The 288,358-nt window shown below is 44.1% G+C and overlaps 1 protein-coding gene across 1 annotated transcript; it reads right to left on the bottom strand.

Annotated features, from left to right (window-relative positions):
* Positions 1–98,614: 98,614 nt before the first annotated feature.
* On the bottom strand, positions 98,615–283,685 carry STUM (stum, mechanosensory transduction mediator homolog). The gene is made up of 3 exons (XM_069236521.1): positions 283,371–283,685; positions 130,912–131,091; positions 98,615–98,874 (listed from the first exon to the last, which is right to left on the bottom strand). The coding sequence occupies exons 1-3, from the start codon at positions 283,561–283,563 to the stop codon at positions 98,615–98,617; spliced, it is 633 nt and encodes a 210-aa protein (XP_069092622.1). The 5' UTR covers positions 283,564–283,685.
* Between the last annotated feature and the right edge of the window lie 4,673 nt (positions 283,686–288,358).

Raw genomic sequence — 288,358 nt, 5'->3', positions numbered from 1 at the left:
CAGTGAGTGAAGCAACAAGACAAAGGGCTTTTGCAGTGTTTGAAGTACTACTGAAAGAATAAACTGAATAAAGGTATAAGTGGTCATCTGAAACATATCTGGTAAAAAACTAAATATCTGCTGTCCTTGCCTTAAAAGTAGGTCATAGTCACAGTGTATCTAAAATGCTGAATCACTTACTCCAAAAGGAGAAGAAGTGCATTAACAACAACTCCATAGACTAATCAGGAATTTTAAAAACCTAAAAACAGAGGCGAGCCTGGAAAGGAAAAATGACTAGAAAAAAAGAATTTGATTCAAAGTCAACAAAGTGGCGATCTGAGAGAGAAGACAATCAGAAAGACACTGAGGATTGAGAATTGGATATGTCTGAAATTACTGAATCTTGTGGAACTGTGTATTGACTAACATCCAGAAACAGACCTTGTCATACCACCAATATTTAAAGCATCTGTCCCTGCACTGTCTTGCTGTTTTACCCAAACCATTATAAATGCCCCACAAGTTGTTTGTAATTGGATTCAAATTTCACCAAATGTTGATTGACTCATAATGGTTATGTGTGATTTGCAAATATACTACACATTTACTCCACACGTTGCCCAGGATTGCATTAGCGATCAAAGGCCTGAATAACAAAGATCATGCAGTGCCAATGAGCAATGTCAATCACTCTGATTGTAGTACTCAAAATGACCTTACTACATTTCTATATTAATTTTGGAAGTTTTACCAATTAGTAGCATCCATACCTGACAAACATGCATTGGTCAATTATACACATTTCCTTTCTACTGGAAGTGGAGTGTTTGAATGTTATACCTTATTGGAATTGTTAAGTAATAATTGCACATTTTCTTTCCAATTAAATGTTAAAGGAAAACTATGATTACAGAAAGATGCCACAACTAACAACTATTTGGATCCTTTTCCCATGATTACCATTTTACGCATTCAATCAATTAACTAGATCTACTTGGGTCTGCCATGCATATGGGATTTAGGCTCCAAATTCAGACATTTTTCTCCTTAATATAGGCAGCCTGGTGTTTTTGATCTGGTTTGTTTTCCTGTGGAATAATCCATTCTAGGCCAAAGGGCTTCCTCAAAGTTTCACAAGGCTATTTACAGGAACAAACTACCCTACCAAACCATGAGGAAGCACTTTGATGTAAAAGAAGGGTGGATCTGGGTGGGAATGTGCATGAGCTAACATGAGTTATTATATACTTTGATAACAACAAAATCAACAATCAAATCATAGGATTAAGTCGGACCGCAAATTCACCACATAATTTGTACTGTTTGTAGAATAAGACCTTACCTTTTTAATAAAAAATGTATATATTTTTAGGTTAGAAGTTAGTTTCATTAGGTGAATCAACAAGCTTTGCTGTGAATCTGAGCCGTGAGTCTCTCTGTAAGATTTGAAGGATAAAATACCTTAATGGTCTGTGCTTTTGAATATATATGAAGTAGAATAATTATTAAAATCTGTTTAGAGTAAGACCTATTTTCTTATTGAGAAAATATGTGATTTAGTATGAAATGGGCCAGACTGGCATGAAGGAATAATCAGATATTTTAAAGATATTATCGATGTTAACTTCAAAATCACTAAGGGCCAGATGTACGAAAGCTTTTTCCCATAGACACAGAATGGGTAAAATCCTTTCATACATCAGGCCCTAAGTTTGTAATCATTCAAAATGCATCTGCTTCATTATACAACTTAATTGCACATAAAATATGTGCATATTAATGACTCAGAGCACCTAAATGAATTATCACATCCATATGTCAATTTTTATTCATTTTAGCTTCGTTTTCTGTTTTTCTTCATATGTTTTCTGTATATTAAACTGATCGTATGAGAACTGAGCTAATAAACTACATGAGGAAGAATGGGGAAATACACTCCTCCTGTATGAGCGTTGATTGCTCCCAACAGCACAACAAGCCCTGCATGTATGAATCAATGGATCTCTGGATTTTAATCCAGTATAGTCCTACAAGCGACAATAAGGAGAACTGTTTTCTGTGACATAGTTAACGCCTAAATCTCTGAGGAACTCTTTGTTTTCAAAGTTGAGAATTCCCTGAACACAACTGGAAATGGAATATTGGCTCTGAAAAAAGTGGACGTCGACAAATAATTATTAGTGAGTCTCTTCATTTACATAAAACTGTATACAAACATTCATAATATATAACGTAAAAACACTATATAAAAGCACCGCAAAACACAATAAAATACATTGTTGATATAAATATGCATACAAAATGTGTATTTTAAATTTTGGCACAATGTGCAACTATTACAGACTTCTGAATAAAAAATCCAGCAGTAACTATTTCAATGTTAGTAGACCCGGCAGGATTGAAAGCGCATTCGGAGTTGCAGCCGCTCCGTTGATATTGAAAGTTGCATTTCCATTTTCCTCTGGGTCTCAGTGAAGATCAATTGTACTGGATAAAAATAACACATAAACATTATTGTCAGTCACCATGACCCATGAGGAGGATAGGATCTTCCATAATCAAAAAAATTATTAAGAACTAGTCATGGATCCAGGGTATCTGGAAAATCATATGGAGAAGAGGTCTTCTTGTCGGTTCTTGTGTTTTAAATGTCAGTGGAGAGTGTGATCCTTGCTTTCTTCTGGTTTTTCCATGTCTGTATTGATCTCTGCTGTTGGTCGACTCCTCTGCATTAATACCACTTATACAAAGAAAGACTTAAGATAGTGCAGAACACTTCTTGACGCCTACAACAACCGCTGGCTGGTTAGCTGGCAGCCATTAGTTTTAGTTACAACTAAGGCTATGTTACTCTTCTATGTGTTGTTCAATACACCTTAATTTGCATTTCAGTTTTGTGATAAATGGTACAGTATTGAGGAAATCAATGTGTAACAAAAGTTTGATATCATCGGGGAAGCAAAGAGTTCAGAGTACAGTATATAAAGTAAAGTAAACAACCATATATTGCAGACATACACTTCTGTTACTGTTTTGTATCGACTGTATGGTACACTACTTATTTATTGAAAATCCCATTATACTTCAAATTTACTTTGTAGCATGTCTGTAAGTTGAACAGAGGACACTACCAAGGGAGTTTCAGCTAGATTAGTGTATTTGATATGCAATGAATGAGACAAATTGAACTGACCATTGACTGTAACATTTACAGACTATTTCACAAGACAAAGTGCTGACGGCTCAACATGTGAATGTATATCTGAGACCTTGGAGTTTAATGACAGATACTCAAGATGTCATGCTGAAGAAATTATATTGACATAGCAGCCATGCATGTACAGATTCTTATGCAGGGAAGGATTTTTTAATTGACCAATTAATTATTTGACCATTGTTTACAGAATGCTGGGTTAGTTTGTGAAAGTAAGCAACAGTCATTTTCCCTGGTGCCCCAAAGTTGGAATAAATTAGGGGCATATTTATACTTGTTTTGCACCAAATTTGCGTCATTTTTTAACACACATTTGGTGCAAAACTAACTCCATATTTATACTTTGGTGCTAGACCCGTCTAGCAGCAAATTTATGGAGTTAAAGTCATTTTTTGGACGTGGAAACCTACTTTGCGTCAATGAGATGCAAAGTAGGCGTTCCTGTGCAAAAAATGACTCTATTGCCTTAGTGCCATATTTATCCCCCATGCTTAAATCATGCACCAGAGGAAGGAGCGGTCAAAAAATGGTGCAAAGCTTGCTGTGCACCATTTTTTAACACCTGGGTCAGGTCAGGGCAGGCATTAGGGTACCTGTGGGCACCATGGAATAAGCCCACAGGTGCACTCCCCAGGCCCCAGGGACACACCCACCCACACCAGAGGGACAGCGGAGGATGGGGGACCCCATCCCAGGTAAGTATATTTTTTTTTTAAGTGCCATTGGCCTACTTGGCACTGGGTTCAATGGCCATGCCCAGGGGACCCTGGTCCCCTGTGCTGGCCATTGGGGTGGTGGGCATGACTACCGTCTTTTCTAAGACAAGAGTCATGTGGTATGGATGGCTTTGCATCAGAAAATGACACTAGGCAGGTTAGAGTAATTTTTTTTTACTCTAACCTGCCTAACATTATTTTCTGCAGCAAAACCCCCTTCTTCCATACTGCCAGCCCCACCCGACTAACGTCATTTTTTTACGCTAGCCTACCCTTTGCACCGGCTTGCACCATTCCATAAATATGGTTCCCGCCTGTTGGTGCACAGAAATGGTGCAAGCCGGTGCTAAACGTTTTGGTGCAAAACTGCGTAAGTGCAGTTTTGTACCAAAAAGTATAAATCAGGGCCTAAATGTCCTCTAAATGTCCTAGCCAACTATTACTCAATACAGTGGTGCAATTCATTCTGCTCCCACATGGTTACAAGCAAAGAATGAAAGACCCCAGAGTATGCGCTACCAAAGTTCTTCCTTTTAAGATGTACTGAGGTAGAAAACAAATCAGGTTTGCTTATATTTTGAACACCAAAGCTGTATGTGACACAGAGAGATGTAAGATGGAGGGTAAACAGTGGTGATGAACATGAAAGTCACAGCATTAACCTGGACAATGTCACCCTGCATGGCAAATGGCCAAGGTGGTTCTGAAAGGCATACGAGCTTGATTAAAAGGTGGACATATGCACATACCTCCAATGGTCTACTGTAAGCTGGTTCACCAAGGTTTGATGATGCTTTTTGCTTCTAATCTCTAAGGTCTATTCTGCTTTGGCTAAAGTGTGTTATCTAACATTCCAGGGCTAAATAGAAAACAAGAATTGAATCGCTGAGGCTGTGTCTTGCTCTGTGACGATCAAAGCCAAATGTGATTTGATTTTTGTCATTCCTTCTTAAAACAAATATATATGATACCAAACATGCCATCCAATGACTAGGTTGTATGACAGGCTGAGCGTATTATATAAGGGGCCTGATGGTAACCCCTATACACTGAACTTCATATCGTCCGAGCATTAGTGATAGAACTTAAAACAGTCTTCCAGAAGTGTGAGTGCTACATGTTTTAGTTAATGCTATAAACACTCGATGTGATCTCAAAACCCTTGCAAGACCTATATCACAGACACAAGATGGGTGGTACAAACAGGAATACCTGAAAGCCGCAGAGCGCATGGGACAAGCAAGGAACTATCTGAAACCAATGTTAAAGTATCAAACTGTAAGGGTGCATCAGTATTTGTGAAATAATAAAACTCAGCATAACTGCATTGAAGGAACACCTCTAAAGCAGGCTGAGAGCAGAGTGAACACCCCTCAATGCCTCAAGCGATAAGAACCAAGGAGGTTGTTTACGTGATATTGAAGCAGGTCTGCTCTTGGTACGTGGAACAAAACCTACATTCCGCCATCTCTTTGCAGGAACAGATGCCCTGATGAAGACTCCTAAGGGCGAAACATCTCGATTTGGTCACAGTTTTAGGCTCTGAGTTGCCCCCACCCTGTCTCTCTCCAGACACAAATAAGATGACTTCTCGACCCCCGCTCATGAAAATGCGAGGCAGCACATTGCAGTGGCCAGTCTAATACCCTTGGCACAATTTATTTTAGTTCCACAGCAACGTGCATGAGGGCCAGGAGGTGCGACAGTGGTGCAAAGGCTTTGTTTACTGCTGAATAATGACTCTCATGCATATGGCCATTTTTATGTGACATCCGAGGGAAATGGCTCAGTAAATTTAATGTAGACCGCTGCACTTAGATATGAGGCCAAGCACAAAACGGTAAAATATTAAAGTGTTAGTAATAATGAGAATCTGTAGTGCTTTGTAAGCTTCAGTCATTAACATTATAACAATTCTGACATGATAGAAGTTTATAATGCACACTATTGCCATACAATAACAGTTTTCATCATTGCCAATGCTGTAGACTAGGGACAGGCCACAGCTCTCAAGTGCAGCAGGTGCAGTGGCACTGGTGTGTGGGTGGGTCAGAGGTCAGTTGCACACCTATCATCTGAGGCTGGTGCAGCAGCACTTGTGTGTGGGGTGGGGAGGGGGTCGGTCTCAATGATATCATCTGCAGCTGGTGCCACAGTACTAGTGTGCAGAATGGTGAGCCCGTGGTTGCACTTCTATCATCTACAACTGGTGCCACGGTACTTGTGTGCAGTGTGGTGTGGATTCAGCTGCTTTGCTATCACTTGCAGAAGGTGGTGTGTCAGTGCTGTGTGGGATAGTAAGGGAGTCGGTCGCACTGATACCATCTGCAGTCGGAGCTGTACTAGTGTGCAGAATGGTGAGCCCGCGGTTGCACTTCTATCATCTACAACTTGTGCCACGGTACTTGTGTGCAGTGTGGTGTGGATTCAGCTGCTTTGCTATCACTTGCAGAAGGTGGTGTGTCAGTGCTGTGTGGGATAGTGAGGGGGTCAGTCGCACTGATACCATCTGCAGTCGGAGCTGTACTAGTGTGCAGATTGGTGAGCAATCGGTTGCACTTCTATCATTTGCCACGGTACTTGTGTGCAGTGTGGTGTGGAGTCAGCTGCTCTGCTATCACTTGCAGAAGGTGGTGTGTCACTGGTGTGTGGGATGGTGAGGGGGTCGGTCGCACTGATACCATCTGCAGCTGGTGCAGCGGTACTAGTGTGCAGAGTGGTGAGCGGTCGGTTGCATTTCTATCATCTGCAGTTGGAGCTGTACTAGTGTGCAGGGCAGTAAGGGCTCGGTTGCACTTCTATCATCTGCGGCTGGTGACATGGTATTGGTATGCAGGGTGGCGAGGAGTCAACTGCACTTCTATCATCTGCAGCTGGTGCCGTGGTACTGGTGTGCAGGGTGGCAAGGAGTCAACTGCACTTCTATCATCTGCAGCTGGTGCCGTGGTACTGGTGTGCAGGGTGGCGAGGAGTCAACTGCACTTCTATCATCTGCAGCTGGTGCCGTGGTACTGGTGTGCAGGGTGGTGAGGGGTCGGTTGCACTGGTATCATCTGCAGTTGGAGCGGTACTGGTGTGCAGGGTGGCGAAGGCTCGGTTGCACTGCTATTATCTGCAGCAGTTGGTGTGGCATTGGTGTGCAGGGTGGTGAGGGCTCGGTTGCACTTCTCTGCAGCTGGTGCAGCGACACAGGTGTGCTGGGTGGTGAGGGGTGGGTTGCACTTCTATCATCTGCAGCTGGTGCAGCGGTACTGGTGAGGAGTCGGTTGCACTGCTGTAATCTGCAGTTGGTGCAGCGGTACTGGTGTGCAGGGCGGTGAGGGCTTGGTTGCACTGCTATTATCTGCAGCAGTTGGTGTGGCATTGGTGTGCAGGGTGGTGTGGGGTTGGTTGCACTGCTATCATAGGTGGCTGGTGCAGTGGTACTGGTGCGCAGGGTGGTGAGGGCTCGGTTGCACTTCTCTGCAGCTGGTGCAGCGACACAGGTGTGCTGGGTGGTGAGGGGTGGGTTGCACTTCTATCATCTGCCGCTGGTGCAGCAGTACTGGTAAGGAGTCGGTTGCTCTGCTGTAATCTGCAGTTGGTGCAGCGGTACTGTTGTGCGGGGTGGTGAGGGGTCGGTTGCACTTCTCTGCAGCTGGTGCAGCAACACAGGTGTGTTGGGTGGTGAGGGGTGGGTTGCACTTCTATCATCTGCATCTGGTGCAGCGGTACTGGTGTGCAGGGCGGTGAGGGCTCCGTTGCACAGGTATTATCTGCAGCAGGTGGTGTGGCACTGGTATGCAGGGTGGTGAGGGGTCGGTTGCACTTCTCTGCAGCTGGTGCAGCGACACAGGTGTGCTGGGTGGTGAGGGGTGGGTTGCACTTCTATCATCTGCAGCTGGTGCAGCGGTACTGGTGAGGAGTCGGTTGCACTGCTGTAATCTGCAGTTGGTGCAGCGGTACTGGTGTGCAGGGCGGTGAGGGCTTGGTTGCACTGCTATTATCTGCAGCAGTTGGTGTGGCATTGGTGTGCAGGGTGGTGTGGGGTTGGTTGCACTGCTATCATAGGTGGCTGGTGCAGTGGTACTGGTGCGCAGGGTGGTGAGGGCTCGGTTGCACTTCTCTGCAGCTGGTGCAGCGACACAGGTGTGCTGGGTGGTGAGGGGTGGGTTGCACTTCTATCATCTGCCGCTGGTGCAGCAGTACTGGTAAGGAGTCGGTTGCTCTGCTGTAATCTGCAGTTGGTGCAGCGGTACTGTTGTGCGGGGTGGTGAGGGGTCGGTTGCACTTCTCTGCAGCTGGTGCAGCAACACAGGTGTGTTGGGTGGTGAGGGGTGGGTTGCACTTCTATCATCTGCATCTGGTGCAGCGGTACTGGTGTGCAGGGCGGTGAGGGCTCAGTTGCACAGGTATTATCTGCAGCAGGTGGTATGGCACTGGTATACAGGGTGGTGAGGGGTCGGTTGCACTTCTCTGCAGCTGGTGCAGCGACACAGGTGTGCTGGGTGGTGAGGGGTTGGTCATACCAGCAAACGTGGATCCAACCTGAAACGGGGTGGCCCTTTTTCTTTGCTTGCATTGGCACCAGTGACACCAGTGACAAAGCCACTTTGTCGTGATGGAGTGAACTAGCAACACAAGAGGGTCCCTGGCGGAGTGGCACTAGGTGTTACCTGTGAATGATAGCACTGCAGTGCGCAAACAGCACCTTGTCACTGCGACCCATTAGGTAACTGGAAGGTAAGTGTCCATGTCCAGAAGCAATGGTGGAAAAGGTGCCACACAGGAGGTGGAATGGGTGGAGGGTGCATAATGAGAACCTAGAAGCTGTAGGTGAGACGTCAAGAGATCATATACTGTGCTCTCAGGGGGACACAAAAGACCTATCACTAATATCTGATGGGCATCGATCGTGGCTCTTGTGCTAAGCATCCCTGCCTTCAAAGTGCTGTAGACTTGGGGACTTCATTAGGAAATTAATGAATGCAAATCACGACAGTCTGGCTCTTAAGGGGTGAAGAGGTTAATTCACCTTCTAAAGAGGTTTGCATGCAGCCACTGGTGCGGATTCAGACAAAACACGTTCGCTCCTTCGCTTTCCTCAAGCCCTCCCTTCCATCTTGGCATCCGTTGTTCCTCATTCCTTTCATTCATTTCTCACTCCTCTGCTCATCCCCTTCTTCCTCTCAGCCCTCCCCCCCATTTCATCCTCCTTTTCGCCCTACCCTGTGACCTTCAGTATGTGAGTGACTCACTATGCAAAGTCCCCCTAGAACTGGGCAAACTTCTTTCCACCAATGGCGCGCTCCTCCGGCCCAGTACCTCACCCTTTGTGTGAAATCCATTTTGATGATCTTATCCGAGCCTTTTCTTTTTAGTGCTTTGAATACCCTTTATGCTGAAAAGGCATAGTGGCCAATGCACGGTGATCACACGTCCCTGCATCTCTCGGCATGCAGCTACATGGGTGTGTGTGATGGGGAGCTGCTGGTATATTCACATCGCCTGCAATGTATTTCCCTAACTTGATCACATGGCCATTTTAACTTCAATGACAGAAAGGTTCTAGGTTACTGCACCTGTGCATCTGTATGGAGTTTATTGCACAAGTTTACTTTGGGAGTGGGGAATCTAAGAGGACGCAGTTCATGGGAGTGAGCTCTATGATAGACTATCTCCCACAGCCCCACTATAGCTGCAGTACTTGAGTAACCAAGGCTGGCTTTATGTGGCTCAGGTGGGCAGGAAATGTGTTTAGCACTACCTTAGGATTTAAAAGCACCTGCTGCAAAGTTCCTTGTGTGTCCAGCTTTCAGGCAGCGGTAAACATGTCAAGATAACTTTTGTGATTAATGCTCCTGCTAGAGAGAGAGAGATTGACATTGTGTCTAGTGGCTGTTTTGACTAGACATAGAGTAGCCCAAAGGGTTAATGTATCTGCTGCAGAGAACAGATCTGTAGTTTATGTTCTGATAGTTGTATGGATTAGCAAAGACAGCCTTTATCAGCACTTAATAAAAATGGGGTGTTTGTGAGAGAGGAGCTATGGAGAGATGAGGGGCATTTTTGCTGGGTGGTAGTGAGGGAATGTGAGAAGGACTTTATGAAGAGGGGGATGATGCACCAAAAATGATTGTTGCACCAGGCGCTATCAGTGCTAAAGCCGGCCTTGTGAGTAACCCTTCATCTTTCAGAGGAGGCTTCCGTTGCCTGCCCTTTGGTGCCCTTTGTCTTAGCAGTGGAAAAGGAAGGGGCAAAAAAAAGAAGTGAGCAAGCTTCTAAGAGCCTTGTATATGTTTTTAATTTAAATTTATTGCTATTTTCCTGCCTCCTAATAGGTGTCCTGGGGCAGGAGCACTCTTGACTCAGTGCTCGATTCCCAGTGATGCTCTGTCCAGGTTATGTCGGTGTCTGAATGATGACGGACTACTTTTGTCCCAGTGCTTGTGTTCCCGTGTTCCAGTTCACATGCTGTTCTGCCCCAGTGTCATTGCTTCCCTGTCCTAGAGTACATGCTCCCCTGCTCTGTTGTCAGCTACTGGAGTCTCGGCATGTGTGTCGCAATGTCCTGACCACAACTGAATCTCTTTTCTCCTTGTTCTAATAACGTTGGGAAAAACTCTCATTGTCCTTTTGTGACTCGCATAAGAGCATCTTCTGTGAGTCGCTACAAAGTGGGTACAGCACCTCTTGTAGCGTTACATGCTCTGTTATCTCATTTATGCAGCGCTCAAGCTCCATTGGAAGAACCAAGTGCTTCATAGTTGGTCTCCTGTGGTCTAGTACAGGGGTCTCCAACCTTTTCTGTAATAAGAGCTACTTATGTTCAATGAAAATCAAACAGAGCTACCAATACTTTTAGTGTGTGATAGTAGTGATCATCTCAGACAAAATGGCATTAGTGACCACCCCATGGGAGATTACCAGCAGTGATTTCAGAGTACCAGGCAGGGTTACCAGCAGTAATGGGAAAAGGTTTCATCAATTTTAAATGCCTCTGCATGATTAATACATGGCAGCCCAAGCTGCAATGCACTTGGCACCAAGGTAATAATATTAGCAATATGTCTCCCTAATGCCTCCTCATGATTATTCACCCAGATATCAGCTTTAAACATTTAAAATCCAACCTTTTTTCCACCAAACATCAGGCTGTGATTGCTGAAAATACACACATTTTCATTTCAAATACATGCTTTTCAATTTTGAGATACATATATGAATTCAACCAAGCAAAATCTTCTAATTTAGTAAGATGGACTGCACACAAGAGAGCTGCTTACAGGTAAGTGGAGAGCCACCAGCAGCTCATGAGCTACTCGTTGGCGATGCCTGGTCTAGTAACTCAGCGGGTACAGTGATTTTCAAAGCTGCTTTCCATTGATCACTGATGGGCCTTCTGTTCTTGGAGGTAAGAGCTTGCATGGAGAATTTGGTCCACACCATACCCTAGGTGTGAATGCCTTAGATCGCCCTTAATCCTCCAGCTTACTCCGAGGAGGTTTCTTGTCCTCTGATGGCCACCGTACATCGAGAGAATAGCTAAGGTCATAATACAAAGCCTTGCTATGAAGTATATTTGGAGTTTTGTGACATCCACACTTCTTGTGCATGAGACTGCACAACAGCAGCTGGCCAGTGCAGAGGGATGTCTGTCTTACAGTACACTCCTCTGATAGCTGGTCTAGTACACAGAAACAGAAGTATCTGATTAAGTGTCCGGAGCTAAACCCCCTTTAATGCTACATATTAATGATATCACCTTAAAGCTGTTGTAAAGGTGATTGGCAATGTCACAGCAGAGAGCTGATGCATGGCTGATGGTTGAATGATGGCACACATTATGCCAGCTCTGGATAGGGTTCAAGGCACAAACATCAAGGAAGGCAGCAAAAGCTATTAAAACTGACTTTTATGACAATGATAGGGTCTTGCTGTCTGGGAACTGCTGTAGTGTGAAATTCTGGAAACCAGGACAATTTATTTTCAACATTACTGCCGATGTCTTCCTCTGTTGTAGGTATAGTCCTGTTTTTTGATACCAGGAAAGGCGAATTATTTTTTGTATTTTCCTGCAACGCTCTCCCCAAAATCCCCTAAACGTAATTTTAGTTATGAGTCTATTCTTTTTATTATTGGGAGCCGACAGGCCTATACGAGCCTAATGTGCATTATTGAGGAGCTGCCTATAGCTCTCACTTCCTTGGGCCGCGGGATGCTGTGTCTTTGAGGCTGTGTACATATTGTGCATGTTTGTCACCACGTCCGAGGTGACCTTAACCTGCAGCACTAAACCGCTGTGACTCTTGGATTTGTTTACCCTTCTCTGAATGGTGTGGTGTAGGGGTCGTAATTCCTGACAAGTACTAAATGTTAAATTCCTGGAAGGAAAGCAAATTAATTTTACTTCCCTGTGGTTTAATTACTAATGCACGCTGCTTTGTTTGAACAAAATAATGTATTCCTATTTTTCCAGGACTTCAGTTCTAACAGGCATTTCTCTTCACTGAGCCTTGCCAAATCACTCCAGATAAACCCAGGGGTGTATCTTAGTAAGATTGGTGGTGGGGGTGAGCTTCAGGTTTTCTGACAACCATGCTGGCATTTCATGTTAAAATACATTAGAGAAGCAGTTCAGAAGGGGAGTTTAGGTACTGGTGGAAAGAGAGTGCAGATTTTAAGGGGTACATAAAAACAATATTTTGTAAAATAACAAACATTTTCTAAGATCTATAAAACATAGACGAGAGACAGTGAGTGTGTGTGCATGTAAAAATCCCAGAAGAAATCCGTCAGACTCCTCACCATACCCGACTGAAAGCACCTGTACCCAACTAGTTTACTAGAAAAATAGATTTATTAGAGGAATGTAGCACCACATTCCCCCAACCTCCGAAAGTAGGACCCTACATAAACCCAAACCTTATGAATTTACAGGAGTTATGTAGCTCGAAGAGACCCGTAATTGTGTGGGTTGTTTGGTTCAAGTGCTTGTCTGCTGATATTCATAGACATTTTCCAGATAGATACATTTCCCAGTTAAGCAATGCGGTTAAATCGAAGTGCCTTTCAAGACTGTTCAGAGGATTGCTGAACTGATACCTCACCAAAGATATCAGGAGTCCCCTCTAAGAACATTGCTGTCTGGAGGCGTTTAACTCCACTAGTGTGTGTAAGGCTGTTCTTTCCAAATCTACTCTCATCCATTCAGTGTCCTGCTTGAGAAGGCCAGATTCTAAGTCTGGAAATGTGAAAGTGCATCCTTCCAAAGGAGGGTGGCATCAAAGTTGGGAATTTGAAATGTCATGCCTCCTAAGGAAGCTGGCATTTGTAGTTTCTAAGGGGCAGGTCCTGGAGGATTTCCACGCCATAAAAATGTTAGTATTCCTGTTATTTCTTTAAGAGAGAGACCTTCTGTAGCAAGAGAAGGACTGAGATTGAAAAATGAATCTAGGTAGTTACTTTGCTGTTATGGAGTGGACCTGACTGCAAGGTAATGGATTAAGTTGAGTCAAACAATCCAGAACCGCATGATGTATGGAAAAGAGATGGTCTGTGAACAGGTGCATCTCTTGCATCATCTGTGCATGAACAGCCTTGCGGGAACCACATTTTCTGAGTATGACCAACTATGAGCTGTTACCGCTCAAGCAACTAGGAAAAAAGATTGTCTTCTCCCCAGTACAATTTCAAATGAGTTGATCTGAGCAGTAACACAGCCTGAAGAACCTATAAATGTCGTTGAGCAATGCATAATGTCTCAGATACTTGGCCGAATGGCAGAATTACACACAACTGTTGAGTCTTGTTCTATTAGCGGTGACAACATCAAGCAGGTCTCCTTGCTTTGGGGTTCTAGAGCGGCTCAGGTTTGAATCATCATTAGGGAACACTGGATTCCGGAGTGCATGACCCAAACAGAGATGCCAAACAGGAATGTCTGTAGTGGACCAAGAGTGGTGAGGGCATGTTTATACATCTTCTGGTTCTGTCCAATGACGTGCATTCTGGCTGAGGGTGCCTTCAAAATTCAGTTTTATCTGGAGGGATCTGTTCCAATGACATTACATATATTTGCACAGGGATTCTATAGATTGGATAAAACATCACATAGGAGAATGTGGTTACCTGGAAGCATCAAGGTGGCTAAGATGTTTTTTTCTAAGAAAAAAAATAAAATCTTCACCAACCTCATCAGAAGAAGACTGTGTAACTAGAAAGTAAACTACTTTCAGTTTTCAAGACTAGAAGGCAATCCATCTAGCCTGCGCATTAAACCAAGAGCTCTTTATCTATCTAGACAGAGCAGCAGGCTGACATCAGTGTGTAAAAATGTTTATTTTTAGTGAAAAGTAGGAATCCCACCACGATTCTGGATTCAAGTCTGGACTTCCAGGAGGGAGGTGGCTGTGCACTTGTAGCACAGAGTGGGATTTGAACAGGTGGTAAAGAAGGATGCTGTGTGAATATTCACATACTTACAGACCGGAAGTACGCCACTGCTCTCATGACCTCCAAGCAGAGCAAACTATGTGCTGGGAGTGATAGAGAGGCAAAATGTGAGAAAATGTTTAAAAGATGAATAAATCGAATTACCACAATGCATTGGGACATGCAAATTTGGGCTATTGAAACCTGGAGTTGGGAATTATGAAATATACATCTACTTTGTCTCCAATCAAATGGGCGTCCAGAAAGGAAAGGCGTTTACCTTAATGTAAACCCAAGGGTAGGCATTGACGTAGGTTTGCCGCAGTGCAGGCCCAACATAAGATTTGGATTTAGGTATTCAGCACATAGATGTGGCAAATCTGAGCCTGCTGTGTCCAGTAACAGCATTCCATGCAATGTATGCGCCAGTCACTGCAGCACACCCGCAGGTAGTGAGCTCAAAGCGTGCGGTACCAGAAATCACAGGAGATGGACCTGGCGGACAGGACTTTTGGGGACCCCAATATTAGGGTAGACTTTTACGCAGCCAGGTCAGCGGTATGATGAGGCACTTTGATGTGCGGTTTGCAGCCATAAAGGCGCAGGATTATTTTGCAACCGATAAGACTTCAAATGTGTCTTCCAGTGTTTCTGATTTAATATAATAAAGTTAGTATGTATGGGGGTAGTTGTCGATTTTTGGGGGTGTAGGAAGAAAAATTAAAAAAAGACATTTTGGATTTGGGGGAGGGATGGCAACCATTTTGTACAAATTTACGTGTCCACTTGCTTCATTCACTTATCTGAGGTGAGGAAATTGTTACCAACCTCTGGTCCATCCCCGACTACTGGCTGTCGTATAGGCTACCGCTATCTAAAGGTTTGCAATACTGATCAACGAGAATCAAAGCCACATGTAATATCAGGCTATGCAGGAGATCAATTAACTTGTCACCAGTCTCACTGGCAATCATTTCCAATGTCAGGAAGTACCATGGAAATCTCCTATGACCCCTGCCCTGGTGGTTCAATAGTGAACAATCCTATTGTTATTCAAAAGGGAAGGGACTGTTTTGTAAGTGACCAGGAACTGACAGCAATAGGAGAGAGATGTGTGTGACCATTATTAATGATTCATATTTTGTTGTTTGCTAAAACACATTCCGTTTCTGGGTTTCAAAACATTTTGTCATCACTGCCATGAGTATGTGAAAAAAGTTATATTCGTCCGTCTCACAAAAACACAAGCCCTTTTCATCCTGCCCCATTCAGCTATCACATGTCAGATATTCTATCCTACACTGGAAGGGAGGCTGTGAAACAGCCCCCCTGGTCTTTAAAACCAGGTCTCAGACCTTTTCCAGTCTGAATCTCCCACATGTAGGTTTTAAGAGCCAGGTGTAACAAGCCATGGTATAGGCCACATCATATACAAAGGGCGATAGCCTCCTCTAGCTAGCTATGTCCCATTAGGAGGAGGAAGATCTACTGTGCCTGGCGCCATGGCCTCTGTGTCAAGCGAAGAGTCAGCATGGACCTCAGAAGACAGCATGACTGCAAGCACCAGTGTGTGGACCCTACACAACCATCACTTCAAACAAACTGGTACTCCTTAACAACATCTGCTTTCAGAGCAATGATACTAATGCCCCATGTTATAAGGGATGTCGTGTTCTTCTACGTGTCTTCATCTAAGAACCTAATGCATTCTGGACCTTGTAGGCATTTTTCACCTCAACGTTCATGAATTCAGGTGGTGTAAAGTTCAAGTCATAGGTTATAGTTTGCTGAAGTAAAAATTGAATAGGAACATGGTGTCCCACAGGGTGTCCCACGTGTCTTGGAGTCTGGTATTAGTTTAGTATTGATTACAGGCATCACAGACAACACTTTTCTCTTCCACGTTAGAGCATTGCAAGGATGTCCATGGCCAGTTGTGTAGCAGCGGGTGAGGAGAGTAATAATACAGGTGCATTCGCATATCCGGTGGACTCTTGCAAAGAGAGTGCGTGTCCTAAAGTATGGTAGAAAAACCTGCCCTTGAAAGTTCCGGTGCCATTTGTTAGTTTGTCAACATCTTTGTTGGAAAACTAAACATGGCTCATTCCTTGTGCATGTTGCCTTCAGGAATCTTCTGCGTGTTTTTGTAGAAGTAAAATTGTGAGAATCTCCAAAGGTTTGTCGTGTCTTGTATTCTTGATGGTGCAAACTACACTGCAGATTTTCTTCTCCATTTAGCTTGAGTAACCCAAGGAAAAGTGGCATCAAAGTGGTAAATGCCAGACGTATATCGTGCCATCTTCAGTCACTGTAGAAGAGCAAGACTTTTTTGGCCCTTCAGTCCTGATACATTTGCTCTCATTTGAAAATGTAAAAAGTCTCTGTAGTGGACGACACAGCTCATTATCTGCTCCCCCTGTTCATTCTGTCCGTTGTAAAAAACAGAGATACACAAAAAGATCCCTCATCCAATGTAGCCACTGTGCAACTGCTGTGTGTCTCCTTCCGCGACGCCCCCATTATTATAACTGTTGGGGGATCCCTTGCTCCTTGTATCCTGCAGCGGGACAAAACGACAACAATACATTATTGCCAAATTATACTGATCGATAATAGAACCTCACAAATATCTGTTGACTATAGTATACTCAGCTTACAGCATTTATTAAGGGTCACACACTTGGCAGACATACAGAGGAAACAACCATTTGCAAAGTTAGTAGGTCTCAGCTGTAAAACTCCATGCTTGTTTGCAATGGCGTCATGAAATGTCAAAATGGTGGCCAGTACGTCATGATGTGTGTACACTCATGTAGCAACTTGGGTGGACAACTTTGGAATGGAATTTCTGTTAAAGAAAAGCAATTCTAAGATGAGTCATGGCGTCTGTGTATGCATGTGCATGAGTTGTAACACATGGGTCCACATGAAGCCGTTTTAAGATGGCTGTGCACGGGTATGCGCGCGCCCTGATGCCGGCACTGGTGGCCATTTTGACATTTTCAATTTTACATTCCAGCCTGGCAGTCGGCCATTTTAGAATGGTAAATTTAAACAGGAGTGTGAAAGCAGCAGCTACCAACCCGGTAGAGAACTTCGCACCTGCTGGGATCTCATATATAATAAGAGGCAGTGGGAAGGCGAACAAGACCGGGGAACAACAGATGCACAGGAAAAAAGAAGGATACAAAAGAGAGAGCACGTGTGGTGCATGAAAACATAAACGGGGGCTCCGGGAAGAAGGCAAAACAGAGAGTAGTAGAGATGCCAAACAGAGCTTGAACAGATGTGCATGAAAACAGCAACAGGAGAGCAATGAATGTGGCGCGAAAAGCAGAAAGGGAGCGGTGGAGCAGGAATGGAAGGAGGATCAAATAAACACATGCCTTCCCACGGAATGCTGAAAAGGAAGGAAAAAATAGTCCCCTCAAGTTAGCAGTATAGGCATGAAACTCATCCTTTCAGAACACTGTGATACCGAAATGTTTCCGGAGAAAGGGGCAGAAGAACAAGGAGTAAAGCATCAAATCAAGATTACAGATCTGTGATAGACAACAAAGCAATCCAGTCATGAGCAAGAGGCTGAACCAAATCCCATTCTACGTCTATGTAATGTATCCGAAGTAACAGGTCTCTGAGCTGAGACTTTAAAACAATGGGCGCCGAAGAAATTTTGTCTAAAGGTTAAATACTAAACAACAATAGGTTTATTGCATAGAAAGGGAAATCAGCAAAGCCTGTTTTTATCAGAAAATATTTCACACAGCCACAAAATAAACGTAGGCATGTCCAAATTGTCCTTTGCCTTTCGTGCTTTTTCAAGAGATTCCAGTGGCAGTACAATTTTAAGGAATTGCTAAAATAGCGATTCCCTAAAAATGTGACTCAATTTTACGAATCGCAAATTGCGATCCCCTAAATAGGAAATCGCAAATGGGAATTCCTATTTGCAATTCCCTATGCACATGTATCAAGCATTTCCTAAAGGTGAACTGGACATTTAGGAAATGCAGTTACCACCAATTCCAAGTTTGGTGGTAACCATGTGCAATTTTAAAAAATGCATTAAAAATGCATTTCTAAAAGTGCCATGTAGCACACACATGCCCCTTCACATGTGCACAATTACATTTTGGGGTGCCGTAAAGGGGGCCTTACACCCTCGGCACCCTTGGTTTTGCATTTCCTAATTTGCGATTCCCTAGTAAGGAATAGTAAATTGGGAAATGCAAAAACATTTGCACCTGTAAGCCTGCCCATAGGAACGAATGGAGTTCCATTTCTTAATAGCGATTCCCTAAAAGCGATTGCGACTCAGTGGGAATCGCTATTTTCTTACATACCATTTTGCATAGCGATTTCTTAAAATTTGCTATTTAAGAAATGCAAAACAGTACTTTGATACATCTATCCCAAGATGCATTCCATAACCCCATACTCTTTGGGACCACTGACATGCTTAGGAGCAGCGTCAGGTACACAGCGTCCCAACTGGAGCCCTTCTTTCCTTCCACATGCCATATGGCTGCTCATCTAGGGCCACTGTCAGCATACCGCCTTCCAACCACACATGAAGAAGGATTGCAACAAAAATAATACAGACTGGACTGGGCTTCAAGGCCACACCAGTGCTATGAGCTCACTAAATAAATTATGAAATTCAATACATGAAGTTGCTTTTAGGAAAATTTTCACAGTAACTATTTTTGGGTGGGAAAACCTGGCCAAAGTACACAAACTTTGCAACCTGATGTGGTACATAAGTCGTGTTCTTTGCCCAAATTTGCTGATGAAAATATATTTTTGCAGACATCTAATAAAAATGTCACTATACTGTACACTATCAGAATATCACATACAATTCTCTGGACCAAAGCCTTATCACATGATCTTCCAGAAAACACTGAATTACTCAAGTCCGACTTTCTATAAAATGTTAAAGTGTTTGTTCCATTGTTCTCACTGAAGTAATTATTAACTAGTTTTCAAATTAAAAATGTAGGAGTCAATACATATAGAGACAAAACTATGAACATATTCAGTGACTCTGAGACAGCATGGACATTGAGTTGAAAAAATATTAGCACTTGCCCATCATCTCCACATTCTCACTATCAGCTCTATAACAACATTTTAAAGCTCTTCCTACACTAACACGTTAAATCGTATCCAAATACCACCCCCTCTCATTAGAGTTCTTACGAATAATCTAAAGATGACCACAAACCAAGTTTCCATCTACGAATAACTGCTGAGTGACCCATGTTTGGCAGCACATCTCCTTCTTCCATCTTTGATAGCTCTTTGTTAAAGTGTCTAGTACCAAGGTGACCCAAAAATCCAATTTACCAAAGTTTCCTGCAACAGAATCCCCCAAAGTGCTATTAATAACTCCAATAAATTTAAAGTTCCTTTTTAAGGGCTACCTCCCAACACTTAACAAAGATTCGTAACAGTGAAAAAGCACAGAAACTACGATTTCTTTCTAAAGTTTTTGCTTGCAAAAAAACAAAAATACACAGATTGGAGCTATATGCACCCAGTGCTTAATTTGAGCTGCTGGTTGCCGGTGAAAGTTACTCATTTGTGGGGACTGACACTTATTTTTCCTCATCAGACATTTTCTGAGAGCAGTAGAGGGAAAAACACACAAATGGGAAGAGGGAAGAGTAAATCGGAAAAACTGTCAGCAAGAGAGAAAGAATGAACCTGTAAGAGTGAGGTAAAGGGGTAAGGAGTTTCTTGGCAGTGGATTAACGAGGGCAGAGGTGGGTTCCAGAGTACGCAGCCTTGGGGTTCATGAAGGAACCTGCAAGAGTGAGATAAAGGGGTAAGGGGTTTCTTGGCAGTGGATTAACCAGGGAAGAGGTGGATTGCACAGTACACAGCCTTGGCGTTCACTAAGGAATATGCAAGAGTGAGTTAAAGAGGCAAGGAGTTTCTTGGCAGTGGATTAACGAGGGCAGAGGTGGGTTCCAGAGTACGCAGCCTTGGCGTTCACTAAGGAACATGCAAGAGTGAGTTAAAGGGGCAAGGAGTCTCTTGACAGTGGATTAACGAGGGCAGAGGTGGATTCCACAGTACACAGCCTTGAAGTTCACTAAGGAACCTGCAATAGTGAGTTAAAGAGGCAAGAAGTTTCTTGGCAGTGGATTAACGAGGGCAGAGGTGGGTTCCAGAGTACGCAGCCTTGGCGTTCACTAAGGAATATGCAAGAGTGAGTTAAAGAGGCAAGGAGTTTCTTGGCAGTGGATTAACGAGGGCAGAGGTGGGTTCCAGAGTACGCAGCCTTGGCGTTCACTAAGGAACATGCAAGAGTGAGTTAAAGGGCAAGGAGTTTCTTGACAGTGGATTAACGAGGGCAGAGGTGGATTCCACAGTACACAGCCTTGAAGTTCACTAAGGAACCTGCAAGAGTGAGTTAAAGAGGCAAGAAGTTTCTTGGCAGTGGATTAACGAGGGCAGAGGTGGGTTCCAGAGTACGCAGCCTTGGCGTTCACTAAGGAACATGCAAGAGTGAGTTAAAGGGGCAAGGAGTTTCTTGGCAGTGGATTAACGAGGGCAGATGTGGGTTCCAGAGTATGCAGCCTTGGCGTTCACTAAGGAACATGCAAGAGTGAGTTAAAGGGGCAAGGAGTTTCTTGACAGTGGATTAACGAGGGCAGAGGTGGATTCCACAGTACACAGCCTTGAAGTTCACTAAGGAACCTGCAAGAGTGAGTTAAAGGGGCAAGGAGTTTCTTGGCAGTGGATTAACGAGGGCAGAGGTGGGTTCCAGAGTACGCAGCCTTGGCGTTCACTAAGGAACATGCAAGAGTGAGTTAAAGGGGCAAGGAGTTTCTTGACAGTGGATTAACGAGGGCAGAGGTGGATTCCACAGTACACAGCCTTGGAGTTCACTAAGGAACCTGCAAGAGTGAGTTAAAGAGGCAAGGAGTTTCCTGGTAGTGGATTAACGAGGGCAGAGGTGGATTCCAGAGTACGCAGCCTTGGCATTCACGAAGGAACCTGTAAGAGTGAGTTAAAGAGGCAAGGAGTTTATTGGCAATGGATTAACGAGGGCTGAGGTGGATTCCTTGGAATTTGGCGCAGTGACATGTAATAGCGCCAGGAAAGGGCTTCGGAGCAACCCTTTGGGCACTGGCACTCATTATTTTACAAACTGAGCATTGTATGCACCGCAAATTCCAAACCAGAAAATATTGATAAAAGTATGGGCAAAGTGACTTTTACTGACCACTTTATGCAAATTGTCGCTGTAAATGTTAATCTGTCACATTTCATGGATATCATGGCAAAGTGAAAAACTGCAGCTCTGACTGATGGCTGGGCATGGCTATCTATAATATGATTACTACCTCAATTTAGAGGATCACCTGCAAGCAATTTTGGAACAGGTTTTATTCTGTAGGTCGTGCTGATAGGAGGACTTTTTAAGTTCAGACTGGAATGATGCTCAAATACACTAAAACCAACATTAAAACATACTGCAAACACTACTTGTCACCCAACATCATGAGCAGAAACTGGGTCATTAAGGTAGGACAGCTATTTATTTAAATAGGTTAAGGTGCATAATCTGTGATTGCCAATTTTGTGCGTGTCAGTTAGTGAATGGATGGATGATTGAGTGCAAGATTAAAGAATGGATCAGAGACTGAGGGGCCTATTTATGAGCTGGTGTGCGTGGCTCTTGTACCACACAACGTGATGCAAGAGCAACGCAACCTTAAGTCAGGTTTATGAAGCCATGCAAGGTCGCTTTGCATGGGTGTGAGTGGCTCTATAAATCTGGAGTAAAGCAGCGGAGCTAAAATCGCCACATTCCTTACTCTGTCCTGGGAAGGTGTTTCGTGGGCGTTGCATGGGTGTTCCCACTCGACTCCCATGGTTTTTGACTTATTCCCAGATTTACCAGAACTGTTAAACCTTGGAATGTGCCTTTTCCTCGTTACTTCCTCTTTCTGTAGCACACACAAATACAGAAATATGCATCTCTGGCTTGTTTTGTGTAGGAAGTTGTCCCTTGCTGCACAAAAACAATCCTGCATGTAACACTGACACCCTTGCACCACGGCGCAAGGGTGTTTTCATTGGTGCCCGGCTGCCAAAAGGGCGCCAGCACAGAGGAAAGGGCAGGAATGTGTTGTATTGCCTTAAATACGGAGCATTCTTGCCCTTTCCCTGTCACAAAGTGCACCACAGCAAGATGACTTGCAGCACTATATGACATTTTCATAAATAGGTCTCTGAGTATAATGGCAGATGTATGGCTTAATGTTTGAATGGATAAATGAGTGAGTGCAGGGATGAATGAATGCAGTGCATGAATGTGTGAGTGGAACACTAGGCAAATTAATACCTGGATGGCTGGGCTGAATGAACAGACGAGTGCAAAGATGTATCAATGTTTAATTTAGTGCTTGCATGGATGAAATAATGAGTGAGTGTATGAATATGATGAGTGAGGGTAGGCAGCTTCTACAGTTAGTGGAGGAGGCTTCCCACCTCTTGTGTCACTGTAGATACCTTACCCAACCATGCACTAAATCACCAATTCATCTTGCCCCTCACACATTATTTCACTCATGCATTCCCTCTTCCCTCATTTCATCCACACACTAGCTCATTCTCACACTCAGCCATCCACACACATAATTGCCAATCAATGAAGAAGCACTTTCAGTTCTTACTCATTTACCTGCTCTAGTCACTGGTTCCTCCTCAGTTATCCCTTCTAGCAGTCATCTTGAATTCCTTCTCAGTTATCTCTTCCAGTATTAATTTCCGCTCCCTCTATAAGCTACTCAATTTCTCCTGCTTCCTTTCTCCTTTATACTTTTTGCTGTGCTGCTCTCTACTTCCGCCGTTACTGGTTCCTGCTTCCAGTGCTAGCCTCGAATACCCCTCGAATACCCCAACAGTAATATCTTCTAGAACTGCCCTACCGGTTCTCCTTCTCCAGCACTGGACCTTACTTCCTCCAGATACACTAATTTGAGCAATGCTGCCGTCTACCTACCATTGTAACTTCTTGTAGTGATGCTGTCTGTTCCTCTTAAATGAATCCCTCCATGAGCAATGCCACTTTCTACTTCCTCCTCTTATATCCCCTAGGGGTGGACCCCTCCTTCCCTCCAGTTGCCCACCTGGTTGCTGCATCAAGGTGCATGTTCATTGCTTCCCCTGCCCTTACCCGCTCCTTCCTACCATGCCAGTTCATAAAGATGAAACCACGATTCCTGCTCTGTACCTGACCCAGTACTGCAGCCTCCACATCTTCCTGGTGATGGAGAAATGCTCCATTATCCTCCCTCCCTCTTTATAATGCACATTAATGGTATCGGGTGCGGCGCACACCACAGCTGGCTCTAGCCAGATGTAAAAGGGAATTAGGAAGGACCCAGACCATTTTGTAGCCAGAATGATGGTGAAATCGTCCCTGGCATCATTCAGGGCCAATGACATGCTTGGACGGAAGATCACAAGAGAGACTGTTTCTAAAATAGGGCAGGTTTAGGGCAGGACAGAGCAGTCATCCATTGATCAGGCTCAAGCCCTGCACCACTTGGTTTACTAGCTGAAAACACACAAGGACCTGCGATTTACACCACAACTTGAGATCTAATTGAGGCATTTAAGATGATCGAGGTAAAACTTTGATGTAAGCCAAGGGAAACGTCAGGTGATTGACCGACTTATTCATAATATTCATTCTCTCTGTTACAAAAAAGAGCTGGAAGCGAGGATGTATTTAAGAAATTAGTTCTTTTTGCAAACTTTCAACTAAACAGAGAAGGTAAGCAGAATGCCTCCAAGATCTACTTCTCTATCATTTATGTACAAACGATTAGATCTACTCTGAACACAACGTCTGATGTCTGATCTGCTAAAAACATGACATAGCAGGCTCAGGAGTTCATTAGAAGTTTACCAATTCCTAAAGTTTTTGAGGAACATACAAGCATGATGCGCAGTGCAATCATGACTGAAGAATTAATTGCTTCAAAAGATGTGTTAGGCTTTGGAAAGTCACCAGGCCCGCCTGGCATTTTCAGGTTTCCTCAAAACTTTACAGCAGTAACTGCTGAGCATACTGAAGACAGTATACAATTGGAATATTGAGTGAGACTTCTTTTCAGACACTTTTAAATATACTACTGTGATTAATTTCGATAAAAAGTCGAAGATCACCATGGGCTGTACTATAGCAGTGCCCTGGGGGAGCAGTGGGCTTTGCACCCCCCCCCCGGGGGAACTTTGGTATTACAGAAGGGGCCACAGATGCTTGTGCGGCCCCTTCTGTGATACCGATAGTGATGGCGCACATATACTGCCAGCGCTATCAACAGATCGCGGCCCCATGCAAATGAGGGAATCCATTTGCCTCTGTGCCCGCGCCATATTATAGACACCGGTGCAGATGCAAAGCAGCTGTCAGGGGGGCACTAACAGTGCACCACCCAAAAGGTGGCTGTCAGTGTGCCCCCTGATGGTAGCCCTCTGGAGTGGAGGAAGTGGGTCCTCCGGACCCCCCCGAGACATCCCCTTGCAGGTAGGTGAAGTTGCTCACCTTTAATAGTGCAGGAGAGTTGCCGCCTGCACAGTGAAACAATGAGCGGCTGCTTGAAAGCCTCTCCATTTTTCATTCGAATGCACCGCCTTGGGGGCAGCGCGAGTTCACGGCTGCCCTGGGGCAGCACATTCAACATAATAGGGGGCACTTTCTCTGTTTGCACACAGTGCACCTCTTTTAAGGTGCGCAGTGGCGCAAACAGAGAAAGTTCGCCCTATGTGTAATAGGGCCCTAGGAATGTGTTAATTACTGGCCTATTTCATTAATGAGCATAGATTCCAAAATTGTAGTAACACAATAGGTGATCATAACACTACTTCACCAAGAACAATCAGGATTATTTCAAAGACGTGTGCAAGAAACTCCAACATTGGGTATCACCAACATCGTTAGACAAACCAATAAATCTTGTATAATGTTAAACACGGATGGAGACAAAGCGTTGGACAGTTTGACAGGGTGAAACCTTTGGTTGATCATAAAACATGAACTATGGTAGTGGCGCTTTGATGGTACTTTATGCTAGTGGTTCAATGATCACTTGCACAAATGTTCTTTTCTTTGAACAGATTTAGGGCCTGATTTAGATCTTGGTGGTCGCACTGCCAAGCCGCATCGATGGCAGACCCAAGACGACCATCAAGTTGACTGTCTTCCGCCCGCCGTATTTAGGCCCATATTTATACTCTGTTTGCGCTGGATTTGTGTCATTTCTTTTGACGCAAAACCAGCGCAAACCTAACTCCATATTTATACTTTGGCGCTAGACCCGTCAAGCGCCAAATATATGGAGTTAGAGTCATTTTGTTACTGTGGAAACCTACCTTGCGTCAATGAGATGCAAGGTAGGCGTCCCCGGGCAAAAAATGACTCAAAGGCATTTGCACCTTATTTATACTCCTGTGCAAAAATGACGCACGGGAGGAGGAGGGCATTAAAAAATGTCTCTAAACCTATTTAGAGTCATTTTTTAACGCCTGGGTCAGGGCAGGTGTTAGAGGACCTGTGGGCTCATTTCTATGGTCTCCGACCATGGAAGCAGTCCACAGGTGTCCTTCCCTGCACCCAGGGACACCCACTGCCACTCTCCCCCACCCCTGGAGGACACCCATGGATGGGGGGGCCCATCTACGGTAAGTACAGGTAAGTAGAGGTAAGTAATTTATTTTTAAAAGTGGCATGGGGGGCCTAACTTGGCCCCCCCACATGCCACTGTGCCTAATGGCCATGCCCAGGGGACATGGCCAGTGGGCAGGGGGCATGACTCCTGTCTTTGCTAAGACAGGAGTCATTTCCATGGGAGTTGTGTGTCAACAAATGATGCTAGTCAGGTTAGAGTCAATATTTTTGACTCTAACCTGACTTGCACCATTCTTTGACGCACACCCCCAGTCTTCCCTACGCCTCCGCTGCCTGGTTAATGTCAATTATTTTGACGCTAACCAGGCCGCAGTGCCGGCTACCTTCATTCATTAAATGTGACGCCCGGCTGGCGCATTGGAATGGCAGTAGCCGGCGTTAAACTTTTTGACGCACACCCAGGCGGGCTTTTGTCTATGAGACCACCAACATCTAAAAACAGTGGGCGGAATTCCAAGGAGACAGGCAGGTTTTCAGTCAGAAAGCTGATAGCGGGACAGTTACAGCCAATATTTGAACTATTTAATTCAGGCCCTTAGACTTTAAAAGGGATGGAATACGTTTGCCCACAGATTCCTCTATTATTTGAAGAAGGATTACAACCTTTAATAATTAGGGAGAGGATGATAATTTCTGGTATTAAAATCAGTCACCTAGAAAACAAGCTTCTATTGCAAGCAGATAATGTGATTCTGACACTAACTGAGACAGACAATTATTTTCTGTCATAAGGTCAATTTTGGCAAATCAAGTATGTCGCCCCTTAAAGGGAAAACATAAACAAATCAGTTCATATATTTCTAACTTTAATGGATAGCAGGTTTTATGAAATAGCTGGCAATTAATATTCAAATGACTCTCAAAAGAATAAGACTGCTGAAGGCTTTGAAACACGGGACAAACTGAACTTAAGCTAATATCTGGGGTAAAGCACATAGAAATACAATTTATGCCTCTCTCTAAATTCCACGATATCTTTCAAGATATACCAATGTAATGCCTATTTCAAGATTTCAACAGATTAATATGCTATTCCTTTCATATTTATTTTTAGGCAAAGAAAATATTACATTCTCAACACAAAGGCAAATTACCATCGGTAAGGACATTTTGTCTTTGCTATTCCTGAGGGCGGTTCTGCTGCAACATAAGTTTTATGAGCTTATCAAAAAAAGTTAAACCATTCTGGGTTTATTTGGAACGTCAAGATCTGTGTGGCAAAAATAACATGTATACCATTTTTAACAAACTTTCAACAATAAGAGGTTTTCAATGTTTAAACATGCAAGATTGCTCACCAGAAAAACATATAGGAATAGAAATAGTGCACCAGATCTGCAAGCTGATGTAAAATTGAGAGGTAAGGAACACTTACAAGTGAAGGGGAAAACATTTAAGAGGGTTCGCTGGTACAAATTTAGAATTGTCAGCATGGAAATATGAACAGATGGTAAAGTTAGGGTGTTTGAATATATCAGATGAGAATATAATTACAAAATTAGGTACTTAGCAACAATCAAAAAGTGACTGACTGCATATATTGGCTCAGTAGGAGCTGAGCTAGAGTGGATTCTCTCTTGAAATCATTGGTCCCAAAATAGAGCTACATCTTGCATAAAGCTTAAGATATTTGCAAAATGTTAACTTATTATAAAATGCAATTAACAAGCAATTAATATTGAACTGGGAGAAAACATGTCAAGATCAGCCTGGTTAAGAGGCTGTTTAGATGTAAGGAATCCAGGACATGGCTATCAGCCATGGAGAATGTACTGGCCCCACAAAAGATGATTACATTACATTTCAGGGAAAATGGCTATAGATGTTAAGAACTGGAATATAATTATTGGCATTTATTTAGAGGTTGCCCGTGTTGGAATGACATTTTTTTGGATAAAAATAATATCAGAGTATTATGAAACGAGGTAAGGGAAAAGTTAAATTCAATAAGCTACCAGTGAGCCAAGGAGTTTCTAAATTTTGAACTTTTTGGAAGTTAGGTTTTTTAACGTAGGCTAAAAGACTGATGTTGACAAACTGAAATCAAAAACATGCAGTGGAAGTCTTTTCATGATTGCAGCTTCTCTGGTGGCTGGGTTCTTCATACAACCCTTAGTATAACAGTAATTATAGCATGGAAACACTTCGTGGTATGTGAGATGCTTTTGTAGACTCTATTTAAAAGAATCATTTATTGGTAGAGTTTGACAGCGACAAGAACTGTTCGTTTGCCCTCTGTCCTACTTGCTTTTTGTACAAAATGTTTTGTTCAGATTTTGATTAGGGTATTTGTTGCATAGACTGACAACTTTAATGCATGGTGGCTGAACCAATTAATAATTCATTAATCATAATAGAATGAAGTTTAAAAAGAACATAAAACCGAGGGGCGTGGCCAGCAAGATAGCCGATCGGCAGCACTAAACGAGTGCTCCCGATTCCGTCTAATAATCCTACTTGATCCTGTTGCCCCGGACCTCTGCGGACCTGGCAGGTGAGTCCTGGAGTCCGCGGGAGCGGAGGAGTGTACGGGAGAGTGGCGGGGGAGAAAATAAGAGGTGCCAGACGCCGAAATCGGGCAGCAGGGGGATGCGCAAGAAGAGCGCCTGACCCCAAGATGGCAGCTGCGATGGAAGGCGCGATCTGAAACGCTGCAAAAACTGGCCGTAATAGGCACTGGAGCGGCGCAAATTTGAGGAGGATGTTTCCTGAAGGGGGCATCTCAAGGTGAGGTGTTGAGTGGACTTTGACACTGTGCTCCCCCTCACCCTCCCAGAGAGTGGGTACAGAGTTGAAGTTGGGCCTCCCAGTTGGATTGGAGGCCCGTTGCGATGATTGGGGCAGCAGTGGAGTGCGGTTGCTTGCCTCCTGCGGGGAGTGCACAGGTCCTGGACGTTTGGGGCTCAAAAAGCTGCATTGGGCATACAGTGGCAGCTGGAGTCATCGCTGGACTGGTTCTTGAGGAGTAACTCCCCTGCAATGGAGATCTGCTTGTGATCCTGGGTTGCCCAGCTCTGGAGTGCGGGACTAGCAAGCTGTGGATTGGATCCGCCGGCTTGGATACGACACTTGCGCTGCTTCTACATATGCCCGCACCCCACACCTGTGGGGGGTAGAGGGTTAAGAGACTGAGAGGTGTTGGGCAGCAGGAATACGGAGTTCGACTGCCTGCCTCGCGCCTGAAGGGCTTGAGCCTGGCATTTGGTATGTTCCTTCGTGACTGCCACTCCAGCAGGTGGATACCATGGGTAAGGATAGAAAGCAAAAGGGTACGCAGCAAACTCGGATGGACCAATACACGGTGCAAAGTTCGGGTGTGAGTCTACAAAAAGATCCCCCAGCCCCCTTGGAGAAGGGTGCAGAACCCACCGGGGCACAAATCCTGGCTGCTATTGAGTCCTCGCGGCAGGCAATGCAAACTCAGATTGCAGCCATAGCGGTTGATGTCAATCTGCTCCGAGCGGACCTAAGAGTAGTGGCGGAACGCTCGGTGGCCACTGAAAAACAAGTGACGTGTCTGCAGTCTGAGATGGACACGCTGAAGGCCTTGGTGGCCATCCTTGAAGCTAACATGCACAAACTGGAAGCGAGGGTCGAAGACGCGGAAGGTACGGTGAGACGGTGTTACCTCCGCATAGTGAGCTTTCCCAAAGGAGTGGAGGGGGCGAATGTGGAGGCCTTCTTGGAAGACTGGATCGGTAAAACGTTGCCTGTGGCACCCTTATCAGCTGTATTTGTGGTGGAACGTGCGCACAGGGCCTTAGCAGCGCCACCACCACCTGGAGCCCCTCCACAAATGATTATAGTCAAGGTCCTTAACTATAGAGACCAAGCGCAAACATGGAGATCCTACCTTTGAAAATCATACCATCCGTTTTTTCTCTGACTACACCAGGATGGTGCAGCTACAGAGACAATCCTTTGCTGGTGTTAAGCGGAAGCTTAAAGAACTGGGCTATACCTATAGCTGTTGTTCCCAGCTAAGTTGAAAGTTCTCCATGCAGGTCGCTCGCATTTTTTTCAATCTCCTGAAGCGGCTTGGGACTGGTTGGAGCGGAACAATGTGGCGGGAATGCCGGACTTCCTGGTTGAAGAGAGTGACAGAATACACCGAGGGAGAGCAGAGGTGCATACTGCAGCCCGCAGGAGCACCCGCAGACACCATGCCGGCCAAGGAGGCTGAGTGATTGTTCATTCGTACAGCACCCTGAGTCTTGAACGTCAAAGACAAGAGCAAGAGGAGGCTAAACTGTTGGTTCAAACTGTTTTGTCAGAGGCGTCCTCTTGCTCCGGGTCCCCCTGTTTTGTGGGCAGGCTGTCTCCGGAATTGAGCCCTGCGGGCACCTGAATGCTTCATTGGCCCTCCGGTCGGGGCTGGAGCCACATACTTTGGTTTTGGAGGATTCTTTGAGGCCTTCCCCCTGTTGTACCCTCCTTCTCTCTCTGACCCTCCCATCTCCTCCTGCTGCTGCCTATAAATGAGAAGGGACGGGGTCCGGGTTGATGATTGTTCCGGGAGTTGCTGCGGAGTGGTGGAACTGAGCTAACCCCCACTATTGTTGTTGTTGTTGTTGGTTATACTTGTGGGTACAGTGTGTGTGTGGGCCAGACGATTGACGTGGGCGGAGTGTCGGAGCGCTGTCTGGACCTGAATCTAGCTATCACCCGGGAGCGGCGATCGCCTCCCACTTCTGGACTATAGAAGTGATAGCGGCGTACACACTTGATTGGGCAGACACTAGTTGTGGGAGGTGTTTACCCGGGGTGGAATGGGGAATTTATCTGTAGGTTCTTGTTTGAGTTGAAGTTCTGTATTTGACACTGTAAGCACTGTGAGTGTCCTTCTGCTTAGGGGCATCGACTTTCCTGGTTGCGCATGCGTGAACCGGTGGATCATGTGGTGTGGGCCGTGGGTGGTTGGGTGGGGGGATGACCCGGAGGGATGGTGGGGTGTGTGAGACGGATTAGACTATGGTGGGTACCTTGGCACGCATAGTTATGTGGAACATTAGGGGGTTAAACTCCTATGTGAAGCGCTATAGAGTGCATACGTATCCTAGGTGGCTTGGCGTTAATATTGCTCTCCTGCAGGAGACTCATTTGGTTGAGAATGAAGCGCAAAAAGTGCAGAAAAAGTGGAGGGGGCAGCTATATTCGGCGACCTATTCCTCTTACGCTAGAGGGGTTTCTGTCTGGGTGGCCTCTGGGACTCCCTTTATATTACAAAGTCTAAAAGCAGATGTGCAGGGGCGTTACATATTTCTTCATGGCTTACTAGATGGCCGTGAGATCTGTCTGTTGAATTTCTACGCCCCTAACACGGATGATTCGGGATTCTATCATCAGATCCAACAGGAATTAATATCATATACAGGGATACCCATTCTGCGGGCGGGTGACTTTAATTGTGTGCTCGATGGAGCGCTAGATAGGGAACCCCCAAAGATGAATACGAAAGCGCATATGACTGCCAAACTACGGAACGTAATGAGGAATCTCCACTTTGTGGATGTGTGGAGAGAAATGTACCCCTTGTCTAGGGTGTTTTCGTGTTACACGCCCACCCATGGGGCTTACAGCCATCTGGATAGATTTCTCCTAGACAATGATGGCTCCCTAGACATTCGCAGAGTTGTTTACCAGGCCTGGTTTTTGTCGGACCATGCCCCCCTCCTTCTGGAGTGTGAAACGCACATGCCCAGGCCTGCGATCCCCCTGTGGCTGTTGCGCCCAGACTTACTAGGCGATCCGGAATATAAAAAAGATCTTCAGGATGTGCTAGTTGGATAGTTTCATACGAATTGGGGTACGGCAGGGACCCGAGGCTTAGAATGGGAGGTGTTGAAAGTTGTTATTAGAGGGGAAAGCCTTAGTAAAACATATGGAATTAGGCAGCGCCTGGACCGGGAGCTCACGCGTCAGAAGGAAGTGTTGGCTACTCTACAGCGCCAAGTTGATAATGGCGATGCTTCGGAGGCGGATTGCCTTGAGGTGAGAGGTAGAATTGTGGACCTATAGGATAGGCTAGAGAATTATGTCCGCCAGAACTATAGGCAGCGACTATTCCGGGAAGGAGACCGCTCTGGGCGTATTCTGGCTTGGCTCCTCTGGCGAGAGAGGCCCATTCCCATTATTCAGATGCTCCGCGGCTCCTATTGGGATTGGATTTTAGGGCCATTGAGGGTGAATGCGCACCTGCGTGAGCACTTGCGAGTTATCTATGCCGCACCACGGAGAACGGGCGAGACCCAGATTCAGCAGTACCTGAATGGTCTCCGGTTACCTTGCCTTATGGCAGCCCAGGTGGAGGAATTGGAAGGAAAGGTTTCATTGGAAGACCTGGGAGAGGCGTTGAGTGGTATGACGACTAGGAAAGATCCTGGTCCGGACGGGCTGCCAGTCGAATTTTATCATACATATTCTGCTGTGCTTCTTCCACGATTGTTGGACATACTCCATGAGGCACTAGGGGAGGGTCTGCTACCGGAGCATATGCGGGAAGCTTTGATAGTTATGTTACCAAAGCCAGGAAAGGAGGTTGACGACCCGAGCTCATATAGGCTGTTCCATGCTGAATGTTGATGTTAAATTACTCTCTAAAGTTTTGGCCTCTCGGTTGAGTAGAGTGGTGACGCATTTAGTGCAGGGAGATCAATGCAGTTTTATGCCGGGGAGGGGAACTCATATGAATATACGGCGCTTGTCGCATATAATTCTCGAGACTCGAGGCTCTGCGTTTCCCGCAGCAATAGTGGCACTAGATATTGAAAAAGCGTTCAACACTCTGTCCTGGGACTACCTATGGGAGGTGATGCGCAGGATGGGCATTGGTCCTGTCTCCTTATCCTGGGTGTGTCTTTTGTATTCAGAGCCCCGGGCGAGAAGGCGTACAGGGGCGATTGTGTCAGACTCCTTTATGATTGAACGCGGCACACAGTAAGGTTGCCCCCTGTCGCCGCTGCTGTTTGCGTTGGCCATGGAGCCACTAGCTATTCAACTATGGACTGGCTTGGTTGGTTGGGGTATCCAGGTTGGGGTGAGAACGCACATAATTTTATTGTATGCAGATGATGCTTTAGTGTACATCTCAGAACCTGAAAAGGCAGTCCCCCTCTTGTTGGGAATGATGGATGATTTTGGCGGGTGTTGGGCCTACATGTTAACAGGCACACTGGGTGATATTCCCGAAGGCAGGTCTGTCTGTGATAGAGGCATCGGAGTTGCCCCAATTGGGCTTAACCTGGGAGACTCAGTCGTTTTCATATTTAGGCATCCAAGTTGTGCATTCGCCGCAATTACAATTCAATTTAAACATGGGAAGAGTACTGGAGGGCCTCCGTGCATCTGTTCAGTTTTGGACCTCTCTCCCACTATCGTTATGGGTAGAATCGCGCTCAGTAAAATGATCTTGCTGCCTCGCTGTCTATATGTTATGCAGAATTCACTCTGTGAGCTCCCTCTTTCGATATTCCGACAGCTCGATAAACTGCTCTTATCCTTAGTCAGGGCAAGCAAAAGATGCTGAGTTTACATGGGAATTTTGAAATTGGACCTGGCTGATGGCAGCTTGGCACTGCCTGACTTATATTTATATTACTTGGCCGGGTTGCTACAGTACGCAGCCCGATGGTGTGAGGATGCGCCCAATTGGGAAAGGGATTTGATAGCTGGTTCTGTCTGTGTGGAGCGCCTCCCGCATATACTAATGGGTGGCTCTAGGGTTCCGCAATGCACCACCTACCTGGTGGATAGGTGTCGAGGGCTTGGGAGAGTGCGGTGGTGCAGGTCCTACGTAAGGCCCCATATGCGCGCCTGCTCCCCCTGTGGTGAATCCGGCCTTTTGCTAAAGCTGCTGAGGTAATGGATTTTGCACAGTGGCATGCAGGGGGTTGTAATAATGCTGGTGACTTATTTCATAATGGCACGTTCATTACGAGGGATGAGGCAGAATCCTTGTTTGGAATAGGTCCAAGACAGTTCTTACAATATGCGAACATCTCGCAGACGCTCAGAGGCATTTGGACGTCCTTTCCGGAGGAGCCCGTTGAATCTCGCCTCCTGGCGTCGATACTTGATCCCGGAGGTGATCGGGGTCTGCTATCCCGAACTTACAAAGCTCTCAAGGGTGACAGACTGACTGGCATTCAGGGGATTAGAGACCAATGGGACACTAGTCTTGGAACGGTGCTCACAGATGGGGAATGGAATAGGACCCGTTCTTTGGTGCGGGATGCGACAAGCAATGCTAGGTTTAAGTTGACGCACTTTTATTACTTACATAGAGCATACCTGAAACCTCAAAGGTTGAATAGGATATTTCCTTCAAGGCCTGACAGTTGTAACCGTTGTGGAGAGCAGTCTGCTTCATTTGATCACATGGCATGGGTCTGTGGCTCTGTCCAACCTTATTGGCATCAAGTGGTGAAGACGCTGAGGGAGGTTACGGGTGTGAGAGTGCAGGTGACGATGAAGCACTGCCTGCTGGGCCTGCTCCCAGTTCCCAAAAACAGTCAAAAATGGCATATAGATTTGCACAGCTGGGGCTTTTATTGGCGAAAAGACACATTGCGATTCGTTGGGCCAGCCCGCACCCCCGTTGCATGTTACCCGGCTGAGTGATTTAGTTGAATGGGCTACCGCAGAAGAACGTCGTTTGCGGAAGGTTCGTTTAGATGAGTATGCTGACCGGGATTTAAAGCTCTGGCGTGCCATGATTAATGAGTTAACTGGTGTGCAGGAGAGCAAGGGAGAGAGTCCTTTGACCAATACGTCTGCTTGTTGAGCCGTGGTTGAGCCTTGGAATACTAGGTCTGGGGGTTCCTGCGGCATGGATGTATGTCTTGGTGTTCATGGGAGAGCATGCTTCCGGTCTTGCTACGCGAGGGGGGTCGCCATGGGTGGCTCCACCCCCTGTAGGAGGCTGGACTAGCTTGTAGTGAGTACCAAGGGGTACTTGCACCTTGCACCAGGCCCAGTTATCCCTTATTAGTGTATAGGGTGTCTAGCAGCTTAGGCTGATAGATAATGGTAGCTTAGCAGAGCAGCTTAGGCTGAACTAGGAGACGTGTGAAGCTACTACAGTACCACTTAGTGTCATATGCACAATATCATAAGAAAACACAATACACAGTTATACTAAAAATAAAGGTACTTTATTTTTATGACAATATGCCAAAGTATCTTAGAGTGTACCCTCAGTGAGAGGATAGGAAATATACACAAGATATATGTACACAATAGCAAAAATATGCAGTATAGTCTTAGAAAACAGTGCAAACAATGTATAGTTACAATAGGATGCAATGGGGAAACATAGGGATAGGGGCAACACAAACCATATACTCCAAAAGTGGAATGCGAACCACGAATGGACCCCAAACCTATGTGACCTTGTAGAGGGTCGCTGGGACTATTAGAAAATAGTGAGAGTTAGAAAAATAACCCTCCCCAAGACCCTGAAAAGTGAGTGCAAAGTGCACTAAAGTTCCCCTAAGGACAAAGAAGTCGTGTTAGAGGAATAATGCAGGAAAGACACAAACCAACAATGCAACAACTGTGGATTTCCAATCTAGGGTACCTGTGGAACAAGGGGACCAAGTCCAAAAGTCACAAGCAAGTCAGAGATGGGCAAATGCCCAGGAAATGCCAGCTGCGGGTGCAAAGAAGCTTCTACTGGTCAGAAGAAGCTGAGGTTTCTGCAGGAACGAAAAGGGCTAGAGACTTTCCCTTTGGTGGACGGATCCCTCTCGCCGTGGAGAGTCGTGCAGAAGTGTTTTCCCGCCGAAAGAACGCCAACAAGCCTTGCTAGCTGCAAATCGTGCAGTTAGCGTTTTTGGACGCTGCTGAGGCCCAGGAGGGACCAGGAGGTCGCAAATTGGACCAGCAGAGAGAGGGGACGTCGAGCAAGACAAGGAGCCCTCTCTGAAGCCGATAGCACCCGGAGAAGTGCCAGAAACAGCCACTACGAGGATGCGTGAAACGGTGCTCGCCAAAGTTGCACAAAGGAGTCCCACGTCGCCGGAGACCAACTTAGAAAGTCATGCAATGCAGGTTAGAGTGCCGTGGACCCAGGCTTGGCTGTGCACAAAGGATTTCCGCCGGAAGTGCACAGGGGCCGGAGTAGCTGCAAAGTCGCGGTTCCCAGCAATGCAGCCCAGCGAGGTGAGGCAAGGACTTACCTCCACCAAACTTGGACTGAAGAGTCACTGGACTGTGGGGGTCACTTGGACAGAGTCGCTGGATTCGAGGGACCTCGCTCGTCGTGCTGAGAGGAGACCCAAGGGACCGGTAATGCAGCTTTTTGGTGCCTGCGGTTGCAGGGGGAAGATTCCGTCGACCCACGGGAGATTTCTTCGGAGCTTCTGGTGCAGAGAGGAGGCAGACTACCCCCACAGCATGCACAAGCAGGAAAACAGTCGAGAAGGCGGCAGGATCAGCGTTACAGAGTTGCAGTAGTCGTCTTTGCTACTATGTTGCAGGTTTGCAGGCTTCCAGCGCGGTCAGCAGTCGATTCCTTGGCAGAAGGTGAAGAGAGAGATGCAGAGGAACTCGGATGAGCTCTTGCATTCGTTATCTAAAGTTTCCCCAGAGACAGAGACCCTAAATAGCCAGAAAAGAGGGTTTGGCTACCTAGGAGAGAGGATAGGCTAGCAACACCTGAAGGAGCCTATCACAAGGAGTCTCTGACGTCACCTGGTGGCACTGGCCACTCAGAGCAGTCCAGTGTACCAGCAGCACCTCTGTTTCCAAGATGGCAGAGGTCTGGAGCACACTGGAGGAGCTCTGGACACCTCCCAGGGGAGGTGCAGGTCAGGGGAGTGGTCACTCCCCTTTCCTTTGTCCAGTTTCGCGCCAGAGCAGGGCTAAGGGGTCCCCTGAACTGGTGTAGACTGGCTTATGCAGAATTGGGCACCTTTGTGCCCAACAAAGCATTTCCAGAGGCTGGGGGAGGCTACTCCTCCCCTGCCTTCACACCATTTTCCAAAGGGAGAGGGTGTCACACCCTCTCTCAGAGGAAGTTCTTTGTTCTGCCATCCTGGGCCAGGCCTGGCTGGACCCCAGGAGGGCAGATGCCTGTCTGAGGGGTTGGCAGCAGCAGCAGCTGCAGTGAAACCCCAGGAAGGGCAGTTTGGCAGTACCAGGGTCTGTGCTACAGACCACTGGGATCATGGGATTGTGCCAACTATGCCAGGATGGTATAGAGGGGGCAATGCCATGATCATAGACATGTTACATGGCCATATTCGGAGTTACCATTGTGAAGCTACATATAGGTAGTGACCTATATGTAGTGCACGCGTGTAATGGTGTCCCCGCACTCACAAAGTTCAGGGAATTGGCTCTGAACAATGTGGGGGCACCTTGGCTAGTGCCAGGGTGCCCTCACACTAAGTAACTTTGCACCTAACCTTTACCAGGTAAAGGTTAGACATATAGGTGACTTATAAATTACTTAAGTGCAGTGTAAAATGGCTGTGAAATAACGTGGACGTTATTTCACTCAGGCTGCAGTGGCAGGCCTGTGTAAGAATTGTCAGAGCTCCCTATGGGTGGCAAAAGAAATGCTGCAGCCCATAGGGATCTCCTGGAACCCCAATACCCTGGGTACCTCAGTACCATATACTAGGGAATTATAAGGGTGTTCCAGTAAGCCAATGTAAATTGGTAAAATTGGTCACTAGCCTGTTAGTGACAATTTGAATGAAATGAGAGAGCATAACCACTGAGGTTCTGGTTAGCAGAGCCTCAGTGAGACAGTTAGGCACCACACAGGGAACACATACATATAGGCCACAACCTTATGAGCACTGGGGTCCTGACTAGCAGGGTCCCAGTGACACATAACAAACATACTGAAAACATAGGGTTTTCACTATGAGCACTGGGCCCTGGCTAGCAGGATCCCAGTGAGACAGTGAAAACACCCTGACATACACTCACAAACAGGCCAAAAGTGGGGGTAACAAGGCTAGAAAGAGGCTACTTTCTCACACAACCCCCCCCCAAACGAAGGACAATAAGGCTAACCTTGGCCAGTTGAGACTTTATTGTCTAAGTGGTGATAAGTAGAGAGTAGCTCTGCAATAGACTGGTTACTCCCTTTATCATCCACTATATGGTTACTTCCCTGTGGGGATGTAAACCACCCTGTTTGAAGTTTTTTAGCTAAGCAACAATGTGAAGATGTATTTTCAGAGTTTCTATCAGTAAGTTTTAGTTTAGAGCAGTGGGAATTGTCCACTGAACCTATTTGTAGTGATGGAAATGCCAGACAGGGATGCTGTCTCAGAAAAGCCATAGCTGGGCAAAAACTTTGTCCATATGGCTGGAAGAGAGAACAGGGATGCTGTTTCTCTTGGGTTGGAGCAGGGCATGGATGCTGTCCTATGAGCTCCACACTAGGGCAGGGATGCTGTCCTAAGTGTTGTGAGGCAGTGCAGAGTTTCTGCACTAAAGTTTCTCTGGGAGGGTTGGAGGGATGCTCCATGTTAACTAAAATGGTGCTCTTTTTGTCACCAATGTTAGTTATCCCACAGAGAGGTACTTCTACCTCAGGGAGTCCAGCTTTGCCAGCTGATGATTCCCTTAGAACAGGTGCCACCCCAGGAGAGGTTTCTCCCACCACAGGAATGGTATCCTGAATGGTAGGGTGGTTAGGGGATACTGTGATACCCTTTTTACCTGTTGATGGAGAGGGATCCTGAGTTTTCAGGCCTTCTCTCCTTTGCTTTTTCATTTCAGTAGAAATGAGAGGGAACAATTCCTCAGGGATGCCCAGCATGGCTGCATGGGCATAAAACTCTACATCAGCCCAACCTGAGGCCTCTAGGTCATTACCTAAGAGACAGTCTACAGGTAAGCTAGGTGATACCACCACCTGCTTAGGGCCAGTAACTCCACCCCAACTAAACTGAATTATAGCTAAGGGAAGAAACTTAGTGGAGTTATGGACATCAATAATCTTATACTGTTGTCCAATGATGTGTTGATCAGGGTGCACTAGGTTTTCAGTCACCAAAGTGATACTGGCACCTGTGTCCCTGTAGGCCAAGGCCTCAACACCATTTATTGAAACTGTCTGCCTGTACCTATCCATTGTAAGGGGACAAGCAGCCAGTGTGGCAAGGCCAATGCTACTAGGTGTGACAGAAACTGTCTTGGGACTGACTACCCCAGTTTCTATGATGGACCCATAAGTGAACCCAACTACACCCTTTGCTTGACTGTTGCCAGCAGTCCCACCACTAGTACCACTACTGCTAGGGGCACTAGAGCTTGATGTATTAGTGGTGGTAGGCTCAGGGGGTTTACCTGGACAGGACTTATCCCCTGGCCTATGGCCTCTGTTTTTACACACAAAGCACCAAGGCTTTTTAATGTGTGCAGGTTGAGAAGAAGAGGAAGAATTCGTTTTATCCCCACCCTCTGAAGAGTGTTTAAGATTTGAAGTGGGATCTTTGGTTTTACCCTTATCCCCATGCTTATCTTGAGATTTTTCACCATCTTTCTTCTTATTGCCATCTTTCTCACCCCCTGTATGAACTTTTCTGTTCACCCTTGTTCTGACCCATTTGTCTGCCTTCTTTCCCAATTCTTGGGGAGAGGTCAGATCAGAGTCTACCAGGTACTGGTGCAACAAATCAGACACACAATTCTTAAGTATATGCTCTCTCAGGATTGTGTTATACAGGCTTTCATAATCAGTAACTTTACTGCCATGTAACCACCCCTCCAAGGCCTTCACTGAATGGTCAATGAAATCAACCCAGTCTTGTGAAGACTCCTTTTTGGTCTCTCTGAACTTTATCCTGTATTGTTCAGTGGTTAAGCCATAACCATCCAGGAGTGCATTCTTAAGAACTTGGAAATTATTAGCATCATTTTCTTTCACCGTAAGGAGCCTATCCCTACCTTTTCCACTAAATGATAGCCATAGGATAGCAGCCCACTGCCTTTGAGGGACATCCTGTACAACACAGGCCCTCTCAAGTGCAGCAAACCACTTGTTAATGTCATCCCCCTCCTTATAAGGGGGAACTATCTTGTGCAGATTCCTAGAATCATGCTCTTTTGCAGGATGACTATGGGGAATACTGCTGCTGCCACCATGGGTTTCTAAACCCAGTTTCTGTCTCTCCTTCTCTACTTCTAAAGTCTGTCTATCCAAATCCAGCTGTTGCTTCTTGAGCTTCAGTCTGGTTTGTTCCACTCTCAATCTATTGAGCTCCCTTTCTAACAATCTGTCATCAGGGTGGGTGGGAGGGACATGCCTTGAAACAGAAGTATGGTGAGAATGGACAGAAGGAGACCTGTTCCTTACAGAAGCCACCCTAACAGCTTGGCTAACAGAAACATCACTACCAGTATGGTGAGAATAAATGCTTTTGCTATGATGTGAGACAACACTATTTATATGGTGTGGCTCATCATCATTACCAACTATGCTAGACTGTCTAGTAATGGGCAGGCTAGGAAGTTTCTTTCCTGAATCTTTTCCTGGGGGAGTCCCTGGATCTGATTGAGAACCATTAGCTACTTTTTCTACAGATTGGGCACTTATGGCCTTATCCTGTACTCTAAGCATGTTAATTAATAGTTCTAAGGAAGGATTCTTCCCTACACTCAAACCTCTCTCTATGCAGAGATTCCTTGCTCCTTTCCAGCTAAGGTGATCATATGCAAGTTTGGACAGATCAAGATTTTGGCCTGTGCCAGACATTTTTTTAGAGAGAGTTAAAGTGATAGTAAAAGATAAAAAGTTTGTCAGAGCTTTTAGAAAGACAGAGAAAAAAACTTTTTAAACTTTTTAGAACTTTTTAGAAAGTTAGAAGTACTTTTCAGCACTTAGAAAAGAGTGAAAAGAGGAAATGCAAAACTTTTTGGCTATGTGTATATACACTGACCTTGTTTTGTATATTTTTCTCTTATGAAAAGTACAATGACAAGAGTGGTAAGTAGTCTCAAAGCACTTATCCCACTGCTGCACAACCAATGTAGGAGGCTGGACTGGCTTGTAGTGAGTACCAAGGGGTACTTGCACCTTGCACCAGGCCCAGTTATCCCTTATTAGTGTATAGGGTGTCTAGCAGCTTAGGCTGATAGATAATGGTAGCTTAGCAGAGCAGCTTAGGCTGAACTAGGAGACGTGTGAAGCTACTACAGTACCACTTAGTGTCATATGCACAATATCATAAGAAAACACAATACACAGTTACACTAAAAATAAAGGTACTTTATTTTTATGACAATATGCCAAAGTATCTTAGAGTGTACCCTCAGTGAGAGGTTAGGAAATATACACAAGATATATATACACAATAGCAAAAATATGCAGTATAGTCTTAGAAAACAGTGCAAACAATGTATAGTTACAATAGGATGCAATGGGGAAACATAGGGATAGGGGCAACACAAACCATATACTCCAAAAGTGGAATGCGAACCACAAATGGACCCCAAACCTATGTGACCTTGTAGAGGGTCGCTGGGACTATTAGAAAATAGTGAGAGTTAGAAAAATAACCCTCCCCAAGACCCTGAAAAGTGAGTGCAAAGTGCACTAAAGTTCCCCTAAGGACAAAGAAGTCGTGTTAGAGGAATAATGCAGGAAAGACACAAACCAACAATGCAACAACTGTGGATTTCCAATCTAGGGTACCTGTGGAACAAGGGGACCAAGTCCAAAAGTCACAAGCAAGTCGGAGATGGGCAAATGCCCAGGAAATGCCAGCTGCGGGTGCAAAGAAGCTTCTACTGGTCAGAAGAAGCTGAGGTTTCTGCAGGAACGAAAAGGGCTAGAGACTTCCCCTTTGGTGGACGGATCCCTCTCGCCGTGGAGAGTCATGCAGAAGTATTTTCCCGCCGAAAGAACGCCAACAAGCCTTGCTAGCTGCAAATCGTGCAGTTAGCGTTTTTGGACGCTGCTGAGGCCCAGGAGGGACCAGGAGGTCGCAAATTGGACCAGCAGAGAGAGGGGACGTCGAGCAAGACAAGGAGCCCTCTCTGAAGCCAGTAGCACCCGGAGAAGTGCCAGAAACAGCCACTACGAGGATGCGTGAAACGGTGCTCGCCAAAGTTGCACAAAGGAGTCCCACGTCGCCGGAGACCAACTTAGAAAGTCGTGCAATGCAGGTTAGAGTGCCGTGGACCCAGGCTTGGCTGTGCACAAAGGATTTCCGCCGGAAGTGCACAGGGGCCGGAGTAGCTGCAAAGTCGCGGTTCCCAGCAATGCAGCCCAGCGAGGTGAGGCAAGGACTTACCTCCACCAAACTTGGACTGAAGAGTCACTGGACTGTGGGGGTCACTTGGACAGAGTCGCTGGATTCGAGGGACCTCGCTCGTCGTGCTGAGAGGAGACCCAAGGGACCGGTAATGCAGCTTTTTGGTGCCTGCGGTTGCAGGGGGAAGATTCCGTCGACCCACGGGAGATTTCTTCTGAGCTTCTGGTGCAGAGAGGAGGCAGACTACCCCCACAGCATGCACAAGCAGGAAAACAGTCGAGAAGGCGGCAGGATCAGCGTTACAGAGTTGCAGTAGTCGTCTTTGCTACTATGTTGCAGGTTTGCAGGCTTCCAGCACGGTCAGCAGTCGATTCCTTGGCAGAAGGTGAAGAGAGAGATGCAGAGGAACTCGGATGAGCTCTTGCATTCGTTATCTAAAGTTTCCCCAGAGACAGAGACCCTAAATAGTCAGAAAAGAGGGTTTGGCTACCTAGGAGAGAGGATAGGCTAGCAACACCTGAAGGAGCCTATCACAAGGAGTCTCTGACGTCACCTGGTGGCACTGGCCACTCAGAGCAGTCCAGTGTACCAGCAGCACCTCTGTTTCCAAGATGGCAGAGGTCTGGAGCACACTGGAGGAGCTCTGGACACCTCCCAGGGGAGGTGCAGGTCAGGGGAGTGGTCACTCCCCTTTCCTTTGTCCAGTTTCGCGCCAGAGCAGGGCTAAGGGGTCCCCTGAACCGGTGTAGACTGGCTTATGCAGAATTGGGCACCTTTGTGCCCAACAAAGCATTTCCAGAGGCTGGGGGAGGCTACTCCTCCCCTGCCTTCACACCATTTTCCAAAGGGAGAGGGTGTCACACCCTCTCTCAGAGGAAGTTCTTTGTTCTGCCATCCTGGGCCAGGCCTGGCTGGACCCCAGGAGGGCAGATGCCTGTCTGAGGGGTCGGCAGCAGCAGCAGCTGCAGTGAAACCCCAGGAAGGGCAGTTTGGCAGTACCAGGGTCTGTGCTACAGACCACTGGGATCATGGGATTGTGCCAACTATGCCAGGATGGTATAGAGGGGGCAATTCCATGATCATAGACATGCTACATGGCCATATTCGGAGTTACCATTGTGAAGCTACATATAGGTAGTGACCTATATGTAGTGCACGCGTGTAATGGTGTCCCCGCACTCACAAAGTTCAGGGAATTGGCTCTGAACAATGTGGGGGCACCTTGGCTAGTGCCAGGGTGCCCTCACACTAAGTAACTTTGCACCTAACCTTTACCAGGTAAAGGTTAGACATATAGGTGACTTATAAGTTACTTAAGTGCAGTGTAAAATGGCTGTGAAATAACGTGGACGTTATTTCACTCAGGCTGCAGTGGCAGGCCTGTGTAAGAATTGTCAGAGCTCCCTATGGGTGGCAAAAGAAATGCTGCAGCCCATAGGGATCTCCTGGAACCCCAATACCCTGGGTACCTCAGTACCATATACTAGGGAATTATAAGGGTGTTCCAGTAAGCCAATGTAAATTGGTAAAATTGGTCACTAGCCTGTTAGTGACAATTTGAATGAAATGAGAGAGCATAACCACTGAGGTTCTGGTTAGCAGAGCCTCAGTGAGACAGTTAGGCACCACACAGGGAACACATACATATAGGCCACAACCTTATGAGCACTGGGGTCCTGACTAGCAGGGTCCCAGTGACACATAACAAACATACTGAAAACATAGGGTTTTCACTATGAGCACTGAGCCCTGGCTAGCAGGATCCCAGTGAGACAGTGAAAACACCCTGACATACACTCACAAACAGGCCAAAAGTGGGGGTAACAAGGCTAGAAAGAGGCTACTTTCTCACACCCCCACTCCCTCACCCTGGCTAATGTGTCGCTCTGGGATGCTGCTGTGTTCCCGTCCCGTGTGCCTCCGCCCCCCGTCCATACATGCCTGTTGCACCGGATAAATGACGATCATTCGTAGCGCTATCCACTGGTTTGTCGATGCTAATATGCTTTCAGTGTACCGTTGTTGGTTAATATGTTATAGTGTACTGCATTGTCTCTGTAGGGGTGGGCTCTGCTCTGTCGGGCTGCTGTGGAAGTCATGTTGGTTGGGTTGCCCTAATCTAACATCACGGATGCCTTATCTCTTTATGCGAGCTCACTCGGAGCAGATGAGTGGACCTGGAACTGGACTCTTCAAAATGTTATTGGCATAGAAGGTACAATTGGTCTGATATTCCCCCCCCGGAAAGCACTATGTAATAATTTAGTACACAGTTGTATGTGTTTATCTTATGCATAAATAAACAAGTTAAAAAAAAACAAACAAAAAAAACTCCCCTGCTTCTGTTGCTCCTCTCTGGGGAGGATAAGGTTATGTCAACATAGCATGTCTTACAACCGCAACATAGTGCAATTTCAAGATGAAAAACAATTAAGATATTGCAATGCCTTGAGTAATTAAAGAAGCCAAGTTAGGAATGGGATGAGTAATGGGCCGTGGAATGTTTCTCCAATTTAAAATTGAACAATTTTGGGTTTAGACCTATTTGAAATGTAAACAAATTGTTTGCACCATCAGGGCAGTGAAAGGTAAGTAGAAATAAAATAAGCATTTTAGCATGTACAGGAATGGTGTGATGTATAGGAAGGGTTACTTTTTGAAGAAACAAAGTTTTGAAGACGTATGACCTGAAATGAAATAAAACACTGTATAAAAACAAAAATGGAATTTCACAGGAAAAATTGTGGAAATGAAAAGACACCTTAAAAGGAACTACTTACTGTCAGTTGTTTAATTAAACCTTACGGCTGGTAATTATCTTCCCCAACCTGCCCCTCAGGCCAATAATGAAGGGAGGGTAACTGATGGCTGTTATTGCCCAAGAGGGAAGGTCAATAAGGCTATAGCATTGCTCCTGGAGACTCAGTTCAACTCGCCTTAGGACAAACAGCTGGCCTCTCCGCTGCAGCCGCAGGCCTCTGATGAAACAGCTGCTCTCACTCACCCTGTGCTGGCTCCTCCTCCTCTTAAGGGGGTGATGTAAGCCCAACTGCTGCCGACCAGTAGAAAAAATAAATAAACACGTCAGTTTGAATATTTTTTCTATTTTTCTGAAGTTGTTGAGGCTTACACTCCCCCATGCAAGGAAGGGGAGGGCACTGGTGCAGGGTGGCTGCATCTCTGGGAGAGCAGAGCCATCTCAGACTTGTGATGAGTTGCAGGTAGGATCTGCTCACCGAGTCAAAGCACTTCAGAGTAGCAGGGAGCTGGCAACCATAAAATGCTGCCTTTGAGGGCCTGCAAATGGAGTAATCTGAGTGGCTGCCCAGCCCTGAACATTTTACTCAAAGTTCTGATATAAATTAAGGCTACCACTTCCCTTTGCAAGTTTGAGGTGAAATTTAAGATGAATAAGAAGTAACATTTTGGATTAGCATGATTTAACATGATGCTAAATTTGTGGGGAAAAAACCCACAAAAGTGACCAGGTAACGTTGTGTACTTCCAGATGAAATTGCAATGTCATGTACCCATTGAAATGCGATTTAGATTAAATTGAATGAAGGTTGACAGGCATTGTGGCTGAACTGAAAACCAACAATGAAATGCTCCGTCTGTGCACTCTTTTTTGTTTTGCTAAAAAAAGTTTTTAACGTTGTGATGCACTGGATATCCTCAGTGTCTCAAACTGCCCTTAGAAAAAGCCCACTTATGTGCTGGTTGTGCCACCACTAACCAGCTTCCTGATGCACTATTTCTGCGACCTCAAGGGTTCACACCTTCCTAATGTAGATGAATTCACCAAATTAGATGAAAGCAATGAAATGTATTTCTTGTGCCTTCATTTATTCATTGATATAAGTCTTTTCCACAATTCTAATTCATTGCAGCAATTTTCGCTCTAAGGTAAAGGGTGCTGTACCCTGTGGGGCACTGTAGAGATGTGTTGTATCCTGCAGGGCACTATAGAGACATACTGTATCCTGTGGGGCACTGTAGAGGCACACTGTACCCTGTGGGGCACTGTCGAGACATGCTGTATCCTGTGAGGCACTGTGGAGGGATGCTGTATCCTATGGGGCACTGTATAGACGCACTGTATCCCTGTGGGGCACTTATTTGTCACTGTCTGACTGAGCCACGCAAGTCTGGGTGGGGATGGGCCACAGGGAGGAGGCACTGTAAAGTGTACATGTCAGTTTGGCCGGCCATTTTAGGATGGCCAAACTGACATGCTCACTTACATATCTCTAACCCGGCTGTGTTACAAAGCCAGGTTGGAGAAATGGCACAGGCTGCACTGTATCCTGTGGGACACTGTAGAGATGTTGCACTGTATCCTGTGGGGCACTGTGGAGCCGTGCTGTATCCTGTGGGGCACTGTAGAGATGCACTGTATCCTGTAGGGCACTGTAGAGACGCTCGGTATCCTGTGGGGCACTGTAGGGACACTGTAAAAATGTACTGTATCCTGTGGGGCATTGTACAGGTGCACTGTATCCTGTGGGACACTTTTATAGACATGCTGTATCTTGCAGGGCACTGTAGAGACAAACTGTACCTGTGGGGCATGGTAGAGATGCACTGTATCCTGAGGGACACTGTAGAGATGCACTACATCCTGTGGGGCACTGTAGATATGCACTGTATTCTGCTGTGCACTGTAGAGGTGTGCTGTATCCTGTGGGGTGCTGTAGAGATGTACTGTATCCTGTGGGTTGCTGTAGAGGCACACTGAATCCTGCGGGGCACAGTAGAGACGTGCTCTACCCTGTGGGACACTGTAGAGACGTGCTGTATCCTGTGGGGTGCAGTAGAGACATTCTATATCCTGAGGGACATAGTAGAGATGTGCTGTACTCTGTAGGGCACTGTAGGGATGTTCTGTGGGGCACCGTAGAGGCACGCTGTACCCCAGTGGGCACTGTAGAAACATGCTGTATTCTGTGGGGCACTGTGGAGCCATGCTGTATGCTATGGGGCGCTGTAGAGCCATGCACTGTATCCTGAGGAGCTCTGTAGAGATGCACTGTATACTGTGGGACACTGTAGAGATGTTGCACTATATCCTGTGGGGCACTGTGAAGACGTTATGTAATCTGTGGGGGGACTGTAGAGACACAATGTATCCCGTGGGACAGTGTAGAGACGTCCTGTATGCTGTAGGGAACTGTAGAGATGTGCTGTATCCAGTAGGGAACTGCAGAAATGCGATGTATTCTGTGGGGGCACTGTAGAGATGCGCTGTATCCTGCAGGGCACTGTAGAGATGTGTGGTACCCTGTGGGGCACCGTAGAGGCACGCTGTGCACCATGGGCACTGTAGAAACATGCTGTATCCTGTGGGGCGCTGTGGAGCCATTCTGTATGCTACGGGGCACTGTAGAGTCATGCACTGTATCCTGAAGAGCTCTGTAGAGATGCACTGTATACTGTGGGATACTGTAGAGATGTTGCACTATATCCTGTGGGGCACTGTGAAGACGTTCTGTAATCTGTGGGGAACTGTAGAGACACAATGTATCTCCTGGGACACTGTAGAGATGTTCTGTATGCTGGGGGGCACTGTAGAGATGCGCTCTATCCTGAAGGCACTGCAGAGATGTGCTATATCCTCTGGGGCACTGTAGAGATGCGTTGTATCCTGTGGGGCACTGAAGAGATGCAGCTCTGTATCCTGTGGGGTACTGTAGAAATGCACTGTAGTCTGTGGAACACTGTAGAGATGTAAAACTGTTAGCAAATTATTCCAAATGACCTAAAATGTTTGCCTTTTTCAGCTCATGGGGAGTACCCAAGCAGGCAAAATACAATTTTAACTGGAGCACTGAAGAGCTGGATAAAGTCTCGGGTGACTCAAGAATGGGGCAGACATCACAGCAGCATCCCTGCTAAGGACCAGCAGGAAGGCTGCGAGGGCTGTGCTACGAATGCACTTTACAGATTCCGCCAGACATTAAGCAAAATGTCACACGTGGGCACGAGCCTCCTGCTTTGCTGCCTTTGGACGTCACCGCTCCCTCCTTCCGCCATCCTGGGAGACGTGGCTGATGACGCACTCTGTAACCATTCGGTCCAAGAACGCCAAGGGAGAGTACGAGGGGGTGGGTTGGCAGAGTTGAAGACTTTTACCACCTGCCAAGATCATTGGAAGATGGAAAGCATTGGAGCAGCAAGAAAACAAGTATTCAGAGGTCTTAATAAATAGTCCCAGAATGGCCCTCCCTAAATGAACAGATCCCTGTCAGCAGCGAGCGCCCCACACCAGCAGTGACTTCAGATGCCTCGTGTAATGCACTGAGGTCCTGGCCATCGAACAGAGCCGAAACAACTCCACAAACTATTCTCTGAAGAGTTCAGCATGTGTAGAAACAAGACAGAGTAGAACTCGAGAGGTACGCTTCGACCAGAGGTGTCATGCAAGATGTTGACACTTGTGTTTCCACGACAGTACTGTGCACTGGCCCTTTAAGGACAGCCTCAGAGCTGCCCCGTCAGACACCTACCGAGGGACCAGAGCCTGGAGAAATGATGATAATAATTCTGGCCTTCTGAATATGCACATGTACGGTTGTCACCCGACAAAATATACTGGCCTGGCCGGTATTATCATGCCAAGACCCTTTGAAATATAAATTTAAAGTAACAAATACAAGATAAAAAAGCAAATCAAAATATTTTAATACTCTGTAGACTATTCCTAAATCTTTTAAAGTAAACGAGGACGTGGCTTGGTGGCTTATTAGATTAATGTACCCACTCCTGAAAACATATTTTGGCTTATGGCCTTACGTTCAAATCCTGGTGGCCCCACTCAGCATTTCAACTTTCCGAGGCCAATACAAATTAGTACCACTGCGGTCTGTAACAACAAATAAGTATAAGTGGTATGTTAATTAATGTCTAGAACAATAATACATAGGACGGTTCCTGACCCCTCTAGAACCCCAAAACACGGACAAATAGGTTGCAATTTTCTCTAAAAAAAACGTGGCAATACTAGTGTGATTTCTCTTAATTTTTTCATCGGTGAGTGTTTATAATGCAGTCAGATCAATGTCTCAGAAGTGCACTGTCAGGACCACCTGAAAAATGTAGGGGAGCACCCCAAAAATTATCTTTTGTTTCCCAGATATAAGTATTATGATTGGAAGGGGGTCACTGTGTGAAGAGGGCCCTAGGAACTTGTGGGACAGAATCCTCCTAGGTCCTCAGCCAGGACACTGCACAGTACTTCCTGCCCAGGCACTGAACAGGAAGTGTGTAGAGGGAGAACAGTTTAGGGACAGCAACAATGGAGGAGAGAAATGGCCCCAGAAGGAGGGGTGGCTCCTTCGTAATAGCGGAGAAGCTTCACCCCCGCTCAGTCAGGCAGTGACAAATAAAATGATAAAATAATTTTATTATCATTTTACAGGCCATAGGGAAGAGGCACTGTAAAGTGTACATGTCGGTTTGGCCGGCCGTCTTAGGACGGCTAAACTGACATGCGCACTTACATTTCTCTAACCCGGCTGTGTTACACAACCAGGTTGGAGAAATGGCACAGGCTGCCTGAGCGAGTGTTAAACCAGCCCACTCTGGCCAATCCCGGTGCTGCTCTCATGCTTGGTATAGCATGATAGCAGCATCTGGATTGGGAGTCTGTACCCTAGTGACTGTCAGGAAGAGAGGAGCGGCGGAGGCGGTCGGGTTTGGGAGCGGCAGGTACGTTTTTTCCCTTTATTTTTACCCCCCCGACAGTACCCCCACCCCACCACCCTTGATTGGCAGCAGCCACCACTGCACAGAAGCACACCAACAAAAGATTCAGAGAGCGCTCTAATAATAAAGAATAGTTCAACACAGTGGTTTTGAAGCTTTTGACTTTGGTAGACCCCCACGCACTCATTACAGCAGTGGTTCCCAACCTGTGGTCCAGGGACCCCTGGGGGTCCACATAGCCTTCTCAGGGGGTCCGCGACTGCTTAGAAAATTAAATAACCATAACAGATTAGGTCCCCGGCTTTCAGTAATAACTCACTGGGGGTTGCCCGGATTCCAATAATAAGTCGGAGGGGGTCCCCGGGTTCCATTAATGATAAAGTAGGGTTCCACAGAAGTCAAAAGGTTGGGAACCACTGCATTACAGGAATCCGGAGGCCTCCACTGAATTATTATTAGAATCGGGGGATCACCACAGAGTAATTATTGTTACCTGGGGACCCTAGCCTAAGCAATTTCAATGATTTGAATCACAAAACATTACACAAAAATACATACATAAACATTCATCAAATACCCACGTGAATTAATATTTTATTTATTTAACAAAGATAAAATAAAACATCAAAATTTAAACTTTAATGGGTGGTTTGAGCTTTTTTAAATTCAAATAAGGCCACCCATCAACCATCTTGTTCTCTGTCAATCTGAGGCGACAACTTGATTTTTTGCCTCCAATAAAATCCTTCACTTTTATAGAATGTTTTAAAAATGTCATGTTTACATTGTGCTTCTTTATATACACTTTATTAATTTGTTAATATTATTTAATTTTCGAAGCAGTCACGCACCCCCTAGGAAGGTGTTTTGGACTCCTAGGAGTGCCTGGAACACAGGTTGAGAATTACTAGACTAACAGGCATACCTGTAAGCATGTCCTCTTTTTTCCTGCATGAAAAACAGCATAACATCCTCTGGAGGTGGTTCCCCCACAGACGTCTACCCTTTTAGCAAACCTACCACTATGGTCACTGAACTGTGGTACCCACAATTGTGTTTCATTGAAAGTGGGTGACACTGCTTCCCCTATGCCTCCTTTACTCCCACAAAGAGGCTACAGTGGAAGAGCATTGTCAACAAGATGACAGGGGCTAAAAATGATGTTTCTTATTAGACATCCATAGTCATCCTTCAAACAAACCCTTCTGCCTTACCATTTCATTTTCTTCTTCTGAAATACATTTCAATTTACTGTATTGTATGGCAGATGGGTTTATATAGTGCTTCAGTGCTTCAAACTCTCACTGAGGCACCTTACCGAATTTGCAGACGCGAAGCAGGCTGCTGCGTGAGAGCTATGGATGTAAGGCTGCGTGTGCGTCATTTGACTATGAGTATTGTTTTGATGTTACGCATGATGACCACCATCGCTGTGCTCTTATCGTGTTATGGTGCTACACTGATGCAAGACATTGCATGGAAAAGATGCTAGTGTATGGATGGATAGAGAGTGTGTGGTTTTGTTCAGTCCAGTGTGGTAATTGTTTAGGCAGAGACCTCTAAACCATGCTGTAGCAAGCGTATAGCTACCACTACACATGTAGTGGATGGACACAGCCATGCATGCAAATGTCCACCATCTTTGGAATGGTCTGTACCAGAGAGCTTAAACCACAATGAATATGAAGCAGTGGTAACTGCCCATAAGCATTTGTTTGCAAAATCATCTAATTTGCAAACAAAAACAGGGGAACAAACACTGAAAATTCCAACCACCCAACTATGATGATAAGATGAGGCATTTGTTATGGATGAGATTTATGGTAAGGTTAAGGATAGGGTCATGGTAAACACTGGGATCAGAAAAAGGGTAAAATTACAATTAGAATATGGTAGGGTTAGGGTTAGGGTCAGGGTAAGGTTACCATTGGAGAAAGAGTTAAAGATCAATTCAAGGGTCGTGGTTAAGGGTAGGGTTAAGTTTTCAGGTACTTTGAAATCAGTTCTTAATTTGAGCAGGTGTTTGCCGGTGGGACCCACCGGCATTCATTTCTGGGGATTCATACTTATTTTACCTCAACAGACTTTGACCTAGAGCAAGAGAGAGAAATCATAGATGGAGTAGGGGAAAGACAGGAAATCTCTACCGAATGGAGAGAGCAGACGCCTGCGAGAGTGAGATAAAGAGGCAGGGAGTGTCTGGTAGTGGATTAAAGAAGCATGAAGTGAAATCTGACTAGCCTTGGTATTTGGCACCCCTGACATACAATAGTGCCGCTGCAGGCTTCTGAGCAAAGCGTTGGGCCCCCACTCTTATTCTTTTACAAATAAAGCACTGTTTGAAACAAATGTGTAGTTTAAAAAAATAATAAACTAGAAGCAAAGAGGATCTTGGTTTACATATTGCAAGCTGCTTCCAAGTAATCCTGTGAGTGTGACAGTGCACCGAGGCCTGAGACTCACATCCAATGAGAGTGGCCGAGTAGAAAGGCGTGACACTATCACCCAATGAGGAATGCAGTGCATTAGGGTGTGGAACTCAAACCAAATGAGTGAGGCTGTGCTCCAAGAAGTGAGATTTACACAATGAGTGAGGCTGCTCCAAGAGGTGAGGACTCACATCAGCGAGGGGGACTGTGCTTCAAGATGTGAGATACACCCAAACAGTAAGACTGCCTGGTCCCTTCTGCTGTCTCTCTGTCCCTTGTAGCCCCCTTGAGTGTCCCCTCTGCTGCATGCTTTTCCCTCTGTGCCATCTGACTCTGCTTTACGAGCTTCTTTACTGTCTGTCCCCTGTGGCTTCTGACTCTAGCAGACTCCTGCTTCAAAGCACAGGATCACGGTGCTGCTTCAAGGCACAGGATCACGGTGCACCAGTAACATTTACTAGAAGAAGCAGCTTAGTATAATAGACATGGCATTGCAGATGACGGAGTGTGTGTCAATTAAACCAGAAATGTTTTTAATGTTATTAAATAAAAGCAAAGCAAATATTATTTTAATGTAATTGAATAAAAGTAAAGTAAATGCACACATCTAAAATGCTTTTCATTGGTTAAATGTAACCAAATGAAAACAAGCATTTCCAATGCAATAGGTCTTGCGTTTGCTTGAGTTAGAGCTACTGGCATTGTAAATTAATAGCTGGACGTTTCTTGCCACATAAATTAGTCAACCCTGCCTCATAATTTGGTCTTTTCCTCCACATAATTCCAGTGGCCCTACATATAACTAAATCACTTCCATTTACCTTTTTTTCTCTAACTGCAGTAAAAAATGACAATGGGGGTTATTCTAACTTTGGAGGAGGTGTTAATCCGTCCCAAAAGTGACGGAAAAGTGACGGATTTACCACCAGCCGTATTACGAGTCCATTATATCCTATGGAACTCGTAATACGGCTGGTGGTATATCCGTCACTTTACCGTCACTTTTGGGACAGATTAACACTCCTCCAAAGTTAGAATAACCCCCAATGTTTCCATTTAGCATCCTAATTTAAATCTGCCTTGCTAATTCCAATAGAATACCACTTTCACCGCCCCACCATCAGAGTTGCTGGCTAGCTAACACAGTTCCCAAAAAAACGACACAAGACCGCCACGGAGGAGTAACGAGAGAAATAAACATAGACAAAGGTCATTAATTGTCAAGTTCACTGTCTATGCCTGAGACAGAGTTCAGAGCTGGCTCACAAAAGTTTGTGTAGTTATGAGTGTATTTGCAGGATGAGTTTCACGGCTGTGGGTAAAAGCAGCTCGTTCTGCAAATCTCTTCCCTGACTTTCCAGAGCACGTTTGAGGCAGGCCAGTGCGCCGAGTTACTCGGCCAGTCTGTTTCATTTTTACGACATTTCTCCTGTCAGCTGTTTATTCTTAACTGCATAATGACCAGGGGCAGATAAGATTCTTCATGTTTCTCTTGCAAAGCCACGGCAGTATTTTGCAAGCTTCTTGAGCTGCTGCAGCATGTGAGCATCTTGAAGGCAGGCCTTAAAAAAAAAAAAACAAGCCTGCAGAGCAGCCTTTGGTCTACCCCGCCCCCTATTCCAGTGGCTGTGCCATGTCTTAGAAAGAAAGAATCTTATCTGCCCCTCGTCATTATGCATTTATCAATAAACAGCTGACAGAATAAATGTTGCAAAAATTAGAGCGACTCACCCTAGTAACCAACTGTGACTCGGCGCATCGGCCTGCCTCAGATGTGCTCGGGAAAGTCAGGGATGGAATTCGCAAAACGGCCCCCTCCTCCAATGGCCTCATCCACAGAGCCTGAGAAGCAGCAACGGAGGTGGCCTCTGCGAACTGCAGGCTATGTTTGGCTCTGAATTTCCCTGCTCCCATTAAAGTGCTCAGTGAGGCTGGTGGCTGTCTTTTTTTTTTTTAACAAAAAAATATATAACGGATCAGTTTGTGTACGATCCATAGAGGGCAAGCTTCGCACTCAAAATTCTGGTTAGACGAAACGGAATCCAGAGTGCCAACTTCAGAGGGATGACAGAAGTGGGCTTATCTTTTAATGTCTTGAGAGTGAGCTGGGCAGAACAAAAGAAACTTGTGCAACCCCAGAAGCAGCCCCCATGACTAAAGATGAAGCATGGCGGCTGTGGAACAGGTTAATTTACAGCCAAACTGAAGCTTGGAGCAGGAAGCAAAGAAAAAAAGTCCCGTAGAAGAAGAGATAAACAGCGCAGAGTACATTTATACAGTAGTTGGTCCCTGCTCCCAAAGAGAAAAAGGCGGGACAAAGAGGCATAACTGACCACTAGCAAGGAAGGATTTTTAAATGACACTGAAACGAGTAAATGAAATCACTTAGAGCCCATAGTAAGTATACTAAAGTATAGAAGAGGTCGTACGCTTACGCTTGACCTAAAAACACACATCCACTGTAGAGTGCAGTAGGAAAATCCATTTCTCATGAAACTCTATACATATAATCTTGCAGATCACCTTCAATAAATTAAATCCCACAAGGAAGGCACATGCTAAAACTATGGGGATGCACTCTTCTAGTGAGCGACTCCAAATTTTCACCTTCAAAGATACCAAGTTGAGCTGCACTTAATGCAAACATGCAAGGCAGGCCAGTCAATCAAAGAGAGTCATTTCTTTAAATGTGTTCACCTATCAAAGACTATATTGAAATGAAGTATCGTATGGAATGCCTGATGCTAGAAAATGCGCACGTGGTAAGTTGTGGAGATCAACTATTCCACCTAACTAAAACCTGATATAAGAATAGTTCCTCATAAATCAGACAGTGCTAGCCTGTTCAGAAAGACCACATTTACAACCATAAATCTGCATGTGTAGAGGTATGCCTGTGGAGGGGTGCAGATGTATGATTTTAACTTATCCACAAACATGTCCTACCCTGCCAGTCACAGCTTGCAAGGCATGCTACTGGGAATGTCATCCAAACTTTTTTTCTTGCCAGTGCTATTTCCCCATTGTGGAAATGTGTGCAGGTCACACTGGAGGAAAACAGGCAGCCTCGATGTGCCATTCCACATTTTTTTTAAACATTTTTTTTCCTCCATGGGGAAAGCAGTTTGTCCCTTTGAGAAACCCATTCCTCTGCACCCACCAAGTTCTGATGATGTTTGTAGTGATATTTGTATTTTGACCACTGACTTGGTGTCGCACCACTTTGCACTTGGCTTGGCTGTCCACCGTCACACTAGTGAACACCGGTTACAGACTCCATTTTGTATTCAGCTTAGCCTTAGCTTCACTGCTTCACTGCCACGTTAAGGGTTCAAGTAGTTTTCCGTACAAACATGTTATGCAACGTGTTTTCTATGTCTGCGTGTTCTCTTTCTCACCGAAGAACTAGGACATATTATCACCAAAGAGCTAGGACATAACATGGAGGAGTTAGTCAGTCAGCACGATAAAGATGGTACAGCAGGGAACGGCTTAGGCTTGGGAGAGACACCTTGGGAAACTGGCCAGTTCCAACCTGTTTATTCCAACCCTGACCTAAAATAGCCAGCATTTTTTAATACTTTTTGCGCCAGCAGGAGGGGTTTTTCCAGAAAGCTCCTTCTTCGTTTTTTTAAGATATAAAAGAGACCCTGATCGACAGTAGGAGATTCAGAGACCTAAATCAGGATTTAGACGTTGAATGCCTGATACATATTTCCCGTGAGAGTAGAGATCTCTCTTTCTCGCAGTCAAACGGGGTCATCCGCTTGCTGGCAGGAGAAAGATGAAGCAATTAATTATTTGCTTTTCACTGTGTATGAATATATATACATATATCAATATAAGTGTTTGTATCCATGCATGTATATATTTGCTGTTTATAGATTGAAGATTCTTTATACATGGTCTTACTTCATTGTTGCACATTTTAAATGTAAACTTTTTGCTATTCAAGCCTTCCTTCACGAGCCTTGCAAAAAGCTGTAATACATGTATTTTTCAGATTAAGAAGTGCATTCCAGGGAATCTTTTTGACTCCTTTCAGTGTGTATATTTTGGCTCAGTCAAAAGTAAAGCAAAACAATGTTTTCCTCTTTACACCCCGGAAGGGGATTTACTCCAGCCTTGTGAGTTCACAAAATCACAAGGCAAACCATGCCATGATCCTCCCAATTGCCACCTCTTGTGTGGGACTTCACTCATGGATAATGGTTTTGGGGAACGGTGGCAAAAAGTACTTACCTTTGACATCGATTATGCATTTTTTTTAGCTCTAAATTGGGCAAGGCTGTTTGTGCCACCGAATGGTAACAGGAAGAATAGGTTTTTATTCAGGTCTTATCGAGCTGATTTCGCCTTGAGCTACTTCCTGCACTGGAATCTGCTACCCTAAAAGCATGGTTTTGTTGGTCAAACAAACTTAGCCAATGAATTTAAAAACATAATCAGAGCCCGCTCGCAAGGCCCTTGCTGAGTGTTAAATTCCCTCTGCCAAATTTCCAGCCCTGAGCAGCAGACATGGGCCTACAGCCGAACGTGAGTTTATTTAACAACTATTAGAAGGTTGGAATGTTGACAGTTCCATTGAAGACAATGGGGATCCTGCATGCTCCCTCCGCCTTGACAAACGAAAACAAAACACTTAGGCAGAGCTGAGGGAGAAGCTGCTGGCGTCCCTGTTTGTTTGCTACTACTGTGGTTGTGCATGCAGCAGCAACCTTCAAACAGGGAAAGCAGAACCTGTGAAATCGGGGAGAAGCTGATGAGAGCCGCAAACTGCCTTTTCCTTCTGGGAGGCTCTATAATAAAATTAGGACATTGAACCCTCATGAGACAGAATACTGTATTAACCTTCCATAGTGAGCTATACTGCCCAATAATGACCCACGCCCTTGTTATTAGCCCTAGCCTTCGGCTCTGGCCAATATCACTGAATAGGGGCATTAAGTAGATGCTAAAGCCCGCTGCAGAGGTATGTAAGGCCTTAGTGCTACGCAAGGCGGAAGGGCTACAGTTCTATTAGAACATTCCACACATTGAGGACAGATTGCTCAGCATTAAACAGGGCCAATAAAAAAGTTTTTTGCTTTCTGCCACGTCTTCAGTGCAGTGTCGAACATTCCAATCTAAATTCAGATTTATTGCACATACCACTATTGCAGGGCAAATGTGCATTCATTTATCACTGATGTTTAAGAGAAAGTGATCACCAGTCTTGTTTGCATAAGGCGCGATTTTCAAAGTACTTTAAACCTGTAAGTGTGCCTTTGGGGCCTAATAACGGGCTTTCTACAAGCAAACGATAAATCTTCATTGATACAATCAGTGTTTCCATGCAGCAGCTCACTTGCTCAAGTAGAAGTGTCTAATTACTCGGTGGATTTTTCTACATGGGCAGTTAAGGGATGGGCTATAGGGGATTCTGGTGTTCTGGGAGAAGTGAACACTCATAGAGTCAAAATGTTGATGCCATTCACAAAACCTCTGTAGAACTACTGCAGACTATTGTCCTGATTATGAGGCGGGAGGTCCGAAGACCACCAGCCTCGAGGTGGCTGTCGGACCGCTGCGGCTGAGGTGGTCCGACTGCCACATTATGAGGTTGGTGGCAGACCCGACAACCTACCGCCGTCCCTGTCAGGACCTCAGACCCCGACGGGTTGACAGCGGTGCAGGTTGTAATCAGCCAGGGTGGCGCTGAGCTCAGTGCCACCCTGCTGATTACAACCTTGTTCTCTGCCAGCCTTTTCATGGAGGTTTCAACCACCATGAAAAAGCTGGCGGAGAACAAGGGAAGGGGATAACAGGGGGCCCCTGCACTACCCACGGCACCGCGCACTCCTGCTTCCTCCCAAAGACTACTTAATGGCAGCTTGCACATCACTGGCACTTTGAAGACACACAAAAGGCCTGCCAATCTGAGCCTATTTAGTGCCTTGAATGTGCCCAGCAACAGGAACCCTGGTTACCCACTACCCATTATTACCCTGTATGTGCTCTCAACCCGGGCCCCACTTGCTGCACTGCTGCCACACGACACAATACGGAAAGAGCATTCACGTGCACCTACTGCACGTTCTCATGCGCTCTTCTACATCCCAGGCCCAAGACTCCCAGGCCAACAGCACCCATGACCCTATTTGCTGACACTTAAACAAACTAGCAACCCACTCAGACACAGACCAAACAACACCAACACAACATGCCACACTTTCATGCATGCCCTTCAGCAACTGCTCACTCACCAAACATGCCACAACATGGAGGTATTTTGTACTTATTGCACTACTACGCTCAAGAGTTGATCTTCCTCACGGAAACATAGCTAAACCTACCCATTGCACCATCAAGTCCTACAGCCATCCCGCAGGCAACAAGATTGCCTGGTAAGACCATCAGCACAAGCCCAGAGGTGGAGTTGTCATATTCAAAGATACCATCAGCTGCACCATCTACACAAACGCCACCACCAGCTAAATGGAGCACCCCACGTAAAAGATATGTATCACAGCCAATTTCCCAGTGGGCAGAACCCTTGTATAGACACCACCAGGATACTGCACCAATTTCACCAGCGATATCACAGTCTTTGCTGAACTCCTCATTATCAACACCAGCACCTTCATCCTCCTCAGAGACTGCACTGACCCAGACTCTATGCACTTCTAGAAAAGCTTGCAAACCATAGCCTCACAGAGCACATTAACAAGCTTACCAAAATCCATCAAGAACCCTAACAGCTGGATCACTACTTGCACTGACATCCTAGCTCCCCTCAAGCACAATTCAAAAGCAAGAGCCCAACCACAGGCCAGTTGGTACAGAGGAACTCAGGCTGACCTAACGCCATAGCAACCAACGGGAGCAAAAATTGAGAACAAGTCAAGACGCCACAGGTAAAGACATCTTGGAATCAGCCCTAAGACGCCATCAACAGCAGATACAGAACACCAAGCACTCAGCTCTTGCAGATGGCAGCACTAACCTCAGCAGGGAAACCTTCACCATCATAAAATATTTCACTCCCCCTCCTGTCGCCTCCAACAACATCACCCCATCACAAGCCTTTTGCAGCAAGCTCTTGGAATTCTTCTGTAACTAAATCACCTCCATTTCAGCACCTTCGACCCTCAGCTGTATGCTGTGGCGGGCAGAAGCAAAATGTGAATGACAATTTAATAGACTAGTGGATGAAGCCTGTTAACCAAAAGTCCCTCTCTGTATGTGCATTTTGCAAGACTTTTTGGGACAAACAATAGTTTGGTGAAACAGTAAGAGCTATCTCAAAGGCCACACCTAAAAATGAGAGCAAACTGCACTGTATTTGCTCCTTTGTCTCATGTGGAATGCAGCATACAGCTTTTATTCCAAACTCTGCTGAGTTTAGGACTCTGGGCACTTTACCACTGCTGACCAGTGCTAAAGTGCAAGTGCTCCCTGTCTAAATTGTATTTGTATTGGTAGTTGCTTGAAGAGCAGCAAGGTAACAAACTATCAGAGGCTGTACAATTTGATTGTAAGGGAGCACTTGTCTAGTCGTTGTTTCTCAGAGCAGTGCCAACACCTGATTGATAGTAAGCTTACTGACACCAGGAAGCTTGCGAAGGATGCAGACCCTTGGCTCAGCACCAAGGTCCAAAATAAGTTGTATGTGGGAGACTCAGCCAAGGGTGGGCAGGGTCCTCAACAGAAGAAGGAGGGGGAGGTCAAAGGAGACACAGACAGGTCCCAGGACAATGGGGGTGGGGGGCAAGGGGGTAGAGAAATAGGTTCCCATGTCCCTTCTGACAGGAAGGAGGGAGGTTCTGGTGGGTGGTGGCCCGGGCATCCCATTTTCAACCCCACTGCTTTGAGTGTTCCCAGCTAGGACACAAGAAAGGGGGCTCTGTCTGTCCTACGAAAACCCCCACTGGTGGCCCCTCTACAGGGGTGGCCAGTGTGGCCTTAGGGGGAAGGTAATCCCCGTGGGCAGGTAGTAGACCATGCCATAATCTCCATTTGTTGGGAGGAGAACTCAGAGGGTGAGTTGGTGATCCCAGAGGGTGGAAGTCGTCACTTCTACCAGGTGAAAGTTGAAGGGGTCCCAGTCACCTCTCTGAGGGACACTGGGACTAGCTGAACCATGGTTGTGGTAAGGCTAGTTTCCCCAGAGTAGTACACAGGCCAGGTGCATAGAGTTACTCCAGCCTATGGGCAGGACTTTTTTCTCCCTATGGCTCTGGTGTTCCTAGAGTGCGGTGGGAAGGTGACCCAGAGAACGGTCATCGTTAGTCCCCAGATGCCCGTAGACTGCATTCTGGGGAATGATTTGCCCCCGGTGTTAGGGGAACTGGGAGGGGCAGCAGCCAAAGGTGCTCTCACAGTTTAGGTTTCTGGGGGTACCATTCCAAAGTGGAAGGTACAGGACCCCAGCAAGAGGGACAGGAGGAGGGAGAAGCCAACTCCTGTTCTCTGCTCAGCCTGAGGGTACAGACCCTAAGGTGAGTGACCAGTCACAGGATACCACTCCTGAACTGGTGGGAGGTGAAGTGGATAAGGGTGCAAGGCACCTGGGGCTACTACCCTCACTTTTTAAAACCACAGAGGCTAGAGACCTGGGATGTCCTGGGACCTGACTCTTGACACTGACAGCTGCTAGTGGCCTCTGTTGGTTGTTGTCCTTGTGGCCAGAGTTTTTTGAAGTCAGATCCAAGGTGTGGAATGGGCCACATCACACTGTTGGCCATGGTGTCACAGTCTGCCGACTGAGATGTATATGTGAGCAAGGTAAGGATAAGTGCTACACAGATGAAGTCCACAGATGAGAAGAAAGGTTCCCCCTGGGTTAGTTCAGTGGGTCCTGAAAGTGCAGACATAGGGATCCACCTGGGTTTAGAGAGGCGTAGAACTGGCAAGAGCCACTGCAGTAGTGGGCCATTGTCCAGGTTCTATCGTCCAAGCAGGGAAGTCCAGCAAGGTATTGATTGTCCTTCCCTGGCTTGAGGCTGGGATTAGGTTGTTTTGGAAATGACCCTTTCTGCAGGGTTTTCCCTGTCTTTTTGGCTTCTGGCCTCCTGTTTTGATCCTGTGCTGAACTTCGATTTTGCTGGCTTTAGCACTCTGGGTACTTCACCACTGCTGACCAGTGCTAAAGTGCAAATGCTCTTTGTCTAAATTATATGGGTAATTGGTTAATTCATGATTGACATATTTGTTTTATCAGTAAGTCCCTAGTACAGTGCATCACGTGTGCCCAGGGCCTGTAAATCAAATGCTACTAGTGGGCCTGCAGCACTGATCGTGCTACCCACATAAGTAGCCCTGTAAACATGTCTCAGACCTGCCACTGCAGTGTCTGTGTGTGCAGTTTTAGCTGCCAGTTCGACTTGGCAAGTCCCACTTGCCAGGTCCAAACCTTCCCTTTTACTAAATGTAAGTAATGCCTAGGTTTGGCCCAAGACAGCCCCAGGGGCCGGGTGCAGTGTATTTAGAAGGTAAGACATGTACTGGTGTGTTTTACATGTCCAGATAGCGAAATATTGCTAAGTTCATTTATCACTATTGCAAGGCCTATCTCTCCTGTAGGGCAACATGGGGATTGCTTTGAAATATCTTTTAAGTGTAATTTCCCATTGTGAGCAGATAGAGATATGGAGTTTGGGGTCTCCTAACTCACAATTTAAAAATAGATCTTTTGGTGAAGTTGGTTTTTGAATTGTAAGTTTGAAAATGCCACCGTTAGAGACTGGGCATTTTCTTGCTTAACCATTCTGTGCCTCTGCCTGTCTGCTGAATACATGTCTGGGTCAGAATAACAGTTTGGGTGTTTGTGCATTCACTCTAGACAGTCACACAAAGGGAGCTGAGGTGTGCCCTGCATACCTGATGGCCCATCACCCGGCTGATGGGTCTTCCTATGCTAGAGTGGTGGGAGGTGCTGACACTTGTACCTGAATAGGGCCGTGCCTGTGCTCACACAAAGCAGTCTCCAACCTCCTGGAATGTGTCTGGGGCCAGGGCAGGGAAAGGCAGGGTCTTGTGCACTACAGAAACTTATCTTTGAAGTTTGCCTACTTCAAGGACAGAAATGGATATAAGTCCTGGACCTCTGACACCACATAGTTAGAATCCTTTTGAGTGAGGAAATTCTGCCAGAAGAAGAGCTGGTTGCTGTAGGAGGGACTGTCACTCTGCCTGTTGCTTTGTTGTGCTGGCCTGCTGCCTGCTGCCTGCTGCCTGCTGCGTCTGTCCTGGAAGTAAATGGACTGGACTTGGCTTTTTACATTCTGTTCCTCATAGGCTTGGACTAAGCTTGCCTCCTGGTAAGAAGTCTCAGGGACATCAAAGACTTCATCTGCCAGTGCCTGGGCTCTTCTGCTGAGAGTCCTATCTTGCCAAGTGGTGCCAACTTCAGTCCCTGGGCCTTTGGAAGTGCAAGCTGGTGATCTGAAGGAGAAAATCCATGCATCAATGCACTGCACTGGAAGAATAAACCCAGCACCTGCCTTGTGGCTGAAAAATCGATGCATTGTCTATGTTGCGGCTGCAAAATTGACAGAGCACCTGTTTCACAGCGGTCCCATCAACACAGCACATCTGGTTTTTCCACGTATCGTCCCTAGGTGGCAATTTTTCATCAACCCTGCACCTCAGTAAGGAACCAATGCTGCATGTCAGGAAATGGATGCATTGCCTTTCCTGCAGGGAAAGAATGGACGTATCACCTCACCTGCCAGTAAGGAACTAACGCATCATCTCACTTGCGAGGAAAGAATTGACACATCACCTTACCTGCACATTAAGGAACCAACCCATCATTTTGATTTTCTGGCGCCTCACCTCCCCTGTGGCTTGCATGGTCTCTGTTTTTGACGCACCCCAGGTACTTTGTCCTAAAGGGATACATTCATTGATTCCTGTGGATTAAGACTTGATTAAACCTTTAAAAGGAGATATTTCAACTTGTGTATGTTCAATTTTTGTTGTTTTGATCTTGTTTTACTCAGATAGGTATTGGCTATTTTTCTGAACTGGTGTGGAGTCCTTTTGTAGTGTTTTCACGGTGTCACTGTGTCTGTGTGTGTGCACGCATGTGTGTGTACAAATGTTTTTCACATTGCCTTTGAGATAAGCCGGACTGCTCATGCCAAGCTACCAAAGAGGTGAGCAGGGGTTAATTTAGCTGTGTGACTCCCTTACCCTGAGTAGAGTGAGGGTCCCTACTTGACAGGGTGTAACCACTTCTAACTAATCGACCCAATTTCAAACAAAGGGCAAAACTGGAGGCAATTTATTTTTTGTGTTTTAAAGGCATAGAGTGGATATGGCTGCTTGGTCCTCTGTGTCTGTCAAAGGCTGTGTTTCTAATTACAGCACTCAAGCAGCGCCAGCCTGTTGGTGATCAGAATTTGAGATATGTTTTGGGCAGTAATTGGTCTCATAAGTCTAGGTGGTAGGCTATAGATGTGGAAGAGGTTAGACTCAGACCTATGGACCTCAGAACCTGGGTTCTAGTCTTAGTTTCCCCACTTGAACACGCTGCCCACATTTGCACAGGTATGAATCAGAGTAAATTAGGGGCTGCATGTGCAACTCATATTGATGCCATTTCATGGTAGCATTTTACCTAGGGGTGGGTGAAAAATTCCTCTCTGCCAGCAGAGTTTACAGAGTTTTACCCACTCCATGTTCTGCTTGGAGTGTGAAGTTCCATGAAAACTCTGTGAACCGCTGTGTGACAGAATGTTTTCTCACACGTGAGTCACCAACATTATGTTGGTAAGCGAGAGCGAGGAATCTGCGTTGTCTAGCTTGGTTTTCAGGTGCTGGAATGCCTCCTGGTGAGATTTCTCAATGTAGGTCGTGACCATTTGCATTGAGGAAGCTGCCGCTTGAGTAGAAAATGTACTCGAGCGGCAGAAAGAAGCAGTGTCCTCTGACATGCCACATGGTGCTATTCGCACTGATTTTACAGTGCAGAAAAGCTCCGGAGCTAAAAATCAGCACAAACGTGTTTAAATTCTTCCTGGACATGGAACACTATGGAATTTTGCAGACTTTTTGTGTAACTCTGTGGAATCCCACAGAGTGAAACTTCACGAGTTGCTGACCTTTTTCAGAACCAAACTGTATAGAACTGTGCACTGGGACAAAAACAAGTTCAATAGTTTTTAGCGACCTACTTAGGTGTTTTGGTATGAATCAGCATATTTTGCTCCACTTTCCAAATGTGTGCGGTGGTCAGAGTCAGTGAGATGGGAAATGAGCTGCCTTTCTTCCATGTTACATAATCAGATTTTATTTGTGCATCTAAAAACTTAATGTTTATGCAATAGAATACCACCCATGCCACATCATGTATGCAGACCTTTGCTCTGTTTTCAGATCAGTGTGACATTTCAGATTTTTCCTTGACTGTTGGGTGGTTTTGTGTTGTCAATCTCATCTATTTCTGGTTTCTCAGCCAACACTAATGGAAAAGCTTGGGGTTGTGGGCCGAAACTTTATAGTGACAAAGTAAACTACAAGCCCCGGCTTGCTTGGTGATCTTGACTGGGGATCCCTTCTTCTGACATTCTATGTATTGTTTTTAGGTCGAGCGTAAGCATATGACTGCTTGTATACTTTTAAGTATACTTCTTTGGTGGGCTTCCAGCTACTTCATTTGTTAATTTCAGTTTCATTTAACAATCTTTGCTTGTTAGTGGTCAGTCATGCCTTTTTGTCCCTCCTTTTTCTGTGTGGGAGAATGGACCAACTACTGCATAATTACACTTTGTCCTGTTTATCTGGTCTGTAGGGGACTTTTTTTTTACTTTGTTTCCTGTTCCTGTCCAGGGAAGCTTCCCTTTTCATTTGCAGAGCATTCTTTCTCTGTGCTTAGATGTAAACAAGACTATAAATCAAATTGTTATCTTGGCCACATTTGGTCTTTGTCTTTGTGGGCTCCCTGCACCCTCTCTCAGCTGCCTGGATCCTGCCCTTCCTTGGCTTGAAACCTCTCTACACCAACTGTGCCTGCCGGTGTGCTGAGAGCAAGGGTGGAGGATTGCTTGTAATTACTTATAGCCTAGGCACCCAGATCTACTAGGGCTCCGCAATCCTTAGAAACAATGCCCACTTCTGCTCCATACTGGGATCCCACTCGCAGCTCCATCAGTGCACCGCAGTTCACACACTCCAAGCCTCAGCCGTGTTGGTGCCAGGAACCCCACAGATGCTATCTGCCAGATCACCTCAGTTCTTGCAGTCAGTATACTCTGCTGCTCCAGTACTGGGACCTAGGGCGCAGCTCCATCACTGCACCTCAGTTCACACACTCCAAGCTCTCAGCCGTGCAAGTGCCAGGAACCCCACACACGCTGTCTGCCAGAGCACCTCCGTTTGCGCAGTCACTACACTCTGCTGCTCCAGTACTGAGACCTTGAGCACAGCTCCATCAGTGCACCGCAGTTCACACACGCCAAGCCCTCAGCTGTGTCAATGCCAGGAACCCAAAACACGCAGTTTGACAGAGCACCTCAGTTCCCACCGTCAGTACACTCTCCTGCTCCAGTACTGGTACCTCAGGCACAGCTCCATCATTGCACCGCAGTTTACACACTCCAAGCCCCTCAGCCATGCCTGGACTAGAACCCCACACACGCAGTCAGCCAGAGCACTTCAGTTCTTACAGCCAGTACATACTGCTGTTCCAGTACTGGGACCTCGGGAGCAGCTCCATCTGTGCACCTCAGTTCACACACTCCAAGCCCCTCAGCCATGCCCTTGCCAGAACCCCACACATGCTGTCTGCCAGAGCACCTGAGTTCTTACAGTCAGTACACACTGCTGTTCCAGTACTGGGATCTCGGGTGCAGCTACATCAGTGCATCCCAGTTCACACACTCCAGGTCCCTCAGTCTTGCCTCTGCCAGAACCCCACACACGCTGTCTGCCAGAGCACCTCAATTCTTACAGTCAGTACACTCTGATGTTCCAGTACTAGGACCTCGGGTGCAGCTCTATCAGTGCACCTCAGTTCTACCCCGGCGAGGTCACTTCCTTTCCAATACTGGGACTCCGCTCACATACAATTCCATTTAGCAGCTCAATTCTAATATTCAGTCCCAGTGCCAAGCCAATACTGGACCCAAAAGAGCAAAACACAGCTCAGCCAGTGCACCTCAAGTCTCAAATCCAACGCCACTGTTGATGGATACCACCACAGCTCTGCCAGAATCCATCAATTCTAACATTCAGAGAACATTACTTCTCAGTACTAAGGCTCTCACACACGCCCTTCATGACTCCTTGCTTCTGTGGTTCAGAGGCAATGCCACTCTCATACTGTGCCCCACTCGCAGGTTCACCTGGGCACCTTCAGGCTAACAAAAGCAACACTGGCAAGCCAATACTGGGTTCCACACATAGCTCCATTAACATACCTCACTTCTGACCTTGTGTGCCCGTTACTATTCCAGTACTGCAGCCCACCTACAACTCTGTCAGTGCACCTCAACCCTAACCTCCAGCACCCCATTATTCCAATACCAGGAATTATACAGCGCTCCGTTTCTCATTCCTCACCCTCTGCTTTTCGGTTATTTCAGCACTGGGCCGGGTCACAGCTCTGTCTATACGCCCAATCCTGATCTGAAGCACCCCAATATTGTTGTATTGGAGTTCACATACAACTCTGCTAATGCACCTCCTGCTGTTCTGCAGTGCCTCCTGCTGTTCCACACTCTGACTTCTGTTTGAGGACGTGGGGGAGCCAATTAAATCTATTCTGAGCTGCTACCTTTATTTGGGAGGGCATGTTTCACCTATCTCACTCCATTCTTTCCTTTACTGTGTTTACTCTCAGTGTTTTTCTTTCACCCCCACTTTTCTCTTTCCAGCTCTTAAAATCCATCCGTTAACAGTTTCGCTCTTTCTTCCAACTGTTTATTTCTACTCCTCTCCCTTCTTTTATTTCCCTCTTCCTCTTGCTACCTCCTCTTTCAAACTGGCAAAAACGTAGTTATTTCTTTCCTTGTTTCATTCCTCTTTTTTCTTCATCAGGCGTTCGATCTTTCATTAATTTTTCTTTTCCCTTCTTTCTTTGTCTTTTTTATTTGCTCTTTCCTTTGACTCGGTATGCGTCCTTTCACTTTTTTTTTTTAGATTTTTCTTCCTTCCTTTCTCTGGTGTTTTTCTTATCGTTTTCTGTCAATTCACGTTTTTCTTTAAATCCCTCTTTTTCCCATCTCGATGTGGAAGCCACAAGTTACTGGTCGGGACCCGAAGTGTTGAAGTGGTTTTCCCATTCTGTGTCTGTGGGAAATGTGTTGGTACATACATGCCCTGGTTCTTTCGCTGCTTGTTTCGCTCACCATCTCTTTTTTTTCTACAATGCTAATTTTTCTCTTTCTTTTCACAATTCTTTCATTATTTTTCCTCTTTATCTTTTGTTTGCTAGCTTCCTTCATTTTTTAATTTTGTCTCACACGTTTGCTCTATTTTTTCTCTTAGTTGTGTTTTCATTTTCTCGTTCTTTCTTTCCCTTCTTTGTTTTAATCATTTGTGACCCCTTCTCTTTCTTCCTTTTGTCTGTTGTATTCCTTTCACTTCTCCTTTTCTGCGTCATCCGCTTTCTCTCCAGAGGCCTAGTTAGCAACGGAGCAAAAAGTGCAATGGCACCAGGGCCCAGAGAACAATAGACCTCACTCAACTCTAATTACTGCTGTATTTTCCTAGTGAAATTGCAGTCAACCATTTTCCTTTCTTACACCATGGCCCATGTCACTGTTACTACGCTACTTGTCCTCTCCATCTTTACTCCAGACTCCCTTTTTCCTTTCACCCTCCAATCCGTCTGAAATTATATTTTTGTTATGGTGTTTTGAGCATTACACTCTAATGCCAATAGTTTATATCTGATAAAGGTTTATATGATAATTGTATATGTTTTAAGATAGAGGAAGAAGGTAAATGGAAGTTCTTTAGTTAAATGCTGGGCCACTGGAATTATATGGCAGGAAAAGATGAAATTATGAGGCAGGGTTGACCAATTTCTGTGGCAAGAAAAGTCAAATTATGAATTTGCAATGCCAATAGCTCTAACTCAAGAAAATGCGAGACCTATAGCATTGCAAATGCTTGTTTTATCTTAGGCACAGTAGTTGCCCTTGATTTATCCTAGAGGTGCATATTTAGTTAAATTTGCATCACAGAGGACATTAGGTGTAGGACTCAATACTTCCCAAAAGCAGAAATATTCAGCACATGCCGATTTCAAGTTTACAGGCTCCCGGTCCCAGTTGTGTGTGCCAGCTGCATTAGTGTGCATCACCTCATCTCACCCCAACTTGTCATCATCTGCCCTTTTTCTTTTACGAGTTTGTGTTGTTCATGCTCAGCTGCTTCCTGTCATCTCCACTTTTTTCTGCATCACTCTTTTCCGTTCTACTGTGTATGATTGAATTCTTAGGTGTTGCTGGTAACATTTCCGTTTTTCTCCATTTTATGTGTATTATATTGTGTTGTGTTTTGATCGCCATATCTACTAACATGTGGTGCTGTTCTGCTCTCTACCTACACCGGTGAACTGATAATCAATTTTTATTCAGATATTGGTCTGCGCTTTGTTCATAATGGATGCTCTGGGCCTAGACATCATCGCCCAGATTTACATACAAATCAGGCAACGCAGGACAGCAGGTAAAAGTTTCAGTATTGTGGTGCATGTTTGGGGGGGGAGCAGAACAGCGCCCTATCTACTAACATGTGGTGCTGTTGTGCTCTCTCCCTGCACTGGTGAACTTTAGGCAGCCGTCCGCTGACGCAGGCACCGTAGTGCCAGAGTTTGTGTTGTTTGAGGTTTAGTTTTTGTACAGGAAGAGGGTCTCTTTCAATGCACATTCTATGCCTTAAGGCTTTTCTCGCTTTGTATGTGTGCTGTACAATGAAGCATACATCCGAAGTGGGAAAAATTAGGAGAAATCAAAATGTTTCTCCTCGTTACTACCACGGCGAGAATGTGCAGAATTTTGATGCAAATCCCTTTCCACAATTTTGCATTATTTTGGGTTATAATCCATCTATCTATCTGAGGACTGTATTTATATTAAACAGTTTAATATTATGCTAGGGCTTTATCTTTTTAGGTCCAGCCTGTAGAGAGCCACCCAGACTCTCCTTTAATTTGTATCGAGTTCCGCGCGTCATGACAAACGCGGAACCGAGGTTACCTAATAAAGTTGGGGCTGCGCTGATGCAGTTCCCCTGTGAGACCAACACGAAAGCGTACGTGTGATCTGTTGCGCAGAATATAGCGGTGGCCTTCACCACCTTACAGTGGCGACGAGCGGGTTCGATACTCCTGCGTCGCACTCAGGTCACACTGCGACCGATGCACAACCTGGAAAGGGAAAAGGAACGCGACCGGTACAGCCACGTTGCGCCCTGATCCGTGAGGTGCAGAAGAACGCGTGGCCACAAGGGCGCTCGAATGTATAGGCCAGAAGCGCGCCGCGCCCTGGTTTAAGCAGTGTACCACGCCTCCCCTCAGACGCGAGTCTCCCCGAGCCCCGGGGACCCCTCCTTTCAATCATTGCCGCGGCCTGAAAGGCGTGCGTGCGGCAGGGAAAGAAGAAAAAAAAAAGCGGCCATACTTTCGGCGCTGGACTGAGAGCAGCGCTCTCACACGAAGGCCCAGCAGCACCACGTGGGGGGCGTGCACGTCTCAAAACATACGCGCACACCCCGTCTTTCAGCAGCGAGATGCTCAGGTTGTGCTCCCCAGAGAGGGGAACGCAGCACAGGAGCCAGAGGGGCAGGAGCCCCGAGTAAATAAGCAGGAAGGGCAGAAAGCCCTGAAAATCAAGCAGGAAAAGGAAAAGATAGCAGCAGAGGGCCATAACAAAGAAAAAAAAAAGAGGACAAAAGAAAAAAAAAGGAAGGAAAATTATAACAATAATCAAGGGCAGATCGGAGAGAGAGAAAAAAAAAAGAAACAATAAAAGGACAGAAGAGGTGTGTACACCACACATAAGAGACAAAACACTCCAGAGAGCAAAGAACACTTGAAAAAAAAAAAGAGATACCACTACAATAAAATAGAGACGTCATGAGCGCCCCACCGCAGGAAAAACCCCAGCTGCCCGTGCAAGCAGGCGCCAGTGCTCACTCCTCAGTCACGGCGCTGCCCCCATTCAGCCAACTGATTGACCCGGCCACAGCTTCGCCAAGATGGCGCCTATGGTTAAACCGATTAGAAAACTACTTCTGCGCCACCAGAGAGACAGACGGGGCTGTGCGCAGATCTCTCATGCTGCTCATGGGAGGAGACGAGCTGCAAGAACTGTTTGATGCACTCCCAAACACAGGTGATAAGTCGGATTTCAACGCGGCAGTGGAAGCCCTGAACAAGCATTTTGACCCACAGCTAAACTCAGACTTTGAACGTTTCAAACTCCAGCAGGCTCAGCAAACTGATGTTGAGTCAATGGACATGTTCTATGCACGACTGAGGAAACTAGCAAGCTCTTGCGTAGGCCTCAATCAACAAGAGGAGATTAGGGCTCAGATTATTCAAGGATGCCGATCAAATGCACTAAGGAAGCTCATCCTACGCCAGCAAGGCATGCCCCTCGACGACATCTTGGTTTTGGCACGTTCACACGAACTGTCAGCGGTGCGGGCAGATGCCATGGCGGCAGTAAGGGGACAATCACTGGCAGCTGCGTCAACCACACGTCCGGTCCAGGTGAAGGAAGAGCAGATAGACGCCATCCAAACTCGTCAACCCTCAGGACGAAAGACGAACTTTGTCAGACAGAGCACGCGCACCAGCAGAAGCTGTGGGTATGAACACAAATCACCAATGGTGTGCCCAGCGAAAGGAAAAGTGTAAGGCAAAGGATAAGTGCGGCAAAGACAACCACTTTGCGAAAGTGTGCAGGTCAGGAAAAGGCTGGCAAGGAAACCAGAAAGGAAGGGACACCAAGGTTAGAAGCGTAACCAAAGAGACTGATGAATCTGGTGAAACCACGGCTCAAAGAACTCCAGTCTTTGAAGAAGACGAGGAGGAAGACATTTTTGTGATCTCGTTCACTGGGGGGAGACAACAGAAAAAGCGACCGCCGCCCATGAGCAACATCCAGATCAACAGCAAGTCGGCAACGGTGCTCATAGATACAGGGGCATCTGTGAATGTGATGGATGAGACTCTATTCAGGCAATTGACCCCAACACCATCGCTTGCCCCGACTACTACTAAAATATATAACTACGGGGGCAGAGAGCCCCTTCCTCTAAAGGGCATTGTGGAGGTGGTAGTGTCCAGTGGACAGGTGTGGACACAGGCCAGGTTCTATGTGGTGACTGGAGACCGAGGTACTCTGTTGGGGTGCCACACACCGCGGAAGAGCTAGAATTAGTATTCTTCGCGCAACAGATATATGACTCTCATGCTGAACGCCTGGTTAACGAATTTCCAAGGTTTTTGAAGGACTGGGGCGACTCAAAGGTAAAAGCGTCAAGCTACACAGATCACAGAGTTACGCCCGTTGCCCTCAGACACAGACGTGTTCCGTTCCATCTGCGACCAGCAGTAGAAAAGGAGCTGCAGCTGCTTGAAGACCAAGGACTGATTGAGAAGGTGGAAGGCCCTACACCATGGGTGTCGCCGTTGGTGATAGAGCCAAAGCCCAAGCAACCTGGCACCATCGGTCTGTGTGTCGATGTGCGCCTTCCCAATAAGGCCATTAAAAGAGAGAGGCACATGACATCATAGCGGATCTGAATGGTACACAGTGGTTCTCGAAACTGGACCTCAATGCCGGGTATCATCAGTTGGAGCTGGAGCCTAACAGTAGGAACATCAAAACCTTTTCAACACACGTGGGACTTAGGCGATACAAGAGACTGAGCTTCGGGGTATCTTCGGCCGCCGAAGTGTTCCAAAATATGATTAGGGAGACGCTCTAAGGACTGCAAGGGGTGATCAATTTGAGTGATGACATCCTCATTTACTATAAAACCAGAGAAGATCATCATCGACACCTCAGCTACGCTGCAGAGGTTATCGGAGGCAGGACTAACACTCCACAAGAAGAAATGTGCGTTTTATCAGACGTCAGTGGAGTTTTTTGGCTATGTTTTTTCAAAAGATGGTCTACAAGTGGACCCTCGTAGAGCTGATGCCATCCGTCAAGCGCCGATCCCGAAAAACACCACTGAAGTAAGAAGCTTCCTGGGCATGGCAACCTATTGTGGAATGTTCATTCCGCAACTGGCGACTATGGCGGAACCCCTCCGGCAGCTTACAAAAACTGGGTACCGGTGGGAATGGAGCCCAATGGCGGACAAGGCGTTTGCTGACATCAAAACAGCACTACTCGACAAGTCAACAATGGCTTAATTTAACCCTCATCGACGCACTGAGGTGGTAGTGGATGCAAGTCCAGTAGGTCTTGGAGCTGTTCTTCTCCAAGGGCAAAACCCGCAGGAGTGGGTTCCAGTTGCATATGCCAGCAGGGCATTATCTTCGGTTGAAACACGATATGCCCAGATAGAACGAGAAGCTTTGGCAATTCGGTGGGCGTGCAAACATTTTCACTTGTATCTGTATGGCCAAGAATTTCAGGTGGTGACCGATCACAAGCCTCTAGTTGCACTGTTTGCCGGGGGCCCTCGTCTGGCTCCCCCGCGAATAGAGCGATGGACTGTTCTGCTGCAACCTTACCGGTTTACCGTCATCTATCGACCGGGAGTGAACAACCCAGCGGATTACTTATCTCGCCACCCATCCCCAATCACGACCGATGGCTCTCAAGAGAAAGATGAGGAGAGCACTGAGGTATTGGTCAACATGGTGGTACAATCGGCATGACCAAATGCTCTGAATGTAAGTGACATTGTGGACGCGACTAAGGTGGACACAACACTAAACCAGGTCAAAGAACCACTGGATCACAGGAAATGGAAGCTTTTCTTAGAAAATACTAAAATGGCCAATCTCAAGTGCAAAGTAGCGATGCAAGGGATGTGGAGGGTGCGAGATGAGCTGTCCACAGATGGTCAAGGACTGGTTCTGCGAGGAAGGAGAATTGTGCTGCCTCAGAGTTTGTGGGCCAGAGTAGCGGAGCTAGCACATCAAGGACATCAAAGTGCTGTGAAAACCAAGGCAATATTGCGGGAAAAGGTGTGGTTCCCTGGCATGGACAGTCAGGTGGACAAATTGGTGGGAAAATGCCATTCATGTGTCATCACATCAGGGGAACCACACAGCTGTCCAGTAGTCACTGAGCCGGCTAGTCTGAAGCCATCGACAAAGGTGAGTATGGACTTTGGGAGCTTTCCGGATGGGTGGCTGACCGTCGTCCTCATTGACTCTTGCACAAAGTTCCCCGTTGTTGACGTTGTGTCGTCCACGGCGTTCGAGAATGTGAGGCCAGTACTTCAAAAGGCGTTTGCCATGTTTGGGCTCCCTGACGAAGTCAGAACAGACAATGGCCCACCGTTCCATGGACAGGAATTTCGGTCTTACCTGGAAGGGTTAGCCATACATCATTGCAAAGTTATGCCCTACTGGCCGCAGGCTAATGGGGACATCGAGAGGTTCATGCGAACTTTAAACCTAGCCCTCAGAAAAGGTGTTGAACAAAGAGAAGACAGTGAGAAATGTCTACAAAAATTTCTGGGTGCTTATCGTCAGACACCTCACATTACTACAGGGTGTGACCCGGCCGCACTGATGTATAAAGTTCCGCCCTGAGATTGCATTCCTTCTGGTCCTCAATGGACATCACCGGAGTTTTATGTTGAAGCCACTCAGCCGCGCAGAGAACGCACCAATCGTAAAGCCACCGAGCGACGGCGAGGTCGATATAGGGGCTTTCAGGAAGGAGACAAGGTGGTAGTGAAGAATCACCGGCCAGGAGGAAAGTTCCAAACTCCATTTGAGCCTGAACCCTGGCAGGTCGTCAGTGTGCGGGGTGCCATGATAACAGCTGCACGAGGCAGGCAGAGAGTCACCGGGAATGTATCACACTTCAAGAGAGCGGGGTTTCGGTCACGTCCGGAGAGGAAGGAGAGGTCGACGACTTGGTGGGTGAGCCCCCAGATCAAGGGGTAGGGAGAGAGGATGCTCTGGTAGCGGCACCAAGTGCACGACACCCTCAGGGTGAAAACGCCGGCCAAGAAAAATCCCTTCCCAGGGGTGGACGTTATCATCTACGCCCCAACCCAGTGCCGAACAGTCAGCTCAGAGACTTTGTCTGTACCCTGGGTCCTTAGGAAACCGTGCTGAGTCATCGATGCCTGGTTCACCAGAGGGGTATTATCCCTGGGATGTTGTATCCTTTTATTCAGTTGTTTATATTATTTGCGTGTCCATCTCATCATTGCGTTTTTCCGTTTTCTTGTATATTTCTCTTCTCTTCTGTGTGAAGTAAAACATGGGAGGGATGTAGAGAGCCACCCGGACTCTCCTTTAATTTGTATCGAGTTCTGCGCGTCATGACAAACGCGGAACCGAGGTTACCTAATAAAGTTGGGGCTGCGCTGACGCAGTTCCCCAGTGAGACCAACACGAAAGCGTACGTGTGATCGGTTGCGCAGAATATAGCTGTGGCCTTCACCACCTTACACAGCCTACCAGACAGTGTAAGATCTCTGCTTGCAAAAGACCTAATATCAGTTTGCCAATCACTTACAGTGGACTCAAAGCCTGCCCACTGCTTACCATTGGTTGGCTTACTTGTCATTCACTTAACTCTCATTTGGTGGCTTTCCTTGTCCATCTTGTGGGTGTTCCAGTCCTGGATCATTGTCTCTTCACTTTCATTCTTCCACTGATCACTATTAGGAAACTATTTTTTTTCTTAAGAACTCTATGAGACTGCATGTGTTTATTCAGCTGTCTCCCTCATGTGCTTCTCTTGCTCCACACTCCATGTTGCCCTGTGCTCTGTGTTGCTCTCGCCCTGTGTGCTTTTACCTTTTCCCTGTCTTGTTCTCACTCTCGTGTGCGTGTCCCCACCCTCCTTGTTGTCCTTGTGTATGCCTTTTTGTTTCCTCTTCCTCATTCATTACCCCATCCCACTCCCCTGTTGTCCCCTCCCCATTCACCACACAGCCTAAGGCATATACCTATACAGGTGTGCAGCAAACACCCAATTTGCAGTAAAATATTAGTAGGTATGTGTAATGATGTCATCATTATGCCAATGTGGAATGTGATTAGGTAATGATGGGGTGAAGGATGGAATGTAAGGGAAAAACGGTCGTGGAGTACGAGGTGTGGAGAGGCTGTGCTGAAGGTGTCTAAATTCGTTGTATCTCATTGAAAGAAAATAAAAGAAGATTAAAACGGACTCTTGAGGGAAGATTTTTACATTGGCGACGAGGGTGCAGGCAACCTGTGCAGGAGACAGGTAAAGGACACCTTCACTCCTGGATTGCTGGATGGTTATTCGAAGATAACAATTCATTTAAAATAATACTGAAGACTGAACTTTTAACACGTTGCCCTTTAAACGGAGCTTGGGCGAAAAATGCAGAGCATGAAAACATGATAGCAGTGATACAGCGATACAGCGTACACTGCACGCGCTAAGCTTGATCTTTATTGTTTGAGTAATCGCGTCGATTGAAAAGTCAGGGGTGTCTAAAGAATTCTACGCGCTGATCCGAGGTACATTGTAAACAAAAGGACGATACTAATCTTTAAACGCGTAAAAACTGAAGCGTTTAAAAGTAATCAACGGTCCTTAATCGCGTGGGTGGTCACGTGCACGGCGATTAAAGTAATGCGTCTCGACGTCAGGAAGTTACGGAGTAAAGTGAATTAGGTGCGCATTTCAAACAAATAAACCAATTAATTTTGGAAATACCTTGAAACATCTCGACGATCCTGAAACCAAAACTGATTAAAGGTTTAATCAGTGAAAACCGGATCCAGGCAAATTGATAACACTGAAGAAGGACTACGTTGAAGACATTGGAAACTAAGAAAGGACTAGAGGTCAAGGAACAATAGGAAGGATTCCAAGCTACAGTGAAAAGGAAACCTATAGAGTGATATAAATAAATAATAGAGGAGTGTAAATAAATAATTAAGTAAAAGTATAGTACAGTATAAGTTAAAAAAAAAAAAAAAGAGAAAGGAAATATTATAGTAATAATACATATATTAGTAGAGATGAGTGATCAAGGGATATCTGCGCCTCCACCGTTCCTGGCAACTCCTGGGGACCCGCCAATTCTTTGGAAACAGTGGAAAAAGATTTTTAATACTTATATGTTGGCCATAGGGAGTGACCGGTATGCTCCTCCAAGGCGACAAGCTATCTTGTTACATCATTTTGGCATTGAGGGAAGAAGGATATACGAAAACTTACCAGAGGTATCTCTGGGAATGGGCGATGGACAACCAATTAACGTCTTTGAGATGTCTATGCAAATGCTCGACGAACAATTCACTCCAAAAACGAATCTTGTGCTACAACGACATAAGTTCTTTTCTAGGGTACAACGAGAGGATGAAGATATAGCGTCATATGTAGCAAGTTTGAGAGGTTTGGCATTATCTTGTGAATTTCATCAATTGTTAGATTCTCTTATACGGGATCAAATTGTAAGATGTGCATATGATAAGAGGATACGAGAGAAATTATTGGTGAAAGACCCGAACCTGGAGGAGGCTATACGAATTGCTAAAGGAATGGAACATGCGGCTGTGTGGTTAAAAGAAATGGAGGAAGTTCCTAAGGAGGGAGAACCAAGAATTATAATGGAAATCAGAAAGAAGGATGATCCACATATCAAAGTAGACTGGAGCAAGCCAACCAAGAACTCTGAAACAACAAAAGTAAATACTGAAGAAAAATGTAAAGTACAAGAATGGAGAGTAATAAAATGCTACCGTTGTGATGCACCTGGGCACATAGCGTCAAGTAAAACATGTGCGGCCAGAAATGCTATTTGTCGTTCTTGTGGTAAGAGGGGACATTTTGCTAAGGTTTGTAGGTTAAGGAGCAATGTAGGGAATAAGACCATACAGGAAGTTCAAGATGTGTGTGAGACGATGGAAGACATAATTTTGACTGTAAATGAAAAAGTGTTTCCTGATGACCATAATGGAGCGTCAATTAAAATGATAAAAAAAGAGAGTACAGATGTATTAGAGAAGCCGCATGCTGAAATATTGTTGGATAATGTATGGGTCAAACTTCTAGTAGATTCGGGAAGTTTGTTTACCCTTATATCCAGAGAAATGTATGATTCCAGATGGATGGACTCAGCGCATGAAAACCTATCAGTTCCTGATATAAAGGCTGTCGGTTATGCGGGAAAGAGAATAGAGATTGTCGGAATGCGCTGGATGTCAATCTCTTTCAAAGGAAGAATCATTAGTGGTAAAGTATATGTTACAGACTTTGGAACAAATCTCCTAGGTTGGCGTCATCAAAAAGACCTTGGTATAATTCTAAATCCCAATGCAAAGGAACCGGTATTGCTGACCAAAGAGGTGGATATTGGGGTAGTGCCGGAATCATTACAATATAGCTTGATGGATAAGTTTCCAGAAGTTTTTTCTGAAAAATTAGGCTTTCTGAAGGGATTTTCCCATAAAATCATATTGAAGAAAAACGTTACACCTATAGTACACAAAATGAGAAACATTCCAAATTTGATGAGGGAGCCTTTGAAGAAAGAACTAGAGAAGTTGTTGAGGGAAGGCATCATCAAACCCATAGAATCTTCGGAGTGGTAAGCTCCGGTGGTTGTATCACCGAAGGAGGGCGGAAAAATCCGCTTATGTATAGATCTTAGGGATCTCAACAAGTGCATATGGGTCGATCGGCAACCATTGCCTAATATTGCAGAAATGTTGTCAATAACAGCAAAGGGGAATGTGTTTACAGTCTTAGATATGTCTTCCACGTACCACCAAATAAATTTACATCCAGATTCGCGACATTTGACATCCTTTGTGACTCCGTTAGGGGCCTTCCGGTATAAGAGAATGCCATTTGGACTTGCCTCTGCTTCCGCAGTATTTCAAAGGATGATGGAGCGAATCTTTGGTGATATGTCTCAAATATTATGTTTTCAGGATGATATACTGATTGTGGGCGAGAGCTAATCCCATCATGATCTTTTATTTCTGGAAGTGATGGACAGGCTAAAGGAAAATGGATTAACAATTAAGAGAGAAAAATGTCATGTTCGAAAACAGGAGGTGACATACTTGGGACACGTCATAAGTAAAGATGGAATCAGACCTAAAAAAAACATAGTATCTGCAATTGAACATGCTCCTGAACCGAGTTCAAAAGATGAGTTGAGATCATTTCTGGGACTTGCTGAATATTGTTCAAAATTTGTAAAAAACTTTACTGAGATAGTGGAACCATTAAGAAGGCTCATGAAAAAAGGTGTAATGTACAAGTGGGATGAGAGTTGTAAAGATTCTTTCGAAAAATTGAAAGATTGTATCTTGAAGGTTCCCACTCTGGGCATATTCGATGTAAATGCCAAAACCTTTTTAACCACTGATGCTAGCGATGTGGGCATTGGAGCTGTATTAACGCAGATTAAGGAGGGTGAGGAACGTATAATTGGTTTTGCATCTAGAAGACTACAAGGAGCTGAAATATCATATTCCGTAATTGAAAGGGAAGCCCTGGCATGTTGTTGGGGAATTAACCATTTCAGATTTTACTCATGGGGGTTACCCTTTAAACTGAGGACAGATCACAAACCATTAATGTATATTTTTAAAGGTGGTCGTGGGCTTGAAGGTAGCGTTATGCCACGAATTTCTAAGTGGTTACTATCTGTGTTGAGTTATAATTTCGTGGTGGAATTTGTGAAAGGGAGTAAGAATGTTATTGCAGATTATCTTTCTAGAGTACCCGAGAATAGTGGGGAGCTTGTAGAGGATGGAGTGGAAGATATTATAGGGACCGTTTTGGGTGAGTTGGCCATAACGGCTCAAGAATGGGAAGATGCTATGACCAATGATCCGGTGTTAAAAATTGTAAAGGAAAAGGTAGTAAATGGTTGGAGGGAGGACAGTGGGAACAATTGTGGTGACTTGGTTGGGTATTTTAAAGTCAAAGACCAACTAAGTATAGTTAATGGAAGATTACAGAGAAGGGATCAGCTTGTTCCTCCTGTTGGCATAAGGAAACACATTATAGAGATGACGCATCAGGGACATCTTGGCAGGGGAATGATGAAGAGAAAGGTAAGACAGTCGTTTTGGTGGCCGGAGATGGATAAACAAGTTGAAAATGTAGTGAAGGACTGTTTTGCATGTGCCAATAGTGATAAGACCAAGGTAATAAGACAAGTTCCCTTAGCACCTGTAAGGTTTCCAAGTGGACCTTGGGAGAAAGTGGCAGTGGATTTTATTGGACCAGTGTTTAAGTTGGGTACGAAGTGTAGGTACATACTTGTACTAATTGATTACCACTCCAAGTGGTTTGTCACCAAAGTAGTGGACCATGTGAGAACCAGGGAGGTTATTGAGTTCTTTGAAGAGGTATTTTTGGAAGAGGGCATTCCTAAGTCCATTGTGTCTGATAATGGTGTACAGTTTATATCATCTGAAATGGTTGGTTACTTACGAAATATGGGAATCAGGCATGAGAGAGTAGCTCTTTTCCATCCACAAGCCAATGGCTTAGTGGAAAGGATAAATCGATTAATCTTGGATAACATCCAATTGTCCTTGGCTAACCAACTTCCCTGGAAAAGAGAATTAAATAAAATGATGTGGACGTATCGTACCACTCCCCATTCTACGACAGGTGTGTCACCATTTGTATCATTGAAGGGTAGGGAGCCTGGAGTATTGGAATGTCCAATATGGTTAAAGGGCAATCAAAAAGTGATAGTGGACAGGGAATCTATAAAAGCTAGGGTAGAGAGATTACAGGGGAAAAATGCTTTACAATATAACAAAAGGATGTGTACTAAAAGTTGCCATATACAAAAGGGAGATTGGGTAGCAGTAAGTGGGATTGTTGTGAAGGGAGAAAGCAAGTATTTCCCTCCGCAACTTGTGCAGGATGTTAAAAAAAATGTTGTGATCTTAGCGAATGGTTCGACATGGAGCATGGGACGCATTTGTAAAGTTAATTGTTAATATGTTCATGTTGTTAAATATCATTGCGTAGGATTGTTTAATTCTATAGAGCAGAGTTCAAAATTGTTGTTATATTGAAAGGGGGGAGGTGTGTAATGATGTCATCATTATGCCAATGTGGAATGTGATGAGGTAATGATGGGGTGAAGGATGGAATGTAAGGGAAAAACGGTCGTGGAGTACGAGGTGTGGAGAGGCTGTGCTGAAGGTGTCTAAATTCGTTGTATCTCATTGAAAGAAAATAAAAGAAGATTAAAACGGACTCTTGAGGGAAGATTTTTACAGTATGCCCTTGAAATTGATATATAGTATATATCACACACATACCAATCACACATACTAAGGCTATTGCAAGTCAATGAAATAGACATTCTACCATACATTTCTCTCCATAAACTTATCAATGTGTAGCCTCAGGATTCAAAGTAACAAGTAAAAGGAACCCCTGAGGAGTTGTGGTGGAGACATTGTGAGGTCACAACTCAACTGTAATAAATTATTACAGTTAAAGTGGTGATTCAATTTTGTTATTTCGTCTGTTCAATGATGTCACAGCTAGGCTATACTATCGATATTAGAGATGTTTTCTAGAGAAACTGCAGGTAATATTTGCAATATTTATGCAGATAAAAGTTCTACCATTCATAAGTCTACTAATATCTATTAATCAAAATATGAAAATCAGCAGGGACTGGTGACAACGTATAGATATAAGAGATCTGAATGTAATACTATTGCATAAAATCTTAATCTTCTCCATCCTCTCACAATACCTCCAGGCTTGTATGACCAACTGCTTCTGTGCAAACTGATTCTAGTAGGTTACCCCCAGTTAAATAATCCACCAGAGCTTGGGCTTCCACCAGTCCACTGCCTCTAAAAATATCTCATCTCTATCTCCTTGCACATCCTCATTCTCCTCTCAGCCCTCTGCATCCGAGTTCTCTTTAGTACCATCTTCATCAACTTAGGCATCTCATTTGTTCACTACCACCAAGTTAACATTCATAGAATGCTTACTAGTTCGACCACCATTTATTCATCAACTAGTTCGACTATTGCAAAAACGTGCTCCAGGCCCGGCATCACTTCTCTTCCAACCCCTTAAAGAGTACTGGAAACCACCCCTGCACCTGTTCAACCATAACAGATCACCTTCACCTTCTTCAACTAAAGGATGCATTTCACCTATAAGGACAAATTAGATAAACTGAAACATTTTGACTGATTAGGAAGGTGAAATCCACCCTTCTGTTTTTATCTATGTGAATGCGGGTGTTACTTAAGATTAGTTTTTCACACAGCAATGTGAAATATAGTTTCCTAGCTATACACAATGGAAAATTCCCGGAATTCGGGATTGTTTTTTTGACACTCAGAGTGGTTTCTTGCTTCCTCCTCTTCAAAAGGCTGAGGAAAATTCTTCCTTTCCCCAATCTTTTTTTCCAGAAAATCATAGTCTAGTGTCAATCATGTTGAGGCTAGACCAACATAGTGCCAGGAAACCCGGTACCTGTATGGCAGAACGCTCTACAGAAAAATAATAGGTATGCGAGTACTGAGGTGGCACCAACAGAGGGAGAACAAATCTGATCTACTAAGGCAAATCATCTGGCTACTTTCTACCCCATCTGCAAGGGTGGTAAACAGTGTTCCACACAAGGCTTTACCATTTCACGGTTGTCTCTGAATTCTTCTTAATCCCTACTAACTGCTACATTTACTTTACGACTTAAAGCATTCATCATAGTGGAGGTCTGACATGTTTTGGAGAGATTGTAATGAGGGATGGATCTCTCCTTTCTCTAAGGTGAATGTCTCAGTATTTTATCAGTTCATTACTGGAGGAAATGAGACTCCTAAAGCACAGCTGGTTTCTTGGTTGCCATATTTCTTTTCAACTCTCATTTACTACATATGTGTATGCATTTGCTAAATAGCAAAGTAAGTTTTTTATAATTCTTGGTGGTTTTACTCTGGAGATGGCAATTTTATAAAGGAAGTCTTTAATATAATATAGGAAAGTTCAATTGCTCTAGAGATGAACATCCTGCATGGTGTAAATGGCTCTACTATCCTGCCCTTTCTTGCCTTACACTTTGCTTTGACATGACCTTCTCTGCTGTTTCTCTCCCAGTGTGCTCAACCGAGTCCACTGTGGGTGCTCAGTAATTTCCAACGTTCTATCAGCAGAGCACAAGATGGAGATAGCTTCTGAGTACCTCTGGCTATATTTCCGACTACAGTATAGAGTGGCTACTGCCCCTTTAAATCAGGCTACTGAGAGACAATTGATGCTATGAAGATTCCAGTAGACCTTTTCACTTGCAACTTTCAAAGAGGACCCAGTTGACTGTCTCCATGCGAAATGTGTTCTGTCCTTCATGACCACTGCCCTCTACTCTACAACCTAATCTATGTTGTGTGTTGTGCGTTTGGGCTTACATGTGGTGTACATGGCATCTGCGTATGGTACTAGCAGTATTATTGATTTCCTATGGAAGGACATACTGCAACACGCACAAGACTGTGCTTCCATATGTAGGGTAAGGCAAGTCTTTCGACACCACTGATGTGAAGTCCCTGATGCTCAACCTCAGAAACACCATATCAGTTTCAATCTTGTCTGCTTCCTGGAGACAATATAGATTTAGCCAATAGCCCAGCCTGAGAGCAAAACAATGATCAAAACTGCATTGACCACAGGGGCAAATCAGCTCTCAGATCTCCCTGGGACTATGTGAATCGCGAACCACGCCATACAGCCCTCAGTGATTTCACTATTTGGTGTCTCACAGGAAATGTAAGGAAATCCCATAGAACCAACTTAGGGAGCCAGCACTTCTTCTGGGAAATCTATTTTTTTTCCAGTTGGTGGATGCTCTTCCCTCTGTGAAAGCTGGGAAGTATGTTCAAAAAGAAGCTTAATTATATAGTTTGGGAATAGGGTTAATAAATTGGCACCCTGACAGAGTTGTCAATTGCTACCCTTCACTGCCCATAGTTTTCTGCAGGTTTTTCCTCCCTAGAACCAGTAGGTTGTAGTAATTTGCACTTCTACAGAAGCAACCTGGAAGTTGTTGTTCTTACTATGGACTTGGACTCTGGCAAAAGCCCTGCTGTAGTGACCTGCCCTTGAAAAGGAGAAGCTGTGATGCCCATTGTGTTCAGAAGAGATCATTTCAGACCAAGGGGATCTGCATGGAGATGTGGGATGACCAAATTAATTCTACAGAAGGAAATCTGTAATCTGTCATGAAAAAGGTGTGGGGGGCTGTTCTCCCTGATTCTACAATTATTTGAACCAACTCTCTTGTCCTTGTGGTTCCAGAGATCAGAAAATGGATTGGAATCTAATATCAAATTCCTGGTTTCACACTTGCTAGATTGAACAAGTGGAGTCAGTTGTTGCCTTTGTCATCTGAAGAGGTCAACCATAACTAGTAATGTACAAGACAATCGCTCCTACAGCTTGTGTCTGTGGGCTCAAGCTCATTTGTAGCACTGTTATTTCAGTGTAGGCCTGTCAGGTACACTTATTGAGGAACAGTGCCCATGCGGCATCCTCCAATGGGAATGCCTCCAGGGCCGATTGTTGCCCGGATACTGAACAACAGAGACCACAAAATTATATTGCAAAAAGCCAGAAGGAATGCTCCCATAGTTAAGGACAACACTAATGCGTCCCTTTTCCTGAGCTATACTCTGGCTGTTCAGGGTAAACAATCCTCCTTCCTTGGTGCCAAGAACCAACTCTGCGAAGAAGGCCTGTCATAAGCCTTGCTGTTCCTGGCACATCTGAGGGTTATACATGATCAACATACCTTGTTTTTTGGCACCCTAGAGGCAGTGTAGGACTGACTGGAGACTCACTGCCCCAATGACCTACACCCCCCACCCTCAGAACTGGAGTGACTCTCCACTGTGCCCCTCGATGCCACCAGTACGAATCTTCTCTGTGACCTCTAACTTCTACAGTGGCTCCCTCTACACAGCTATAGAGACATGTGGCCAACAGTCCTTTATTACCATGACCAGCTCCTTTAGCAGTGCAGGATCAGGCTCAGACTCTAATGCCAGTGCGGCCCTCTTCCCCGCTATGGCTCTGCAAACATCTGACATAATTAACTAAGCTCACCTACATTACTCCTATGGGCCTTGTTAGCTGTCATCTATTGCGAGCCCTGCTGGCACACGAGGACCACCCTGCTACTCCGGATGCAGGTATTGAATTATATATGACTATATTTTTTTATTGTATGATTGTCTTCTCTCTTCTCGCTTTCCATTCCAGAGGCGCTCCACCAGGGAGTGCATAGAAATGTTTAATGGTTTCTGTAGACTTACTCTGTTTGTTTTCTCTGGCTGAGCTGGCCTTCCCCACTAGCAGCTGCAACAGTTTATGTTTTTATCATGCTATGTTGGCTTTTTGTGGTTGAGCAAATGTTCCTTGCTGGACTGGGTATTGGGGTGCACTTGTTTGGGGTTTATCTTCTGTCATTCATTATATACACAACTCTTTGGGGGCGGTAGGGGTGGGGAGGGGTTACACAATACATGTTGCTTGCTTGTGATATAAATGTCCACAGTTTCAAATGATTTTAAACTACTAACGTGGAATGCCAGGGTTAAGGATCAGCTCACAAGCATCACTGTGTCAGTTCACAACTACATCACCACAAAGTCCTTATTGTTTCCTTACAGGAGACGCATCATTCTGCTACTGAATTCTCAAAATTACAAATGAAATGAGGAGGGCAGCTATTTGTGATGACCTTTTTGGCTTATGCACAGGAGTCAGTGGTTTGGGTAAGGGCAGGTGTCCCGTTTGACGTAGTGTTGTCATGGGTAGATTTCAATGGCTGCAATGTGGTCGTAAATGGGAAATTAGATCGGAAACCAGTGGTATTGGGTAGCCTTTATGCCTCATATTCAGAACAAGATATTTTCCTTATCCACCTCTCGACTGTACTAGCGGATTGGTCCTCCCTTGGCTGTTAGGTGGGGACTTCAGTACAGTTATGGACACACACCTGGATCACTCGCATTCACCCCTACCTAGAGTGCTCCTCCACTCAAACAAGCCAGGGCATTAAGAGACTGGGAATCTGGGTGGTCCTTATTGGGCGCATGGAGGGTACATAACATGGGACTCCAAGAATACTCATTTTACTTGTCAACGTGCAAACTACATTATCGACTCAATAGGATCTTTTGCCCCACAACTCTAGTGCCATGCATCACTAATTCCACATATGTAGGGAAGATCCTCTTCGATCACAATCCCCTAGAACTCACTCTGTTCTGGGGTTGTATTCCTATCCTGATATCTATGTAGAGCCTACATCCCCTTCACCTGGAGGAAGTGATATTTAAAGACACGCTTGGTACTACCTCACAAATGATTTTGCCAAGAACTCCGGCACTGCCTCCTCTTCCCTGGTGGAGTGGGAAGCCTTTAAGGTGAAAATTTGAGAGGCGTCCATATCAGCAGTGTCGGGAGCACTACGTACAGTCATGAGAGACATTGACCACACTGAAATAAGGCTTGGCGTGTTGGAATGCGAGACGGCCCATGATGCCTCCCGCGCAGATGAACAGCAGGACTGTTGCATTAAGTACGCATAACTTCTGGAATGTCTAAGGGTCATAGACTATAATACATTCTCTCAAGAGATACACACGGAGGGTGACAGGGCAGGTGCCCTACTGGCACAAATGATACATCCACCTCTATCCCCCACTCCCATTCTCTCTGTGTGCACTTCCACAGGGCACTGGCACACAACTCAGACTTTAACTCTGAATTTAGGGAATATTACACATAGCTTTATGGGCCCAGCCCCTCCCCTTCCCCTACTATCATTGTCACCTTTTTGGATGGTTTACAGTCGCCCTGGATCCAGGGCCCCCATGGGGTGGAACTTTGTTCTCCAATAACTCAAGATGAACTCCATAGTGCTATAAATGAACTGCTCTGCAATAAAACCCCTGACCAAGATGATCTTCTTGTCGAATTTTACGCCACCTACACTTCCCGTCTGCTCCCACATTTGGAAAGACTGCATAAGACATCCCTGGATTCTGGCTCCCTCTCCCCCACCACATGCAAAGCCCTTATTATATCCTTACTTAAAACTGGCTCTGATCCAGAAGACATCTCCTCCTACAGGCCCCTTCCCCTTTTGATGACTGAATATGAAATACTCAGCAAAGTGTCAGCAACAAGACTACTTGCCCTACTACCAGACCTGATACACACGTACAAGAACAGGTTTGTCCCACTCTGTAGCACCTCACTAAGCATTGCATGACTACACCAGGTTATGGAGAGAGCTAGAGATCCGTACCCTGATGCAGACTGTCTCTCCCTCAACCAGCAGCAGGCATTTGACACTTTAGGAATGGGACTATATGTTTGCAACCCTCACTAAATTTGGCATTCCATTTTCATATATTAAATGGATTAAACTCTTTTACACTAACCCCACAGCAAGGGCACATATGGGCCCTCATGTTTCATCCAGTTATTTTATCTCCTGTGGCACTAAGTAGGGGTGTCTATTGTCTCCTATCCTCTTTGTACTAGTGATAAAGCACTAGCACAAAGTATTAGGCAGGCAGCAGCTGAATGATGTATTTTGCAAGGTCCCTGCCAACATGCTCTGTAGCTGTACGCAAATGGCATGATCATATGTACAAGACATTGCTATGGACCTCACACCCCTAGCCTCCCTGCCCAAAATGTACCCCAGGGCACCTTCAGGATGCCCGAAGTGTCCAGCAGACCCAGCGGACCTAGTGCATATGCTTGGTGACCTTTCTGGCTTATGTGTAAACCACTTCAAAACCCACGTCTTGGTCTTCCAAGATTACCCCTTGGGAGATGCCCTACCATTAGGCCCACACACAATACCCATAGCACCCTCATACATTTTGCCACCTCAGGATACAGATATGTAGGACTACTGAAGATCTGCTGGATGGTTATCTTTTCAAGACTATTGCCTCCCTCCGCTCGCAGGTATGGTTCTGGGTCACACTGCCCATCTCAGTCGCGGACCGGTTGGCACTCTCAAAAATGGTGATGCTATCCCATATTTTATACAATTTTGTAAATCTAACTGTAGTAATTCCTGTGATCTGTTTCAAACAACTTGCAGGCTAATTGCAATGGCTGTATTACTGACTTGCAGGGCTCCACCTAGCCAAAATAGACTTCACTCCACACATGGTATGAACAGGCAAATTGCACATGCTGTTGCTACCGGGAGCGGTGCATTCCCCTGACTGCCACTGCTCTTGAGTAACACACTCACTTATTTGTAGCAGTCCCTGAAATACATGGCAACCCCAACCCCATATGCACCAAACATACTGTTGAGGGGATTGCCGAAACCACTGGGTATGCTCCCAGCTAACAGACTGGAGCCCTGGGAGTCGGTGGGTATATCCACGTTGGGGTACATGTTTCTTGACGGAGGTCTTGAAACATATCATGACCTTACCAAAACCCTGGGCATGCCAAACTCCCTCTTCCTCACTCATGCTGATGTTACTCGCTATATTCATAAGCACTGGACACCAACTGGGGTGGAGCCGAGAACACACTCTTTCACACAAGCCTATATGAGATGGGCTCTGGTCAACTTTACAAAGGCCTGTGCGCACACTTTCACATTTCCCTAGCTCCCTTTGGGCTTGGTGGGAAAAAGACCTAGGCCGGGCCCTACACTACAAAGAATGGCACCTTCTCCTTGAATATCCCACCAAGATTCCATGCAGTTCCTGATTTAAATTTATTCAATTTTCAGTACTACACATAGGTTATCTCACGCTACATAAGATGCACAAAATTTACCCCATGGCACCTTCAGATGCTCGAGGTGTCTAGCAGACACAGCGGACCTAGTGCACATGTTTAAGTTGTGTTCTTCCTTGCAAGCCTATTGGACAGAAGTACGAACCGCTCTAGCGGATTTGGCAGAGGCCCCCACTGGACTTCAATGGAACATTGCCTGCTGGGTTTGTACCCACTCCCAGACACTTCCCCATTTCGTAGACTTCACACTTTTGTTAGTTGAGCAGCAGATTACTGGCAATTGAAATCCCCTTGGGCCCATTTAGCGACTAGCTGGCATGAGGAGAACGTACAATGGGCCACAGCCGAAGGACATGCGTTACGCAGGGAAGAATACCACGGACACAGAAAGCATCCCATAGCCATGTAATGGGATGCCTTTCTAGAAAGATTTTGGTCTCGGTGAATGGTTCCTAACCACCATTCTGGGACGAACCAAGGCCCTTTTATTACAATTCCTGGGACGGTAACACATAAGCAAGATGACTTACTCACTCGGTGAGACCCCGACTCCTCGTGGTCTCCATGCGGGGCCTCCTCCCCTCTTATCTCTCTGTGGCCCCTTTACGCCACATCACAGTTTGACCAATTGCATCACACAGAAGATTAGTTGGGGTTAGTGTGGGCGGTATGTTTGGTTGTTTTCTCTTCTCTTTTTTTCTCCTTGTCTTACCTTTCAGATCCATGAAAGATTTAAATATTCTGGGAACGGTAGCTACATATACATTAAAAACGTTTTTTTAAATATATGCCTATATACCAATGTGCTATGCTCTTCTATGCACCGATTCCTGGGATGACGCAGTCTATATCTCCACCAAGTTGCAATAACCAGTGAGAATATCGATAATATGTACTGATATGCATTGTTTCATTTTTTTGTATTTTGTTTTTCTCTTTTAAAAATCAAAGAAATCTGTTTTAAAAAATGGTTTCCAGTAAGCGCTAACTGTACCAAGTCTGACCACACGTCTGAAAAATCCTCACAGATGGTGTCGAAATTCTATTCCCACAAACATTCTTTACATATTAAATCATTTTTTATGTCACGTGACATAAGAACTTCAAAAACTCAAAGCACGGTTATAACAAGTTACCCAAAGTGAAAGGAAAGTACAATGTTTCCCAGTATCATTCAATAAAAAGACTAATTGATGTTAGACTACAAATATGTCTTAGTGTTAGAGTAAAAACCTTTAGAATGTCACAGGTTATAGATAGAAAGAAGAGAAAAATGATTCATGAAAGATCTTACCTTGTGAAACTGTTTAAAATGAAATTGCATGAAAGGAGAAAAAAGAAAGAAAAATGTATTAGAAAGTTTTTTTAGGACAGCCTCAAGTGCAAAATGCATAAATGCAGATAGATCAGTACTTTTCAATGGACATGCTCTGCGGACATTTTGTTCCAGCTCATGTGGAAAAGCATGATTATCACATATCACAATCCAGCACAGCGCCATGGGCATCATTTAATAAACGTTTTATTTGACCTAAGATATTGTTAAGGTTGTCCGAAGCCAGAAAATACAGGTCTGGTTTAGAGAGTTTTTTTTCTGTCACTCACAGTTGTCATCAGTCAGAAAATAGTCTTAAGACCGCACTAAACCAAGAAAAGCAATCTAAAGCCAGCCTTAAAACTATCAAAAGCTAAGCACACCTTCCATAGACCAGAGGTTCTCCTTGGCTTATATCAGTCGTAATGTTGTCCCAACCTGGAAAAAGGTTAGTAAATCAAACCCTTTGATATGTTCTTCCCGCAAAACGCTGTAATGATATTTCGTGAGAATTAATAATTAGATACAGTAAGTAACACCTGTTGTAAAGACTGTTTAAAGCTTAAATAAAATTGATGATAATATACAGAAATGGCGTCAGTATACCCCAGTGAAATATCTGCTACACAGACAAATAATAATGCAGAATAAAACAAATACATCAACTTTGAATGCTTTTTTAATTGCTTTTGATAGTAATATCTGCAATGTCAGCATACGCACAACCAATAGCAACAATCACTGATAAAAGTATGTTTGATATGATGTATCTTTTCTCAGTCTGTACAGATACTTTAAAAAACGTAAAAATATTTTCCTATTGTGATTTTTGTCTGAATTTCATGCGCAATATGTTTCTGGGTGAAGTCCATTTATGTGTTAATGCAGAGGAGCCTCAGGGTGGTATGCATTCAGGACACAACCTATGCTCTCCAAAGTTATTGCAACAACTCTGCTTTCTCAGGTTGACCACACTTCTGCATGTCTATGTTCTTTCCTGGTCTTGTCCCTTTCCATAGATTGGTTAATTTATGTTGAGATCTTCAAACTGATTTATTCTTGTTAAATATCTTCATATTTTGATGTGCCAGGGGAGACGGGAACATATTGATGAGCAAAAAGAACAGGAAAGCTGACTGATGTTTGAGAAGTTGCCTCCTGGTTGATCCAAGAGCTTGTCTGGCTAGCGGTAAAACCCTTTTGAAGGCATTTCCTTACCATGACCCTGAGAAACATGTTACAAGAGCGAGCCACTGCATTTTCTGACTGTAGCCCAAAACAAGGACCTGGAAAGGGGTGGATTGAGGTATTGATTACAATGTTGGAGTGATCAGGGAGACTCTGAGGGCTAGCCACCCAGATCCCCCCTTTCCAAGTTGTCACTTTTATCAGAGGCATTGTGTATCTGAACTCACCCTACGTACTGCTGCAATTATTCTGTAATCCGCTGGAGGGGTTAGTGCCACCTCCCCGCACATGTGTTGTTCATTGCTCACTCTTCTCTCAAAGGAATGAAATTTGTTTTGTTTATTTATAGTATGTTTGTAAAGTGCAAAAGATTCACTTACATGGGGTATCTGTGAGTTGAAAACCACATACCAAAGTCAATCCTGTGGAACTAATAACAGAAAAATAAAAAGGAAATCGATTAAAATCAAAGAGAACAATTTGGTTTTAAAAAGTTTGATTACCGTCGGACAGACAGGGGTATCTATTGCATCCTGTAGCAGCCCTGTCTGAAAAAGCCCAACCACCAATTGTCTTTAATCAAACTTTTGGGACTTCACAAAGAAGTTTCTGTCTGGATGGTTCTCAAAAGTCAGCAGGGTCGGTACCACTGAAATCCATCACTGAAAGGTGATGATCTAGGACTGAACATGGCTCTATATTCTAAAAACCGTGATTTAAAAACTACTTGTTCTGTGATTGATAACCAATGGAGCAACCAATGTCCAAGCTTGATATGATCTCTAGGCCAATGACTGCAAAGTTTGGTACCTTCTGAAGTTTCTAGAACAAGGAAGGTCAAGAAAAATCACAATGTAGTAATCCAGACATGAAGACATGGCAGCATTGATCTGTTGAATCTTGTGAGAAAAAGAAAAAAAAAGTGAAGAACACGTTTCAGAGTAAACGATTGAAAAAGAATGGGTTTTAACTACTACCTTGCCCTGAGTTGTCGATGCTAAAACTGAAGCCAGTCAAATGCCCAAATCTCTCAACGCTGGCACAGGGGTCGGTTTTGGACCCACAGAAGGAGCCCAAAAAGCCAGGCCCCAGAACGGAGACGTTTTTATCTGTTTTCTCCCCATTTAAATTCAAGTGAAGTAGGGGGCAGACCTGTATTGCCCCAAGATCCAAATAGTGATTGAAATAATCAGCTTTGCAGTTAGCCAAGAAACAATTCATATAGCACAATTCCCTAGCGTTGTATCATTTGGCACAATCTCCTTAGGACGTTATTCTTTTGCACTATTAACTGGACCATTTAATATTATACAGATTATCACTGGGCTGCATTATTAAGAACCAGAATCATAGATTTGTTTTGCCTACAATCTCTTTGCCAGTATTTGGCCATTGTTTTATTCTGAGGGACATTAGATGTCTTTGGACATGAAGTGCTTTATTTTGTTATCTCGGATTTCCCGTTGGACTTTATTTTGCGGCAAAAACACCTTTTGATTGAGTCTGGTTCCCCTGGTATTACACTTTAATGAACTTGGATTATCATGGGACTCTGGTACCCCACTGGATACAAAGATGTTGTGATGGCCTCGCACGTCTCTTTGCTTTGAGATAGATTTAACTATTTTAATGCGCTCTTAAAAATGCAAAGATGGTCAGGGAATTAATTTTACCTCTTAAAATACTTTTTCTTGTTTGGACACATACTGTGTCAACCAATACTGTGAACTGTGAACGATTACACCACGCAGACACGCACAATGCCATTTCTGAAATTCCAAATTAGCTTTCTAGCCTTTTCCATTTTCATATTATAACCCCATATCGCACATTTTGTTCTATTCATCAAATACAGATTGTTCATACAGCCCTACGAGTTGTGCCCTCCAGAACCACACAAGGGAATGAGAGAGAGGGTTAGAGAGAGAGACGGAAAGAGAGGGAGAGAAACAGAGAAAGAAAGAAACTTGGTTTCCTTTATGGTCTACAGGTACTGTCTTGGAATGAAACTGTCAGACTTGTGTAGAAGGTGGATGGAATGACTTACATTGACAGCAAATAAAAGTGATTTGCCCAAATGTTGATTGACTTCTTGTGCATATGTGTCAGGATAAATGGATACTACTTACCATATAAGAAGTTTGGTCACTGAACTGATATAGGTGAAAAACACCAAAGGATTAGTTGAGCGACCTTGACTAGGCCTGTCAGATAGCTATCTAGGAAAAAGATCCAGCAGACAAGTTAGACCCCATGCATGCTATTCCACTTCTCAAGATGGAGAAATTGGTATATCTCAACTTGATTCAGGGACTTTCAGGTATTTAGAAACACAGATTATTCTGTACGTGTCAAATTGGCAATTTGCTAAGAGCGTGGGTGAATGTCTCTGAGTGCACTGAAATAGCCAAGCCTCATTGAAAATAATAGTGTTTGGGGTATGGGCATTCAGTGCCAGTACCGCAGAACTTTGTACTGCTTTAGAGTGTAGATGGTTTGTTTATGATGAATGGTTTCAGAACTGCATAAATAACTCCTTTGCCCACATATGGACGGAATTCCCAGATATTCACTACTACGTTTTAAATTTACGTGAGATTGTAAACTAAGACACTTACACTCTGGGCCATGTGCTCAATCTCATGTTTAGCTCTGGACCATGGGTTGGGGATGATAGCAGTGCATAACGACGGCGACCAGAGCATCTGGACATTACCATCGTTATTAGTTTCATTTCAGAATAAAGCATGTGACAATCTTTAGTCCTTGCAGGTAAATCTCTTTCTTTAGTGCAGCTTATTCAATCTTGTGCACATTTCTTGGTGTGTAATCCTCCATGACCAGTGGAAATAACCCTACTAGCCATAATCAATCTACAATGTCTCCCTCTTTGGCACTTAATAAGGTTGCCCTCTTAAACTAACTAAAGAAAAAAAGGAAATCCAATGCAAATTATTTCTTTATGAACTCCACACCGAAACGCTTAAGATGCACATCACCAAAAGTACATGCCGATATCACCATAACGTCAATGAAAAAACAGCCTACTACTTCTAATTTTGGGTGTTAGACTCACAGTTTGCCCATTGCAAAACAAGCCTATTTTTCCAAAAGGATGCTTCCAGTAATTGACACTGTTCAAGAAATCTTGAGGGAACCATGCTGTCGCCAAACCTGTAATTCACTCAGAATTTTGTGGGAGTAGTCCTTTTACTGAAGTGGCCAATCTTTTTAAAAAGGAACTAGTAGTGACATTGTATCATTTTCCACCATATTTAACCTCAGCAGTATATTGAACCCCAATTATTGATTTTCATCCTGTTTTAAGGGTGCACTGCTCTGTCTATTGTTGAGAAGCTATTGCCTGCTCCTACATACCCAGAGAAAGGCTTGCCCATTTCATTACATCATTTTCGAGTTAAATTGACGGAGAAAGGAGCAAGTTCTCACCTTCAAACATTATGAAGTAGTCTTTGATCTTCACAATTTATCTTAAATGAACTGCATTTTTAGAAAGTAGAATTATATTGGAGTAGTACTACTTGCTATAAAACTAAATTCACAGACCCAGGAGTGCAAATTTCCAACTTTCCTATCTTTTCTATGGGAAGATCCTCACAGATGTAAGTTTACCACTAAGAAATATACGTGGGTGGGAGAGGAATCCTTTCTACTAAATGGGAAGGGGTTAAAAAATATTAAGGAGGAATGTAGAGAGGGACAGACACTCACCTACAATAGTAAGCGCATTGCTAATCACAAACAGCATTTCTGAACTTACTACAGCCGTAAAGAACCCAACACAGTAGTAAACGTAGTCCATGTCAGACTTGGAGTAAGTCCAGCTCCACACATGGCGAACTACTGGTAGTGCAACACCCTTTCATAAAACATAATGGAGGCATGGACTTATAATTGAACCCCATAGGTAATAATATTCAAATAAACTAATTCATTTTGACTTTTTAATAATATATAGAAATGTATTTTAGTGTAAAACATATAGATAAATGAATATTATTTTATGATAAAATACTTAATTAAAAAATAAATGTACCTTTATTTATTTTTTAAATATAATCAGATTCATTTAAATGAATTCTATTATTAACTTTTTAATTAATGTTTTGCCATTTTAATATATAATAAATAAATAAATACAAACATTTACTCTAGGTGTTATTTTTTATTAAACCTCAAAAAACAATTGTAAATTAATTAACTATATTTAAATTAGGTAAATATGTATTTCCAAATTAAGTTGATAATGTGGTAGCATTTTAGTTTGCTCCACATTTAAAATAAAAATATACAATCAATCTAGATGAATATTTAACTTAGAAATATTTTTACAATTGTTTTTGAAGTTTAATAAACTTTTTGATTTTTCCCTGTACTTTACCATTGGAAGGTCTACTCACAGTAGCTTTACACACTTAATTTTGAATTTTGAATTCAATATTTCATTAATTGAAATATATTAAATTAAATTAAAACTAATTTTTAAATATTTATTCTAAAAAACTCACCAAGTATTCTGTTTACATTTACTATATATTGAAATTACAAAATAGTATGTATAGCATTATTTGAAAATAATGTAAATATTTTTTTTAATGAATTTACATTTTTTTTTAAAATTAAAATGTTATAAAAATGTCATTTTTATTTATATGTAATTTTTCTCACTAAATTAAATTATACATATTTTTTAAAAAGTTTAAATAACTTAGTTTATCCATTACTTTGAATGCAAAGCACCAGTGATTGTCCATGTGTTGTTCTGGGCTGACTCTAAGCCTGAGCTGGAGTATATTTACTATTGATTTGGGCCCTATTCAGATGTAGTAACTGTACAAGTGTAAATTTGGCTCCACCCCGTGTCTCAGAAGTGTCTATCTGTAAGTCTATACTTTGTAGAAAATTCACAAATGTGTATAGATAAAAGTAGCACATTTACTAAGAAGTGTAAGAGTACATTTCCATGCGTAGATGTGCTCATGTGTAAATTTACCTTTGTTTTTTATGTATATGAGAAATGGTTTCCACAGGACATACTAGAATAGACTATAATGTCTAAATGGGTATGGTGCTACTGGAGGTGTAACGGTCTGCAGACCATGTCTAAGACAAAAGGAGGTCTGGGGCTGCTGTTTCTTGATCTTCCTTCCTTAATGATATAGGAGGCTGAGTGATATGACCATAGAAGGCATGTGAATATGCTATACAACTCTTCCTGTAGAAAGTCTGAAAAAATACTGCATTGCTTTGCAGCCAGCGTCCCCACATGGTATTTTTAAAAGAAAAGGAGCAACTGGGCCTGCAAAAGTTTGGGAAGGTTTGCAAGTCTTCCAAACACTTCATTCACCTACACACACAAAGAAGGCCTATTGATCTGCCCTATCCAGTTACTGAATTAAAACTGCCAGTGGTTCACTTACAATTCAAAGATATTTTCTCCAAAATTGACCACATTTCTAAAAGTTGGTTTTAAATGAGACATATTTTGTGATTTAGAATTTGGTGGCATGAAAAGGTCAGGGAACCGCAAGGTGTCCAATATTGGACCTCCAGCTACCCCTTCCTTAAAATGGAATTGATTAATTAAGATCTCTGTTTCTTTCATTGGAAGAAGATTTTAAACTTGAGTGAAGGTGAAACTTGTTTGGGCCTGGCCTATTAGCATTTAATTTACAGGCCCTTGGTACATGAAGTACCACTTTACTAGTGACTTACCAGTAAATTAAATATGCCAACTGGATGTGAGCCAATTTCACCAGGTTTAACAGAGAGCGCACCAACACTTTAGCACTGGTTAGCTAAAGAAAATGGGTTCAGAAAACAATAGGTTGAAGGCACAAAGTTTGGGGATGAGCCTGCAGGAAGAGCCAAGTCCAACACAACCACCCTCCAGCCAAAAGCCAGAGTAGACTAATCAATGCCTTGATGGGCTTCTCTACTTAGGCGATAGAACATGGACTAAGGCCCTCTTATGGAGTGACACTTGTCAGTCCTATGCCCTCTAAACTCAGTTGGATCCCTCTGCCTACACTCTTTCTACACTGACTGATGGGGAACCCTTTTCCTTTTCTGTGGACCCCTTCTGTTCAGCTCTTAACCTTAACTTGCTCACAGATGCATCCAAGTAGGCAGACAGTACCACCATTGGCAAAAAAGTAATGTGGCCTATTCCAACCCTTGGATCAGACTTGTCTCCCCCAAACCAAGGAACATTCTGCCCATAAGTACAGCAACCAACAGAGGTCACTGCCAGTTGTATTATTAACTAGGCCCAGGGTCTATAGCCTGAGACTGAAAAGGGGACAGGAGTGAGCCGTCCCTCACCTTGCTCCTCCATCTGGGCTCCCATACCTTCTGCTTGGGAATCGTACCCCCAGAAAACTGAACTCTCAGGGTGTCCTTGGAGGCCACCCCACCTATCTCGCCTGACACTGGGGGCAACCCATTCCCCAGAATGCAGTCAATGGGCATCTGGGGGCTAACTATAACCCACCTCTGGGTCATCTCTCCACCCTACTCTAGGGATACTAAAGCCATGGTGCGAAAATGTCCCAGACCTGAATTACCCTACCGACCTGCCTACTGTACCTCTCTGGAGAAACTAGCCTTTCCACTACCATGATCTGGGATGCCCGGTGTCTCTCAAAGCAATGACAGGGATTCTACTCACCTTCACCTGGTGGATGTGATGACTTCCACCCTCAGCGGTAACAATCTCACCATCTGAGTCTATCTCCCAGCTAAGGGAGATCATGGCATTGTCTGTGACCTGCCCGTGGGGGCTACTTCCCTCCATGGCCATATTGGCCACTCTTGTAGAATCCCCACCAGTGAGGAATATTTAGGTCAGACAAAGGCCTCCTGCTTTTGTCTTAACTGGGACCACTCAAAGCAGTGGAGTTGGAAATGGGGTGCCCTGTGCCACTGTCCACCAGAACCTCAACCCTGTTTCTCAGAAGGGATTTGGGAACTTCAACCTCTCCCTCACTCTTCTGGGCAAAACCTGAACCACCCTTCTTGCGGTCACTCCCAAGTAACGTCTTGTGTACCCTGATGCTAAGCCAGTGATCCACCTCCTTAGCAAACTCCTTGGGGTCAGAGAGCTTGCTATCAACTAGGTGTAGGCACAGCTAAGTAAAACAAAGACTGAACATGTACTCCCTCGCAATCAAATTGTACACCCCTTGGTAATCCTTTCCTTCACTGCTCTTCACCCAGCCATCCAGCACTATGCTAAAGGAATCCACATAATTCACAGAGGACTGATGGTGCAGCACCTCACTGTCTAATGGGTGAGGCCATACTTCCTGATAAGGGTGTCTTTCATGGGGGGAGGGGAGGGCAGGTAGTTCATGCTGTCCCACTTTCCCAAGGCCAGCAGGGCATCCTTCCATTCACTGGACATGTGTCTCCAGAGACTCCGCCCCTCAAATTCTCTTCAGGGACCCTAGGCATCCCCAGAGGAACCTCATAGGCTTCAAACCACTTATTGATGTCAACCCCCAGAACTAAGTTAGGCTCCAGATCCTTGGGAATGTGGACCCTCTTCTCTCTATTGTGCACTAAAGGCATGTTGTCACCATTTTGCTAGGCTCTGCTTGTTTAGCTCTAATGTCCATCTTTTAGAGACTGAGATCATGGGAGAATCTCTTTTCCTCCAGGGACAGTTTTTTGACAGCCAAAGCCCTCTCAGCCTCAGACTTTCTCTCCTATGCTTCCAGTTTTAATCTGGCGAGCTAACGTTTGAGCTCCTTCTCAGCCTTTCTGTCCTACAGCTCCTCTTTGGACTGACTGCAGGGAGACACACTGCTCTCTGCCCCGACAATGGCCACCACTCCTGGGATTGAGTTGTCCGCCTCCATGTGCTGCAGCGCAGGACCTGTGCCCCATTCCTCCTCTTGCTCCTCCACATCATCTTCCTCCGTAACTGCTGCCAGTGATTGATGAACATCCACACAGGCCTTCAGAAACATCTGGAGCTCTAGTTTCCTGGTGTTCCTCTTGGCTAGAAGTCCCTTCTTACAGATCTCTTTGAGCGCACCCACAGTCTAGTTTTCCAGGTTGGCAAGTGCAAACTCCATCCTTGCAGGTGTAGCTGTAGGCATAGGCAGTCAGGTACAATGAGAGTGAATTTGGAAAAAGCAAAAAGAGCTAATTGAAGAGAATTTAAAAGAAGCTCCAAATGGTATCAAATTATTTATCTGAGATTGTAGTGTTACACAAAATCTCCGTAGAGCACTGCATTAACGCAAGTACTGAATCCCACCATTGAACACCAATGTGAGAAATTGGGTTGCTGCTTGAAGAGGGTGAAACCCTACTCAAGCAGCACCCACAATTCTTGTCAGGGTGAAAAACAAGCAAACCCCACATTAACTTGTGCTTAATCATCTAGTAGGCTTAACTTAGAGGCAATTTGTAAATTATTTATGCAGCACACAAACAGTAATAAAGTGAAAACACAACATAAGGGAAATCAGAAACCAGTTTAGCCAACTAAAGTAAAATGTAATAAATTATTTGACACCAAAATGACAAAATTTGAATCAGGAGAACTGGATATATGCAGTTTTAAAGACTTAGTTAAAAATTGTGCCTAAAAGCATAAAGCGCCAATTCTGGTTGCACCGAACCGGGACAAAGTCACAAGTTCAGGCTGACCAGGATGGAGTGTGGACCTGACACAGGGGCCAAGTTAGTCCTACTGAGAAATGTACCTTAAATCTTTGTTGGGGAGCATTGTGAAGCAGAGGTTCTGGGCAGCGATGTGAGGTCCAGCATCAGAGATGTGGTCTGCAACATCAATTCCGATGAACTGAGGGGCTGCAATATGAGACATTATGCTGGCAATGCGTTGCACAGTGGAGGTTCTGATCAACTGTAGGGCTACGATGCGAGGTCCTGCATTGGAGATGAGTCGTGGAGTAATAGTTCAGATGCGGGGCTGCAAGGAGTTGGGTCACACTGTGTCGTTTCTGCTGAAGGTCACAGCTAGGTTAGCAGAGCACCTTTAGCCCACTTCCAAATGACGCGGGCTGGAGGAGCACCACCTGGGGGGTTAGGACTCCAGCTGAAAGGGTGTAGGGTTCAAGATGGTTGGAGACTTTTCGGCCTCTAAGGCTCTGATCAGGTGGCCAGCCAACTAGCCCTTGGAGTCACTCTGGTGGTCCTGGCTTCAAGATGCATGTTCAGTTCTTCTCAAGCATCAGGGCAGCAGGCCAGCCCTCTTTGCAGCAGAACAGCACAGCGGTCCTTCTTCTGAGTCTTCCACAGGTCCAGATATATACTGAAGAGTTGGGTCTGAGGGTTCATTATTTATAACTGGTGCCCACTTTAAAGTGAAAAAAGTTCTAGAGTCTTACCCCTACAGAGGTGTCCGGAATGTTCTGCCTCCTTGCCTTGGCCCCAGCTTGTCCGGCACACAAAAGACTAGTGTGAACCCTTTGTGAGTGTGCTGAGGCAGAGCCTTTATCATATGCAAATGAAGTAGGTTACAGATCTCCCCTCATCCTGACAGGGATGATCCATTATGCTGACACATATTCCCTCTTTGTTTTATTATTTGAGAGCAATACACAAAGACCAACTGTCAGATACACCTAATCATGCGACCCAGTAAGCAGGCTGCAGGCACCAAATAGTATAAGAAAATGCCAGCTTTCGAAAGGTGGCATTTCCAGAATTGTGGCATAAAAGCCCACTTTACCTATAAAAGTGGTTTTAAATTACAATTCTTTAGAGACCAAATTCCACTTTTCTACCTGCTCCCAATTGGATGTTATCACTTATTAAATGCAATAAGGTAACCCAATGTTATTCTAAGGGTGAGGCAGGCCTTGCAGTAGTGAAAATATATGTGTTTTTCACAACCAGGTCCTGTAAAAGTTAAAAATATATGTCCAACTTTATAAATTCACTGCACCTGCCCTATGGGCTGTTTAGGGCCTACCTTTGGGGTGACCTATTTGTATTAAAATGGAAGGTTTTGGATTTGGCAAAAGCTGTTTTGCCAGATCAAAATGGCAGTTTGAAACTACTCACACAGGCTGCAATTGCAGGCCGGGGACATGTTTGAAGGGGGTACGCAAGTGGATGTCACAATCAGTGCTGCAGGTCCACCAGTAGCATTTAATTTCCAGGCTCTGAGTACATGTAGTATGACTTTACTAGGGGCTTACATGTTGGGTTTAAGCCAATTTCTCCATGTTTAACAGAGAGAACAAAACAACTTAGCACTGAGTAGCAGTCCTAAAAGCCAACATAAACAGGTTCAGAAAACAGGAGGGTGAAGGCAAAACGTTTGGGAATCACCTTGCAGGGAGGGCCAATTCCAACATCCGTCATTCACAGGTACGGATTCTACCCTTTCCTATTTGTCACTTGGTTGGACTAGATGGAAGAGCTCTGAGACTGTAACCGTTGGTGGCACATTTGTATTAGGTATATTGTGCTGAGAAGATCCAATGTTTCCAGATGCCTGGATTCACTTATACTTACAGTAAAGAAAAGAAAAATGTATGTTTTGAAAAAAAAAAAAAAAAAAAACAGGTATATTGTGCTGAGATGCCTTGTCATGCTGGCCTCCCCTACTGTGACACCCCAGGCTGTTGCTTTAGGTCATTTGCCCGTTTAGAAGTGGAGATGCTGTATTTTGTTCCACGGAATGTTGAGCCAAAAGACGAGTAAAGTTTTTGTTCCCTTGCGAAGTTGATCCAAATAGCCGAGTCAAGCGCAAAGAGAGAAGTATGTGCTTATAGATATCTGAATTGTGGAATACGAGAAAAATGTCAAAAATATTATGGGCCGTATTTACAAGAAAGTGGCGCATTGGTCCCAGTGCGCCACTTTTCTTGCATGTCCCTATCGTCACCTAACAACACCATGGCTGTGCTGTATTTGGAATACGGCACATCATGGAGGTCGTTACGCCAATAGCATCAACATTTTTGATGCTATTGTGGCGCTTTGCTGCACTAGCTTAAAAAATGTTGACCCTAGTGCAGAAAAGCACAGGGAGGCCTATTGACTTCAATGGGTGCGTCATTTTAACACCTGCTCTGAGCAGGCGTTAAAAATTACTGAAAAAATTATGCAGTGAAATCTTGTAAATTTCACTGCATCATTTTTTCGGGCTTCCTACTGGGGTAATGCCCCCTTGCATACATTATGCCTTGCGCAGGCATAATGTGGTGCAAGGGTTTACACAGTGGCGCAATGCATAAATTGCACCACTTTGTAAATATGGTGCTGGGAAAAGCCCAACTTAGCGCTGCCTTAGCAAAAAAAAAAAAAACATGCTAAGGTGGTTCTGAGGTGGCACAAGGGACTTGTAAATATGCCCTTAAGTTCAGACAGTGCGCATTGCAGTGGTGCTGGGCAGGGTGGCCCCCAGAACTTCCTTTCTGCCAGCCTTTTCATGGCTGCCGAAAGAGGGGTTGAACCATGTTTCCAGCAGGGATGGCGGTCCTTTGGCCGTCCGATCGCTAAAGTCATAATTTGGCAGTCTGACCTCCAAAGCCGCGGTGGTCGAACTGCCACCATGAGTTTGACGGTCTCCTGACTGCCAAACTTGTAATGAGGCCCCTTAGCACCTGTTTCTATTTCACATGTTTTACTTAATCTTGCATTCCATAAGAGTGTTTGCTATTTCCATCATGTTATATTTATCTGTTTTTTGTGCATCTTACTACTCTTGTATAGCGCATATTTTGAGCTGTGCCAGGTGTTCATGATGGGCAGCTATTGAGAGCTCTGGATCTGAGGCTGAAGGCAGTCTGAGTTTCTCAGAGTACCTGTTAGTGGGTTGGCCTTTCTACAGAGTACACAGAGCAATGATTGTGTATTACAGTTGCAATTGACATTCTGTGTAAATGTGCATCAAGGAGGTACATAGTTGTCAAAATACTGACAAAGGGAAAGTAAAAGAAAATGAAGTGCTTAGATGTGAGTAAGTGGCAGTTCATGTTTAGGGGTGGTGAAGTGAAGGAGATGCAAGGAAGTGTACTCAGGAGAGAGTGAAAAGAGGGTACTGAAGAGGAAAGAGATGAGGTTTAAAGGGCATACATGTCTAAAATAAAGTGCAGATAACTGAAGACTATTACTCTTTCCACAGGCCTCAATATTTAATTCACAGTCTCACAATTTCAGAATTGAAACATTTTGAATATCATTTATTTACAACAAAATCATTGTTGTTACCCATTTATCTTAAACAACTAACAAACATTGACAAAGCCAAGAGTCCTGGCAGATTTAAGTTTCTGTCAGTTGCTGTGTTATATAACTGGATGCAATAACAGAAAGCTCAGTGGGAAAACAAAATACTGATTGGGTGGCACACTCTGAGAATCACAGAAATGTATTTTAGATGTTTAAGCCACGTCCCTTTTAGAAGCCAACTTACAGCCATGTCTGCACACATTTCTGTACGCCTGATTGCAGCCAGCAGCTGTGGGTGCTTCCCCAAGCCTCGTTAGAGCATATTATTCCAAAGCTGATGCTGCACGCAGTGCAAGACACCTGGAAAGCAGATGCTTTAAAGGGCCGGAAGTTGTTACTCTGTAAAATGTGCATGAAACAGTGATGGCTGAACATATTAATGAACTAAGATAGGGGTCAGTTTTTATTGTGTTTCAATATTTTAAGATTACACTTCCACAATTGTATTATAAACCTTCTTGCTTTCTCATTAAATTCTTTATTAAAAAGTTCTTTAAAATGTACCAATTGCCAATATTTCTGTTAATATTTCTTGAGGACAGGACTCCCTCTCAACACCCTGAACACTGCATTTGCCAATGAGCTTGCTTGCTTCACTCGCTACATAAAAGACATATCCAACTTTTACACCTCACCACTTTCAAATGCCATCAGAATCCACTGTGTACTTTTAAGTTTTACACGTCCTGATAGTGAAAAACTCCTACATTTGTTTTTCACTACTGCAAGGCTTATCTCTCCCATATGATAACATTGGGTTACCCTATTACATTTCATAAGTGATAACTTTTGCTTGGGAAGAGTTAAACATGTCATGTTTACACTCAAATGACTGTAATTTAAACCCATCGTTAATTGTAAAGTCAGATTTTAAGTCACAATTCTGAAAATGCCACTTTTAGAAAGTTGGCATTTTCTTGTTCTAACCACTTGGTGGCTGTAGCCTGTATCCTGGGTCACATGAATAGGTGTAATTAGCAGTTGGCCTTTGTGTATTCAATCCCAGATAGTAAGGGGGCTACGTGTTGTCAGAGGGGCAATCCTGACAGATGAAATAGGCAGAGCTGTGCATAGCCCCACTTACATTTCAAAGGTGCTGCCTCAACACACACATAATTTAACACTAGCCTTTTGTGACCCCAGAACTTGTGGAGCCTTAGCAAGGAGGTAGGAAACTACAAAAGCATTTGTACGAAGAAACACTCCAGAAGTTTCTTCCGTTTCAAAGTTGTCAACAGGTATAAAAATACAACCCTCAGGCTCACTCTGCAGTAGAGTCCTGGACCTGTGGATTCTAGAGAAGAAGGATTGCCATGCTGCTTAAGGCCTGCCCTACTATCTAAGAAGGAAGATTAGACCTGCTCCATTCATCTCGGCCAGAGTGACTACAAGTGTCAGATAGATGACCTCCTATCCTTGGCTATAAGGACACAACAAGCTCCAGACACTTATCCTGCACCTGCCCAACTGACCTTCTGCACTGGACCTGCAACTGGACCTACTTGAGCCCTATCGGTCTCTGCTGGAGTGAATTCCTGATCCTCAAGAGGTGCCTCCCCAGGCCCTGAAAATTGACTGGCATCAGTTGAGCTCCTTCTCTGAAGAAAAAGGAGAAATCCTGAAGTTTTGGGCTCTTCGCGGCGTGAAGAAGCCCAATCGCGCCGAACCCTTGCCGCTCACGCGAAGCGCCGGTGGACCAGAATTTTCTGATACAATGACCACTAGTGATGATTAGCATTGTGAGATCTGCACTTTGTACTACACCAACGACCATCTGCAGTGCCCTTCCTGCTACACGTGGCCTTCTCCACTGTGAACTCTGGACACGTCGAGCCATACTTTGTGAAGGTAACTTGTTCAGCTGGACTAACCAGATACCTGTATTCGGCCCACGCTTTATTGCAGTCAGCCTGAACTTCTGACTCTCCCTCGATCTAGCATGACCAGATGACCGCAAGTGGTGTGTTGTGCTTTTAGGTTTCATATACTCACGTAAATCTTTGAAATTGCATATCTCTGTTCTACTGATTGGATTTTGTTATTTTGGTCTCATTTTATTTATTCAATTTTACTTTATTTTTCTAAATTAGTGTGGGATTTTCTTGTGCTGCGTTTATTACTGTTTGTGTGCTGCATAAATACTTTACACATTGCCTCTAATTTAAGCCTGACTGTTTTTTTGCCAAACTACCAGAGGGATAAGCATAGGTTTGTCATGTAGGCTCTCATTTTTCTAATGAGACTACTGGATTTTGAGCAGCAGAATCGCCTGCGCTGTGCGAGACTGAGTCTTACCCACTACAGGTGACACCTGTTGCCCCATTCCGGGTTTTGCTAAGGCTAACTATCAGTGCTCTATCTCTACCAAAGGCAGGGATGATTGGGCAACCGAGCATAATTGATTTCTCAGGGAAACCGTGGTCACCCAGGTCTCATCTGTTTCTCTGTTACATTAGTCTCACATACACAATGTCAAACAGAGGCAGTATATGTTCCAATAAGATTTTAATGAAGCGACTGCATCTTAGATAGCAAAGCATGTGCTGCAATAACTAGGACGATACAGCATGACAAGATTAAGATTGTGACAAGGAGAGTAAAGCCTAGAAATAACGCTACCATATTGTCACTAGAGTCAATAGACTAACTTCTACCTAGTCTATAATAGAGCACAGCGTGTTAGGCTCTAATTCTGCCCTTCAGGTTCCCCTGGGAAGACATCATCCCCCATACCTGAGTGAAGACCTGTAGTCTGCATAAGCAGCTGTAGCGAAGCATTTAGCAATCAGCATACAGTCGTGGTTCTCTGGCTGGAATCTCCCTCTAACGTGTAAGGGACAGGGAAGTGTTTATATAATTAAACAGCTGATGTTCTGAGAAAATGTCCCTACATAAGGATGAGTGTTTTTCTATGAATGTCAGAGACAAAACTTGTACCACGTTCACCGGAAATCTATCTTACTACAGCATTGAAGGAAGCACAGAGTGAACAAGAATGTCTTGTTTGAGAAACTAGTGCTGGCCTAGGCAAAAACAGCTAGATAGAGAGGAATAAAACAAGACCGCAAAAGTGGCTATTGTAAGAATAATAAAACGAAGCTGAATAAAATATATCTAGGTTAAACTGCACAGCGGCAGGCCTGGTATGCTAAAATAACGTGCATGGAGCTATAACTAAAATGGCTCCACAAAAGGTTAAAGTAAAGACTGTTTGTTATTCACCCTGAGGAGGATTGTGGCTGTTGCTTGAGTAGAGTTTCTACCCCCGCTCAACCAATAACCCAATTTCTCAAATCACAAAACCCAGGAGGCTTTTTTGCAATTGAATTAGCTGCCTGGTGCTTCATATTTTATGTAGTTCTCTCCTTACACCATAACAGTGCATATTGATTCACGATTGCCTTGAGCATGAGAGGCACATGAATTCCAGGTTGAACATTTCACCATAAAGAATTTGGCATGTCCTCGATCATTTCAAATCTTATTATTCTTCATTGTCAATTTCTTTCCTTCTGCCTTCCTTCCAAAATTGTTCAGATATCTGAATTAACAAGAAGGCCCAAAAAACCAGCATGTGTTTCGCGATCCAAAGTCAGGTTTTTAAATACTAACATATTTTATCAATCCTCTCTCTGCAAATGTTAGCGCAAAACAAAGACATAACGAGACATAAAATCATATTAAAATCTTACTTCCGTTTCATAGACTCCTACTAAGCAACACTGCTACCTGATTTGCTGTGATGCGATATTTAAAGGATGGGGCGGTGTATGCCCTATCCCACGAGCCACTTAAGCACGAGGGGGCGAGTGTGCTAATACTGAGCACGGTCCCGCGCAAGATGGTGTGCTTCAGTCTCACAAAACCAGAAACAAAATACAAAAAAAAAAAAAACACATGGCAGCCCCCCAGGGAACAGCACCAGGATTCGTAATGTAGTCGGATATAGATCCATTTGTGGTGACAGAGATACTGGCCCCACGCACAGCATCTGCTCTGCAGTTGGACTAAGCGTGTCTCCGTCACCATAGAAACTCCTATTTTACATAATTTTCAGTGCCAAAGTTAATCACGGGAAATAAAGGGGGCTCGATGGCATCCGCATCGCCACATGCTACATGAATGCATCGAATGATTAGCCAGATGAAAGGATCATCTCGGAATGATGGACTCTACACAGACATATATGACAGGCCCATGGTATGTGCATATCATTTCCTCGCAGGGCTACATGCAGTCGTAGCTGGAATAAGTGTCTGCAATCACTACAATTTCATGCAAGATGAGACGGCTTGAAATGCCTTCCTCTGATTGCCGTCTTCACTCAGTTGCAATCCCCAGGCCTCCTTCCAGGCCGGCATCTAATGACATGCCCTCCTTTCCTGGCTCTCCTGAAAAGGCTGACAGGTGTGTCTCTTCCCTCACATCTGCCAGCTTTCCCGGATGGATGCCACAGGCAGGCACCTGCGGCTCCGGCCCTCTAAAAAGCGCTGGAAGCCCTGAAACAAAACAAAATATTCAGGAAGCGCACGCTTGCCTTCTGGAGTGGAGGGTGGCCTTCAAGAACCGCGCGCCCCTATTACTGTTCCATGCTTTCCATTCAATCAGTGGGGTCTCTACGCCAGTCCAATTAAAAATAATTGCCATGCTTAAAATGAAGCCTCCAAGTCATGGGGAGTTGGACGCCAGTGCTTGCATGGTAATTCATCGAGACGAAATACGAGCAATTAGGACAAAAATGTGCAACAACTGAAGATGTACAGTTGTACTGGGCTGCTGTGTTTGTAAGGTGTATGTGGTGGCCACGTGGTGAGCTCTGAAGAGGGTCACCGTGCAGCGAGAGTGCTGATTTGCTGCCGAAGTCAACATCTGGTTCCGCTCCTCCTGCTACGCGTTTCATTGATCTCATTGGCAGCACTTTCGTCCCCCACGGCTGTAAATTGGTGGTTTACGGCTGTTTCCCCCCGTGCTTCCTACATCCTGCTGTGTCTATCTGACATTGTACCACATTTGTGGTGATGTCTGGAAGTCTTATGCTTTATAGGTCGAGCACGCAAGCGCTTTGACCTGTTGTAATCGATGTGTGGGCTTTTAACCACGCCCACCTCATGCCCGTCACTATCACTGGTTCGTGGGCTTGACTTTCACAAATCCTTTGTTATCACTGGTAAATGGTTTACTTTGGGACGATTTTGTTCCCGCCTTGCAGACTGTCCCTGTGACATGGATAATTGCAGGATTGCCATTGCCATGGTGCTTTGAATCGGCTTGTTTATGTCAACTGTTTTACTTTTCATTTTCAATTTATGTGGCAAGAAAAGTCCAGTTAGGAATTTACAATGCTAATAGCTCTAGCTCCTTACATAGGTGGTGGTCCCTGTAGGGCACAGTTCAGGTGGTAATGAACATATCAATGATGACATTTTACCAACTGACTGAATGACTGATTGAGAATTTATAGAGCATGCTTAGGCCCAAGACCTTCATGACGCTAGGATTATTAGGAGACATGTGGTTGACTGGCTGTATTTGTGTGTTTGTTACTATTGCAAAACCAGCACACTTTCTTTAGGAGACCTGCCTTGAAGGGCCAGAAACTGTGTTAATTTTGTACGGAGCCAGAATCTGATTGAATGGACCATGTAGTCTGTGAATATGTCAGATGGTCCCAGGTATAGAACAGGAGTGCGGTTTAATATTTGATGTTGTATTACAGACATTGCTCAGGAGTGTAGTTGGCATTTACACCCATTTTTGTGCTTCAGCTGTATTTTGGGATTACAGAAGGAGGCGACTTCAGTTGCATCGCTTCAATGAAAAATTAGCATCCACACAAAGGCAAGGGATGGGCTATCATTAATATAATTTGCATGGGGATCTAGACCCCATGCAAATGAGGGACTTCAGTCCTTGTTGCACATGCTTCAGAATTTTGAAGAATGTGCATGGGCAAAATGATCTTTGAAGGATATGAAAAATGTGCCTCAGCAGGCGGGGTTGGTGGGGTGGGGGGAGGGGCTCAGGGACCTTGCTCTCAGCATCTACACAGTGGCACTCCACACCTTGATAAGGGTCTACATTACCTCTCTGAGGGCTTGCAGACTATCGGTACAGTGCAGCGGTTTCACACAGTTACTCTGTGTGATACATGGATACTGGTGCATGCCATGTGTTAGTGTACATAGAGCAGGCAGCACTTTGTTAGCTGTGCACGCAGCCTTGTGCTGCACAGGGTGCGCCAGAGGCCATGTATTCCTTTGGTAGTCTACCCGTCTGCTTTGTGGTTAAAGACTAACCAGTGTTTAGCCTTATTATTTAGCACTTTTTATCAGGGTGCCTTATACAGGCATGTCAGATGTTTTTGTGCGGCCTGGGTCAGCAAACGGAAGTGGGGCCCTTCATAGGAGGAGGAACCATTTCAAAATTTAAAAAAAATGCCTTTCAGGGAAAGAGAAAACACCATAACTAGCATCTAGTGCCATCTAGAGGTAATAGCCATGTTAGATACCTTATCACTAATTTCAACTTTGCTTTAAAAGATATTCATGTTAAAAATTTCGCTGTGAGCGGCCTTGAAAAGGCGTGAGGCCTGGGGACTAATGACCTACTTTTAACGCCTCTCACCTTCTGATGAACATGGCCCTTTTACGGCTATTTCAGTGGCGGTGCAGGATCTCACCCATGCTCTTCATGTGTGACTGAATCCATCTTGAAGACAAAGCCGTCAACGTTTCTCAGAGATTTTTGTTGCATTTGGCCCACCGGTGCTTTTGCAAAGCATTAGCTTTACACACCTGCAAGGAACGACACTACAGTAGAGTGTAACATGGCTGAGGGTTGCACCTATCCAATGGTAACATCAGGGATAGGTTAGATACAGTTCAAACAGCCAGTAGGAGGGTTAGACAAGTATCAGAAAGGATTTGATGCATTGTCGGCCTCATGATGCTTTCTGCAGCACAAGAAATTACAACTAGATATGTCCTAGACAGAGGACCATCCTCTTGTTACAGCAAGAACAATACATGGTTGGACTTCAGTCATTAAGTTCACTCTGGGCATGTCTATGAGGACAGAAAGAGTCTCTTATAATGTGAGAAGGAACTGAAGCAACGGAATACACCCCTGCATCACCTGAGTATCGAAGAGGGCGCCACCCAGAACTTGGTGGGGGGACATACCATAAACACTTGCCTTTGTAAATCCAGTGATCAGAGTGGGTATGTGTTGTAATGGTCTCTACTGCCGAATGTGGAATTCAAGGTGTCGGTGGGCGCGGTGTTCTTTTTCCAGACAGTTGCTCGACTGGCTGGTGAAGGGAAGCCGCAAGTAGCCGTATCTCCAGCAATAAAGCTTTCTTTTTCACATTTATGCTGTGGATGTTTTTCTGGAAGTACAGCACAAATTTGGCGACGAGTCACCAGCTTTGGAGAACAGCTCGTGCCATTGATCTATGCGTGCAAACTCTAAGGATTCAACTGGCATCTTCCTGTACTTCGGCGGGACGGACTGGTGGTTTGTTGAAGCCACCAGTAAGAGTTATTTTGTTTTGTGTCTGTGGGCGCTCCTCAAGACGCGCTGTTGTTTTTTTTTGTACAGAGTGCCTCGAGCGTCTTCATCGCGCACATTGTCATGGTTACCATTGTGTTCATGGTGACACGCGCTCACATAGTTTCAGAACGCGCGCTATTATGTTTTTTTTCGCGTTCTATGAATCGGCTATATTTTTGGATTTGTTTTCTCTCACCTTGTCAGCGTGGCATTTTCCTGTCGGTTTCTCCGGTGCACTGGGTGTGGCAACGAAACTGAAAAAGGACTACGTTTCCTGTGTACCCTTTAACACAGCTACTAATAATGTAATGCACTGTTCCTAAAGAGCAATAAGAAACAAACAGGGTGAGTCCTACAGGGTCCTATTCAATAGGGGGTCCTATTCAATAGGGGGTTCTATTCAATAGGAGCAAGAGTCCTCACACACCCAGATGGATGTCATGCTTCATCATTGGACCAGCTCCTCGTCAGACTGGCGCTGCAAACCACCCATTCGGGGGGCTCTTTGCCGGAGTTCTTTTTTGATGATGCCACGATATCCCACAGGTGAGTAGGGAGAAAGAAAAAGAAAGGAGAGCGAAAAAGTAAAGAAAGAGTAAAATTGGCTCAGAAACCCTCTATAAGAACTATCTTTATTAGTACGGGGAGCAGGCCAAGATTAAAACAATTACCAGGAGAGTGAGGTCGAAATAATGCTCGACCACTCTCAAACTGTATCACACACAACTGGGAGGTCAAGAACTACAAGACCCACCTCAAAATCGGGTCGACATGTTTCGCGTCTATCCGGTCCATACAGGATCCAATGACGCTTCCTCAGGACCTAATGAAATAATGCTTCTCCAAACACAAACTTAAAATGCTCTTGCCTATAACAGCTGACAATCAAAAACAGGGGGATTAGTATCGTCAGTCACTTACATAAGTCCATTTTGACCCAGTCTGTCAATCCTATTCATCGCCCCTCCCAATTTGAGACAGGGCTTCATGGGATCACGCGGACCATAGGCCATAGGCCTGGTCCATATAACACGATAGTTAGGACTGGCCGTCGGAAGTTGCTCCTACCCCGGGTCGCGCTCCCGTAAGAGGACTATTATGGATAAAGCAGTTTAAAATTTATTGTAATGGTGAAAAACACCTTTATATGAAGATTACCATCTTTAATAAATAAGGATAATTTTTTTGCACTGGTCTCAAAATGAACAATTCAGCTATTATTGCACCACTGATGTTCGTACAAGATGTGGGTTCACCTGACATTGAATGGGAGGAGTGGATTCGAAAATTATTTGGAAGCTTTGGATGGTCAAGGGTTTAGACCTACAAGAAAGAAAGCAATTTTAATGAGTGTATTGGGCAAGGAAGGCCAACATGTGTTTAAGTACTTACCTGAGTTTCTTAATGAGGATGGAACACACATCGAAGATGTGTTTCTAGAAGCTAAACTCAGACAAAAAAAAAAGGTTTTCAAAAGACACTAGTGTTATTATGTGTAGGTATACATTTTATACTCAACCTCAGAAAACGGATGAGTCTATGGATGACTTTGTCTCACGCCTGACACAACTTTCCACCAAATGTCAGTTTGGGAGCATGACGGACGGGATGATAAGGGATCAACTTATAGTTCAGTGCAAAAGCAAGAAAATACAGGAACGTCTATGGGCAACGAAGAATCCTTCTCTTAAGAGATGCAATTGAAATTGTGAAGGTAGTCGAGCAATCAGAGTACTATATCAAAGAGATGGGGAAGAGAGACAGGTGTAACAACGATGTCACGTTTGTCAAAAAATAAAAAATGTCACTTGAGGGAGGATAGCCTAGTAATCGTGACAAATCAGTGCGCAACCACAAGTTTAACTCTAAGCTGTGTTTCAGGTGCGGCAGCACTACGCACAGCGCAGACTTCAAAGGTTGTAATGCTTGGGGAAAGAAATGTAGGAAGAAGGCAGAATACTGTGCATACAAAAAAAAAACGACGTGGGAATATATTCTCGACCCAAAGCAAAGTTCATTGTTAATGGTAGAATGGTCCAACATATGGTGGACTCAGGATCTTTATATACCATTATTCCTAAAAGTATGATGAGTCGAGAGTGGCCTGGTGTTACCTTACTGTCTAAGGACATCAATCCTGGTGGTTACCAAAGGGAGCAAATTGACATTATTGGCTACATGTTGGCGAAGATAACTTTTCAAGACAGATCGTTTGAAGGCAAAGTGTATGTAGCTGAGTCTGGGCCACCCATTCTGGGGTGGCAACACCAGTATGATCTTCACATTGTGATCAACCCGAGAACCCCATCTCAAGTTATGGTGGTGGAGGATATGTCCATTGAGGATATTATTAAAGGGGTGAGTGAAGTTTTTCGGAACATCGAAAGGTCATGTACACAAAATTGTGCTAAAAGAGAATGCAGTCCATGTACAGCATGCTTTAAGAAAAATTCCCATAACAGTTAGAGGTGAGGTAAAGCACCTGATTGATGACATGATTTCCTTGGGCATTATTGAGCCTGTAGAGAGCTCTGAATGGATTTCTCCGGTGGTCATTACCAAAAAAACAGATGGAAGTCTGAGATTTTGTGTAGACTTACACAGTGTGAATCACAACATTGTAGTAGACACTTTTCCTCTACCGAATATCAACGAAATGTTGCTGTTGCTGAAAGGGAGGTGTTTTTTCAGCAAACTTGACCTTAAGAGCGCATATCATCAAATTAAGTTGCATCAGGATTTAAAAAAACGTACAGCCTTTATAACATCGGAGGGGACTTTCTAATTTAACAGGATGCCTTTTGGATTGTCCACAGCTGCATGTGTATTCCAGAGGATGATGTCATTTGTTTTTAGAGGGGTGGAAAATGTTATATTCTTTCAAGACGATATTCTTGTTTTTGGTGAAACAATACATAGCCATGATGTCGTATTCAAATGTGTGTTTGACAAACTTAAGACTGCAGGGCGAACTCTCAGGAAAGAGAAATGTAAGTTTTTGGTGGAAGAGGTTGAATATTTGGGACATACACTCTCTAAGGAGGGTGTGAGACCAAAAAAAGATTTACTAACAGCCATCAGAGATGCTCCTCCACCAAATGTCAAAGATCAGTTGAGGTCATTTATGGGCCTCATAGAGTACTATTCGAAATGTATTCAGAATTTAGCAGATAAAACTGAAAATCTGAAGAAATTACTAAAGAAAAACATGAGTTTTGTTTGGGGTGATGAACATGATTGGTGTTTCAATGCTATCAAAGAAGAATTGTATAATGCTGGTGTGCTATTACCATTTGATGTGAACCGTAGGTCTGTTATCAAGGTGGATGCTAGTGCTGAGGGTTTAGGTGCTGTATTATCCCAGCATCATACTGGAGGAGAAAGGACAGTAACGTTTACATCAAGAACTCTCTCTCCTAGTGAAAGGAATTATTCTGTTATTGAGAGGGAGGCCTTGGCAGCTGCTGGGCGTTAGAGTACTTTCACACCTTCATTTGGGGAACAACAATTGTCCTACATACAGATCATAAACCATTAGTTAAGGTGTTAGCACCTGATGGTGCTGGAAAAGGTTCTGCTAGGCTTGCTAGATTGGCCTCAAGGTTGCAAGAATACATGTATGTGGTGGAACACATTTCAGGTTGGCGTAATGTACACGTTGATTGTTTGTCTCGTTTGCCAGTTCAGGATTTGTTTTTGATGGATTTGGAGAATGAGGGAGTGGATGTTGTTGTAGCAAGTGTTGAAGATGTTTATGAAAGTATACGAGGAGCCATTTCTAAGGATAAGTGGTTGTCAAGTTTGAGGGATGATGTTGTGTTGGGTGAGGTGATCGGTTTGGTGAAGTGCGGTGCCAAGAGGGAGAGTTGTGTGAGTATATCTACGCGGCTGTATTTGAAGGGATTGGATGAGTTGACTGTGTGAAGATGAGGTGTTGATGAGAGGTGACAAATGTATTCCTCCTTCGTGTTTGCGTTTTGATTTGTTCAGGTTGACGCATGAGGGACATTTGGGTCAGACATTGATTAAAAAAATGTTAAGAGAACATTTTTGGTGGCCAGGCATGGATGGTGACGTGGAAGTGTGAGTGGAGAAGTGCGTTGTGTGCAAGGACAGTGAGAAAAGGTTGAAGGTTGCCAGCCAATCCTTTGGTGGTGTTATAGAAAATCCAGGTAGGGTGTGGCATAGTGTGTGTGTTGATTTTATAGGACCGTTGACGCATGTGAGTGGCCATTGAGGTTTGCCATGGTTTTGGTGGATGTTCATTCCAAATGGTTGGTTGTGAAATTTAAGAAGGAGATTACCACAAGATCTACTATTAAAGTTTTGGAAGCGATTTTTAGAGAATAGGGTTATCCTCACAAGATTATCACAGATAATGGTACTCATTTGGTCTCAACAGAAATGAAGGATTTCCTGGTAAGGGCAGGAATCAAGCACTCTCGCACAAGTTTGTACAATCCCTGGGCCAATGGCATTGTAGAGAGGGTTAATCGTTTGGTGAAGATGGTCATTCAAATGGTGTTGGTTAGTGGTAACAGTATTGAATCAATGGTATCGGACATGGTTTGAGCATATCGCACAACAAGGAACAGTGTGACGGGTGAAGTCCCTTTTGAAATGATGAGAGGATGAAGTGCTGGTACAAAAATATTTCTGGCATGGATGAGAACGATGTTGGATAATTGTCTGGTTGATGGAAATGCTAGTGATAAGAATTGGGACGTTGAGAGGAAGTATGACGAAAGCAACTGTGGTTGGTCTTGTGTGAGTGGTGCTAACAGGATCTGTAAAGGTGATTGGCTAAAAGTTTAAGCCAAAGTGGGTATGTGGAAGAAATGTGGAAGAAATTTCAGGGTCCCATCAAAGTGAGAGAGGTGCATCGTTTTTTTGTAATTCTGGATAATGTGAGAGGTGGAATTTGAGGAAGGTGGCTAAATATGGTGATGCAAATTCTGTACAGGTGGGAGAGAAGGATAGTTATGCAAATGTTCAGAGTGGTAATGATTAGTATGGCTGCAGTAGTTATATGTTGATGGATGATGAGTGGTTGACTCATAAAAATGTTGATAGTAGTGGTGCTGAAGGGAATGGTGACCGTGTAAAAGAGAGAGAGAAGGGAGAGTGTACACTATTGCGATGAACTCAAAGGAATCACAGAACCCCTGTTTATTTGAATTACTATGTAAGGTAATCCTGTTTTACATGTCAGTGCTTTAGGGTTTGTTAGTGCTAAATTTCTTTTGTTCAACCTTCATTATTTAGTGTTTTTTTTTTTTTCCCGGGGTGTTGTTTTCTTTTCTGTTGTTGTTTAAAGGGTAAAGATGTGTTGTAATGGTTTCTACTGCCGAATGTGAAATTCAGAGTGTCGGTGGGCACGGTTTTCTTTTTCCAGACAGTTGCTCGACTGGCTGGTGAAGGGAAGCTGCACGTATCCGTATCTCCAGCAATAAAGTTTTGTTCTTCACATTTCACATACGTGAACCATGCCAACTGTAAAGATGAGACAAAACTCAGAAAGCAGCAAAGCTCTGACATCCGAGATAATGAGCCAGCGCGGTAGTGGGCAATGGAGGCCAGTAAGGACAGGGCTCAGAAAGCCAATATCGCAATGCTTGTAAGCAAAAACAGTTGCAGGGACAGGAGAGAGGGATGCACAGCCCTCATCGGTCATTTAAATTGACTGTCACTTTAGACATCGACTGAGTATGGTTCAGAATTGCTTCCAGAGTCTGGTTGGGGTCGAGCTTACTCTGCCTCTGTTTCAATCTCTCTCTGGCTTTTAACCACGTCCATGTTATACCTGTCACTGTCATTGGTTCGTGGGCTTGCCTTTTAAAATCCACTTGATTTAATTAGTGAGAGGGATGCATACGTCATGCCTTTTCCGGTGTTTAGCCCTCCTCGAGCGCACCGGTAAACGACTGAAAACATACGAGGCTCCATGTTTTCCATATGGTTTCTGGACGACGTTTTCTTTTTATTTCGTAGGAAGTGTCATCTCGCTGGGCAGTAGTTAAGCGGTATGCATGACATCGACCCTTTTACATGGATAGTTGCACTTTTGCCGGTTAAATGGATAATTGCACTTTTGATACGTTTGTCTACGAGCGAACTTCTGTTTCCTTTTCTGTGTCTCCTTCACGCTTCATGGTGGCCGTGGGCTCGCTTATGTGAAACTGTTTTACTTTTCATTTTCAGTTTATGTGGCAAGAAACGTCCGGTTAGGAGTTTACAATGCTAATAGCTGTAACTCAAGCAAATGTGAGACCCATTGCATTGCAAATGCTTGTTAGCTTAGTGCAGCCTCATTTGTCACCTGATATAACCTTCATCCAGGAACAAAGGATCTGCTGAGACCTGGTGTTGACTGACATCTAATCATCCTATAAACCTTCACTGCTAGAACCTCTCCTCTGAGATGTTTAGCTGGTGGTATCATGAGGCATGCTCCCTACCACACATTCCTCCCAGGGCTTGGAGGCAGAGCTGTGGGTTTTATGATTGTAGCTGGTGCTGTCCAACAGGGATTTGGACTACAGAGGCAGGCAGACACCCCCCTGACTATGGTGAGGTCTCCCTTAAATCACATTTCAACTAAACAAAACCTCCCTCTCATTTGAACAGCCTGAGAACAAGAATCAGCCCTCTTATGAGTGACCCTTAGGGTACTGCGACATGACTGTATTATCTGTGACATTTTCTTACATGCAGTAAGCGTTGCCCATTTACCAGGTCAGTTATGTCAACCAGGATTCCAAATCAGCACAAAAAAGACCCTGTCATAAAAACAATTCAGCCCTGTCATAAGCAGGGGCAAAATAAACTGGGAAAACAAGTGCCATTAGGGTTGCAGTGTCTGTCTCGCCCTTCATAAGGGAGAACGACTGTACCCTGAGTACTGCAGAGGACTGGAAGCCATCTCATTTAACTTCCTCTAAGTCATCCTGGACTCCCTCAGGCCCTCCCTCTATGTGGTCCACTATTGCCACAAACCTGAGGGCCTTGTGTAGTGTTCCTGCAGGAAACCTGACTCCTCATTGGTCCATAGCATGCCGGTCTCCTTTTATGGTGTGGCACAATTCAGGAGGCAAGAGGCTGAACAGTAAATGATGCACACAAACTCTTTCCACTGGCAAGCAACATGCTCACTGTTGTGGTACACTCTCTATCTAACTGTTCTCCTGGGAAGTGCAGAAGTGCTCCAAGTCACAGTGAGAACAGTCGCTTCTGGGCTGCCCTAAGCCTTGAAAAAGTAACTCTCGAAACCAAGGTTCACCTAACCAGAGAGAAACTGAAGAGATGGGACCATTGCTTCAGCTAACACTGGCAGAATATCACAAAGGACAACATGAAATAGCAAAACAATGACAAAGTAGAATCCTGGCAAAAAAATAAGGACATACACTTGCAGAAAGATTGCTTTACTTCACATGGAATGCTTACTATGTGGGGCTGTGCAGCTGCTCTCTGGGAAAGGATGGTTAGTTGGGCAGGAGAGCAACGAATGAGCATATGTAGGAAAGTGGAGTATCATATGGTGTGGGGGGTTATTCCCCCTTTACAAAGGTGGAACAATTTATTTTTCTCAAGAAGCTGCCACAGTCTTAGAACTGTCACATGTCTATCTGGAAAACATCTTTAGATTACATGAAGCCATACTTACCATAGTCATGGACAGAGAGGCTGAGCTGGTGGCACAATTTTTGGAAGGAATTGACAAATATGTACTATTTATATCAAATTTACAAGCTACCATCCACAGACTGATAGTCCAATGGAGAGGCTGCAGAAGGCAAGTGAACAGTATTTGAGATGTTTCCTTGTATACTATCTAGTAGAATGGAGTAGACTGTTTATACCAACTCTGTACACTCTTCCACTGGTATATTTCCATTCTCCTACACTTATGGATTTCCTTCACACATTCTTTGTCATTGTGTTACACCTTCACAGGCTGCTTAAGTAGGGCAGGTCTTGCATAACATCAGACAAATATGACAAACTCTTTACAAATATTTAGTAGCAAATAAGACAGCTTATAAGAAGTCTGCAGACAAACATAGCCAAGCACATCCATAATTGAAGAAGAGTGATCAAGTCTGGCTCTCTACAATTTGTTATTCCTTTCTCACATGCATTCCAAGTTCTCTCCCAGATTTGTGGGTTCATATCAGATTGAGGAGTCAAGTTCAATTTACCAGAGAAATTGAGACTGGATCCTATGATCCATGTTTCATGGGTAAAACCTGTGGGAGATGTGAGAGAAAGCCCACCTCCTCCTGCTATTATTGATGGATCTCTTCAGTATGAAGGTGAGTGCCTAGTGGACTCCCGAAACCAACATGGTCAGCTCCTATACAATAATGATATTTCTAAATATTCCAGGGAACACACTTCCATGGGTGTTGGGGCTGGAGGGTGATTATCCAGGGGTGTACTGTCAGGATTAGACAGTAGAAAATGCTGAAATCCAGAAAAAGATTCAAGAGACCTTGTGTAGAAAGGTTCAGAGACTGGGAAGGATGGACTCGTGCATATCACACGTCATAAGGATGATCAGAAATAGAGGCTTTAAGTTGGTTGGAAGCAGTGAAGAATGGGTTTAAAGATTTTAGTAATGAGCACCAGACTAGCTAACCCATGAACCTATAGCCACTTCTGGATTCATCTCTACTCTTCCAGGGCTTAGTAGATAGTGCAGTACTTAAGGTCTGTGCAAGAAGTCCTTAGTAACTTCTCAGAGTAGCTGTATAACTTCACAGTCGCGTACGTCGACACTGCATTTCGTACTTCACGCCTTTCTTGTTTTCTCCATTATCAGTTCTGTCATGGTACTGGTGTTAGGTGGGCATTGCTTGTTTTCCCTTTTCCTGCCTAGCTAGAGTATGAGATCCCATGGCATCCTGGGGTTCGACATCTGTATTCAGGTCACAGAATGTGGTAAGCTAAGCCCCTATGCTTGTTGTGAACCGTTAACCTTTCCATCTGTGTCCTATGTCTCACATTTTTTCCCTGTGGTTTATTTTTTCAAGCTTCATCATACCATCTGTGCCTGCCGCCTACATGCCCATCCTAAGAAGCAGACGTGTCTCTCTCTCTCTCTCGTTCCATGTTTTTACTTCACTCTCTGCTTTTGTTGCATTGTGTCCAACCAATGAATGGAGAGAGAGCAGGAGGGGAGGGATCCTTCTTGGTTTTACAGTCAGACTCTCTAAGCTGACAATTATGAGGTCATCTCTAGAGTGAAAAGTGGCCATTATGTGCTTCTTTCAGATGTGAACATGGACATAAGATTGCAACAAAGTGACTATCTAACACTGCAGTGGAGGCACTGGCGGGCGAAAGTAGTAAGCACTGTAAAATACGCTGCAACCAATGAAATTCTTAGTTAAATAAATCGATTGATCTGATGCCCAGTACTGTAACTAAAAATAAAGTTATACAATGAATACAAGAATGAGTGCATCAGGCTTCGAAAAGGTGATAAATGTAAGAGTAGATTACCAGACAGTACAATTCAGTAATGCGGGTGGAATAGTACAGACAGAGGTGAGAAACTATGATAGAGGCTAGAAAGCACTATAGAAGGAATGCAGGATATAGCATTTTAAGCCTCTATTTTTACCTTCTGTCTACCCAGATGCAGGGACTTGCTGTTATCCTAAAGAGTATAATAGCAAGGTAATGCTTCTTACCCGGGCAAAGACATTTATTGAAATTATTATTTTCATTTAAAGCAAATAGTCCCTTTTTTAATGCAAATTTTAAATATACATCGGTGCATTCGAACTACACATAAATTGCAACAATTTTCAATAAAATGTTAGTATTTCACTTACAAAGCAAGAACATCTAGAACAGCTGCGGACGCCACTGTAATTTATTCTCAGTCCAAACCTCTTCTTTAAAGCCTGTCTCCCCAGGCCCAGGTACAGACACACAGATGGTTACTGGGAGGTTGTGATGCAGCACAGACACTGAAGGGTGTGAAAAATAAAGATAGACGAAGACGCATCCCTTCTGTACCCCTAGCATCCACGCTCCTGACCCCACAGGACCCTGCCCAACACTTCAGCCCATGGACATGTCCTCTTCGAGGTCATGTTCCTCTTTACTGGCTTGCACTGGTTGCTTTTAAAGCTCTGGCTAAGGACAGCATTATTATTTGGCCAGCCACTCATAGCCTTGGGTTGCTGTGTCATCACATGTTGTTCAGCCCACATTCATCATCCATTGGTTGACTGTCATTCATGGCACATACAGTTTCAGCATTGTACTGGCACAGGGCAATTTCTCTTCGGCTGCTGCTGTTAAATGAGTGTGTCTACGGAGGGGTGCACTGATAGCTCCTTTTGTGTAACAAGGTGTGAGCCTGGTCCCAAAAGCTGAGAAGGTAGACAGTGCAGTCAGTGAGAGGGACTATTCCAGGAAATATGCACACATGTAGGGATGTGTGAGCGCTTCATACAATACATGCCTCGCTTGCGAGCTGTTGACAGGGAGGAAATGTACATAAACAAATATGGCATTAGAAACAACCACTGTCGGGCTGTATTGGTTGCTCTCAGTGTCTGGGTCCATGGCATCTTTCACCTGAACTGATTCCAACTTGTCTCCTGGGCATGGCGTGGCTATTGCGGCTAGAAAGCAATGAAAGTGCACGAGTCTCGCTCACACACTTGTTGGTTTGAGGAGAGGTGTAGTGTATGAAATATTAAACAAGCACTGTCAAAGTCAAAAGATGTAACATTGTCAAGCTGGTACTTTATTTTTTATTGGAAGCTTATGCCACAAAAAATACTTAAAAAACACCTTTTATTGATGTGGCAGTTTTACTAGGGAAGTTTTGTCCATTAACAAGCCTTTGAGTTGCGCCATGCATGTTATTAATATTATTTGTGAAGGGGACAAAAAAGGCCTAACCAAGCACTAGAATCGCTACAAAGTTACAGTGTCACACTCACACTTTATTATAGCATCTTCAAAAAGTAGGAGGTATAAAAACATCATCTACCTAAGTGCATAAAAAATAAATAGCAGCTATTTAAAATTAAGATTAAATAAATAAATATACTTAAGATGCGCATATTGAGGCTACTTTGTTACTGAGGAGAAAGAAAGTATTTCAGGCAGATGTGAACAAGGTGGACAGGCTTTCTTAAAGTCACTCAAAATGCAAGGAGCCAATGGGAAAAGTGGGCTGACCTATTTGGGAGGAGGAGGGGCAGCTAAGCATGGTAGGCGTACTTCAAACAACTTTTCCAACTCCACTTTTGTAAGCTATAGAACAGCTCCAAAGGTCCTCATGAGCAGCCACAGTGCAAGACTGTTATTACAAAGAGAAATGTGGACTGGTATTCGACAAGAAGAGCTGCTGTCAGCAAGTTCTTGGAGCCGAGGTAGGTAATGAAGGATGCCACCCCAGTCCGCCATAGTGGACTGCAGACTACCCCCTGAGGCATTGTACTACGGTGCATTGAATTGGACAGGGAATGCAATGCAATTGCAATGGCAAGCCCTCATCCGCTGACCGGCTAGCTGAAACCCATCATGCAGTTATATCATTAACAACTGGCTTTTCTGCCACAAAATGGATGAAAAAGTTGCAGAGGTGTTTGACCTCTTTCTTAGGTCTGGTCAGAGACTGGTTTAGCTGCATCAGTCAGCTCCTATGTTCTATACAGTACAGAGAGAGGGCCATACTGTGTACTTAATTTGAGCGGGTGGTTGCCAGTGGGGGTACCAGATTATTTTTTTTTGGGACTGGCACTTATTTCTCCACATCATACATTTCAATGCACTATACGTTTTTATATTAATGGTAGCAAATTTACTTGTTTAACTACTAAACACCTCAAGGCATGGTCATGTGCCAAAAATACCCTGGAAATCTGACAGCTGATGCTAGAAGCCTCCTGCACATTACCTTGCTGGACGACTCAATCAAACTGTATGGCAGAGATGTCATTAACCAGCTGTATCCTTGAATGGATGAGCATTGACAAAACCTTCTTGTAAGAAGTCCAAGGGTTTGGGTCTGATGAAGGCATATTGGGCTTCTAGTTTGTCCCATTAGAATTTACATTGACTGATGCAAGAGTCTACAATTCCCTGCCTGATTTTCCCTGACCTGATGCCTGTGTTTGGTTATTACAAGGTGGAATTGTGGTCTTGTCTAGGGGGAACAATGAACTTGTCTTACTGGAATTAAAGGGTCTCGTTTATATGGTAGTTCTTTATGAGAATCTATTTTTCATTGCACTTTGTTAAATTGCATTTTATAAGGTACTTAATTTGCCTACAAGGTCTTTAAAACTGTTGGAGCTAAAATAGATATTGGGGGAATAAAAACAGGGAGATCAGGGCAAAATGTACAAATGCCGATAAGAAATATTTGGAGGAGAACAGGTGGACAAAGTAACAGTTCATAAATGTTTGCTTGAAGAGACAAATTGATAGAATAATTTGAGCCTCAGGAAGACCCCACTTCTTCTTTTGAAGGCTAAATGGGAATATTCCAGCTTGTATGCTGGCACCAACTCTCTTTAAGTTACATAAGACTAGGTCGTCTGGTCTTCTTGTGACAAGATATTGGGTCTTGGCACCAAAAAGAAGTGGTCAAACTGATAACAAGCAAAAACCAACCATATGTACAAGGAAAAGGTGTGCCAAATGGGTAGCCAATCACATTTGACCAGTCACTTAGGATTGTGGGACAGATGTGGCAAAATACTTCACCAATTCACTGATCTCTGTTTGTAAAAGTCACAAACAATAATCTCAGCCAGGATTCCAACACACTGGAGACAAAGAAGCTAAAAAAAAAAAGAAATAAACAAGTCAAAAAGGCAATACGAGCTTCTTTATCTATGCACCCCAGATGTGAAATAACATCTTGAGATCCATCAGGGACTGCCCAACCCTGGCAGGTCCCTGGCCTAGCTCTCCACATGCTGCTGCATCACCGTTGCTCCTGTCTTCTCCTTGCCTTTGCCCCAGTTTGTTGTGTGCCTTCTCCTTGCTTTTCCCTCGTTCTCACTGTTTTCTCCTTGCTTTTCCCCATTATTTGTGTGCCTTCTCCTTTCTTTTTCCTCGTTTTCACTGCTCTCTCCTTGGTTTTTCCTTCGTTTCTCATTGCTTTCTCCTTGTGTTTCCCCTGATTTTTGTGCAGCTTCTCCATGCAACACTGGCCATCACCTCACCTCCAGAATTCCGAAGGGCCCTCAAGACCTGGCTGTTCGAATGAGCCTCCGGGACCTGTAAGCGCCTGCAAACCGCATCAGGTAATAAGCAGTGCTTTACAAATCCAGATTGATTATGGTGGTGATGATAATGAGCCCTGCTTCAAGTTAGGAAAATGCTAAAGGCAACCTTTTTATAGAACACTACATCATACTTCAAACCAGCAAGCCTTCCACTAATTTGTTGACTGTGTCTGCCTCGGATGCTGTACAGTACTCTGCTGCCTTTGGGCTATGTTTGTACATACATACAAATAAATAGCATATATTTCTAGGAGTTCTTCTGTAAAAAGTCCACTCATGGTGATTTTCCAGTAAGATCTGGCCTCCATTAGAAGCTAACTGAATGACTGCAGAGTAACTGTAATATGATCCATCATTTGGGCCACCCAGTACTACAGTTCAGTGAAGTGTAATCCAGCTTCAAATGTAACCATCAAAGTGGCTTTGCTTGCCTTTGTCTCCGACAATTATGGACAGAACAAGGTGGGGTACAGCTGATCAGAAGTCCATGGCTAGGATAACTCTCCTGAGCCTTCTTAAAGGAGATGAAGAAAGGAGGAACATTCATAAAACTGTTTTATGTTTTCATATATGATTAAGAAATCATAATGCCCATAGTTCCAGGGAGCACGACAAGTAGCTTCCATACACATTGGAGATGGAGCAAAAGTTTAACCTGATCAACCCCACTGGTGACAGAAACCACTGACCACTACCACGCTCAGTCTATTGGCAATATGACCCAACCTAACATCAGAAGCTCTCACCTGTCTCAAGAAAGTTTAACAGCACAATATGAGCAATGTTGTCAAAAGCTGCTGAGAGACCTAAGCATAGTGAAGAGTAGGATATTCTATATCTGAGCTGCAGAAGGGATCATCAGAAATCTTGAGGTGGGTATATGACTCCTACAACCTAGTCAAACCCTGCACCGGTGGTTGTCCAACAGATTGTTCCGCATTATCTATAACTGTCTATCTGTGGCAAGTTGTAAATCTACACAAGGCAACACTCCACAGCCTTACTCAAAATGATAGGTCAGTAATTGGTCTGACAGTGATGAAAACTAAGATCATTTTTTAAAGATCAGTAATAACTCTGTACTTCAGTGTGTCAGTGGGAATGCTCACTGCACACAGAAACTAAACAAATGACACCAGAAAGGTATAACATGACCTAGAATATGATCATTTTATATAGGATGCGTTTCATTGAGGATTAAATTAGAGTTCAGCCGTGAGAGGACATAGAGCTATGCAGACACCAGTCACTAACCGTTTTGGCAAACGCTCAGACCTTGACGTAAAGGTAAGTTGCCACTACCCTTTCTTACTCGCTTATTTTATGGATAAGGAGGTCACCGTCACAACCTGTACTGAGAAAAATTGAAAAGCTCTCCTAAGTGACTCTTCACCAGTGAAAGTAAAGTTCTTACTTGGATGAAGCCAGAGTTAACCTTCCAAGGGAACTACACAGAGAAGGAATCATGGCAAGAAAAAGGTGTAATACACAGTTGAGCAACTACTTCAGAGAAGTCTACTGAGATTAGTAAAGCAAAATCTAATTTCTTGAAACCAAACAGGAACGTTCTGCCTCTCATGGTAAATCAAGACTTAACGAGAACAAAGTGGCCAAGTTAGGGGGTTCAACTAAAGGCTCCCAGGACAAACATAGTTCTGGGCCTAGGGCTGAGGCTGCATTAAGGCTCTCTCTGTTTCTCTCCTGACATACCAAAGCTTTTTACAACTCACCCTGGGAAATCCTGCAGTTCCACCTAAACCTCAACAAAACCAAACTTAGCATAAGCAACGGATCAGGAGATCCATATCCCTTCATCTTTGTTGAAGAACACCCAGAAAAAATGGCTGCCACTGTCTATTACCAATTTCTTGGGGAAACTATAAATATGCAGTAGAATGCATTGGTTGAATTTCCACAACAATGTCTGCTGGTGAATTCTACTCAGTATTTAAAGTAATTTTCGAAATGTGAAGGGTTTTCAGTTCACTCCAAACACTAAATGAGACTTGCTATCGTTAAGTGTTATTTCATAGGGAAGGGAGCTCTGTTCATACCAGAGCCATGGTGAGCACAAGACTTTTCATCCAACGCAGAAAAGATTTTCAGATAACTTCTGTAGTACAGAAAGACACTAACCTTCTCCTAATGAGGTACATAAAGGGCCATAACAGTGTTTGGGTTACCTTGGCCCGACGCGTGCATTGTTGTAAACTACAAAGTCATTGTTTTGCCATTAATGACTCACAAAAGCCTATTTACAACCAATTTGACATACCTTGTTTTTTAGAAAGATTTTTTTGCTTCATTTTGAGGTGAACAAATATTGTCATGCCTCAAAGGTCAAGATGCAAGTTCGTGGGAGATCAAAGAAAATCAGAAAATAGTAATAACTGTTTATATGTAGCCTGAACCAAACCTGATACCTTCCTTCAGGTCTGAATGCGGACTCTATTCTGTCCCAATATTTGTGAAGGTTTTTTTTTTTAAAGAGAGCTACATTTTTGCCATTTTTAAAAGGTGGTGCTATAATCTTATTGGCTGGGTGATTCATTTCTGATTTATCACAAGGACACTAGTTCTGAAAGTGGTTGCCCTCGATTATTACACACCGAGAAATCTGCTAATGACGGCCAATTATGGTTTAAGCCATGGTTTTGGTACCCGTATTTGGGTAGGGCATGGTGGAGGCAGATATTTTGGTCTAAGAAGCAAAGCTGCAATGTTGGTATTCTTATAGTATAAATACAAGATGCAAAATTAACAAACGTGGTCTCTACAGTGAAATTAATTCCTGTTTGTTTAAGACAACGAGGATCTGATGTACAAACTTGTCCTGTGATTGTAAATCCTCTGATTCACAACAGTTTGAACATCACAAAATATCTTTTTGAATTGTCAAAAAATATTTTGTGACTCAAAAAAAGTCATTCTGACTCTCAAAAGCTTTTTTGTGACCTTTTCAAAGACACAAATAGGAAGGGTCATGAAAGGAGTACCCTTTCCTATTTGCAAAGCAAAATGGGTGTATCCGTAGTGTTTTCGCAGTTAAGGTTGCAAGCCCTTGATCAGTTATCGACCCTCATGTTGGGGTGGTAAGTGATCCACAAAGGGAAATCTGTCCGACTAGGACATCTTCGTAAATGGGAATCATGTCAGGCAGTAACAGCTTCTCTTTTGCATATCAGGTACTAACCAATCTCACTGTTGGTAACTGATCAATGGTTCTCAATTGGGGTCAAGAATAAGTAGGATAAAGGCTACTTTTAGGAAAAAATCAGTTGAGATGCTGACAATGTAAACGGAGGGATGGAGGTCTGCTGTGCCCCGTAGGCCGCAGCCCCCCAATTCACAGCCATTCACAGAGGGCTGCAAGATGCTCAATCCTCAATAATATTTATTATTCAGAACACTTTGGACATTGTAAAATGGACACTTTGAAACTGATTAATACATCAGTAGCATTGCAAATTTAAGGCCAGTTCCCAAACCAGCCAATGTGCAGTTTGGACATTGATGTGGAAACTGCCCTTACCACATCTGGCCAGTTTCTCACAGTTTCAGAGAGGTGTGACTGGACTTACAATGTTTATGATATGTTTCAAAACCATACTGTTTATTACTACCCCCCCCCCCTTTTACGATAGCTGTTATCACTGCTTCAATAATTTCATGCCATGTCCATAAATGTGAGGGCAATCAATAACCCGATCAATGCATCACGCAATTCCCTGGAATACTTATCCATAAAGTGGTCATAGACTTGAACCTGGCACTGGGCTATTCAAGCAGGGGGTTGTCTTGTTCTGCGTTATTCAGTGTTGCCAGGTCCATGGTTCATGCACATCTTCTAGACCGATCTCTCCTGTCTCCATGGCAGCAGACAACCATTTGATTTTGTCCCATAAACTGATGTTCTTGATGATTGGTGGTCTCTCTGGGTGGGTGCAGTCTCGAGGATTGATGTACGATACTGACCAATCACTTATTGGTACTAAATGTATCAACAGGTGACTACTTGGAAAGAGTCCCTGGTTTCATGTGACCTTCCTTGTAACCTTCAGCAAGACCTAGGATGCAGTATATGATTGCTTCAAAGCCGATCCACCATGTCCTGAAGTTCACACTGCTGTCATTCAGCTGTAGCTATTTCTGTGAAGGACATTTTGTTTCTAGTGTAAACTTTGCTGTCAAACCAAAAACCTCCGCTCCCGATCGCAGAGTGCTTTCAAACTGTAGGCACCCGTTCTTCTGTTTTTGGGCTAGTACTTTTTTACCTTCAACTATCAGGGACCTTTTCTCAGACACTAGATCGGGGCTGGTTCTCCAGGAAACATATGTGGGTTCACCAACATATAAGCTTCCATTTCCAAATGCGTGTTTGTCGGGGTGATCAATCTGACCCCCTTTGACGTGGCAAAGCTTGCTTCTGTGGAATGTCAAGAGAGGGTGAGTAATCCTTCTTAGCAGTCACAAGTATTTGGAGCAGTGTAGTCCCTTTCCCAAGGTGGCATATATTAAGTGCCAGAAATTAAAGAGCTGGTTGGGGAATCCAGAGGAAAGGCCGTGCATCTAGAAGGCTTGTTCAAATATGTTCCATATCGAAGGAATAAAACAACATTCAGAAGATTTCATATAGAGGCCTAGACTTGAGGCATAAGGGCTCTTCATTCAAGTCCCACACCACACAGACATCTAGTCAGTTTAACACAAACCAGAGGAATGGGAGTGTGGAGCCCAGCAGGTACCCTGCAACCCTCCTGTTGTCATCTCACAGTACTGCCCTGTTATGTGCACAGTTACTTGCACTGAAATTGTCTGGGGAATAGGGCAATCATTGTTAACCGACAAGACAGGTCCTCCCTGCCGACTTGCTCAGAGTCTCAGCATCCCACTCCAAATGCATGAGTGGACTGCTTCCAGTTGCACCCACAAACGGGTCTCAGAGGTCCTTATCCCAGGGTGATATCTGCAGGAGGTACCAGTCCTCAGGACCAGTGGGCGTGGCTGGCTTCCCAGACCTCCTTCGCACCAGCAAAACTGCAGTGGCCCTCCACTCTCCAAAGTAGGTGTGACCTGCACCACCACAGGCCAGATCTCTCAACTCCGTGGGGAACACTTCAGGTAATGAAGGCGGGTTGGGGCAGTCCTTTTAGCACTCTCTTGAGGCCCCAGAGTGCAGACCAGAGGAAGAGGGTGTGGCCGGCTGGTGGGTCTGGATTCCAGAAAATAAGGACGTATGTGTATTGTGAATAGAGCACAAATAATGCAAACTGCTTCCAGTTTTAGCAAAGATTGTTGAGGGGCTACACTGTTTCTTCACTACATGTGAGTTATAAATGTTTTAATTTAAGATGCAGCAGGACTCGAGCGTTTTAACAGAATGTGATGCCTCATACAAATAACAGTAACATTATGACCAGCCCTCATATGTTGGTGGACATTGGTAAGGAAAAATGGTTGGAACGAAATGAGGAATATGCATTGTTGGGGGTCAAAGAAAGAGCAGCAGGGCACGCACATTAATGTGGAACACAAGAAAAGAGGCAAAAAGGGATCAGAGGTATCTATTTATGTCTACTCTATTAGTAAAATATTTAATTTAGGTTACATGCCGCAAAACTCAGCAGGAGCACAAGAGCAATAATTAGTTTCAAAGAGATATTAGTTACATATGCAGAATAAAAAAGAGGCATGCTTTAAATACAAAGAAAAAGTACCTGAACTGTAAAGATTGCCATAAAAAGTAGGCGAACTATGCACAGAAACAAATTAAAGAACCCAAACTCTGTTAGTTTATGCTCCTATCGAACACTGTGTGGTTGAAAAGGTTTCAAATATATTCCCTTTGACCAATTATATGAACCAAATCTGGACTTTGCTACAACTCATTGCCTCTTAATAGATATTTTTAGCCTGCTGTAATGAAGGATGAAAGCTTAGCCCCAATCCCACTCTATACCCAGGAACTATGGCTGTACATTGTACCTGACATTTCTTATGCATGGTAAAGGATAAATAGTCAAGATGCTAAAGACCTAGGAAGGGTTTTAAAGACTGAATTGTAACATTGTTAATTGACTGTGTCTTTTTGCTCTTTCCTTTCAATTTTCTTCTCTTCTGATGTGACATTCAGAGGCCAATTTCCAACTTACATGTATGAGTAAAACAGTATTCCAGTAGTACCCTTTATACATCATTGCATGCATTTCTGAATTGTTCCCAAATTATCTCAAATATGAATAAAATGTGAATATTTATGTCATAGTCAAAAACAAACAGTACAAATAGAAAGGACTGCGCCTTCTGTGCATTGTTTCTAATGAGGAGATGGATGTTTCAAGATCAATTCACAAAGACATGTAGGCGTATTCAAAAGAGTACTACTTCCAGCTCTTAAAAATGCTTTTGTGAATTAACCCCACTGCCATTCAACATCTGCAGAAGTTGTAGTCAAAGAAAGCATCAGCCATCTTTGATCTATTTAAAAGGACACCTAGTTGTATTTCAAAAGTAACATAAGTACTGCTCCTTCCAAAGAGGCAGTAGAGTAGTGGTAGGAGTAGTAATAATAATAATAACAATAATAATAATAAGAAGAAGAAGAAGAAGAAGAAGAAGAAGAAGAAGAAGAGACCAAAGAAAAACAACAGGAAGAAGAACATAATAAAAATAATAACAATATCAACAATAATAATAACAATAACAACAATAATAACAACAACAATATTAATAATAATAATAATTGTAATAGCAATACAGATAAAGGTAATGCTAAGCACAAAAATAATGCCAGCCTTTCTTAATCAATTCATCGGAATGTAAGAAAGGGAATGGGTGTTTTCTGTTAGGGTTCAAAGTTTATCCTTTGCAGAAGTGCATGGAATGTTATCCCAATTTACTTTTTTCCTTTTACTCTTACTACTGAGTAGTCCAGGGTGAGGCCACCTAATGGGCCTATTCTTCTGACGTCAGCACAATGCCTATAATTCAACAAAAATGATACTAACAGGATAAAGGTTTTCACTTACTGGCTAGGATGACCATGTCCATCCCCCAAAATATACTCATGATCCAGCCCACCATAACGATGGCCGTTAGGCACTGAATGAGTGCGGCGGCAATGTTCAACCAGAACACACAGCACATGTGTCTGTCCGGGAGATCTGTCCGGGCGCCACAGAGTACGGTGAATGCAGACACAAACGTCCCTGGAAAAGAGACAAACAGCCTTTAATGATGAGAAACGGGTAAGCTTCATTTCAGAGTCACTCAACAATGATCTTTTAGAGGATATGATACCATTGATAGCATTAGGAGATCCTGCATCTATTTGATCAATCGTCACTGGCTGGAGGGATGAGCAATGTTCATTGAAGATTTCCTCTTCTCACTCTTCACAAACACAGCTGTCATGATGCCACTCTCCACCTATCCACACACTGCAAGTTGCCGCCCCTCTCACAAATAAGTCTCCATGACAAGCAGCTCACCCCATGTTTGGACTATTGCAATGCAATTTACGCAGGTTGGGCCTAGAATTTCAAAATCCTCTTTAACACGCACATACACACACAACCCCCCCTTCTGAAACAAGAAGGGGGTACCGATAGACATTGCTACCTCAATACACGATAACTAGGAATATCCTATAAGGTCAATTCAGTCAACTCACCACCCTGAATCGCCGAAAGGAATTCTCTGCCCCAGGTAAAAATGCACAAATTAACCCCATTACACCTCCATATTCCCAGAATACATAAGTACTCATGCACAAATATTATACATACAAGTATAGCTCAGGTATTTCAACATATGCTTGTATTTTTTTTTTAAGTGTAATTATATTTTGCACTAAGAACGTGGGAGTATTAGGGATAACAGCAATCTCTCAATAGCAGCCTCGAAACGTGCTAACATGTTGTTTAACAAACAGCCACCCTGGCAAAAGGCAATCAAACCCTGTATTTAAATTAAAATAATTGGTTGAAAAGCAGTGCTTAATTTGCGCTGGTGGTTTCATCGCTCAGCACTGGCACATAATTGTCAACATGGGCACTTACAACAGTCTGCCTCATGGTGGCACTGTTTGTCTGATTTAGAGTGAGCACAGCAACAGCTGTTTAATCATTCAATATACATTAAAAATGACTAATACCTGCCACCCACGCCATACTTATAGTTTGGGGGCCTGGACTAGTTTGAATTGTCACATTTGTAGGTGGTACAAAGTGCAGTGTCCTCAGAACAAGGTTCCTGGCAATTATTATTTGGCAAGCTAAGCATTGATGAAAAGATTTTGATTTCCCTTACCTCTTGTCACCCCAGATATGTGTCAGGGTGTGCCAGGTTATGGGGATGGCAATGCCAGCAAAAGAGGTTCCAGTAGTGTAAACATGGCTACAGGTCCCTCAGAGAACCCATCCTTTTGCTACATACTGACTTTTGTATTTACAATTTAAAGGTTTTAATGATGTAAACGTAATACCAGACTATTGTAGTACAGTTTAACTTTTGTAGGAGTGGAGCAAGCATAGGGAACAAAAAACAGGACACATATAAGAGGCGAAGAAGGGCATATTGAAGAGACAAGGCTCATACATTCTGGACATATTTGTGCATGTCAATGTTTGCATGCATTATCACATTGAAGCCAGACCTATTTGCTTTAGAAACACACGTTTAACAGGTGTATTTGTTTGTGGCTGGTTATGAATGAGGATGCATGTATTGCTAGGTTTAGCTTTAGTGGTTTGATAGAAGGATTAGTTGGTGGACAGAAGGATGGTGAATTTATGCATTCCAAAACACATTGGAAAATGACACTTGCCTAAAAGACTAAAAGACACAAAGGGGGTAGCCGCCCGCCAGGCGGTAACCGCAGTGCGGCCGCCAATGCGGCCGCACTCACGCGGCCCCCATTATGACATTCCCGCTGGGCCGGCGGGCGCAAACTAAGTTTGCGCCCGCCGGCCCAGCGGGGATGAGGCCGCAACATAGGAGCCGGCTCCTAATGGAGCCGGCGGTATTGCGGCCGTATGCAGACAGTGAAAAGCTGGCCGGGGCCCTGTTAGGGGGCCCCTGCACTGCCCATGCCAGTGGCATGGGCAGTTCAGGGGCCCCCAGGACACCCCTTACCGCCAGCCTCTTCCTGGCGGTGCAAACCGCCAGAAACAGGCTGGTGGTAGGGGTGTCATAATCCCCAGGGCAGCGCTGCTTGCAGCGCTGCCCTGGCGGATTATCACCGCCGGGGCTAAAACGGCGGGACCGCCAGGGTCAAAATGACCACCAAAGAGTTGTTCCTAAAGTTGGTGATAATCGGTACCTTTGATGCACATTATTCTTAATGAATTACATCTCGATAAGGTACCATTAAAGGCTCGGCAAGCCCTTATTAGTTTTCCAAAATGCTCCTATTTTCAGGTTATGAATCTAAGATGCATGAAAAGACAGATCACAATCAGTAGAAATGAGACGTGGCGGACAGTCTGAAAGGAGATATGGGTCATGCATGGGACAATCTTGTTACACCACGTTTCAGCAGTTGCAGCTCACGGGGCATACAAGGGGAGGCACGTGGGTGAGGGCTGGGAGGAATATTAAGAATTTACAAAAAACTTACCTGCGTGCCATGCCGCCGATCCTCTGTCTCGTCAGCAGGCAAGCACAAGCTCCCAGCCTGCCCTGTGGCCAATCCTGATGCTGCTCAGAGCAGCATTAGGATTGGTTGGGAGCACGCAGCCAGGGTGCTCCCAGGCAGACTGGGAGCTGTGTCTGCTTTCTCCAGCCTGGCAACACAGTGCCGGGCTGAAGAGAAAACAGTGCACGTGTGTTTGGCTGGCCTGAGACGGGCAGCCAAACACACATGTGTACTGGGTGGGAGTGCTGTGTGCACTCCCCTCTGTGCTCGTCATCCTTCATGGCCCTGCCCCTTTCATAACAAAAGAATACTAAACATAGTTTAATTTGCCTTTTGTTGTAAAAGGTTTACAGCTTCTGCTGCTGGTTGGGGATGACTTTTGGGATACTGTAATTGACTAAAAACTCTTCCACTCATATTTGTTTTTGGAAACATGCTTAAAACATGTAATAACAAAAATAATTAAAAGTGCTTTCATTTTAATTATAGGGGCCCTCATTACAACCTCGCGGTCTTTTCAAAAGACCGCTGAGGCTGCGGGAGCCAGAATATCGCCAGTGCTGGCGGTATTTCTGGCTCCCTATTATGACTTTTCCGCTGGGCCAGCTGTTACCGTCCGCTGGCCCAGCGGAAAAGTCACATCAACATTGCTGCCGGCTCGTAATAGAGCCGGCGGCAATGCTGATGTGCAGCGGGTGTAGTAGCATCCGATTGCGCATTTCACTGCCCGAAATTCTGGCTGTGAAATGCGCGACGGGGCTATGCCTGGGGGCCCCTGCACTGCCCATGCCAAGTGCATGGGCAGTGCAGGGACCCCCAGGGGCACCCCAAGTCCCCCTTACTGCCAGCCTTTCCATGGTGGTGTTTACTGCCATGGCCAGGCTGGCGGTTGGAGATTATGACCGCCAGTTATAGTGGAGGGGCCAACGGTATGGCCGTGGCTATTGCGCCACAGTCATAATAGCTGGCGTAACACCGCCAGCCTGTTGGCGGTGTTACCGCCAGCTTACTGCTGGCCACAAGGGTCATAATGAGGCCCATTGTATTGTTCAGTACGACGTAGTATGTTAAAGCACTGCATAATATACAGACCAAAATTCCACACTCCTCTTTAGTGTTGTAATGCTGATAAATATTATTCAGTACTCTCCAATAGGAAAAAGTGCTGCCAAATATAAAACATCATCAGGTGGAAATACAACAATAGTGTAAATCATACCACACCACAGCGCTGCCCAATATCTCACAACGGTACCCACTGTGACAGGCGATATGACGTTCGCGATCTAGATCCCCACAACCTGAAGGTTGACAGGGGAGCAATAGGTAGTGGGCGACAGCTATAGCTAGACTTCACTCTGTCTCTATGGGTGACATTGTTCACCCTGGCTGTGTTTGTTTACTAGAACTCAAATTGCTGTGTGCATGCAGGTGCGTACTTGCCAACCCTCCTACTGTGGAAGGCATGCCATTGTCCTTTCAGAGAAGCTACTGCACAGTCCTGGAAGGACCCCTCACTTCACCTCCAGACCTCAACCTCATGAACTTCAACTCACCAAAATGCCAGGGGTAGCGGAATTGACATCACACGCCCTTAGACCTTCAATTTCACTCAAACACACATGCTTACACATATTCACACTTACAAACACTCTTTCTCAGTAAACAGACACTCACTCGCAAGCACGCACACAACATACATTTAAAAGCATTTTTTTTACTTACCTCATCTGCCCAGAAAAATTATATCCCAGCTAATTGTACTCCATTTTCTATTACATTAAAAGTGAACAACGAAGCATTATTCACTATTAGTGTAATGAAAAAACTGAGAGAAAATAAAGGCACTGCCAGAGGTCGAAAGGGGCAAGCCAAGGGTCACACGACCCCTAAGTGAGCTCAGTGCTCAGCCTCCCTGCTGGATTTCAGAAAAGGACTCAAGACCTGGCTTTTCAATTAACCCTAGTACAGAGGCACACCCAGCGCCTGGATACCCTAATGGGTGATTAGCTGAGCTTTACAAATCCAGATTGGTGATTGACTGCACAACGCTTTTGGAGAAGGTGAGAACTGTATCTGTTAAAAAGTGAAAGCAGCTCCCTGAAAGTGTATACCCTTCTCACATGCCTGCGTGCAAGCTGTTGGCATCACTGTCTGGCATTGCTGCACCACACTGGAATGTTTGCGGGTGAAAAAGTGTTAGAAAGCTTTAAACTGGCCACAGTGCACGAACCTCACTTATTTACTGATGATCTTTCTCTTTCATGATGTCACCCGGGTGAGAAGCCACGTGGTCCTTTTGTCATCGCTTGTCCAGTGATTTCCGCTGGTATCAACTTTAGGTCAAAGGTTGTGTGACATCACTTCCAGTGATGTCATTCTTACAGTAAGTAGAGTGTTTAAAACTTGGAAAAAGCCGCTTCTGTTAGGTCACAGAGGGGCATATTTATACTCTGTTTGTGCCGGAATTGCGTCGTTTTTTTTTACGCAAATCCGACCCAAAGCTAACTCCATATTTATACTTTGGCGTTAGACCCATCTAGCGCCAAAGATCTTGGAGTTTGCGTCATTTTTTAGCGTGGACACCTACCTTGCGTTAATGATATGCAAGGTAGGCGTTCCCGTCTAAAAAATGACTCCAAGGCATGTGCGCCTTATTTAAACTCCCGTGCAAAAATGGCGCACGGGAGTGGGCGGGTCAAAAAAAATGACGTCCAGCCGCTTTTGCGTCATTTTTTAGCGCCTGGTCAGGGCAGGCGTTAAGGGACCTGTGGGCTCGGAAGGAGCCCAGAGGTGCCCTCCCATGCCCCCAGGGACACCCCCTGCCACCCTTGCCCACCCCAGGAGGACGCCCAAGGATGGAGGGACCCATCCCAGGGAACTTAAGGTAAGTTCAGGTAAGTATATATATATATTTTTTTGTGGCATAGGGGGGCCTGATTTGTGCCCCCCTACATGCCACTATGCCCAATGACCATGCCCAGGGGACAGAAGTCCCCTGGGCATGGCCATTGGGCAAGGGGGCATGACTCCTGTCTTTGCTAAGACAGGAGTCATGTCAATGGAGGGTTGGAGTAAAAAAAAATGGCGCAAATCGGGTTGAGGCAGATTTTTTGCCTCAGACCGACTTGCCCCATTTTTTGACGCCCAAGCTCCATTTTCCCCTACGCCGGCGCTGCCTGGTGTGGGTCATTTTTTTTGACGCACACCAGTCAGCTCCGCCGGCTAACGTCATTCCATAAATAAGGCGCCCGCATGGCGCTTTGGAATGGCGTTAGCCGGCGTTAACATTTTTGACGCACAACTGCGTTGGCGCAGTTGTGCGTCAAAAAGTATAAATATGGCCCCGAATGTCAGCAAGAGCGACAGCTTCTACTTCCGGTGTGTGTGCGCGTGATAGTGTCCACTTTGCTTGCATTTGTTGGTGAACGTGTTCACTATACCAATGTGCCCATAATAGGGGTGTTATTCTTCCCCTATAAATGTGCAGTAGATTGCCCCTTGTGTAAGTGGGTGTAACAGGTGTGCTCCCTTTGCATGTGAACTACTGTTCCCCCTTCAAGCCTGTCTACCCTTTAGTGACCACTGTTGCTGATGTGGGGCAGATTTTGGAGAGAGCAACTAAAAGGCAAGTGTAATCGAGCACATGAAACGGGCAGAGTCTGAGCAGCACTATAAGGGATGAGTGAAGCAGAAGGAAGTAGAACTTCAGAGCAGAAGACGAAAAGTGGATACAATGTTTCTTTTATTAATGTTTCCTGTTGTTGAGACCCTGGAGAACGCATTTGACCAGATTATACCTTATCACCCAGGACACAACAAGCACCAGGGGCGTAGCTTCAGTGGGGGTGTTACACCCCCTAAAACTTGTATTCTTTAGTAAATAGTTAGGTACAAGTGCTTTCAGTCGGGTAATGTGAAGTGTCTGTGGATTTGCACATGCCCACACTGACAAAAACACACTCCCTTTCTCTTGCCTGTCTTTTGAAGGCCTTGAAAATGTTGACAAGTTTGAGAAATATTGCTCATTAAGTACCCGTAATGATCCGCCCTCCTCTCTCTTTCCGCTGCCCCTTGAGCCCCTTCACTTCCTGCTTCCCATATAATGGGTTTTAACAAGATGTCCAAGCATGATTGTTGGGAAATCTGATAAGCCACGCCCCTGATGACCCCCTCCTGGGCTTTTGGTTCACAATCCACCTTCATGGCTGCCATGTTTCCCAGTTCCATGCCTGATTATCTGCTCCAGTCCAGTTTATTTTCTTTGCATTCTGAGGCTTATGATCATGTTTTATAATGGAATAAACAATGCTATAATTCCCAGTATTCAAATGAAAAACCTGGCCTGCAGCAGTTAGTCAAGCATGGAACTGGGAAAATAGGCAGCTATGTATTTTAATGTTGTAGTTTAATCGATGACAACAATTCCCAGAATGCATTAGGCTGTTACATTAACAGTCAGCACTGGGGCATCCTCTATCATTCTTACACCACCTGAATGCTAAACCACACAGAAATTCCTGTTTCTAAGTATAGCATAAGACAGTATACGTGTCCGAATATCTCTTTGGCTGCAACCGCCGAAGAAAGCATAGGATGAACAGATTACCCCTCCTTCAGTGCTCCTGTCCTAGAGTGACCAGATTTTGAAAAACAAAAACAGGACAGGGTAGACATAAAAGTAGGACTAACGCCTTTAGTCTCACTTTTATATCTGGCCTGTCCTGTAAAAGTGTGTGTGTGTGTGTGTGTGTGTGTGTATATATATATATATATATACACACACACACATACACACACACACACACACACACATATATAAGGGAGCAGGCAGCAGACGGGCAGAAACCAATAAATTACTTCTTCAATTATTTAAGACTCTAGATCAGAGGTCTTCAAACTTTTTGATGCCGGGACCCCCTCTCAAAATTTTGTAGGTGTGAGGACCCCCTCCTGACAAAAATTTCTAGAACCTGGTACTCCTCATAATCGACAATCATAAACGTCCCCAATCCCCACAGCAAATCAAATTTTTATGGTGAGGAAATAATATTAAACAGTGTTTAGCAAGCCAAAGGTCAGTGAGTGTGGGGGTGTGGTAAAAGGTGTGGCTAAAAACAACGGTCCTAATTTATGAGTAATTGGCGTAGGGCAGTGCCGTAAGTCTTCTTGCTACACTGCCCTACGCCAATATAAAAGGGCAGGAATGGACCGTATTTATGAAATACAGTTCATTCCTGTTCTTTCCCCCTGCGCTGGTGCACAAGTTGCTCCCTAGCGCCAACGAAGGCGGGCTGGTTTTTGTGCAGGAAGGGTTACCTTCCTGCACAAAATCAATCCCGAGAGGCATTTTTCTCTTTCTATATGTGTGGCAGAATGCAACACATATGGAAATAGGAAAAAATGAGGAGAAATTAAACATTTTTCCTAATTATACCTGCTCTGGGGAGGCGTACCATTTTGGCACTGCTCTAGTTTACGTGATTTTGTCAATCTGGTGCAGCGTCAAAACCCATGGGTTTTGCGTGGGAACAGCCACCACAACGCCCATGGGACGGCTCCCTGATGCAGAGTAAGGCAACGCATCGACTTGCACTGCTTTGCCTTACTCCATATCGATGCAGCCATGCAAAGCTCTGCAGGGTGGCTTTGCGTCGCCTCATAGGTATGAGTGAGAGGCTTGTGTCGCCAGAGCGTCAAAAAGAGTGATGCTCCAGGGGGTGTAAGTCTCTAATAAATAAGCCCCAAATTATTATGTACATTTTTTTAAGTATTTCACTGTCCGGTAGATACATATAAAATAACAGCGAGCTTAAATGAAAAATAAATAAAAGAAAGATGTTACTCATTTGGAAATGTACTGTAGTGCATTATGAAACCTCTATTAGTTAATGCACTACAGAGGTCTGTGTGTAACCAGAGAGCAACAGAATTAAATCTTGGTTTGTGAAGTGGAGAATAGTGACTTGTATATTTTTAGTGCCACGAGGTCACAGCCTGTGACAGAAAGCACTGTGAACATGTACGGCATTATTTAATATTTGCATTACACACAATATAAGATAAGCCACTACAAAAAGGTTTAAGTTAAAAGGGTGCTTCCAAAATGTAGATTTAAGTAATACAAGACATATGCAATACCATTTTTTAATAGCTGTCCCTTCAACTCCTTCAGGTGAAGTAAGCACTATGTAAGTACAATTACAATTAAAAGCACACACTTCACAGTGCAGTTGTTAACTCTTTGCATTACCACTCAAAAAGAATAAATGTTTGTCATCACCCTTTACTTTTGCAGATCTACTCGTAGCACACATTTGCATTTCATTCAGGAAGCAGGAGCTCTAGCACAAAGGCGTCTTTAGCTGTCTGTGTGGCTTTGGACGGACAAGTGAGGCTGGGGGAATGCACGACCCCCTGCCCAGGACTCCACGGCCCCCCCTGGGGGTCGCGACCCACAGACTGAAGATCTCTGCTCTAGAGGTGCATGGGAAAGGAGAGCATACCTTTCACTTCTGATTCGCAGGTTGACCTGACCTGTGTCCCAAAAACTGGGACATCTATTTAAAATTAACAAAAGCATTTGCAGGTTGACCTGACTTTGCCCCTAAAACCGGGACATTTATTTAAAATGAAAAAAGCATTGGGACACCAGGACAGTCTTCTAAAAACTCTCAAAACTGGAACTTTCCGGTGAAATCCGGGACGTCTTGTCACACTTTCCCTTTTACAATTCATTATAAGGTTGGTGTTTGATTACAACTGATGTAGTTCATGTAAACCAAACCAGCCTGTAGAATGGATAAGGCTGTTAAACGAAAAGCCAGGGATGGAAGATTGCTCATTAGCCCCTTTTCCGCCTTTGCTCCACCCCTCACAGAAAGTCCTGTTTTTAAGTCCATCCATTGATTGCACATCTCTTTAAATCTCGTTATTCATGTAGTCTCTGCTTTCATGCAGGAAAGAGGCCATCTCACAGGTGTGTTCCATTACAATCAGTATGGGACCACGACTGGTGGACAGATGTGTATTCAGCATTTAGAATGCTAAGCCGAACTTGCCCAACGAGCAAAGAAAAGCTTTCCAGGCTAGTGTCCAAAGATGTCAACTAGGCCTATGTTATCAGAGGCACTACTATGCACCTGTAACTTTTTAGCCTAAGCCCCTTTGAGGGAAGGAGGGAGGGAGGGAAGAGAAGACCATAGACTGAGTGAAATATATTCAGAGGATGTTGCAAATTGGGTTACTGGTTGACTCGGGTGTGAGCCCTGGTCAAGCAGCAGCCACAATCCTAGTCGGTGTAAGGCACAAGCAAGTGCAAAATTAACTTGGGTTCAACCCCCCTGGTGGCCTAGCACAGAGCGTCAGGTTTAACTTAGAGCAATGTGTAAAGTATTTGTGCAACACTTCAAACAGTAAAACAGTGAAAGTGCCATACAAAAAAGATCCCCATCAGGTTAGAATAATAGAGCTTAATTTAATAAATTTAAAAAAACAACAAAGATCAAATCAGTAGAACCTCAGTTACGAAGTTCTAAAGAATCAACAGTAAATGCCTAGAAACACAAAGCACCAACCGCAGCTATATGGCCATGCTAGACTCGGTCAAAGTCAAAATTTCAGCCCAACCGCGATGCAGCCCGAGTCGGATACAGTCTCAGGTTAGTCCAGCTGAAGGTAGTCAACGTTGTGTGAAGAGCAGGCCAGGCTTTGCAGATGGGTGGGTTGCAGTTTTGTGTTGATGGTCCCCTGCAGGCTGACAATGTTGCTGTGCGAATAGACAGGCTTGCGGTGGCTTGCACTGATTTTCTGTGTGAGCAGTGTGGTTCCGGTGTGAACAGGTCAGGTCACCATCACAAAGAGCCTAAAATCTTGAGTTTAAGAGCTCAAGAGCCAAACCAAGGGCCCAGGTCCTGAAAGGCACCACTTGGGCGTCAGGAACTCCTTGAGGACAGTTCCAGGAGCTGTTGAGCAGCCTGTTATGTCCCTGAGGCCGGCAGACTACCCCTTTGAGTCACTTTGGGGTCCTGGGTTCAAGATGGAATGCAGGTCTAGTTCTTCTTCCCCAGGCAAGAGGGCAGCATGCTGTAGGTCAGCACAGCAGGGCAGCAGTTCTTCCAGAGCAGCAGTCCAGCAGAGTGACAGCCTTTGTAGAAGTACAGCAGTCACTCTTCCTGGCAGAGTATCCGCAGGCCCAGAAATGTACTGAAGTTATGGTGTTTGAGGTCCTTCTTTTATATCCAGTTGTGCCTTTGAAGTGGGGGGAAGCTTCTGGAGGCATGCTTTGAAATGCACAGATGCCCTACCTTCCCTTCCCTGGATCCAGACTAACTACAGAGGGTATGCAGCCCTTTCTGTGGAGACAGGGCACAGCCTATTCAAGTGTAAGTGGGGCTGTGTCCAGCTTCTCCCTCCCATCCCGCCAGTAATGGCCCATCCAATCACACCTAAGTTACCACTGTGTGTGGATTTCTAGGTGGGATACACAAAGCCCAACTGCCCAGAACACCTAGTCATGTGACCAGAAACAGGCTGCAGGCATCAAATGGCTAAGGCAAGAAAATGCCAACTTTCTAAAAGTGGCATTTTCAAAATTGTAATTTGAAATCCGACTTCACCATAAGTTAGGATATTAAAATTAGGAGTCCAGAACCAATTATCTCTTCCCATTTGGAAATTACATTTATAAAACATAATAAGGCAACTCCAATGTTAACCTGTGGGAGAGATAGGCCTTGCAGTAGCGAATAATGAATTTCATAGTTTTTCACTGCCAGGACATGTAAAACTTATACATGTTCTACTATTTAAATATGTTGAGCCCTGCCCTCTGGGCTGTCCAGGGCCTACCCTTGGGTGACTAATATCTATCAAAAGGGAATGTTTGAGCCTGGCAAGAGATTTATTTTGCCAGGTCAATATGGCAGGTTAAAACTGCACGTACAGGCTCCGCAGTGGTAGGTCTGAGACATGATTAATGGTTCTACTTAAGTGGCTGTCACAATCAGTGCTTCAGGCCCACTAGTAGAATTTAATTTGCAGGCCATGTGCAACTATTGTGCCAATTTACCAGGAACTTACAAGTAAATTAAATATGCCAATTGGGTATAAGCCAAAGTAACCATGTTTTAAGGAGAATGCACAAGCACTTTAGCACTGGTTGGTGTGGTAAAGTGTACAAGGGCTTAAGGCCAACAAAACAAATTCAGCAAAAAGTAGGATGAGGAAGGCAAAATGTTTGGCGGTGACCCTGCAGAAAGGGACAAGTCCAACAGAGGAAGTTTATGATTGAGAAAGGATGAATGTAAGTGAGAGAGAGAGATAAAACATAGAATATCTGTGTGTGGTTTGTCACTAATAGAGTAGGAACGTGGAGTATGTTGATGGTGCAGTAATTAAACTCTCTTTGTGACAGAAGATGTGCCCCTCACTCACTAGATACTCTTTTACATTTTGACTAGGTTTTCACTATATAAACACTACATACATAGTTGGATGAAGATGGCACTAGATGTCGCTTCATTACCAAAGGATGGGGAGCAGTGAAATGTCCTTTGACTATGTTGCCAACACCCATGCACTAGCCCTGCCAATAGGCACCAATCACAGATTCTCCAACGCTGCAAGTCAAAGAAAATGCTCAAAGTGTGCTCTCTGTTCATAACAGTAAAATCTGCTATCTAAATTCAAACATGAAAAAGCAATACTCATTTTTTTCAAAAGACAAATTATTTTACTGTGAAGATAAAGGTTGTGCATATGAATGTCCCTGAAACCCTTTCCTGTTGTATAAACTAGGCAAAGTAAAATGTGTGAATTGTGAAAATTAAAATGTGTGAACTATGGAAAGTTAAATATAGGAATTATGGAAAGTACATTGTGAGGGATGGAGGTTTTCTACTTACGGCAGGTCTTAAAAGTATGTTTCTTCGTCTCTGATGCTCCCGTGAACATAAGATAAAGTGCCTATGGTGCAGTGCAGATGAGATATACACATGATGAGCTTGCTCTCCCCTCCCCAGTGTGTGTCCCAACCAGCTTACAGGGATGTAGGAACACATAAATCTGTCTGGGGGGATCTCTCTACCTTCTCTCCACTATCGCCAAGCAGGTCCCAAAATGGAACCCAGTGCCCCCTATATATTGTACCATCCACAAGCATGCATACACTCAGCACCTATACAGCAGACATGTACTGCATGGTACTGATTTGTATTGTACCCTCCATGTACTGTACTACTCATAGGCTGTTTACTGCTTAATTGACTCCTGGGATGACTCCTGGTTGACTCCTGGCGGCCTGCCATTCTCAGAGCCTCTCCGACTCCCACCGACCACGCACACAACCTAGGAATCATCTTGGACTCCTCATTATCCATGACCCAGCAAGTTAACGCCATCTCCTCCTTCTGCTTCAACACCCTCTGCATGCTCCGAAAGATCTACAAATGGATACCCACCGAAACCAGAAGAATAGTCACTCAAGCCCTCGTAAGCAGCAAACTGGACTACGGCAATGACCTCTACTCAGGAACCACGGCCAAACTCCGGAAGAGGCTGCAATGCATCCAGAACTCCTCTGCATGCTTCATCCTGGTCATCCCCCGCCACTGACACATCACAGACCACCTGAGAAACCTGCACTGGCTCCCAGTCAACAAGAGAATCACCTTCAAACTCCTCACCCAAGTTCACAAAGCACTGCACAACACCGGACCAGAATACCTGAAGAGACGGCTCTCCTTCTACACCCCGACCTGGCATCTCCGCTCCGCTGACCTCACCCTCGCAACTGCCCCACGCATCTGCAGAACTACAACCGGCGGTAGATCATTCTCGCACCTCGCTGCAAAACGTGGAACACTCTTCCCACCCACCTGCACCAGACCAAAGACCTCCTTACCTTCAGGAAACTTCTCAAAACCTGGCTGTTCGAGCAGTGGCAGCACCCCTCCCCCCCACTCAGCACCTTGAGACCCTCATGGGTGACTAGTGAGCTTTACAAATTCCTGATTGATTGATTGATTTATACCTGCACAGTATATATGTGTCCACTCAATCTCAGTACATGCTCAGTGAATATTTATGTGCCAGCTGCCTGAGTAAATTTTACCTATAAAAACTACACAAAATACACGAGTTCCATGTCTCCGCTGTTTATGGGTTCACAATACACCTATAAATCACATTGTTCACATTTTAGGTATGTACACACCATCTGATGCTTTATTTTTTTGTCCATGGTATGGTGGTAATCAAGAAAGGAGTGGGTAGTTTAGCTGTTGATGTGCTGGTAGTTTACCAATTAAAAATGGTTGCTAGGTTTATGGTTAATATTTTGATCATTAGAATGTGGATTGAGGTTTATAATTATCAGTCATGGTTGAGCTTGTTAGTTTTCTTGTCAATACATTGGTTGGCGTTATGTGTGATTGATTGGTAGTTGATTGCTTAGCCTTCAAACTGCTCAGTTTGTTTGGTTGTGTGTCGTATTTCCTATACTGGCCTTGAGAATGCGTGGGTTTGCTGGACTGGCATCTTGTTGAGGGATTATAGGTTGGTCTTCTAAGAGCAGGGTTATAAAGTGGTGTGGCTCTTGGTGTCTCTGTTGTTCATACAGTGGCCTTTAGAAGGGGTTGTTTTGATAGGTTGGTAGCTGGTAGAGAGAAGATATGTTGGCTTCAAACAATTTTGGTAGATTGTGTGTCAGTCCAGCTCTTGGGTTCCTAGTTGTTCTTAAATTGGTCCCTGAAGGTGTGGTTTTGAAAGATTTGGTGGCTGGTAGAGAGTTGATGAGTTGGCCTTTGGTCAATGTGGTTTGATGGCTGTGTCTCAGTCAGGCTCTTGGGCTCCTAGTTTTTCCTATGGTAGCCTTTGGAAAGCTTGAGTTTGATAGATTGGTGGCTAATGAATGGCCTTCGAACTGTGAGGTTTGGGAGGTAGTACTTCAGTGTGACTCTTAGGTTCCTAGTTTTTCTTATATTGGTCGTTGAAGGTGTGGTTTTGAAAGATTAGTGACTGGTAGAGGGTAGATAGGATGGTCTTCAAACTATGGGATTTGGTAGGATGTGTCATTCCGGCTCTTGATCCCCTAGTTGTTCTTTTATTGTACTTTAGAAGGTATGGTTCTGATAAATTGGTGGCTGGTAGTGGATTGATAGGTTGGAGGCTGGTAAATTGTATGGCAGTCCGGCTCTTGGGCTCCTAGTTGCTCTATATTGGCCTTTGAAAGGCTTGCTTTATTAGAGTGGGGGCTGGTAGATAGGCCAGGCTTTGATATTAGAGGTTTGGTATTTTGTGTGTCAGTCTGGTTCTTGGGCTCCTAGTTGTTTCTATATTGGACTAGCAAAGGCTTGGGTTTGCTAGATTGGTGGCTGGTAGAGGGCTGATAGGGCGGTCTTCGAAGTGTGGTGTTTGTTAGGATGTGCGTCAGTCTGTTTCCCAGCTGTTATTATATTGACTTTTGGAAGGTATGGTTTTGATAGATCTGTAGATGTTAGAAAGTTAATGGGTTGGGGTTTGGTAGGTTGTGTGTCAGTCTGGCTGTTGAGTTCCTAGTTGTTCCTATATTGGCTGTTCGAAGGCTTGGGTTTGATAGCTTGGTGGCTGGTCGGTTAGCTGACCACAGGTTTGGGAGAACTTGATTGTGTATTTTGAAGAAGGGCACAGGAAGAGCAATTACTACACTATATGGAAGTAATTTATTACCAATAGGCAGCATTTTATAATTAATTCCCAATAGAAAACTCTGCTTTTCTAAAGTCAATAACTTCACATCTGAGTAAAGAGAGATGACGTCTCCCAGCCCTGTACACGTGATACTTTCCTTTTCTGGAAGCCACAGGGGTGTCCACTTCTGAAGATGCACTTCCTGCTAATTCTCCTCTCTCATTTAATTCGCTCAGTGGTTTTCTCTTTTCTGCAAATTGGTTAACATTGCTTTTTACAAAGTAAAGACGCTTTTACCTCTGAGCCGCCATTTTAAGAGGTGCAATCTTCTGTAAATGCGAGGAGGCCACTCGTGGTTTTGCGGATAAATGGGCTCTGTCCCTACTTTGTGTAGCGATTTAAAGAAAAAGGTGTGAGTGCTAGAATGCTAGAAAACGTTTCTACTCTGTTGCTCACTTGTGTGCCCTCCAACAAATGTTTTCACACAGTGTCTGCTGATTGTCATATGCGAGGCAATTCATTTTGTGACGCCCCCCTTCTTTTTTGTGACAAGCTTTCTGGGTAAAATAAAATAATGATTTTCACTTAATGAAATTAACATATTGGATTATAACAGCTGTACAACATCGACTGCAGTTATAAACAAAACTACATATTCTGTTAAAATATGTTGTATTGTACTAGAAATCACACCACTGCCACAATAAACCACTTCCACCAGATTATACCACCAAGATGGAAAGCTAGGGATATGCAGCTAATGTACAGACAGATTAGACTGGTGAGACCAGGGCCACTAAAATTATGCTGCAGGGGACGATCAAATTATGTTACAGACCTGAGTAAATTATGCGGCAAGAAAAGGTAAACTATGTTGGGTAACGCAGCACAGCTAAAAGGGAGAAAACAGAATGGAAAGGCTTGTGTTTTCTGAATTGCGAATGCAGGCTCATGAAACCAGGCTATGGGTAGACCAGTGCTTAATTTGTGCTTGTTGTTTCCGGTGCTGAGCACCGGCACTTGTGTTTGAGGGCCAGGGCTTATTCTTCTGCCTCAAGCATTTGCTGCGAGCAAATTACACATATTGGACAGACAGAGGAAGGGAAAAACGAAAAAGCGTCACAAAGGGAGAAAGCAGAAAGCTGCTAGAGTGAGCTGAAGGGGCAGAGAGTGGCTGTAAATGGATTGAAGAGGCCCGAGAGGATCGCGCTGCCTCAGTATTCCGTGTTCAAACATTTAATTACTGCATGTGCGTGTTTAAGAGGAGGGCTTTGAACACCGGCACCTTTTATTTACAAATTAAGCACGGGGGTAGACTATGTTAAGCATCATATACAATATACAGGGAAAGGGGTTGAGCCTGTATAGAAATGAATGGCGTAAACTGGACTCTCAAGGCGGCCCATGAAACTACACCACAGCTAGACTAGTGAGCACACAATCCAGTCAGCGACCAAAATCGGTGACAGGCTTGAAAGGTAGAGTACTAGCTACATTCTGAACGGAAGCAAAATGCAGATAAATTAGGCAGGATCGAATACAGTATCCAGCAAAGGGTGGACCTGGGAGGCTGATAGAGAATACATGCTACACATATCTAAAGTGCAAGACACCTTGGAAAGGCACGGGAGAGGGGATCATTGGAAAAGTAATGTTGCTTTGAGAGGTTTAAAAAAAGAATCAAGTCTACTCAACTGATATGGTTATATTCATCGCATCAAACAAAGGAACATTCTAGCATCTCTAATAGAAACACATTTCTGCCTACATTTATTAATGGGTATGCAGGGAAATCAGGCAAAAACCACCTATTCCGGAAAAACGAATTCGATTTTACTCAAAGTCACCCTCACTATTTCGACATGTCATCTCTATTACATACTAGTGCCTTCACAGTAGGACTCGCTTTGCACTGCTTAAAAATGTTGCACTTTTTACTAAAATTGCTGGTAAGAAAGAGACAGGTCAACAAAATACCCAGTTCAACAGTTTTTCTGTGTGAAATCCACAAACAGTCACATTTCAGCATGGAAATTGAGATCTGAATGCAGCAGGGGGTCTGTTTAACTAACTTCAGCTAAAAATAGCAACTTCAAAGCTTTTGGGATTCAGGGTTTAGCAGCCTTTCTAGCACAGTAACTCTTTGCACACAGTTGTAAGGCAGTGAAAAAAGGGCCTGAGAACCAATTACATTCTGTGCACAGATCTTTTCTCTCTGTGTGATAAAAAGTTAGAATGCTGCTGCTCCCCAACAACTAGGACACTGAGCCCCTCATTATGACTTCGGCGGCAGAAAAATGCTAGTGTAATAAGAGTTTCCCATTGGGTCGACGGGCAGAAACAGAGTTTCCACCCACCAGCCCAGCAGGAAACAAGCCACAACACGGAGGCAGGCTCATAATTGAGCCAGCGGCAATGTTGCGGTGCATCAGGCGCAGCAGCACCTGTCGCACTTTTCACTATCCACTATGTGGACAAACCTAACTAAATTCAGAAAGCATCTGAAATCCATTCTCTGTAGTAAGTAGTGGTTCTGCTTCTTCTTTTAAATTCGGACCTTTAATTTAGTTGGAGATAGTTTTCAAACCACAGTTTTGTCAATAACTCCTAATTTTGTAGGCGGGGTCTCTTTAACTCTGTTAGGTTTTAAGATAGTATTCCTTTAGGTGATATTTTATTCTTTTTTTCTACAGGGCCAGCTTTGCAATTGTTGTGTTAAACAAATACAGCTAATATAAAATACATGGTGTGGATCATAACTGTTAGGCCTATCTATTTGCTAATTTCCCTTCTTGCTTCAACATAGTGGAGTCAACATAAGCCCTCATTACATGTTGGGTGGTAAAGGGTAGGGAATTCCTCTGGTGGAGTAAATCCCACTACCCAAGATTGAGGTATTCATCACATGTGGCAAATACTCTCCTAATTAACTTTTAACTTCAAAATGTAGCATGAACACTCGGAATTAGCATTTACCACACTGAATTTTGAATGTTTTACCTTTGTATTAGGCCTTTCTTCCTAATTACATTTTGGATGGTTTGACTCGTCAGACTTTTTCAGGGGAAACTGTTATACAACTCCTAATTCTGATTCACATGCAAACATATTGGCATAGGCTTTGGAATTTAGTCATTAACTTGTAAAGATGGTCTTTGTCTCCAGCTCTCTTTTGCTCTTACAGTGGGTCCAATTTCCAAAACATCTTGGACTCCTTAGAGCACTTCGATGCAAAACATACACTTGCAGAAGTATTATCCTATTTTGCATTCAGGGAAACAGTAGTGTCAGACTTTTACTATTGCGCACTGGATATGGTAATAAAGAAAATCTGCCTGTCTGTTGGAATTTGAAATTTACAAATTCAATAGGAGGAGCTATTTTGTAACCATTTCTGGGTGCTCATCTAGAAAAAGTTATTGAACACCCATAAAATTGTCACTTTGTGTGTGTATTCACCAACTGTTCATAGATAAGATTTTCACCCTGGAAACAAAACCAAATTAATTGATTTCAAGGGGGCAGCCGTATGTGTAGTTTGAGGGGGAAATAAGGAGCAAGCACCCCCAAAATGAATGAGGGTGAGGAGGAAAGGGTTTTTCTGTAAGAAATTATAGTGTCTCCCTGAAAAAAAATGGAAGAAAAAAGTTAATTGCAAATGCACTCAAATTCCCACATCCATGACTATACACATAATACAATCCCACCTACTAAAATGAATATTAATATGGAAGCCATAGAACATCTATGTTCACCTAAAATACTTATGAAGTTTTTTTCGAAACTTCAAAAAAGTTAGAAATTTACTCAGTATAGTACATTTCCCTGAACATCTGTGACTCACATGACTACACCTCGTGGGTTTACTCTTCCTGTATTCTATTTATTTGCTGTAGCAGGTCCTCAGCCATTCTACATCTGTGGACTGGGTCTTTATAATCATTAAGACTAGGATTTATGCTGTTTCAATATGTACGCCTTTCTCTGCGTTTCACTGCTTGTCTAAATGTAAGTGTTTAGAGCAACTCTAACTCCTTGAGTACACCATTCTCTCGTGCTCAATGAAGCTCCAGGCCACCATTAACACGGATTCCCTTGCCCAGCACTGTGTTGCAAAGGGTACAAAACTCACAGCTGATTATTAATAAGACCTGATGGCATCCATGCTGATCACGGTCCCCATTCATGGAATCCACATCTTTTGGGATCTCTCAGTCTCCACCTCGGACAGCAGGTGTGTGGAGACAGCAGGTGTTTGGAGTACCACCTGGCATGTAGACACAGCCAGTGTGTGGAGACAGACACTGTGGAGACAGCCGACGTGCAGAGACAACCGGTGGGTGGAAACGGCCCGTGTGGGAAGATGCTCTAGTAAGCTATCTGGATGAAGGGGTAGGAGCAGCTCCAGCACGTCTAGGGTGGGGCACAACCCTTTAATGCTACCACAGTGCAGTCACACACAGGTGGGGCACAACCCTTTAATGCTACCACAGTGCAGTCACACACAGGTGGGGCACAACCCTTTAATGCTACCACAGTGCAGTCACACACAAGAAAAGAGAAAACTAAGGATCCGAGTATTTTGACAAGAGTATGTAATCAGTTCACACAAGCTGATACTTTGTGTCACCTTGTGTGAACAGGTGGTCAGGTGATAGTTTGCCTCTATAGTGATTGACATGAAAGGAGGACTCAGCCTAGGCTAAAATGGCGCTGTCAATGGCATATGGACAACGTATTTCTGTAGCATAATGAGATGTGCAATGGGAATTTATCAGAAAGCTTCAGTCATTAAAACTGCATGTTGAGACTTGCATCGCAATTTCATTATTTTTACAGCATTTGCAGCTGACATTCGTGATATATTCATCTACATAGTTCCTTGAATCGAGATTCTTCTAATATTTTTGCCGCCTCTCTGAAGAATGGGGTTGTCTCTGAAGTATCCTAGCAGACTGTTGGGATGAAGGATGTTTTCAGGACACAAGTGGAGCCTGGTGACATGGTTACTACTATACGACTGGTGTGTTGTCTTTGTAGCACTGCTCTGTGTAGGGCGAGCAAGCTTGTTCAATTAATGTTATGATATTTATTTAGCATGTTTGATAAAAAACCCTTTTGTTTCAACTGTTTTACTCGCAGTGAATTGAAAACTACCTACTACTGGGTGGAATCGAAGCGCACCCTTATCTCCATAGACACTTCATTCACATGGAATAACACAATAACATTAATAAACGAATGCCAACAACAAGTGCAGGAAAATGTGCAACATGCTAAAGGCGCAAAGCTCACTGCACAGAAGAGTGTGTAAAGGGCAGGAACATGCAGGGGTGTTTGAGAGTCGAATTGTTCTAAATGTGAAGGTGACATCCTCCATCCAAGAAAATCCTCGCTTTTTTTTTTTTTTTACAAACTTTATTACTGCAAAGAATAAAACGAGGAAAACGAAAGCGACAGCAAAATAGTATATAATCGTGGAAAGAGCAGTCACTTTACAGTGACCAAACCCTGTAAGTATTTCAGGCAATATGAAGCATGCTTGATGACATCACAGAGAGCAAGAAACACATTAACTTTTGTACTTTCACCTTGTTTTAGCCGCACGCACTCACTCGTCAGTCCCATGAGGTGCATACAATCTGAGCATCTCAGCCTTTTCCATAATGTTTTTTCTTAATTTCCCAGTGGCGTTTAGTAGGAAACCTTTAGAGATTAATCCACATTTGAGGCGTTTCCCTTTTACAGTGTCATAATTTCTACTTTATTTTTCTTATTCCAGGTTTATCTTCAACCTTAACTTTGGCCTGGGCATTGGAAATATTACTGCCTCACTATATTGTTGTATTTGGTTGTTTTGTTAAACAGACCACCCTAAATAAAGCTTCTCTGAGGGCTGACTAGCCACTGGCGAAAATCAAAAATATGTATTTGCAAAAAAAAAAGATGGTCGTGATCGATAAAAAAAAAAAACTATTGAAACGACAGGAATGATGTGTTCGGAAGACGCTAATGAACCCTTTGGGGCTGGAGCGGAAGTGGCAATGAATTGGTCCTGCGGGGTATAGCTTTCCATGTATTTTGTAGCTCTAAGAGTTTCCAGCTACTGCAACTGCTAATTGTAATGTGGCCTGTAGAGGTTTATCCTGTGTGCAAACAATGCCATTAGGATTTACGCAGGGAAATATCAAAGAACTGGCAATCTGGCTGAATGATTAGATTTAGGGTTCATGATGTAAAAAAAAAAAAACAGAAGACAAGGCATGCTAAAAATATAAAGCTATTTTAAATACATTCCAGAAAGTGTGTGCTTATTGCACAGAGAAACACAGGGTGGAGTGAATAGGAAAAGATTGGAGCTGTAAGACCCAAATAAACTATTTTCAGTTTCTTTACTTTATTAACATCAACTGTAGGTTCTTTGGAACCAATACCTTTTCGACTCTGTTCATCTTAACATGTGTCCCTTAGAGTAATTTGTATGGATGATTGTGTATGGCACTGACAGAGGGGAGTGCACGTTAACCTATATGGATGTTTAGGTCTGGCTTAAAAATCCAACTATCACCTGACCTTTTATCCTCTACTAATATTATTATCTTTGCTTACACCCAAATACATATCCATTCCCATGCTATTTACTTGGAATCCTTCACAATACCATGCAACATTCCTTTAAAGCCAGATCTATTGGCATTACCAATGCTTGTTTAACAGTTTTAACAGGTCAACGGAGTGTTTACCTTACAGCACAATGTGGCTGCTTGGTAGCAGCATGAAGTGTAGCATGCCCCATTTTGCTGCTCCTGTCGACAACTTGCTAGTTCTTTGTCCAAGTGGCTAGTGCCTAGTCAATGGGACGTGTGGGCTGTTTTATTAGCCTACACTATAACACAGTGTGCTTTTTTTTAAGAAACCTGCTGGTAGACGTAAATGGCATGGCACAGAATAAACATTACGCACAATAACACTTAAAATTGAAAGAATTATGAAATCACATGAAGCATGATCATATTATACGGCTGTTGGTAAACCAGAGCAAGACTGAGATTACTGAAACTATTACCGTGGTATTCTGGTACATAACCAGAGAATATATTAGGTTTGTATGGGTGACGTTGGGTCAAATTGAGGTAAGGAGGTCAGTTATCTCATAGATCATTACCTCCTCGTCCGTCTTCCTTGCCACAGTATTTATACTATGAGCTTTAGGCCCCATACAGAACTCTACAAAGTTAAAGACAGCCTACTAGCTCCCCATCGCTCCAAGATGGCCGACTTTCCCTTCCCATAATATCCTTAGAAAAGGGAGGTCGGCCCATTCTGTTTTCTGGTTCTCCAAACTGAAATTCTTCAGGGTACGGCAGGCAGGTAAGCTTTCTGTTGACCTGGACTCGGACTTATGCAAATTACCAGTAAGTAACCAGGGTATTATTCTCAAGAAGTTGATTTTGTTGGCACACTAGGACGCCTGTAAGAAGGAAGCATCTTGCAGGAGACTGGGGAGAGCCTTTCAGTGCGGTGCGTCAGGCCATTCCATCTACCTGCACCTGAAGTAAGCGCGGTGTTGATTGGTTGGCCATAGGGGGAGCGGGTGTACCTAAAAAGATGCAGGGAAAGGCATGAGGGTAACATTCTGCATAAACCTTTGCACATGAGGGTGAGTAACTTATACTGACCCCCGGGCTTTGAGGAAAGCCATCCTGTCTGTGAGATGCCATGGGCGAGTCCACAGACAAGCAGCATAGGGTTCTGTTTCAGAGCTGCTCATTTTGTGCTGGGGAGGGCAGAAACAGTGGCATTAAGCGCTGTAGTGGTAAAGTGTGGTCGTGGCCAGTGTGTCGATCAGTGGCTTGAGGTGGGGGGAGGTGAGGCTGAATTTCCTGATGCCAGGCAGCCGCTGCCATGGAAGTGACAACTGCCAGGACAAGAATGCTGTGCATGAACTGTACGCCTGGTCCCTAGTGGAGGTGAAATGTGATACAGTCCCTGTCGACAAGAGGATGAGGTAGGAATCACTCATCTAAACATGTTAGTTATTGCGTACAGACGACACCACGTCATCACAAAAGGCGTACATTTGGGCCCATCAAGGTTTCTATCTGAAAAGAATACAGGTTAATTATAAACCACATTCACGAATAGAATTGTAAAGCGTTTACATGCACTGTGTGCATTCACTTGTCATTTCAATATTTGAAAATTATAAAGTAGTACGTGTTTGGATAGCTTAAGTTTATTTTGAGGGCTGGTGACAGGTGGCTTCGTAATGATTGTTCGATTCAAGACAAGTCGTTTTGCACGTGGGTACCGATTTCCAGCACGGATGTGATCACTTCTTCCTTATTACTTAAAGGGCTTTGCCTGGAGTGTAATATGGAATGCATGTAAAACGAGTGAGCAGTGTCAGTTGTAATAGCGATTGTTCTGTGAATGCAGGGGCGGCATGCAGATATTTCTCCGTTAGTGTAATCATATTCAGTTGAGCAGATGAGTAAATGACTAAATAGACAACCAACATGAGCTCATATTCACTGTATGTTTTTACTTTTTTGGTGAGAACGATTAAATACACTTTTAGATCTCAATTTAATTTATAAATGGCTTTAAGTGTGATCAGGAATAGCACATGAATGCAACAGAAGCATACTACATATGGTGTGTTTATAGCAAAGTGTGGGTGAAGACAAGGGCGTTATCTAGGGCCAGAACCCCTGCCTCAGCAGCAAGTCATCTAAACCGCATGCTTCACATATGATGCACCACATTCCCTATGCACACAATCACTCATTCCACACCCACATAGTAAACACAAGAGCCTCATCCACATCTAACACACGCAACCCTCCAATTCATGCTCATGATTGCACAACAACAATTATCCGTGCTCCCGACATTTGATATCATCGCATAACTGTATGCACTCTTTACAAAAGATAAGTCTTGTGCCCTGATCTACACACATCTTAAATCTCTTCCTCCCTCTAGGCTACAACATTTATGTATACTGCAGTAATAAAGCAACACACTCCTTAACATATACAGCACTGCCCTTAAAAGACACACTGGGACACCAACGATCCATTACAGATCCGTTCCTTCAAACCCAAATCCTTGGCAAACCCAAATCCTAGGCAATCTGCTGCTGCTAACAGCACGTGGGCCCCATTCACAGACAAGAAATGAAATGAAGACGGACAAAAGTCCTGATAATCTCACAAACTCAAATCATTCTTCTCCTCATCAACTCATCCAAACCCAATTTCTTGAAAAACATAATTAACAAAGACACCAATAGGAAGCCAAACACTGTATCAAGTCCCTTTGGGACCCTGGAGTTCCACACTTACTTGACAAGAGCAAAGCCACCAATCACTTCTTCATTGAGGAGACGAACATATCATCATGAAACAGACAACCACCACTGCCATGAAAACCACAAAATTGACGTCTTTCAACCTTATCTTGCACAATGACCTCACTAACATCCTCAACCTACTCAAGGCAAGAACCCATGAATATGACAATTTATCGTTATTCATCGTTAAATCTCTCCTTGGAGATGCACTTGAAGATGCCCTCACATCCATGCTCACCACTGTCAATTTCTCCTTCATTTAAGGAACGTCACCAGAATATCTTAAAACGGGAAATAGCTTCATTCTGATGAAAATACCCACCGTATTCCCAGACAGTTTTCTACTCACTGGTGTAATCAGGTATTTTCCATTCAGGAAGAAAACCATTTACGAAGCAGGGTCCATTCAACTAAAAAATTAGGCTTTGTAGAAAAACCTCTTCAAGGGTTACCTGCTTCCTTCATGCCTTGCTGCACCATAAAGATTGCTACCCTTCATGGAACTGATGATGTAATCCTGATCACAGACAAGAATAACTCCTGTCTTTTCATCAGACCTCATGTCTCTGCAGTCTTTGACTTAGTCAACCACCAAGCATTGATTCTTACATTGCAAATATGCATTGGTAACATCCATGAAGTTCTTTGAGAAGACCATGCAGTGATACACCCTAAACTCTTCAACTGGCATCAATTCCTCCATATTAGAAACTCAAGATTCCAGAAAGGTATTGTCTCCTCAGGAGTACCCCAGAGCTCCATCCTGTTCCTCACAATCTTCAATTTCTACATGGACTTCCTCTGAATGCTAATATTCAAAAGCAGCATTAATATCCGTAAATATACAGATGACACACAGTTCTACTTGAAAAGTGTAGTGCCCTAATATTCTGTGCCCCAACACCTGTCTCAATCTTATTCAGAAATGGATGGCGACATAGTTAAAATTCATCAAAAATTCCGCTGGTTCGCCAATAGCAACAAAAAACACAATCACAAACGTGGTCTGCCAAAACAAATAAGGACAGCTTCATTCTCTGCCCCCTAGCTAGCTCCCATTGCAAAAAAACAATTGGATTCATCCTCACCTTGGCTTTAAGAAACCCATCGACAAAAAAACAAGACAGAATGGCACCAACTCTCCTTCCTGAAAATTAAACTTTTCTTCTCACCAAGCATACCAAATTTATGACATCAGTCCAATTTTGGTCCTCTTGCATCTGGATGGAGGCAATTCCTTGCTCTGTTTCCTCTCTGACACCATTCTATCCCTTCAAAAGGCATCTTACATGCTTTAGCAACTCTCAACAAAGACCAGAAGTTTAACCATATTGCTCCAACCGTAAAACAACAACATCATTTGCAAAACCAGCTGCTATAAAGCCACCAGAAAGGGTATACCTGCGTACCTAGCAATGAAAAACACAAAATAGGTGCTAAAGTGGCAAGAAGCAAACTAACAGAACAAAGAAAACCAAAGGCAGTCTTCTCCTTCCACACTCCTAGGATCTGGAGCAGCACTGTGGTCGATATCAGAACAATCTCAATTCAATTTGTAATGCAAACGTACCTCTTAAGAGATCTTTAAATGATAGGTGTCACCGCCCCTGAGTACTCTGTTTTTTGTGAATGATCTTTTCCAGTTTACCTGAGCTCTCTGGCAAGGTTTGAGATTGTCTATCTATCTATCTATCTATCTATCTATCTATCTATCTATCTATCTATCTATCTACATCGATCAAACAAGCGCAGTTTGTTTGCAGTTCGTTTATCTATTCAGTTTCAGTTGAGTTGCAGAGCATCCACGGAGCTAAGGCTGATTCAGGGTACGTGCCGTCAGGACGAAGCAGGGGGCGGCAGGGGTGGGTGGATGGGCTGGAGGGCACTTTAGAACAGCGACTCAATCTGAAAACAGAAATGACAGAACAGGGACTTGTGGCCTCTGTGTTTTGTGCCGGAAGCTTTAAATGGAACATCAGTGGAGAAGAGACTTCTTTACCCAGGATGAATCAACCAGGTGCCTTATTGGATGGTTTGATAGAGTTATGGCGACCTTTGAGCTTTGCAAGTACTGTGAGCTGACTTGGAAAAGATCCTTGGTCACGGGGTTGGTAATAATGTCCTGAGTCAGGTGATACGTTCTTTTTGGGAAGCTGTTCTGGAAAGCTTGGATGTTGAACTTCAACTTTGCTTTGCAGGACTCCTTTCTTCTGCCTTTTGGTACTTCATTAGTAGGGATGATGGCAGCAATAGTGTTATCATCTTCTTGGTGCCAAGCAAATGTCACAGGCTTGTTCCTTAAACACCTGTAAATGTTAAGTATTTTAATCAGCATTCTGAAGACGGTGCGTACTTTAAGGGATGGATCTAATGTGCTTAAAATAAAACACGTTGCGTTATGAAATAGAGAGTCTCAGGAATCAGGCATTCTGAGACAGCACACTGAGACAGAAGATGCTCTTGGCAGGCTCCTGTCAAAGCCTACCTGTGAACACCACTACCATAAAAAGGCTTAACGCAGACTTAAAGCCTTTGGGAATCCAAAGTGGTGTCACAAGCAATCATTTTATCTTTTTATATAATATTTCTACTCTCTAGTCTAGACAAGAGTTTTCAAACACATATGACCATAAAAATGTTGAGGTTCACTGGTATATTTAAGGTGAACATGTGAGCAACTTCTCAGTATATTTCAATATGAAAATGAAATACACTCTCAATTTGATTTAAATTGATTTTTTAGATTGCAGATCAGCCAAGTCTGTGAGTAACTTTATTACAGATACGATCTGCAGCGAGATGAGTTTAGACCGTCCATGTGGTATAAGTACTTCTAGGAGCTGGTTTATTTATGTTGACTAAGGATGTAAAATTAGGTTATCTCTTTAAATATTTTCGAAAGTCAAACATAAGAGTGTGGATCATTGAGGAGTAGACTTTTCCATCTCAGCCTACCTCATTGTAATCCATGTTGACTACTTGGCAACACATGTCCTTTATCCAACCTGACCACTTTTTGAAAAGCTTTCATTTTCGGGAAGTATTTTTTGGCTAGGTCTTCGTTCCTATTGTCAATCACTGGTCATTAGCATGCAGAGACTTTTAATCTCCAACTATTGTTTTAAAAAATGGGTTTAAAGGCCATGTCATGTTGTGTCCTATGATGCCACCAGGAGAGGTTTAAAGGGCTGAAACTTTACACTGGCTTAGAATGCAGAGGCGTTTTAAAGCATGAGCAAAGTGATCTATTTTCCAGGGACCCTACGAAGGCCTTCATGGGAAAGTGAACTTTCTCTTTAGCTCACTTTTGTGTTTTCCTGTACCACAACCTTCAACATATAATGCAATATTGTTAATGCAACACAGGGCTTGAATTAGCAGAAAATGGGTAATAAGACTCAAAGTTGGTCCAAACATGGACAACAAACTTTTTGTTGCCCAGCCCCCTAAAATTCCTAAAATGACACTGTTAGAAGGCCAGCTGGAATGCCATGTCATGGACTCCTGTGGTTCCTTGAGTCAGTTGAAATCGAGCTCGCGTCCAGGATGTACGTTTGGAGCCTGCCTTGAAAACAATTTGAAGAATATGTGATGAGATGCTTGAGCCCTATTACCACAGATTTGCAGGCTCAAACCCTGCTACAAGAACCCATGACTTACAGCGACTTCTTTCGGAAGTGTACTGCTACAACAGAATGGTATACAGCCACCCATAAGTGATATACTGCAAATCGTCAGTGTGTTTGTGACACAACTTAAATTAGTTGAACAATTCTCATTTTGCTGACTTTTGACTGTGTTATTGAGCATTTTAGCAGTGCGAGTAAGCTGCAATTCTAGCGTGCTACAATAGCATTTCCTTACTATAAATGGGATCAGGTAGGTAAGGACTTCACTTTACAATACTCCAATCCAATGGCCAGGTGGGAAGGGCCAACAGATTAGTAAAGGGAACCCTAACAATAGCTATCAAGAGTGATTTGAAAGTTGATGAGGCTGTCAGGGACGTGGAATGAGAATTTAGTACTACAACAAACAATCAAACAGGTGTTCCTTCCTTTTATAAGATGAGTGACAGAGAAGATGGATCCAACATGGCACCATGTTGCTTACAGGTATGTGCTGCAGGTTTTAGGAAGAACACTGAATCAATTGATGGTATTTTGTAATTGAAGATTGAGCTAGGGGACTGCGTCATGACTAAGGGCCTCATTTATATTTTGGCGGAAGGGCTACTCCGTCACAACAGTGACTGATATCCCATCTGCCAAAATATAAATCCCATAGGAAATATTGAAATGTATATTTCGGCAGACGGGATATCCTTCACCGTTGTGACTAAATCTAATTTGGGCCCTAAGCTGTAACAAAATGTAAGGGCCCTTTCAAAGTGAAAAATCTTTGTAGCAATTGGGTAGAGCTGGAAAATGCACAGAAATGGAACAATGGGAGGTTGGTGTTGTATCAAAAGAAATATTCTGGTTATGAAGTATGTGAAAGTGTGAATGGTTGCAATGGGCTGATGTTAATGACTAAGAAATGGTGGGCAGAAATGGACATGAGGTAGAGAGTCTGGGTCCAGATGCAAATAATGGTCAAATATTCAGGCAACACTCTTTAAGAAGAAGATGAGTTGTGGGAGAAGGTGAAACACATACTATTTGTTTGTTCCGAAGAGCACCCATATGTTCGAGTGACTTTGTACCACAAAATACTATTGGTAACTATGTTTAGTGTTATAGTTGTTTTAAGTATTTACTATTCTTATTTCTTGTATGTTCAAATTGATAAATTCTACACTGTAATATATACCTATAGATGTAAAATCGTATTTCATTCTTGCTTGTATATAAGGAAGAGAGATGTGTTGTAGCTTTACGCTGACGTAAGATGTCAGCTGGTAGAATGTTATCCCACGGCTTCCTGTGGTTCCTGGAGTTGTTTTATATCCAGATGGCCTGTAGGAAGCGTGTTTGGAGCCTGCCTGAAATAGAGATTGAAGACACTGTTATTGGACTCTGAAGCCTTCCTACCACAACATGCTTCCTCTCAACTCATGTTGTCTTCTCTAACTACCCACTGTCCAAATTTCCCCTACATTTCCGACATCCCTTGGCTTACCCTTAGGATCCAACCCTATTACTGAAATAGATACTCAGACCTTCAGTCAGACTCTATAAAAGCCAAAGCACTCCAGAGTGCAGCTGCTGCTGCAGTAGTGAAGAGTTGTGCACACATTTAAAAACTCTGACTAACCAAGGTGCTTGCATTGTGCCTATTTTGTTATTTTTATGGCCGAGTCTGGAACTAAATGCGCTAGCACATGTGTTCCACTTGCAAGACTCTGTTGTGTACAGTAAAGGGCTTGGAGCCCTCCTGTCGCTTACCATTTGTTAACTTGTGTGGCACTCTGCTTTACAGCTTCGTAATTCGTCACTGCTGGCCAGGCATAATTTCCATTCCTCTGTGTGGAGCAGGGACCAAGCACTGATTGATTCAACTTAATCAGTGCCCATGCACTGCTTCAGACGTGATTGAGGTACTATTTTGTTCGTTTTAACTTCTGGTGCCCTGCAAACAGAAGGCGTGTGACTGTCAAAACCGTGCCCAGCAGGGCAAACAAAATTGCAAAGTTTTATCTTCTTATGGCTAACTTTCTTTTAGTTTGCCAAGTCATCTTTTCTCACTTTGCACTCATGTTTTCTTTTGTTTTTACTTGTGGGTGCTGTTCTCAAAACAACAACGATTTTCTTGTTGTAAATATTGCAAAGGGACATTGTTTCTTTATAATGTATGATTTCTGAAATGATGCTTTAATACATAATGGTGCAGTACACCCCAATCCACCCCACCCCACCCCACCTCACCTTACCCCACACCAATCCACCCCACCCCAATCCAATCCTCTCCAACCTACCCCACTCCAATTCTTCCAACCCACCCCAATCTAATCTGCCCCACACCAGTTCACACCCTCACTCCAATTCAAAACAATATACACCATTCCAAAACAATCTACCCAACCCAATCCGCCCAATACAAAACAATCTTCCCCATTGCAATATGCAGAATTCCAGTCCAAAACAATCTGCCCCACTGCAATCTAAACAATCTGCCCCACTGAATTTCAAAACAATCTGCCCCACTGCAATCCAAACAATCTGCCCCACTGAATTTCAAAACAATTTGCCCCACTCCAATCTGCCTCACTCCAATCTACCCCACTTTAATCCAAAACAATCTGCCCCACTCCAATCCAAAGCAATCTGCCCCACTCCAATCCACCCTACTCCAGACTGCCCCACTCCAATCCGCCCCACTCTAATCTGACCCACTCCAATCTGACACACTCCAATCCAAAACAAGAAGCCCCACTCCAATCCAATCCTCCTTACTCCAATCCACTCCACTCCATCCCAATTCACCCCATTTCAATCCACCCCACTCCCATCTAATCCACCCCTCCCCAATCCACCCTAATACAATTGACCCCACTCCAATTCGCCTCACTCCACTCTAATCCAATCCACCCCACTCTATCACAATTCACCCCACTCCAGTCCACTACATCCACCCCACTACAACCCTGTCTACCCCACACCAATTCAATCCAGCCAAATCTAACCCACTCCAATCCAATCCACCTCACCCAAATCCAATCCACCCCACCCCAATCCACGCCACCCCACCCCACTCCACTCCAACCCAGCCCACTCCAATCCATCTCACCCCACTTCAATGCATACCCCCTACTCTAATACAACCCGCACCACTCCAATCCAATCCAGCAAATCCACAAACTCCAATCAAGTCCACTGCTACCCATCCCACTCCAATCCAATCCACCCACACTACCCCAATTCATCCCATTCCTACACAATCCACTTTAATCCAGTCATTCCAACCCAGTCCACCATACTTCAGTCCAATCCACCCCAGTCCACCATACTTCAGTCCAATCCACCCCACTCCACACCACCTTAATCTACCTCACTCCAAATCAGTCCACCCCTCTCCAATGAATTGACTCCACAACAATCCACCCCACCCTACCCCAACCCAAACAATCCACTCCGATCTTATCCACACAAATCCAATCCACTCCAGTTCAATCCACCCCAATCCACTTCAATCCACCCCACTCCACTCCAATGCACCACACTCCACCCTAATCCAATCCACTTCAATCCACCCCAACCCACTCCTATCGAATCCACTCCAATCCACCACACTCAATCCAATCCACCTCACTTCAATCCACCCACCCCATTCCGATCCACCCAATCTTATCTGCCTCAATCCAGTCCACCCCTCTCTAATCCAATTTACCCCATGCCACCCCATTGTAATCCACCCCACTCTAAACCAATCCACTCCCTTCAGTCCACCCCACCCCAATCCACCCAGCCCATTTCAATCCACTCCACCCCACTCCAATCCACCCCACTGTACTCCAATCATTCCCACCTAAATCCAATTCACCTCATCCCATCCCAGTTCAGTCCACGGCACTCCAACCCATCCCGCTACCCTACTCCAATTCAATCCACCCTAATACAATCCATCCATGCAAATCCAAACCACTCCAATCCAGTACACCCACTACAATCCACCCCACCCCAATCCAATCCACAACATCCCGGTTCCGTCCACCCCACTCCAATCTAATCATCCCACCCCACTTCAGTGCAATCCATCCTGCTCCAATCCACCCAATCCAATACACTTCACTCTAATCCAGTACACCCCACTCTACCCAATCCATCCCACTGCAGCCCACAACACCCCAATCCAATCCACCCCACCCCACCCCAATCCACCCCACTCCAATAGAATCTCTACTCCACTCCACTCACTCCAATCCAGCACACTCTACTCCAATCCACCCCACTCTATCCTAATCCAATCCACCCCACTCCATGCTAATCCAATCCAATCCACTCCACCCATCCCAGTTCAGTCAACCCCACGCCACACCAATCCACCCCACTCCAGTCCAGTCCAGTCCACCCGACTCCAATTTAATCCACCCCAGTCCACTCTACTCCAATCCACCGACTACCTCTATCTACTCCAACCCACTCCACCTTATTCCATCCCACTCCACTCTATGAAATTCCCTGTCACTAAACTCTACTCCCCTTGACTCAACTCTATGACACTCTACTTCACCTACTCCACTCTACAATACTCCAACAAATCCAATCTGTGACATTCTACTCCCCTACTCCACTCTATGTCACTAACATTTATTCATGCTGGACAGCAGCCACACTGGTGTACAAAGTGGCAAAAACATTGCCAAAGACAATAACTTTGCCAATGCCTGTTTTCAATGCTGCTTTCAAGATAGTTGTCCACACCAATAGGATGAGAGCAATACAAGAAATAGGCCAAGCACCAAAATAAACGTGGCCTCTCTTAAAGAATCAGATAGCTAGAACTGTAGCCCACATTCTGCAAATCGGGGTAGTTTTGGAGACACATAGATGTTTTGCAATGTATGTGAGTACGCATGCATTAGTGTTTTCTGCTGTCAATGTTTGTGGTAATGTCAGGGACATCAAGAGTAAAAACCGGCCAACAAACAGCCAAAAAATAGCCCACATACTGACCTGCCAGACCAGCCCGATTGCCCAGTAGGCCAGACCGACCCTGCACACCAACGTGTAAAAGAAACCTAATTTGGATCCCTTTACCTGGACTCCTGTGAGTTAGTAAGACCCTGGAAAAGTAGGAATCTTCTAGCTCCCAAGATTTTGTGAATCTAATCACATTCTTGAGCCTTGTTAATCAGGTTTTCTTCATGACTATGAACTAAACCTTTATTAGTATCAGTTTCAAATAATAACCTTGCTATGATGGATATCCCTCTGTTCTCATGCTTGTAGACCAGCAGCCTTTGACATCCTCTATAGATTTCTCCTTGATTGCTTGGTCTAGACTACCTGGTTGCTGGCCTGAAAATTGCTTCTTTCTCACCATTTCCCCCATCAGGGAGCAGCCAAGGACACTTTGGATCTCCCTCAGCTCCTGTAGTGTTTCTTAAGGCTCCCTTCTATTCCTACCCATTAACAAAATACACTGACTCCCCTCATGTATCTCCTGCACCCTTGTAACTCTGCATTCCATTCTGTGCCCGTTTTTGTTTTGGCAGCCATTGTCACTCCTATAGTGTTGTTCGGTCCCTCCTTCTCACATCCCTTTTTAGGGCCAGGCCATCACTTTTTCCATGTTTGACCCAAAACAGTCATGCGTCAAGTTGGGAAGACAAATATGAAATCCCAAATCGAGATAAGTTGGCTTCTTCCTGTTTCACCAACCACATCACATTCTCACCAACACCCTATATATCTTCATTGAATCATGATGGGATGCTTCATCAACTTCATACTTGGCAAATCCAATTCCATGTAGCATGGTTTTCCAGACTTTCACCTCATCTACTGTATGCATGTTTGCATGTGACTGATACATAGTGTGAACCCATCTACAAACTAAGAGACTGCTGTACATGGGACATGATGAGGGGCTGAGAGTGAGCAATGCAGAAGGGGTGGAGGAGGCAAGAAAAAAATACCAAGTATGGGGTGTGGTGATCTGTGCTGCGGTAGGCTGACAGGGACCCCCAGTCGGCAGAGGCATGGCAGGGCTGCTGTTGGGACAGGAGATGGAGTGGGGGCTGCAAATGTGCACTCTTGCTGGTTATCCAGTGAAGAGGTGTTTGTTTGAAAAGATGAGTTTTCAGCTCTTTGAAGAAACAGAGAAGAGATGGAGCCTGGCAGTTTGGAGGACAGGGATGGCATTCCAGACCTAAGAGCATAGCAGGAAAGTCACTGGTGTTTCATATCCCCCTTCCTTTATTTCATATTCTAAGTCTGTTTATGGTTTTGCAACATCTTTTGCATTCTCCACTAGATGTCTCAATCCTGGACGCCAGGTACGACAGGCACCTGAGTAGACTGCGATGTAAAGGGTGCAGCAAGACTCAAGTGTGGTGCAAGTGGCAATGTTCTCTGAGGGTGGGTGTGGGGGCTTCATACTGGTGAAGACCTTTGGTGCCGTGTTTCTCTGCCTGAGAGATGGCGTAAAAGGGGTCACCAGGATCTCACGAGTAACGGGCAGCAGAACGTTGCCTCCATCGAGAGGATGCAGCACTAGGACTAAGAGCTGTGTCCTTCCCTTTGAGCTGCAGCATCTTCAATCAATCAATCAGGGAATTTGTAAAGCTCACTACTCACCCGTGAGGGTCTCAAGGCGCTGAGAGGGGGGCTGTTACTGCTCGAACAGCCATCTTCTGACGCATCAGTACAGCATTTTATTTTGGAGCCTATTTTGTAAACGTTCTCATGATAAAAAGCAGGAACCAACGGCGACCATTCACGCTGAACCAGAAGGAAACAAATCCATTGATTTTCTTAATGAATTGTGGTAATCGCTGCCTCTTAGCCTCATTTAGAAGTGATTTATAATTATTCTGATTGAAGCAGCGTAACGTGTAATGGGATTTTAGATTGCACGCTAAGTGGCTCTTTTTCATTATCACATCTACTTGATGAAAGGGAAATGTAATGACTCTCCGTGTGTACTCTTCCAAAATATTTCAAGTGCTGTGAGTTGAACAAGCAAGGGCACCGGCAGAGAAAGAAACACACACACAAGGGAACAGGGTGAAGGGCCTGTTTTCTTCTGTTGTGCCACTCTCTGTAGCACCACAGCTTCCTGGTTCATGCAGCATAAGGCGTGATGATATCATCTCTACTCTAGCATCATCAACTTTGCACTCGGTCGGTTCCCATCTTATCATTCTAACTACTTTTGCCTCCTTGTAATCCTCAGATCTCCCCTCACTCTGCTAGCCACGTGCAACCCACTGCTTCCATCAATCCTGGATCCATTCCTCTATCTCCTCTCCTCTTGCGGTTAAGTCTAGCCACTCTACGCTAGCAGCAAACAAATCCACCTAAAAATGTAACCTTAAGATTCCATCTCCGAACAAGAATCTTCATCTGCCCTGTTGATATGAGCCATAGGATATCCACCCACTCTCTCGTGAATAATACATTTACACCTTTGTTGCATCCCAGCATCTCCTGTGACCTTACGTGGGAACCCTACAGTTTCCTTTGCTGACCACTTGATGCACCTTCCTGCGGGCTGGTCCTTGGTTTCAACCCCAGCTTTAAGAGTGAATCGTAATCCCAGGCATCACTGAGTACAAAGTAATCTTACAGGCTGTGAGCTGGAAGTTACAGACGAGTCATGCATTTCGCAGGTGTATCACTTGTACGCACCATGACATGGAGGGGTTACATCAAGTAATCAAATTCAGTAGAGCTGTGTTGTCAGTTTTGCCATGATTTGCATACATCTTGGGGAGTTAAAATTCCTACGTGGAGATCAATAAAGCCGAAGGTGCGATTGACGAGTTGCCCGAGTCCCATCTGCTTTTGAACTTTGTCTTAGGTGCTACCAGCAGACTACCATTCGCTGAATGCTGAGAGTGGAAGGCTGCTGGACTTTGTTTTTGTGCTTGGTAGGCTTGCAACCAACAAGACATTTGTATGTGAGGAAAAGGATATTAAAGGTGACTCTATCTTGGAATCGGATCCATTGGGGTAAGACTGCCTGCACCGGGTAGTATTTTTGACTTCCAAAAGCCTCTTCCATTGGTTCACTGACATGCCAAAAGGGCATTTAAATATTAAAAAATAGGTTTGACAGCATCCCAGCAACTATGGAGAGACTATAAAATGGGACAGTTCAGCTCAGAGAAGACAACACAATCACTGAACCAAGGAGATTATAAAACGTCCACCTAAAGCGAAGTGAAAACTGGAAAAGAAAGTAGTAACATGTTTACGGAAAAACAATCCATATTTTAATGGATTTTGCCATGTCACGACTCCTCTGTTTTAAAAGACTAGCTAAGCATGTTGGGTCTTTCCTCCACAAGTCACACAGGGGGCTTTTTTGTTAATCCGATTGGCTCAGGAGTTCTCACTTGCCCCAAGACATCTCTGCCAATGGCCACACTCTGAAGAATGGGGAGCACTGGCGTTTGGTGGACTCACACAACACTCCCACAGAGATATCGAGAACAAACTGTGTACACAACACAGTGCTAAACCACAACATTAGAGTGCAAGTTGATTTGTCTCTTGCACTTCTGGCACACGATAGTCTAAACAGAGTTTTGTGCTTTATTAGCAATAATTATATACTCCTTAAACATAACCTATAATAATGAAAAATACTTTCAGCATTGTGTTTGCAATCATATTAAGCTCTTTCTCCTACTTGGCCCATGGCAATTCTGGTACAGTAAATTATGCAGTACTGTAATCTGCACAGCACCTCTTTGTAAGAAATAATCCGGAGTTCTAACAAGCTCCCTAAGGGAGCTTTATGGTACCCCCGCTCTCTCTATCACTGCCTGCCAGACTCGCTAGTACTGAACGTAAAAGACTTATTTAATTCCCACTAGGTTTACCAACAAGCCATTGGTATTCTTCAGTTCTTAAACAAAGACATACAACTGGTGACAAATATGAAGTTGTTTTCACCAGTAATCAGATTATAATCAATTCACCAACTTTAAAATACTTTTTTAAAATAGAGATTGTACTACTTATTGCGCATCTATCTATAATATTCCTTGACTGATACAAGGCATACTCAGTAGAGCTGACTTCTAAATGTTTTAAGATTTGGCATTATCCTGCCACCCCTCAAGTTTCTATAGAATGTACAAACAGATAGCATGAGTTTTAGAGTTTTGGCTAGCTTTATATAACGGCAGGCCCTTGTACAGAGATCTAGAAAACTAGATAGACCTCCTCCACAGACACTTTCCATTGAGATAACTAAAACTGATGTACGTTGAGAGAAACTTCAAACTCCCTATGAAGTTTTTTTAACGCTTGTTTAGGAAGTCTAAGACAGGTGTTATTCGGGTTAGGCATGGACTTTTAAATGTTTAAATTACTTATGTTATTCCCATCATGTGTAATGGTCACCCCCTGCTTCCTTTACAAAGGACAAGCATTGTAAAATATTTAAAAAGGGTTTTGGTTTCTGTGCCACCTGCACTGCAGCAGCATATATGACATATGTTATACAAGGCAAAACATACATGTTACACAAACAATATTCCCCCTACAGTAAGTGTCATTAATAGGTTTATCAATGTTGGGGGGAGGGTACCTCTACTAGCTCAATAAACACACTCTGGGTAGGATGCAACACAATTCTAAGAGAATATCTGCTCCAGGGATGTGGAATTCCTATCGCCCGGGACATCTTGTTTGGGGTCAAGGGCAACAAGTTTTTATGTTTACTTTGTCCTTGGGACAAGTAGGCCAAACCCTCTGCAGCACAAACCCTTTGGCTGCCTGTTTACAGAGAGTGGAACTCTCTGCAGTTGAGGTAATGTGTTTCCAAAAGATAATGCTGTTCGAACTTGTATTTATGGTTCATTATTTGAAAGCCTTCATTATTAGGGTGAGTGCTGTAAATAAATGTTTTAAGGTCACACTTCACTACTGACGTTGATTCCAGTACCAAAAAAAAAAAAACGTGTATACACATGTTTGAAAAGTTTAGGCTATGAGGCTAAGTATAATGCTCCCAGAATGCTCTCTGATTAGATGCAAATGAAGTGTCATTTAGTAAAATGTGTTGATGCATGCTAGTATTTCCCAAAAATATTTCTAATGGAAAATCAGTGTAACCATTTTCAACACGATTATGGGAAGCATGAAAATAAACAAACACTGACAAAGCCAACTGATCTGACATATTTCTATAAGTCTTTTAGTTTCATCAATGCGTGTCTTGTTTTGACATGGCTTTTGTAACACTTTTTATTGTTGTGGGAGCTACCAGGCCCTCAACATTGTAACAAACCCTGGCAAAAAAAAAAAAAAAACGTTTTTGAACTCCAAAAGCACACGTTGCCACCAGTGGCATAGCAAAGGCTCAGCAGCCACCATCCAGGGGGCCACTTCAGCACAGCATCTGCCCTGAGTGAGTCTGGAGAGGGGGCTCCTCCATGTTCTTTGCAAAGGGGCACCCTCCAGTTTTGTTACGTCACTGATTGCCACTGTAGTTCCTGACACTGAACAAAACTACTTTGTGTGCCAATATGCTCCTTGTGGAAGAGCAGAATGCGATCACTCACAGTAAAGCCAGCCGAAAGAGAGAGAAATAGAAGTTTAATAAAAACAAAATGTCTTTGTTAACACCAGACCTAATTAGGGACCAAGACCCACATGTAGGTCGCTTTTTGCATGTCGCAAACAGCGACTTTCGCTGTTTGCGACGTGCAAAAAGCACATTGCGATGCACAAACCCAGTTTTGCGATTCGCTAACCTGGTTACAGAATCGCGAAACGGGTTTGCGACTCGGAATTAGGAAGGGGTGTTCCCTTCCTAATTGCGACTCGCAGTGCAATGTAGGATTGTTTCGTGACCGCGAACGCGGGCGCAAACCAATCGCAGTTTGCACCCATTTCAAATGGGTGCTAACACTTTTGCAAAAGGGAAGGGGTCCCCATGGGACCCCTTCCCCATTTTGAATGTCACTGTAAAAAAAAATTCAGGGTAGGCAGTGGTCCTGTGGACCACTGCCTGCCCTGAAAAAATGAAACGATAACGTTTCATTTTTCGTTTTTGTAATGCATCTTGTTTTCCTTTAAGGAAAACGGGCTGCATTACAAAAAAAAACTGCTTTATTGAAAAGCAGTCACAGACACGGTGGTCTGCTGTCTCTAGCAGGCCACCATCCCTGTGAGGGCTGCCATTCGCAAAGGGGTTGCAAAGTGCGACCCACCTCATGATTATTCATGAGGTGGGCATTTGTGAAGCCCTTGCGAATCACAGATGGTGTCAGGGACACCATCCTATATTCGGATTTGCGACTCGAAAATTAAGAGTCACTCTGACTCACAATTTGCGGGTCGCAAATCTGAACCTACCTACATGTTGCCCCAAATTCTTTAAGAAAGTCACAAAAGTGCACCCATGGTATATGTCGTACCCCTATAAAATATTTGTGAACTGTATTTTAGCATGGGTAAATACGATGTGTAGATTTGCTCATGTGAAAATCTATTGAGCATTTGCAAGTTAATTTTCCCTCCAGCCACTTTCTTCCCAACCCTGGAAGAAGTTCTAATTCTGCCATTGTCAGGAGTAAATGTCCAACCTTTCTTCTTATGGGAAAATATTAGAGAGAAGCTGGTGAAAATCTTTAAAACATGCAGGTTAGTAGGTTTGCAGACTCAAAGGCATTCCAGCCCTGGAACTATTGCTTACTGCTTCCTCCAGCCCCAGTATGCAGATCTGCAGAAAGGTGGAAAAATAAGGAAATTGCTACAGTAGGGATTGAAACTGCAAGTATTCAAGCCCTACTATGGTAGTAGCCCTGGCATAATCAGAGAGGCTATTATCAGCTCTTACATAATGAGACTGCTGCCATAATTTGTCGCCACACTACATGGCACCAAAGGGACAAGTAGATCTTTTTACAGGACAAGTAGATTTGAGAAGCAACCTGTCCCCTGGACAAGTAGATATTTTAATAAATTCCACACCCCTGTGCTCAAACACTAGTAGCAATGGAACAAGCAGCAGGCTATTCCCCACATTCCCCAGAGGAATACCTGTTAAATGCAAGAATGACCAGGCAACGTTAATGTTAAAAATCAAACATAATAATCTTGCCAAACACATTTTGAAAATAAAAATAAAAAATGTAATAAGCAAAGAGCTGTCACAGGTTAGGTGTTCCCTGTTCACTCAATAGAACCACGACAAACTGCACCTTTGCAGTGGCACTAGTCTGTTCTATGCCCTCTCTGAACTTACCAGTACCTCATTGCCAAGATCTGATCTCGCAAAACGCCCTGCGCATGAAGAACCCTTTTTCTCATTTGACTCCACATGGAAGAGTAATAACTCTAGCCTTCTTATAGATGCATACCTGTCGGTGAACACTACCACCAGTGCCTATAAGGTGAGGTGGCCTATGTTGCTTCCTCTCTAAGATCTTGGTCCCCATCCAAGGATTTACTTTGACCCAAAGGCAACCAACCAGGAGGTAGGAGGTGGTAGTGAAGTTACAGCCCTGTCCTATGCACAATCCTATTCTGTGCACTAGCCAGTGATGGAGTATTTCCTACATCCAATCCTGGCAATTTTCTTGCAAAATCCAGACCTCCCTTTGCAGCACTTCCTTTCTCTGTTTACTACACATCTTCCCTCCGTCCCACATTCAAGATGGCCTTAGCCTTCCTCCAGCTGCAGGAGCCTTCTCCCTCCTTCTAGCCACTAATCTATAGAGATAGTTTCCTCTCCTCTTCATTGCTGTAATTGGCATTCACTCTTGCTGGGAACACAGGCAGAATACATGAGGTATCTCTGGGACTGAGTGGTCTCATTTCTTGACATCCTTATTTGGAATTTCCACTTAAAATTGAAAAGCTGTGAAAGCTGCCATTTGAGTTGTCATTTGTTCCTGACCCCCTCACAGATAGCGAATCTCTGCTAAGTGGCCATTATTAAGACCACTTGAGTGTTCCTTCTTTCGGAGGAAGACCTATTGTCTTCTGAGGAAAGTTCTCAACAGTCGGCCAGCAATGTGTACTTTCAGGTAGCACAAAGCACAGCACACCTACGTAAAGTTATTTTTCTACTAAGTTTATGAAAGATCAGATTTTTTATTACTAGTGGAAAGTAACATTGATTCTCCTTTCTATAATTTTCCCAGGTAAAGATACAACAAATAGGTTTTTACTCATACCAGGCATTTTCATGGAAAATATTGCTTTATCCATACAGTGGAAACAACTTGCTGTACCTTTTTACTTTGGATGCATACTTTCCTTAATTTCTAGCATGTGCGACCTTTATAATGTCTGGTTTATATACACTAAAGCTTTAGCTGTATTGTCAGCCTCCTATAAACAAAAGAATCCATAAATAAAAACTCCATACATATATCCTTACACTTGGGGTTTTCGGGAAGACCTCATCAACCATTGGCCTGTTCAACTGTCATTCACATTTTGCTTCCTCCTCCACAGCATCTATTGTGGAGCTCTGGGTCGATTAAGAGGAGCTATTGTGGCTTACATCATCTGGAACTCCATGTTTCTATTAAGTCCAACTACTTAGACACATATCTATCTACATTGTTAATTATAAACATATAAAGACGTAGAAAATGGTTATCCCTGCATAAAGCCCCTCCCTTATACTGTTACTATGAACTTGTGGCATTACCAAACATGTGGATCACCAACACTTGTATCCAGTAAATTGGATCAGTATTGCTCCATTATATTTTTCAGAGTTGAGTTATTGTAGAACAACTTAAATAGAAAATGAATACACTATGTTTGAAACTATTCATAACCTACAAATTGGTGCATTCATTTTTATACCAGGGATTCTCCATTTATTCTAAACACCTACAACCAGAAGACCCCTTTCACAAAAAACAACCATCATTTATAAGGGGATGGGAAGATTGAAGGTTTTACCACTTATAATAAAATTACCCCTACCTTATACCAAAAGGTTATGTCTCTGCAGAGTTGTACCTTGCAATAATGTCCAGTGGGGATGCTTTATCCAGCATATTATCTATATATTTTGCTCCTTTGCAATGTGTATGGATGAGAGTAAGCTTTGCTAGGCAATTCTTATTGTGAATGCAGGTGTTTTAACCAATACAAGAAATAAAGCCAGCTCTGGCTGGTCTCTCTATTCTATTCCATATGATTTATAGAGCACATGGCTACCCAGTGGGCCTCCCAGCGCTAGACATGCTGGGGCAGACACCAGTGACCAATAGGAATGGAGCTAGAATTGCTCATTCTAACTGGATTCTGTCGTGCAGCAGGTGCTGCCCCAGGAATGCATGAAAACCCGCTACCCCTCTATCACTCACTGGAGTGTTGTTAAATACTGTGGCCATCACCTGTGTTTCTGATGCAGTGCAATTGCATGTGTAGTGCTTAGGTCGACCTCCACGACCCTGCCTTGATAGTCCATCTTACTTCTAGCTAGCATGCCTGTGAGTGTGATGGGTTTACCCCAGGGGCATAATGAAACTTGAAGGGGCCCCACTGCAAAATACATGGAGGGGATCCCCCCCGCACTGCAGGCCTAGTCAGGAGCTCTGAGGCCAGGGGCCCACTGCCCATGCACAGTGCCGAAGAGGGCCCCCTGGCGCCCGAGGGTCCCTGCACTGTGGGGACTGCAATGGCTATTGTTACGCCACTGGTCTAGCCCTACCATGAGGAATAGCCCAGCTATCAGCGAGTTGGTACCCCACTCAAACTGCTGTACCTGTTGCACATACATGTGTGTGAGTTAGAGACAGAGAGAGAGAAGGCAGCTTACATTATTCATGCCCATGTAGTATCAGTGCAAAATACATACTGCTGTGGCCAATTAACATGTTCAGTAGTTGTGTGAGAAGCTTGCACCACTCATGCCCCTGTAGTGCCATTCTTCAGAGTGTCTGGGAGGAAGCATTAAACTGCTGCTGCCTGTGGTGTCCCTTTTCTGCATGAGTTCAGGAGAACCCTGCTCCCATTTGCACCTGTGTTCACATATTGCACAGTGTACCCACTTCTTGCATAGATTGGTTAACTCTTTTACCCTGAAGTCCCCCTGCACAGAGCTCTTCCCTTTCACCCTGATCTCCGCACATCCTCACGCCTTGTGCTCCACTCCATCTCAGACACTAGGATCCTCACCCTTTGGCACATTAAACTTGCCACCCCTTCGAAGATGCGCCGTTGCATGTCAGAATATTGCACTCAAGGATATTGTCACACATAAATATTGTGCCCTAAATAAGGTTCACAGACATATGGAACTATTGAGTTTAAATCTTCTAATATTAACTACAATGGGGGATATTTTTGCATACCATTCTTATGAGCAATATTTTGACAATGATATTCTGGTATCATAACTCATGCTCTACCTACCTCTTGCACTCTGCACTCTGCACTCATGACCACCTCGAGACTTGCACTTCTCACCCACTTGCACCTTTCACTCAACACCTCTTGAATGATGTGCTCCCCTTCCTTTGTGCACCCCACACCTCTGCTTTCTGCACCATGTGCTCTCAATCTCATTGCACCCTACACTGTCTATCCCTAGCACTCTGCAATTCCACCAACAGTACCAATCACTTGGTGTTTGCATAGTGAAAAGCTACTGACTACATTTCATTAATATATAACACAGACTCAGCAAGGGCAGCTGCAGTGCAAGCTTCACTGACAGAAATAATAGAGGACTGGAGTCAGGAGGATGTGCTTCCTCCTGTAAAATATATGCAGCAGCCCCTGCCTGAGGGAAGTAGGCATCCCCTACAGCTACGCACCATTCAAGCTTGAACACATTTTAATGTACAAATGCAAATACAATTGGCGGTGTCAGTGCTTGATCTCCTTGTATTTATGCAGTTTCTAAGAGTTTCGTAAGCTATGGCTGTTAACTTGTTGCACAGGAGTTATCTTGATATTTTCACAGATTATTTTTTGGGTCTGAATTAGCCGAGACCTTTTCATTTTAGTACAATTATACATTTAGTATACTTATAGGGGCATTCAGCCAGCCGTCTTCATCTATTGGTCTATTGTTGTGTCATTCACATTTTTCGTCCTCCCACTACAGCATACAGCATGGTGCAGTGTGTCCGCTCACTTCAGCCACTGGCTAACTTTACTGTAAGTGACAGCATTCTACCCTTTCACAGGGAGCACATTCATATACAATGTAGATCCTTTAAATGTGAGGGGTTACAATGGCAAAGTGTGTTTTTTCAGACTAAAACACTGTTGTGCTTTTAGCAGTGTTTTTTATAATATTGGCATGAGTCTGCCAGCTGCTCCAACAATAAAGTTTTGCAAAAAACGTGACAAAAGAAAATAAGCATTGACAAAGCCAAATGACAGGCCCCCAAAACAAGACATATTGGCTTTGCTGATGCCTATTATCAAGATGCACCAGTAAGTATAATATTACACTTAGCATCGATTCTGCTGTCACTAGTCATGTTTATTCGATTTTTATGTTAAAGGGAAGGAGTGAAGAATTCACAAATTTTCCTGATATGGGTAAATGTTAAAGGATTACAAAAATAATTTCTAATTCTATCAAAACCAAATGGTTTTTTGAAAACTCTCTTTCAAGCATTATTATGTCTGTAAAAAAGGATATGAGGCTGATAATAAATGCGTGAATGGCCTAGTTCAGATTTTAATTTTAAAAAGTCATAAAAGGAGATACAATTTTGTTCGCAGAGCTCACACTAAGGACATGATGTAACAGGAAAGTGCCGTTTTCATCTCCTACTGACTAAATACCTTTTCTGAAGTCTTCAAGTGTATATAAAAATAAATCAGAACCAAGAGAAGTAGTGATCTTTTTCAGAAGTTTCAAGACCAGAGGAATTGGCCTCTGAGTGAATGAAAGGGACGTACATTGCAGGAGCGCTCCTGCGTGTTTACACTCCATTATACTCATTCATCCAGGTAGATGTGCCAAATGTGCTCTCAAAGTTTGTGCTACCTCCTCGTCTCAAAATGGCCACTTTTTCTGTGTCTAAGTCATCGTGTAGTTCCACCCGGCAAACTTGATATATTTCCTTACAAGTGCAAGCTCACGCTGAAAAAAGGACTAACGGCCTAATTTATTTTTTGGCGGAAGGGGTTAACTCCGTCAGGGAAAGGAGTATACCACTTTTTGCCCAGATGCAGTTCCTGCAAGCCAAATTTAGAAATGACTATCAGGCCAGAGGTAATTTCTAATGTGTTGGCAGGATCCGCCATCACAGAGGCTCCTGACAATGCTTCTTTAAGTGTGACGCGAGGCTCAGTCAACATGACGGAGCCGTCCGTCACACTTGTTTTTTCTTATTTTCAAATAGAAAATCCTGAGGCAGAATTTTCTTTTGAAAATACAAAAAAAATGCTCCCTTACCACGGGAGTTATCTACCATAGCGAAGGGGGCATTAGACAGTTTTCACTGCCCCTTACCGCCTAGTGGTGACATGCAGTGGTCTGTATGTCCACCCATCAAAATTAGGTAGGTGGACGTAGAGGTCAACCACCGGCCCTTGCTCTGTCGGGCCACTGGAGGGGTGTAACCATGGCAGAAACGAAGTAGTCTCCGCCGTGGTTCCACCAATGATCCACATGCATTTAAATCGGGAGGGTGGGCAATTATCTTGGTGGTAAGGATACTCTGTTGCCATTGTGACAGATTATCCTTATGGACAAGATATAAATCAAGCTCTAATCATTTTCCTGAAAGCGAACTTTAATGGTCACTCACACATTGTAACTGGATGGTCTTGGTGGTTTTTTATTCTTATAGGAATAAATAAGGGAAGCAGATGTCCAGATTTTAAAATGAAAACATGCATGCAGAAAATGCAGCAAACAATGGCACTTAGTGCGGCGTACAAGAAAATTATAGTTTTACCGACAGATCGCGCTCTCTGGGGCACTGAATATCAGTGCCACTGTGAACAGAGTCAAAATAACAGCAAAAATGTGGTACATAAAATCTGAAAAATCAGGGAGCAGCACATAGAATGGCAAAAGAAAAGTTTACAAAGGAAAAAGTTTTCAGCTTTGCACAACTGTACAGGTAACTACAATGAGTAGCACAGCACAGTTTAGCCTTAATATAGCCTTAGAACCCGCCGTAGCGGGCTCTACCGGCTACTAAAGGCCCGCTCCCCGCGTTAAATGCCCGAGCCGAAGGCGAGGGCATTTAACAAGGGAAAGGGCCTTTAATATAGCCTTAGAACCCGCCGTAGCGGGCTCTACCGGCTATTAAAGGCCCGCACCCCGCGTTAAATGCCCTCAGGCTCCGTGAGGTTTTGTTCACAGCTGTTGCTGTGAACAAAGAGAACATTGGAATGTTGGCGCTGTGGGCTTTTACCGGCCAGTAAAAGCCCGCAGCACTCCATTGTTTTCAATGGAGCTTCCAGCATTCCAATGTTCTAATAATATTTATTTTCACTGACTCAGGGCATGCCTTTGCTGCAGGTATTAAGTCCTCAGTGGAACTACAAGCACCCATTGCTTTTGAGCTGTAGTCAGCATTGCCTACCTTTTTAAAATAAGGTACTCAGTTGCACGGCTGGGGGAAGGAGCCGTGCACTGGTTACTTGTGAACAGTTATGCACACAAATACAGGTGGACCGATGAAGACTAGTATCAGAGTAAGCCTGGTTCTACACAGAGAGCCATGCCACAGATGGGACCCAGAACAAACAGTGTATTGCCTGTGCAGTCTTTATAATCTAACTGGGAATGCAAAAAGAAATGTCCCCTGTGTGTAGTGCTTAACTTTATTTACACTTCGAGTGAAAACCGTTTAAAATACCATTGTGGATTTGACTCACTGTCAGAGAGCCAATGAGGCAACTTTTCCAATGTTTCCCTAGTTCCTGGTGGCATAGGACATATTAATTTTGACCCATGTATGGTTCTGTATATGCTTCGACTTGGGTGATATTTCTCTGAGCTAGCCCAAGTGAGATTCGAGTTTTGATCTATGCTGAAAGGCCAAGATTATCACTCTGCTGGCCAGCTGGCAATTCAAAGTCTCTCCATGGTCAATAGGCCTGCTTGGGACAGACTTGCCTCATTCTCGAAGGGGTTGGGGAGTAATTTGCAAAGGGTGGTTAGATGCACTCTTTGACATGTCTGTCCTTGTCTCACAGTGACAACGGGTGGCCCAGGAAGAAATCTGGCATCAGCCACACTGGGGTTTCTTGTGACGTCTTGAAGAGTAGAAACCAGTTTTGCACTGTCAGCTGTCTTTGTAAAACAAAGAGGGAATCCTGTATACCTGTGCTGTAGTAAGGTACCTTTGCAGAATCTGCAGACCCCTGAACGTGTGCTTAATGCCAGCCGCGGTAGCCTCTCCCACCTTGGGACAGCCAGATTTAGGAGATGGATGACCTCTTTCCAGTGGCTGGCAGGGCCCATATCAGAGTCACCAGTGCTGCATTGACAGGATAGGTGAAAGTGTACAATGCACACTGGTCTTTGATGGAGGCCTGTGGACATCCATGAAGTGGGGGTGCAAATGGAGAATACAGCTCCCTTGTAAGGGACATCAGTCCACCCTCAGGCGTTGTGCAGCATGAAACGTCCACCGCAGATCAGTGCACAAAGCTGTTGATATATCAGTGTGTGCTGTGTATATTTTTTGTGATAAGGTGCTAAAACCCTGTGTGTGTACAATGCATCAAGTGAGTAGACTGTGAGCTTATTCCAGCCCCTATTCCAAAGTACTCCACTGGTTCTCCTCATACCTCTTGAACAACATCAGTACATTTACCAGGGCTGTTACAGGTTCCAGAAGTTTCCCGTCATCTGCAGAGTCCTCTAAGGGTCCACTTCATCCCTCATCATTTTCCACCTTTATATGGACCCCCTTGCAAATCCACTTAGTGAAAATACTGTAGCATTGAAACGAAGCAATGCTCCGATGGCTCACATCTCTACATGAAACTCTTCTATGCTCTAGGCATCCAGTGGCTCAAACACAGACTAAACCTCATCCATAACTGGATGAGCAGCACATACCTGAAACTTATGCCGAAACTAAGGTTGGGCGGAACTTGTCGAATTTTACTCCACGGAATTGCACGAAGTTACATAAGAACTCTGTGGGATTCAACAGAGTTCCGCCCACCTGTAGCACTGAGCCCTCAGCGACCACCCTTCCAGTCACTGGAAGTGAAGGTTCCAAGCAGAAGGGACCTGAGTCCAGCCATGGCTCCAAGTGTTGTGCGAAACGCAAACAGGAAAGCACCAAACATGCTTCTGCGCACAGGGTTGAGATGAAATGACACTGGATTCATGTCTTCTGCACTGACTAGCAGACAAACACACTGAAACAGGCCTTGACAAGTAATTAACCACCCAAGTCAAGAGCACCGCTGCCACGATGCATACATGTCAACTTTTATTATCCCATGCACCCCACTGTGCCTAATTCTCCCAGACCCGGTCACAATCTGTCCAAACTTCTCGCTGTTCCAACTTCACTATTATTATTTATTGCACCTACTGAGTACCCTCTACTACACTATCCACGCGCTACTGAGCCCACCTATTCCCAGGGGGTTCACCGCGTTCATCTGCTTTTTGACGGCTTCCAGGTCACCTTTCTTGGGGGCCTGGAGAAGTTCCCTGTCTCCCATTATAAAAGCAGCAGGCTGGTGTGGGAAATACCAATAAGGTTCCGTATAGATCTGAATCTGAGCACCATCAGAGACATCTTCTGGACACACCGGGTAGAATCTTTGGGCAGACCGCACACTTCTACTTTCGGTTCAAGTGACAGGACATGGCTGCTGCTTCTGGTTCTTTACTTTTCGCTTGAGGTTGCAATACACAGGCAAGGCTGTTCCATGAGTGGGTGTGGCCAATAAGGGAGCAGAAGTCCAGACTGGTGTGATTAAAGAGCTATGATAGTCTTCCTGAGACCTGAGCTACCTCTAATCACAACGCTAACCGCATTCATCAGCTATCTTCAACAGGATTATGGACCGGAGCCGATTTTGGCTGAGTGTTTGCAAAACTCCGCAAAACTCTGCCAGCGTGGTGAAGTTTACTGACCACTCTTAACCAGAACCCAACAAAACTGAACTCCTCATATTTACCAACAACAAGCAACAACTAGTCCAAACTTGAAATTGGACGGATTTAAACACCAACCTTCGATCACCCATTCATATGGATTCCCCCTTGACACCTGTTGTTATAATCCTCACACTCTTGCATCTGGATAATGGCAAGGCCCACCCCCTCTTTCTCCCAAACTCAACACTAACCCACATTATGAGCATCCTACACACATCAGAATACCTCATCAAAGACCTGAAGAAATATGATCACATCAACTCCCCCAATAGAACTCCATTAGCTCTCATTGAAATCAGACCTTCAATCTGCCTCATCTACAAAGCCAGCACGAAAGGCACCACTCCTATCTGATTGGCCAGCTCACCACATCCAGTGGCTCACAGCACATCCACAGATAGAGCAACATCAAACTGGAGAAGAAAGTGCAAGAAAAAAACTAGACAACAGCCCTTCTCCACTTATGCACCCAGGATTTGTATCCATGAGGACTGTCCATCCTTTTTCATTTATAAGCGCTGTAGATATAGCTTTTGAAATGCCACCACATAACAGCCCACGTAAGTAGGGGTGCACTTCCTCTCTCAAATCATCACCCTCCTTTCCACATTCACCCTCTTGCTGTATTTTTGCCTTTATATATATATATATACACACACATCGCCCTAAGAATACGACAGGGTTACAACGAAGAGGGCAGATAGGGCTCTGCGTATTTATGACGGAAGTCCTGTTACTGCCCTCCTCCATATAAGCAGTTCCGGACATCTTCAGTGTACAGTGATGCATTTGACACTATTAGAAAAGAACAAATAGCAAATGTACAAAGGCAACTGTGATTGTCATTGCAATCGATGCATCTCTGCCCAAACTCAGGTGAGGTGTTGACACATGAAAGAAGGGCCCCTTAAACTCTCCATGCAACGCTTTTTCGTGCTGTCAAGTAACCCACGTCCCTTTGCTGCGTAGGATTGCTCTGGAATGAAAACACTGTCAGAGATGTCAGTGAGAGCAGCCTTTCAAGCCACGTCTAGCTCCCCTGTCTATCAGAAAGCAAGTGTTACTAAAAGATAAAGCCATCACTTGCTGCCGTACAAAGAGAAGACACAATGCCAGTGCATTGATGGCTTTTGTACCTTATTATTTTCAGAAAACAAGCATCAACACAAGGGAAAATCACAGTCCCTCATACATCATTATCAATCTGCAGTTTATGAGTTTTGTACAGAAAGCCTCATAAAATGTGTGACAAATATATTGGTCCTGTCATTTGAGTTGATTACTTCTGAGTATCGTACATAGCGCAAAACATATTTAGTCTTTTGCTCTTTGACTTTTCCACAATTACATGACACCAAAGCTGCTTGTGCACAGTTACTCGTTTTGGGACACAGCAAGGCATGACAGGTACCAAGACATTCCTGTCACCAATCTATGGCTGAGAATGTGGGGGAGGGGAGATCACAGCAAACGGTGTAACCATCAACATTAATCCCACCCCACTATGACCTTGAGCAGCAGGGTGGCTGGGATCTTTAAGTGGAAGTCATATGAAGGAGTATTTCCAATAATGTGAAACAGCATTTACCAGCACAATTTAACCAGTTACCATATTTGGCATTGGGAGGTGGCTAACCCGGAAGAAAGAAACAAGTAGTGTCCACCCCTACTGATGCTTGGTTGGTCAGGGTTCGGCGTTAAAAGATGGGGTTCACATGGGTTCCCTGATAGTGTTACTGTCTTCGGAAGACGTACCGGAGCACCTTGTGTGAGCTGGAGAATTTGGAGACATATTGGACAAAAGATTTAGCGAAATTCGTGTGCCTGGAAGCAGATACACGTACCCCACATCTTATCAAATTACAGCAACCTGGCTTCCAGTAAAGCAGTGATTTTTTCCATTCCAATAACCTCCACAGTTTGTGCAGCCAGTCCGTCTGGGTGGGAGTATAGTCAGTGCCCCATTTGGGCTTAATTAGCTGTGCAGAGAGCCCTCGTGATTGCCCTCCCTTTACTGGAGTGTATGGGGTAGGTTAACAAGGTTGGTAGTCCCAGTAGTATGTAGCCAGGTAGGGATTGGACGTCCGTATCAAACATTTCGTTAATGTCCTTAAGTATCTCTTTTCAGTACCATTTGAGTTTGGGGCAGCACCACAGCAAATTTGTCACAGTGGCTGTTTGACTGCAATTGTGTCGACCGGTGTCTGAACTGCCAGTTTTCCATTTTGTTACCTACACTGGGGTATAATACCAACAGGGGGTACCTTAAGTAGGGCTTCCTGTCCTGAGGCACTTCAGGAGGAGATTCTTGCTCTGTGTGTAGGACATCTGTCCATTCCTTAGGCATGAATGAATGTTCCAGCTCTGCTGCCCATCTCTTTTAAGCTGGAGACTTTGTGGGATGTGCTGTTTAGTTTATGAAGGCGTAAATGACTGAAAGGAGACCCTTTTCTTCCTGCTTGGTGACCAACCATTTCTCAAATGGGGTTAGGCATCTGCTTGTGTGGGGTTTAGTCTTGTGTTTGTTGTTCCAGGGCTTGATAGCATTGTAGTGCCAGGCCTTTGCAGATGGCAAGACATATCCCTGTTGGAGCTGTGGGAAGTCAATAAGGCCTGTATGGTCAAAGACGTCTCCTATCCTTTTGCAATTTGCTGCTTGCCAGGCCTGAAAAGCCTGTCCTGTGGCTGGGGGAGGCAATTCAGGGTTCCCTAAGATAGGTGTGAGGTGCCATGATTCATTCTCATTCCTGTGCTCCCAGTGTCACTCGTGTAACTGGGGCAATGTACACTCCAGGAGATTGGTGTGATTTTCAGAAGCCAGAGGCCCTTCCAAATGTGGGTCCCTGCCAGGCTCTGATCCATAAAAAACAATGACTTCTACGAGGATGTCCTGTTTCATTCCACCATGTAGTGTAGTTGCACTGCATGCGAATAATGAGTGATGTGGGGGGCCCCCCAGGCTTCCCTCTGACATGGACAAGTAATGCCCTCCTACAGTCCATGCACAGCCACTTATCCCCCAATATGTGGGACTCTTTCATCTGCTGTAGTCTACTGAGGTAGTAGGGTGAGTGGGAGAGTCTGCGTGACATGCAGGATTTTGAGAATGATCCTTTTTATAGCGGCTATGTCGCCCAGCCAGGATAGGCCCTACTGCTCCAGGTCTCAAGGTCAAACCATGCCACAGTTATAAGAGCCGCATAACTGGGTTCTGCTGCAGCACCTAGTGTGGTGCAGATTTTAAGCCCTAAGTAGGGGTTCCAGGAGACTACCCATGGAAAAGGGAACTGGAGCCCCAGATGAGGCCTCTCAGCCTGAGGGATTGTAAGTCTGTGGGATCATAATTGCATCCTACTGTAGCACCTAGTGTGGTGCAGATTTTAAGCCCTAAGTAGGGGACCCAGGAGTCCGCCCATGCAAAAGCGAACTGGAGCTCCAGATGAAGCCTATCCGTCTGCAGGATTGTAAGACTGAGGGTCTGTGACTTCTGAATGTTAATTTTAAATCCAGCCACTGAGCCAAAGCTATCCAGCTGCCCCAACAGAGCAGAGATGAAAAGAGTTGTGTAAGGGTAACTATGATGTCACCTACGTATAGTGCTTTCTTATGTTCCTGGCGCCGGAAGGTGATGCAATCTATGGGGCTGCCTGAATCATTTTTGTGTGGGGCTCCATGTAAAGCGCAAAAAGGAATGGGAAAAGTTGGCATCCCTGCCTCATGCCTCTGGCAATCTGGAAGGCATGCAAGGTCACGCCATTAACTCTCACCCGGGCCGTGGGGCTGGTATAGCTACATTTCATCCATATGTGAAAACCTGGTACCAGGACCATTCCCTCAAGTATCTGCCACAAGAATGAACAGTGTACTCTGTCAAATGTTTTTTTTGGCACCAAGTGACACAAGAAGTGCTGGAGTCTGGGAACGGTGGGCTTTGTCTATGAGGTGCAGGGGGTGTTTGGTGTTGTCACTGCAGTCTCTCTCCGGTATGAATTCTGCCTGGTCTGGGCCAATCAGACCCTGCGTAACTGGATTTTGGCGCAATGTTACAATGCCAGTGAATAATTTCACATCCACATTCAAGAGGAAGATGGGGCAGTTGGAAGAGCCTTGTTTTGGGGATCACAGTGATTAACACCTCTTTAGTACTGTCGGTGATGGGCCCTTTATTGGCAAAGGAGTTATAGAGGCCTGTGAGGGGGGGCCTAGAGGGGCAGTAAATGCTTTATAAAAGTTGGGAGCATCCAGGCCTGGGGCTTTTCCAGGTTGGAGGCAGGCAATAGACGAAAAGACCTCATCAAGGCTTCTCTTCCTGGGAGATGTGCTACATGAGATACAGCAAGGTAAGCATCTACATCTGAGGGATCTGCCATTTCAGCAGTGTAAAGTTCATCATAGAAGCCCACAAAGGCCTGTGCAATCTCTGCATCTGTATGTAGGGCCCACCCCGGTGATGTGTGGATCTCTGTGACTCTAGTTGCGTGTGTGCAGACTTGAGGCTTATAAGCAAGGAGCTGCCCTGCCATATTCCCACACATATAGTATGCTTGTTTTATCTGTAGGAGGGAATATTCTGCTTTGTCTGTGTCCAGAGCCTTGACCTGCTTGTGAGCCAGTGTTAGTTGTCTCAGGACTCTGCAGGATCCTGACTGTTTGTGAGCATGTTCAAGAGTTCTCATCTGGTCTTCTAATGTGGAGCCTTTGTCCCTTTGAAGCTCATTAAGCCTGGCAGAGATTGCTATAAATGGCCCTCTAATGACTGTCTTCAGAGTTTCCAACAGGAGGGAGATAGGGGCGGTCAGCGTGCCATTAGTCCGGAGTTAGTGAAGGATAATATCCCTGCCCTCCTGGAGTGTGGATGTGTGTGACAGTATGGTGTTGTTAAACTGCCAGCTGCCAGTTGCCACAGGGGATGGGGGGTGGACCCGAGGGCATGAAGGGGGAGGGACGGCAGGGAGTGATCTGAGAGTGCCATCACACCTATTTCAGAATGTGTGGTGGCGGCTAAAACACGAGGAGTAACAAGGAAGTAATCTCAGATTAGGGATTTTTATAGAGATGTTTGTGATGCATGGTGATTAAAAGTGCCATGTGAGGTACAATGAAACACCTTCTTTACGTAATATATATGTTCAGGCATCATGTAACATACCAGTAGCACTGATTATCCTTGATTTGCCTATCTCCAAAACAGTCATCAATTGACTCTGACAGAACATTCACTAAATTACTAAAACATTGCCACATAACATGACATATCACCATACTGTTGAACCCAGGAGCCATTATTATCCCATGAGTTCCAATACCTCCTTTGTTTTTAACCTTTGCATGGGTATCACCTCAAAATAAAAGTATAGTTTGATGGTTCATAGCTAACGTTAATCATATCTCATTCCCAACCTACTCCAAACCCTCCTACCCAGCTAGAGAAAGGTACGATCTTTTCGTCCAACCAACATTTGACAGAGAGGAAAAGATCTCCATTAAACAGCCGCTTGTGGGCCCATTGGGTATTGCAGTGCCAGCCCAATGAGGAGCCGAGTCCAATGATGAAGTATGCCACTCTAGTGGGTGAGGGTTTATGCACCCTGAAAGGGATACTTCTGGTGATATGAACAAACCCAATTATCAGAATGTAGATAGATAGGATTTATGGAACTGCATATCCTGGTATTATTGAGAACATGTAATGAAACACTGTCATACATTAGGACATATCACACTTCCATTATTATTTTAGACAAACAAGAATGGATGAACCGGAAACAAAAGCAACACAGAAAATAATACATTCACTATGAGAAGTTACAACCAACACCATTGCCACCAAAAAGAGCATTTAATCTAAAACACAAATCAATTTCCAATATTATTTATTTTATCAAGACAACATCATATGACACTTTAAAATATACAATCAACTCAAATTATACAGTCAACACTTCAAGACAGATATAACAATAAAAACAAAAATCTAATTTCGTTTTCTGTACAATCTTTAAAAATACTGCAATTGATATACCAATATCCACAAATTCCACCTTATGCAGAAAGATCGAAGCTGTAGAATTATGTATGACACATTTTTTTAAAAAAATGAGTCACAATATTTACATGTGCAGAACTATCAATAACAAACTACAAATAAATTAAAATAATCAAATTTCACCCCAGGTTATGGAGACAATGACCACTATTAAACTGGACTGCTTACTTTAAACCTTTAACCTTCCAGGCAGGGGTTAATCCATAATGTTAAATGCAGTACTTGACCATGTTTTCCTTTGTTTGGCAATCGGATCAAATAGGAGCGAACATCATTATTATGTCAAAGTCAAGGCACAGAATTGGAAACTGGGGGGTATAGGTATAATTTATTTCATGCGGTGCAACGCAGCAAGCCACCTTGCTGCACTGCGCTGCCGGAAAGGGTAGGAATGTGCCATATTTAACATTATATGGTGCATTCCTGTCATTTCGTACCGCTCAGTGCTTAATTTGTGCTTGTTGTTCCCGGTGCGGAGCACCAGCACTTATTTTTGAGGGCCGGCACTTATTCTTCTGCCTCAAGCATTTCCTGGAAGCAAAAGACACAAATGGGAAAGACGGAGGAAGAGAAACACGAAAAAGCATCACAATGGGAGAAAGCAGAAAGCTGCAAAAGTGAGCTGAAGGGGCAGGGAGTGGCTTTAAATGGATTAAAGAGGCCCGGGATGGCTTCAGGATTACACTGCCTCAGTATTCCGTGTTCCCACATTTAATTACAGCAGCCGCGTGTTTAAGAGGAGGGCTTGGGCACCGGCACGTTTTATTTACAAATTAAGCACTGCTACCGCTGGTGCACTTTTGGTTGCCTAGCAAGGTGCCCTTGTGCCATGTTGCAAGGGTGACTGTGTAGTACAAAGAATGTTTTTGTGCAGGAAGGGATACCTTCCTTCACAAAAAATATCATAAGAGGCTTTTCCCTCTTTCTATGTGTTCTGCAAAATGCAAGACCAAAACAAGGTGAGATAAATATATTTCTCCTCATTGCACCTCTGATGGGGAGGTGTACAATTCTGATGCATTCCCAGGTCAAGCAGTGTTGGTAAGTCTGGGAATGTGTCAGAATCTATGAATGTATCCATGGGGACACCGTCGCTCCATGCATCAAAATGTCTCCCTGCCGTACAGTAATGCAAGGCAGTAATTAGTGCTGCCTTGCGTTACTCTAGATTTATCAAACTACACAGGGCCATGCAAGGTAGGCTTGATATATCTCATTTAGGGTTTACGTCGCCCGTGCACCACCTTGCATGCCGCAAGGGCGTCGCAAAACCTTGATAGATCTGGCCCTTGTTCTTTAAGTAAAACCAGTCTCTTATTTTACTAGTTTCAAAAGTCTGCTCTCTTAGAATGTTTGAAGGCAACTACTAAGAGATAAGTACTTTCAAAAAGAGTCATTTCCACTGGCAAATTTTATTTTCACTACAAAATGCATTATCTGAGAAGCAAAGGAACTCATTTCCTCCATGAAATAGTTCCAGCAGATTCAGAAAATCTTATTTTGGTCTTTACAAACCGTATATGAGTAGATAAAGCTCAGACAATGGAAATGAGCTACAAATACCCGAGCGGTAGTTTCCTCTTCTAATTTTACAGATTGCACCTAGGAAAGCAATTTCTTCTAGCAACAGCTTTCTACTCCTTGCCAAACCACTTTGGGGATCCAACAGCAGCAGCTAGGCTCGACAAAGAGATCCTGGGATCAGCTTCTGATATTAGGAAATGCCCACAGCAATAGTAGATTTGTAACAGGGCATTCAATGAAGCTGATAACTGTAATTGTAAAAATTAGTAGTGAGAAAATAAAAAATCGAAATATTTGTAAGTGCTCATTTTTTCAAGCTTAGTACTAGAGAGTCACCAGGTATGTTGCAAAGATTTATAATCAAAAAAAGTTTTAGTCTCATCCACATTAATTATATGGCTTTTGTACTACAATTATCACTAAGGACTGTCAGTTTACATTGGAGTCCCACAAATGTATAATCCATGACCACTAGCTCATCAGCATACAATAAACAATCTACAAATGTTTCCTATTTTTGGGGATAAGGACTATATATCAGTCAATATTTTAGGACGTTCAGCTAGAAATTGGCAAAGAACATAGGAGCCTACATGCAGCCCTTGAGCCCTTCTTCTACCACATTAAAAGGTATGCATGTTGTCTCATTAGAGAAGTAATTTAGCTTGGGTAGACATTGATGATCCGGGCCAAATTTTTCAGAATTTATTTTAAAATGGCAGATGTGTTTCAGTGATGTGTAATATTTCAGGAATCATGAGACCTATATACTTCATTTTGGTGTCAAAACTTAGGTTTTGGGGGTCAAGTAATTTCATAGAGATAGAAAATACTGCCTCAAAGCAATCGTTACACCATTTTCTAAAATGGTGGCTATAATGGGGAAGAAGAGACATATATAGAAATTAGACAAATAATAATGGTTTTTAATCCTTTTATGTATACACCAAACAATGTTTATGATTTGAATATGGGAAAAAAATAATGTTTATCACTCCTGTTTTAGACAAATTTTCATAGTTCCCGTTATTTATTTGTTTTGGCAATCGCTCCTGGTACATTTGCAGAATGTTGAACATTTGAGAAGAGCCTATCGACAGGGACATCTTTTTGTAGCACATGTTTTGCAAGTACATGTTCTGTGGGTACAGGCTTTAGACATTTTGCAGGTTTTAGGACTCCATCAATATCTTCCCAACCAAATCCATACTATTCTGTCTCTACATATGCATGATCCAAAACATTTACACATCTGATCAAGTAGAATGCTCCTTTAATGTGTCTGCGCACAGAATATGACATTGGTGGAAGGTCACTTTGCGGGACGGATCTCATGAACTCACTGTACCAAAGATCGTCAAATGTGTGACAGTCAGAACTCATTTTCCACACACAAACAAGGTATTTTTCTACGTCTTTAAAGTCACATTTTTCTTCTGTCTCGCAAATGCTTCTAGAAACTTCACAGATTCAGCAGTTAAAGCTCCATGCTTTGTTCCAATTTTGCTCATAATGTCATCACTGTAAGAATATGTGCCTTGATAAGAACCCTGGGCATCTCTGGGTCAAGTTTCTTGTACAGAATATGAAGTGGGATTATGTGTCCTTTCTTGCCTGTTCCATAACATATCCATAACTCTGACAATCATTGACGCATGAACATTGCAACAAATCTATGTAGAACAACAATAATATCTGTGTCATTTGACAGTACAATGACTTGATTGGAACCATTTCAAATAGCCCACTCAACATGTGCACAACATGAAGTTCATTGTCCTCTAATTTGCTGTTAAGTTCTTGAACAATTAGGCCTGTACCTTTTGAATATATATCTCTGCAGGCACCAACTCCTCACTGACAATCATTCAAGTTGCAATAATTGGAAATTCAGTGTTCACTGAAACATCAGCAATGCTTTGGTGAGTTAACATCTCAAAGTTCATCTTGTTCAATGTTGATCAGAATTTATCAAGTTGCACAGGTACAAGTGTTGAATGTTTGATGCAGGCAAGGTCAATTGTTCCACTTGTAGACATTTGTCTGATTCTCTCACATTCTGTGACAGATAGTTCAAGATAACTGTCAAAAACAGTTTGCAGTTCTTGCAAGGTGAACACTGACTTTGATTTCTGTAGAACAATCTGAATGACCTCTCCGAAGTTTTGCATATAGTCCACAACAATATCAGTTTTCAATGACAGCTTTTCAAATTGAAATTCTTCAGGTGAAGGTTTTTTTCAAGCTCATGTATGAGTTTGTGCTCCACTGGTTCGGTTGCAGCATCTCAATCAAATAATGCATTTGTTGGAAGAAGATCATGCAACAGAATGCCCTTGAGAAATTCACCCCTTTCTTTTGCTACATCCATCTCTCTGTGTGCTTGCAGACGTTGTTTTTAGTAACCTGTTTTGCAGTGGCTGGTTGGATGAAACTCTTACTACAGCAATCGAAGCGTGGAAGTTTAGCTTTAGTGATTATGTCAATCAGCTTTTTCTCTTTCAATAGAAATCTCTCCTGCTTCAGTTCTGCGTATAGTTTCGATCCATGTTCCAGGACATCTAGTAAACTTGCCTTTATATCATTATTAACATATTATTTGGTCACAAAGTTGTGTAGTCACACAGACTCAGTCATTTCAAAGGAGTTTCCTTGCTGCTGCATGAAATAAAGAAGGCTGTCAACATGTTCAATAAAACATTCCCCGCTATTTCCCACAAGTTTGTGGTGAGGAACAGTTTCAGAATGGTCCATTCATTTTGAATTTGTCATCTCTCTGAAAACATTGCAAATAGAAAGGCCTTCATGGTAAACTAGATGCCATTGAGTACCAGATTCACTTTTACATGTCTGGCCATCAATTCCCTTGGAGTTTTTCTGAGAGCTATGGATTATCTGTTCCAGTTTCATATCTAGAGCCACAGTATTGAACCTTCCCTCTCTGTCTTTCACCACAAAATGTCTTTGGATTAATTGTCTGTAGAGGTACAGGACCCATATCTCAGGTAGTTTATGCAACAGAGTTCGTGAAACACCATAATCAGTGACTCCACAGTCTTCACGTGCAGCTCCCAATCACCTTCTCTCACCTACAAACTCGTTTCTATAGCCTCAGTTATGATGAGCATACCTTGGAACAAACAAACATAATGGGTTCCACTCAATACTGACTAGGCAGTTTTGCTTCCAAAGATTTCAGCCTCAATAAATGCATCGTCTATGCCACATCCACTGAGATAACATCCTGCACATCGCAACACAACTTTTGCCATGTGTTAAACACCCATCATTGGATAAAGACCATCAAATTCTACTGGATTGCTCATAAAAATGCCAGTTACAATACAGAAAACACCTTCATCGCAAAAAATTGGCAGGATAGGTTGGTCTTCAAGCTGAGCATTTTGGAATTGTTTTAGAGCTGTGTATATTGTTGCATAGTTTGTGACTGGAGATGGTATTACTGGTAAAAACCCAACCTTCTTCAGCGAGATGGTATTTTGGGAGATCAGAGCATGAATTCCAGCCCACAGAGGAACTGGCTTCTCTTCATCCTCCAGTCCGTACCGAATAATTGAAATTATAAATTCAGTTAAATCAGCTTTGCGGACTGCATCATCAGGTAGAAGAAGATCCATGTCCTCAGCCACTTTGAAACTTTCTGGTAGACTGAGACACGTTAATGGCTTGTGGTGAGTTTGCACACGTTGGCAAAGCAGTTGGGTTTTAAGTTTGCAGCTTCGTTTGTTCATGCCTACAGCTGACACAGCTTGTTTTCCAGGCGGTACTTCATTGGTACAGTCTTGAAAAAATACCATTGTTGTATCATTTATGCTGGATGTACCACATATAAAATAATGGGTTCATCCTATACCCACATTGAACACACAACCTGTTAACAGCCCTGCATAAGGCAAACATTGCTACTGGTTACACAGCATGGCTCTGACACATACCTGTATGTCAGTGGAAGTATTGTATCAGCTCTGCTCTGGAATCAGCTGCATCCTCGTCATCATCCTCCTCATCACTCCACATGTCCCCTTCATCAGCCACTGGCACAGCTGCACCCTCCTCAGCATCCAGTAATGGGATGCGATGTCTGAGAGCCAAATTGTGCAACATGCAGCACGCTACAATGATCTGGCACACTTTTGCTGGTCTGTACAGTAGGGCCCCTCCAGTAAGGTGCAGGCACCTGAATCTGGCTTTCAGCACTCCAAATGTGCATTCGATTACCCATCAGGTCCTACCATGGGCCTCATTGAAACTGTTTTCTGCTGCTGTAGTAGGATCGCTGGGAGGTGTCAGTAGCCACGGCAGGTTGGGATAACCTGACTCACCTGTGTGCACAGAGGTAATAGGCATATTGAAAACTGTAGGTAAAGCTGGAAGGCGGTGTAGAGTGTGCAGAATACATAGGCACACATATGACACGATACGTACCGATGAGCCAGGCACGATCTCTTTGCAGTGGTGCCATCAGGTGTGGGATACTGCTGTTCCACAGTATGTAGGCATCATGCACTAACCCTGGGAACCGGGCAGTCACTTGAGTGATGTAGAGGTCTGCAAAACATACCACCTGAACATTGGTTGAGTAGAAGTTTTTACAGTTCCTAAACACCTGTTCACTCCTCCTGGGTGGCACCAGGGCAATGTGGGTCCCATCAATAGCCCCGATCACATGTGGCACACGTGCTACAGTGTAGAAGGCTGCTTTCACAGTTGGCAGATCATCAGATTGTGGGAACCTGATATAGCTGCCAATATGTTTCAGAAGGGCACATAGGAAGTTCTTTAAGACGTTACTGAACATGGGCTGGGACATTCCAACAGCCCAGCCCACTGTTATTTGGAAGGACCCTGAGGCAAGGAAGTGGAGGACTGCCAACACCTGTACTGTGGGTGTGATGGCATTGGGATGAAGAATACCAGGCCGCAGATCCGCCTCCAACAGCCTCACAAGATTCATGATGGTCTGACGGTTGAGCCGATAGCACTGGATGATGTGCCTCTCTTCAAGGGTGGCAAGATCGACCAGGGGCCTGTAGACAGGAGCATTCCTCACCATAATTCTTCCACTCTACCTGGGAATAGGAGGGAGTGGCAATCATTATGTGGGTAAAGGACTGGGTGGACTCAGCTGAGCTGCGCACAGGTCACTATTAAACATCCATGATGCACCTCATAAACCCCCTCTGTACACGTTGTAGAAGTAAAATGGCAGCCGCTTGTCCTGCATGCACAGGACAGATGGAAGTGAGCGAATTCCACCGGCGTAAGACATCATGGTTGTAGGCGGTCGCAACTGCTGTGCAACTCCTCATTGGTTAACATGGATTCCTATGGGAGACATGAGCCAATGGCGATCACCGCCGGCGGTGACTGTGATGTCCGCGGCAGCCGTGACCGCCATTTCATGTGCTGATGTTCACTTGACTCCTGGCACTTGTGCTGAGAATACCTCCACTGCGTGTGCTGCTGTGTTCTGCTACTGGTATCCAAGATGCCACGTGCTGCAGGGGATAGGGCCCCAACCTTCTCACAAGAGGAACTTGAGAAGCTTGTGGAGGGTGCCCTACCCCTTTATGCCCAGTTGTATAGGGCAGCAGGTGAGTGCACTATGATTGTACTGTCTGTGAGTGGTACGAATGTGGATGGGGGCCTTGGGACGAGGACGAGTGACAGTGGGACGGAGGGTGAGTGGAGCACCACGGGGGAGACAGGAACATCTGCATCATCATCTGATTCTTCCTCCGATGGTGACTCCCTGATGGTGGCAGAACCTTCAGGCCCTATGCCTGCACCATCCTTGTCTGCCACCCCCCTTACCAGCACCGCCCTCCTGGAAGCTCCCCACCCAGTTGCCTGTGCCCGCTCACCCAGGAGGGTGGGCATCTCCGCCGCAGGCACCTCTGCCCCTGCCCAGTCAGCCTTGCTGCCCTCAATGAGGAGGTTATTGACTTCCTGATGTCCATCTCTGTTGGGCAGACAACCATTGTGAATGCCATCCAGGGACTGGCATCCCAGATGCAACAGTCAAATTCGTTCCTGGAAGGCGTTCATGGTGCCCTGTCTGCCCTTCAGAGATCGTTTCAGGCCCTGGCCTCCTCACTAACGGCAGCCAGTGTTCCTTCTTCTTTTCTCCCCCCTCCAACTACCTGTTTCCACTCCCACATCCCTCTCCCATTTCCCATCCAAAGCACACTTTCATACCAGCATGCATCCCCACCAGCAGACCCAGAGCGCAAGGACACTCACATGCACCACTAATGCCACCACCGCCATGCACACACCCACCATTCAGATGCACACACACCAACATCCACTACCTACCCTGACTCCCCCATCAGCTCCCCCCTCACAGTCAAATCACCACTCACACATGCAGACACCACATCATCAGTGCCAGGCTCAGACACATGTCCTGCAACTGCCACTGTCACCACAACAGCAGAACCCCATGCAAGCACCCCATACACCACATCCGCACGCACCACAACTGTCAACACAACCACATGCAGCACATCCACCCTACTAGGACACGACACACCACCCCAACATTCACTCATATCCCCCCTGCCATCTCCCTGTGTCTCCTCCACTCTTCCTCCCAGTACACCTTTACACCCACACTCATCCACCCAACACACACCCAGCACACATATATCATACACCCACGCACCAACACCCAAACCACATCCACAGCTGTCAACCATCCCCTCTCCCTCCACTCCCAAATACCTAACCCATGACCTACTCGCTGCCCCTTAAAAGAGATTCCTGCATGAGTTTTCCCTGTTCCCATCTTCTGGTCCAATCCCTGTTCCACCCAAAAGCCCTGCTACCCTTCCCAGATCCCTGCCTTCCACCTCCCTATCCTCCTCTGGGCTGAGCCATGCCCGCAGTCAGCAGTCTGCAGCGTGCCACAACAGGCACACCTGCCCCTCACACCTCCAGCGCTGGCAGCACTCCAACTGGGTCCTCTGCTGTGGTGGCCTCCACTGCCGTCACACCTAAGAAGGCAGGGAAGAGGGGCAAGGCTAAGGCGCTCCCCCGAAAGCAGGACAGTAAGGGGGGAAACTTGATAAGAAGAGGAAGGACCCCCCCATGCAAACTCTGATCACACACCCTCCACCAATGTCCCCATCCCTCAGGTGCCTGCATGACCCATTGAAGCCCCTGCCCTGTGGAGGTCTGCACATTGCAGTCAGGAGTCAAATTGGGCAGTCCTCACATGCCCAGTGTGCCCGGGACATTTGGACAATGATACATTGGCCCTTGTGGCATTTTGTATATAGTTGTTGTCATTACATTTTTGTTATTTCTAATAATATTTACCTACAACGGCACCGTTGGTGTTGATGCTACATAGCTTATCCTGGCTTTCCTTGCGTATGCATGTATGGTGACTGTGCGTTTGTGCATGTGTGTGTGTGTGTACTAATTGTCCTTCCCTCCAGTGTGTGCTAGGCTGGGGTACTTACTACTGGTGTCAGCGTCGCTGGTCCTGGATGTCAATGGCCAGCAGGAGCATTGGAAAGACTTGCAATTCGCATGCCATGGCACCTACGGACGTGCCTGTGTTCCAGAAGATGGGTGCTTCCTTTTATGTTGTTCGTTTCCGGCATGGTTTTCGTGGTGGTTAGACCGCCCCTAAAGTCCTGGTGGTGTGCAACCTCATAATATAGTGGGTGGAAACTGTCTGACCTCCGGCCTGAAGAGGCCTTCCTCCGGCAACAGTGGTCCATCCACAATGGCGGTCCGGACAGTAACTTGACTGTGTTCTGCAGCTGTTTTACCAGTACTTGTAATATGGCGGTCTGTACCATCAGTCCCGAGGCGGTGCAACCGCCATCTCCACCGCGGCGGTCCACTGACCGCCAAACTCTTAATGAGGGCCTCAGGTTCTTGTTGTGATTAACTGATTTCTGCTATTTTTTTACATTTTTTTCAGGCTTTTTTTCATTGTGTATGACTTGTAGCACTTGTTATTACACTGATAAAATATTTGTTCCTCTTTCAATCATATGTGAACTTCGTCTTGTCTTATTTCTGTAGCATCTCGAACTCTCTCCTGTCCAGCTGCAGTTGATGTTAGCTTTTCTTTTAGATTAGTTTCGCATATGACGTATCTTCTTTGTTGAAGGAGTCCTCAGATTTTGTAGTTAGGAACACTCTGTCAGGAAGTAAAGATCCTCTGCTACCACCTGCTTCGCTCATGTTTACCAATTTGAATCAACGGAAACAAAAACAATATTAAAATTAATTAACCAATATGATGGCTAAAACACATCATTATAGAGCCACCATTTTGGAAAATGGCTGAAGGGTTGCTCTGAGAAGTTATTTTCTGTCTCTATAAAAACTACTTGACCCCCAAATCTATGTTTTGACACCAAAATAAAGTATATAGGTCCCTGGATCTTAAGATATTACATCATCACTGCAACACATCCGTCATTTTTTTTAAATGGCGTCAGGAAAAAAATTGGCCTGGATTAGCAATTCCTACTCAAGCTAAACTACTTCTCTAACAATACAAAAACACAAATCAAAAATGAAGGTCTCTGGGCAACAATTTTTTACAGAGATATATCAAGGGGCCAGGACTATAGGGGGAATGTTTCAAAGTTGGCTTTTGGCCCATAGGACACTACAGTCAATCAAAACAAAAGTGGCTCAGAAGTCCACGAAACATAAACCCATTAGAAGACAACACAAGGACCCCGACAACATACATATTTATTTATGTTGGGGCTACCACACACTGATGCACAACAAAACATGCTCACAAACACCCCTGAAAGGAATGAATGCCATGTATCCAAAACATGAGTATCCATTGACACACCCCTTAAAACCCATATACAAAGGGAACACACACACACACACACACAAAAGGGCTGAAAACGCATAAACAACCAGAATCCGCAATAAAAGCACACACTACTATCATGCCCAGTCATATACACATTTGTCTAAATTAAAGCTGTCATGGAGGCGACTATGAACACATGCCACCAACAAACAAACAAGACATGCAAAAAACAAAGCACAGCTAGCAACCTGAATGAATACTATCCACCCAGACTAACCACTGATGAAGATTGGGTATATTAGAAAACACAAAAAAGCAAAGCATCAAACAAGCCATTCACATTGACATTTGGCTTCTAATCTCCTGGAGTGGCACAAGACAAATGCACCAATAAAAGTGGTATGTGGATACAAAACACAGAGAAACACAGAGATAACCAATGTTTAGAATAACTTGGAGTGGTGCACAACTAACAGAAAAGAACCTATTTCATTACTCCAAGCAAGCTCTTTAAGTTTGCATATCTACTGACAAACATGTATAACATGTATAACATAAACAGTAGTTTTCCAAACATTCAAACAGCAGACCACTGACTAAATAGTTTGTTATTTTTGTTAAGGAAATTGTCAGAAAAGTTAATGCAGTACACACCATAATAAACTGTGCTACTGTACATCAAAGAAGTGTGCCAAAGGAGTAACATGGAAGCCTTCAGAGAACCATTTAGCTCCTGAATGCTGAATATGCAGAAGTAGTCATATGTGTAGCACAGCACTATAAAAGTAATTCCTGACAGCACAAACTGCCTTACATGGTTACTTACACTTAAAATAAAAAAAAATAAGACTCCACATTTCCACTCTGGGCTACAAAATGAGTAAACAATGTCCCGATCCTAGTGTTGCAAATAGTTTACTTTTTGTTCATATTAATTGGTGCAGTGTACTCCGTAGGGATTCTTCATTTAATATGACACCGCCTGAGGAATCTTCGAACCTACTATGTTTTACATGTTTCCTTAGGTACACAACAGATCAGTGTAGCACAGCTGAGAGCTACAACGACACCAGTAAAACCACCACTGACATCAACACCACCCATACAGTCACTGTATCACGAGCGACACCACCGGCAATACCACCATTAATACCACCAGTAATTCCAATACCACAGGAATTAATGGCAGCAGCAGTTCTACCATTAATATCATCTCTAATATCAGTACTACCAGCACCACACCACCACGATAAATACCCCCAACAAATTCCACCAATACACCACCACCAATACCTCCCCACCGATACTACATAACTGCTACCACTGCTACACATTATCAAAGACAATAAGTCTGGCTTCAGTGTGCAATCACATGTAACATCATTTCTGCATGCACGTTTGGATGTGATATCACATTACCTGCCCAGAGTGTCTGCTAAACTCCATATAATGTATTCAATAAAATAGAACAAAAGTTTATTACAATACAATCGCACAGTTCTAAGTAGTAAGTGTCAGAAAAACCAAATAATGAATCTGGCTTTTGAGAGTCACAAGTAAGATCTATGCCCCCGGATTATGTTAAGACTGCTTAAGGTCTGGAAGAGTTTCATACCTTGTCAGTATGGGATAAATAATGAATATCTCTATGAACAATTGTCGAATTGAGAGGGAACACGAACATGGTTTCCTTGTATTAAAATCCTCCCAATTTAGAGTTATCTGTTGGAATGCTAAGGTCAAGAACACATCTGCCAATTTACCTCTTCCTGGTAAAACATTCCAAAATGGGAGCAAAACTCCTACAAAAGTATTCTGTAATTATAAAGGAGCACCTGTCTTCATTATGTTTTTAATAAAACTTCAAAAGTGTTGCCAAAGTTGAAGAGTAAATCACATTAATAAGTCATATGTTAAAAAGTCGCCCTTGAAATGTGAATATGACATCATCAAAAATAGGATTCATTTTAGGTATCAGATAGAGAGTGGGAAACAGTATAGTATAAATAAATATAAAAAGGGTGTGTGTTGTATTTGCTGCTCCATATGTAGAGTGGATATTTAATCAGATCTTTTCCCACAATTGAGTAGACCATGTAACCTTAAGATCCTGCTCTATTGGATTTTTCCCAGCTACACCGATGAAGAGAGAAGCCTCATAGATGATGAAAGAAGCCTTACAGATGAAGATGATGAAAGAAGCCTAAAGAAGCCTTAAGAAGCCGTATAGATGAAGATGATGAAAGAAGCCTTACAGATGAAGATAATGAAAGAAGGCTTAAGAAGATAATGAAAGAAGCCTTACAGATGAAGATGATGAAAGAAGCCTTACAGATTAAGATGATGAAAGAAGCCTTATAGATAAAGATGATGAAAGAAGCCTTACAGATGAAGATGATGAAACATTATATGCTAGACTGATTGTCGGAAGATCTGAAGCTCACAGCCCCCAATCTTACTGACCAAGCTACGTCCCAGATGTCAGCGTGGTCTGCAAATATTTTTGGGGGTCCCTGCTCTTGCGTGACATTTTCTGATGGTGGGTATGGATTGAACTGATGGTGATGTCAGCTGGAAGTGAGGGCAGTCTGCTCTTAGCTGGGCATTCACAGTAGGTTTGCATGCAACTGGAATAAATGGCATATGAACCATCCAGAGTATGCCACATCCTCTACGTGCATCTATAAGTGAATACATAAATGAGATATTCTGCTAGCAGACAGCCTGCAGTGCCATGTAGAAGCCGCCATGTGATGCTCAAATGCTTATTATACAAACTCTGGACTTGAGAGGACCATTGTTTTTGGCACTTTGTCAAAATTCTAGTCAACAACAGGAAAAATGTGGCTCAAGAGCATTAGATAGCTTTACATGAACACCAGGTAATATTACCCAATTTTTTAGACACAGGAAGATTAAGTGATGTGCACAAAATCACAGGATCTTGAGCGAAGGCAAGGACTCAAACCTGCTTCCGCAGTTACAAGATCGGCTACTCTGGCCATTGGGCCACATAATGTCCCACAAATATAACAATAATTAAAGAAACAAATCAGATTTAAATGCAGCCTAATCACCTTTCTTTAGTTTTTTACCAGATTTTATTTTTTTAATTCTTGCCCACAATTTTGTTGTGTGACTCACTCAATTTTCAAAAATGCAACTCATTTCTTGCATCCTTAAAGCAGAAGCAAATCTTTAGCAGTTGGTATAAAAATCTTCATCTGGAATCATTGGTTGTTTATGTGGGTATATGGGTATATGTGTGAGATTTGTTTTTGAAACCTGTAATTTCTCTCTTCCCAGGAAAGATCTCCAGGTTAGTCAAGTTAGAAGAGCAGAAAACATGCAGACAATAAGTGACTGAGGTGGAACCCTGACTTCAGTTCAGATATCTGTGCTCACCAATACATTTAAAAAAAATAAAAACTAGACAACTGCAGCAGGTGGCACACAACAAATTCATTCAGACATGCACCAGGTGTACGTAAGGAGGCTGGGACATCTGCCATTTTTTGGGCGAGGTCCACCTCTGTCAAAATTTAAATACATCATTTGTATATGTCATTTGTCTTTATTCTCTTAGGCCAGGGTTCTGCAAAGTCGGTCCTGAAGAGCCGGGTCCATGCCAGATTTTTAGCATATCCACATTTAGAAAAATGTAGATTTCTGAAAAATCTCTTTCCTAAATGTGGATATGCTAAAAATCTGGCATGGACCCGGCTCTCCAGGACCGACTTTGCAGAACCCTGTCTTAGGCTCATGCTGGCAAAGTCAATATGTATGGCTTATAGCTGTAAACCAGACCTCTTGCCTTTGCCATTGCTTGTTAAGAAAGGGTACTAAATCTAAAGCATCAGGATTTCTGAACTAAAGGTAAGATAGCATTACCCCTACATCTCCTTCTAAAGAGGTTATTTGCACGCCCAGTCTTTACTACTAATGAGGCGTTAAAAAAAGAAGAGGGATTTGACATTATTTCACGAGGCCACAAATATTCTTTGCGTCTCTCAATTTTCCCCGTGGTTGGAGAGCCCATTTTCCTGTTTTGACTGTGGCTTCTCCTGCATTACTACTTCATTGATGAGGATAGCTTAGGGGGCCAGAGGAAGGGAAAAAGCCTATTTTTCTAGCTCTAGACACTCTCACCCTGAACTCTCCAATGAATCCCGGATGTTAAAAGGCCTCTACTGTAACGCAAGGTCCATCCCTAAACATGTGACTGCCCTCTGGGATTTGCTGTCCTTTTACCGATCGGATATCTGTTTTACGACAGAAACTTGTCACTTCCCTGTATTTCTATATCTATAGCGCTCCCTAAATATGTGGAATGGTTAGACTTGACTGAGAATCTGAAATGGGAGGCGGAGTGGCTATCACCTTCCTGGAATACTGAAGGTTGGAATTACTGACACATTTCTCTCTGCCTGGGTGGAGAGGCTCTCTGGCAATTCCTAGAAGGGTACTTTAGTCTATAGCCCCCCTGGACCCGGGAAAGACTTCAGCCACAGGCTGATAGAGCATCTAGCCCTGCATGTACTTGCCACAGATAATTTCCTTTTGGTGGGCGATTTCAATTATCACACGGAAGATGTCTCCACCATGAATATAACTTAACTGTTCACTGATCTTGGAATGTTAGGGTTACACCAGAAAGTCGTAGGCCCCACGCATATAGCCGGCCACACTTTAGACTGAGAGCCTGATTTAGAGTTTGGCAGAGGGGGTTACTTCGTCACAGATGTGCCGAATATCCCATCCACCTTTTTATCATCCTATTATATCCTATGGGAATCTTAATACGGTGGGCGGGATATCCGTCACATTTGTGACAGAGTAACTCATCCGCCAAACTGTATCGTAGGCCCTTAGTGTTCACCAACTTTCAGCACCTACACAATGATGCTCTCCAGCCCTTGGAATGGACTGGTCATGATTTGAGAAGCTTTCGATTCCCGAGCACATTCGGGTGCTGTAGGCAAAAGAGAGAGGTTAGAAGAACTAGGAGGCCCTGGATATGGGTATCCACTCCTTTAACTCAGCTTTTCCTGCTCCAAAGTAAAAGAATAATGATGAAATAAATATTGCTCTAGCACAGTCCCATAACTCTGTTATACAAGCTCTGGATGTAGTCACCCCTCTGAAACATTGCTCTTCAAATCCTATTAAACACCATACCCAATGGCATTCCAAGGAACTAAGATTTGGGAATACGACCTGTAGAAGATTAGAAAGGAGATGGCGTATCACAAAATCCGCTTGAGATAAAAAGACTTACAAACTAGCCCTAGGGGTTTATCATAGGAAGATCAAAGAAGCACATAGATTACATATAATTAATAAAAATGATCAAGCCGGCAATTCTGCCAAAGGAATATTTAGGGTGCCAAATGAATTCACTAAGCCCTCTGGCTGCACACCTGCAATTCCAGCCTCACAAGCTTTGTGTGATTCACTTGCAGATCACTTTGAGGGGGAAATCATGAAAATATATCAGAACTTTCCCATGCCATCACCAGAATGTCCTGTTCCACCTAATTATGATTCTTGCCCCCACCCCAAACTCACCTACACTGCTAGAGAAGTTTGCATCCATTTCTCAAGCATCGGATAAGCTGATCAAAGCAAAATTGACATCCCCTCTGATCCCTGCCCAACTTGTAAAAGGGCCACTTTATGAACTTTACTAACACCCTCCATCAGGTTTCTGTTCAACCTATCACTGAACTCAGCGAAAATGCCACTGGAGTGGAAATCTGCATGGGTTACTCCTATTTTAAAGAAAACCAATGCTGACCCTAAGAAGCTGGCCAATTATTGCCCAGCTCGCCCTTTCCCCTTTTAGGCAAGGTCTTTGAGGGCTTTGTACAAATAAACAACTCTCCTCCTATCAGGAGGACCACCATCTACTGGACCCTATGCAATCTGGCTTTAGAGCTTTTCACAGCACAGAAACCACACTGGTGGCTGTAGTCGACTCTATCAGACTCTTACTAGATGCCGGCGCTTTGCCCATGCTGGTTCTACTTGACCTGTCAGCCACTTTGATACAGTCTCCCACTCTATCTCTGTCCATAGACCCTATGAGATAGGTATTCATGGAAAGGCCCTGGACTGGATTAAAGATATTTGGAAAATAGGACTCAGATGGCCTCACTCAGTCCTTTCAAATCTCAGACCATGGTCTTGGACAAGGAGCCCCCAGAGGGCTTATGCCTGAGCCCTACTCTTTTTACCAACTATGTGGCGCCCCTGGCCCAGATTGTCAAGTCCTGTGGCTTTGACATAATATCCTATGCAGACAATACTCCCTTAATCATCTCTTTTGGGCAAGATCCTGAAAAGTCGAAATTCAGGTTTATTGACTGCATGAGAAAGATTGCTACTTGGATGACTCTTAACTGTCTACAGCTGAATGGTGACAAGACCGAGATTCTGCTGTTTGACAAGGTGCGGGCCTGCTGGCCGGATGATTCCTGACCTTCAGAGCTGGACTCACCCGCTCTCTCCCTCTCTCTAGGAGGGCAGTTATTAATCTTAGCCTTTTGGTCAATGAGAATCTTTCCATGAGAGAACATATTATGTCAGTCTGTGGCACCTGTTTTGCTACTATGCACCTGCTTAAAAAAGTGTTCCAGGGGCTTCCGTTGAGGTCTAAGAGAACTCTTATTCAGGCTTTCATTGAGTGTCGCCCTGACTTCGGGAATGCCTTGCTGGTAGTGGCTAATTAATTGTTTCTTTTGAAACTACAGGTAGTACAAAACACGGCTGAGCGCCTGCTCTGTAAGATTCCCTCTGGGCCCTACACTAAAGCCCTTTACTGGCTCCCAGTGAGAAAATGGTCCTGGTTCAAGCTTTTTTGTCTTATTCACAAATGCTTGGCTGATAAAGGACTGGCCTACCTATGGGAGAAACTCACTCCAAACCGTCCCACCAGAAACCATTCAAAGGACAAATTGATGTTATGTGCCCGCCATATTTATACTTCAAGATATGGCGGATGGTCCTTTTCCTACCTTGCTGCTCACCATTGGAACAAACCCCCTTGTCTTATTCATTCCTGTTCAGATTTCGGTAGGTTTAAAACAATTCCGAAGACTTGGCTATTCTAATTGGTCGTCTTGTCTCTATTTAGTGGACCAACGAGATACCCCTCCAGGAGTAAATCATTTGCGCTATAGGAAGTGTAAGTAACATAATCAGGAATTTAAGATAGTATTGTTTTCTGCAAACATTCTTCAAGTAAAACATATACCTGAGCCTCTTTAGATTTGTTGGCATTACAGGGGACAAATTATTTATTTTTATAAACAAGTGTTGGGTGCCAGTATTTTGGTGTTATCAATGCTTGTTTTGTGTTGTTTTTGTTTTTTGCATCACCTTAGTGTTTGGGGAGCTACTGTGCCCTCGTCAATATTAACGAAAACATTGACTAAGCGCAAAAATATTTGAAGAGTTGAAATACTGCCTTGAGAATCATAGAAAATGGATAGGTTTTAAAGGTGGACATTCACTCTTTAATTCATGCAGTCACTCAATGTCACAAAATTTCAAAGGTACAAATTAGAGTGAAATCGTGAACCCATTTGCAGAATAGGTAGGGAGGGCATCGGGGGCGAGGTGCAGTGATTTTTAATATAAACCACAGATCAGAAAGCACTTACCCTGTGAAAAGATGCACTGTAGGACCTGTTTAGATACTAACGTGATGCACTTCCTGTTTACAACAGTTATATAGCTTTCAAGCTCCTCAGCATATATTTTTGGGCACAAACCCAGTGGGGGGTGGTAATTATAGGAGGGAGGGGGTGGGCGGGACACACAGGCACACGTGTACACTCACACTCATTCATTCACACACAGGCGCACACACACATCTATTCACAACACTCATTATCAAATATTCAAACAAACATGCACACAGACACCAAACATTCATTAAAAAAAAAACACACACACACCTACTTTCAGCTCTGCCTCGAGGTCCCAGGAGGGTTGGGACTGCTGTCTTCCCTCACTGGCTAACCTAAGGTCAGCCAATGAGGGAAGGCAGCACTCCCAGCTAGTCACAGAGTTGGATGGGGTCAGTGATAGTACTGACCCCACCCCAATCTGTCGCAAAGTGTCAATGATTGACATTTGGCCTTGAGTGCTTCAGGGTTTAAAACTGAAGCACCCAGGTCCAAGGCAATCGGTGACATTCTCCTTGTCATGAGCAGGAGAGCCTCCGGGCACCTCACCTTTGCTAGGCTGAAGAGGTCACACCCACAGGGCTGTGACTTCTTCAGCCCAGCAAAGTTCAGCTCCGGCAGCCGGGAGACTGCTCTAATAGCAAGTCTAGCTCCTAGCTGCCGGACCTGAAAATTAAGCGTGTTTGTCAGGCTGACCTTTGCTCAGCCTGACAGACACTCTTCTTGAGGGGCCGCGGCTGCACACACCTAATGCACATTTTCATACTGGGAGTGAGCATTTTTGAGAGCACAAGCCCAGCCCGAGGGGGTCTCCAAATGTGAAGTGAAGGCTAACATCTGTAGTTGTTCCTCTTTCTACTGTATTAGGGCTTGGTCGACTTACACTGAGGAAAGAAGCTCGGCCATTTTTAAAAGGCCCATGTTTCACAGATGTACTGCATGCAGTGGTCTGACATGTGCTCCTGCTTGGAGGGTTCGGAAGGTGTTGCGTTGTTTTTTTGTTTTTGTTTCTCAATTTTTGTTAAATTTTATTACTGTTTTAAACTGTGACAACAATAATAACAGTGTACCGATACAATCATCATTGTTCCATTTAATGTAATTGCCAGCATTGATACATCACTTCTGCTTGCCCCGTTCCTGTTGTCAGCATAAGCGTCATCCATCACGCAGCGTCTAACCCGCAGTCATCTAGTTACGCTCCCAGAACTCATGTGCCCCAAATCTTCGCAAACTTCTTTTCCCACCCTCTTCCCTTGTAAGTTTCACGTTCTATTATTTTACAGTGATTCATTCCTTCCTCCCATTGTCGGGCGATATCTCTTTTGGCTATTAAAAGGACCATATTAATTTGTTGGTGTCTGTTGAGGTCGGTAGGCGGACAGATGTTCAGCAGGGAAAGGGTTGGCGTCAGCACTATCTTGATCCCCACTGCCCCCTCTACTGAGCCTGTCACTCTCTTCTAGAACTGGAGAATGTGGGAACAGAGCCACAAAGTATGTTTAAAGATGCCTTCCATTCCACAGTGTCTGAGACACAGGGCATCTTTCACCCTTCCAATGTTGTGTAACAGTGTTCTTGTGGAGCACACCCTGTGTAAAAACTTCAGTTCAATAAATGTAACTATCCTTTATCACTCCTTTGGCTGGGAAACTCAGGGGGTTCTGCCAATCATGTTCCTTGTTTCCCCAATATCTTGCTCCCATCTATCTTTGTGATGTGCCAGGTCCCCTTGAGTGTTTCACATTAATGTTCCATATGTCAGGGAAATCAGTTTCTGTGTGACCCTCCCATCTAGTAGCTTGTTTTCCAGTGGGGACTTTTCTTGAATTTCTGCTTCAGACTGCAACGCTTTCAGCTCCAAGAAGCAATGGAGACAGCCTTAGTAAATAATTTGAAAGGTAAAACACCTTCATGCTTCAGTTCACTTTCCATCCTCCATTAAACTTTCCGGACTGACTAACTTCAAGAGCACAAAAGCAAGCATTCTGATTTTATTTCTGTTGCTTGTTCTGTCTAAATCGGATTTTCTGACATAGTTGTCCAGGGTGTAAGTTAGACCTCTGCACCACCATTATGTTTCCTACGCGTGGCTCTATACTTTAACCACAATGAACTTTAGCTAAATTCTGTTTCCATGGTGAAATAATAGCACAGTTTTGCACCAAAGATGAAAAGAGAATCCATGTGTCTACGCTTATAATGGCATGTCATATCAAACAGCACTGGGTAAAAAGTAGCATTATATTGGAAGTATTGTAAATAGCAATCAACTTTTTAATCTTAATGAACTTTCAATTCTAATTTACTTTCACAACTGAAATCCCAAATCAGATTGTGATAACCTTTGCACTTTTAATTCCGGAAAGGGAACATGTAGGCATTCTCCTGTGTTGGTCAATAGTAGTGTAGACTTAAAAGTACCAGCTCTAATTAAGTAGGAGGACCTGGTCTTTTGTCGCTCAGCAGATGGGAGAGTCTCCAAAAAGGAGGGTCTTTCATTTGGGCAAGGTGGAGAGGCCTGCAACTCACAATGCCCCTTGGAGCCAACTCTCCTGAAATAAGTAAGGAAAAACCATAAACTAATCAAAAGTGTTATTCATCCCCATTCCCAGAATCTATTTGACACATTGGGGGTTATTACAACTTTAGAGGAGGTGTTAATCCGTCCCAAAAGTGACGGTAAAGTGACGGATATACCACCAGCCGTATCACAAGTCCATTATATCCTATGGAACTCGTAATACGGCTGGTGGTATATCCGTCACATTTGGGACGGATTAACACCTCCTTCAAAGTTGTAATAACCCCCATTGTCACCAACCACTAATTAGTACAATTAGCGGCTACAATTATGCACAAATCACATAGGTCAATTTCCCAATCAATACAAAGGAGATGAACAAATTATTCTGAAACTTCCATGAAATTTAATATTCCTCACTTATCGGCAATGAGAGCTACCATCCAGAAGATGATCTTGTACCCTCCCATGGAGGAACAAATTGAGGTTGTTCACGGTGATGTTGGAGCCCTGAATCACATGTAAATCATACAAATTTGATGTTAAAAACCTGAGAATAGCATCTAAAGTGCAGGAGAAACATAAGTATCCAAGAGATATGACTACTTTAGGAACTGCCAGAAACATCAGGCCACGTCAGCCTGATCAAGTAACTATCCATTCTAACAGGGAAATCACAAAATTGTGAGCACCCAAGCAGTTTTTACGTGGTACATGGTTATTTTTGTCTGAGGTGTTCAGGAAGGTGGAGACAGGTAGACAGGTAGGGTAGGCTAAAAGGGAGCGACTACTGGATGGTCAGATGACCAATGGGTAGTCCAAGATCCCACCATTCCTAAGGAACTCCTTTACTATGATTAGGGTCATCAATGCAGTGCAATAAGAAACACATTCAAACTCTGGGTGTATGTTTATACACATTAATTGCTTTCACACCAGGTAGAACAATATCACTCACAGATCTCCTGATGCCTATGTGGGTAGATTAGGTTATAAGCAGGTCCTGATGGAATGCTATTGATCTGCTTTGGGACAGATTAAGGATGAAACATGTTGACCTTTTTTAACAGTGATCTAAAAACCATAATTATTCCTGAGATCCATTTCTTATAGTTTTAATCTTTGACACAGATGCCAGGAATAAAATGAGAACATAGGGGATCCCTAGTCAATTCTAAAAATAATCCAATACCAATCTACATTAGTTTTAAGACTCAGATTTCACCTTAATTGGTATTCGTGACCTAGAGCCAAATATCAAAAGATCTCTGACAAAGTGTCCCCTCGAGGGGCCTGTTAGGCATTGCAGCACTGGCCAACGAGGAGCATAGCTTGATGAAGAAGCATGCCACCATTGGTGGGTGAGGGATTGTGCTTCTAACTGGAGCAACCTGTGATGACCAGGACAGGACCATAGAATAGGCTGGATTCCAATGTTGTTGTGGAACAGTACATCGTTTGTTTGATTTATCTTGGTCTGAGAGGCAGTTCACTTGCAACTGCAGACAGAAAAAGGCAACATGATGCTAGTGTTGAGGGAAACGCTGTCTTAGGGAAGCATACATACTTTGTAAAATATAACATGATGTATAACATGACAAGAAGCTTGATTGTTCTTTAGCGTTTTTTTCCAGAATTCTAGACTGTGGATGAATCCATCCGTGTATAACTAGGGGAATGTTTTCATCACATCACTCCCCGCAAATTCCTTTAAGATTTCAGCATTTCGCAAGATCCTTAACGACTTAAGAAATACCATGAGAAACAAAATAGCTAGCTTGTTTTGTAAACTGTATGAAAAGAATACCCAAATAAGAAATTATGCTTTTCAATAGGTTTTTACGTCTCTGACCTTCCAAAATGGTACAATTGTCAGCTACTAAAGCAGGTCCAGCAATAGACTAACAACTTGTCATTTCTAGATCTGTAAAATTGTCAGACCACCATCTGGTAGCTTTACAGCACAAGACACCACAACTCTCCAACCTAAGACCACCTTACCAGAGAGTACATATCGACCTTGGAACAAATGAATCTTGAGGACCTAGAACCACAACTAACATCCAGCACAGATCTGGACTCAATAAATGTACTTCAGAAACACTATTCGTGGCTCTTGGAAGCTTTTGATATTGTAATTTCACTAAAAACAACAATATGTGGCAAACAAAAGCAAGAACTAAAAAAAGATATTGCAAAGCTGCAATGCAACTGGTTCAGAACAAACAATAGACAAGGTAAACTGCACCTACACAAACAACAAAATATATAATTCATCTATCAAAGGTGATACAAGCTAGTATCCAAACAGAATTCAGAAAGCAAAATGCACAGACAAAGAATTTTATGCAATTCCTCCCAAATGTTTTTGTAAAACTAAATGCACAGAAGGAAACCATCCTATTTCACAGGAATTTACAGGAAATTGGCAAATCATTACACAACCAAAGAGGACATGTTGGATTCTTATTCAAACCAAAACAAAACCATCAAGCCCTTTTCCGACAATCCCGCACAAGGGTAAATTAATCCATCATCTAATCTCCTCCATGCAACTATCAGAAACTGAATTTATGGATCTCGTCAAGCAGGCCAGCCGGCCACCCCTCTGACCCTTGTCCACCACAATTCTTCAAAAGCATCCTTTTAATGACCTGTGCTGCCACCCCAGTCAGATAATTCATGGATCATTCATTGGCAACAAGAGTTTTTACCTGAATTCTAATAAAGCCTTACATGCGCCCATTATTAAATAAAACAAACCTGGACCTGAACAACAAACCAACTAACACCCAACCAACTACAGACCTAATACAAACAGACTATTCCTCTGTGAATTAATAGAAAGATCAGCAGTCACCCAAATGTCTCAATTTATTGAAGATAACGCCATAAATTCCAACTTCTAAACAGGGTTCCATCCAGGAAGAAGCACAGAATCTGCTCTAATCACCATTTGGGGTGACCTTAAAAACACATCAGAACAAAGCGGGGTCTCTGCACTACTTCTCTTGGACCTTTTATCTGTCTTTGACACAGTTGATCATGATACCCTAATCCAAAGACTCTGTGAAGTCAGCATGGAGGGACTGCTCTTGACTGGATCACATCTTACCTTCCAAACAGAACAAATGTCATCCTCTCTCCTCCAAACCCTACATCATAAAAGCAAGGGTTCCACGAGGATCTATCATCTCACCCAGGCGTTTCAACATCTACATGAAGTCATTTCTAGCAGTGATAAATGAATTTCAGCTCAGCTGCTATAACTACGCTGATGACACACAAATATTACTTAACCTGGAAAACTCCAAGATATTGGAAACTGAAATATTTTCAGTTGCCTCTGAGCCATCGATCAGTGGATCACAGGGAACCATCTCAAACTGAATGCATTCAAAACTGAAAAACTCACCTCTGGTGTTTTGAAAAATTATGAGCCAATCTCTGTCTGGCCTGACAATCTGGGATCACCTCCTAAAGTATCCAAGGAAGTAAGAGACCTTGGAATTATCATGGACTCTAGGGTAACAATTAATACCCAAGTGGATAAGTTTCAAGATCAAGCTTTATTACAATGAAAACTCTGTGGCGCATCTTCCCCCACCTAGGTTTTCCACAAGAGGTCCACGACCCAGCATACAAGAAAAAAAACATGGGTGGTTTCTCTGCTCAAGCAGCAAACTATGGAATTCATTACTCCCAAACATAAGATCCACAAATAACCATCTTATCTTCAGAAGATTACTCAAAAGCTGGCTATTCCCTACGTGATCACCATATATAAAATACAAATGTACAGCAATAGTGTGCACAAGACACCAATGGTGCACATGTGTGTTTGTAAACATGTATGCTTTGGTATATATATATATTTATATATATATATATATTACCTAGTAGTGGCGGTCGTCACTAGGTAGTTATAGTTAGTTATAGTTAGGACCATGTTTCCATTGAAAAAGTATTTTTTGGCTTGCCTATACCTTTGGCACCATTTGACAAATCTTCACAAAATTTTTCAAAACGAGTGTGCAGGTCATTCTTGTTATGCAGGTACATTTTCGGGGTGATCTGTCAAGCAGGGGCCGAGAAAAAGGGGGGTCATAAAACATGTGGTTCCCATGTTAATTCCCATAGGAGTTTTGGACAAGACTACACCCCGAGACGCTGAATGGAATTACACAAAATTTGGCAGAAAGGTAGGTTTCAGTACGCAGATTGTATCTGGTGTAAATCCGTTCAGTAGCTTCTGATAAATTATAGGGAAATTAAATTTGTATATCTAGGGCCGGGGATTTGTCTCAACGTTTCCGCAGCTATTGTGGCACATTTGCCAAGAGGAATGCTGTGATGGCTGGCTACAGCCTGACCGGAATGTTGCTGCTGCCATTTTAGACTCACAGAGACACTCCCACTCCCACTAACAGACTATTAAACCCAGTCACAGACCCACTCTGACACTAATGCACCCATTCACAGAGACACTCACAGACCCACTCAGACACTATTGAAGCCACTCACAGACCCACTCATACCCTCACGCACCAAGTCACAGACCCACTCATACACCTACTCACTGACACACTCAGATCCTTATGCACCAAGTCATAGACCCACTCAGGCACTCATGCACCCACTGACAGATCCATTGAGACTCTGACACATCCAAACACAGTCCCACTGTGACACTCACACATCCACTCACATACCAACTGAGAAACGATTGAACCCACTCACAGATCCACTCAGACACTGACGCACCCACTCACAGACCCACAAAGATACTCACATACCCACTCATAGACCCACTGAGACACTATCGAACCCACTCACAGACTCACTTAGACGATAACGCACCAAGTCACAGACCCACTGAGACACTCATACACCTACTGACAGACCCACTCAGTTATTGAACCCACTCACAGACCCATTCATACACTGATTCACCCACTCTCAGTGTTTAAGGTTTAAAAAACATATTTTATTAGATGCTGTGAATGCGCTAGTGAATAATACTAGGTAGTGTCTTGAAAGGATTAGTAAATTGATCTATGGTTGACTCTCATAAAAAAAAATAATTGTAATACAGTCTTGGATATGCTTTTCAATCCGTACAGTAAACCACGCCTGCTGCAGCTCATTTTGTAACTAATATTCCCCTTCTAGAATGCTCTGTGAACTTGTGACCTACTGGTTGCAGTGGGCTACTGTGGTAAGAGTGTATTGGGGAAAGGGTGTTAAAGAGGGAGTTCATTGTTTTAAAAAATTAAATGTGTTTAGACTCGTTTTTTGATAAGTGTTTAATTTCCTAGTGAGGGATTATTAATAAAGTGTACTGTGCTCCTAAAATCACAAAAATATAAAGCTACATATGTTTTTGGACACCAGTTTTTTTGTGGATTTGTTGTGATAATCGCAATTAAGATGCAAATATGTAGAAAAAGTCCACCATATTAGGCTTCTCTAAAAAAGTGCATGAAAGGGATAACACATACTAACAGTCCAGAACTGGACTTACAAAGCTAAAATATGAAAGGTATGTTTTTATTTCTTGACTTCCACAGTGTCAGACAGTGCAAAGTTGAAAAGGTTGCCATTCATGGTTTCTTTGCATGGGAGTGATGCGTCATTCTTATGTGTAGTTTCCACAATTTCTGAGTCTTTTAAATCTATCTAATAAGAACAAAAAAAAACAACAAAAAAACTATTTTACCAATTAACTCAATCTTCAGGTATGTGAATTACATTTATTGAAAATGCATATTTCTATGTGACATTATTAAAAGAGGGTATGAAGTATATAGAAAAGCATTGATAGTACCTGGGATGATCTATGAGTGGTAGTCTGTGTTCTTTTATATATTTATTATTAGGTGACTAAGATGCAGTTTGTCTAAGGTGCAGACTAGGTATGTAAGAAGTTGGTTGACAAACTGCTGCCATGGAACCGCATATTGTACATGTGCTGCTTTACTGATTGCTATAATGGCTAGAAAGAAAATGCATGCTAAGAATTAAACTTATACTTGGCAATATATTGGAAGCTGTAAAAGATTTACATGCCTATACATGATGTGCTGCTCACAAAGAATGTTTTTCTTTGAATTTTGGGACTTGTAGTCCTATTTATTCCATGTTAAAAGAGAACTACAAAACTCAGTATTGAAAGGGGAAACACTCACTGTGGAGGTATATGAAGCATGAACCTGTAAAGGTTGACAGTTGTATATTAGGTACTATTTAGGATAAATTTCACAGCATGTTTTAATGTGCTTAGATGATATGTTGTCTAAACTAATACTGAGTCAGATGCGTAGAAAGAGACTACTAGGCATAGCTAAACATGCAATGTTTAAACATGGGCTCGGTCTACTAGTGCAGATTGTCTGTGCACTCACACTGCCAGCTTTTCATGGCATGTAAAAGCTGTTTCTCAAGTGTCCAAACCATGTTTTAGTAGACACTACTCATCTCTGAGATATGGTGTAGGTATGTTATAGAGTACGGTGGTTTCTGCTTAAAACATGAGAGATGCCTGTTTCAGTTGAATACCTTACTAATGTAATTATAGACCCCTAAACCAAGCACAACATAGAGTATACCACTTTCAGAGGAACTGACCTACGTTTCCAAAGCATAGATCCTCTGTCTCACCCAGTCAGAGAGCAACACAGACACATCTACATTCACTCTGATACTCAGAAAGTACTTGTGTATGTAGTAGTATCAAATGCAATTAGAGACACAGCCAAATACTCCTGTATTCTCTAACACAGACAGTGGAGTATTTGTTCAGCTACTTACATACCCATTTAGAAACCCAAAGAGGTATTAAAAGAGAGAGTCAAATACAAGCACATATTCTAAAACATCTCATGGCACTTCTATAGGAGGACTACTACATTCAGTGAAAACTATAGGGAAGTAGTGACATAGGGCCTGATTCTAACTTTGGAGGACGGTGTTAAACCGTCCCAAAAGTGGCGGATATACCACCTACCGTATTACGAGTTCCATAGGATATAATGGACTCGTAATACGGTAGGTGGTATATCCGCCACTTTTGGGACGGTTTAACACCGTCCTCCAAAGTTAGAATCAGGCCCATAATCTTGTGACCTATGGAAACAAGTACTGCTTTAATCATGGGTGAGGTCTACTACTGTAGAGCCTGCGTGTGCACTGCCACTGCCCACTCAAGTTGGTCTCTAAAACCCTTTGTCAAGTCTTAAACTTATGTTTTTGTATAAATAACTTACCTCTAAGATATGGTGTGGGTATGCCATGAAACATCTTGCTTTGTGCTTAAGTGATTGAGAGATGTCCTATTCAATTTTATATTCCTATTAATGCACTTGGAGACACCTAAGCCAAGCACTACATGGAGTATACCACTCTTAAAGGAACTGACATACATATTTCCAAAGCATAGGTCTTCTGTCCCACACAGTCAGAGAACAACAGAAGGAGTTATACATTCACTAACATACTCAGTAACTACTTATGTATTCAGCAGTGTGAAAAGTAGCTGCAGACAGACCTATATACCTCTCTATTCTTCAAAGCAGGCACTGAGGTACTTGTTCATTCACTTACATACACATTCAGAAAGCCATAAAGGCACTAAAATAGTGTCACATACTGGCACATATACTGAAACATCTCATGGCACTTCTATAGGTGTAATCCCACATTCAGTGAGAAATATAGGCAAATATTGACACAATCTTATCATGTTTTTAGACAAATACTGCTTTATTTATGGGTGAGGCCTACTACTGCAGATTCTGTGTGTGCAGTGTCACTGCCCACTCAAGCTGGGCTCTAAAAGCCCTTTGTGAAATCTTAAACTCACGTTTTAGTAGAAATAATTCTCCTCTGATATATGCTGTAGGTATGCCATCATGCTTGCTGGTTTGTGCTTAAGTGGTTGAGAGATCCCCTTTACAGTTTTAGAAACATTCGATCCACTTGCGGACCCCAAGCCAAGCACTACATAGACTATACCACTTACAAAGGAACTGACATACATGTTTAGAAACCATCAATCTTCTGTCTCACCCAGTCAGAGTGACACAGAGACTTCTACATTTACTCACATACTCAGAAAGTAGTTGTGTATGCAGCACTATCAAAGGCAGTTCAAGACACACACACATACCACTCTATTCCCTAACACAGACACTAACTTTAGCCACTTACATACACACCAGAGCCATGGAGGTACTAAAAAAGGCAGTCACATACTGGTACATTTAATAAAACATATAATGGCACTTATAGGTGGACTCCTACATTCACTCATATATATATATATATATCTATGGGTAAATACTGACACAATCCTGTCATGGATGCAGAGATGTACTGCTTTAATCATGGCTGAGGCCTACTACTGCAGAGCCTGTGTGTTTACTCTCACTGCCCACTCAACTTGGTCTCTGAAAGCGCTTTGTCAACTCCTAAACCCATGTTTCAGTAAAAATAACTGTGAGAACTTTTTATAAACCAAGTTAAGTAATTAAAATATTTAATGTGAAACTAAATAATTAAAACATGAATCTAACTTTTTGTTACTTTTTTAGATACAAACTTCTACTTGACTTTACAGAGTTTTAATGCCATCAAAAAAGTAAGCAAAGAGAGAAAGAGAGGCACCAATACTGTCTCCTCACAACTGAGAAACAAAAGGGTCAAGATGCAGAAAAAGTACTAAAAGAGAAAAGAACTGCTGGTAAGAGAACAAGGATATTTCTTAAAATAGTATACGGTCAACTTGAAAGACAGCCAAATGAAGTAAATAAAAAACAATGTGTGAGATCAACTAAGAAAGCAGTAAACGAATGTCATATAAGAAGTAAAAAAAAAATACCACAAAGAAGGACAGAGTTTAACCAGAAGGCAGGGATTAGAGTTAGAATGTTTCATAGCAGAGTAATGTAGAACCTAATGAGACACATGAAGAAGTATAAAAGAAGGAGAGAAACTGTTGCACAAAAGCAGCATTTTGAGGGTGTGGTTGATAAGGCCTTTACTCTGAAAAAGGAAGCTGTTTATTCTGATGGTAAACAGAAAGAAAACGCTAGATAAAATTGTGTTGAGTATGAGGACAAAAAGCCAAAAGAAAAGATTAGTCAATAGAATTAACTTTTGCAAATATTTCAGTGGTGAATGGAGACATACTCCCAGTACTGAGCCTTCCTTTAATGAAGAGTGCCACTTGCAAGAGAACACGTTAGTGCATGCAGTTGATGAATCTGGACAATGTTATGAGATGAAAGATGGTTATCCTATTGAAACAGTGGTAGTGGTACCTAGAAATGTAGAGGAAGTCATAGCTGAAGAGGTACAGGGAAGGCGTAGACAGGTCCCTGTATATAAGTGGATCATAAGCAGTATGCCACCGTTTCATCAAGAGGTCAAATTAAAAAGATGGATTGATCAAGATCAGAAGACATTTATGAACACTACAGTATTCATCCTCTACATTCCAAAGAAAATATTGGAAATGCTATTGATCTCTTTCAGATGAAAAAAGCGAAAGGTGTTCCCTTAAGTGTGTGGGAGAAAACCTTAGAAGCTTGCTGTTTTCTACTGGAGTAGGTGGTAGATATGATAAGCGGCATATACAAATATCAGCAGCAGTATATAGATCAACTACACTTTAGTCAGAGGGCCCAAGTATGGCGGTGTAATCCCAACATATTTCATCTGCTATTTGAGAGTGACTTGTCTGGCTTATCTTTTGCAGTTAATCATATTCTGAAAACAGGAGTGAATATGCAGAATCTGTCAGCAAGGGAGTTTGTTGAAAGAGTTCACGGGAAAGACAAAAATCTGGAATACAACTTAATTAATTTGATGGCATGTCAACGTGGTACCAACGAGTTTTGGTATCATCGTCGTGGAGAGCTTAAGTGCATGTTGAGAAACCTAGGAACAACTACCTGTTTCTGACACTCATTTGTGCTGAGTATGCGTGGGATGACCTTGATTTCGTAAGAAAAGCAAATTCAAATATAAAAGACATCAATCGAAAGACACCTGGAGAACTCTGCTCATTGGATCCAGCAAATGTTTGCAGATATTTTAACCACAGGTTTTAAGCAATGATAGCTTTCATCTGCAACAAAACTAATCCTCCTCTTGGAGTGATTGATTTATTTTAGTGGAAAGAGTACCAAGCTAGAGGTGCTCCACATATTTACATGCTGTTATGTGTAAAAGATGCCCGTAGTTTGGAAAAGACACTGATGAGTCTATCTTGTCTTTCATGGAACAGTATGAAACATTTGCCTTCCCAGCAGAAACTGCTGACAAAGGATTGAGCCAACAAGTTCTGCGATTTCAAAATCACAGGTGTGGTAAATACTGTTGTCGAAAATATAGATCTAGAGCAAATTTTTATAAAAGATTTTGTTTTGGATTTCCCTGATCTGTCATCTCAGAGGGAAGAGTGAACAGCTTTTTGTCAGCAGTGAGAGACACTATAACACGGAAATCACCAAAAAATACTTACAATCTCAAAAGACCAGAAGCTTTGAAATATATAAATGACTACAACCCTGTTATTCTGAAGATGTGGAATGCAATTATGGATGTACCATTTGGAGCACATAACTCCATTGCTGTTGCTCTGTACGTGACTTCTTATATCACAAAGTCCAAGAAGACAGAGATGAAAGAGGTCTGGGAGGAGAGTTCTGCTGGAAAGAGTCTTAACAAGAAAGTGTACAGTTTTAGTTTGAAAATGCTTTCCCACAGTGAAATTGAATTTTATGAATGTGCAGACAGGTTGAGTTCAGCAAGTTTGTTCTCCAATTCTGGAAGAATTATGTGGGTAAGCCTAGGCCTTGCAAGCAGTCGTAATAGAGTATTGAAGTCTTTCCTACAAATACATCACCTTTCAGAATTTGATCCCAAGAGTACAGGCATCCTAAAAACTAAAATAATGGATACATGCTACCCAAGAAGGAGTCGTCATCTTGAAGACATGTGTATCTATGAAGTACTTCAGCATTATACATATAGAAGTAATACATCTAAAAATATAGAAGAAGGGAGGTTTGCAGTCATTGGATGTGACTGTGTTTGGTGAGACACAACAAGGGTAATCTAATTAATCACAGAAAGCTTACCTGACAAACTGCAAAGAGAAGAGAGTTTTTTCTATTTGGCACATTTGCAACTCTACAAGCCTTGGCGTACTGAATCAGATTTACTTGGACACTATGATTGTTATGAAGACTCATTCAACGCTGTAAAAGACAGCATTCAGTGTTCTGTGTTTCCAACATACTTGCAGATGAGATTGAGCAGGCAGAAACCATTGTTGCTGAGATAGCCAGGGAGAGTTCACAAAGCCGCCACGGTTATGTACCAGAAAGTCAAGATCCTTTTGGAAAACTAGTAATTCAAAATGAAGAAGCTATAGCTATGAATTAGGTGGAAACTACAGTGCAACAGGCAAGAGAGGAAACTGTTGATTTAGAACCATTAATGGAACAACTGAACAATAAACAGAGAGACATTTATAATGGGGTTAAAGGTAAAATACACAAGAAGAAACCATGTAAATGTTCTTCATATAAACCAATATTACTATACATCAGTGCACAAACTGGGATTGGTAAAAGCTTCCTAATTAAAGTTCTCACCGGTTATCTACAGAAGACTATAGATTCAAATTTGTCATGTGGAGTAACAGCACCAACAGGATTAGCTGCACATAACATTAAAGGAATTACTCTACACCGACAATTAATGCTACCTGTTGAACGTGACAATAAATTAGAATGTCAGAAATTATCTGGTGACGCTTACCAGGAGGTATCAAGAGTATTGAAAAAATGAAGGCTACTAATTATTGATGAAGTAAGAATGGTATCAAACATAATGCTTGCCTTCATACACTTAGGGTTGCAGCAGATTTTAAGAACTATGATATACTTTTTGGAGGAAAGCATTTAATTGTCTTTGGTGACCTACTCCAATGCACCCCTGTAAAAGGACAACCTGTTTTCAAAACACTTTTGCACGAAGAAACAAGAAATTCCATGGAAGTATTGGCAATATGAACATTTGGATAAACTTTGAATACAAAGAATTAGTGAAAAACATGGGCCAAGCATCTGATATGGAAGACAGAGATAAACTAAAAGACATTAGAGTGGGAGTTCTGATGAAACAGGGGAAACAAGCTTTGGAAAGTTGCCTTATCAAGAGTCTATTCCCATCTAACATTACAGCACCAAAAATAATGTTCAATTTTATTAAGTAACAGAAATATATATTTTGTTTAATGCCAACCCATCAAGAGTGCTCCAACTTAAATGAAAATTACTACAACTGGAGAAAGAAGATATTTAGGAAATTACAGCTATTAATAAAATGGAACATCAGGGAGTCGCAATACTACTGACATATAAACTACAAGCAACATTGGATTCTTTGGAGAAATCAGTATGCAAGACAGCAGGATTAGAAAAGCATTTATGTATCTGCAAAAATTTTCAAATTATTTTGCAATGTTATTTAAATGCTGAAGAAGGCTCAGTAAATGGTGCAATGGGTAAAGTTATTGATTTCATTCATTTTCCAAATAGAGATGAGGTAGAATATTTGGCTATAAAATTTAATCAGACAGATGATTTAAAGATTGGGCGATGTATTTTACGGTTTTTGCTTCTGAAAGACTTATATATCCGACGGCAACAATTTCGTCTCTCTTTAGCATCTGCTATAACCATCCATAAGTCACAAGGTTTAAGTGTAGATGTAGCTTTGGTTAATATTGGAAGTTCTGTATTGAAATAAGGAATGTCATAGGTAGCATTGCTGCGAAGTAGAATACTATTTGGTTTGTTTTTGATTTTGATGAGAACAAAGTTAGTTCTGATGTAAGCTGTGTAAGAGAGTACAATTGGTCTATACACTCCTCATTTGGGCCATTTCCCTGATTATGAGAAACAGATACTCTGTCCAAAGTGGAAGATTACAAAACAGTCTGCAGATCCTCAAGAAAAGAAAGGACAGGGGGACAGCACAGACAGTGCTAAGACGAGAAAACTGGAAAATGATGGTGGAATTGTAAGTTACCAGTTGGAAAACAGTTCAGGAGTCAACTGCTATCCTAATGTTGTTCTCAATGTATTATTTAATTTACCACATGAAGTAAACCAAATTGAACAAAAATCAGTTAAGAGAATGTCTTCAGCACTATATAATTTGCTACAATGTTTAATAAGTGACAGAACTGTAATACATTCTGCTTCAGGGATCCAACACCTTTTAAATACATGTACAGGATCAATAATGTTTACTCTGAAAACTCAACAAGATGCCCATGAATTTATTATGGTCAACCTTGGAGTCTTAGAACAAGAAGAAGGAAGTATTGAGGATCTAGTTGGACTCGGTTACAAATGGAACCATGACTGTGAATACTGCTTCTTTGAATCTAGCACTCAAATCAATTCTGAACAATTCCTCTACATAACATTAACGGGTTATAAAAACTGTGCCTTTTGACAATTGTACAGAAATGGTAATCAAAATATGACCTGCCCAAACTGCAGATCTCAACATTGTTTCTACATAGAACAGGAAAATACCTCATAATATTGCTACAACAATATTGTTCCAAAATGGAAATTAAAATTACAAACTTCTAAGCTGGGCATACAGTGTCTACTATACGTGGTTTATGTATTTTTAGACATTATTCAGCCTATTAAGGGTAATGTCTTTAAAAAAGATGCTTACATTTCAAGAGTCCTTGTAATGTTCCATAAAGGCGTTAGCATATCAAGTCTATACAACACTCTTTAATTAAAGGGTGACACCGGAAGAACATATTCCAATTTCAGCAGCCCAAAGTTGAAAGAATAAAATTCCTTAAAAACAAAAAAAAAAGTCCCCTTTTGTTTCTCCAACCAAACATTTACATCCCAATTGAGGGAAAAAGAAAAACTGTGTGGGATTTTGTATAAATGGATTATCAGCACTTGAGACATCATTTGACATACCGTGGATTATGACTTTCAGATAGATCTTTAAAATTGAAAAGTACTTCACATTTATTTCTGATATTGTACCAGATATAATTGTTCAAGAAAAATGTTATAATCTGCTTGCTTAGATTACTGTAGTGACTATAGAGGAAGCCAATGATTGATTAATTATAGTGAGTGCAATGCATAGTATAACTTATTTGTATTGATCTACTGTGCAGCTTTATTTATTTTTTTGCAATCCATTGATGCTTTATACACACCATTGTTTACAGATGGAGGAGGATAAAAGCTTAGCACGGTAAAAAAAGTGAAAATTATATTTTTACTACATTGTACTACATTGTAATACAGTCTTACACTATAAGCAATGGCTTTTGTTATATTTGTGTTACTATGAAGATTACATACTAACATATCTTTATCTTTTCTTTTCCAGTAGCAGCTGCAGTTGAAATTACATTAGATGTCTCAAAACAGTTCTTGAAGCGCAAACATATTGTTCAGAGATACCATGGAGAGGGTTTTAAACATAAACTGACCTGCTGTACCTTTCCATTAGTTTAATTTTCAGGTAGTCACATGACAAGTTCATTAATCATTCAAATACTTGCTTGTAGATGCACTTACACAAAAATTCACTCACCCATCTACCACTCATACACTCACTCACATATGCATACACACACTGATGCACTCACTCAGTCACCCATACACCACTCATGTACTCAGTCACTCACTCATACATGGACACATGTGCTCACTCACCAATAGAGCCACTCATTCACTCATATATACACTCATACACTCAGTCATTCACCCATACACCACTCGTACTCACTCACCCATACATGCACTCAATCACCAACACTGCACTCATACACTCACTCACTTACCCATACATGCGCTCAATCACCCATAGAGCACTTATGCACTCACTCACCCATATATAAAATCTTGCACTCACCAAAACGTACACTCATGCACTCAGTCAATCACCCATAAACAACTCATGAACATAGTCACTCGCCCATACATCAGTTATGCACTCACTGACTTGCCCATACATACACTCATACACTCAGTCAATAACCCATACACTACTCATTTACTCACACATAAATGCACTCATGCACTCAGTCAATAACCGAAACACCACTGTTGCACTCACTCACCCATGCATGCATTCACTCACTCATATATGCACTCATGCACTCAGAAAATCACTCATACACCACTCATGCACTCACCCATACATATACTCGTGCACTCACTCAATGACACATACACCACTCATGCACTTATTCACTCACCCATCCATCCATCACTTATGGACTCACTTACTCACCCATACATGTAGTAATACAGTCAATCGCCCATACACCACTCATGCAATCACTCAATCACTCATACACACCCTCATGCACTAGTCAGTGACCCATACACCACTCATGCACTCATTTAGTTGAGCATACATCACACACACACTAACTCACACCCACTGATACACTCAATCACCGATATACCACTCATACACTCACACAATCACCCACACACCACTCATACACTTACTCACCCATGCATGCACTCACTGCTATATGCAACTCATGCACTCAGAAAATCACTCATGCCCACTCATGCATATACTCATGCACTCCCTCAATCACACATACACCACTCATGTACTCATTAACTCACCCAGACATCACTTATAAACTCACTCATTTACTCACCCATACATGTAGTCATACAGTCAGTCATTCACCCATACACCACTCATGCACTCATTTACTCACACATACATGCACTCTTGCACTCAATCACCCATACTCCACTCATGCAATCACACTCACTCATACGCACCCTCATGCACTTAGTCAATCACCCATACACCACTCATGTACTCATTTAGCCAAGCATACTTCACTCATACACTATCTCACTTACTCATATACGCAATGATATACTCCCTCAAGCACCCATATAACATTCAGTCGCTCACACACAAATGCTTGCACGCACTCACTCATAAATGTACTCACACACTCACTCACATATATACAATACACTCACTCAATCACCCATACACCACTCATATACTCACTCGCACATACATGCACTCGTGCACTCGGTCAATCACCATACACCATTCATGCACTCACTCATGCACTCAATCACTTGCCCACACATGCACTAATACACTCACTTAATCACCCATACATTCACTTATGCAATCAATCACCTATACTCCACTCATGCACTCACTCACTCACCCATACATACACTTATGCACTCAGAAAATCACTCATATACCACTTATGCACTCACTTACTCATACAGGCACTGATACACCCAGTCAATCACCCATACACCACTGATGCAGTCAATCAATCACCCATACATCACTTATACACTCACTCACACACGCACTCATACAGTCAATCACCCATACACCAATCATGCACTCATTTACTCACACATACACAACACATGCACTCAGTCACCCATACATCACGTATACACTCACTCACTCACCCATACATCCACTCATACACGCAATCACCCATGCATTCACTCATACTCAATCACCCATACACAGCTTATGCACTCACTTCCTCACCCATAAATGCACTCATGTAATCACTCACTTACTCATATATGCACTCATGCACTCAGAAAATCACCCATACACCACTGATGCAGTCACTCCCTCACCCATACATCACTTGTACACTCTCTCACCCATACACTCACTTCCACAGTCAATCAGCCATACACCACTTTTGTGCTCAGTAACTCACCCATACACCAGTCATGCACTCACTCACTTGCACATACATGCACTCATACACTCAGTCAATCACCTATACACCACTCATGCACTCACTCAATCACTCATACACCGCTCATGCAATCACTCACCCATACACCACTTATACACTCACTCAATCATATATGTACTCATACACTGAGTGAATGACCCATACACCACTAATGCACTCAGTCACTCATCCATGCACCAGTCATGAACTTACTTGCCCATATATGCACTTGTATGCTCAGTCAATCACCCATACGCTACTCATGCACTAACTTACTCACCCATACATGCACTCAGGCAATCAACCATACAGCACTCATGCACTGACTCACCCATACATTCACTCATACACTCAATCACCCATACACCACTCATGCACTTACATACTCACCAATAGATGCACTCATGTAGTCACTCTCTCACCCATGTACCACTCATACACTCACTCACTCATACAAGCAGTTATACACTCAGCCACTCGCTCATACATGCACTCACTCACTCATACATCACTCATGCAGTCACTCACTCACCCATACATGCCCTCATGTACTCTGTCAATCATCCATACATTCACTCATGTACTCAGTCACTCACTAATACGCCACTCATGGACTCACTCACTCACCAATACATGCACTCATGCACTCACTCAATCACCTACACATATACTCATGCACTCAATCACCCATTCACCACTTATACACTCAATCACCCATTCACACTCATCCATTCAGTCACTCACCGATACATGCCCTTATACACTCAGTCATGCACCGGTATACCACTAACGTACTTACTTTTTCACCAATACAACACTCACACACTCTCTTATACAAACACTCATACATTCACTCATTTCCTTATACACACACTCATTCCGTCACACACCCATACATGTACTCATGAACTCAGTCAATGATCTATCACTCCCGTTCATGTACATATACAATTATGTGGTTAATCTTTTTTTAACCATGAATGGCGGTTCTGAAAAGATGATTTTTTTTCTTTTTTTCTACAACTGGTTTTAATTTTTTTGGGATTTTCTAACAATTTTGTACTTTTGTTTTTTTTTTAAACAAAGTGGCAACTAGAGAAGAAAAAAGTCAAACAAGAAACATAAAAAAGGGTAGAAATATTGGAGTACCCTCAAACAAACAAAAAATAGCAAGTATGTTTTCTTGCTGCCTCCAATATAGCTTCATAAGACTGCTCTCCAGGAGTAAGAGTGATGCTGCACTCCTAACAGTATGTGCTTATAGGAGGCTGGCTCTGTATATGGTGCACAAAAATGATGTGCACGATGTAGAGAGTCCAAGCAACACTACCTTGGTATCCAGAGGTATTTAAGTAGACCACTTAATACTCTCTCTTTTTTTAGTGGTAGCTTGGTCGAACAGTTAGGCTAATCTTGATAAGTGCTAAGCATTTGTTGTAGTCACAGTATCAATAAATGTGGACACACACTCAAAAGAATAACTTGAGACCAATTAAAAAAAATATTTCAGATTTTTTATAACATTTTTAAGACCAAGATCATCAAAATCGGGTAAGTACTTTTTAAGCTATGATTTTTCAATGTTTAGCAAAAATAGTATTTTTGTGCGTCATTACTCACCATATGAATCATTGGAAGAAAACTTTAAAAATGCATATATAATCAGGCAATGCTCTCACACATGCCACCTTCCTTTTTTATGCTGAAATCGCTGAGATGTCCTATGGGCCAGCCGAAGAAGTTTGGGTGGTTCCCGGTTTAAACGGGAGCAGTGGCTGAAAGTCTTGGAACTGGTGCAGAACAGGGAAGGGGACCAATTGGAAACACACTGCACAGGAGGATTAAAGGTAAGTATGGTGGGTCCCCTTGGAGTTTTGAGGTCGCAAGAGGTTAGGGACCCCTAGAGCACAGCTGGTCTTCTGATGCAGGTGTGGTCCATGGGTGTCCTAAAGTCACTCGACTGATGCTTGCTTCGGGCCCCCAGAGAGTCCGGAGTGGACTTTTCTTCTGGGTGTCTGATGTTGGGGGTCCAGTACCCTGGGTTATGGCACGTCTCAGCCACTGGAGGTCACAGTGCCACCAAACATGGCACACTGGCAGGTTTAGTCCTCGAGGTCCGTCAGGGGGAATTTGGTCTCGCTGCTGTGTCCGATTTATTGGTCAGCAGCCGGTCAGTGAACTGGACTTCACTGGATCTTGCTTGCTGGGTGCAGGGAGTGATACCTTCACTCAGGAAGGAGGTTCTTGGCCATTTTGAGAAGCTTGGAGGTCCTCAGGGGTTTCTTAGAGTCCTTCCGATGTCCTGTCAACCCCTCAGCGTCCGTTGTCGAGTCCTGGGAGCAGCAGGCAGGTTTTGGCACCTTTTTCTTCTTGCAGCAGGGCTTCTGTTCTCGAGCCTTGGGTCTTGTTTGTCACTGGCCTTCTTGTGTCCATCAAATCTGATCTGCAGGTCTAGGGATGCCCACTAAATACTGCATGTCATGAGTGATGTAATAAGTGAGGTCATAAGCAGTGCATTACGGTGGCGCAAGTTATAGTTAGCTCAGGTAACTATAACTGTGGAATTTCTATGGTTTTGTATGTGTAAAATGTGAGCCTAACTATAACGGACCTGTAACATTTGGTTTTTCCAGTGAATTTCTAAGGTTTTTTAGTTTATATTTCCTAATTATAACGTCCCTGTAATCTTTGTGTTTTTCAGTGAGTTTCTAAGGTTTTTGGAATTCTATTTCATAACTATAACGCCAGGTAACCTTTGAGTTTTTTCAGTGAATTTCTAGGGTTTTTTAAATTCTATTTCCTAACTATAACGTCCCTGTAACCTTTGTTGTTTTCAGTGAAGATACACATACACACACTCTCTTATATTTATGCTTAACAAATGTTTATACATTACTTATGGTTAAAATATATACACTTCTTATATTTATGCTTAGAATGTATGTAGGTCATTACATAAATAAGATATGTATTTGACTACATGGTTATGGATCTATATGTATTATGATCACTCATATCACAACAAATAAATATGATTATAAAGAAGGTATGCAGAAATGTTAACTATTCAATACACGTATAACTTTAAAAAATCATGTATACATAAAACAAATTATTTAAATAATAAAAATAGTAAATAATTAAATGGGAAAAACCCTAACAGAAATATGGGTACGTATCTCTCTATATATATTTTTATACTTACTGGAGAAATTAAAATAAATAATTATATTAAAAAAAGAAATAAAACATATTATATACATACATACATATATGTATGCCTTTATCATTTTATCCATATATAAGTAGCCCAATACATTTATAACACATATATTAATTAGTGTATGCTTATGGGTTTACTTTCCTTTCATAACACATATCTGCCAAAATGTATAAATATTATTATAGCAATAACTTTATCATTATATTGATATACAAGTTCATTACTTCAATAACATATAAGATGATCAGTGTATGTTTATGGATTTGATTTCCTATATTAATACGTCTCTCACAATGTGTAAATATGATGACAGCAATTGTATCTATTAGTGATTCACTGCTGAAATATTGGGGAACAAATATAAAAAGAGATTTTGTTCTAAGCATAATAATAGATAAAACACGTTAAATTACATCAAAAACAGAAAGCCTGAGTTTGTATATATTCATTCTTGTATGTACATATGGGATTTTATCCAGTACAAGTTTATATCTCCTGAGTTTATCCATATGTGTATCATGTTAAAACATATATGTATGTATACCTCGTACATGTGGTCATGTATCTACATATTTATATAGTTTCCTCCCACTGCAGAGGGAAAAAAAAACTCATCTATCCAAACCTCATTAAACAACCACTTTATGATTCATCCTATTCCTCTTCCACAATATCCCCCATCTCCTCTCTCTGACTCATCCCAAACATCTTTTATTACTACAAGCTCACAAACAACTCTTTCCAAACTCTTCCCAAATCTATCCATCATTTACCGTACTTATCCAACTAACAAGCTAAACCTCTTTTACTACTATGAACTCATAATCATCTTTTCTAAACTTTTCCTTCCTCTATCCATCCTCTATGCTATTCACCCAATTAACAGACTCACATTTCTACTACTCCCACCACTCCTAAAAATAATTTATATTTCCCCCCAACTAACTCACCGCTAGCCCACCTTTGGGTTCTGGAGTAGCATGCTACTTGCCGAAAAGTGTTTTAACACTTCATCAGGGGTAGTGAGTGTTATATCAATACAATTACAATTAAAAAGAAGCCATCATAACCTTCAGACCAATAAAACTGGGAAATGTCAAAGCTATTTCAAGAAGAGACTAGAAAAGACTCAAGTGCTACTTTTTCTGATTTAAGTTGAGACTGAAAAATATTTTTTAGACTGAAAGGAAGTCTAAGAAAACTCAGAAGTAAATGGCTGATATTCAACAAGCAGAAAAAGCTTCAGAATAATTTGACACATTTAATAGGTATCCCTGAAGGCAATATTTTTCCAAGATGGTAAATGAAATGGTATACTCCATACATATGCTCCGTGGTTGAAATTTACATGTTGCAGTTTGTCCACCTTGCATTGAAGCTAATGGAGTACTCAAAGTGAATTATGAATGGGCTAAGAAGTGTATGAGCTCTGCAGATTTTCATGATGTAGCCGCTGGAATTTTGTAAATTCCTGAAAATGTGCTTGGCTAAGAAAATCTTAAGCATGAGACTGCTAAGTGTAGATGTAGGCTTCTTTTATGAATCAGGCCCTTAGGCAGGAGCAAGTGACATAAAAAAGCGAAAGAAGGAGGCATGAAAGATGGCAAGAAAGAAGACCCTATGTTAAGAAGAAAGGATCTCAAATGTAAGTAAGATCATTATCAGTGAGAGAAGGAACATAGGAAATCATGGTTAGAATGTAAATAGACACAACATGCCACTAAGTGCAGCAAGCAGCAGACAAGGGTGAGAGGGTATATTAACTAAGTTAAACACCTTCTGAGTGCTTGACAGATGAAGATAAAAATACATGTAGGAGAAAAGGCCAGATGGACAGCTGAGAGCGGGACTTGGTGTATGTTGAAAATATACTCTGCTCAAGGCTAGAAAATGTGTATGGCATCTGTAAGTCATTAACACCTAAAGCTGGGAGTGATACACAGATGGTGTGGATTTGGAAATAGTAAAGTGAGGCAGACGCTAGAAGAAGTCCAGATCAGTAGAAACAAAATCAGACAGCCATTGTCATAGCACATCAGGAGTAGGACCAATATGAGTGAAATGGAGTTTGTTTGACTAGGGAAGAGAATAGTGAGAGAAAAAGAGACACAGCGACTTAAGCTCAGGCTGTCAGTTACATCCAAAGTTATTAGTAACTTAGACAAGGATGTGAGATTGGGTCTGCCAGGCGAATCTATTATTCCCTCTCCTCTACCTGATAAAAGATGTCAGACATTTGTTATCAGCTCAGAATTCCATTTTGACTTAAGGTGGAAGCATTTACCACACACTCTGTCTAGAAAAATATAACATGTTACTAGTTGACTTCTACCTCATATAATTTATTTACTTCATAAAATTACATAGTGCCATTATCTTTAGTGCAGGATGAAATTACAGAAACATTGATTGGTTCCATTCCAATACTCTATCTTGCACTGCCCTGAGAGAACACTGAATGGACTTGATTCTTCTGTACTTATTTACACATAATTATTCCCTTGTAATCCTAACAACTCTATGATATGTGCCGAATTAAAAAACTAATGAAGAAACATTTTTTTTAAAGTTGTCAAGAATCCTAAGTAGAACAAGGAGAGCTATTAAAGGGAATGATTTGGAAAACTGCATAGTAACATGTAAGTCAGTTTTGGAAACCACCAGAGAGGGCGCAAGAGTTATAGAGGAGGGGAGGGCATTTCATGAATTGTGCACCAGGAGAGGGATGGGCATTTAGATTTATGACTGGGCCTAGGAAAGGTTAACAAAGCAAGAGTGGCAGAATTAAAGAAGAAATACAACTGATTTTCGAAAATAGAAGATAAAATATGAGGTAGAGTATGAGGGTGAGAGAGCATAGCTTCGATGTGCCACTATGCCTCTTAACATGAATGAGAACAGGTGGTTACTTTTCTATATAACATGAAGAGATGTTTTCATATAAATGATGCACTGCGACACATAAGAATAAAGTGCACAGTTGGATTTAATGTTTTTTCAGCAAGCTATATTTAATCATCGTTTTGAAAGCATGTTTAGGTTGTATTGTTTTAGAAGTATTATTTTATATAATCATCACAACTGATGTATAGCATTCATTTAAACTGATAGTATATTTGTGTTTCATTAGCCTGGCTGGAGTGAAGGCCACACATATATTTTCTGTATCTAATCTTCAACATGCTGTTTGCTTTTGCATGTTTTTCTACAAGCTGCAAGTATAAGGACCTGAGACTGAATTAATGAGGAGCTCATCATGCTCAAGAGATAAGAAAATCAGTGAGAAGTGCCACAAGGACGAAAGGAGGAAGGTAGGATGATGGCCGTAACTTTTCTGAAATTCCTGAGAGTGCAAGAGTGTACAAGATCAATCCAGAAGGCTTCAGAAGGTTTCAGAAAGTTAAAGTGCCAATTAATTTTAAATAAAGACTTGTTTTTCAGTAAGGATGTTTTTGCAATGTTGTAAGCCTCTGGAAGGATTGAGATTTAAGTGTGGCTTAGCTAGTGGAAGAGACAGATTCCCTTTGTCCTTTGCTGAGAGCGGACCCTGCTGAGATATATCCCTTAGGCTTAGATTCTCATGTGGCTTCATTCCGCTGCACCTGTCTTAACCATAACTTCTACAGAAGTTCTGTTAGCTGACCCTTTTCTCTGAAATCTTTATTATTAGAATAGTTAAGAACTTAGATTTAATAGTTAGGCAGGAGAATTTGATTTTAGATTTTAAACATCAGTCTGTGTTTCTGATTTTCTGCATTATCGCTATTGAGATACTTGTCTTTCATATGCTTGTAAAGTTTAATATTGTATGACGCTTTAACTCTCCTTTGGTAATTTTTCACATCTATACTATGGTTTTGAGAATCATCTATGTAAGTTTGACTTTGAGTCTATAATAAAGCCCTTTGAAACTTTAAGATGGTCTCTGAGATTTAGTGTGTGGTTCACTGGGTTACACTGTAATTGCTTTGAATAATTTGATGCATGTTCTCCTCATCCCTCGGAACTGGGAAGAAAAGATTAATTGGATCCCAGATTTAAAGATAGGTCCCAGTGTTGGATCAATGATAAACACGTTTATTTACTATGCAAGGAATGGGAAACTGAAACTAATTGTTGATTGAAAGCTAGTTTAAGTGAGCTAGGGAAGGAGAAATGTGAGTATGGCAGTCCAAATGTAAGATGGATTGAAACTAAGCAGAGATAATGTTAAGAGATCCACATATTGTGATGGACAATAGTTTACAAGTAAAAGAACTGGAGACATTGGAGTTTAATAAAAGTGGAGGTAAGAACAGAGGCAATTTGGCTCTGTCTAGCAACTGAAGAAAATGATTAAGGAAATAAACATAGGCATTCAAATTGGATTTTAATATTATGGAGCACAGATGAAGAAAACAGTACAAACAGTGGGAATGTAACTGAATGAGGAGCTGATGAATTAGGAACAGAAGGAGAAAATATTAAGGAGTTAAGAGATAAGCAACTAACAGCTATTCAGGCATAATCTACAGAGGACAACTTTACAAAGAAATCTGGAAATTAGGCTAATGAGAGTAGTTTTGTATATCTCCGGCATAGAAATGAGCTTTGATACTAAAAGAAATACCTCTGCAGAAATGCAATTGCTTTTGCAGATTATAAACCTTGGCCTCAGATAAGTACTTTTCTAAAGAAATTTGGTGTCAGAGTTAGCTTCTTCTTTAGAATCTTAATCTCAGGCTCCAGACAGCATTAGTACTTTTCCGGGTTATAAGCACTTTATATTCCTGACTAGCCCACTCTACGTTCATCTGGCCAACTCACAAAAGGTGTGCTGTTATTTTGTAACATAGTCCACCATTAGCCACAAAGTTGAGCATACACTGGCTTAGTTCAACACAGAGTAGTCACATAAGACTCAATTCACAAAGATGTGTTCTGCATTTGCCAGGTTTTGAAATAAGGAATCAAATAAAGGAAAAGACCAGATAACAATAATTAAGTAAATTAACAAATACTCCTCCCTTCTGTAAGGAAGAGAAATCAACTCGTCTGTAAGCACAAGGAGAGCGTTTTCTCCAGTCTCACACATGTGATGAGACCTTCCTTGAGCTTCTCTGCTTTATCTTTTGCTCTAGATAGTGCATTTATTTGTAGATGTCTGCAGTACAAACATATATGTAGAATAGTTCTTCAGATGTCTGCGGCATCTTTGAGATATTCATGTGCAAACAGAATTCTCAAAGATCTGCTCAAAGACATCTTGACAATGACAAAGGCTTCTCCAGGTTTGATCCAGTTCCAGACACTGTGAATACAGTATTTGACACCACGGATGTTGTAAATCTGAGAAGCTCACAGCGATGCTCTACAGTAGATCTTCAGAAAAAAAACTAGAAGCCTGTGCCACTTTTAGACTGGGGGTGGGAGTGCGTGGATGTGACAGTGCTGGGAAGGGAAGTGTTGAACAATTTCACAAGCTTAACAACTCTAAATGATATTTCCTCCAAGAAATTCTTCAGGGTCCCACCTATTTTGACTGTTACTGCAGAAACCTCATTGTTTTGGCATTCATTGAATTGCATCCTTTGGCTTACATTCTGCTCATCAGGTCAAGCAACCGCACGGATAAATGCAAGTTCTCACATCGGGAGTGTGACCCAATAAGAGAGACTGTCACATGAGCATGAACCTTCAGCTCCAAGATCCCTCCATTGCCTCTGAATGGGGAATGTGATTACATTTAGGAGGGGATTCTGACCTGAAAGAGCCTACACAATATGGGTCCCATCTACCTTCAAGTGAACGGAGACTGCATAACCTCTCCAGGGACTCTGCGCCTGGTTGCTTCAGCCCAACAGTAACTCTGAACATTTAGCTACATATTACATGTGAAATTAGATTTCCTGTTCAAGTGTGGAATTCATTGCCTCCTGTGCATGATCATCTTGACAGATCATAGCTGCTCTGCACTGGGGTAAAAGTCTGGCTATTCGTGTAATGTTTTACATGTAACCTGCACTTTGAGGCTGTCGTTGGGGGGGTGTAGTTCATCATACATGTGCACATTTTACTCTATTACAGTTGTTATATAACACGAATTAGATTTACAAAAGAGACTACAGTATGCTTTATAGAGGGGAGAGGTTATCATAAAATAAAAGTAGAAAAAATTAACAATTGGTGAGGGAAAGCTCATAAAAATCGCAGCATCAGTATGACAAACATATGAAAGATAATTATATGCTAGACCAACAGAATAATTGTCATTTGTAGCTGCACTCCAGTCTTCATTGTCAGATATTTGTGGTGACAAACACCAGGATAGAAAACTTCTACACGAAGGAAGTGGGAGGAACAGAAAATCATAATATTATGTAGGGCTGCATAGACAGTCATTTATTTCAGATTCTAAATGTCATAACTCACTCCTATAACAGCAACAGTTGACAACGGAAGGTGTTACTCACTGCTGTGATGTCATAAAGGCTTCCAGGCCAGGCTGAAAGAGCTCCCTGGGAGGCTGTCAGTGCATCTCTGCTTTGACTGAAAGCAGAAAGCACAGCTACAGGAGGGGAGGAAGGCACGGAAGATGGTCGGGTTGGTTAGGGATTGCAGGCAAGACTTTTTATTAATGTGGGACAGGGAGGAGAGGCTGTGTTATGCGCAACTCTCCCATTTCTCCTCTGCCCCTGCGTAGCAGCTGTTGAAAGCAAGAGAAGATGGGGGCCATGCATATCATAAAATTATAGTTGGGTAAAAAAATGAATTGCAGGAATGTTTTTCACCTCAGGGTTCTGAGTGACATCACAGACAACTCCAGCTTCGCTCTTGTTGTCTATTTGACGTCACTCAGAGCCCCTCGCTGAAAAGCATCCCCATTGTTCACTGTTACCCATCTATAATTCTATATATTGTAGGTGATTAAAAAATAATCAACATGGGGTACCCTAATCTACTTTAAACATTATTATTTGATTAAAAATGTGTATTACTACACAAGAAGAGAGAAATCACTAATGTAAAACGTAAAGTTTCAGCCATGTATGAGATGGGTTTGCGCTACATATAAATATACAACTTCCCTTTGACATACTTAAAAAGCACCATGCAAACAATTCTCCTTGGAGGATCCATGCGCTTGTAGCGCCTCGTGCGTAGATAACACTATATGTAGGAGTTCAATCCCTTATTATTTATCACTTTCATTTGTAGAAATGGGCCGGTGCTTTGGAAGGGCAAACCTTAGTATTTTTTATTGCATAATATACAAGAGGACCAGAGATTTTTTTTAAACAAGATGCAAAATATTACAGCAATTAATTTCATTTTTTTTTTCTTTACTGTTGTGCCAGAGAAGCAGCCTCTTAATTTATTCACGCCGACACCCTTTCAGTCCCACAGACCTCCAGTCTCGAAGGGCACACCCCCGTGTTTATGGCAATTAAATTACTATGGCAACTGATAAGTCTTTCAAATAGTTTTAAAAAAGAGTAAAAGACTGGGTACATATGGGAGATGAAACGCTTGATCTAGGGGATTTCAAGAAAAAAATACAATAAACAAGGAATTATCCTGGGAGCACAAAAATGGATTCGTGGATGAAAGAAATATTATTTGAGAAAACTATGTTTACATGGAGTCCCAAGCAGTTATGGTCGTGTGCCCTGGGTATAGGGCCAACCGACGCATTATGTGGAATAAAGCCCTGCAAAGACACAACTGCCACAGAATGGCTTGGTTGTCATGGAAACTGTTGAATTAAAATTGAAGATTTTTTTCTACTTCAAATATTTCAAAAGCTTCACAGATTAACTTGGTGAATCTTTTTACTTGTGTCTGTCAAAACAGGCACGCTTGAATTTCCAGAATCACAAGGGATACATGCATTAGTTTTCTGCAGGTATGAGTGTCTGAGCGAAACAGTCAAGGGGCAACTATAGAGGTGGCGCCTTTTTGTAGACTCTGGCCATTTAAATGTAATTAAAGTTAGGGTTATTGGCGGCTTTACTTTAGATTGCCTCCTGCATTGATGCTCTCCATTGTGGTGGGTGGCGTTTTATGTGCTTTTGCAAAGTGCAACATCAGCCCTATACATGGCTTCTTGAGGCTGCCAGATGTTCAAGTTGTGTGCAATGGTGGTGGTTATCACTGTTTCTTTTGTCTAGGGATACTTCCAAATGGATTGTGTTAAATTGTCTGTGTGGTGCAATAATGTGGTTCCTTCTGATCCTGGGATGTCTTGCTGGTATGATTTCAGCCAGCAGGTAGAGGCCAGTGTGAATGGTTTCTGTTGGGTTATGTGTGCATGTAGGATATTTGGGACATACAAGTTCTTCTCAAGAAACAGAGGAAACAGATTCATGTTCATATTTTAAACAGAGGAACAGTAAGAGTGGGTAACTTCCAAGGTCAATAGGGAGCATTAGGGCTTCACTTCGTATTGTCATGCAAGATCAGACTTCTCCAACGAGTAGCTCACGAGCTACTGGTAGCTGTCCAACAACCTGCAAGTAGCTCTCCTGTGTGCATCACAGCCTTTTAAATTAAAATGTGTTGCTTGGTTAAATTAATATATTATACAAAATTTGAAAAGGATATTTAAGATGAAAATGTGTATAACTGCAGAACTCATAAGCTAATGTTTAGAAAACAATTGTAACATTTCCAAAATGTATTTAAAGTTTATTTTTGAGTATTAAATCATGCGACATTGGTGAGACCTATTACTAAAGTCTTTATCTTGGTGCCAGCGGCATTGTGACTTGACTATTCTGTATCACCTATGTAGAGGTATTCCAAATTGCTAAAGACTTTTTTATATTATTGCTGGCAACCCTGCCTGATGTACTGAGGTGATCACTACTGACAGCCGTGCATACTGTGGCCAATAATGTAATCTTGTCTGATGTAGTCACTGTACTAGTAACATTAGTAGCTCTGGATGATTTTCAGTGAGAATAAGCAGCTCTTATTAAAGGAAAGGTTGGAAACCCCTGTGCAAGATATAGCAGGAGTTGAGACATGGGGTGAACGCCAATAAAATGAAACTTGTTTCCTATAAGGCTAGTTGAATGAATGAACCAGGCAAAAATGGGGCATTGAAGTACTCCATCAGAAAAAACATGTCTGTTTGAGAGTGAAGATGCAAGTTCTTAGAAAGGGTGGACAGGCACTATGTTGCGGTTTGGATATAAAGCCAGACTCGGTAAGTGGCTGGACCCATTTATTTATAGTCGAAATACAGGAGCCATCTTGAACACCTCCTGTCGGCTCTCCGCCAACCGGCGGTCCTCTCACAACCACCCTGCACGAGCCCATTCCGAGCCCCGAATTCCACTAGCCCCACATTCCAATTCCACTAAGCATAACATACCATCTCTTCCCCCTTTTTTTTCATACAAAATACTAGCTGAATAACAACGTACAAGTTTCTTATTTTTCCAAATCCTAACCTTACTTAATAAACTGTAAGGAAACGACTTACTGGAAAAAAAAAATAACATAAAGGGAAACAGACGTAAATGTAAAGGAAGCAATAACAAAATCTATTCTATATTATTATTTTTTTTAAACTCTACCATAAAGTTCGTGAGAGACTCCACCGAAAAGTTCGAGAGTCCCTAACCATGACATCTCACACATCTGTCCATAGTTTCCATGGTAAAAAAAAGTTCTGGGTAGACCTACGTACACATCTTTCCCCTAGAGTCCGTGGCTCCCCTTTGGGTACTGGAACTAAACAAATCTTTGACCTGTACAGTAGGACCTTTACTACAACCACTTTTACATTCTTTACTACTATCACACTCACATTCAACACCTTGAGAAGAGTCTTCGGATAACTTTACAACCTTGGACAAATTCCACCACCGACCTCCATCAACCATTACTGCATTGCCACAAACTTTTGTCACCCTAAGAGGTTCACTGAAACAAGCATCACCTTTTTTAACAAACATACTTTTTTTTATTCGCACTAAATCCCCAGGGCAAATCATACGCAGTTTGGTGGCTTTGTTGAAATCGTATCTCTTCTTCATACGTTCCTGTCCTAAATTCACATATTCCCACTTGTAAACACCATTGCTTACACTCATTCCCTTGCTTTTCATTGAACTTGCTAACCAGAACGGAAACAAAATGGAACCTCTTAACGCTTCAAAAGGAGACACCTTAGTCAAGGAATGAGGTGTAGAATAATAAACCCATAACATGGTCTTAACTGCCTCTTGGACGTCAAAATTGTTGTGTCTATTCCATTTTATGCAATCTCCAACTACTCTATTCATTCTCTCAACCAAACCATTGGTTTGAGGATGATTTAGAGAACTTTTCAAGTGCCTAATGTCAGATTGTTGTAAAAAACTCTCCATTTCAGAATTAACAAATTGCACTCCATTGTCAGAAATAATGGCTTCCGGGAAACCTTCATGCATAAAAACATCTTTAAGGAAATTGACTGCATTGGTCGCAGACGGTGTGGCGGAAAAACGAACCTCTGGCCATCTACTATGATAGTCCATGAGAACAAAGGCATAACACAAATTGTGAGGGAGAAAATTAAATGGCCCAACCATGTCTATGCCTAGTTTCGACCAAGGTCTTTCTGGAATATCAATAGGGTGCAAAGGCGGCGTACATACTTTCAGCCCCTTCTCAGCAGTATTACAAATCGCACACCTTTTGACTACAACATCCACATCTTTATCCATAGATGGCCATCAGTAATTCTCTCTTAATCTCCTTTTGGTCATTGTTGCCCCAAAATGACCCGCATGTGCTGAGCTTATCAAACCAGAAAGTATACCGTACGGGGGAATACACCTCTCACTGTCAGGTGCTAGCCGGCGCCTACAGGGCCGATCGGGAGATTGTAGTCATTAAGGACTACACTTCCCATGAAGCCCAGCGCGGTAGAGATCGCGTAAAAGTCGGCGCACCCTGGAAAGGGTGTGCGTTATTTGTGCTAATGAGGCAGGTCGGAGCCTCAACGAAGTAGGAGCGGACGGCGTTCCCCAGGGGGGAATTCATCGGCGGCCCGAAAAGATGAATGAGATTCAGCATGGCCCCCTCCTGGAAACTGACCTTTTACCGGCAGAAGGAGTTCCGAGCTGCTCCTCCTTTCGAATTCCGAGTACTAAGAAGGTGGTAAGCGGCAAGCTTGCTACTTGCCGGAGGCTATCGCCTTTCTTTATTTCTGCATTCCTTACGGCCAGGTTGGGGGTGACTGTCATAAATTGGAGCACTTTACTTTTGAGGTACCATAATAAAGGAACGGCGATCTTATGAGACATAATCTTTTGGCTTTTTGTTGGAGGCGATTCAGAATGAGATTTACTGTTTGCAGGATTCCAAACAGCCGGGACAAATAATTCTTGTCAACATTCAATGAGATATGAACGAAGTACTTCTTCAAATATACGTGACATTAACGAAAGGCTTAGTGGGTTAACTGAATCATAGGAAGAAGTACAAAATAGATTTTCTTCATCTTATTCTTTCTCCTCATGTTCGTTTCGTTATACGTTCTGTAGTATTGTTTAGGAGGAAGGGCGGTGAGACCCTTAGGTGATTATTAGTGGCCGTAGGTGGCTTGGGGCATCCATTGGTGATGCTGATGGAACATAGTAAGGCTTTGGACTAGTTCTGCCCTTATGAGTTATGGGCAGTCCAGGTCGTTTTGGTTTTAGTGAGACCTTATGAGAATAGACAGACAATGTGATAATTAACACTGTGTATTTTTCTTTACAGTTATCCCGTCCCTGCTGATCCTTCCCCTTCCTTCCCTCGCTTGATTACTCCAATGCACTGTGGTTTTTTATCAGTGACTTGGTGGTGTCAGGAGGTGGACCTTGTTTGCATCACACCGAGTCTGAGGAGTACCTACACCGTGACAGAATAACGCACCCACGAATAATACTCCTCCTGCTCGGTGTAATGCAAAGATGGCATCTATGGATGATGTCTTACAGGCGTTAGTGTTAGTGCAGCAAGAGTTGGCAGATTCTAGGGTGGAGGCAGCGGCACTAAGGGACAAGGTAGAAAGGCTTACTAGGAATCCCTTCGATGCCTCAGCATCTACACCGCAGATAACCGTGAACGTCTCCCCTCCAATTCCTTTGGCCAGTCCGGAACGGTTTTCAGGGGACCCCAGGAAAGTTCAGGCTTTTTTAACGCAGTTGTCTCTCCAATTCTCATGTAGACCGGCGTCTTTTCCCTCTAACCTTTCCAGGGTAATGTTCGCTATTTCTTATCTCTCGGGAGATGCAGCCAACTGGGCAGTGCCGTTAGTTAGAAACGATGACCCATTATTATCGGATTGGAATGCCTTTCGGTCGGCCTTTGAGAAGGTGTTTGATCACAGAACAACCACCTTTAGTGCTGATAGAGAACTGCTGGAACTGAGACAGGGGAGGTCTGACCTGGTTACTTATCTTACCACCTTCAATAGACTGGTAGCGGAATCAGAGTGGCCAGAGGAGAAGAGAATGTCTCTCTATTATCAAGGATTAAGAGACGACATGAAGGATATCCTAGCCCAAATAGATCCACAGCCTTCCACGTGTACTGAACTTGTGAATCTTACCTTGAGATTGAATCATCGGCTAGCAGAGAGAAGGGGAGAGCGTAGAGCGGGTGATAGGCGGCCGGTCATTCCAGAAAGAGAGGGGCGACCAGTTCCTAATTCCCCTGATTTATGCGGGGAACCTATGGAAGTGGGAGCCGTTAGGGCACCTCTGTCAAAGGCCGAAAAAGAGAGTAGGAGGGTACAGGGGTTGTGCATGTATTGCGGCAGGAAGGGTCATTATGTGAGAGAATGTCCCCAAAAACCAAGAAAAAGGTTCTCCTACTCCCCCACTCAAAAGGCCGCGGTGACGTCAGGGAAGATATCAGAGAAAGAGGATTTGCCCTTTATAGAACCCCTATCGGGGTTCCGGTTGACTTCTTTAACCCTCTTGCCACCAGAAGAAAAGGCGTCACACCTGTTGTTATCCGTAGAGCTGGTGTCCCAAGATCGAAACCATCCTGTATGGGCAATGATAGATTCAGGAGCCACGGGAAATTTCATAGATGAAGGGGTGGTTAAGAGACTGGGACTTCTGAGAATTCCAAGAAAGAACCCCGAAATTGTGTTGGCAGTTGACGGTACACCACTGAAGTCTGGACCCCTTACTGAACAAACTGAGGATGTGGGGTTGGTTTTCAGTGGAGTATCTCCGGCACGCAGAGAAATAATCAGGCTAGATATAATAGAGGCTCCTCAGTATGAAATAATTTTGGGAATGCCCTGGCTAAGAAAGAGCAATCCTGTTATCGATTGGCAAGCCAAGACGGTTAGTTTTCAGTCCGTGAGGAGTGAGAAAGTCGGTTCCTTATATGATAACCCCCCCGCGTTAGCGTTGGCTCAAGGGTTACAGTTGGCCACAGTGGTGGAGAAAGCGGTGATATTGCCCTCTGTTTACGCCAAGTTCAAGGATTTGTTCGACGAAGGTCAGGCGGAGACATTGCCACCCCATCGTATATACGATTGCAAGATAGATTTGATTCCGGGAGCACTCCTTCCTTCTTGTAGGGTATATGCTCTATCAGACCCAGAAACCAAACATTTGCGAAGATATTTGGACCGTTTCCTGGAAATCGGGTTCATTAGACCATCTTGTTCTCCGGCAGCTTCTCCACTCTTTTTCATAGCTAAAGCGAATAAAGAGTTGAGAACCTGCATCGATTATAGAATGCTGAACAAGAACACGATAAGGAATAGATACCCTCTTCCCCTCATTCCTGTGTTATTGGAACAGGTGAAAGAGGCAACTATCTATACAAGGTTAGATCTGAAGGGGGCTTACCATCTGGTCAGAATCCGTGAAGGGGATGAATGGAAGACGGCGTTTAAGACCCGTTATGGCCTGTTTGAATACTTGGTAATGCTGTTCGGGTTGTGTAACGCCCCGGCGGCTTTCCAATACTTTCTGAACGATGTTCTCAAAGAATACGTAGACCACTTTGTGATCGTTTATATAGATGACATATTGGTGTATTCTACCTCCTTAGAGCGGCACATGGAACATGTTTCCCTAGTACTCCAAGCATTGCAACAGCACCATCTTTATTGCAAACTGAGCAAATGCGAGTTCCATGTACAGAAGGTTGAGTTCTTGGGGGTGGATTTAAGCCCGGAAGGGTTCTGCATGTCGACAAGAAAAATACAGGCGGTTCAAGAGTGGCCAGTGCCCACTAGTGTGAGAGACGTGCAATGCTTCCTGGGGTTTTCTAATTACTATAGAAGATTCATCTGTCATTTTTCCCACATTGTGTCACCTATAACAAGGTTGCTAAGAAAGGGAGTGTCTTTTGTTTGGTCAGAGGAGGCAGAGGAGGCCTTCTGCTTCTTAAAACAGGCCTTCTGCTCAGCGCCTATACTCCAGCATCCACAGCCAGAAGTACCTTTTATAGTCGAAGCAGATGCCTCGGATATAGCCATTGGGGCTGTGTTATCCCAAAGAAACAAGACCTCAGGACAGCTTCATCCGGTGGCGTTTTTATCTAAGAAGCTATCTGCTGCGGAACTCAATTATACGGTGGCAGAAAAAGAACTACTAGCCATCAAGAAGGCATTTCAGGAATGGAGACACTATCTCTGGGGGGCCCAACACCCGGTCACGGTATATACTGATCACCGAAACCTGCAGTATATGAAGGAGGCTAGACAGCTTACCCAGCGGCAAATGAGGTGGATGCTGTTCTTTTCAGAATATGAGTTTGTAGTAACCTTCCGTCCTGGGGTCGACAATCGCAAGGCAGATTCACTGTCTAGACAAAGGGACGCGAGGAACGTCACTTCAAGACCTGATGAAGCAATCATCCAACCGGAAAAAGTGCTTTGTGCCCTTCATATATCTCACTTCCTAGAAAAGGTCTCTAAGCATAAGTCTGCTGCTCAGTGGAAGGAGTGGGCCGAAGTAAGTCAGGACCGTACCCTTAAGCACGGAATACCGTTGCAAGGTAATCGTTTGTATTTACCAACACCTGAACTTCGAATGCAAGCCTTCAATTGGTGTCATGATGCGGTAACAGCTGGTCATCCGGGGTACACCAAAACTGCGCAAATAGTGCAACGACATTTCAGGTGGAAAGGTTGGGCTAAGGACGTTGCGACATGGGTAGCTCGGTGTGAGATATGTGCTCGATCCAAGGGAGAAAACGCGAAGAGCCAGGGCAAGCTGATGCCTTTGCCCACTCCGGAAAAACCATGGCAAACCATCAGCGTGGATTTTGTGGTAGGATTGCCAATGGATCAGGGGTACAATGCTATCATGGTGGTAATTGATAGTCTTACCAAGATGGGTCACTTTCTCCCTTGTAGAAACCTACCTACAGCAAGTCAGACCGCCCATCTAATTCTGTCTCAAGTGGTGCGGTTACATGGTTTACCAAGAACCATTATTTCAGACAGAGGCCCCCAGTTCGTTGCTAGGTTTTGGCGCATGTGGTGCAAGGTTCTGCGCATTGAATCCGCCCTATCCACCAGTTTTCACCCACAAACCGATGGCCAGACGGAGCGTCTCAACCAAACCCTGAAGAAATATCTGAGGTGCTATGCAAAAGACGCGCAGGAATCGTGGGTGTCATTGCTATGGCTGGCCGAACTATCGTACAACAATGCTTGGCATAGCTCGATAAGGGAGTCTCCTTTTCGTGCTAACACAGGGTTCCACGCGGAGATGTTGCCCATAATCATACCTCGGGATGTCACGGATCAACCTACTGTCCATGCTATGGTTAAGAACCTACAATCCATGCAAAAGAAAATACGATCTAATTTGGATAAAGCCAAGGAACAGTATAAGAAATGGGGTGATGTACATCGGCGTGAGGGGCCGGTGTACCAGCCAGGGGACCGAGTGTGGCTTTCCACCAAGTATATACGTTTTAAGATGCGTAGCATCTTTCATCCTCGTTACATTGGTCCTTATGAGGTGGTACGCAAGATAAACCCTGTGGCTTACCGTCTCAACTTACCTGCTTCATTAAGAATCCATCTGGTGTTTCATTGCAGCCTTTTGAAGCCAGCTCTGTCCGCGACCCGGCGGGCGGTGCCTCCGGTGGTTAGAGACGGACAGCTGGAGTATGAGGTGCGCAAAGTGTTGGATTCCAAACTACGGGGGGGTAAGTTATGGTACTTGGTGTCGTGGAAAGGGTATGAGGCCGAGGAGGATTCATGGGAGCCGGAAGGCAATGTTCATGCCCCTAGGGCGGTGCAACGGTTTCATGCTTGTCATCCCACTAAACCTGGCCCTAGGAGGCGCTTTGGAGGTGGGCGTACTGTCAGGTGCTAGCCGGCGCCTACAGGGCCGATCGGGAGATTGTAGTCATTAAGGACTACACTTCCCATGAAGCCCAGCGCGGTAGAGATCGCGTAAAAGTCGGCGCACCCTGGAAAGGGTGTGCGTTATTTGTGCTAATGAGGCAGGTCGGAGCCTCAACGAAGTAGGAGCGGACGGCGTTCCCCAGGGGGGAATTCATCGGCGGCCCGAAAAGAGGAATGAGATTCAGCATGGCCCCCTCCTGGAAACTGACCTTTTACCGGCAGAAGGAGTTCCGAGCTGCTCCTCCTTTCGAATTCCGAGTACTAAGAAGGTGGTAAGCGGCAAGCTTGCTACTTGCCGGAGGCTATCGCCTTTCTTTATTTCTGCATTCCTTACGGCCAGGTTGGGGGTGACTGTCATAAATTGGAGCACTTTACTTTTGAGGTACCATAATAAAGGAACGGCGATCTTATGAGACATAATCTTTTGGCTTTTTGTTGGAGGCGATTCAGAATGAGATTTACTGTTTGCAGGATTCCAAACAGCCGGGACAAATAATTCTTGTCAACATTCAATGAGATATGAACGAAGTACTTCTTCAAATATACGTGACATTAACGAAAGGCTTAGTGGGTTAACTGAATCATAGGAAGAAGTACAAAATAGATTTTCTTCATCTTATTCTTTCTCCTCATGTTCGTTTCGTTATACGTTCTGTAGTATTGTTTAGGAGGAAGGGCGGTGAGACCCTTAGGTGATTATTAGTGGCCGTAGGTGGCTTGGGGCATCCATTGGTGATGCTGATGGAACATAGTCAGGCTTTGGACTAGTTCTGCCCTTATGAGTTATGGGCAGTCCAGGTCGTTTTGGTTTTAGTGAGACCTTATGAGAATAGACAGACAATGTGATAATTAACACTGTGTATTTTTCTTTACAGTTATCCCGTCCCTGCTGATCCTTCCCCTTCCTTCCCTCGCTTGATTACTCCAATGCACTGTGGTTTTTTATCAGTGACTTGGTGGTGTCAGGAGGTGGACCTTGTTTGCATCACACCGAGTCTGAGGAGTACCTACACCGTGACACTCACCTCTCAAGACTATCTGATCTTCTATGGAAATCTCGTCCGCAATTTTACAAAATGGTTGTAAAGACAAGGAAACATTATTTTCTTTCGGCCAACCACTGATCACAAACTCTTTAACTTGGGCTAAAACTGGATCATCACGGTCCGCTACTTTCCAATCAGTTTTACTGAAAGCCTTGCACACGGGAAGATCCACACTGGCAACAAAACAGTCTTCCCTGTCTTCTTCAGCATCAAACTTGTCCAACTCAACAATGGGTAATCTAGAAGGGAAATCAGCTCTTACATTAAGCTTACCAGGTAACAACTTAACCTCTATGTCGTATTGCAACAGTTTTGAGGTAAGACGAGCAATACGTGGGGTAGTGTAATTGCTTTTGTCACCCCTCAGGATATATAGTAGTGGTTTGTGATCAGTCACCATCACAAACCTTCTACACCAAACATAACTTCTGAACTTTTCATTTGCCCAGACACATGCCAATAACTCCTTTTCTATTACAGAGTAATTCAACTCGGCTTCCCTCAACACTCTAGAGGCATAACTAATAGTGGCTTCTCCTTGTGTAGTTTCTTGGACTAACACAGCACCTAACTCATACTTGCTGGCATCCACCATGATCTTATACGTTAAAAGGGGATCATATGAATGTAATGCTTTGGCATTGGTCATTTCGGATTTCACTAATTCAAAGGTGTCTTGACAACCCTTGTCCCAAACAAATGCAACACTATTTTTCAACATATTGGACAAACACTTCATCTTGGAAGCGTAATCAGGAATAAACCTGTAGTAAAACTCACACAATCCTACAAAAGAGCGCAGCTCGTCCTTATTTTTTGGAGGGGGACAATCCCGAACAGCATCGACTAACCCAGGTCTTGGTTTGACGCCCTCCGAAGAAATAACATGTCCCAAAAACTAAATCTCTCTCTTCCAAAATTCACACTTTTCACCTTTCACAACCACGCCATTATCCTCAATAATCTGTAAAACCATCTTGAGCACAGTGTCATGTTCTGCTAACTGTTTAGCAAAAATGAGGACATTGTCCTGGAACACCAGGACCCCCTCAATATCCCTCAATAGTTGTGACATAATACGCTGGAAAACTGAAGCTGCCGAGGCAAGACCAAAAGGCATCCTACGAAATTGAAAGCTACCAAAAGGCATGTTAAAAGCAGTGTAATGTCTACAGTCTTATTCAAGGACCACTTGGTGGTAAGCTGAAGCTAAGTCAATCTTAGAAAACCACTCAGCACCATTGAGCTTCTCCAACAAATCATTAATTCTGGGCAGAGGAAAAGAGTCAATCTAGATCTCCTTGTTCAAACTCCTTAAGTCAACACATAAACGCATTTCGCCACTGCGTTTGCGAGTGACCACAATGGGAGACAACCACAGGCTAGACTCCACCGGTTCGATAACCCCAGACGCTTGTACTTTTTCCAACTCTAGCTTAAGGTCATCCCTCAAACTGAAGGGAATTGCTCTCAATTTGTGTTTAACGGGAATGGCACCTTGTTTGATTTTGATTCTATGTTTGAAGCCCTTGATACATCCCAATTGTTTCTCAAACACACTGGAGAAATCCCTATGCAGGGTCTGGATATCTAAACCACCTTGATCTTTAACTACCATCACCTGCTCGCTCGTACCCTTCCTAAGTACCATACCGAAAAGGCCCTGATGGAACCAAACCAGAATGTTAAGCCCCTTGACTGCTACATTCACTTTTCCCTGGATCTTGCACCCCTTGAATTGCAAAATGTCTTCGATAAAACCCTCAAGTTCTATCCTCCTGCCTTCATAGGAAACTGGAGCTCTATCAGGTGGAAATAATTTCCTAGAACCCCATGTCTTCTTAAATAACTCTGAAGTCACCATGGTGATACGTGCACCAGAATCCACTAGCAAATGTAGAGTCTTACCCCCTACAATAATATCCGCATAGGGATCTACACATTCCTCAGAATTCCCTGAAATAGCTTGTTCATCCGTGACCACAACAATCATATCACGGAACTCACTCTCCAAATATTGGTCTGAAACCTCTCTGGCTTCACAGTCGCTGTTAATTTTGACATTCTTACTCACAGCACTTTGACACACTTTAGCAAAGTGGCCAGTACGACCACATTTGTGACACACAACACTCTTTGTCAGGCAACCCTTAGAGTCCTTTGCATGTGGAAGATTTCCACATCTAAAACAAATATTGTTTCATTTGAAAAATTAATTGTTCACACTCTTGTGTTCTTTACGTGTGGAAACGACGCTGACACTGACTTTCTCTTCTTCTTTGCGTTGAACCGATAATTCTTTAAGAGATACTTAAGCAAGTTCAATACACTTAGCCAGTTTGATTACTTCTTCCAGTGACGGGTCACCCATCGTAAGTAGCTTTTGTTGAATATGTCTGTCAACACAATGTCCTATGAGGTGGTCCCTGATGAGTTGATCCCGGAATGCACCAAAATGGCATTGTGCACACAATTTCCAAAGCGCACTGACAAACTCATCAATAGACTAACTCTGCAACTGGGATCTCTTGAAAAATTTGTGGCGTAATACGACGAGGCTCGGCTGTTTGTCAAATCTCAGAACAAGTTTTTTTACTGTTTCCTGGTATTCGTCCAACTCTTCGCCTTCTGCAACTTCGACATCAGGGAGATGTTTTAAAGTTTCTCTGCCTTCAAAGCCTAGGGAGTGCAGTAGTAGAAACTTTTTCCTCTCAGGTCTGTAGCGTGAGGCTCCAATTGCCCCCAAATAAGTCTCAAATGCGTCAAACCAGTGAGACCATAATACTGGAGGTTCTCCTGGTGACTCTAAAAATGGTGGAGGAGCAGTCACAGATTGTATCGTGCTAGGCACGTTATATCTTTATTTTTAATACACTTGGATTTGTGTATTATGGATTAAAATCAGCCAATCCAGAGTGAAACTGCACTCCAAATGTGTAAAACAACAATTAATGCAGCTAAATGTCTATGCGACTGGCAAAAGTGCTCTCCAATACGTTTTGACTGTGCCGCATTAATTATAGTCACCAAAATTAAACGTAAGATAAGTAAAAGTGGATATTAGGTCAACAAAATGACAGGCACGGCGAGAATTTCATGCGTTGCCTAGCAACAGCTCTACACAATGAGGCTCTTCCGTAAGAGCTCGCCTGTTGCTAGGTTACCCCGTAAACAGCAGCTAGCGTGAGCGACGTTCAGTGAGGACGCGCGCGCACACACTGTGCTCGCGCAAGCAGAGAGTGTGGCAGCACACATTAGTTAAGATCAGGCAAAAAGTCATAAAATACGACATCAGATGAAGTCGTAAGATGAATCTCACCGCCTCCGAAAGCGAGGTAATTTCTTCAATGTCATCCGTTCTGCGTTGGTCCAGATAGAATAAAGACGTGCGGAAAACTTAAACTTGAATGCGCAGGTCCTGAGGTTGCTCTAACCGTTCCTCGCCAAAACTATGTTGCGGTTTGGATATAAAGCCAGACTCGGTAAGTGACTGGACACGTTTATTTATAGTCGAAATACAGGAGCCACCTTGAACGCATCCTGACGGCTCCCCGCCAACCGCCGGTCCTCTTGCAACCACCCTGCACGAGCCCCTTCCGAGCCCCGCATTCCACTAGCCCCACATTCCAATTCCACTAAGCATAACACACTGGTAACAAAATATAGGCGCATATCCAGTCTTTAATTAAAAAAAACGAAAGGCTAGCACTGAATCTATAAATATAGAAGAGAGAATATTTAATTTACATGTTACAATAAACAATAGAGAGTCTGTAATGGCTAATTTGTACCTGCCATTTGTAAGGTAGACTTCAACGATTTCAGGGCACTACTGCTGGGCTATACTTGCAGGGGAGAACAATATGATCAGACAGAAATATAGAACAGGCTTTAATTATTGCTTGGTCGGGCAAATCACACGTCTTATATCTTATTTATAAAACTGGTTTTAGTTGATAGCATCTGACAATGGATATGACATCAGTGATAGGCCCCTCAGCTTTAGGGCATACCACGTGGAATTGTCATTCGAACAGTGCACCAAACACTAAAAAAATGTGACTACTGAATTTGTAACTGTTGAGAAACAAAGACATGGTAGATCACATCTCAAAAGAAAGAGACAGTTCCTTATGGCATAATAGGGCTTACAGGAGATGACTCAGGATCTGGCCATCCACTCAATCCCTACTGAGTGCAGCACACACATTACACTAAAGTAAGCACAAAAAAAACCAAAAAAATTAGAAAAGAAATTTACAACGGTTGAATACGCTAAGCAAATGCACCTCCAGGTCACTATGGACCTAATACACTAAATATTTTTTACACTAAAGTATAACCTCGTTGCAGGAACAGTATTCTGAATATGTAAATTCCAAATCAGAAACAATGAGTGATGGTGAACTCATAAGCTTGTAAAGTGTACTAATGGGCAGCGGCGGCTCCTCTGCTATGGCGGAGAAGCATCGCCCCCTGCCAGCAGCAGCCGCTGAAAACCTTTAACAACGAAACGATAATAAACAATGTTTATTATCGTTTCGTGTTTAAAGGGCCAGGGCATTGGGGATGACAAGCGGGAGTGCACAGTACTCCCCCTCAGTGTGCATGTATGTTTGGCCGGCCGTCTCAGCCAGCCAAACACACATGTGCACTGTGCTCTCTCCAGTCCGGCACTGTGTTGTCGGGCTGGGGAGAGTAGGCACAGGCTCCCAGGTTGCCTGGGTGAACCCAGCCAGGGCGCTCCTGCCAATCCTAACGCTGCTTTCATGCAGCGCTAGGACTGGCCACAGGGCAGGCTGGAAGCCTGCACCTCCTGTGACCAGGAAAAAGGAGCAGCGGCACGGTGAAGAAGCGGGGCAGGTGTGTTTTATTTTTTAATTTAATGTTTATCCCCTGCACGCCGTGCCACCCTTTCACCGCACAGCGAGCCGTGACTGCTAATGAATGTGTCAATTTCACAAATATGACAAGTTTAGTATTAGAGTTGGGAGTGTGTGACAACAATGGGCAGAACACTCTGCAAAAGTAGGTAAACACCCAAAAGCGTGTACATTTGTGCTTATTCTTGTAGGATTCCACACAAATTTGCTCTGGTTGCCATACCATGGTAAGACTCATCAGGGGCACCGCCATATTAATGGCTGTGTAGGGGAACGATTTCCTCATTGGAAAAATATTCTTACTAAAAACGGAAAAAGTTATATGTGCTAATGAACATTTGTCTTACATTTAGGCATGCAAAATCTTACACCGAGTGGAAATTCTACCTACATTTTACATATGTGAGTAGTACAACAACTCTATGGCTTGTGTAGATTTCATGGAATACTCACCAGATTGTTATGTGAAGCCCTGCAAAACTAAAATTTGCTCTAAGCCTAGAAGTAACTCCAGGGGAGCAAAATGTAAACTTTCCAAACCGAATGTTTAAGAATCTGATCAAAAAAGAGAAAAATGAAAAAAGTCAACTCGAAATTAAAAATGAGTAACCACATTGCCAGATCTCAGATTGTTCCATTCGGGGTGAGTCAAAAAATGGGAAGTAAGGTCAGTGACAAATGTGGCTGTCTTCTTTGCTGAAGTATTATAATGATGTAAACAGCAAGTATATTGTGTAGCAATTAATAGGAAGAGGAACAATCACCAACACTCAAACAAGAAGTTCAAATATTAAAGACGTTCTCCCAAACTCTCTAGGAGAACCATGGAACAATGGCTATAATGAGACACCATTTCTGATAAATCTAGCCAATTGGCAAAGATAAAGAGGTGATCATGCTGTAAATTAGGGGTAGACCTGGTCAAGTAGCTCCGGCGAGCAGCACACAACCCACAAGTTTGCTCTTGTTTGTTCATATTTTTCAGTCCACCCAACTACTTGGACATGCATACAGGCCCTATACAACATCGGCCCCACCTACCTCAACCACTGCATCTCCTTCTACACTCCCACTAGACAGCTGTGCTCCTCCCAGCTAGCCCTCGCCCCCATCCCAAGGATCCGCAAGAGGAAGATCCTTCTCCTACCTCGCCGTGCAGACCTGGAACATGCTGCCTCACCACCTCAGGCCCCCTAGCTGATCCGGTTCAGGAAAAACCTCAAGACCTGGCTCTCCGACTGATCTGCACACTTCCCCCAGAGCCTTGAGACCCTCCGGGTGATAAGCCACACTTTATAAATACCTGATTGATTGATTTAACTAGTCAGAGGGGTAGGTCAGGAAGTTTGAGAAGTATAATAGATCAGGCTACATAGGATGTTTCTTTCCTTGCAGCAGAGATAAATGATCCTGTTTGTTGTTCTGTGTGGTTGGTCTATCCATAGAGAGATGAGAACAGTAATTGATATCAAAAGGGATTAGCAATGCTTTCCCTGCTCGCTCCCACTAGCCCTTCTCTCCCCTTATCATCATTCAGAAAATTCAGGAAAAAAAGCTCAAGACACACCTTATCAAGGTCCTCTTCCACTGACCCGACAGTGTACTCCAGACGTTCCCTCTATGACTGCATCTTCCCGGAGGCCATGCCCCATGTAAAGCACTCTGTTTCTCTCAAGCTAGATGCGTCCTCTACAAATACTAACACATACATACATAAATACGTACAAAGCAGATGCTAAATCTTTGACTTATGCCAACACTATTCACTATAAAAATATTGTCTATTTGATTAGTGACTCTGAGCCTTAAAAAGGGAAGGGTCAAAAGAGATGTGGGTTGGGAAATGTTTATGATCAATATAGTTTACTAGCCCCTATTTAATAAAATATTTTAAAATGAAAAAAACAATAGATTAAAAAAAATCAAAAACTACGTAGCCTATGAGGCCCTGCAGCGGTCTTTTATGGCCCAATGCAGTTTTGCAAAGGTTTTTTTCTTGGTCAATTTGGAAACAAGTTAATCAAAGAAACACTTGAAACTATACATGTTTAGGTGCAGGTTACTGGAAGATAGCTAGACACTAAGGCTATTGCAATACAAATAGGGCTCTATCACAAAACATTTTGACTGGTGCCATTCCTTATGCTTGGTGGCAGTTAAGGAAGTGCTTCGTGCAAACACTTTTGACCGTCATATTAAGAAAGCAACTTTCAGGAAATGGCAATGTGTCACAAGTATGTTTTTTCAAATTTGCTCCATGGCATTTTGTTGTTGTAGTGAACTGTTTTATTGTTTTTTGTGTGTCTATATTTGTGTCCTACAATGTGATGTTGCACTATGGTTGTTGTGCTGTGCTATGTTTTGACTGATTTGTTCTGTTGTGCCCTGTTATATATTTTTTTGCATTGCTATGTTAGTTTGTTTATGCTATTGTGTTATGTTCTGTAGTTTGCTTTAGATATGTCGTCAAACGCTCCAGCATTCCCAGCCAAATGCAGCACATGCTTTCAAAGTTCCTGTGACAAACCACCATTTACCAATCAATCAATCAATCACAAGATTTATAAAGCGCAATACTCATCCAATAGGGTCTCAAGGTGCTGGGGGGGTGAAGCTACTGGTCGAAAAGCCATGTCTTTAGGTGTTTCCTAAAAATTAAGAGGTCTTGGGTCTGGTGAAGGTGGAGCGGTAGGGAGTTCCAGGTCTTGGCGGCCAGGTGGGAGAAGGATCTTCCTCTGGCGGTGGTACGGCGGATACGGGGAACAGAGGCGAGGGCGAGGCTGGCGGAGCGAAGGTTGCGGGTGGGGGTGTGGAAGGTGAGTCTTTCATTGAGGTAGGTTGGGCCTGTGTTGTGGAGGGCCTTGTGAGCGTGGACGAGGAGTTTGAAGGTGATCCTCTTTGGTATTGGTAGCCAGTGTAAGTCTCTGAGGTGGGGGGTGATGTGGTGGTGGCGTGGGATGTCCAGAATGAGTCGGGCAGATGCGTTCTGGATTCTTTGCAGCTTTGTTTGGAGTTTGGTTGTTGTTCCTGCATATAGGCTGTTTCCGTAGTCCAGTCGGCTGCTGACCAGGGCATGGGTGACAGTTTTCCTGGTTTCGACGGGAATCCACTTGAAGATTTTTCGGAGCATGCGGAGGGTGTTGTAGCAAGAAGAGGAGATGGCGTTGACCTGCTGAGTCATGCTGAGTGTGGAATCCAGGATGAATCCCAGGTTATGTGCGTGGGTGGTGGGCCACCAGGAGTCGTTCCATGCTGAGGTGTTGGCTCTGAAGATGAGGATCTCTGTCTTGTCTGTGTCTGTGTTTAATTTGTCTACTGTCTAAGGAGGTGAAAAAGAACTTCTCCCGTTCAACTACTTAAGACACCAGTCAGTCCAAGACTGTGGCAGAGACTGTGTCTTAAATTAGCACTTGCTATGATCACTTTATAAGATATGGCTCATAGATTTCTGTCTCAATGCCCCATACAGGGCAATGTTTGCACGAACATTTCTGGAGGTGTTTAGTGTTGATACTAGTTAATTTGCCACATTATCTATGGAATTGAAACTCCTTCCATCTGTTGCAGTCTAGCTAGGAAGATGGACAATTATTTCTGCTTCCTTTAGATACTATGGGAAGTACATGTATACTCTAGAAAACAAAGATCTGAATCTTGGATGTCCCTGTGGGTGTGTCTAAATTACCACCGGACACTCCTGAAAACTTTGCACATCTGTACTGGAATTTTGGAAGCTAACTTATAGTCATTTCCCATGATATAAGGGATAACTTACATCCTGTTGTACATTTTAAGGATATTGCACATCGGCAAGGAGTTTTATGACTATATAGCGGACCTAGGCTAAAGGCAAGGCCACTGAAATCATGTTACAGAGTTGGGCTACATTATGCAGCAAGGTTGAGGAAGCTGTGTTGCAAAAATTGCAAATTATGCAGCGTAATTTTGTGACACTATTACTTCATTATTTTATCATTTTTATACTTATAAACAGTGTCTGGGCATTGGTAGCAACTCATTAATACAAATATAATCCCAAATATAGCAATATGCAAACAGAAAGGTGACCAGTCAACCTTTGCGAACATCTTTTCACTGTGTGACATCACGAGTCGCTGCACTTTTTTGTAACTTTTAAACCGTTTGAGCTACAAACATTTTTTTTGTTGAAATCTGCAGATCATGCAGCAGATGATGGATTATGTGGTAAATGCAGCAAAGCTACAATTATGCAAAAGACGCTGGGGTCACACATTCCCTTAATTCTAGCAGCCCAGACTAAAGTCTGAGTTCCTTTATAAAATCACAGAACTCTGAAGTAACTAGCAATATCTTTATAATATACATCGGTAGGTACTTTATTCCTTAAAATGCATGGTCCCACCATCACCCTACCCACAAACTGCTTAAAACCTCAGTGCCTTCCTCTTTCATGTGAAAGAGATATTATGTATGCAGATGTTAAGAAGAAAAGTATAATCTGCAGTGTATATTTAAACACACCAGAAAGCAGTTAGTAATTTTTGCAAAATCATGTTACAAACAATTTAGTTTAGTAATTTTAAAAAATGCTGTCGTTCAGAATGTGTAGAAACATGCAGAGTAATATGATCTTCCTTCCAATTACCTATGTAGTGGGAAACAAATTACCATCCTCCCATATATATCTCCATTCTGCTGATCAATTTCTATTTTTTTAAAGAAAAGCCAGTTCCCATTTTTCATGTTTGAAGTGGCCTGCCTATCACATTGCCTGCTGGCAACAGGCATTGTTATGTCACAATTCAACTATAATAACTTTATTATAATTGAACAGCTATGTAACTTCCTTGTTACATGTCTCCAGAGACGTCACAACTCACCCGTAATAAGGAAATTAGAGACATCTTTTAAATGGATTGCAGGAGCCCATGTATTATAAACAAATAATTTATTTGGAATACTTTGAGGCCACTCGGACTTAAAAGTCTAATTCTATCTTGAGTTTTTCTATAGTCTTCAAGTATATTTGAAACACAATTGCAACTTTTAGAAACATTTTCTAATGTCCTCTGTTGTGGAAATTATAGAATATAGATGGCATCAGTGATGTCTGTTCTGGACAAACATTTTTCTACCTCTTAAGTGTTAATCTTTCTCTAGCAATTTTGCTATATAGAATCATGAGGCACCTGCCATGTAGCTTTGTTTTATTTTGTATTAATAACGGTGCATGTTGTGTATGTGTTGTTTTGTCACAGAGGTATCATCAAATCAATGCATTTCCACCTTTTATCTTATGTTTGGTCTTACTGTGCTGGTTTAAAACTGAAGGTGACATATTTGATAGCATCAAGGGAAATTGAAACATCAAGGGGCAATCAGAAATATTGGTCAGAAAACTTGTCCACCGTTTAGATCAAGGGCTGTATCCAGTGGAGCTAGGACAATTTTTAGAGTAGGGGTGCTGACTGATAACATCACCCCACTAAAGGTATGGGCAAGGCCACTGGAATTATGCAAATGTGCAGCTGCTGAGTTTTTCCCATGATTATACATTTGTTGCATTTGCCACATAATCCATCATCTACTGCATAATCTGCAAATTTTACAAAAGAAAATTGGTTTAGCTCAAATGGTTCGAAAGTTACTAAAACATGTTGCCACACAGAGGAAGAACCTTTGCAAAGGTTGACTGATCACCTTTCTGTTGCTTATTGCTGTATTTGGGTATTAAACTGGTAGTAATGACGTTGGAACCAATGCCCAGTGTAAAAATGATAAAATAATTAAGTAATGCTATCACAAAATGTGCTGCATAACACCCCATAATTTGCCTTTTCTTGCTGCGTAATTTACTCAACCCTGTCCCATAATTTGGCCCACCCGACACCTAATTCCAGTGACCGTGGCATGGGAATATGTGCCTGTAAAAACACACACATGCTGCCTGGCAAAAACCTTAGCAGTGCCACTTTATTGCTCGTTCGCCATCTAAACTATTTCAAGTTTTAAGAGGGTGCTTTAGCACACCCCGCCCTTCTAGTTCCAGCGCCACTGACTGCAGTAGCCACTTAGATTAAGTATGTGGTACGGCTGAAGCACAGCTCCAGAAATTCAGCAAAACGTGCTGAAGACTGGATTCACTGCATCATCCAAATTCACCAGGTCTCATGGTTCAACCACACGACCCATGATTCAGGATGCCTCTATCTTACATCCGTGCCCTCGGGTTTCACAGCTGGGTCGCTGCATGTCCATCGACTGACGACTCTTTCCCTTTTTCTTTCCTGCCGAGATTTGCCATCCTCTTTTTGGGCCTGATTAACAAAGGTAAACGTTCATATTTGTGTGAGTTTACTCTTTTTCAGTATTCACAAAACTGTGATTTAATAGTACCACCGAGATTCCACAGTCGGGTGGAGAACTCGCACACAGAAAGATAGGGCGGGCCTATCTTGTAATGATGTTGTAATAGGACTGGTGCATTTTTTGTTTTTAATCTGAGATGTGGCTTCCCCTGGCTGGTGATGGCAAACACAGAAAGGCACTGGTTTCTTAGGATGTATTCTTAAAGAAGACTTGCCAGTTTGGTAAAGTGCTACATTTGTAATAAGGGGAGGTAACAGCGTGGTGCTTAGGCGAGCAAATTGGCAACTAGACTGACAAAACAACCAAAAACACCAACAGTTGTCAATCACTTATATAGTTTAAGACCAGGTGGTAGAGTAGAAGCTCGGATCGTATAAGAATGCATACGAGAGTAGAGGAACAGTCCAACATCAAGATGTTGACGTTTTGACCCCATGTACAACTAATAAGAGGTCTTTATCAGGGCAACCTCTCAATGACATTGATCAAATATGAAGGAGGAAAATGATGCCAGTGTGACAAGGTCTCTCCAGACATTTGGAAGGGAGTAGCGTCTGAAGACAACTGCAAATGGTCAGGCGCAACCAACCGGAAGCGTAATGGAGTTGAAGTGCACTTTCACTGTTAATGTGATAGTGGGAAATGCAACACATTTCTCAGCATCACAGGAAAGCAGACTGAGCAACATACACACAATGATGAGCAAAAATCTCCTGTTTTGCATTGCACAAACAAAGTTTGACCTGTGTCAAATTTACTACATGACAGACACGGATGAGTCATAGGCCATGCAAGATGCATAAACTGCTGTGCTTGTGTGATGCTAAACCTGATTGTGTGCTGTGCCAAGGTTCAAAGGCAGAGAGAGTGGTGTATTTAAAACTCAACTTTGAGTACACTTCTATTCATGCAGATTACCACCCAAGGGTGAATTCCATAGTATGCGTAATTTTCAAAAAAATTACACGTATCAAAAATACGAAATTTTACACAGTTTCCTTCGTTCATTGCGTGTGCTTGTTTACATTTGGAACTAGTATTCTACAAGGCACATTACTATGCGTAACCTGAGTTGATATGACTTCATGTGGAATCATATGGCTTTTTGCACTGTTCCCACCCTTGTCAGGTAAACATTGCATGAATTGTGAGGAGTCCGAGATATGCGATTCAACCTTTAGCACTTTACTAACACCAACTTTGGTTGCAAAGATCATTTTCCTCGTGGAAAAAAGTCGATTCTACTGTTTGAGTCATTTTGCTTCGCTTTTTATCACGTGACCGTCTCCACAAAAAGATCGAAAATCAGGGCTTAGGCAATTAAAAAAGTTTTTAAAAAATGACAATCAGATAGAGTGAGTAACCCCAGCAACGTGCTGCTATTGGTTCTATAAACAGTCGAAGCTGATTGGATTGCGCGGTTTAATTCTCCTGAGTGGAGGTCATAACGTGCAAGTGAATCTTTGTATCTCACCGACAAAGGCCAGGTGTGCCTAAGGTTGTCAGATCACCCCATTCCCCCAGGAGACCTTGGTGCCTACCCTAGACATCACTTTTACAAATCACTGTTATCGGGTGTTGTAATCCAATTGGTCCAATCGAAGATTTCGGAGACTACAGCTCTGAAAGCATTGGGTTGTCAAATGAAATGTCAGTGCTGGAAAGGTGCTCTGGTGACAAGGCATAATCTGAAAGCCACAGGTGAAATTTAACTAGTCAATCCATTAGCCTTATCTTTACCCAGAGTTGGAACACTGTGGGGGTCAATATGACCCTGGCGGTCTGTGATAATGTGGCAGTATACCGCCACATTATGACATTGGCGGGTTGGCTGTAGCCAACCCACCAATTTACCTTACCGACCGCCATGGCGGTAACAGCCGCCTGGCCAGAGATAACAATCTCCAGCCCAGCGGCCGCTATTGTATCGCTGGCGGCATCATGACCCTGCCTACCGCCATGGTTTTCGTGGTGTTCATAATGCCACAAAAACCATGGCAGTAGGCCCCACCAGTGTGGAATTCCTTCCCTGTCACTGGTAGGAGGCCCACCCACCCCCTCAAACACTCCCCAGATGCCGCCCTCCATCCGTGCTCCCCCCTTTCCGGTCCCCCACTCCTTCCATGTATGCATACTTGCATACACGCAACATGCATACACACACTCACTCGCACAGGCATACACGCATTCATTCATGCATGCATCCATTTATTCTCAAAAACATCCGTACACACATTCACACTGACACGCATTCACATTTCCATTCATACACGCATTCTCACAGATGCATACACCCACGCAAACAACACCACACACACATTCGCATTCACGCACACACTCATGCATACATGCACCCCCACCCCCACACACACACACACACAGCACCCTCCACCCCCGCCCCTGTCGGAAACCCAACTTACCTGTATCCAGGGGATCTTACGGCAGGGGAGGGAATGGGGCGCTGCTACGGCCAGCAGCACCTGCCAGCAGCACCCACCAGCAGAACACCGCCAGGCCGTATTATTTTTCATAATACGGCTGGCGGCGGTCTACTGGCGTGGCGCTGCTGGTGTTAGCCGCGCCACCTTAAAACCATCCGCCAGTATGGCCACAGCAAAATTTCCGCCCTTCTTGTGGTGGAATTCCGTCTGTGGTCATAACATGGCGGACGGCTGTTAGCCGCAGGGACGGTCTTTTGGCGGCCGTCACCGCAGCAGTGGGCAGCATTTACCGCCGATCTTGAAATGAGGGCCTGTGTCCGGTTTTCTAGGGGAGAAGTGAAACCTTCATTGCTTCTGCACACTGGATGGCCACTGCGCAAAGGACACAGATCATACCGAACTCCATTTAGCACACAAGACGCAATCCCTGTTCTGATGAAATATTCCTCAGCTAGGACTAGTGCGAAGAAAAGCAGTGACAATGCACAGGGTTTTCACTGACTAAGGCCACATAATAATGATGAACCCAAAGCTTGACCCAACACTCTTCAACCAATGTGGATTGCTCTGGCTACTTTTAGGCTTTGTGGTCTTGCCCCTTGATGAGATCAACCAATACAAGCGACCAACAAAATGCCAATCAGTGTTGGCGCGGCCATGAAAGAGGAATCCACCCCAAATACTAGGCCCCATCCTTCTATATGGGAACAAGGGGCAGGCCTAGAAGCATTATGGCCACATCTTTGCAGCTTGACCTCTATGGCCCAGTCATTTGGGGACCCACTTCTGGGCTTAACTGTACTACCCAGGGAGCCTTCAGACTTTGACCCAGAAGATGAGAAAGAATGGCAGAAAAAGTGGACAAAGAGAGCTAGCAGGCACGAAAGAAACCTGCAAGAGGGAGTAAAAAGAACATGGCTGTTTCCTGGTGAGTGAAAGAGGCACGCGGTGGAATCAGGAACAGGCTGCCTTGGGAGTCGGAAACATGAAGTTCTGCAGTGCAGAGGCGGCTTCGGAGAAAAAGTTTGACTTCCAGCACTTATTCTTCTACAAATTAAGCACTGACGCATGAGTCCCCCCCCCCCCCCCCCCCTTTCCCTCCACAATAGTTATAAACAGTGAGCTACTCTTTGGGGATCTGCACATATGGTTTACGCCTTGCTTTTCATGAGTTATGTAGATTTAGCCAGAACGAAAGGGGTTAAATCCGTGCACCAAGGCCTTGTCCTCTTTAGTTAGACATCGTACCTGATGCAATCTACGAGGCAGTGGGCAGCGTTTCTCGTATTGGTTAGGCTGCACTAGCAACACAGTATGCGCAATGAACAAGCAATGCTTGTTTATCAGAACTCTTGCTCTAAATATCATAGTTCATTGGACTCAAGCTGTTTCCACAGACATGGCATAAAAATACATGTATAAAATGACTCCTGCTTCTTGCTGTAAGAGGCTACGTGTGGGAGGAAGGGGAGGGGCGCATCTCAGATCTCTCCGAGTAGTCAGAGTTTCCCACACTCCAGTGACACGCTTTTCTCAGACCCCTGGGGCGACGCGGGGCTAGCTGTCGTAGAGAGGCCCCGGGGGGAGGGGCTGCTGAAGGCTCGGTGACTACCTCATGCAGGGCTCCTCGCCAGGGAGCCAGCTCCAGGAAGATGCTCGCAGCTTACTTGCTGAAAACACCCACAGCACTCACCTGCAGAGTCCCGCCCCTCGACAGCACCTCCAGCACTCACCAGCAGAGCCCCGCCCCTCGACAACACCTCCAGCACTCACCAGCAGAGCCCCACCCCTCGACAACACCTCCAGCACTCACCAGCAGAGCCCCACCCCTCGACAACACCTCCAGCACTCACCAGCAGAGCCCCACCCCTCGACAGCACCTCCAGCACTCACCAGCAGAGCCCCGCCCCTCGACAACACCTCCAGCACTCACCAGCAGAGCCCCACCCCTCGACAACACCTCCAGCACTCACCAGCAGAGCCCCACCCCTCGACAGCACCTCCAGCACGCACCAGCAGAGCCCCGCCCCTCGACAGAACCTCCAACACTCATCAGCAGAGTCCCGCCCCTCGACAGCACTCACCAGCAGAGCCCCACCCCTCGACAACACCTCCAGCACGCACCAGCAGAGCCCCGCCCCTCGACAGAACCTCCAGCACTCACCAGCAGAGCCCCGCCCCTCGACAACACCTCCAGCACGCACCAGCAGAGCCCCGCCCCTCGACAGAACCTCCAACACTCATCAGCAGAGTCCCGCCCCTCAACAGCACTCACCAGCAGAGCCCCACCCCTCGACAGCACCTCCAACACTCACCAGCAGAGTCCCGCCCCTCGACAGCACTCACCAGCAGAGCCCCACCCCTCGACAGCACCTCCAGCACTCACCAGCAGAGCCCCACCCCTCGACAGCACCTCCAACACTCACCAGCAGAGTCCCGCCCCTCAACAGCACTCACCAGCAGAGCCCCACCCCTCGACAGCACCTCCAGCACTCACCAGCAGAGCCCCACCCCTCGACAGCACCTCCAACACTCACCAGCAGAGTCCCGCCCCTCGACAGCACATCCAGCACTCACCAGCAGAGAAACGCCCCTCAACAGCACCTCCAACACTCACCAGAGGAGTCCCACCCCTCGACAACACCTCCAGCACTCACCAGCAGAGTCCCATCCCTCGACAACACCTTCAACACTCACCTGCAGAGCCCCGCCCCTCGACAACACTCCAGCACTCACCAGCTGAGATCCACCCCTCAGCAGCACCTCCAGCAGAGTCCCGCCCCTTGACAGCACCTCCAGCACTCACCTGCAGAACCCCGCCCCACGACAACACCTCCAACACTCACCAGCAGAGTCCCGCCTCTCAACACCTCCAACACTCACCAGCAGAGTCCTCCCTCCGTCGACAACACCTCACCAGCAGAGTTCCCCCTCCGTCGACAACACCTCCAGCACTCACCTGCAGAGCCCCTCCCCTCGACAGCACCTCCAGCACTCACTTGCAGAACCACGCCCCTCAACAACACCTTCAACACTCACCAGCAGAGTCCCACCCCTCGACAACACCTCCAGCACTCACCAGCAGAGTCCCGCCCCTCAACAGCACCTCCAGCACTCACCAGCCGAGCCCCACACCTCAGCTGCACCTCCAGCAGACTCACGCCCCTCGACAGCACCCCCAGCATTCACCAGCAGAGCCCCAGCCCTCGACAACACCTCCAGCACGCACCAGCAGAGCCCCACCCCTCGACAGAACCTCCAACACTCATCAGCAGAGTCCCGCCCCTCGACAGCACTCACCAGCAGAGCCCCACCCCTCGACAGCACCTCCAGCACTCACCAGCAGAGCCCCACCCCTCGACAGCACCTCCAACACTCACCAGCAGAGTCCCACCCCTGGACAACACCTCCAGCACGCACCAGCAGAGTCCCGCCCCTCAACAGCACATCCAGCACTCACCAGCAGAGAAACGCCCCTCAACAGCACCTCCAACACTCACCAGCAGAGTCCCGCCCCTCAACAGCACCTCCAGCACTCACCAGCCGAGTCCCGCCCCTCGACAGCACCTCCAACACTCACCAGCAGAGTCCCACCCCTCGACAACACCTTCAACACTCACCTGCAGAGCCCCGCCCCTCGACAACACTCCAGCACTCACCAGCTGAGATGCACCCCTCAGCAGCACCTCCAGCAGAGTCCCGCCCCTTGACAGCACCTCCAGCACTCACCTGCAGAACCCCGCCCCACGACAACACCTCCAACACTCACCAGCAGAGTCCCGCCTCTCAACAACACCTCCAACACTCACCAACAGAGTCCTCCCTCCGTCGACAACACCTCACCAGCAGAATTCCCCCTCCGTCGACAACACCTCCAGCACTCACCTGCAGAGCCCCTCCCCTTGACAGCACCTCCAGCACTCACCTGCAGAACCACGCCCCTCAACAACACCTTCAACACTCACCAGCAGAGTCCCGCCCCTCGACAACACCTCCAGCACGCACCAGCCGAGCCCCACACCTCAGATGCACCTCCAGCAGACTCCCGCCCCTCGACAGCACCCCCAGCATTCACCTGCAGAGTCCTGCCCCTCGAAACACCTAAAAAACTCACCAGCAGTGTCCCGCCCCTCGACAACACCTTCAGTATTCACCAGCAGAGCCCTGCCCCTCGACAGCACCTCCCGCACTCACCAGCACAGCCCTGCCCTCAACAGCACCTGCAGCACTCCTCTGCAGAGCCCCGCCCCTCAACAACACCTCCAGCATTCACCTGCAGTCCCGCCCCTCAACAGCACCTCCAGCACTCACCAGCAGAGTCCCGCCCCTCAACACTTCCAGCACTCACCTGCAGAGCTCACCCCTCAACAGCACCTGCAGCACTCCCCTGCTGAGCCCCGCCCCTCAATAGCACCTCTAGCACTCACCTGGCGAGCCTCGGGCCTCGACAACACTTCCAGCACTCACCAGCAGAGCCTGCCCCTCGACAGCACCTGCAGCACTCCCCTGCTGAGCTCCACCCCTCAACAGCACCTCCAGCACTCACCAGGCGTGCCCCGCCCCTCTGTGGCACCTCCAGCAGAGTCCCGCCCCTTGACAGCACCTCCAGCACTCACCTGCAGAACCCCGCCCCTCGACAATACCGCCAACACTCACCAGCAGAGTCCCGCCCCTCAACAACACCTCCAACACTCACCAGCAGAGTCCCCCCTCCGTCCACAACACCTCCAGCACTCACCTGCAGAGCCCCGCCCCTCAACAGCACCTCCAGCACTCACCTGCAGAACCACGCCCCTCAACACCTTCAACACTCACCAGCAGAGTCCCACCCCTCGACAACACCTCCAGCACGCACCAGCAGAGTCCCGCCCCTCAACAGCACCTCCAGCACTCACCAGCCGAGCCCCACACCTCAGCAGCACCTCCAGCAGACTCCCGCCCCTCGACAGCACTCCCAGCACTCACCTGCAAAGTCCCGCCCCTCGAAACATCTCAAAAACTCACCAGCAGAGTCCTGCCCCTCGACAACACCTTCAGTATTCACCAGCAGAGCCCTGCCCCTCGACAGCACCTCCTGCACTCACCAGCACAGCCCTGCCCTCAACAGCACCTGCAGCACTCCTCTGCAGAGCCCTGCCCCTCAACAACACCTCCAGCACTCACCTGCAGAGTCCCGCCCCTCAACAGCACCTCCAGCACTCACCAGCAGAGTCCCGCCCCTCAACACTTCCAGCACTCACCTGCAGAGCCCACCCCTCGACAGCACCTGCAGCACTCCCCTGCTGAGCCCCGCCCCTCGACAGCACCTCTAGCACTCACCTGGCGAGCCTCGGCCCTCGACAACACCTCCAGCACTCACCAGCAGAGCCTGCCCCTCGACAGCACCTGCAGCACTCCTTAGCAGAGCCCCGCCCCTCAACAACACCTCCAGCACTCACCTGCAGAGTCCCGCCCCTCGACAGCACCTCCAGCACTCACCCGCAGAGTCCCGCCCCTCAACAACACCTCCAGCACTCCTTTGCAGAGCCCCGCCCCTCAACAACACCTCCAGCACTCACCTGCAGAGTCCCGCCCCTCGACAGCACCTCCAGCACTCACCCGCAGAGTCCCGCCCCTCAACAACACCTCCAGCACTCACCTGCAGAGTCCCGCCCCTCGACAGCACCTCCAGCACTCACCCGCAGAGTCCCGCCCCTCAACAACACCTCCAGCACTCACCTGCAGAGTCCCGCCCCTCAACTGCACCTCCAGCGCTCACCAGCAGAGTCCCACCCCTCAACACTTCCAGCACTCACCTGCTGAACCCACCCCTCGACAGCACCTGCAGCACTCCCCTGCTGAGCCCCGCCCCTCAACAGCACCTCCAGCACTCACCTGGCGAGCCTCGCCCCTCGACAACACCTCCAGCACTCACCAGCAGAGCCTGCCCTTCGACAGCACCTGCAGCACTCCCCTGCTGAGCCCCACCCCTCAACAGCACCTCCAGCACTCACCAAGCAAGCCCCGCCCCTCTGTGGCACCTCTAGCAGAGCCCTGCCCCTCCACAGCACCTCTAGCACTCACCTGCAGAACCCCGCCCCTCAGCAGCACCTCCAGCAGAGCCCCACCCCTCGACAGCACCTTCAGTACTCTCCTGGTGAGCTCCGCCCCTCGACAGCACTCACCAGCAGAGCCCCTCCCATTCACAGCACCTCCAGGACTCAGCAGGCGGGCCCTGCCCCTCAGCAGCACCTCAAGCGGAGCCCAGCCCTGCCCCTCGACAGCACCTGAGGCACTCCTCTGCAGAGCTCCGCCCCACAACAAGACCTCCAGCACTCACCAGCAGAGACCCACCCCTCGACAGCACCTCCAGCACTCACCAGCAGAGACCCACCCTTCGACAGCACCTCCAACACTCACCGAAGAGCCCGCCCCTCCATAGCACCTCCTGCTTGTGTTTCACACCCTCGGATGTTTTGTCATACCACAGCCAGTTAGCATTCATTGTATGCTATTGTAAGGTGGAGGTAACAGAATCATTGGTTCACAATACCCCATTGTACCATACATTTATCTTTATACATGTACTGTTGTTGCACATCACATGCCCGCACACAGCACTTTTAATGATAACACACTGTAAGGTACGAAAAGCACACCTACTTGAAAAGTGCCTTCTTCACGAATAGTGATTTAACCTACTCTTATATGCTGGGCGTAATAGACTGGTACCCTTGAGCTAGAATCAGGTTCCAGGCCACCTTGGGCGAATGATCCCACCTGTGCCCTGGTTAGGGTGACCAACCGGCATTGAGGCAAATTCTGGAGAGGACTGTAAAAAATTCAGGACAAAGGGTCAAAATTCAGGACAAAAATTCAGGAGGAAACTTCAACATTCAGGACAAGGTCAATTTTACAGACAGAGAGGCCTCGCCTCACTATGTTACCAGTGCATTTATTTTCTCTTTTTTAACATAGAACTATTTATTCACTGTGGTGTTTTTGTGATTGCCTCCTAGTATGCTACATTCAGGTGTAACATTACCTCCTTGTTCAGTAGTAAATTAGTGTCCTTCAGCACTGTGTCAAGGCCATCACCCCTACCCAAATCTACCCAATCTTTCTTAAAGAGAAAGTAACAACAACATTTTGATTATGTTTCTGAACAGTTTTAAACCCCTGGCAAACAGTTTGGGAAACATTAAGGTAATTAACCTTATGCTAATTTAAACAAATTGAACAAAAATATCTGCCCCACCTCAACCGCCCATGGACTTTCAACCTAAAAAAAAAATTAAAGAGGCAGGGCAGATGGTGTGGGTGACAGTCTCACACTTAATGTCAGGATGTAAGGTACCCACAACTTGTCTGTAGTCTCACAGCAATAGAGTGTATGTCCGGGACTCTACATTTATCTTAGAGCTGGGAGCTCGGACTACCAATCAAAGATAATAAAAGAGGAAGATGAAATTGAGATCAAATGGGAGATCCACAGCAACTGTTTCAAAGGGTTGTTGCTAAGAACAGGATATGTAAGGAAGAGAACAAGGTGGGACAATTCCTACAATGAGACAAGATGTGTCCAACAAGACTATCGGACGGTATTGCATACCTCAGGAGTTGTCTCTGCAGGCAAGAGGGAAATAGAAGAGGCACTGTCAAGTGGTTAAACAAGCAGTACCCACCCACCTTGGCAAACTCTTCTGGTGCAATGGCCGGCTGTTCGTTCTTGTGAAGGGTGAGCAGGGGCCAGACCCCTTGCAAGGCTGTGCAACGCAATTGCCTGCTTTGTTCATTTTTTAAAATGGTTTTGAAATTGAGCAAAAGCCAAACTAGTGTTCTGGGTTATCCCTAAGTGTCAAGTACACATAGAATCTTCTAAATATTTGGGATGTAAATTGCACAAACAAAACATAAACATTTAAAAATGTAAATAGTGTTTAACATATGGCACTGTTTTCCCCTTTATATACAGGTAGACCTCAGATTGAATTGGGAACCGGTTACCTTTCGATACCTAGTGATTATTATCTACCATTCTCCCACTAATTTGCAGGATGGAAATCTCAGGAGAGCGTCACAGTCCCAGTACCTCGGAGCCCAGTTTACTTTTTGTCTTCTCTTCTGCTTTCTGTAGTGGGCCATGTGGCACTAGTGAAGATGGTGTGCTACCCCAATGATAGTATTATTAAGGCAAACCTTCCCCTGCTCATCCTTCTTTCCTTCTTCAGACATGCCACACATCTGATTTGGTCACTGAGGCACTGTTGGGTAGCTCTTTCCACTCTAAAGCTACCCGTGACTGAGGGTGGATTAGGTCTTCTGGACTTAGAACGCTATTAGTCAGCAGCACGCCCCCCTGCATGAGATGGGTTTTATCTGTAAAGACGTTTAAGGAGGGATTACTGCACTGCTCATTGTTTCCTACTGGCCATTCTACGGATCACCATCCGGGGTTATCATGCTTTCTCTTGCCTTGCTAGAACCTGTAAACTCACTGACACAAAGAAATCCTGTGCTCCTGCACTACTTTTGCTAAGATTTCCACTCACACTGTGCTCAGAGCAACTCCATCAGTGACATGCTGCAGGTGTCTTAAAATTGGGGGATTTGTTTCTGGATGGCGAGCTACTAAATTTCCAAACCCTTGTGGCACACTACCATCTTCACCAAGGTCAACTCCTTACCACCTTAAACAATCATTAAATGCCCTATTTCATGTCTGCCACCTAGCACTAACCCTACATGAGGTGTGCCAGAAGCTCTACACCATAGGGACTGGTTCAAACTGATAGAATGGGTGTACAGACCTTTCCTGCAACATTGAGACCACTCCAAGTCTTCTCGTCATACTACCTGGGTGATTGATGTGGCAAAACCTCTGTAAGATACGGACTGGACTCAAATACTGTACTTTCCCCACAAAGTATCCAACGGCTGTCACTTTAAGTACATTCGAAGAGCTTCCTTGGGAATGCATTCTGAACGTTGCTTGCCATTGGCTTTGTGGTTTGTAACTCACATTTCTTTGCTTTCAATTTGTTGGCTTTATTTGTTTTAAGCTATGCAACTTGGTTCATCCTTTCCCTTGCCCAAACCTTATTTACAGTATCCTTCCGAGTGCTCCCTTTTTGTAAACAGGCCTGTAAATCTTGTTCTTATCTCATCACATTTGCTGTGCATTCAAAGAAAAAGGTCAAATATCAGGCTCTGTCTTTGGTGGGAACTTAGTGTTTACTTTTCTTTCTCTGACTTCAAATTGAGAGGATCTATGCAACAATCTTTCTGGATACTGGGGTTAGGAAAGAGTTTTTTCTATCACATGACAACATTTAAATAAACTTCAGAATATATCAGAATTAGGAGTACAAATGAAGGTATTTTTTATTAATTCTGAACTGTGCTGGAAGCAAATACCTTTATATGATTAAAACAAATCATTGCATTAGGTGATGCAATTTCCATACATCATCGTCTGTGTACTGTATAGTTTTATTTGAAAAACTGTATGTCTGAGCAATGTAATGGTTGTTTCAATAAAAAATGTGTTGTCTGTAATGGCAGTGTGTTACCACACCATGCATACTCCACTCCACTCTGCTCTGCATCAATCCACAGCACTATACCCTGCTCTGCATCACTCCACTTTACACCCTCCATGCCTCTGCACTGTGGGACACTGCACTCTTGCCCACTCTGAACCACTCCACTCTATGCCACTGCACTCTGCTACTTCACACTACTCCTCTCTACTCTGTACCACTCTACTCTATGCCAATGCACTTTACGCCTCTCTACCCCACTATATCACTCCAGTCTAGGCAACACCAATGTAGTCCGCACAACTCCACTCTATGCCACTCTGCAACACTGCACTGTACGCCACTGCACTCTATGCCAATACACTCTATGCTAGTGCACTTTACTCTGTAACACTCAACTCTATGCCCCTGCACTCTACATCAATACACTGTATGTCACTCTAATCTACTCTATGCCACAGCACTCTACACTGCACCTCTGCACTCTACGCTACTTCACTCTACTGTGAAACAATCTACTATACACCACTGCACTCTGCGCCACTGCATTCTATGCCACTGCACTCTACTCTTAATCTTTTCTACGCCACTGCACTCTGCACCACCCTGCCCCACTGCACTCTAAACCACTGCACTCTACTTCAATGCACTGTACACCAATGCACTCTAAACTGCTCTATACACCACTGCATTCCGACACTCTACTCTGCAACAGTGCACTGCAAGCCACTATACTCTACATCACTCTACTCTGTACTACAGCATTCTGCACCAATACACTCTATTCCACTGCACTCTATACCACGCTACTCTTATAACTCCACTCTACATCACTGCACTTTACAGCACTATACTCTGCTCTCCACTGCACCATGCTACACTACTCCACTCTACATCAGTCTACATCATTACACTATGCCACTCGAGTCTACTCTGCATTCTATGCCACTGTACCACTCTACACTACTGCACTATCTGCCACTCTATTGTATGCCACTCTACTCCACTGCACTCTACTCTGCCCCATACCACTCTATCCCACTGCAGTCTATGCCAATGCACCCTAAACAACTGCACTGTGCGCCATTGCCTTTTACTCTGCACCACTGTACTCTACGCTATTGCTATCTGTGCCACTCTACACCACTGCACTTACACTCTACTCTGCAACAATACACTCTCCGCCACTGTACTCTGCACCACTCTACTCTGTAGTACTGCACTTTTGCCACTGCACTCTATGCCACTGCACTCTGCATCACTTCACTCTATGCCACTGCACTCTACAGCACTATACTCTAACTCTGCACTACTCTACACTACTCCACTCTGCACCACTGCACTCTGACAAGCAAATCTACTCTGCACTCTATGCCACTGCACCCCTCTGCACTACTGCACTCTCTGCCACTCTATACTCTAAACCACCGCACTCTACGACAATGCACTCTAAACACCTGCACTGTACCCTCACTGCACTCTACTCTGCACCACTATGCTCTTCGCCACTGCTCCTATGCCACTCTACACCAATATGCCACTAACTTTTAGCCATGCTGAACAGCAGTCACTCTGGTGTATAACATGGCTAAAACACATTAACAAAGCCTATAACTCTTGAGTAGATGAGACCTATTGGCTTGGCCAATGTTTGTTAGTACTACGAGGTACCAAGGTACTGAGGTCCCTGAAAGAATTGTGAATGTGTAAGTCCTCATTTTAAACATGCATTTCACACATCATAATATAGGCTGCTACAAAATGCGCAAATGCATTTCGGTTAAATAAAAAAAGTCCTTCTAAAATACAGATTTGAATAATATGCAGTTTATACCTAATACTAACATTTTTATAACAGTCCATTAAAGCCACACACTTCACAGCTCACCTTGGTACACCCTTACAGTACCTCTCTAAAAGAAACTATCTTTGTCTCAGAAAGCTTCAAGTGACTCCTTTGTTTAAAGTCAATGCAGGTTTCCAAGCCCCTTTGGATTTGCAGATTTACCAGTTATGCACATTTGCATTTATTTAGGGAAGGAGACACCCTGGCAAGAAGGCCTTTTCTTGCCTGTCTGCCCCTCCCTCCCTCAGAGCACAGGAGACTCCCTGCCTTTCAATCCAGCTGGAGAAAGTGATCTGTCAAAATTATATTTTTCCTTTAGGTGAAAGGCTAAAATTACAGACAAATGCTGGCCATTAAGCCTTTCATCACGGACAACGGACTGCAGGGTGAAATTACAGGCAGTATGAGAAAATGACAGACAGTTCATCACCCTAGCCCTAGTGCACGGCACCAACACTGGAAGAGATTCACACATTCAGGAAATTTCAGGCCGGGAAGTAGGTGCACCTCGGAGGGGAAGATGGCGGGTTGATCCCATAGTCGAGAGCTTCTCACCTTCTGCATCCCGACTGGGCATCAATCTCTGCTCCCGCGTGGAGCTCCGTCCAGACCTCAGTGAGAGGGGGCTGTCAGCATACTGTTGATCGTTGTAATCCTTTGTGCCACAGCTTATGTGCCAGCTGTGGCAGTGCATCAGCTCAGGTCCATGAGGCATGGCGTCTGGGACTCACCTGGGGTGGTGGCTTGCTCAAGGCTTCAATCCAGCCCCCGTACTTTGGCAGCTATGATATGCTCGTATTTGGAAGAGTGGAACTGCCTGGTAACATTATTTTTGTGTGTGGAATTTGCACCCTGCAGGGAGTGCTGATGCTGAAGAATTGGGGTCGACGGTGGCTCAGACCATCGCAAGCCAAGGCTGCCATTTGGATATGATTCAGGTAAAAATTGAGGATTTAGAAAATCGGCTGAAAAGGAATAACCTTCAGGTGTTTGGGCCACCTGAAGGGCTCAAAGGGGCAGACCCACAGTACTTTATTGTACAGCTGTTTAGGAAGGCGTTTCCGGATCTTCTTGACTGGGACTTGGACTCTCAAATTCAGCAAGCCCATCATATTCCATTAAATCAGAGCACTAATGTGGGCCCCTCAAATGTCCCTCCAGCCCATCCTCAACCACTTTTGATTTATATAGGCAACTTTCTACTAAAACAGGCTACTTCACTCAGAGCACATCTTGGGTCACCCATGGTGGTTGACAATATGCACATCTTTGTTTTTTCTGACTTTTGCAAAACTACCATGGCTAGGCAATGGAAACTCAGGCAGTTGATCGATCCCTCGAAGGCTGTGGGGGGCTCAAGTCTCCCTGCAGGAGCCAGCCAGGCTTACAATTCTTAACAAAGGGCAGGTTCAGATAAACTACACAGAACAGAAGGCCACACCGGCCCTTAGTAAATTGAAGGAGTCTGTGGCATGAGCTGCGCTGGGCAGCTGCTATTACATACTCATGCATCTATCTAATAACATGATTGGGGATTGTATTGTTATGTTCAGGGCTATTGTGGTTACTACTATGTCTCTGTCTTTTTTTTTCTTTTTTACGGTGACTTGTGTTTCTCTACGATTTGCAGAGCACTTAGATAGGCTTCCTCATTTGACTGGCCTGGTTTAACCTTTTTATACTCTCTATGGATTTTTGGCGACAGGGTGAGTGGTTTCCAGTGGGTGCTCGGGGGGCGCTTGGTGGGATCTAGAGGTCATAGGTAGTCTCTTGCAGGGCAGTTTAAGTGTCCTGACAGCCAGAGGGTCGGGGTGATTCCTCTTGTTGGACACGGAAGGTGGGCCAGCAGCAGGGTGGATGTTGGGATGGGGTCGGGGTGGGGATGGGATGGTTGGGGGTAAGGTGTGCAGTGCTGTAGGTAAATTAGCCATGGTTGTGGCAATGATTATGGCGGGAAAATCTGGTCAGTATGGTCAAGGATTAGCTCACTTGCAGACACTGGGGTTTACTAGCTGTAGCAGCTGTAATAGTCAGTCACTGGTGGTGATGGTTCATCTGAAAGTGGTAGGCAAGGGATGTTCTGATGGCTAAATGGAAATGCATGTGCTGGAACGTCTCTAGCTTACATCGGCTTAGAAAGTGGCAGCTGGTACGGGAAGAGGTCAGAATGTATAAACCCCAAACACTGTGCTTAATGGAGACTCACCTAGCATACAAGGACCGTTTACTATTAAGGCAACTTGGGAAAAACATAGTGGTCAGAACTTCCCAAGTAGTTTCTATCCGGAGGGTTGCAATGCTGTCTGATAAGAACTTTGAATTTAGCACCTTGCACACTGCAGCAGATCCCAGGGAGAGATGGGTAATTGCTCAGTTGCTAATTTCCAGTATAAAAGTGGTGTTTTGCATAGTTTATGTAGATGACCCTGGAGTTTTAGATGAACGTTTACTAGAACTATTAGATTGGTCCGGGGAGCTGATTATAATGAGCGACTTCAATTGTGTAATTGACTATTGCATTGACTCTACAAATCACTCTGCCTCTCCGCGAATGGGTGAAACTAGGGCAGCTTTGTTCGAGCTAGCCTGTCTGCACAGATATGGAATTTGCTAGTGCAGCCCTATTTCATGAGCCTGCAATGGAGGTATGTCCCAGAATCACCTCCGATCACAACCCTATTTTGCTGTATTTTAATTGCCACATTGCCAGGCTGGTATGGCACTGGTTTACATTCCCACGGCATTTGTTATCCAATACAGAGGATCACTCATATATGTCCAGATCGCTCTTTGAATTTCTAATGTTGAATGAAGTCATGACATCTCCGTCAGTAGTCTGGGATGCTATGAAAGCATTTAGTAAGGGGACTATGTTGCAACTTACCAATGCTAAAAATAAGGACTCTCAAGCTAATGTTAAGCTTCTTCATCAGCAGATTACACAATTAGAGATACTGCATGTCCAGGCATTAGCAACTAGGGGAGTAAGAAAACAAGCGCTATATCTTGGTTTAGGTGAAAAATGATCGCTATTAGGTCGAAGCATGAAGAAGAAGATTGCAGCATGTTATGCCAAGAATTGGGCATTGTAATATGAATATGGGGAAAGGGTGGGGCCCATTCTTGCGCACCAAATTGCTGACAGGCAAACCAGGGGCATTATTCACTCTATTGAAGGTAGCTATGGTGTGGTTCACATTCTACCAAGAGCTTTATAGTCAGCCACCCATGTTCAATCTTCCTGGATTTCTACTTTATCTCCAGGGGTGCAATCTGCTGATCTTGGGGGAATTCAGGTTAGTATACTTCAGAGAAATATCTCCATGAGCGATATGAAGCTAACTATCTCAGCCTTGCCATCTGGCAAAACAGCTGGGGAAGACGCCATCCCACTTTAGTTCTACAAAGTTTTTAAAGACATTATTATACATGCTCTCAGGGATGTTATTCGGCATATAGACTCGGGGAAGGTTCCTGATTCTTGGAACATGATCAGTATTGTTGTATTTTCAAAAAAGGTCAAGCCTCCAGATGATGGAGGATCATATCATCCCAGATCACTTATTATTGTGAATGTGAATGTCTTTGCTAAAATTCTGGCAGCTGGACTCGTGCCGCATATGTCGGAGCTGGTCTCACAACAACAACACAGTTTTATTTCTGGCAGGGATACGATGGCCCATGTTAATACAGCAATTGCCGCATTTGATGTAGCTGAACACCAAGGTCAAAGATTGGGGATGATATTGTTAGATGCCGAGAAGGCATTTGACCGTGTTGTATGGAAAGTATTATGGGTAACTATGGCTGCTGTCGGCATAGGGGACTGTTTTCGTAAATGGGCAAGGGCTTTGTACAGGACCCTGGGGCACAGTTAGCTCAAGCAGGGAGATCCTCAAAACCATTTCAGATTTATCGAGGTACTTGGCTGGGGTGCCCGCTGTCGCCCCTACTATTTGCTTTATATTTGGAAACACTCTTACGGTCCTTTCTCAAGAATGAGCAAATCTGACCTATGTTTTCAGGTGGCTATGAGCTTAAAATCACAGCGTACGCCGATGATGTTGCTATCTTTACGACTAATCCCTCAGATGCATTGCCCCATATTGTTAGGGTGGCAGATCGGTTTGGTACATTACCAGGTTATAAACCTAATGTTTCCAAGACCCTTGTCCTTCTCAATTTCAAAGAAGATATTGCGATCCCCAGAACTTGCTCAACAGCAGCGTATCTTGGGATACAATTGACCTCACAAGTGATGGAAATTATTAAATTGAACTATGAACCTCTTCTACTCTCTGTAATTAGCAAATTGCGGCTCTGGAATAAGCTCCCAATTAGCATCATCGGACGATGTAATACAATAAAAATAAATGTTCTCCCCAAATGCTTATATCTATTTCGGGCTATTTCTCTTTGGGTCCCTAATTTATTTTTAAAGCATTTGGAAAGCGCTATTGCTAATTTTATTTGGGGATATAGGTGAGCCAGACGTGCTATTAGGTGTATGGGTTATTTTAACATAAATTTAGGAACTCCAATTATTTTAAGCATGCCAGGTTTAAGGTCATGAAGGATCATAGTAATATATAGTGGGACATTTCTGTTAAATATTCTTTCCTTCTTATTCAGCCAGATACTTCACTAAGGGATAATTTGGCATCAATTTTCCATGACACAGTAGGCAAAGCCATGCAATGACTTGGCCTGGTGACTGCAGGGCATCTCTATGACATCAACGGGTTTCGTACTTTCACAGGGCTTCAGGATACTTTTGATCTGTCTCATTGTTTTTTTTTTCAAATATCTACTGATAAGGCCCTCCACAACCTAGGACCACGTTCCTCAACCACCACATCACCTTCTACTCCCCCACAAGACCTCTCCACTCCACTCAACAAGCACTAGCCACCGTACCCCGCATACGGAAGACATCGGCGGGTGGTAGATCCTTCGCCTACCTCACGGCAAAGAGCTGGAACACCCTGCCCCTGCACCTCAGGCAGTCACCATTGCTGCCTCAATTAAGGAAGAACCTTAAAAACTTGGCTCTTCAACTGAAGCTTAGAGGACAAACCCCCCTCAGCGCCGTGAGACCCTTATGGGTGAGCAGTTGCGCTCTATAAATCCTGATTCTATTTGATAAGGGACTTTTTCATCTCTGAATGTCGGCTCACTGAATTAGATACTTCTGCTTTACTTGCCGGTTTTTATACGGCACCTAGGAAGTCGTTAATTAGTAGGATTTATCAGGGGTTCTGTTAGCATGAGGCTGACAACTGCTCAGAGCTGGCCGTCAAATGGAGATGGGTCCTCACTGAGGATATTGCTGCAGTGTAGATTACTCGGGCCCTAGTGATCAGTGATGTCAGTCCATTCTGGTAATCTCAAACTGCAACAACTGAAGACAATCTCTAAACACAAAATGGGGGTCAATGCGGTTAATGCCGCACCCTTGTGTTTAATTACATATATAATTACTGGTGTAATTGGTGCTCAGGTCTTGAGGACCAACCCCCTAGGCCTCAGAAAACCAGAAAAAAATAGTTTAAATATTAAAATGGAGGACCCAGCACTCAATTGTCAACTGAAGACAATCTGCATGATGTGATACACCCAGGATCGCTGAGTGGGGTGGGAATTGAGCGGGTGATAAGACCAAGAGCCCTAAATGTGGGGTTTATGCAGCAGATTTAACACATATGTTTGCCACTTGCCCAAAGCTGCACGACTTTTGGATAGCAGTGACACACGACTGACATCTTCCTTGGGAATTCATATACAATTTTCAGTTAAGGTGATTATGCTTGGCTTTATGATGGAATTTGATGTTGGGTTGCACCGGCTGTTGGCAATTAGCATTGTCACTGCTAGATTGTGCATTGCGAGAGCATGGATTTCTCCTACGCCCCCAGGGATGTGGAGTGATTGGCCGCCATTAGGCAAATTTTTGAGTGAGAGCTCACCTTGGTTGATGATAGGGTGGCTCGCTCTATTACTAGATTAGAGCGAACATGGACACGCTTTAAGTGGGGCTAATTGGGTCCAGTAGATTTTGCAAGATGTCAGTGTATATGAGAGGGCCTCAGTTAAAATGTTTCACCTAAATCTATGTCGACCAAAGGACTGGGGAATTTGGGATGTTTCATCTTTTTAAGATGACGGTGGACTCTTATGTTTCCGATGGACTATCCCGTTGTTTGCATGTTGATCAATTGATTGCCTTCGTATCTTTGCAGATATGCTTCTTACGTATGCTCGTTTTTTTTCTTTTTGTGTGCTTATTTTGTTGTGATCTGCTGACCAATAAAAAACAATTAAGAAAGAGATTCACAAATTCAGTCCACTTCCGCTGTCCAATACGTTCTCCTGCAATGAGTCTAATTTCATAGATAATACACTTCTTTTTGTCCAAGTGGTGTCCTGGCGGCCACTGATGAAGGTTGAACACAGCATAACTGGAACCACGAACCCAGCTGCCACACCCAGCATCTCATCAAGACAAAGAACCCCCCTGCAGCGCAACTTTACAGATTGCCAAGTGGTCTAAAAGGGGTGTTGACTTTCCCGGCCTCTGGATCTGGGTTAGATGTGCAGTTCTGAGTACTGCCTGTAGAAATGCCAGGTATGTGTTTCTAGGTGTGTAAGTACTAGTGGGACCAGGTGTCCCCGGATTTTCCATAACAGTCTTTAACCATCTGTTCCGAAAGTTTCCAGTAAATTTATCGCATATTTTCAGAAAGTGGTGACTAATCACAGAAGGAGCGAGGCACGTCGTTTTGTGTTCCAATGTATATTTAGTTACCCACCCTCCCCCAGTAGAAAGCAGTTTAGTCAGTGCTTAATTTGTAAATAAAAACGTGCCAGTGCCCAAAGTCCTCCTCTTAATCATGCGGCTGCTGCAATTAAATGTGGGAACACGGAATAAATACTGAGGCAGCGTAATCCTGAAGCCATACCGGGCCTCTTCAATCCATTTACAGCCACTCCCTGCCCCTTCAGCTCACTCAAGCAGCTTTTTGCATTCCCCCTTTGTGATGCTTCTTCGTCCTTCTCTTCCTCAGTCTTTCCCATATGTGTATTTTGCTCGCAGTAAATTCTTGAAGCCCAAAAATAAGTGCTGGTGCTCAGCACCGGAAACAACAAGCGCAAATTAAGCAATGAGTTTAGTTAAGAAGGATGCTAACTGCTGCATTTAATGTCCCCTCTGTGGCTCATTGTCTCTGTTCTCAATGTTGGTGAGTGCTGTCAATTATTATGTAATTCTGCTCACTCGGCTGATACAGAATTGCAGAGCTATTTTTGTGTTTCTGGGGTGCCCCCGTTGTTGGTTTTCATTCTCCGGTCACCACTGTAAGTACGCGAATAATACCAATGTATCACTGTAGCAAGTGCCCCATAGCCGTGAGGTAGCATAAATAACAGTCTGTGGTGGCCAATTGAATGCACCAAGGGTTTGCTTAGACTACATTTAATAAGCCAGGAGAACTTTGCTAACAATTTTTTCCTAGTTCTCAATTTCTTTGAGGGCAGATTGTTAAAAAAAAACATGATGCATTTGGTGGCTACCATTACCCCTCGTGACTCTCCCATCTCTACCAACCCTAATGTATGGATTCTTAGATTATTTTTTCAATGTCCAGGTTTGCCAATAATGTCTAGTAAAATGAATGTGGGGCTAAGAAGCAGGGACCAGTTGACAAAAGATACCGTGCTCTCAGAAACTTAAAACGGAAGTGCAGCGTGGTTTGGCTGGTAGCTGAACACATCTAATGCTGCTCCTTTCAAGCGCGGTGTCTCGCCGCTAGGTAGTTAGTAAAGTCAAGAATGTGCCCTCAGCCCGCTGTGCTGTGGCGACCCCTGGCGGCGCCGCGCAGAGTAACAGGTAGATAGACTATCGCAGGCGACGGACCTGAGAGGGCGGAGACTCGCCCCAGAGATGCTCGGGAGTCTGGGACCCAAAGCCCGGGCCCCGCCACTGATATTTCCATTCCCTCGGCCAGAAGGAGACTTGGTGACCCGCGGGGGCGACTCGTGTTACAACTTCTAAATAAGACAGCAGCCCCCCTCTGTTCACAAGGCGGCGGAGAACTGCTGACAAGCAAACACAGCGGGCAAGAAACTTCTGCCAGGAGAGCAGAGCACGGTGACAGCTCTGGGAGAGCAGGAACCGTCTCTGAGAGGAAAGGGCTCTCCAGAAAACCCCTCTATAGGGAACAGCTCAGTAACGCGCCACCCACGGGAGAGGGCACAACAAAAGCGGTCTGCAATGGAGCACAGGCAGAAATACATGTGAATGGAGCATAACGCCATAAAACAAGTTAGCAGTGCACAGCAGCCTCTGTATCCACAGAGTGCCGCGCGTTCATGGCACTGCAAGAATCGCAGGACACAGCAAGCAATCACTGCATGTGACTGAGTGAAGCAGGCGACTGTAAAAACTCCAGCGAATGGAACACGGCACAGGAAACACATCTGAGCGCAGAGCATAGCGCAGCGACCACATAAGCCAAGAAGAGGGATACATGTACTCTGCAATAGAAAACAGCTAGAAACCTCTGCTAGGAGCAACAAGACCAGCAAGAAACCTCTGCAAAGGGAGCAAGTGACAGCATTAATCTACCGCTGGATTATTCAAGAAATAAATATCTGCTAAGGAACATCTGCTAAAGGAATCAGAGTACCGCGCGAACACTCTGCTAAAAGAGGGCGGAACAGCAAGAAGCGTCGGTTAGGAGAAGCTAGAACAGGGAACATCTGCAAGAAGCTTCTGCTATGAGAACAGAGCACAGCAAGAAACCTGTGCTGATAGAGCAGAGCATAACTAGCATTCTCAGAGAGAGAACTCTGCTAGGAGGACAGAGCACAACTAGAAACCTCAGCCAGAGAACTCTGCTAGGAGGACAGAGCACAACTAGAAACCTCAGCCAGAGAACTCTGCTAGCAGGGCAGAGCACAACTAGAAACCTCAGCCACAAAACTCTGCTAGCAGGACAGAGCACAGCTAGAAACCTCAGCCAGAGAACTCTGCTAGGAGGACAGAGCACAGCTACAAACCTCAGCCAGAGAACACTGCTAGGGGGGCAGAGGACAACTAGCAACCTCAGCCAGAGAACACTGCTAGGAGGACAGAGCACAACTAGAAACCTCAGCCAGAGAACTCTGCTAGGAGGACAGAGCACAACTAGAAACCTCAGCCAGAGAACTCTGCTAGCAGGGCAGAGCACAACTAGAAACCTCAGCCACTGAACTCTGCTAGGAGGACAGAGCACAGCTAGAAACCTCAGCCACTGAACTCTGCTAGGAGGACAGAGCACAGCTAGAAACCTCGTCCAGAGAACACTGCTAGGGGGGCAGAGGACATCTAGAAACCTCAGCCAGAGAACTCTGCTAGGAGAACAGAGCACAGCTAGAAACCTCAGCCAGAGAACTCTGCTAGCAGGGGGAGCACAACTAGAAACCTCAGCCAGTGAACACTGCTAGGAGTGCAGAGCACAACTAGAAACCTCAGCCACAGAACTCTGCTAGGAGGACAGAGCACAGCTAGAAACCTCAGCCACAGAACTCTGCTAGGAGGACAGAGCACAGCTAGAAACCTCAGCCAGAGAACACTGCTAGGGGGGCAGAGGACAACTAGAAACCTCAGCCAGAGAACACTGCTAGGAGGACAGAGCACAACTAGAAACCTCAGTCAGAGAACTCTGCTAGGAGGACCGAGCACAACTAGAAACCTCAGCCAGAGAACTCTGCTAGCAGGGCAGAGCACAACTAGAAACCTCAGCCACAAAACTCTGCTAGCAGGACAGAGCACAACTAGAAACCTCAGCCATAGAACTCTGATAGGAGGACAGAGCACAGCTAGAAACCTCGTCCAGAGAACACTGCTAGGGGGGCAGAGGACATCTAGAAACCTCAGCCAGAGAACTCTGCTAGGAGAACAGAGCACAGCTAGAAACCTCAGCCAGAGAACTCTGCTAGCAGGGGGAGCACAACTAGAAACCTCAGCCAGTGAACACTGCTAGGAGTGCAGAGCACAACTAGAAACCTCAGCCAGTGAACACTGCTAGGAGTGCAGAGCACAACTAGAAACCTCAGCCACAGAACTCTGCTAGGAGGACAGAGCACAACTAGAAACCTCAGCCACAGAACTCTGCTAGTAGGGGATAGCACAACTAGAAACCTCAGCCAGAGTACACTGCTAGGAGGACAAAGCATAACTAGAAACCTCAACCAGAGTACTCTGCTAGGAGGACAGAGCACCACTAGAAACCTCAGCCAGAGAACTCTGCTAGCAGGTCAGAGCACAACTAGAAACCTCAGCCACGGAACTCTGCTAGGAGGACAGAGCACAGCTAGAAACCTCGTCCAGAGAATACTGCTAGGGGGGCAGAGGACAGCTAGAAACCTCAGCCAGAGAACTCTGCTAGGAGAACAGAGCACAGCTAGAAACCTCAGTCAGAGAACTCTGCTAGCAGGGGGAGCACAACTAGAAACCTCAGCCACATAACTCTGCTAGCAGGACAGAGCACAACTAGAAACCTCAGCCAGAGAACTCTGCTAGGAGGGCAGAGAAGAACAAGAAACCTCAGCTGGAGATCTCTGCTAGGCCAGAGCACATCAAAAACCCTCGGCCGCAGAACTCTCCTACGAAGCAGAACAAGATAGCATAGAACTGTGCTAGGAGAATAGAGCACATACATCAACCTCTTCTAGTAGGAGGACAGAGCACCTAAAGAAATGTTTGCTAGAATGGCTGAGCACAATAAGAAATCTGCTAGGACCGCATACCTCAGCAAAAAAAACATCTGCCAGTAGAGGAGGGTACAGTGAGAAACCTGTTAGTGAGCAAAGCACAGCAACAAACCTCTGTTATGACAGCAGAGCACAATAAAAAATCCTATAGGACAGCAAAGCATAGCAAGAAACATCTGCTAAGAGAGCAAAGCACTGAAAGAACCCCCTGCTTGGAGATCAGAGCACAGCAAGAGATTTCTGCTAGTAGAGCAAAGCACAGCAAGACATTTCTGCTAGTGGAGCAAAGCACAGCAAACGACCTCTACTAGAGGGAAGAGCGCAGCCTCCAGGAGAGCATGGCACAGCACAGCCTCTGGTAGGAAGGCTTATAGCAGCAAGAAACCTCTGCTGGGAAATCAGACCAGAGCAAGAAATCACTGCTAGGAGGGCAACACACAACAAGAAACCTCAGCTAGAGAACTCCCTGGGAGAGCGGAGCACAACGAGCAATCACTCCTTGCAGAAGAACAGAGCACTGAGAGAAATCTTTGGTGGCAGAGGTCAACAAGAAACCTTTGCTAGAAGAGCATGCCTCAGAAAAAATGAGAGGAGACGATGAGAAACCTCTGTTAGGCGAGGGCAGCACAGCAATAAACACCTGCTAGGACAGCAGAGCACAATAACAACTCCTACTATGGCAGCAAAGCATAGGAAGAAACGTCTGCTAATAGACCAAACACAGCAAGAACATCTGTTGGGAGATCAGAGCACGGCAAAAAAACGCTGCTAGGAGAGTAAAGCACAGCACATAACCACTGCTCGGAGGGAAGAGCGCAGCATAAACTCCTAGCAGGAACGAAAGCAAAGCGCGAAACCTCTGCATAGCACGGAAAGAAATCACTGCTAAGAGAATATAACAGAACAAGAACCCTGCTGGGAGGTTACAGCGCAGCGAGAAAGCACTGCTATGAGATAAGAGCACAACATGAAAAAACTAAGAAAAAAACTGCCATTGGGAATAAGACCAGCAGGGCGCTTTTGCTAAGACAGCAGCTCACAGCAGGAAACATCTGCTGGGGTCGGGGGACTGAAAGAAAGTCCTGCTACGGGCAAGATCCCTCTGCGATGGGAGTGGAGCACATCAAGAGACTTCCGCACAACATGAAACCTCTACTAATGAAAAATGGCACAACAACAAATTTCTGCTAAGAGGGCCACAAAGCAAGCTCCCTCTGCAAGAAGCACTGGAAACTATAAAACACAGCCAGATACTTGTTCTATGACAGCAGAACACTGCCGAAGTCTTTGAGTAGACTGACAGCAAGACACCTCTCAGTACATTGACAGTAAGAAAACCCAGCGTACACTGACAGCAAGAAACCTCTTTGTACAGTCACAGCAAGAAACATCTGAGTGCACTGACAGCAAGAAACCTCTGAGTACACTGACAGCAAGAAACATGTGAGTGCACTGACAGCAAGAAACCTCTGTGTACACTGACAGCAAGAAACATCCGAGTACACTGACAGCAAGAAACATCTGAGTGCACTGACAGCAAGAAACATGTGCGTGCACTGACAGCAAGAAACCTCTGTGTACACTGACAGCAAGAAACATCCGAGTACACTGACAGCAAGAAACATCCGAGTACACTGACAGCAAGAAACATCTGAGTGCACTGACAGCAAGAAACCTCTGTGTACACTGACAGCAAGAAACATCTGAGTGCACCGACAGTAAGAAACATCTGAGTGCACCGACAGCAAGAAACCTCCGTGTACACTGACAACAAGAAACATCTGAGTACACTGACAACAAGAAACATCTGAGTACACTGACAACAAGAAACATCTCAACACACTGACAGCAAGAAACCTCTGTGTACAGTCACAGCAAGAAACATCTGAGTACACTTACAACAAGAAACATCTGACTACACTGACAGCAAGAAACGTATCAGCACACTGACAACAAGAAACATCTGAGTACACTGACAGCAGGAAACATCTCAACAGGCTGACAGCAAGAAACATCTCAACACGCTGACAGCAAGAAACGTGCATACTCTGACAGCAAGAAACCTCCATGTAGTGAAAGCAGGAAACCTCTGTGTACACTGACAGCAAGAAACATCTCAGAAGACTGACAGTAAGAAAACTCTATATACAGTGACATCACGAAACCACTTGTGTACAATGCTAGCAATAAACCTGCGTGTATGACGGCAGAAACCCTTTGTGTACACTGATAGCAATAATCCTTTGTGTACACGGACAGCAAGAACTCTTTGCTTACACTGCCAGCAAGAAGCCGCGGTGTGCACTGCCAGCAAGAATAGTTTGTGTCTCTGACAGCGAGAAACCTTTGTGGACACTGATAGCAAGAAACATGAGTTCACTAATAGCAAGACTTCTCTGACCACCAGAGAGCTCTGAGTGGAATATAAACATCAAGAAACCTGAGTAAACGGACCGCAAACTAACTTCAGTGTTGGAACACGTGCACACCGACAGCAAGAAAAATGGCAAAAAACCTCCTTGGGTGCAGACTGACAGCAGGGGACCTCTGAGGGCACTGGCAGTAAGGGACCTCTGAGCATTGACAGCCAGAGAAGGCATTTACAGCCAGGGACCTCTAAGGGCACTGACAGCGGCGGACCTCTGAGGGCACAGAAAGCCAGGGACCTCTGAGGGCCCTGACAGCAGGGGACCTCTGAGGGCACTGACAGTAAGGGACCTCTGAGCGTTAACAGCCAGAAAAGGCACTTACAGCCAAGGACCTCTGAGGGCACAGACAGCCAGGGACCTCTGAGGGCACTGACATCCGGGGACCTCTGAGGGCACTGACAGCAAGGGACCTCTGAGCACTGAGAGCCAGAGAAGGCACTTACAGCCAGGGACATCTGAGGGCACTGACAGCAGGGGTACTCTGAGAGCACTGACAGCAAGTGACCTCTGAGAGCACTGACAGCAAGGGACCTCTGAGCACTGAGAGCCAGAGAAGGCACTCACAGCCAGGGACATCTGAGGGCACTGACAGCAGGGGTACTCTGAGAGCACTGACAGCAAGTGACCTCTGAGAGCACTGATAGCCAGGCCCTCTGAGGGCACTGACAGCCAGGGACCTCTGAGGTCACTGACAGCCAGGGACCTCTGAGGGCACTGACAGCAGGGGACCTCTGAGGGCAGAGTGAGCTGGGCGCGACTCCACACACCTGCTGCGCCGCTATCCCGCGCCCGGTTACCAGAAGCAAGCAGAGGGGCAGCTCCTTACCCAGTCCCGGCACAAAGGTGTTGAGGAAGAGGCAGACGACAGCCACGGGGAACGGCATGTAGGGTATGGCCGCCCGCAGGGGCCCCTTCTTCTCGCGCACCTGCACCACCACCCCGCTGGCGGAGTTACCCCGCTCCACCATGTCGCCCTCCTTCAGGTCCATGGCTCTGCTGGGCTGCTTCGGGGCAGACATGGGGCGCCGGGAGCGGGCTGCGGTCAGCGGGGCCCGGCCGGGCAGGGAGGGAGGAGCGCGGGGCTAGCAGCCTCTCCTCTCGCAGCGGATGGACGAGTCTGCGGGAGGCAGCGGGAGCCGCCTGTCCGGGGACTCGGCTGCGACTCCCCCGCGCCACCTGCCGGCCGCGGATGATACAGCACCTGGTGAAACCAGGGCCAAGCCCTTTCCATTCTAAAATTATAGTATTGACCAGTACCGTGTCCTACACCCACAGTCACCAGATGCTTCACAGGTCTTTTGCATGACTTAAGGAAAATTCAACGAAAAGGCAGCTGTGAAAGTCACAGACTAGAATCCTGGCACATATAACCAGTATAATGAATGATGTTCATATTATCTCATGTTATTCACAGCGCTACGAAGCGACACCCCTGTGACGCCGGGAGCTATATAGTGTTTCTATATAGCTCATTTTCACTGTCGCAATTAGAGTGGCCGTGCTAAGATGTTACGCAATAATGTGCCACAGGCATTGAGAAAAGTTCTGAACGTGCTTACGCAGAAAACATTTCAAGAAAACCTTTTCTTGACCAACAACTAGTGTTGTTTCGGAATGGGAGAAACATGTTTTTTTATTTTCATTGAAGCTTTATATATTATTAAGGAGAGATAAAGAGCTATAAAGCGCCACATGTGACATTGGTTTCTCCAGAGCGCTAAGCGCGACATCTGATTGATATTTCCAAAATTATCTTACTATGGTTTAATGGATACATTGTATAACCTGGACGCCTCGGCTCTATTCCAGCTTCGGCGCTTAGCACACCCGTCGTGTGATTTCCGGCGCACCTGTTTATGGCTGAAATTCTAAGCGTATAATGTATCTAAAAACCATACACTGTGGTGCAAACTAGACCCAACTACTACTCATCTCTCCAACCTAAGCTGCACATCTCGAGCTCGCTTACATTGTGAATATTCTGTATGTCCTCAACTGCGCTTCGAAGCTTGTTCCGTGAATCTCGAATGCTTAAAACAAATAGGATGTGTTCAATTATCGACATGCGGGAAAGGCTCGCGGTGCGCCAAGTGGGAGAGTTTTATATCTAGCCTCGGAGGCTGATATTCTTCGTAATTTGCACGTTTGGGAACGTTGAGCATCAGTGGCGGCCCCAGTCTGTGCCGCTGCGCGTTAATGTTTGAGGCGCTGAGAAGCAGGGGGCGGGGTAAGTGGGGATGTCTCGGAGGTTGGGATCTGGGAGAGGCATCTCTATAAGGAAGAAGCAGTCCACGCTCACTGGTCTTCCTAATTGAGATATGTAAATCCAAGTTGTACACCTCGACCAGTGCAAACTCAGCCTTTCAGCCCCTATTGTGGATAAAATCCGGGCCCCTGTGTTGGGAAAAATAACATGGCGCACTTGAAGCCAGCGCGTGAAATGAACAAGTACTAGCAGGTGATGAGAACTCTACCTGCACTTTCCTGATTTGAAGAGCAGGTGAGAGGGTACCTGCACTCCTCAGCAGAAGTACAGCACTTTTTTTTAAATACAAGAGAACCAGCGGTTTCCAAATGCAAACAGGTAGTTTATGGTAGTGGGCGCCTGCAATATTTCCCTTCCAAGCATTTCAAGCCCAAAATGTTTTACGGTGAGTCGAGCCAGAACCTAACCAGAGATCTAGCTTTACCTTTAGAGACAAAATACAAGATGAACTGTGGAAGGAATTCCTGCTTTCATTTCCTGGATGTTTAGATCTGGCTTCAGCCAACACCTTTTGATTTTACTATAGGTAACGGAATAATATACACACTTACAGTGCGCTTCAGCACGCCCTCTTCATTCAGTGGTCTATTATTGTCCTGCTGGACAGAGGAGAAGCAGCCGCCAAGATCCTGCCCGACCTCTCCGCCGCCTTCAACACCATCACCCACCAGACACTGATCAACGGACTACGCCAGATTGGGATCACAGACGATGCGCTCAGATGGATGGTATCCTTCCTCATGGGACGCACCCAGAGAATCCAGGTCAAATACACCATCTGCAGCGCCTCCAAGGCTCCTCCTTAAGCCCAAAACTCTTCAAAGTGTACATGACGCCACTCACAGACATTATGAGATCGTGCAACATCAACATCCTCTCCTATGCTGACGACACACAGCTCGTCCTCTTGCTCTCAACAGACCCCACCAAGTTGAAGACCAACTTCCACAACTGTATGAAGAATGTTTCCTGCTGGATGACGGACAACTGCCTGAATCTCAACATAGACAAAACGGAGGTTCTGATTTCCGGCAGACACTCAACCATTTGGAACAACTCCTGGTGGCCAGCAGAGCTCGGACCCACCCCCACACTGAAAGATCACGCCCGCAACCTCGGCATTATTCTCGGCAGCGAACTCTCCATGAAACGCCAGGTCAACGCCATTTCCTCAGCCTGCTTCCACACACTCCACATGCTCCGCAAGATCCTCAGCATGAGGAAGACAGTGACGCAGGCCCTTATCACCAGCCGACAACACACTGTATGCGGGCACCACCACCAAAGTCTTGCAAGACTCCAGAAGATTCGGATCGCATCTGCCAGACTGATCCGCAACCTGCCCAAGAGAACCCACATCACCCAGCACCTGAAGGAACTCCGTTGGCTCCTGATCGGGAAAATATGCTACTTTAAGCTCCAGACCCATAACTACAAAGCCCTTCATAACTAAGGACTTGCCTACCTGAACCACCTCCTTCACCTTCACCAACCGTCCAGGAACCTCCACTCGGCACACAGCGCTCTCGCAAAGATGCCACACATACGCTGGAGGACGCTCCTTCTCCCACCTTGCTGCCAAAGACTGGAACGTCCTCCCCCTCCGCACCACACCCTCGCTGACCCATTTCAGAAAGGGACTGAAAACCTGGCTTTTTGAATAAACACCTGTAGCAAGTGCCTGGATACCCACTCGTGTGTCAAGCTGTGCTATAAAATAACACATAATTGATTGCTATTGTGTCATTCACATTTTTCTTTACTATTAGAGCATGGTGCAGTGGATCAGGTCACTTCAGCCATTGGCCAACTTCAGTGTTAGATACAATATTCTGCCTTTTTAAAAGGAACACCACCCACACATAGACCCCTTAAGTGCTAGGGACTACTATGGAACATGTACTTTTGGAATCTAAAAGAATATTTTTGCTTGTAGCCAATGTTCTTTAGATTGATGGGGATACCTGGCAGTTTAAACAACAATAACTTTTAACAAAAAAACAGGATGAAACAAAACAAACATTGACAAACCCAAAAGGCTTTCCACACCGGACATATGCATTTTGACAATGCTTCTTCTCATTTGTTTTTGTAATGGGTAATTCTTTGCCTTTTTGCAGATACATGCACGCCACCTTTTTACTTTTTATTACATTTAAATGTAATGCTTATTGCACATATTCATAAAATTATAACTAGATAAATAAAATATTGCAGGCTTACCAGGGACATAGCTATGGATTTTACCAATACTTGTTTTTGTATAGCGCTAACTTTGGGCTGATTTAATGGAAAGCCTCCTTAAATTTCACTTACCAACAATGAGGGACAGTGACATGAAGCTGTTTGTCTATGATCACAACATTTTCCATAGCGTGGAAGCCAGGGTTTGAGCCCCAGGACTTAGCTTTCTCCTGCCTCTAGCTGCTCTCCATAGAACGTACCTCAAATGTAATGAAAATAGAGCACGACGTTTACACCCTAATATCCAATGGCCTTCCCTGACTTCACAGTTGTAGATTTCCCATCCTTCAATAGAGGTTGTAAAACAGATAAAAAAGAAAAGTTATGATATCAGAGGTGCTTACAGCTTACTGTCTTTCACACACATTTTCATTTTATTATTTTGCATATATTTAAACACCAGTCACAAAGTCAGTAGAAGGTGAAAAATTGCATTCCGGTTGTAATTCATGCTTTTGCTACTGCATCTCTCCCTCCCTTCTTAGTATACTCCTTGTGTGTTTTCCCGTACAAAAGTGCAGGCACAAGGGGGAGAGGGCAAGGCACCAGCTCGTTTGTACCCTGAGTAACCAGACCTTGGCCGAAGCCAAACTTGTGCCTGCCCTGGTTTGCCCTCTTGTATGCATTGCCCGAAGTTGACGTGGTTACACCTATCCCTGCAGTTTTGACATTTTTGGTTTCACCAATTAGTGAGATCACACTTGTAATTAAAAGAGGTCAAGAGGCCTGGCTTGTGCTCTTTTGTCCAGACCCGCCAAGTGTGTTGCCAGCGGTGGCCGCTGCAAACCTCAAGGGGAGGAATGGGTGGAATTGGGGGAAATAAACAAAAAATAATAAAAAAAAACCTTACCTTTTCCTGCCGCAGGCTGCCTCGCTCCTCTTCTTATGATGTTGGTGTTCCAGCAGTCCCTTGGACACCAGTACAGGCTCCCCATGCAATCCGGGCGCTGCTCTCATGCTGTGCCTAGCATGAGAGCAGCGTCGGGATCAGTCTGAGCGGCTTGTTCTGCCACTCAGACTCTGCGTGGGAGTGTGTGCAGTTTCTTCAACCCGGTTGTGAAACAAAGACATGTTGGAGAAACCTAATTACGCATATCAGTTTGGCAGGCATGAGAGTGCTGGCCAAACTGACATGCGCACTTAGTGCACTGACTCCACTCCCACTCCTACCCCTCCCATGGACCAGCCCCACCCGCCCCTCCCTGCACCTGCTGCCTGAGCCAGCAACTGAAAAAATACAACGATCACAAAACATTGTTTTATTTTTCAGCTGCCAGCTCTTAGCCAGGGGGGCGTCGCTCCTT

The sequence above is a fragment of the Pleurodeles waltl genome, chromosome 5 (genome assembly GCF_031143425.1).
Source record: "Pleurodeles waltl isolate 20211129_DDA chromosome 5, aPleWal1.hap1.20221129, whole genome shotgun sequence".
NCBI lineage: Eukaryota > Metazoa > Chordata > Amphibia > Caudata > Salamandridae > Pleurodeles > Pleurodeles waltl.
Note: the sequence above shows the minus strand (reverse complement) of the source record. Positions and strands in the feature narration are given on the sequence as shown.

Bases quoted from the DNA above. Each gene is read 5' to 3' on its own strand.
- STUM (XM_069236521.1), bottom strand. From the start codon at position 283,563: ATGTCTGCCCCGAAGCAGCCCAGCAGAGCCATGGACCTGAAGGAGGGC. The intron at 131,092-283,370 runs GTAAGGAGCTGC...TCTCTTTTCCAG, and splicing joins CACCTTTGTGCCGGGACTGG to GGACGTTTGTGTCTGCATTC. The intron at 98,875-130,911 runs GTAAGTGAAAAC...GTGCGCTCAAAG, and splicing joins GGACATGGTCATCCTAGCCA to AGATCTGTAAGAAGGGACTT.